This window comes from Carcharodon carcharias, chromosome 13, assembly GCF_017639515.1.
Source record: "Carcharodon carcharias isolate sCarCar2 chromosome 13, sCarCar2.pri, whole genome shotgun sequence".
Classification (NCBI taxonomy): domain Eukaryota; kingdom Metazoa; phylum Chordata; class Chondrichthyes; order Lamniformes; family Lamnidae; genus Carcharodon; species Carcharodon carcharias.
Genome location: NC_054479.1, coordinates 105,939,520 through 106,195,925, shown reverse-complemented (window position 1 = coordinate 106,195,925; position 256,406 = coordinate 105,939,520). Strand labels below are relative to the sequence as shown.

At 41.5% G+C, this 256,406-nt stretch overlaps 3 protein-coding genes across 13 annotated transcripts; 1 reads left to right on the top strand and 2 right to left on the bottom strand.

Annotated features, from left to right (window-relative positions):
* Positions 1–19,535: 19,535 nt before the first annotated feature.
* Positions 19,536–111,853, bottom strand: dyrk4 (dual-specificity tyrosine-(Y)-phosphorylation regulated kinase 4). Of its 3 annotated transcripts, none has more exons than XM_041203191.1 (13): positions 111,751–111,853; positions 110,419–110,518; positions 81,955–82,102; positions 78,130–78,293; positions 72,327–72,463; positions 61,220–61,360; positions 46,566–46,704; positions 38,890–38,971; positions 35,716–35,888; positions 35,575–35,635; positions 25,258–25,387; positions 22,354–22,511; positions 19,536–20,133 (listed from the first exon to the last, which is right to left on the bottom strand). In XM_041203191.1, exons 1-13 carry the CDS (start codon positions 111,765–111,767, stop codon positions 19,898–19,900), a joined length of 1,686 nt encoding a protein of 561 aa, XP_041059125.1. In that variant the 5' UTR covers positions 111,768–111,853; the 3' UTR covers positions 19,536–19,897. The 3 variants fall into 3 exon arrangements, with proteins under 3 accessions (XP_041059125.1, XP_041059126.1, XP_041059127.1); XM_041203192.1 differs by having other exon boundaries at positions 78,130–78,290; positions 111,751–111,829; XM_041203193.1 differs by lacking the exon at positions 61,220–61,360 and having other exon boundaries at positions 111,751–111,829.
* Positions 111,854–118,894: 7,041 nt separating this feature from the next.
* On the bottom strand, positions 118,895–163,711 carry rad51ap1 (RAD51 associated protein 1). Of its 2 annotated transcripts, none has more exons than XM_041201862.1 (8): positions 163,610–163,711; positions 160,121–160,167; positions 158,307–158,448; positions 157,336–157,415; positions 154,003–154,167; positions 127,717–127,866; positions 124,108–124,233; positions 118,895–122,746 (listed from the first exon to the last, which is right to left on the bottom strand). In XM_041201862.1, the coding sequence occupies exons 1-8, from the start codon at positions 163,624–163,626 to the stop codon at positions 122,619–122,621; spliced, it is 855 nt and encodes a 284-aa protein (XP_041057796.1). In that variant the 5' UTR covers positions 163,627–163,711; the 3' UTR covers positions 118,895–122,618. The 2 variants fall into 2 exon arrangements, with proteins under 2 accessions (XP_041057796.1, XP_041057797.1); XM_041201863.1 differs by having other exon boundaries at positions 154,057–154,167; positions 163,610–163,695.
* A 178-nt stretch (positions 163,712–163,889) lies between these two features.
* Positions 163,890–255,200, top strand: c13h12orf4 (chromosome 13 C12orf4 homolog). Of its 8 annotated transcripts, none has more exons than XM_041202680.1 (15): positions 163,890–163,961; positions 169,020–169,100; positions 179,383–179,588; positions 184,618–184,763; positions 185,560–185,741; positions 186,420–186,519; positions 186,829–186,950; positions 191,672–191,769; positions 191,878–192,075; positions 195,772–195,900; positions 196,479–196,553; positions 203,905–204,107; positions 208,390–208,447; positions 209,830–209,897; positions 255,156–255,200. In XM_041202680.1, the coding sequence occupies exons 3-15, from the start codon at positions 179,393–179,395 to the stop codon at positions 255,159–255,161; spliced, it is 1,581 nt and encodes a 526-aa protein (XP_041058614.1). In that variant the 5' UTR covers positions 163,890–163,961; positions 169,020–169,100; positions 179,383–179,392; the 3' UTR covers positions 255,162–255,200. The 8 variants fall into 8 exon arrangements, with proteins under 8 accessions (XP_041058614.1, XP_041058612.1, XP_041058613.1 ...); XM_041202678.1 differs by lacking the exon at positions 255,156–255,200 and adding an exon at positions 230,465–231,134; XM_041202679.1 differs by lacking the exons at positions 169,020–169,100; positions 255,156–255,200 and adding an exon at positions 230,465–231,134.
* The last annotated feature ends 1,206 nt before the right edge of the window (positions 255,201–256,406 follow it).

Here is a 256,406-nt window from a genome sequence, read left to right as displayed (position 1 = left end):
TCATAAACACTGCTACCCAATCGGGTCAGTGTGTCATAAACCCCACTGTCCAATAGGGTCAACAGACCATAAACGTCATTACCTGGAAAAACTCAGCAGGTCCGGCAGCATCGGCGGAGAAGAAAAGAGTTGACGTTTCGAGTCCTCATGACCCTTCAAATGGCAAGCGACAGGAAGGTTTGGGTCATTCTTGCGGACAGACCGCAGGTGTTCTGCAAAGCGGTCGCCCAGTTTACGTTTGGTCTCTCCAATGTAGAGGAGACCGCATTGGGAGCAACGAATGCGGTAGACGTTGCATTGACGCTGTTGGACAACAGCGTTCATGGTGCACATGCTATTGGTGGGATAGTAGTATGATGCTCTGACCCTATTGGACAGTGGGGTTGATGATGCACTGACCCAATTGGGCAGGTGCTTTATGGTGCTGTGCCCCTATTGGGAAGCAAGGTTTATGGTGCTCTAAACCTATTGGACAGCAGAAGGGTCATGAGGACTCGAAACGTCAACTCTTTTCTTCTCCGCCGATGCTGCCGGACCTGCTGAGTTTTTCCAGGTAATTCTGTTTTTGTTTTGGATTTCCAGCATCCGCAGTTTTTTTGTTTTTAGACCATAAACGTCTTTGTCCAATAGAGTCAGTGAACTATAAACTCTGCTGTCCAATAGGTTTAGAGCACCATAAACCTTGCTTCCCAATAGGGGCACAGCACCATAAAGCACCTGCCCAATTGGGTCAGTGCATCATCAACCCCACTGTCCAATAGGGTCAGAGCATCATACTACTATCCCACCAATAGCATGTGCACCATGAACGCTGTTGTCCAACAGCGTCAATGCAACGTCTACCGCATTCGTTGCTCCCAATGCGGTCTCCTCTACATTGGAGAGACCAAACGTAAACTGGGCGACCGCTTTGCAGAACACCTGCGGTCTGTCCGCAAGAATGACCCAAACCTTCCTGTCGCTTGCCATTTTAACACTCCACACTACTCTCTTGCCCACATGTCTGTCCTTGGCTTGCTGCATTGTTCCAGTGAAGCCCAACGCAAACTGGAGGAACAACACCTCATCTTCCGACTAGGCACTTTACAGCCTTCTGGACTGAGTACTGAATTCAACAACTTTAGATCTTTGAACTCCCTCCTCCTTTCCCACCCCCTTTCTGTTTCTTCCCCCTTTTTGTTTTTTCCAATAATTTATATAGATTTTTCTTTTCCCACCTATTTCCATTAATTTTAAATCTTTTATGCCCTGCTAGTCTTTCCAGACCACCCCCACTAGCTGTACCTTGAGTGCCCTACCATTCATTCTTAATTAGCACATTAGTTTAGATAATATCACTATCTCCAACACCTCTGTGTTCTTTTGTTCTTTTGCCTGTGACATCTTTTGATTACCTGCTCCTATCACTGCTTGCTTGTCCCTACAACCACACCACCCCGCCCCCCACCTTAAACCAGCTTATATTTCACCCCTCTCCTTATATTCACTCAGTTCTGTGGAAGGGTCATGAGGACTTGAAACGTCAACTCTTTTCTTTTCCGCCGTTGCTGCCAGTCCTGCTGAATTTTTCCAGGTAATTCTGTTTTTGTTCTGAATTTCCAGCATCCGCAGTTTTTTGTTTTTATCTCAATGCAACATATGCCTGTGTCAATAGTACAGAATCATTTAACATTCGACCCTTACACAACTTGAAAATATGACAAAAGCAAAATACCGTGGATGCTGGAAATCTGAAACAAGAACAGAAAATGCTGGAACAACTTAGCAGGTCTAGCAGCATCTGTGGAGAACGAAAGTATGACCTCCGGCCTTTCCTAATCTATTCTGTTGAAATAATTTGTCCACATAAATTAGAGTCATAGAGTTATATAGCACAGAAACAGGCCCTTCAGCCCATTGTGTCTGTGCCAGCCATCAAGCATCTATCCTAATCCCATTTTCTAGCACTTGGCCCAGTGCCCTGTATGCTATGGCGCTTCAAGTGCTCATCTAAATATTTCTTAAATGTTGTGCGGGTTCCTGCCTCTACCACCCTCTCAGGCAGTGTGTTCCCGATTCCAACCACCCTCTGGGTGAAAAAGATTTTTCTCCAAATCCCCTCTAAACCTCCTGTCCATTACATTAAGTCTATGTCCCATGGTTATTGACAGGGGAAAAATTTCTTCCTATTTACCCTATCTATGCCCCTCATACTTTTGTATACCTCTATCAGGTCCCCCCTCAGCCTTCTCTGCTCAGAGGAAAACAACCCTAGCCTATCTTCATAGCTGAAATGCTGCAGCCCAGGCAACATCCTTGTGAATCTCCTCTGCACCCTTTCCAGTGCAATCACATCCTTCCTATAGTGTGGTGACCCAGAACTGCACATAGTACTCCAGCTGTGGCCTAACTATTGTTTTATACAGCTCCAACATAACTTCCCTTGAATCTAATCCATTCATTAGTGGATATTACACTATAACTAGCTCCTTGAAAGAAAGTGATAAATGGTCATAATCTGTATGTTTATCTATTACTTCACAATTATTCTTTATAAATGTAACATTATTTTATTCTTGTATACTTTCTAAGTGCAGAATTAAAGTGGTCTAAATTATCTCTTTCTAAACAACTCTATTCCAATTGTTGTACAGCTCCAGCTCATTAAATACCCATAAAAATAATTGTTGAGCTTCCTGAATTTGTAAAACTATTAGCTCCATTGAAAGGTAACTGTTAAACTCACAAAATATACATTTTAATATAGCTCAGTTTTGTCCTCAAACTGAAATATCTAGGGTAAGAGTAGGAAAGACCTAAAAGTATGCAATGTTGATAGCAAGTTGGATCAATAGAGTTTTTACAGGCAAAGAGTGACTTCTAAGCAATGTCTTCACCACTTGCCAGCAGATCAGCAAATTATGTGGCAGTGAAAATATCAAAGCACAGAGATTTGATGCTGACCTAGGAATCCTGATGGAGCAGATGATGAAATGACAGTAATGACTTTTGCTTAGGCAAGTAAGATACCAATGAGAGGAGTTGAAAATGCTATAAGGGAGCAAGGTGGCAGACACTCTGAGGGCTAGCCAGGTCTGCAAACCAATTCCAGAAAAAGGTTTAATGAGCTGACAAGCTAAGAGAACTGCTGCTTCACCAATTTTTTAAATTTATTCTTTCATGGAATGTGGGTATCACTGGCAAGGCCAGCATTTGTTGCCCATCCCTAATTGTCTTTGAACTGGATGTCTTGCTAGGCCCTTTTGAAGGAGTGTTAAGCATCAGCCACATGCTCTGGATCTAGAGTCACAAGTAGGCTAGGCCAGACCAGATAATGGCAGAAGATTTCCTTCCCTAAAGGACATTACTGAGCTAGATATGTTTTTATAACAATCAACAATCATTTCATGGTCACCATTACAGAGACTAGCTTTCAATTTCAGATGTCTTTATTCATTGAATTTAAATGCTACTATGGTGGGATTTGAATCTACACCTACAGAGAATTTGCCTCAGCATCTGGATTACTAGTCTAGTAACATTACCACTAAACCACCATCTCCTCCTCAATCTGGTGCTATAGGATATCTTGCATTATTCACCACAATTTCTCAAATGACATGAAAAAGCATCAGGCACAAGTATACTATGAGCCAAAGGATGTCCACCTGGAATCTGTGTTTGGAAATCCCCTCACAAGACTTTGTCAAATTTAGTTTTTAAAAACTCTATCCTCATATGTTATCAGCTCCTTCAAACAGTTTCCTCCCTTTTATAACATCTGTCTGGGGGTATCTGGAAGATATCCTTCAGATGTTTGGCTTCACTGAATGTAATTATTCTTGTTCAAGAAAGAAATGTCAAACAATACCCAGGAGAGGTCGATCACCCAAGGGATATATGGCATAAGTCAGCTCATTCCTTCCAAGGAGCAAACATTGGAAATATAGGAAAGGCATTTTGTATTGGTTGTGCAGTACAAAAAAAGCTGTGCCTGTATCAGTTAGGTGAGTGTGAGTGGAGTGTTGCCAGTCCCTGATGTGAATCTCATGGTTGCTGCTCTAAAAAGAAGAATGTTTGATGAGAGTTATACCTATGTGGAAACATTGAAGTCCTCCTGGGATGAGTAGCAGATGGCCAGCAAAATTATGGACTCTACCCTGATATGGACCAACATTGACCAATCATTTCCCTCCTCATAAAGATCAATGGAGCATGTGGCACCTTGATTACACTCTATAACTGCCTCTCTCCTCATCCCATTCCTCCACCCCACATCCCCTCTCCCCCTAACCCCCATCCCAACCACAATAATGGCTAAGGATGGTTGGTGCTTCCTCTTCAGAAGGACAAATTGCAGTCTTTGAAAGCATGGGGGATCGACTTGAGAAGTTACTATATTTAGATCTCCAGGCTATATTTAGATCTGCAGACACTAAAAGCTGTTTTACACTCGATATTGTCTTTCAGAATCCTGTATGAATTATTAAAATAGTCCTTGCCTGATCAGTGGTTACCCTGATTTGTGATGCTGAGGTCAGAAATGTCTTGGAAGAATGTTGTTACTGGAGAACAATGAGACTTGTGATTTTCTCACCGTGAATTAATGTGAAACTGAATGGAATTTGCTAGATGGGGGGGGTGAGAAAGTATCAATTTTGTGATGGGGTTCAGGGGAATCTTTCATCTCTTAAAGATTGTCAAGTCACAATAGTAAACAATGAGGAGCCTTCTCTGGTATCTCCGCCAGTTCATCCTTGAAGTACTTCTGCTGTTTCCCTTCCTAGCTTCCCTTCTCTTTTAATGTTTTGTAAAGTGGTGCAAATCACAATAATCTTGAAGACCCCCAGGATTGTGCTGGGGGATGTTGTCTGATCAGTCCTAGTGGATGAGCTATTTCAGAAGTTTGCTTAATGTGAAGATATCAGTTACATCGTAATCATTGTAATTTTGTCCCAATAGTGCTGATGGGTGATGTAGTGATCATGAATTAGGGAATCATTCAGTAGTCCTGGTCCCCCAGCCAACTCCTGACTATCCATTTGTCATCTTGTAATAAGGGCATTATGTGAGCTGCCAGGGAATCTGATCCTCACATGCATTATCTTGTGTAGTGATGACAATCCAGAGAGTGGGGAGAAATAGCACTGCTACACAGACTTACATCGGTTCTCCAGAGGCAAGCAGCACTGCAGGCTGGGGAATCAACCTAATCTGTGTAGCACCACTGCACAAATGTGTTTCTCCACGATGCTGTACAATAATGGATTAAAATCCCTTGTGATTGCATGTAAGGGACACACATCTATGCAGTGGCACATATGTGCCATCAATTGTCTTCTGTATTTTTGGAAATCTAACCATATGAAAGAAGCATAGTGCTCATGTCTGCTTCTCCTGAGCTTCACTGGTAAGATGAACTGGTTTACTTTGACGAATCAGTGACTTGTTTAATGTACCAATGTACTTCAACTGATGCTGGCAATGTTGCCAGTGGCCTCCGTAGTAGATTCTGGGGCTTAGAAATTCATGGCCTTGGTGACCTTTTCTGTATTTGTTGATATCATGCAGTGTGGTTAGAGTTTATCCAGCAGCAGATCAGAAACTTCTGGATTACGCCTTGTTGAACTGGAACCAGTGAAGATATTGCTCCACTTTGAATTGTAAATAAAATTCTCCGTAATAAATATATTTTGCCCACAGGGTAACAGTGTATCGGTGCCCTTCTCCTTTGGGGATGTCTCATGTACCTGTATTCCTTAATGGCATCCTGCTCATCATTCTCCTCCTCCTCCTCTTCCTTAAAACAACATATAAATAAGGATATACTGTAGTGGCTTTTCATTCTGTTACACTGCATGGTTCCCTCCCTGACCTCTAAGATATCAGAAAACTTGGGCTAGCACTTCAATCCCTCAGCAGAAACAGTTTTCGTTAAAGCAAAATGAAGTGATCAAAAAAAGCCTTTTCTCTGATTCAGTAATTTAAGAATGTTTAAACGGCATTTTAAAAGCTATTTCCAGACCCTCAGCACCCAATTTAAATAGGTCCACAGGCAGCACCTGACCCATGACTGAAGGAAATACAGGGTGGCATCACTGAAGAAACACTTGCTTGGCATTTAAACAAGAATATCCCCCCCTAAAATGCAACATTTCATGCACCTATCCAAACTTGGATGGGCAAAATACCATCAGTGCAATTGGAACGGTGACCAGATTCAATCATAGTCTATTCTTCACTTATGTTGTGCCCTTAAAATGGGTGCATTAGGAAAGCAAGGGTTCAGACACTTAGCCCCTTTTAAGTAAGTCTGAAAATGAAGCAAAGCATATGCAAGAACATTTAGAGGCACAAAACTATCACAACCCCTTATTTCAAGTACACAATGAAATTAATAGTACAGAATCATTGTGGTAGAGCTGTTGCCAGAACTGTCTGAGTAAAGCCAGCAGGGGTCAGTGCACTCTCAGCATACAGTATCAAAGTACAATTGTGAAATAGTCAAATGCGAGGCCCAATTTTAACTCCCGACAAAGAGTCTTGCATGCAGGTGATGAGGCTTTTGGCAAAACGCCCAGCCCTCCACAATGTGTGGCCCAGATTTTACCTAATTTGCATAGGCATTTTATCAGGCGGATGTTTATGGGCAGCAGGAGACAACCAACAAGGACCCAAAAGAAGGATCCCCATACTTCAGTGTATGGTCAGGAGGGCTACCGGACTGGGGGAGTGGGACGAAAATCCAGAAAAGAGGAGATCCAAGGTTTCTTTCTGGGGGCTGGCAGGGGAGAGACCTTTATCGCGTTTCTGCCAGGGAAAGAGCAATGGCTATAACCAGTCAAACCCCTTACCATGGCGTACCTAACACCATCCGAGTCATGGTGAAGGGCAGCGAGCAAGGAACAGGAATGGATAGGACCTTCTTCACCAAGAGGATCCTGTTCAAGCTGTGTGGTTTCGAGGCTGTGGAGATCTACTGTCTTCAGGATTTCCCCAGCGCTGGTTTCTTTGATGTGACCTTCAAGCACGTGGCAGCTTGTGTCAAACTCCTGAAGGTGTTTGAGGAAAAGAAAGACCTGCCAGAAATGAAGATCCTGACGGCAGAGCCGCTCTTTGTTCTACCGTTTCATCGTGAACGGGTTGCGACGGTACATCTGTACAACCCCTACGTCCCTGTCGCTGACGTGCTCACCTTCCTTACCAGGTACTTCGATAAGGTTGGGAGCTGCACTGAAGTTAAAGATAATTTGGGGATCTGGACATGTAAACGCCAGGTTAAGGTAACGCTCAAGACCGACGGTAAGGGAGCCGTTTTCCACCCCCCTTTCAGATTCGCTATCGGGGGAAGCCGTGGGTACCTTGTCTACGCTGGGCAACCCAAACTTTGTCGCTCATGCGGCAAGTCTGGTCATGTGGCGGCCAGCTGCAGTGCTGTCCTCTGCAAGAACTGCAAAAAGGGCACCAGACAAAAGATTGTAAACAGGCTAAGTGCTGCAACCTGTGTGGCGAGGCAAGTCACCTCTACAAGACCTGCCCTAAACGTTGCCGTACTTATGCACAGGCAGCTAAAGCCAACAAGGGGGAAGCAGAAGAAATGCCTCGTGTCACTCCAACCACCAAGGCCCCCAGGGAGAACAACGAGACAAAGGAGGACACAGAGAGAGGAAAAGATTGGGGCAACAGACAGCCAATCAACAGCACTGCCCCCTGATCCTCGCACTCCTCAGGAGAGCAAATCAATGGAGGAGGATGAGGCAGCAGTGGGAAAGCAGCAGGGGGAGTGGCAGCTGGTGAAGAGAGCAAAAAGGAAGAAGGGGCAAAAAAGAAACCAAGCCTCTTCCCAGACAAGAGTCAAGAGGCGTCTCCTATCTGACACTGATAACAAGAGCAGCAGCTCTTCAGACGAAGAAGTGCCAGGCCGTCGCCAACAGAAGAAGCGGCAAAACTCTAGGGAGTTGGAGGATGAGACACCCAAGCTCCAGAAAATTGGAGAAAATGAGGAGACCAACGCACCCCAACTTTGCCCACAACCTGAAGAGGCCAGTGCACCACAACCCCAGGAATCTGGGAACAGTGAGGCGCTCAGCGCGCCCCAGCTCCGGGAAGCCGGGAGCAGCAACGCCCCAGAGGGGGAGAGGATTGGAGAAGCTTCTCCAACAGAGGACATTTCAAACCCCGCTCTCTGCACGGACCCCCAGATGCCACCCGAGCAGAACACCGCAAATGGGGAGGTTCAGGACGCTTTCCTCAGCCCATCCCAAGTGAAGCAATTTGAGCACACCACGGGCATGAAGGAGCAGACCAAAGGTCTGGAACTCTCAGAGACAACAGGTTCGGTAAGCGACTAACTGCTTTAAAATGGGCGTAAAGATTGTATCCATAAATGTGCGTAGCATTAAATCTACTACGCGATGTGTTGCGACCTTGGACTACCTTGCCAAGGTCAAAGCTGACCTGTTGTTTCTGCAGGAGTGTGCGATACCGCACCTCAGCTCCTACAGGCAATGGTCACGATGGTGGTCCCATGGGCCATCGATCTGGTCGGGAGGAAACGACTCTTGTTCCTCCGGCCTGGGTATTCTGCTGTGGGGAGGCAGCTTCACCGTCTCCCAGGTTAAGGAGGTGGTGGGCGGGCGCCTCCTTGTAGCAGACGTAATGTATAAGAATGCTCCACTCCATTTAATTAACGTCTACGCCCCGTCACAAGGGGCTGAGCGGCTGGAGGTTTTTCAGCAGCTCCCACTGCTGCTGGCGACCTCCAGACCGGTCATTCTGGGCGGTGACTTCAACTGCATCATCGATGCGGCTGAATGATCCGGCAGGGCCAACAGCAGATTGGACGCTACGTCCAGATCCCTGATGGAAACAGTAAAGGATGCCAAGCTGCACGACATCTTCAGCAACCCTGCAGATGGAGCGCAGCGTAGATACACCTGGTCGCGGCCAGACGGGTCCGTCTGTTCCAGGATAGACTTCCTGTTTGTGTCCCGTGCTTTCACAGTCAGATCCACCGACGTCAAGCCAGTGTTCTTCTCTGAACACCGCCTCCTACTGGCTGACTGTCACTTAGAGAAGGACCAGAGGGTTGGCAGGGGGGTATGGAAGCTAAACGTGCAACTGCTGACCCCAGAGAACATTGAGGAGCTCAAGAGGGATTACAAAGGTTGGAGAACCATGAAACCCCTCTTTGAGTCACTGACACACTGGTGGGAAGCGATCAAGGGAAACATCAAGAGGTTTTTCGTCCTCAAAGGCACCCAGAAAGCTAGAAAGGAACAGGGGGAAATGTCCCAACTCCAGAAAAACATGCAGAATCTGCTCTGGCTGCGGTTGATGGGGGTCGATATCAAGGAGGAACTCCAAGAGGTGAAGAGCCAGCAAGCCTCGCTCTTTGCCTCAGAGGCCTCCAAGATCATCTTCCGTTCCAGAGTCTGCTCCGTGGAGCAGGATGAGACGTGCTCACGTTTCTTCTTCCAAAAGGTACACACAGAGAGCTCTGTGATCAGCAGCCTGAAGGAAGAAGACGGCTCGGTAAAGTCATTGAAATCTGACATTTTGAGGATTAGCAAATCCTTCTATGCCGGATTATATGACGTGAAGCCCACAGACAGCACGGCCTCCCAGTCCTTCCTGTCCTCTATCACGGAGGTCTTAGATGACAGTACACGGGAGAGTCTGGACAAAGCGCTAACTCCTGACGAACTGACTGAGGCCCTTGAGTCCTTCGAGAAGAGTAAAACTCCTGGAAGCGACGGCTTGCCGGCGGAGTTGTATTTGGCTCTGTGGGACTGGATCGGCCCAGACCTGCTAGAAGTGTACGAGAGTATGCTCCTGGCTGGCAGTATGTCAGAATCCATGAGGAAAGGCATTATCACCCTCATCTACAAGCACAAGGGGGAAAGGGAGGAAATTAGAAATTGGCGACCCATTTCACTGTTGAATGTGGACTATAAAATTCTGTCCAAGGTCATCGCCAATTGGGTCAAATTCGCTCTGGAATTGGTGATCCACCCTGACCAGACCTGCACTGTGCCGGGCAGGAAGATCTCTGACAGCCTCATGCTGCTCAGGGGTACGATTGCCTATGTACAGGACAGGGGTGTGGATACCTGCCTCATCAGCCTGGATCAGGAGAAGGCCTTTGACAGAATATCGCACACCTATATGGTGGATGTGCTCTCCAAAATGGGGTTTGGGGAGGGAATTTGCAATTGGATCCAACTGCTCTACACTAACATCAGCAGTGCAGTCTCAATTAATGGGTGGGAATCAGATAGCTTTCCTAATAAATTTGGAGTCAGGCAGGGCTGCCCTCTCTCGCCTGTTCTTTTCGTGTGTTGCATAGAACCCTTTGCTGAGTCCATCAGGAAGGATCCAGGCATAAGAGGAGTGACGATCCCAGGTAGTGGAGGCACTCAGATCAAAGTCTCCCTGTACATGGACGATGTCGCTGTCTTCTGCTCGGATCCGCTGTCGGTGCACAGACTTATCCACATCTGCGACCGTTTCGAACTGGCCCTCAGGAGCCAAGGTAAATCGTGGGAAGAGCGAGGCCATGTTCTTTGGGAAATGGGCTGACCGATCCTTCCCCTTCACTGTCAGGGCTGACCGCCTGAAGGTGCTGGGGATATGGTTCGGAGGAACCAGGGCATGTGTTAGGAACTGGAAGGAGCGAGTGTCTATGGTGAAAAGGAAACTGGGCTTGTGGGAGCGACGCTCCCTCTCCATTGCGGGTAAGAACCTGGTCATCAGGTGTGAGGCACTCTCGCTGTTGCTGTACATGGCGCAGGTCTGGCCCATTCCACACTCCTGTGTGGTGGCGATCACCCGAGCCATCTTCTGCTTTAACTGGAGGTCGAAAATGGATCGTGTCCGCAGGGACACGATGTACAAGCCTCTAGATAAAGGGGGAAAAAACGTGCCCAACATCACCCTCATACTGATGGCCACCTTTGTGTGTGGCTGCATCAAGCGGTGCGTAGACCCTCAGTACGCAAACACCAAGTGTCACTACATGCTGAGGTTCTACCTGTCCCCGGTGTTGCGAAGGATGGGTCTGGCCACGCTGCCGCGGAACGCTCCAAGTAGTTGGACTGTGCCGTACCACCTGTCCCTCATGGGAAAATTTATGCAGGGAAACACCTTCGACCACAAGTCCGTCAGGCAGTGGTCGGCACGTAACGTCTTAAAGGCCCTGAGGGAAAAGGAGAGGGTGGATCTTGTGGGATGGTTCCCTGAGCAGACTGACAAAGTCATTTGGCACAATGCCTCATCACCAGAACTTTCCAACAAACACCAAGATGTAGCTTGGCTGGTGGTGAGAAAGGCCCTCCCTGTAAGATCCTTCCTACACGCCAGAAGTCTCACCCCCTCTGCACGTTGCCCTCGAGGTGGCTGTGGTGGGGAAGAGACCGTTGTTCACCTCCTTGTAGATTGTGTCTTTGCAAAGAAGGTCTGGAGAGAGATGCAGTGGTTGCTGTCGAGGTTCATCCCGAACAGTTCTGTGACAGAGGACTCTGTGCTCTACGAGCTGTTCCCAGGGACACACACCGAGACAAACATCAACTGCAGCTGGAGGATCATCAACTCGGTGAAAGACGCTCTTTGGTCTGCCCGAAACTTGTTGGTTTTCCAGCGCAAAGAGTTGTCCCCGACCGAGTGTTGCAGACTGGCACTTTCCAAGGTCCAGGACTACGTGCTGAGGGACACAGTTAAGCTTGGGGCAGCCGCTGCAAAGGCGCAATGGGGAAGGGTCGCTGCCTAAGACCTTTCTGCCACAGTGCACTGGGGGGCTGAGAACTGTAAAGAGCCCCTCAGGCTGTACAGATTAAAATGTATGTCTGCCAATGATTGAAATATTCATTGATTTTTCTGATACACCTTGTGTATCATGTTGTAAAAGTTGAACCTGTTTTGTATTTTTGTAATGGTGATTTGAAATGGTTCGAAATGTTTTTGAAGATTTATGAATAAAGTATATTTTTGCAAAAAAAAAGTTTCTTTCTGGGGGCTGGAAAAACACACCTGTTCTTCTTAGCCCATATAAGACTAAATTAAAAATACCTTACTGGGCCTTTTCCAGCCCTGGCTCTTGTTCGGTTACTAGCTCCATTAGCTTCCCCACACAGGCCTCCAGTTAAGGTAGCGGTCAGGCCCACTTTACATGTTTAAGGAAAGATGTTGTTGCCTTTCGATGGCTATCCCACTTGCCTTTGCAGAAGAGCAATTTCAGATTGCGACCCATTGGAAGGGCACGTGTAGATAAGCTGCACCAATTATTTTAATTGCTGGCATGCCCAGTTTCAACTTAAAGGGCAAGGTAAAAATCAGCCGTTAGGTAACAAGCATTGACAAATATTGTCAATGATTCAACTCATCAGTACCATTTGATACTGATTCCAACCATCAATTTTTCAATCTATGTCAACATGTCATGATAAAAATCAACTATTTTCACCAGACTCTAGGCAGGAGATTGGGGAACAGACATGGGAGTGAAGGCTGAGGAGATTGGGGCATAGGTGGGGGAGAGAAGGAGATTAGGGGTTGGAGTTAGCGAGGGGGCCCAACATTCTGGGGTGCAGAAGTAGTAATGTGGTAAATGCAGGTAGTGCCAAGGAAGGGAAGCAATGGGATGAGTGAAATCTGGGCACTTTAATGTTGGTAACAGGTGAAAGATAGTTTCCACAAGTGGGCAAATGGGGAAACCATAGAGAAATCTCACTGTAAGAAGCAAAGGAGAAGAAACATTTTTGAACTGAGCGTTATTCACCATGTTGCAATTAAAACAATAACTAGGACATCATTTAAAGTGCATGGGGTAAATATTTGAAAAAGAGAAATATAAAGGGATCGGGGGAATGGAATTAAAGGAGAAAGTATTCAGACTGGGTAGCATGGTGGCACAATGATTAGTGCTGCTGCCTCATAGCTCCAGAGGCCTGGGTTTGATGCTGACCTTGGGTGTCTGTTTGTGTGGAGTTTGCACATTCTCCCCATTTCTGTGTGGGTTTCTGCCGGGTGCTCCAGTTTCTCCCACCGTCTAAAGACATGCTGGTTGGGTGGATTGGCTTTAGTAACATGTCCCCCAGTGTGTGTGTGTGAGTGTGTGCCCTGTGTTGGGCATCCTGTCCTGGGTGTACTCTGCCTAGTGCCCATTGCCTGTCAGGATAGGCTGCGACCCTGAATTGGATGAAGTGGTTCTGGGAAAGTGAGTATTATGACTGACACAATCACAAGGGCTGAAAGGCCTACAGTGCTGTAATTTCTGTCATTCTATGAAAAGTATTAGCTTTCACTGCAATTTCAGTGAGATACTGTTGTGGCTGATGGAATCAAAATTCCTCCTAATTCTGGTTTCCTCCCTATCTAACCGTCCTCCTTCCATCTTTCCCTACCAGAAAATTTTGACATCGATTTTGCATTCAAAATGATCAGTACATTATTTGACATCAAAAGGTGTAATTTGGAACAGATTTTGATCACAGAAACAGTATCCATGTGTCTTCAAAAGCGCTCAACTAGCCATCTTTTAACATCATGATCCTCCTACTTCAGGAAGAGTGAAGAAGCACATGACAGGAGCAGCACCAGGCATACATAAAATGAGGTGTCAACCTGCTGCAGCTCCGACATAGGACTATTTGCATGCCAAACAGTGTAAGCAGCAAGCGATTGATGGAATTAAGTGATCCCACAATCAATAGATCAGATCTAAGCTCTGCAGCTCTGCTCCATCCAGTCGTGAATGGCAGTGGACAATTAAACAACTCACTGGAGGAGGAGATTTCACAAACATCCACATCCTCAATGAGGGGGAGCCCAGCACATCAGTGCAAAAGATAAGGCTGAAATATTCACAACAATCTTCAGACAGAAGTGCTGAGTGGATGATCCATCTTGGCCTCCTCTGGAGGTCCCCAGCATCACAGATATCAGTCTTCAACCAATTGGATTTACTTCATGTGATATCAAGAAATGGCTGAAGGCACCGGATACTGCAAAGGCAATGAGCCCTGACAATATTCCAGCAATAGTATTGAAGACTTGTGCCCCAGAACTTGCTGCATCCCTAGCCAAGCTGCTCCAGTACAGCTACAAAACTAGCATCTACCAGACAATGTGGAAAATTGCCAAGGTATGTTCTGTGCACAAAAAGCAGGACAAATCCAACCCAGCCAACTACCGCCCCATCAGCCTACTCTCCATCATCAGTAAAGTGATGGAAGGGGTCATCAACAGTGCCATCTTGCTTAGCAATAACCTGCTCACTGATGCTCAGTTTGGGTTCCGCCAGGGCCACACAGCTCCTGACCTCATTACAACCTTTGTTCAAATATGGACAAAAGAGCTGAACGCCAGAGGTGAGGTGAGAGTGACTGCCCCTGTCATCAAGACAGCATTTGACCAAGTGTGGCATCAATGAGCCCTAGCAAAACTGGAGTCAATGTAAATCAGGTGGAAACATTCCACTGGTTGGAGTCATACCTAGCACAAAGGAAGATGGTCATGGTTGTTAGAGGTCAATCATCTCAGTTCCAGGATATCACTGGAGTGTCCTAGGCCCAACCATCTTCAGCATCTTCATCAATGACCTTCCTTCCATCATAAGATCAGAAGTGGAGATGTTCGCTGATGATTACACAATGTTCAGCACCATACATGACACCTCAGATACTGAAGCAGTCCATGACCAAATGCAACGAGGCCAGGACAATATTCAGGCTTGGGCTGACAAATAGCAATTAACATGCGTGCCACATAAGTGCCAGGCAATGACCATCTCCAACAAGGGAGAATCTAACCATCACCCCTTGGCATTCAATGGAATTACCATTGTGGAATCCCCCAATACCAACATGCTGTTGACCAGAAACTGAACTGGACTGGCCATATAAATACTGTGGCTATACGAGCAGGTCAGAGGCTAGGAATCCTGTGGCGTGTAACTCACCTCCTGACTCCCCAAAGCCTGTCCACCATCTACCAGGCACAAGTCAGGAGTATGATGGAATAGTCTCCACTTACCTGGAAGAGTGCAGCTCCAACACCACTCATGAAGCTTCCATCCAGGAAAAAGCAGCCATTTGATTGGCATCCCATCCACAAACTTTCACTCCCTCTACCACCGACACACAGTGGCAGCAGTGTGTACCAGCTACAAGATGCACTGCAGGAACTCAACAAGTCTCCTTGGACAGCACCTTCCAAACCCATGACCACTACCATCTAGAACAACAGGGGCAGCAGACAGATGGGAATACCACCACCTAGAAGTTCTTCTCCAAGCCACTCACCATCCTGACTTGGAAATATATTGCTGTCCCTTCATTGTTGCTGAGTCAAAATCCTGGAGCTCCCTTTCTAACAGCACTGTGGATGTACCCACACCACATGGCCTGCAGCAGTTCAAGAAGGCAGCTCACCGCCACCTTCTCAAGGGCAATTAAATGCTGGCCCAGCCAATGATGCCCACATCGCATGAATAAATAAAAAATAGTATTACTTCACATAAATACCATGTTTATCCTCATGAGCCAATTAAAATCCAGTACACATTTCAACACATGCCAATGAATCTCCATTGAAATTGTTGCTTCTGCAATTCTTGCAATTTTCTGCACAAAAAAAATTAAAAATGAGACAATGAATATGCCCCACAAATGGATTTTCATTAAGAGAACATATCCAATCATGAGAAGAGACTGTATAACATAAAGGTTAGCGGGTGCAGTAGCAAGGAGGGTGTAGACTGGGCATGAAAGCCAGCTGATAATGGTATGATGTGTAATGGATCTTGAATTAATGTCCCTGTGAATAAGTTGAGGGATGACCTGAAATTGTGTTTGGAAAATTTGCACAAATTTATTTAATGCAGTGTTCCTTCACCCTTACTGTAATAATCAACATAGTGATTTGTGCACTGACTCTATGTTAAACAATCTACACACTGCAGGCATATACTGTATCAGCTGCGACTTAGAAAAATCTGGTGTCTGAAACTCGGTCAATTTTGCCGTGATCACCAGAACTAGAGCTTTTCCTCACGAACAAGCTCCTTGATTGCTTTTGATGTCAATTGAATGCCTTCTGAGCACTTAAATGATGCTAGATGATCATAATTGATGCTGTTTGAGCTTTTTATAATTTCAATTCATGTTAGTTGATTGCCAATTACATCATATGATTACTATTTGATGTCAAATGATGACTAAATGATTACTTTTGAATGCAGATGATCACAGATGAGTGTATATGAAGGCTGTTGAACGCAGAATGGTCACAATTTTCTGGTAGGGTTGGTTTCCCCTGTTCCTCATCATAGGTTTCCATTCTTTACCTGCTTCTTACACAACAGCTGCTGGCATGATACATTGAGCAAAGATTTTCAACCACAGGGGACTTAGATTTTATAAGGTAAATGCAAAAACATTCGCAGACATCACATTATCAGATGTGATGAGATTAAACCTCCAGAATTATCTCCAAGCAGAGTTGGCAATCCTATCCCAACCTACAGCTGCACCCTTGTGCTGATTTTTAAAAAACTAATTCACAGAATTCCACCTCAGGTACAATCATGCTTGTTAATGTTTTGAGGTACCAAATGGTGGTGTAGTGGTAATATCACTAGACTAGTAATCTAACAACTCAAGCTAATCTCCAGGGAAACATGGGTTCAAATCCCACAACAGCAGTTAGTGGAACTGAAATTCAATTAATAAATTGAAAGTTAGTCTCAGTCATGGTGATCACAAAACTATCATCATTTGTTGCAAAAGCCCAACTGGTTTGCTAATGATCTTTAGGGAAGGAAATCTGCCATCTTTACCTGCTCTAGCCTACATGTGACTGCAGACCAACAGGAATGTGATTGACACTTAACTGCCCTCTGAAATAGCCTACCAAACCATTAAGTTCAAAGGCAATTAGGGATGGGCAACAAATGATGGCCTTACTAGTAAAGTCCACATCCCATAGAAAAATAGTTGAACAGGACAGTACGCCTCTGGTACTGCCTTCCTTTTGAATTGGGTGATACAATTTTTGTAGCTCCTAAACGTTATTTTAAAACAAGAGAGCATTGAGCTGTATAAAACTGTTTGTGAGGTCACTGTGCAGGAGACATAGAAAGGCCATCATAAACTGAAGCATGAATTCTGGTTCATTCCATGATGCTATTTAACCTGCTGAGTATTTCCAGCATTTTCTGTTTTTATTAAAGATACAGAAATGGGGCTTTGTATGCTTCTTTTGTCTGTTTTAAATGTTTCTGATAATAGCTTTATTGGGTTTTCAGAATTGGGATATTAGATAGGGATGGCAATTATGCACTTAAGAGAACAGGACATTACTTCAAAATAAATAGACAGGTGAAAAGAAAGTTGAGGAAGTATTTTCATGCAATGAGTTAGCATAATGTGAATTACCTTGCCAAAATTGCTGGATGCTAAATTGATTACAGCTTTAAAAAAGTGGCAGATAATTACCTAAGGAAAAGGATCATAAAATAATCTGCAGAAAAAGTAGGAAAACTGGATTAGTTTAGCATAAAGGCAGAAAAATGGAAAATTGTGGAACTGTCCCTCAAGCAGGGCCTAAATTCAGTGCATCAAGTGCTGAGTGAATTCCTACTGCGCTTAAAATTCTGTGGTTAAAAATCCTTATCCTTCTGGTGAATTCCTAGCCTAAAGTTGAGTGTCCCATTTGATATTTTAAAAATTCTTTTCTAGAATGTGAGCATCACTGCTTTTGGCCAGCATTTGTTGCCCATTCCTACTTTCCCTTAAGAAGTTGGTGGTGAGCGACCTTCTTGAACCACTACAGTCCATTTGCTGCAGACAATGTTACAAGTATGTGCTTTTTGTTTTGAAGATAAAGATTCTTCTTTTTCTGTCTGGGTTTAAAAAAAAAATAAACTGTAATCCTATTAAGACAATGGAGGACTGCCAGCCAGCTATAATATACAAACTTGCATTCCACCCAAGTTGGATGAACAGGAACAGACACTCAAACCCTCTGGGAAGTATGAAAGACCCCATCTCCTGTTGGTTTTTACACTATCCTGAAACTTTTCAAAGGTTTCTGAGATAAGCCTTCAAAATGAAATTACATATTCTAAAAACAATGATGGCACCAGAAATGGATTAATCAAATTCCTCCAGAATATACAACCAGCAGGACGCTAAGAACTGTTTACCAAGCCGGAGAGATCAGAGTGCTGTACTGAGAGGCTGCAAAGAAGCTGTCTCTCTCTCGAAAGTATTGTGCCTGGATTTGCAAAGTAACCATGCTGAGAAATCTACTGCAGAGATGTTTTGGTGATATAATATGGAAATCTGCTCTATACAACTACACCCAGGAAGATACCTGAACAAGATGGCTGCAACGTGGAATCACCACATTGAGATCAGCCAAAGGACAGCCAACTGTATACTCCTTCGTTTATCTTTTCCATGAACTGTAAAAAATCTTTAAGCTTACCCTCTGACTTTACCTTCTGTATCAGTGTGTGTGTGTGGGCCCAAGGAATGTGTGTGATGTATGAATGCTGCTTGCGATTTACCTCATCTTTTTTCATTCAGGAAGTAGTTTCAATAAACTTACCTAGTTCTTTGTTTAAACTCAGAAAATCTGTCTGTCTAGTTCTTTATTATCTGAAAATGTACACAGTGGGACTCTTGCAGTTTTGACAAAGCACATCCTCTCTAAATTCACATAAAATTGTCAGACATGGAGTGGGAGAAAAATGGAGTCATTTTTACCCCTCCTCACATGGTCATAACAACCAGAGTGCTGTTAGGGAAGGAGTTTGACCCAGCAACAGCGAAGGAACATCAATATAGTTCCAAATCAGGATGATGTGTGTCTTGTTGGGGAACTTGCATGCGATGGTGTTCCCAAGGTTTGCTGCCCTTATCTTTCTAGGTTGTAGAGGTCATGGGTTTGCAAGGAGGCTTGGTGAATTGCTGCAATGCATCATGTCTATGAAACACACTGCTGCCACTGTGCACCAGTGTGTATGGGGCAGAGCCCACACCCAACCCATTACAAAGTCAATGAACAAACTGGGCTACTTGAAGTTCTCACCATCTTGGCCTTGGAGACAGTCAAGGAATCTTCTGACACCTAAAGAAAACTAGCACACTGCCCTCCTGCCTGGTGTATGTGGAGATCATCTTGGAGGCATCATTAGGGAGACTGAGCGGGCTCTGCATGCTCCTTTCTGAATTCTGCAGCATCCTAGGACATATAGGTGCCTAAGAAGGAATCCCCAATGTTGTGCAGCACTGCTACCCATTTGCAGATTAGATAACCTCCCACTGACAAAACATAATGCAGAGGGGCTAGTAGCGGAGATCCCTCGCAAACATGATCCCAGCATAATTGCCGGGATTACACCTGAGGGTTTTCTTGGCCTCTATATTTTGAGATTTTGTTCCAACTCTGAAGCTTTATAGAGAATATAATGTCTGTATCAATTTGATGAATTTGTTTATAGTGTAACATTTTAGTTACAAAATGTGATTGCAAACAAAGAAAACATTCAAAGGTTTAAGAAGTGATAATTTGGGATTCTTTTATTGTTTCCATCATTGACTTTGAAAACATATTGTTATTTTGTTGGTATTATTCAGAAAAAGTATAAATTTGTGAATGAGGAGATTATGTTTAGAAAACAGGAGTTATTGCACAATTTCATCAGTTTGGTCTGCAACATCTAGAGCCTGCAGTCATTTGCACTTTCCATATGATGCCTCAAATGGGACATCGATTCCATTAGAGGTAACTGTAAAAACAAAACAGCTTTCTGATATTGCAGTTTTCTCTGATAAAGGAGCAGCTTTACTGGACAAACTACCTTGAGTGAGATCTGACAGGACCACAAGCATGATCTATCTACAGGTGACAGGAACTAGATGCATTCCTGACACTTTATTTCTTTAGGTGATTCAGATTGAACATCTTGTTGTATATTTTTCAATGATTTATCTTCCAGTTCTTTTTCAGCAAGGACTTCACAGTTGTCATTTGCTTTTTCTGTTACATCTTCTTCTGCAGAAGTCCCTAGAGGTCTTGGACGTACAGTGAGTGCTGTCTCCTCTTCGACATGAACCTTGTGCCTAACATCTGTTTCACGACAGATTTTTTCTGTTGTAAAATATGAAATGCAATATGAAACATTTACATACTATTAGAATATGTTGAATGTAATAATTGAGCTTTAGTGTGATTAAAAGGTATGGTTCGTCAAGAATCCACACAATGAGGAAGACTTTCATCTGGTGCAGTGGATCGCTGACACATCCATTATAGGAACATCCAACTTTTCATTCTATTGAAATTAATTCCATTCCACCAGACTACTAAACAGACATTGAAGATGAAATCTACCCAATATTTTTAAAGTTCCTTTTCATTCAAAATTTGCAAATTGTAAATAAGACTGTATAGCTGATGACTTAATGCTTTACGAATTAGATGGTTAATTCACCAATATTACATTCCCACAAATCGAACCAGCATAGGATTGGTGAATTTACTCTCCACTTCTTCTAGAAACTGTGCTTACCAATAAAGTACTGTAAAGATTTATTTTTTGGAAGCACTAATTATATAATATTAATATCACTGAATAATGATCACATTCTTGGCACATTATTGGGTGGGGCATGGCACCTCGACATCCAGCTGTACCTTAGCACCCAACATGCCCGATTAGTCACTACCTTACACTGACCAGCTGGATTCCTAATTGTTTTCTTTTTCAGTCTCCTCCAGCTCTGAACCTTTAACATTGTGTTTTCTCATAAAATGGGGGACTTTTCATGGGTTTCTTTGGGGCCAAGCTTTCCTAGCTCCTTATTTATAATAACCTGCAAAAAATTGAACCCTTTCATGTTATGGGGAGACACTTGCTTTAATTCTGGTGGAGTTGACTTAGGAACAGGAGTAGGCCATTCAGCCCCTCCAGCCTGTTCCCCTATTCAATTAGATTACAGCTGATATGACCCTTAACTTCATCTACCCGTCTTGGTTCTGTGATTCTTACTATCATTGACAAAAAATAAATAAATTTCAGTTTTGAAATTTTCAACGAGCCTCAAGAGTCTTTTGATGGACAGAGTTCCAGCTTCCACTACCCTTTGTGTGAAGAAATGCGATCTGACATCATCTTTGAAAAGCTTCGCTCTAATTTTGAGATTATGACCTCTTGTTCTGGATTCCAAAACAAAAGGAAATAATTTCTCTTTTTCTGGCCTATTAGCTCCATTAATCATCTTAAACACCCCTATATCATCCTGTAATCCTCTATAAAGGATGGCTTCTCCTAACCCCACAAGTTCACCGATGTACATCAATGGGATTCTTTCATGTTAAATATGTGTTTGCTGTTACTTATTCCTTGAGTATTACCAAAAGTTGTGAATTGTAAATATCACTTAATAGCTGCTGATTCATGACTTACACATTATAGGGTTAATTCACCTATCTCCCACTGGAGAGCTGTGGGATTGATGAATCCTTGGCCTGAATTTTCCTGGCCCGTTGGAGACAGGCTGAGAAGTGGAAGATCTGGCAAAATGACAGCGGGAAAGCATCGGGAGGGAAGCCTAATGTATTTCTGCTGCCATGCCATACTACCAACAGCTTGATGACTTGGCCGCCTGGCGGCAGCCTTTTAATCAGCCACTGCAGGCAATATGCCTCGCCAGGTCTCACCATCCACTGAAGTGGGGTCACCTCCCCCTTTTGACCCCGGCCAAATGAGTGGCAAAATTCAGCCCCTGAAACAAATAGTGCTCATCTGTACCCACATAACACCCAGGGAATGCAAACACCACCTAGGCCAAAATCCAGACACAGAGTACTGATACTGAATGTAGTGTTATTTTTGTGCAAGGTCCATGTGTTGCATTCATTTCCCCTGGGGAATTATCCCAACATAGTCCAGAAAGATGGCTGGCTCAATATATGCGAAGAATGTAGGTTCAAAGGGCAATGATGGAAAATTAACAATGAGCGAAATTATAAATTTCAGGAAAAACATCTTCAATCAAAGAGTGATGATGTTTTGATAATCACCAAGCAAGGAGATAGAAAAAAAATACAATTAGAGATTACATTTTATGAACTAGAAATCCCAACATAGAGTTTTGACAAAGGAGTGCAGACAGGAAATCAGGTGCAGAGGTCAATGAATCCTGCAGAATGTCTTGTCTATTAAAATGAATGAATGGAAGATCCTGCTGCTGACCTTGGTATCTGAATTCCTGATATGTGCTTCTGCCAGTCAAATTCCAACCTGGGGGTTGCATTTTTTTTTAAATGGCCTTTTCTTATCCCTAACATCTATTATATTCTTATTACCTGTCTTTAGATGGTGTGCTTTTTTGCAAGCATGTTTATTGTTACTTTCAGTCCCAGATGTCACTTTCATTTTAAGATGATGTTTTTTTGTTCTGGATTCCTGAATCCATCTATGTTTCATTGCTTCATCTGGAGTCAGGCGGTGCTCAGGATTCCACCTTAAAAAATGTTCAAAATCATAAATCTTAAGTCTGAGTTAGCATCAGCATCATTAGTACCAATAATGTACCATTAGCACCATCAATCCCAACCACACAAGTATTACTAGTAGCACTGTCGCCAGTCCACACCATTATTACACACCATCGGCCAGAACAATGATATCAGCACTCTTAGTACTATCTCAGCCTTCAGCACCATCATCATGACTAGCATATTGTGACTAATTATCTATCAGGACTATCACTAAACCTAGCATCATTAGTATCCTCATACTATCAGCAAAAATACCCTTAATACCATCAGTTACTATCAGCATAGTCAGCACTATCAGATTCATTGGCAATGACAATACCAAGGGCAGGATTTTTCATTTGGCATGTGGGGCAGGCCCGACACGCCGACGCATAAAATAATGCATGGTAGCATGATGACATCGGGACGCACACCCGGGTCTCGGGATATTTCGTTCGGCAGGCACGTGCCGGAGTCAGCTCTGCACCCACTGATATGTAAACGGTCTATTAAGGCCATTAAGGAAGTGATGAAGGTAATTGTTAACGCTGCCCATCCGACCTTAAGGTTGGTGGGCAGGCGAAAAGGCCAAACGGTCTTCGCATTTTTTAGGAAACCTCATCCACGAGCAGGATGAGGTTTCCTAAATCTTTTATTAACTAAAATAAAACATTTTTCTTAAGTATTAAAACATGTCCCATCTCATGTGACACAGTCACATGAGGGGACATGTTTAAATAAATTTTTAAACCTTTTATTCATTATTTACAATAACAATTCAATCTCCCTGAGGCAGCTCCGTGCCTTAGGGAGATTGAAGTGCTCTTTCGCACACTGGCCCTGACTCTCCCTCCTCCCCCCGCCCACACAGGTAGCGCTAAGTGCTACCGCTCGCATCTTACGCCGGGCAGGCCAATTAAGGCCCGCCCACCTAAAATGGTGGCAATTGGCTCTGCGACTGCCCCGCTGAGCCTGCCCGCCGCCTGAAAAATTCAGGCCCAACAGTACCATCAGCATCTTTAGCATTATCCATCAGCAAAAGCCACAGAATTGGCAATATCAACACCAACAGTGTCAGTATCATCAGTAAAGAAAACTATGCTTTGATCTAGTGTACTAACATGTGCCCCTTTCCTGTGCCTGTAAGCTGAAGAGCAGTTCAATGAGCCACAACAAGACAGCACCTCAGCCTATCCTTCATCCTCCTCACCATAGTGTGCAAGCGCCAACACAAGTGCACACTTCCCAGAGGATGCAACTAGTGAACATGAGGAAGTAGTGCTTGGTAAGTCACCATGCACAGGTGAGAAGAAACAAGTGGTTATACCAGTGGAGGAGCAGAAATCAGATAGCCACATGACTGCAAGTTCTATCAGCGGAACTCAGCTACATTAAAAAATACTGGGCTTTCTGCTGCTGGTGGCTATCCATTAGAAAATGTACAAAATCATTTTCCCTGGTTAACTTGAAATGAGCCTTTTGCATAAAAGTTTGAAACTGTAGTCACTTATACAATTACGGGTTAAGCCATTCCTTCTAGATATAGTTTACAGGTCATACTGGCAGGAATGGTATATTCCTGGCTTAGCTGGTAAATGCAAATTTCTCCTGACATGCCAAAATAGGTCAGACAGAGTCTTTAGGTTGGCATTTAAAGATAACGATAGGCCCATGTAGACTCCCTTAGGTGTGTACATATCAACCTCTGATCATTCTTCTGCAAGTCCTCTTCATTCTCAAACTCCCTAACAGATAAAGGAATTCTTAATTCATATCCTAACATATTTCCCACTATTGTCAAAGACCAAGTTCATCCCACAACTTTAAACCTTGCACCATGTGCTACTGCACAACATGAGAAAAATGAGCTACCCTCATATTATAGCACATGAATGATCAGCCTTTTGCCCAAAGAGATCCAAAATACAACTGTCTTGTCACCAATGTGTTCAAACTGCATTATTGATCCCATATCAAAACAATGAGCATACCCACATTGCAGGAATTAAGTGTTAAAACAGACTGAATTCTTTAGAGACAAAGAACAAAAGAGAAAGAAAACAATTGCATTTATACACCATCTCCATAGAACTATAGGGAGATGATTTTCCCCACATGCTTTAGGACCTCCAACATGGCCAAGTTGGGGTTTTAAAATGCAAGACTGGGTTATCCTACGTTTAGCACAACACATTAGCTTGGTAAAAGAGTTGAAGCACACGCTAGGAATGGCCACCTGAAGGACTATTAAAAGGGTTGATTGACAATTAAATTGCCTACAAGCACTCATTAAAAATATGGCATGGTATTTTAGTGGGTAGTGGTGCCATCTTAACAGCTTCTTCTAACAATGAGCAGCTGAATAGGAATAAACAAGTAGTTAATGAGGATGTTGAGTGTAAAATACCTTGTTAAATAGAAGAATTCTCATCTCAAATTCCCAAGCTATCTGAAATTTTAAAATTTGTATCTATTTCAAATAAGATCCAAATGAATGGATTGTGGTAACTGTAATACAGATACTGCATTTACTTCAGAGAGAGTTAATGTTAACATTGCAAAATCATTGATTCTTAATGGATTGAAAATCGCATGCGAGTTCCATGATGGGTGAAGTTCCACAATGTGAGCACATATTTGTAAAATTTACCCTCATATATTCATTGATCAGATGTTACATATCATTAACACAACATTATCGCTAGATGTGTGTTAAAATACTGAACTCACATGAGACATCCTTTCAGGAAGTCTAGGAAAAGGTTATCACTTGTTTTTAGTACGCTGGTAAGCTCCTTGGAATTTGGACACCTCTTCATTCCTTTACTGTTTGTGACGTTTTTAGGGAATCCTTTAGAATCTTCAACAGAAAAACACATAAATTAAAATAAGATATTTGAAATTTAAAAAGGAATCATATCTTAAGAAAGCATTGTTAAAGACTAGCCATAATCAACCCCCAAAGTCCTCATAGACTTACATTATATTACAACTTGCAGTATATTAATACTTAGAAATAGCAAACCAGCTATCAAATTGAATCCCATGTTACATATTTTAATCCAACTTGTCAATTCAATTAGAAAAAATATACAGGCACAGAGTATTAGTGGAGTACATTTTTAAAAACAACATAAATACAGATGGAAAAGATTCTTGAAAAATGAGTTGAAGAAATTTTACTGCACAGCAAAAAGTTCACTAATAGGCTTTTTTCCAAAATTGCATGGAGTATCATAAATTCCATCTCCCATCAGAATGCTATCTGGGGTGGGGGGGATCACTGTACCAGAAGAAATATTCCTTCATTTTATCTACAATTCTAAATTTAATTCTTTTGCACTGTTATTGCTGGGGAGGGAGGAAGACTAAAAGTTTACTCTTGCTACAGGAAAACCAGGTAGATGTGAGGCTTACATACATAGTTCTGTACTGAACCAGCAATTGAGGCAACAGACTGTGTCATCAGCCTAGACATTCTGCTCTTTACTTCAATGACCGGCACGTACCCAACCGCGGAAATAACAACAATAATTTTCCAGAAGTTGCGTCAATGAAAAAAAATGGCCACCCTTATCATTCCTTGAGAACTCCTGGGAAAATTACTGTTAATGCTTCATTTCAGAAACTTTTTCATAGTTTTTTCACCATTTGGACCCCCCACACTGCAGGATTGTCATAGTGTTTTGTGCTGTTGACTTGGCAGCTTTTCTTCTGGAACCAGTTACCCTGGTTACCAATGCTTTTCCTTTGGGAATGTTATTACAAAGAAACCAGAGCTCAAAGGCTCTGTACTTGGTTATTTTGAGGAAGGAGAGGAGGATACAGAATGCAAGAGGCATTGTAGCAATTTTATATGGAATATTTTCTAATGCGACATTCGGCCACAGCATTAATAGTCCTGTCCTTGTCTTCATCCACACATACATGACAAACATATTCCAAAGTTACATGTTGCAAGGGGAAGGGTATATAAAAGTAGGAAAGTTTTGTTCCAGTTGTACAGGACATTGGTGAGACCACATTTGAAGTACTGTGTATAGTTTTGGTCTCCGTACTTTAGAAAGGACATAATTGCATTATAAGCAGTTCAGAGAGTGTTCACGCGACTGATTTCTGGGATGAAGGGGTCACCTTATGAGGAAAGGTTGGACAAGTTGGGCCTGTATCTATTGGAGTTTAGAAGGAGAGTGACCTTATTGAAACATAAAACCCTGAGGAGTCTTGATAGGGTGTATTCTGAAAGTATGTTTCCCTTTATGGGAGAAACTAGAACAGTTCGAAAATAAGGGGTGTCCCATTTAGGATGGGGATAAGGAGAACTTTTTCTCTCAGATGGTCATTATTCTGTGGAATTCTTTTCCCCAGAAACAGTGGAGGCAGGGTCATTGAATATTTTCTAAGGCTGAGTTAGATAGATTCTTGATTAACATGATAGTCAAAGGGTATAGTGGGTAGACAGGAAAGTAGAGTTGAGGCCTCAGTCAGATCAGCCATAATCTTAGCAAATGGCAGAACAGGCTTGAGGGGCCAAATTGCCTACTCCTGCTCCTAATTCGTATGTTGGTATGTATGTCTCCCATTCTTATCATAACTGAACCATTTACACACCTAAATAAAACCAATATCTGAAGGCTCAACTGTCCTGACCAAATATTTTAATTTTTCACCCATAGTACTTCCACTGTGCCCTTTCACTCCTAATCCAGGCTTCTCCTTGGTACTCTTTTAGTAAACAGAAATGTGTGAGGTTGGTTCACTGCTGCCTTCCTCCATTAAGACTGTCATTGTGGAAGTTGGGAAAGAAGGAATTGGATCTTCTTTATCTGCTTGCTACTGCAAGATGTCTAAGAGAGGACCAAAAGAGGATAGATGAATAGTTGAGCAACACTATACCTTTGTGACTTTCACTGAAAGGAATGCATGCTATAATTGGTCAACATTTATGAATAAAAGATATGGATGTTTCAGTAACATAAGATAGAACATATGAAGAATGTAATTACTAAATTGCAGATGGCAGCTGGCCTTCTGCTTCCACATCTTCTACTTCTCTTGTTCACCTGCTGATAGTTAGACATCTTCATGAAGGTAAAAGGATGAATATTGAAGAGAATTTATCACCTGTAGTGTCAAATATTATTCATAGATTTCTCCATTATTAAAAAAATCTAATGACATCTAATCCCATTCTGCTGTCAGAAAGCATGCCATTATAAGGACAGTATAGGCATAGGTAACAAGCAAGTGCTTCATCAAATAAAGTTTTTGGAATATCAAATCACATTAGGAGGTGACTGAAGAATCATGAAAGGCATGAGCAGTTTTGAAGTACCTCCAGTATGGTACAGATAATCCAGTGAACACTTCAAAACAGTGAAGGGAAATTGATTGATTATGATGCAGCATTTTATTCCATTGAAGTCACTACATGTTTTACTGCAGTGGATTGCTGCGTAGAAAGTCATGGATGTGCCGGTGACAAGTAGGGAGGTCTGAATTTTTCGGTCGTCAGGCATGTGTGAAGGGTGGGCCCAGCAGCGGACGGGAAATGGGACATTGGCCGCGATCGGCGCCCGACCACGATTTCACGCTGACTGACCAATTAACAGGCAGCCAGCATGAAACGCACATTGAACTGCTCAGCATTGCTGGGGTGGGAGAGGCGGGAAGATGGCGGGCGCCGACGTAGCCAAGGGTGCAAGTGAGCACTTTGAGAGAGCTCCCTGAAGGCAGACAGCTGCTCCAGGGAGCCACAGACCTACACAGACTGAAGGACATGACAAAAATGCTGCAAAATATGTCCATGCAGCATAACAAAGCACCTGAAAGCATACCTCATAAAAAACCAGTACCAGACATCTCTTATTATTTTATTTCTCCACGGAGATTCCATCCTGCCCTGGATCAAGATTTGAGCAAAAATGTGAATGCCGCCTGGGAGAATGGCCCGTCCATCAACCGTAAACATGGACGGGCCATGGAAAATCACTGTTGATTTCCTCATTAATAAGCTTAATTGCCTGTTTAATTGTCAGCGGGTGCACTTCCGACTGTCGCATGCGCCCACCGAGCGAAACATCGCGCCAGTACACAATGATGTCGGGATGCTCGCCCAACCTCATCTCGTGCTATTTCACATCCATTCAGGCCAGGCGCCCGCCTGCAGGATGTAAAATTCTGGCCACAATCTCTCGCATTGTGCCTGCACTGCCACTTCAGTTAGTCTCTTGCAGTTAAGTAAAAAAGTTTCTTCTTACAATTCCATACTGATCAGTTCCAGAACAGAGGGGGTCTGTGAGCAGAAGGGGGTCACTGAGGCAGTGGAAATTTCATCCCATCACATTGCCAGCACACTCTTTTTCACTTGTGCTCTGAGCCCTTCATGTTTTCCCCTCCCACATTTGGAATACCCCACTATCTGTGTGACATAGAGCAAGATGAGCAGCAGGACATGTACCTCAGGCAACGTGGGATGCTTCAGAGCCTCAACTTCAGGTACTCCCTCTTCTTAGTTCGCCTCAAATTCACTTATGCAAAGCAGCTGAGCAAAGGACAGTGCTTGTGTAGGTCACATGCTCCTGTTGAATCTATATGAGTTATGCCAAAGGTGGATCCAGATTGGGAGCTCATCTGCACCATAGGCACTGCACTTGTGTCTCAATTTATTTGCTTATATTGTCATTTCAGCTCTTTCAAATGTTTAACTTTCTAAATGTTAACTCAGCTTATGTTCAATAGTCCTGACTCCATGTTTCCTTTAGCCAAAACAAAACTAATTGATTTATAGACAATTTTGCTGGCAAAAACAGGTTTTATCTCTATCGTTTGTCCCAGGTACTGCTCCTCCACCTTACAAGAAACACTGCACATGTCGTTACACTGCAACAACATTTTTAATGAAAATTATCAATTTGCCTCTCCGTTCTTTCTCTTAAGTGCCTCTAGTTGTGCATTCTTTTATTTTTAATCTGCTGCTTCTCCTCAGTCTTCCCTAGTGGCCAAAAGGTTTAAGATGGGTGGCTGATACTTTCCTTCAAGAATTTTTTTTGGGACGTTGGATGCTTTCCTCTCAAACGCAATCTGCTGCAGACTGCATCTTGTGCTGCTGTAAAGCAGTCTGGCCTTGGCTGTGTTTGATCAAGTGCAGGCATCAGAGGACGCTGGTGAGAAGGCTCACAAGTGATACTATCCTAAGCAAAGGTGTCAACATGGGAGTACACACCTTTTAGGCCACTAAAGCTTTGGTTGGCCATTGATCATTGGGAAAGCTGTCTGACTAGTTTTAATCATGTCAAGGACACTGTGAGAGACAAATATTTAGATTCTAACCCCAGTCAGTTAGAGTCTAGGCAAGGCAGTCTTCTCCACTTTAGCAACGGGATTAGACAAAGTCAGCATGGGTTTATGAAAGGGAAATCGTACTTGACTAATCTACTGGAGTTTTTTGAGGATCTAACTAGTAGAATAGGTAAGGAAGAACCAGTGGATGTGGTGTATTTTGATTTCAAGAAGGCTTTTGATAAAGTCCCACATAAGAGGCTAGTGGGCAAAATTAAAGCACATGGGATCAGGGGTAATATGCTGGCAAGGATTGAGAATTGGTTGACAGACTAGAAACAAAGAGTGGGAATAAATGGGTCTTTTTCCAGGTGGCAGGCGGTGACTAGTTGTGTACCACAGGGATCGGTGCTGGGGCCCCAGTTATTCATGATATAAATAAATGACTTGGATGAGGAAACCAAATGCAATATTTCCAAGTTTGCTGATGACTCAAAACTGGGCAGGGTTGTGAGGAGGATGCAAGGAGGCTTCAGGGCAATTTAGACAAGCTGTGTGTGTGGGCAAACACATGGCAGATGCAGTATAACATGGATGAATGTGCAGTTATACGCTTCGGTGTGAAAAACAGAAAGGCAGAATATTATTTAAATGATGATATACTGGGAAATGTGGAGGTACTAAGGGGTGTCCTTATACACCAGTAAATGAAAATGAACAGGCAGGTGCAGCAGGCAATTGGGAAGGCAGGTGGTATGTTGGCCTTCATTGCAGGAGGGTTTGAATTCAGAAATGGGGAAGTCTTGCTGTGGTTATGCAGGGCCTTGGTGAGACCACACCTGGAGTATTGCATGCAGTTTTGCTCTCCCTACCTAAGAAAGGATATGCTTGCCATAGAGGGAATGCAGTGAAAGTTCACTAGGCTGATATCGGGGATGGAAGGACTGTCATATGAGGAGAGATTGGTTCGACTGGGCCTGTATTCACTAGAGTTTAGAAGAATGAGTGGGGATCTGATTGAAATGTATAAAATTCTAACAGGGCTAGACAGACTAGATGCAGGGAAAATGTTTTGCTTGGCTGGGGAGTCTAGAATCAGGGGCCACAGTCTCAGGATTCGGGGCAGGCCATTTAGAACTGAGATAAGGAAAGATTTCTTCACTCAGAGGGTGGTAAAGCTGTGGAATTCTCTCCCACAAAAGGCTGTGGAGGCCAGGTCACTGAGTATATTCAAGAAAGAAATTGATAATTTTTTGGGTATTAGGGACATCAAGGGGTATGGAGAGAAAGTGGGAATATGGTGTTGAGATAGAGGATCAGCCATGATCATATTGAGTGGCAGAGCAGGCTCAAAAGGTCCACATGGCCCACTCCTGGTCCTAGTTTCTATGTTTTTATCCCAGGCATCATTTCCAGCAGTCAGACATTCCATGCCAGGTGAGGAACATTTGGGCTCTGTGCAGTGCTGCAGCACCGACAGCTACAATGAGTGTTCCTCGTTCCCAACTTCCTTAATGGTGACCTACCCCTTTACACTGTTGTAGCCAATCAAAATTCCTCAGAAATACCTGCTTGCTCAGCCCTTGACCGGATTATGTTTGAGTGGCAAGTTCAAAATCAACTTTGTATAATTATGTCATTTTCACGTTGTTGTAAGTAACCTTTTGTTGTGATAAATTAGTTTAAATGGTTTCCCTTTGAACTGCCACAAAATTTTAAAGAGTCTAAAGGGAGATGTACAAATGCACGAAAGAGAGAACCAATAAAAAATCATCAGGCCTGTCAAACAGATGCTGTGCAATTCTGCAGAGTGTTCAATCCCCACAACCACATGATCACTTGGGAGAAAACTTTTGCAGCCCTCTCCATCTCCCTAAACAATATGGCAAGACTCCAGAATGCCATTATACCCATGACTTAACACAATCACAAATAACTAGCAGCTTACCCTTCAATAAATGGAAATGTCATCTCCTTGTCAAGTTCCTTTCTAAAGCACTGTGATGACTCCTTACTAGCCAGATGTCTTGTCAATTTGTTCCAGAGGGTGATGATTCTCTGTGAAAATAAATTCCTCCTGACAGCTAAACACACACTTAACATATTTGACAGGGCAGGACTTCAGTCCACTGATAATTTCTATCCCTGACCTAGGCCCACTTCTGAGGTTACGACATTTACAAATTTTGAGAAGATGCTTATAAATTTTGCAGTGTAACTAGGGTTGTATTTCCTGGAATTTAGAAGTTTAAGGTGTGATTTGATCAAAGCCTTCAATATGTCAAAGGGGAACGGATAGGGTAGATAGCAGAAACTATTTTCACTGGTTGGAGAATCTAGGGCTCAGGGACATGGTCTAAAAGCTAGAGACAGGCCTTTCAGGAATGAGCTCCACTTCTTCATGGAAAGGATGGTTGAATATCACAACTCTCCTGCCAGTAACAGTTATGCTGGGTCAATTATTAATTTTTAATTGGAGTTTTATGGATTTTTGTTAACCAGAGGAATAAAGGGATATGGGGCAAAGATAGGTATATAGAGTCAGGTCACAGATCAGGTATCATCTCATTGAATGGCAGAACAGCCTTAAGGGGTTAAATGGCATATTCTTGTTCCTATATTCCTAACTGGGGTGCCCTCCTCAGATTCAACGGGTGGGGTAGTGGAAATTCACTGTTGTGCCTTGTTGCAGTCTGAATGGGCCAATTGTTTTTCAAAATTTATAACATGGCCTAGGTTTGAATTTCATGATTTTCTTTCTGCAACTGAGCACTCTGTGATTGGATGCTCTGTAACAGTAGAGAGACCTTCCTCTCCCTGAAGTCTTTAGAGACACTGGACACCAGGGATGTACTTTTGTTTCCTGCAACCAACATTACTAGTTATGGGAAATATTCCATCTGAAGTATTTTCTTCAGTAATACGGTGACACATTATACTCGATATGTATTATGCGCCTGCTTCCATATGCAAAGGGAACCATGACAGTAGAAATAAAAAGCACAAAGCACAGTTAGTGGGTCAAAACCAATTTCCATCCTTGGCTGCCCAGAACATAGTGATTTTGTTGATTTGACAACAACAGGAGAGGAAATGCAGAACCAAGAATTGTCCTCTCAGACTGTCTCTGGCCAACAGTTTAAAATTATTAAATGGAAAGAATTTAATTAAATTTGTATGTAATATCAGCCTTCACTTTGCAGCATGTTTACATACAATGTGCCAAGTTCATATATGCAAATACATATGTAAAGCAAACACATTCACTGCAAATTCTGCTTTCAGTTTTTATGAGTCACAGAAAGGCCTTTGGAAGTTTTTTGGTCACTTTGAGGCCTCTTAAATTATTAAAATAGCAACTGCCAATATCTGCGCACACATCCAAAAAGATGTGTGCTGGATGCCATATTTGTCAGGATGTTTGTGCATGCCTCCCAAGTACAGCTGGTAGCATGCAGATCTGATGTCAGTGTATAATGCTGCCAATTTGGAGGTCACACTTCAGCCTATGCCCTCTCTTAACCTCAATGGCATGAAGAACCCCCCAGTAGTGTTACTTAAAGGGATCATTACCATTTACAGGTTAGTTGCTGGATTATTTCTTTGGCTGTTGCTGCAATTCTCCATGTTCTGGGCCACTTTCCATACTAATTTGAAGGTTGTCTGGCTGGTGTTGAAGTAATCTTTTGGTGACTTAAAGGCTTGTGACAAACTATTTGCTTCCAAACATGGGCTGTCTTGTAGGGCTTCCACTTGAGCATGATTGGAAAAATTAGCAGGGGCCATGCAGAGAAGAACAAACTGTTAGAAGAGGGAGTAGGCACTTCAATGTGTTCTTTGGTGAGCTAGTACTACACTCTTCTTTCCTCCAGCCCTGACTCCACAGCACTTGTGCCCAGTGTCTCACCATGTGCAGATCCTGCCCCTATTCTATCTGCTAAATTACCAGGATAGTAAATCCTGATAGTAAACAGCAAACTCTGATAGTAACCCTGCTCCTGTTGCTAAATTGAAACCACCTCTTCTCTCCTTTTGTTCCCTGCCACTTTGGGAACATACTCCCCACCATTTACACCATCCAGTCTCATCACAGACAGCTACATGCATTAGACAAATAATGCTTACTAAAAGGCATTACCACAGGCATCAATTGCCACAGAGCCACTTAAAACCTAATAACCATGCTGGCAATTACGTCTCGTTTAAACCAAACAGGTGTGATTCAGTGGTAACACTCTGGCCTCTGAATCAGTAATTTGTGGGTTTGAGTTCCACTTTGGAAAAGAGATAACAGGTGTGTAATTGTGCCTGACATTTCAGTGCAGTATGGAGGGAGCGCTGCAGTGTCAGCAGTACTGTCTTTCAACAAAAGAGGTATTATGCCTGGTTCAGTACTTACTGTTTTAAAATTCTGCTGATTTCAGCAAAATCAAGACTTCAAGGAGCTTCAAACAGCTCTCTGGAGCTGCCTAAATGTCTCCACTTTCTAAATGCCCCCAGTATTTGCTAACAGTGTAGACAGATGATTTAAGCTACTCAAATTCTCCATCTGTTATTTGCACTGTTCACAATTCGAGGCGAAAGTCAGAAAGCGGAAACTCCAGGAAGGCTTGGGTGTTATTTCATTGCATTTGTTGTACCGTCCACCATAAAGAGCAAAATGCATTCGCAATGCAGTCCCCACCGCTTATAGTGATTGTGTTAGTTGTTAAATATTTATATAAGCTTCATATTCAAGCTGTTAAATATCTATATTTCAGTTATACTACTTCTTCAAAGGAATTTGAAAGTCCATGGGTAAATACAGGTATAAGATAGATATAAAGAAGATGTATATTCATGACCAGAACAACAAAATATTTGCTTTGCAGAGCTTTTAAAATGCTAAGATTGAGGATTAAGTAATTAAAGTAACTGAACTTTAACAAATTGCAAGGGGCTTACTGAACAGTTGAGTCTGCGTCACCTTTATAATTGACTTCTGTGATGTTGAAATGGTTATCTTTAATAGATGGTTGGTAAGTGCTGCGGACTGGAGTTGAAGGCCCCCTTGATCATAACTGTATTGTTTTAATCATTTCATTTAACAGATTTGCACATATATGCTTCTTCCTCCCTTGCTACTATTTGGTGATATGTAGTTTACCTCTAATAGTGTCTCCAATTCCTTCCTAATCTTTATCTCAATCCAATGGATTTGCTCCTTTTTTCTTATTAGTTATGTCCTTGCTACTCTCATATTTCTGATTAACACAGTTGCCCTGTCACCACTTGTTCCTTCCCTATCTTTTCTAAACAAAAGCCTGCTATTTTATCTGTTGATTCTTGTCTGTAGCAATATTTCTGTTGTCCTATTAGATCTGTTTCCTCACTTCTAATTAGTTTTCAATTATCCTGTTCTGTTACTGATGCATTGTACATTGGTTGGCTGGCAATTTAATATATATTTTTTTCATTACTCCTGCTTGATTTTTTGAACAGGTATAATTGTTATTACCCATTGTTATTTTTATTTTGATAACCTTCTCTGTTCCCTGAATATTTACATTACCTTTATCTCTTTTTGTAGTTTCAAAGATTGTTCTCGGCATTTATTTTTTTCTTATCTGTAGGTTACTGTTACTTCTACACAAATCCATAAGTGTCAATAAGTTGCTAAAAACAAATTATTGTCCAAGAATTGTAAAAATATTTTGAACTATTCACGCCATTATTGAACTTGAACTTAAAAAAGAAACTCTTCCTCAATTCAATTCCATCTCTTACCAAAAAACAAACGTTTTCTTTGCGAAGTTTGAATGATTTCTGCTGGTGGAATCCCAAATACCTTAAGAAAAAAAAATACAGTAAGAGATAATCTAAAAAGAAATATATAATTAAATAGGTAGACACTTAATTTGTTCATACCTCCATGATACAAGCCAACTGTTCCACTTCATTTTCCCCAGGAAAGAGTGGGTAGCCAGTGTAGAGCTCAGCTAAGATGCAGCCAAAGCTCCACATGTCAATTGCTAATCCAAACTGGTGACCAAGAATTACTTCAGGTGAGCGGTAGAATCTGCTCTGGATGTATGTATAAACTGTTGTACAAATGTAATAGATTTTTAAACATTAAAATAAAGTAAGTGAGTAATAAAGGTGGTACACACCTGTAGGTTCAACCAATCCTATCTCTTTACACCAATCCTATCTCTTTACAGATGCCAACAAATGTCTGGTGGCTTCTGTTTTAATCTATAACATATATTAACTGGCCTCCCATGGCATTATTCATGGCAAGTCAGAAGAATTGTAAGAAAGGGTGTTACGCCAAGTGTTACCTTCTGAACACTGAAGGTGGTCTGGAGACTGGGAGAACAAGGAAAGGGATTAGGAATAGACAAGATTGGGATGGAGTCTCAGTATCTGGCAGCAGTTTGAGGGACATCTGGAAATCTGGAAGCATGTGGAGAGGGAGGTGAAAGATTCGTCTTCCCACTGTGCCCTTATCTGCTGCCAAATCCCCTCCTGAAACCTTACAAACCCACCACCAAACAACATATCTGTTCACTCAGAGTGATAAACACCACATCAGATTTATTTCCCTTTGAAATATTATAGTAGACTTCCATTTCCCCTTTGCCGGGAGAAATCAACATTTTCCACGCAGGGAGAGGAGGAAATGGGGTGTGGACTCATCAGGCTGAATTTTCCCGTGGTCATCAGAACCCTGATGGCAGGACCATAGGGGGATCCCAAGCCCAACCATGTTGATAGCACGTCCACCAGCAGAACGTTATAGAAAGTGGCTTCCACACTCACTATCCTATTAAAAACAGTGGCCAGGTGCCTGAGGCTGGATGCCCTATCAGATGATCTGCAGCCAGCAGCTCTACTAGGAATGGGTACAAGTACAAGGGAACCTCAACAATGGAGGCATTCTCAGTTACCTGCAGAGAATTCATCAAGTAAAGGAGTCCGAAGTGAGTAGGGCCATCAAGGTGGAGGGGAAACTCTGTGAGGTTAGTGATGCTTGTGATTGTGGCCTTTGATCACTGGGGCATGGAGTCCTTGGCTCTGATGACTACTCAGCCTGCTACTGGGTGGCTGGCTGCTTACAGTGAGCTGACAGCCTTCGCACTCAGAGGGAAGCCACTGTAACAGCAGGAAAATACCAACACCATCGCAAAATGCCCCTAAATGGGGTCTTAAATCCCCCCCCATTAGTTGCCCTCTTCTGTGCAATGGACAGCTGACTCTATTCCCAACCCATCCCAGCAATGACCCACACAAGTGGGTTAATCAGGAGCCACCCTAATGCAGCTTCTCCCTATTTTCCTGATCCCCCCACATGCCCCCAATCTGCCCACCTCCAACCCCATCTCCATGCTTTCAACGTACCATCCCAGAATTTTCTAGAGCTCTGTGACTGGGTGTAAATGGGCCTGTGCCTGTAGTAGCTAAAAACCCAACATATTTACAACAACGAGGCTAGTATTCCCAGCTATCGCCCTGACTTTTCCTCTCTCAATGCTCATTCGTAGTACAGAGGGATCTGGGTGTCCTCTTACATGAATCACAAAATGTTAGCAAATAATTAAGAATTCAATTGGAACGTTGGCCTTTATTGCAATGGGGATGGAGTATAAGAATAGGGAAGTCTTGTTACAACCATACAGGGCATTGGCGAGCACACCTAGAGTACTGCATATAGTTTTGGTCTCCTTATTTAACTAATGATATGCTTGCATTGGAGGAGTCGCCTTGTAAGGAAAGGTTGAGTAGGTTGGGTCCATACTCACTGGAGTGTAGAAGAATGAGAGATGATCATATTGAAACATGTAAGATTCCAAGGGGGCTTGACAGAATGATTGCTGAAATGATGTTTCCCCTCATGGGGGAATCTAGAACTAGAGGGCACAATTTCAGAATAAGTATTCTCTCATTTAGGAGAAATTTCTTCTCTCAGCTTATTGTTAATATTTGGAATTCTTTATCCCAGAGAGCAGTGGAGGCTGGGTCATTGTATATATTCAAAGCTGAGTTTTAATCTAGAAGAGTTGAGAGAGTTATGGGGTAAGGCAAGAAAGTGGAGCTGAGGCCACAATCAGATCAGCGATGATCTCACTGAATGGGGTGGAGCACAGTCAAGGGGTCAAATGGCCTACTCCTCCTTCTATTTCTTATGTTTAGCAAACCAGAGGACAAGCACCCACGAAGACCTGGTACAAGTGCCAGATTAACACAGAACAGAAGGTCTGCAGGGGTCATGGGGCAGACTCACATTAGTCCTATCTCAAAATTCTTATTGAATTGCAACGCCTAAAATGATCAATAGGCCTCATGCAGATCTCTTAGGCCTACAATTGCTATAGTTCTTTGTACTTAGAAGGCCTAACAGGAAGTGGGCCTGGGTGTGGATTTTGCTTCAGCACGAGGAAGTAAGAACAGGGACAAAATCTGCTGCTTCCCCTTAAATACAACTGGCCTTACTTTTTCTCATGCCTTTTCAGGTGCACAACAATAAAGTAAAATCTCCTCTAGTATAACCCTTTCTCCAGGGGAATATTGTCTCTCACCAATGACCATTTATATTGTTTTCTTTTCACATAATACGGTCAAAACTAGCACCTTAGCTTGCACTAATAACACAATTCAAATGTCAGAAGCAATGTTTTATGTAAATTTAAACCATTTAAGCACAGACTTCTAAACATACAAAAAAATTAATTTATTCTGTTCTGTTACTTTTCTCCTTCTGTCTTCATTTTCTTTATTTTAAAAACTCTTATTTCTATCTAATATACCCTATTCCATGCATTCCATTTCTTGAAACTGGCAAAACAAAAGTGAATCATTGAAAATAAATGCTTTATTAACCTCCTTTGCTCTGCCTGATAGAAGTCACTATCTATTTTGGAATAGTGCCCCATCTCACAAACACTGATTGTATGAAAACTAAGCTGTTTTGCCATCGTGTAGGGTGCCAGATGACTCCTAAATGATGGCTAGTCCATGCACACCAAGGAGATAAATGTTGTTTTCTTTTGAAAGTACAACAAAAAAAGTGCATAAAATGAAAAATATTTTATCCGTACAAACCTTTTTGATTCTCAAAGCAGCTTGATCCAAAATCAATTACTTTTATTAATCCTTGCCCTTTGGGACAAAGTAATATGTTCTCCTAGCAGAAAGAATGAAGAATATTACACAATAATATGTTCTTATGGTAAAGAAAACAACAATATACATTCTAAAAGATTTAAATTTATTCTTTCATGGGATGTGGGCGTCACTGGCAAGGCCAGCATTTATTGATCCCTAATTACCCTTGAACTGACTGACTTGCTAGGCCATTTCAGAGGGCAGTTAAGAATCAACCACATTGCTATGGGTCTGGAGTCACATGTAGCTCAGACCAGGTGGGACAGCAGATTTCCTTCTCTCAGTAATAGCTTCATGGTCACCATTACTGAGACTAGCTTTCAATTCCAGACTTATTAATTGAATTTAAATTCCACCAACTGCTGTGTGTGGGATTTAAACCTGTATCCCCAGAGCATTAACTTAGGCCTCTGGGTTACTAGTCCAATTATATTACCACATTGCCACCACCTCGCCCGATATGTCCTAATATGTATCTCCCAATGTAATTGCCAAGCAATTACAAGGGAACTAGTCTATGTATATATGATTCTTCAATGTTTTTATGTTCTTAATTTGACAGATATTCAACATGGGACGGACTAGTGGACAATTTTAAGAACGGGACATGGACACCAAACGTTAATGCAGCCCCAGACACAAGGGAGGCAGCACCTAATGACTTTAGGCAGGCAGTTGATGCAAGTTCAGGAAAACCAGCACCCAATTGGGATTATATAATGCTGGTTAAGCAGCAGAAGGGGGAGAATAGCCACAAGTGTGGCGAGAGACTATGGGCCAGGTACCGGGAGTATTCAGGACAGCCCTTTAAGGGTGATGCCCCATTTTTGAAAATCCTCAAAGATGGGCTCTCCAAAAAACACCAGGATATTTTAGCAATGGGGGTCGTGGAAGTGGTCACCTACGAGACCCTGCTAAACTGGTCTTGTCAGGTCAATAATGACTCCCCAGGCTCCCCCCAAACATTCTGCACAGCTGGCAGTGTGTGCTTTGAGACACGACACAATCGGGTGTTACAATTGCCAGGGCATGGGCCACTGCACTCGGTCAAGCCCACAGAGGCGGCTGAGGTGCATGAACTGCAACTGACTAGACCATAAGAAAGGCGATTGTGGGACATGGGGTGGACAGGTAAAGGGGGGAAGTAGAGGACCCGAGGAAAACTCCCGGGGGGAGCTAGAAAAGCTCTCCAGGGAAGAATTACTCCAGGCCATTAAGCTCCTTGCGAACGAATGATGGTTTGCGGCCCCCTTTAAACAGGACCCCTGAATGTACGTACCCGCAGTGCTAGGGGGCCACCATTGCAACGTCCGTCTCCCTTTCAGACCTTCCTTTACCCCTGACCCCCACTATGGCGACTATTCAGGGGGTTGGGGCGGTGGGGGGAGGGAGGTCTATGATAACAGACCTTAGCGAGGTAGTCTCCCTGGAAACTGCACAGGTAGAAGTGCCCGTCCAGCTCTGGGTCACAAACTGAGGGGAGGGAATGATCCTCGGTATTGACTTACTACAACGGTTGGGAGCGCTGATAGATCCCCTGGAACATAAGCTGATATGTTCCCACCTGATACATGCCATGGGCCTATATCCGGGCATGTTCACCGCCTCCAATAAGCAGGAAAAACTAACCCACAGGCACTGTTAAATTACTAATGCGGGAGTGGGAAGCTATCCCTGTCTATGGACCAATATGTTCCCTAGTTACAGAGGTTTGGACAGCCACGAAGCATGAACTGTGGGAGGGTCCAGATACCACTCCCGATCATTCCGGGGCCACTGCACAAACCCTCCTGCCAGTGCCTCATACATCCAGAGGTCATGGCTGCGCTGAGGGAGATCGTGAAACATCTCCAAGAAGGCAGCACAGTGTGGGAGGCTGCGAGCAAAACCAACTCCCCAGTTTGGCCGGTCCGCAAACCGGACGGGTCGTACCGATCGACCATCGATTTTACTGCCCTCAACAGGGTCTCCTAATCCCTCCGAATCCACCCTATCGTCATCAGCCCAGCGACCATGTTAAACAACCTCAAACCAGAACACAGGGTCTTTACTGTCCTGGATATCACTAATGGTTTCTGGTCCCTCCTGCTAGCTGAGAGCTCCCAAGACAAATTTGCTTTTACCGTGGGTGACCAACAGTGCACCTGGACACGACTACCGGAGGGTATTCACTACAGCTCTGCCATATTTCACTGGGAAATGCACAATGCCCTAGACCTTCTGGACCTACAGCTGTTTAGGAGTACGATCATTCAGTGCGTAGACCACCTCCTCATGGCATCCGAGACGGACAGAGGGCGTGCTGGTGCCTTAGTTGCCCGCCTCGCATTCGCCGGATTTAAAGCGAACCCTACAAAGGCCCAGGTAGCACAAAGGGAGGCCCAGTACTTGGGGCAGGTAATCTTGCAGGGCACTAAGGATTTAGCAGTAAGCAGGAGGGAAGCCATTGGCAACAAGCCCCGACCGACTAACATCAGAGAAGTCCGCCAGGTAATGGAGTTGTTTAATTACTGTAGACACTTTATTCCCAACTTTTCCACCCCGGCGGCCCCTTTAAACAATCTTTTAAAGGGAGGGCAAGCGTCACTAACACCCATTGTCTGGTATGGGGACCAAGAGCAGGCTTTTACCAAACTAAATACAGCGTTAATGTCCGCGCCTGCCCTGGGGCTGGCAGATTCATCTAAGTCCTTCCACCTCTATTGCCACCACAATGGCAATACCTACAACGCTGTAGCTGCACAAACTCATGGCGACACCCCACGACCGGTCTCTTACTACTCAACCAAGCAATCCCTGGATTCAGTGGGGTTCAGTGACTGCCTGGCAGCCCTAGACCGTGCAGCCTGGGCTGTTCAGACAAACGAGCCCACAGTAATGACGGGCAAGATCATACTACATACCCGCCACACTTCAGTGGAGATGTTGAATGTGGGCAAACTCCACTTGATATCAAACACTGGATGGGCTAAGTGGGGGACTGTCCTTCTACCAAAGGAGAGCTCCATTAAGATCGTCCGCGACACTGGACATAACCCGACTGGACTACTCCTCAGAGGGAGAGGACCACTACTGCACCCCAGAGGTATGGGACCAGCCCATTGGCCATCTAAAGGAGGACCCCCTGGAGAACCCTGACTTCACCCTGTTTGTAGTCGGGTGCCGGAAATACCACCTCGGGACCCCAGGCATGGGATGGGCAGTGGCCGATGATACGCTCACGACTGTTGCTTCTGGATCCCTGGATGGGACCCAATCAGCTCAGGTAGCTGAGATCGTTGCACTAACGGTCGCCCTTCGATTAAGCACAGGCAAGAGGGCGAACATCTACACAGACAGTGGATTGCCTTCGGGGTCACTCGTGATTATATGACGGCCTGGTCCTGCCGGGGGTTTGTTACCTCGGGAGGGGACGTGATCCAGCACGAGTCCCTTATCCGGGATCACGTTCAAGCTGCTGACCTACCCACCGAGACAGCAGTAATCAAATTTAAAGCAGACCAGAAAGCAGTCACCCCCGAACACAAGGGCAATGCGGCGGCAGACTGGGCTGCTCAGACGGCCGCTCTGCCTCTGAAGGGGGTGAGAGTGAGATATGGGATAATGGTGATGTAGGAACAGGAACAGCAGCACAGGAGCAATGTACAGTATGAAACCGTGCCGACATAATTAATCTGGCCGACTTAGGAATGCCCGGTGATTGCCCACCAACCACCCAGGCCCTCGACAGCCACATGGCACATATGGCCATGCAGAGAGCTTGACAGGCCTTCACCCCACACCGAAATCCTGACAGGCTTTGTCGGCGGCGTAAACAGTCGACACTGAACAACCTGCTGACCGGGGTCAACACTGGGACATCGGTGGTTAATTCACTAGACATAGCCAATGTCCCGATGGGCAGGACAAACTAAAAGCAGTCCTTAAGCGGCTCCAGCAGGGACCAGCCGGCCTGATTGCCCAGACAGCCAGAGAAGGGGGGGTCTTGGGTTTGTCTGAGATAGAGGGGATCTGGACCATACAGGGGCAGGCTTAGACCCTGAATCAGCTGATTGATGGAGAGTATCAGCTAGAGAAGGGAATGGTGAAAGGGGCAGTCTGTCACAGTTTAGGTGGATGGGCCCCACAGTCAGTTGAAGACAGGGCTGGGGCAGATTAAACAGGGAGAAACCGCGGATTGGATGAGGAACACAGCCCTGAGACAGATCGGACAGCTCCCTGGTACACTTGACCCGTGCACCTTCAGGGGGTTGTCTCACATAGTCCTGGTGGTAGAAGGGTGCTCAGTGAACAATAGCCTGGTGGTAGGGGTCATCCTAATGCTTCCGATATGGGACAAGTGCGAGGGGGGGCCCTACCCCCTGCATGAAGTGGAAAATATCGGAATCTGACGGGATAAGGTTACAATTCACTACCACCTGGCCTCGGCCGAAGCAATATTCAAGCAAGGGGTCCTGGTGGGGGTGAGCACCGAGGGGTGCTGCCGGTCTGGCACCCTGCTAGCATGCCCACACCCATTAACCCTCGCCGAACAAAGCCAGTGCAGTTTAAACCGCACCAGCGGGTGCATCGTAAAAATATCTCCGGCCGTGACCTCTCCTACCACAAGGGAGGGGACACCTACTGCGTGACAACGGGACAGCCCGAAATGCAGTACGGAAGAGTGACCTGCCCCATTCATAATGATTCCTTTTGCTTCAGCCCACAGGTACCCACGTGTATCACATCAGCACATATTATAGAAATTCACCCACGGAAGAGACAGACTATTGAAGCCGCAGAAGCCTTTGCTCTCAACATCTCCCGGTAGCCGGTGCTGCCGCCCATCCCTCATGTACCTGAGCAATTCGCTGAGATCCAGAGCATTTAAAAGACAGCTTAACCAGACTCAGGAAAATTACTTCGGAAGCAGAAACCCTTAGAGATATTGCCAATGCGCTCCAAGTGGAGCCTTAGTACAAGGCTGTATGGAACTGGGGGTTTAATGTTCAAAACCACCCGTGGCTTCAGATCATATCTCATTTATTGGTAGTGATTCAGCTAAAGATTATACTAGCTTTGTGCATCACTAAATGTAAGAAGTAGCGACAGCAGTTGTGGCAGAAGGGGGCCCGAGTTCTGCACCAGAAGTGGAGGGCAATGATAGTTGAGACAGGTGTGTGAACTGCCCAATGGGGGAACCATGTGTTGTAGGGAATTTTCAGTCAGAGAACATGGTTCCTTGGCTGCGTGGTGGTTCCCCCCGACATTAGCTAGATGAAAAGGTAAGTAGGGACAACTCCTTGGTGTTGGTACTCAGACCCTTGCTGCTCGTAAGCCAACCTGGGTCCGTTGAGAACAAAGGCTGAGCTAGTTAATAATGTAAATCTGTGTAAGATAGGACAGACGTTGATGTGGGTTGTATGTGTATTTTGTGTGTGTAAAATAATCGGAATCGTCTGGGCATTGTGAACACCCATAATCTTGTTACGGAAGGGCAGTTAAAGAGAGATGGATGTCTGTAAGTAGACAATAGTACACTATCAATATTCATCGGAGTTCACCTCCGATCGTTAACAGGCTATCAATACTTATCAGAGTTTATCTCCGGCTGCATTGTAACATGAACTTGACTGTGTACAATTGTTAATATGAAATGGGAAGCAATCTCCGTGTATTGTTTACTATTTCTGTTGCATTATTAGCCATAGCAATGAATGAAACTGTCTTACTATAAAAACTGGATACGTGCTTGTATTCGTTAGATGTGACTCTAGTGTAGTCGACATCTCTTGTTACAACAAAAATAAAATCAACTGTCTTCGCCTCCAGCCAGGGTCTCGCGGCTTTCTCTTGTTTTCTCAAGGCCACACTAATTCGACAGGAAGCCCTCAGCAAATTAATAGACCCCAAGAAGTGTAATTGAGATATCCCCCAACAGCACCCTGGAGTTGAACACAGCATTTCCTGAAGCAGACAGCTCTATAGCTGTACTGTGAAGTGCAGAATCATTATTCCTTTGGAAATATTTCCAGGCTCTGATAAAATTTTGACTGATAGAAATAAACCTTTCCTTTAAATAGATATTGTAATCCCTTTAAAAGCTTTAGAAACACTGGAAATTCTGCCCTGATTAAGTAAACTCCCAGCATAAGATCCAGTTCTGACTCAGAATTTGACATGATTCTGTAATTCGCACCAACTCTGAGAAATTTGGTGGAGTCGGTTGTAAGATGTTTGTGCAAAGCTTCTGCATACCACTGGAAAGTTTATCCCATAATATCAGCTGTCAAATATCATAATTTTATTTTATTGCCACTAGATGGCAGCCCAGCACAAATATCTACTCCATAAATGAAAGATTGCGCACAGAATGTGTTTACTGACAAGTGCTAAGATTCTCTGGTAAAGCCATTGGTTCACAAAGATGTTGCTAAACAGTATGAAGTGAATTTCTGCTGTATTTTTTGTAATTCAGAATATTTCTGCAGAACCTTTGTTGCAAAATTCCATCTTATAGTTAAAAAATAATTGCCACAAAAGTTTTGCGAATGTTGACAAATTGAATCAATACAAAAGACTGTTTATGTCTCTACTATTACATTTGGAAGCGAAGTGCTATGTTCTGTCAGTGTACTCTATAATGCTGCCAGTGTATTATAAAGTTGCAAAGTATTTACAGAACAGAAACAGGGCAATTGGTCCCAACAGATCTATGCTGGTGTTTATATTCCACACAGGTCTCCTTTCACCCCTCTTTGTCTAACCCCATCCTTCTATTCTTTCTCTTGTGCTTATCTAGCTTCCTCTCAAATGCATTTATGCTACTCACTTCAACTACTCTGGGTGGTAGTGAGTTCCATGTTCTAACCTCTCTCTGGTAAACAAATCTCTCCTGATTTGCCTATTGGATTTATTTGTGACTATCTTATATAACCTACTTCTGGTCTTGATCACATGTGGAAACTTCTCTAAATCTACCCAGTCAAGCCCTTTCATAATCTTGAAGACCTCTGTCAGGTCACTGCTCAGTCTTCTCTTTTCTAAAGAAAAGAGCTCAAGCATGTTTAATCTTTCCTGACAGGTAAAACCTCTTATTTCAAGTATCATTATGGTAAATCATTTTTTCCCCCTTTCCAGCCAGTACCGTGTGGAAAACCACTTCCTACCATTTGGCAAATTGAGTAAGCACCTATAACCCTCTACTCTGCTTTCTGTTTTGTAGCCAGCTTACTATCCAGTCTGCTACTTGACCCCCAATTCCACATGTTCTGAATTAGCCATGGGTGTTCTATATAATGCTATTGGTGATGTCTAACACTCTGTGCCTCCAAGAGAGAAACTTGCATTGGCTTTGTTATCTGACTCCTTTTATTTACTTTGGTTTAATATTTTGATAACTTTTGTGTTGTTGGGAAATTACTTATTATTTTGAATGTCTCAGTAAAAGAGACTGGAATGTCACATTTCAGATGTGTATTTGAACATCAAAGTGCAGAGCCATGATTAGATAATATAGCAATGCATTGCCAGTCTTCACAACACAAACAAATGCTGTTGATAATGTATTGGCCATTGCTACATAATGGTGACATTAATTACATATGAAGCTGTAACATATTTACATTACTTACAGGTTTCAGGTCACAGTGAATTATTTTTTCCCTAAAGAGCATTTGTAAGCTCTTTAGTAAAGTGTATGCAAATCGGCAAATAAGAGATATGGTAAAACCCTGGAAGTTGTTCTTCTGGATAAGTTCATACAGATTCATTCTGTGAAAAGAGTAGACTCAAATTATCATCTATCATCCTCCATGAGTTTAAGGGATAATTTTATTTGATTTTATGAATAGTCACTATTTGGAGGTTTAGCTGGCTGGAGCACGTATTGGGTAATTGTGCAAATGCTGCCCATGCTTTTTAATTGAGAATATCATTGGCAACCCACATGCAATATTCTGATGTGTCTTGGCGGGTTAGTGCCTATAGCAGAACATATACTCCTAAAATTTACCCTAACATTTTATCAGCATAAAATACTCAATGTTCTATCAATTTTTGCCACACAACAACTATTAACCAAAAGAACTTGACAACAATCTAGTTCAGTTCTTCCATGTCCATCTTTGGCTGCTGCTCTATAAGCCATTTATAAGAATGTGTAAGACTGGCGGAGAGTCTCACCCACTGGCAAAACATACGTTGAAATCCTGAGCAGCTGACCTGCGATTTCTCAATATACATGGCTGGTGGGTAACTCTTACCACTTTTAATACATATGCGTAAAATTATGTCTTAAGTGTACATCTTACCTGGAACATGTGTACTAGAAAGATTATCAAGACAGTTATCACATTAAGCTTCAAGTTTTTAGGTAAGCCCTGTAAGCCTAACAAGCTTACAATGAGTATGCTGGTAGCTTCTCCTTTATATTGATAGTCTAATGTATTCATTTAGACCATAAGACCATAAGTCTTAGGAGCAGAAAATAGGCCATTTGACCCATCGAGTCTGCTCCGCCATTCAATCATGGCTGATAAGTTTCTCAACCCCATTCTCTCATCTTCTCCCTGTAACCTTTGATCCCCTTACCAATCAAGAACCTATCTATCTTGGTCTAAATACACTCAATGACCTGGTCTCCACAGCCTTCTGTGGCAATGAATTCCATAGATTCACCATTCTCTGGCTAAAGAAGTTTCTCCTCATCTCTGTTCTAAAAGGTCTTCCCTTTACTCTGAGGCTGTGCCCTCGGGTCCTAGTCTCTCCTACTAATGGAAACATCTTCCGCACATCCACTCTATCCAGACCTTTCAGTATTCTGTAAGTTTCAATCAGATAACCCCCCTCATCCTTCTAAACTCCATCGAGTATAGACCCAGAGTCCTCAAATCTTCCTCATATGTTAAGCCTTTCATTCCTGGGATCGTTCTCATGAACCTCCTCTGGACCCTCTCCAGGGCCAGCACATCCTTCTTGAGATACAGGGCCCAAAATTGCTCACAATATTCTAAATATGGTCTGACCAGAGCCTTATAAAGCCTCAGCAGCCCATCCCTGCTTTTATATTCTAGTTCTCTCAAAATAAATGCCAACATTGCATTTGCCTTCCTAACTACCGACTCAACCGGCAAGTTAACCTTAAGAGAATCCTGGACTAGGACTCCCAAGTCCCTTTGCACTCCAGGTTTCTGAATTCTCTCACCATTTAGAAAATAGTCTATGCCTCTATTCTTCCTACCAAAGTGCATGACCTCACACTTCCCCCATGTTGTATTCCATCTGCCACGTCTTTGCCCATTCTCCTAACCTCTCCAAATCCTTCTGCAGCCTCCCTGCCTCCTCAATACTACCTGTCCCTCCACCTATCTTTGTATCATCTGCAAACTTAGCCAGGATGCCCTCAGTTCCTTCATCTAGATCATTAATGTATAAAGTGAAAAGTTGTCCCAACACTGACCCCTGCGGAACTCCACTAGTCACCGGCCACCATCCTGAGGACCCCCTTATCCCTATTCTCTGCCTCCTGCCAGACAGCCAATCTTCTATCCATGCTAGTACCTTGCCTCTAACACCATGGGCTCTTATCTTCCTGAGCAGCCTCCTGTGCAGCACCTTGTCAAGTCCAAGTAGATATCATCCTTTGGCTCTCCTTTGTCTAACCTACTCGTTACCTCCTCAAAGAATTCTAACAGATTTGTCAGGCGTGACCTCCCCTTGATGAAACCATGCTGACTTTGCCCTATTTTATCATGCACTTCCAAGTATTCTGAAATCTTATCCTTAATTTGTTAGAATGTAAATGTTAAAAACATTTTGATGTCAGGTTCCTAAGCTGACCTCCACTAAAAAGGATCAGTTAACACTATTTGTTGGATATACATAAAAGCACAAAAATTAGGAGTAGGCTATTTGGCTGCTTGAGCTTGCTCCACCATCCGATAAGATCATGGCTGACCTGATTGTGGCTTCAACTCCACTTTCCTGCCTGCCCCCTCCATAATCTTGAATCCCTTGTCAATAAAATATCTAACTCAGCCTTGAATATATGCAATGACTCAGCCTCCAAGGCACTCTGAATAAGTGAATCCCACAGATTAATTACTCTCAGGGAAGAAATTCCTCCTCATCTTAGTCTTAAATGGAAGACCCTTAATTTTTAAACTGTGTCCCCTTGTTCTAGATCCCCCCCCCACCCCAAAAGGGGACACATCCTCTCAGCATTCACTCTGTCAAGTCCCCTCAGAGTCTTATATGTTTTTCATTCCTCTAAACTCCAATGGGTATAGACCCAACCTGCTCAACTTTTTCTTATAAGATAACCCCCTCATCCCAGGAATCAGTCGAGTGAACGTTCTCTGAACTGTTTCTAATGCAATTTAATCCTTTTTCAAATAAGGAGTACAAAACTACACACAGTACTCCAGATGCAGTCTAATTAAGACCCTATACAGCTGTGGCAACACTCCCCTATTTTTATACGCGATTCCTCGTGCAATAAATGCCAACATTCCATTTGCCTTCCTAATCGCTTGCTGAACCTGCATACTAACATTTTGTGATTCATATACCAGGACAACCAGATCTCTCTCTACCGTAGAATTCTGTGGTTTCTCTCCATCTAAACAGTGCTTTTCCATTCTTCCTGCCAAAGTGGACAAGTTCACATTTTCCCACATTATACTCCATCTGCCAAATTTTGCCGATTCATTTGACCTATCTAAATCCCTTTATAGTCTCTTTATCTCCTCTCGACAACTTATTATCCTATACCTATCTTTGTGTCATCAGCAAATTTAGCTACCATACATTTGATCCCTTCATCCAAATCATTGATAATAGATTGTAAATAATTCAGGCCTCAGCACTGATCTCTGTGGGATTCCACCAGTAACAGCTTGCCAACCCGAAAATGACCCTACTCTGTTTCATGTTAGTTAAGCAATCCTTCAACCATACTAATATTTGTTTAGAATATGTGGAAACATTTTATATGTGATATGTGGAACATTCTTTGTTCCAGTCCTACTTATGTCCCCACCCTTACCTCTTTTTCCAATATATTGATGCTGTTTCCTGCTGCTGCCCTGGACTAGAAAATTTCATCAACTTTGCTTCCAAATACCACCCTTCTTGCAGCTTCACATGGTCCATCTCTGACTCTGCTCTTGCCTTCCTTGACTTTGTCTTCATTCCTCGGGATAGGCTATGGACCAATATTCACTATAAGTTCACAGACTCCCTTAATTACATTAGCTTCCTTAACTACATTCCCTTGCAACCCGCTTCCAGTTCCTCTGTCTTCATCAGATCTATTTGGATGGTGCAACCTTCCATACTAGGGCTTCTGATATGTTTTCCGCAAGTTTGAGACCCTAAGCTTCCACTCACCCGTCATTTTAATTCTCCACCCAGCCCCCACTCTGACTTGTCTGTCCTTGGCCTGGTGCAGTGTTCCAAGGAAACTCAACACAAGCTTGAGGAACAGCACCTCATCTTTCAAACTGGCACTTTACAGCCTTCTGGACTCAACACTGAATTTAACAATTCTAGATCGTAACCTCTGCCCCCATTTTGTTTCATTTTTCTTTACTGAGTTGGTTTCTCTCTTATTTCCTTCACTTTGCTTTTTTGATGGCAGCTATCTAGGATCCTGTCATTCACACCTTCTCTAGACACATCTTTTATTTCTTTACTTGTCCATTAGCACTCCATTTTGCCTTATGTCTCGAAATCTTGTCATTTAATGTCTCCTGCCCTCCACCCTATCACAAGCATTCCCTTTTTTTTCCCCCATCGCTACCCCCCCACCCCCTTTGCACTTGCTCAAAACCTACTAGATTTTTAACTTTTTCCAGTTCTAATGAAAGGTCACAGATCTAAAATGTTAACTGTATTTCTCTCTCCACCAATGCTGCCAGACCTGCTGAGTATTTCCAGCATTTTTCTGTTTTAATTTCAATTAACACTATGCACCGATTCCCTGAACAGCTGTCGTAAGAATTGGAGACGCATAGCTGATCTGTGTTTAGAAGTTTGCACTTTCATGGGTTAACTTGTCACATTTTGAAACAACAAAGTACATTCACCAAATGTGTGCTCACAGCACAGAGCCTCACTGCCCAGAAACACATGTTGAGAAACTGGCCATGCATAACCATGATGTTAAGTTTACTATGGGTGGAAAACCGTGGATTGGACATGTGCGATTTCCCACTGGGTGCTTCCAATGGGTGAGAGCACATAATTGGAAAACTGACATTTTTATTTCATCATTTTAAAGAGAATGTTAGGAATAAAATAAACTTGGGATCAGTATATTTTAGTTACTTAATAAAGTTAGGATGTAATTAGCAGTACATGGTCTTCCAAATGAAAATTATTTGAAAATTCAGGTAATGAACACAAAAACCACTTCTGAGCAAATCAAACATTCAAAATTTCCTACCCAGCAAAAAAATGCTTGTACGTGTATTTCTGAACTCATGTTGAATGCCATTTTCTGTGGGAACATTTTCAAATAACCTTTAGGGGTCAAATATTTAAAAAATCGGTGACATAAATCATGTAGCCAATCACAAGGCAGTGCTATTTAATTTCAGTAGTGTAACTGCTGAAAGATAAGATAAATTATGGAGATTTACTGCAAAGAGTGCACGTGCTACCAGGCTTGAGACAGCTGCTATATCATTCTTTTCCTTTCTGTGTCATTCAGAGTTCCCATAATCTAATGCTTTGGCTTGCACTGCTCCCCAGGGGCTGTCTTTTCACATCATATTAGTTAGCAAATGCAACAGAGTGCACGTTCTCACATATACCGTTAAACATTTCTTCTTGTCAGCATGCTTTTGTCAAATAGCTTGGAGCCACTGTAGCTTATCTTGATACCAGAGTAATGATAAAGTACTCTACAACGGTGCTACAATCCAACTGAGAAACTGAGGGAGGTAATCTCTGTGCAGATTCTCCTGCTTTCCGCTGTAACAAATGGCCATGCAATGACACGACACAATGGGCCGAAGGGCGTCTTTCTGTGTTGTAAAACTCTAAGATCATACCTATATTTGTATAGTGCCTCATCACATCTCTGAGAAACCTCTCAAAGCGTTACAAATAGACTATGCTGGTCAGGAGGCTGAGGTAAATTTTCAGCTTCACTGCCTGTCTTCTATCTGGCAGAGTGATTTGCCCATCATCCCTCCATCCGACACCGTTACCCACTCCCTGAAAACAACCACCTTGAATTCAAGGGAATGAAAATCTGGCAGGTTCTACAACTGATGGCTGATCGGCTCCATCAAATTACCACCTATGGGTGGAAAAGATTAAAACTGAATCCTAGGTGAACTCACTGCTCTTTTTCGAATAGTGCCATCACATATTTTACATCAATCAGGTAAATCAGTTTAAATATCTCATGTAAAAGATGGCACCTCCAAGAGCAGAGCCTTCCCTCAATGTTGTCCAGATGATTTGCTCAAAGATTGGCATGGGGCTTGAATCCAAACACCTTCTGACTGAGAGTCAAAAATATTATCGACTGACATCTATTACAGATTAATTCACAATAACATTAAAACAAATAACAATATTTCATAATGTTACATTTGCTTTGGTCTGTGATAGACCAACAGGGTGGAATTTTCCATGCCTGCTGGCAGTAGGCGTGGACAATATGGCGCGATCTGGTTAACGACAGCGGGAAGGCAGGTCGCGATCATCTGCTCAGCCCACCGATGGCGGGCTGCATTTCCCACCAACAGTCGGCAAGGAGCTCATTGTAATACATCAGCATCTCATTAAAAGGCCATCCCGCCAGGCTCTGGACCCCTGCCGGATTGTCTGTCCACATCGGCGGGAAAGCACATTGACGTGCTTCCCAATAGCACGCAGGTGAGGTGCACTTGGCGGCCTTCACTTTGGGGGAACTGAGGTGAGAGAACAGCATCGTTTTCCACAGCTTGCCAGGGTCGCCTGTTGCTTTGCAGGCTTCAGGGGCTCCAGAGGGCCTGGGTGAAGTGCTGCCCTGCCTTGGAGGCAGCTGTTTTCGGGTTGGTGGGGTACAGGGTGGCCTCTGGGGGCAACTGCTGCCTAGCCCCGGAGGTGACTGTACTCGGGGTGGGGGTCACCAGTGCAACTGCTGCCCTGGTGATGGATTCCGCGCACAAGAAATTGAGGTGGGGGTGGAGTAGGCGAGGGAAGTGGCCATGCGGTAGGGACACCTGTATAAACTGACCATCCCTCTGCTACTGAGACAGATCAGGTGCAGCCACAGGGATATGGTTGGGGTCAGGCTCCTAGCCTGCCTGCCCACATAAGCAATGCGGAGGCAGCAATGTGCCACCAAGCCCTCCAGACCTTACCCCCACCACCCCGCCACAGACTGCGAGTCTGCAACCACTGTACCGGACCGCACAGCAGTTGGACTGCACAAGTCTCCTCACCAACACATGTAGCAGTCACTGCTGGAGGCGCTCACAGCCCTTTGCAGTCTCAGCATTCCAGTTTGGACCAGTGTCCCCCATGTCACAGTTTGACAGGGCAGCCATGCAGCACACCCATCTCTGGCCATCTGAGGGGTGACCAGCACTCTCCGGGAAACGTCAAGGGACGGTCACACAGAGCCAGGAAAGGGTGCTAAGTAAATCTATGCTAACCACATCTCTCTATCTCTTCCATGCTGCAGGAGGACCATGTCACGATCATGGATCCTGGTGACCCAGCTGTATGCCTGATGGCCTACAGAGAGCGAAGACAATGGAGGAGAGAGCAACTCAGGTTCCTGGCCGCACAAAGGCAGGAGCAGCACCCTCATGAAGGAGGGGCTGTTGAGGCTCCCGCACACGCTGCCCAGGATTGACTGTGAGCCATGACCTGGCGACACCCAGCGTCTAAAGACATCCCCTGTCATTCCTGCAGATGACTGAGAACCAGTTGCCAATGATTGCGCATGTCTAGGGACCTGGTTGCGCCTTTCTGCCACTTACTGCAGGACTTGATGCTAAGGGGACATGGAGGGCATCCACTGCCTGTGGCTGTGAAACTGATCGTAGCATTCAATTTCTATGCCAGTGGCTCCTTTCAGGGATTCCCACAGGTGCAGGATGCAATTGACTGCACCCAAGTGGCGCTCAGGTCTCCATCGCTACACTCAGTGGACTACATCAACCACAAGGGCTTCCACTCACTGAACGTACAGCTGGTGAGCGACCACCAGAAACACATTCTGCAGGTGTGCACACGGTTTCCAGGAAGTGTGCACAATGCCAACATCCTCAATCGCTCGCAGATCCCTGAAGTCTTCTAGGGTCCACAGAGGCTGCAGGGTTTGCTCCTCGGGGACAAGGGCTACCCACAGAGGCCGTGGCTGATGACACCCATGCGGTGGTCTCAGACTGCAGCAGAGTGACACTATAATGAGGCTCATGCAGCAGCTCTCACCTTGGTGGAGCAGACCATCAGGATGCTGAAGATGAGGTTCCAGTGCTTCGACTAGTCTGGTGGAGCCCTGCAAAACAGTCTGCAGAGGGTGTCATGCGTCGTCGTCATCAGCAGCGCCCTTTACAACCTGGCGCTCCAATGGGGAGACATGCTGGCTGAGGAGGAGATGGAGGAGCTGGAGGTCTCCTCTGATGAGGATGATGGCAGTAGGGATGAAGGTGAGGAGTTCCATGGTGGTGACGATGATGGGGATGAGGCTCTCACACCGGCTAGGCGAGGCAGGCATGCTTGGGAGGCCCTCATAGTCGCCAAATTTGTGGAGGATGATGACTACATGCAGTGAGGTGTCCGCATAGATCCTCCAGTCTCGCTTATGGCAGCGCCAAAAATCTCTGAGAATGCCCCCGTCATGGAGGCGCAGTGGAGGCCCTAAAAGTTGCTTGATTGTAGGAGGATGATGACAACGTGCAGTGTGGTCACTCCATGAATCTTCTCATAGTCTCTGAGAATGTCTGACTCCTGTCTGGCCGAGGGCAGCTCGCTTGTGCTCCATGATCAGGGCCACATCACAGAGACACAGCCATTAAACTTTAGATGTATCCGATGCTGTGTCCGCCTTCACCACCTGAGCCCTTTAGGAGCTGGTGCACAGCATCACTGGTCGCAGTCGCTGGTGTGATGAGGGCCAGCCTCACCTTAAATGTCCTGAGAACACACAGACAGAATGAGAGAGCTCTGTGGCACCTGCCCACTACATTCTTGCAGCAATGACCAGCACCGCTGAGGTGCAGGCATCAGTAATATTTCCAGGGAGTGTGAGGCCGGATCATCACTTTGATCTGAAGGCTGCACAGAGCACAGGGAAGAGGCGCTGGAATGAGACACCTGCCTTTATCTCATACAGAAAAGTGTCACATCCATGTGACAAGAAAACTCCTCAAATGAATAAGGAGCTACAGGCTGGGAGACATTCTTAGGAGTTTATTGACAATTGTGGACAATATGTACAAGTGACCAACACCCATGCGCAGGCTGTGCAACTACTTTTCCTTAACTGCCCTAACCCTGCTGTTACGTCTTGGTGCTCTTCAGACATCCACAGCGGAGATGGAGGCAGTTTGATGACTGCGACGCCCTGTCTGTGATGACTTTGGCAGGCGTCCTCTGGAAGGCCGAGACTTGGAGGGCCTAGCCTATTTTCGGGGTCCTGCTGTGTGGCAGTGGCACCCTCCTTGGCCTGTGAAGCTGGAGCTGCGGAGGTCACAGGATGAAGGGATTCGGATGGTCTGGACACCCGGGGTCAAGCGGGTGGATGACCCTGGGGTATGCACATGCTGATTCTCCTCCCTATGGGTGCCTGAGGGCCCCTGACTGACTCCATGAGGAGAAGGGGTAGTTGGATTGAGATCGAGATGCTCGGCACCCCTCTCACTGTTGGAGGCCAACTATGGCATCAGCGATGGGGTTAAGCCCGCACAGCAGTGCAGGAGTGATGTCCTGGACCAAGGTCTCTATGGCGGCTGCCATCCTGCCAGTGTTGATCTTGGTGCATTGCAATGCTGGCACTATCACCTCAGAAAGACGGACGGACTCCTCCATCTTACCTTGCAATCTGAGGAGTCCTGCGGACATACCTTCCTGATGTTCCCGAGCTTGCCTTTGCAGCTGCAGCAACTGTGACATGACCGAGTCCAGAGGCACCTCATCTGACTCGGACTCAACAGGCTCCTGGCCTCCAGCAGTCCTCCAAATGCAGGGCACCTGGGAAGTCCCTGCCGTCGCCTGCTGTGGATCAGACTGTGCATTGTGCTCACCAGTATGTGTTCCTGTGCCTATTCTAGAGCTAGGTCCCACCTAGTTGTGTGTCTCTGCGCTGGTGGAGGGCGTGGGTGAGTGCTGTGATGGAACTTTGAGGAGGGTGCCTTCAGATTCTTCTTTGGAGGTTTCTTTGGGGCTTGATTGGAGTCTCTGGGTCATGGACCTGTTGGCTGTTTGGCAGATGTGCCTGCAAAAGCAAGGAGGGATAATTAGTGCGTGGCAGTGGCCTGTGAAAGAGGACACATTACTCACAGCTTGGTTGTCTGATGGACGTTGTGCTGCTGGATCCTCACTTGGTAGAGCAGCATCGACCTCACCATCAGCACAGGACCCGGTCCAGATCCTGGCCAGCCAGCTGGATGGCTTAGTTTTCAAAATCTGTGAGGACCCTGATTTCGGGCATTCCGCCACTGGTTTGCGACCTCTCTCTCTTGTTGTGTGCCAGCTTGACCTGCATGGATAGAGATGGATAAAGTGTAAGAAGGACGCCTGCTGGGCCCGATGATTAATATGCCTGAACTTTGTGGGTGGTGAGTGGTCCCATGGACAGGCTGAGTTCAATGAAGCTGTGTGTGAGAGAGTGAATGGTGATGTCCCTTGAACTAGCAGTGAAAATGAGTGAGGGCGCTGTGTATGTGTGTGAGTTGAGACTGATGAAAAGAGTGACTTACCCTGGCAGAACGGAGATCATTCATCCTCTTGCGGCACTGGGTGGCTGTCCTCTTCTGAAAGGTGTTGGTGCTGACCACTGCTGCCACCGCCTCCCAAGACAGATTGGTCACATTGCTGTCTGTCCTGTGGCCAAAGCGGGTGTACAGGGCATCCCACAGTTGCTTGAGGGACCCATCATTAAACCGGGACGGGGGGAGGGGGCTGCGGTGTTTTTTCCTTTGCTGACCATATCTCCCGGACAGCGGTGGTGAGCTGGTGGCAATGAGCGCTGTGTTGGCAACTGCCTTTTAAACATGGGGGCCAGTGTGATGCAACAGTGGGGTGATGGTGGGAGGGCGAATGAGAGCCCACCCACCATGGATACGCCGTGTTTCCCGGGAATGCATAAATAATGAGGTGGGTTGGGACACTATGGCATGAAATCTTGCCATCACAGCTGGCGGGTAAAACATCATTTTACCTGCCCACTACCACATTTAAGCAAATCTGGGAAAATTCTGCCCACAATCTTTAGACTGTCTCAGTTTAAGGTCCAGTGGGAGTCTCTACACTGCTTATCTTGCATTTATATTATTGAGACTGGATTATCGTTGCCAAACACTACAGCACTGTACTTTGCTGTCCTGATGAATTATGTCCTGTTCATGGACTATGGTTTATATTAGGCATCAAACATATAATACAAGCAGCAAAGTTAAATTAATTTAAAATGTCTGCTAAAATGTCCAACCTGCTGTCTGAAATGGACTATTTTGGAGGCAAAATTCCTTTATTCAAAAAGTGTGTTAGAAAATGTGGCGTGGATGTTGGTAAAAAATGATAGAATGTGGGAAGAAAAAGCTGACAAGCAATTCACCCATGTTTAATGTTTCCCTGAGGATTCCTTCAAAATAGATTTAATGAATTTTACTGAAATGTACTTAAAAGTGCCAATTATTGATATTAAGGTCTGGCTACAGGCTAATCATGAAACTTACATAGAATTATGCAACATTTGAGGATTGATGAAAGTTGCTTTTTTAATGCCCTGTTAGAATAGTTAGTAAGTTTAACTAAACTCACACCACCCCCACCCCCTACCCCCCCACCTCCCATTTCCAATGTGACCCTGTTTTATTTTTATGAATTCTCATTAGAATGTTAAAAAGCTAAGGAGAGTACATTTGGATAGGAGAGTGTATTTAAGAAACATCATACTGACTGGGTATTCCAAAGTTGCTAACAAGCATCAGAGAATAAAAATTAGTATATTAATAACGAATGTGATATGTTCCTGCCCGCGGCACCATCTTTACTCAACAATTCAAGTGGGGAGGGCTGTCATCCCTATCAGGATTGGGTTTATTTTATATTGCTACAGAAAGAGACATGTCCAAGATTTTTGTCTTGCACTCATCAGGCCACTTCGCAAGAATACGAATATAAGGGGGAAAGCAACAATTTATACTGTATGTGAAGGGAGTGCTGATTGCTTGGCAAGTGTACTCTGATTGGTAGAGGCATTGCCATGGGGAATGCATCAGTCGATGGTGACTGACAGTTAATGGCTAGCATTGGTTGAAATTTAAACCAGGCAGCTTGATCCTAATTGGTCAAGGCAATGCCCTGAGGAATGAGTCAGCAATGGCTGTCATTTATTTTGTTTAGCTGAAACAGGCACAATGTATGTACATGTTCTTTCTGTCTGCAAAGAATAGGGCCCTGTGTATTAATATATATAGCTTCCAGTATGCGCAAATGCACCACGGTGCGAACCTGACAGACAATCTTAAACTGGTCGTCAGTGTAATTCTTAGCTCACTGAGGATTATTTAGCAATAATTTCCAACTGCGGAATCACACTTAATGTTGGACACTATGTTTTGAGTTTTGCAAGCATGGGATGGTTGGGTACAGTCTGTACCTTACCTGTTGCAAACAGCGACTGGGACATGCTTTTTGATATGATCTGCCAGTCTTTGGGACGTACAGCCTACTAACCTAGCATCACACTGGTACTGAGATTCATATACAACATTACTCATTTGTGTGATAGGCAGAACATCATTTTGGTTCCTCGAGGCCGTCTTTACCTTACTGCAGCTGTAGGGTTCCCCAAGGCCTGGGAAGCTCAGTTGGCCTGCTAAATCTGCAAATTCAGGGCTATATTTAAATTCACAGAATAACAGAATGTTACGGTGCAGGAGGAGGCCATTCGGCTCATCATGTCTGCACCCGCTCTCCAAATGATCATTATGACTTAGTGCCATTCTCCTGTCTTTTCCTCGTACCCTTGCACATTATTTCTGTTCAAATAATCACCTAATGCCCTCTTGAATGTCTTGATTGTACCTGCCTCCACTACACTTCCAGGCAATACATTCCAGACTCGAACCACTCAGTGAGTTAAAAAGTTTTTTCTCAAATCACAATTCTTTTGCAAATCACTTTGAAACTGTGCTCTCGATCCTTCTACTCTATCCAGCCCCCTCATGATTTTGAACACCTCTATCTAATCTCCTCTTAGCCTTCTCCCCTCCAAGGAGAACAGTCCTAACCTCTCCAATCTAACTTCATAACTGAAGTTTCTCATCCCTGGAAACATTCTTGTAAACCTCTTCTGCACTCTCTCCAATACTTTCACATACTTCCTATAGTGTGGCATCCTGAACTGTACACAATACTCCAGCTGAGGTCTAACTAGTGTATTATATAAGCTCAGATAATCTCCCTGCTCTTATACTCTATGCCCCTATTAATAAAGCCCAGGATACTGTATACTTTATTAACTGCTCTCTCCACCTCTCCTGCCACCTTCAATTATCTATGCACATATTCACCCAGGTCCCTCTACTCCTGTGCCCCCTTAAGAACTGTACCCCTTATTTTATATTGTCTCTCCATGTTCTTCCTACCAAAATGCATCACCTCACACTTCTCCGCATTAAGTTTCATCTGTCACCTATCTACCCACTCCACCAACTTGTATGTGTCCTTTTGAAGTTCTATACTGTCCTCCTCACAGTTTACAATGCTTCTAAGTTTCATTTCATTTGCAAACTTTGAAATTGTCCCCTGCACAGCTAGATCTAGGTCATTAATATACATCAGGAAAAGCAAGGGTCCTAGTACTGACCCCTGGGTATCTCCACAACAAATCTTCGTCCAGCCCAAAAAATATTCATTGACCATTACCCTCTGTTTCCCACTACTCAGCCAATTTTGTATCCACGTTGCTACTGTCCCTTTTATTCCATGAGCTATAACTTTTCTTACAAGTCTGTTGTGTGGCACTGTATTGAATGCCTTTAGAAAGTCCATGTACACAACATCCACAGCATTACCCTCATCATAACCCTCTTCAAAAACTTCCAGCAATTTAGTTAAACACAATTTCCCCTTTAGAAATCTTTCTAATCAACCCCCATTTTTCCATGTGATATTAATTCTATCCCGAATAATTGTTTCAAGAAGCTTCCCCATGGTCTATAATTGCAGAGCTTATCCCTACATCCTACAAGGGTGTAATGTTTTCAATTCTCTAGTCCTCTGGTGCCTCCCCTGAGTCTGGGGAAGACTGAGAGATTATGGTCAGTGCCCCTGAAATTTCCTCTCTTACTTCCTTCAATATCCATGGATGCATCTCAAATGCCTGCCTTTTGTTCTGCCTGAGTAAAAGCTGAAAGTTGGCATTTGGAGTCAGCTTTCTGACATGTTTCCATGTTTTGCCCTTTTAACCCCCCAACTTGCACCCAAACCCACCTGCTCCCCCATGGTGTGTGGGAGATCCCAGGCTTAGAGCTGACATGAGTCCTGGTGAAACTGTAAAACTATAAGGAAGAATGGTTCTACGGGAAATTTAAAACAACCTTCATTTCTTTGGTTAAATCAGCCCAGAAGGGTTGTTTGGAACAGGTTCAGCTTAGTGCCCTTGTATGCACTGCCTGAACACCTAGGCCATGTAAATTACCCAATCAGAGCAATTCAGTATAGGTTCTGCTCATATGTCTCCTTTTTAAGCAACTGCTTTATTCCCTTTTAAAATAATTATGGACTTGGCTAGAATATTGGTTTATGGCAAAAGTTCTGTAGACTAGCCATCCTCTGTGCAATTATTTGTTTTCTTATTTTTCCTCACTGCCTTCTCTCAGTCGCGACAAGTTTCACTCTCAAACATACGCTGAGAGTAATAATTCAGTTTGTAACGAAAGTCTTGGCTGGGATAATAGGAGTGATACAAATACCTAGCCAACTGAGGCATTAATTAGGGCATTCCATCATTGTAACAATACTAATAGAATGAGTAAGTTATTTGTATCAGCCTGTTTCAATTGACAGCTTAGCATTTGATGCCATGACAAAGTGAACTGTAACTTACCCTAAAAGTTCAAAAGAAATGTATAGATGGTTTCTGAAATAAAAATATTCTTTCATATGAATAACATTGTTGCTACCATCTTTGTCCTTCTTTTGCAGGATATCTAAAATCTTCAGTTCTACAAAAGCTTGGTGCTGAAACCTATTTTAAAATATAAAGATGTATACAGCAATTTGTAATTCTGTATTTTAATGAGCAATGGTTATTAATGAACTCATCTGAGATTCAGACAGTTAAAATTTTATCTACAATGTTATAATTTAATTTGCAACAACAAAATTAACTAACAGTAATTTGAGTATTGCAATGTTATTTCCCTACATCAGTTGCTCTGCCCTACATGCTCAACAGCCTTGTAACCCAACATGCTACTGGAGGCTCATTTTGCAAGACTACTTTTTCTATATCATGCTTTTACCTTCTCTGCTCCTCTTTCTTGCACTGCTTCCCCTCCTCCCTTCTCTCTCCACCACCATTTCCGCTCCTTCCCTCCTCTTCCCCTTTGAACCCTCCCCCCATACATACCTACATTCCTCTGCATTTTTTGCCACTGCTCTCTTACCTCTACACCTGCTCTACTTTTCCCCTAATCCCACCTCTAACTCTATTCTATCTTCCCTTTGGCTTCTCCTAGCTGTTAATCCTCTTTTACCTTCTTCCCCTCCTAACTTCTAACTCCGCTCTCTCTACACCTTTCATTGCTTTCTTCTGCCCTGCAGTTTTGCAGTCCTGTAAAAGTTCAACCAATTTAAGATCGGTAGAGGCTTTGCCATAGAGAATGCACTAACTGATGGTGACTGACAGTTAACTATCAAGCATTGTTTGAAATTAAAAGTAGGCAGCTTGACCCTGATTGGTCAAGGCATTGCCCTGAGGGGAATGAGTCAGTGAATGGCTGTCACTTATTTTGTTTAGCTGAAACAGGCGCAATGTATGTACATGTTCTTTCTGTCTGCAAAGAACAAGCCATGTGCATTAATTATGTAGCTTCCAGTACATACAAATGCGCTACACTGCAAGCCTGACTAACGATCTTAAATTGGTTGGCAGCATAATTCTTAGCATGCTGTCATTCACCATCAATTGGTGTGTTCTCCATGGCAACACCTCTACAAATCAGAATCCACTTGCCAATCAGCACTCTCTTCTCATACAGTATAAATTGTTGTTTTCCCCTTATATTGATATTCTTGTGAAGTGCCCTGATGAGTGCAAGACAAAAATCTTCGACATGTCTTTTTTCAGCAATACTCAAATTACCGTTAGTTAATTCTGTTATTGCAAATTAAATTATTGTGTGTCATGAAGGACCATTGGGGGAAAGACAAAAGGAACATAAGGTACCTGTGGGCTAATTCAAGTTGGATTCAAGCCGGGGACAGCAAAAAAACAGTAGGAAAACAGAAGAATAGCAATAGGTTGGGAATAGATTAGGTCATAGCAACAGTCAAAATTCACATCTTAATGTACATAGAGAGAAATCAGGACTCTTAGGCTTGGCAAACAGCAAGAGAACCCAGAGCTCTGGTCATAAACAGAGGGCAAGGAGAAGATGAAATGAGAGTCCAAAATTAAATTCTGGGGTCCTGTGGTGGGATGAAAGTGACTTGTACAGAGGGTGGAGTCATCAGATACTTATTATCATTGTTGTTGTGGGCTGCCTGGATATATTGTGATGATGTCACAATCCTCTGGATAACTACATGCATTAGGCTAATCCAAGGCCAGCATTACCAGCACAGATAGTGGCCTTGCATTAACTGATTCCATCCTCAATACAATCCATCTGATCTAAGCCCAGCAATCATATCATAGTCTGGCAATATCAACAGCCTGATAGTGGACTAGCAACAAGTCCAACTTCATCACAGTAACTCCAGCAGCTGGATCATGGCTTGGGGCGCCATTAGAAAAATAATACCAGCCAAGAACATAAGCAGCCTAATCCCAGTCCAGCAACATCAGCAGTCAGCACCCAGCAATAACAACAACCTGATTACACTGGCAGCAATACCACTAGGTGCATCCAGATCGCACCAACTATCTGATCCTAATCCAAAGACAGCTGCAGAATGTTCTTCGTACAGTATCACCAGCAATCTAATCCTACACAGGAGCAATGCCAGCAGTGTGCTAACAGCAAAGTGCTATATCAATTAAAGGTCATTGACCTGCAATGTTAATCCTACCTTCTTCTCTCCACAGATGCTAACTGACCTGGTGAGCTTTCCAGATATTTTCCCTTCTTTTTTAAATATAAAAGGGGAGTGAGTGTAGAAATAATGGGTTAGGGACGGCAACCAGCTGTCTCTATGATTTTCTCAGTATATAAACTTGAATTGATTTAACACCATTGGGACTATATTACAGAATGTTAAAAAGTAGAAAGGAAATGAAGGATTGTATGTGCAGATATATTACATTAAACATCTAGAAATAAGAAATATAATAATGAATATTCAGTAGGGATTTCAAAAGGAAAATCTTGCTGGAACAAACTTATTGCACTTTTTTGAGTAGATAACAGAGAGAGTAGACAACAGCAATGCAGTTGAAGTAATTGATCTGGAGTTTCAAAAGGCCTTTGATAAGGTGCCCCATAATGAACTAATGAATAAGGCCAAGGAATGTGGAGTCAGGGGACAAATGGCAGGTAGATTGCTAGCTGGCTTCAAGACATAAAGCAGAGAGTGCGAATAAAGGTGGCAGAAAGTGTGGTTTTCACAAGGATCAGTTATGGAACCACTGTTGTTCAGGAATCAGAAACACAATTTTTAAACTTGTAGATGACACCAAGCTGTGAGGGGAGCGGGGGCAGGGGTAGGGTGGGAGGGGGTGGTGGCATTGGTTAATACTGAGAAGGATTGCAACAATATACAGGAGGACATTAATAAACTTGCAGAATGCGCAAATAATTGGCAAATGAAGTTCAACACAGATTAATAGAAGGTGGTGCATTGAATGTGCAAGTCTAGGTGGGGTAGAGGAACAAAGGCATCTCAGAGTACGAATATATCAATCACTAAAAATTTTGCCGCAGGTTAGTAAGGCCATAAGAAAGGCAAACAAAGCACCAGGTTTTAATCTTAGAAGGATAGAATTGAGAAGTAGGGAAGTTACTGTAGTATTAGGGTTTGTTAAGGTTAATGAATGGGGCTGTGTAGGTAGCATCTTCCTTAATGATGATGTAAGAGAACGCATGACTAAGAGTTGAGAAGGAGAATGTTTATGGCTTCAGCAGTGTAACACCCAAGCAGCTGTACATAGTTTAGTTATATATAATAAACCAGTTATTGTTTGGACATAATAATGTCTCAGAGATAATTTCTCAGCTAGACTAACCAACATACAACATGGTGGCAGCAGTGATGAACCCCAAAACGCTGAAAATTTAATTTTAAAGAAGATTAAATGTCAGACCTGTAAAACTGTTGCCAAAACTGCAGAATGCTGTAGGACACAGTTGAAGAACTCCAAAGCTCCTCCATAGAGTAAGTGGAGTCAGGAAGAGGCAGAAAATCAACTTTTAAAGTCATTCAAGGCTGCAACACAGCATGTAGTTGTCTGTGAAGGAAATCCTGATCCAGCAAAATGTAGGCTTTGAGTCAGAGAGCCAAGCAAAGATCATGGAACTGGTGAGCAATCCTTAAAAATGATAAAAAATCAATTTTAATGGCATACTGGGAAAGCCAGATGGTTAGCAAGGATGGGTTTTGATAAACCCTGCAGTCTGGATCTGAGGTTGGCACCAGAACACATGGCAACCGCGAGGCAGCACAAAAAAAAGTAACTGCAGATACTCGATGCTCCAGGGGAAGGGAGTGAAGAGATTATTTAAATAATTTAAAGCAAAGCAGTTTTTAACAGCTTTGCAGTGTCCAAGAAATACATATCAAGTCTATCTGAGAGGTCCACCTTGGGGAGACGGTGACCACAGTAGGTCTCAGTGAGAGGCTGAACAGCGTGGGAAAGCTACAAATACTGGAGGGAAATGTAATACTTCGGGTAAACCATCTAAAAGCTTAGAAAAACCATGGATCCTAAATTTATGCTACCTGAACGGTTTGGACACATGGAAGGACCAAATCAAATTCAAAGCTGGGGACTTTGGAAAAAAAGATTTTGAGATTCTGAATTGCTTCAGGATTGGACAGTATGCCTGAAGCTGAAGAGGTCAACACATTACTTTACTCCGTAAGAACAGTAGCAAATGTTATTGCCTGACAGGGAAACATTGTATGTTCTGCAGAATCATGAACAGTCCTTTAAATAAAAGAGCTTGTATAGACTTCAATCATATCAGGAAAGTGGAAAAAGTCAATTAGCATGGGTGACTTCAGAAATCAATCTCTGAAACCATCCAACTACAATGAAGATCTTGACTGAGACATCAGCATTGATTTTTTGGGCTCTTCACAGAGATTGATAGCCCAACCATTTTGCAGGAGGACATCCAGGAGGGGGAGAAGTCAGCTCAGTCACAAAGAATGCGCAGTGCAAAAATTAGACCAGAAAAAATGAGAATGAGAGTGATCACTCATCACTCTGTAGTATTGTTTTGAAAGTGGAAGATGAAAATTTGGTAATGGAATAGTCTGTACGAATACCATATTCATCCAACAGTGGTGACCTTCTAGAAGGTACATCTGCACCTATCCAGCCACCAAAAACGATTATCAAGGATCTTAGCAGTCAAAAAGTCAAAAACTAGACATGAAACCAAGCCAAGCTTTCTATGTGGAAATAAAGTGAATTTATTGATATACCAGGTCTGCTGGATTTGAGGGAAACCAAGACATTGATCAGGTGGATTCTTCACAGCTTCCCTCCTACCCAAAGAATTACTTCCAGGGCAAGAAGTCCAGGACTATACAAGAGGTCACGAATGAAAGACTGCAAGGAGTCATCGCTTCAGAAGTAACAAAAGACAGAAAAACAACCAAAGGAATGAGGCTGAACTCCAGAGGCAAGGATAGGGAGCATGCAAGATGCAAAGAGGGGTGTAAGCTGAAAAATCAGATGAAGAAAGAAGGAAATATGATTGAGAAAAGTATAACAGCAAAGAGAGGGAGAAATGGATCAAGTTCAGATCCAGAAGTCAGACCAAGGGAAAGAAGGAAGTATTAGCCCAGAGAGATGATAATCAACAAAGATCTTAATTAGTGCATACTTCAGAAGGTACTATACATTGGAAACCAGAAGAATATTATTTCTATTCATCAAAGACAACAAGCCTGATACATTTGAAAGAACCAGAAGTTGAGTCTGAAACTAATAAAGAACCAGATAGTACAATTCTCAATGAAGACCATTCAAGTCAAGAAAAAGGAGTTTAAAAAGAGACTACTGATCTTCCAAATCTGTCAAGAAAGAGGAGTTCAGTGAGAGACTACTGATTTTCCAAGTCTGACAAGAACACAATCAGGGAGAGTTGTGAAGCCTCCTGACAGATTGAATCTGTGGTGTCAGAGACTTGGGGGGAGATGGGGTAGTATGTAAATATGAATGTAAAAAAAAATAGATAAAGGCTTGGGGGAGATGTGGTATTAGGGTTTGTGAAAGTTAATGTGTGGGACTGTAGATAATACCTCCCATAAAGATGATGTCAGAGAACACATGACTAAGAGTCGAGAAGGAGAATGTTCATGGATTCAACAGTATAACACCTAGTCATGAGTAGCTGTACATACTTTAGTTATATATAATAAACGAGTTATTGTTTGGCCATACCAACATCTCAGCAATCATTCCTCAGCTAGACTAACCAACATACAACAGTTATGCTAAACCTGTATCAAACCCCAGTTAGATAACACAAGAATATAGTCTGTAGTTCTGGTTGCCATATTATAAAAATATAGGAGGCACAGGAGAGGGAGCAGAGAAGATTTAGAAGGAAATGCATGGGTAAAAACGCCAAGAAAGGAATGAACATGTTGGCTCTCTTCTCTCTTGAAAAAAGGCTGAAGGGTGACCTAATGGAGGTCTTTAAAATTATGGAAGGTTTTGATAGAGTGAATACAGGAAGAACGTTTCCAGTTGTGGCAAGAGCATAACTAGAGGTCATCAATATTGGAGTCATCAAGAAATCTTACAGGGAATTCAGAAGAAGTTTATCCAAAGATTGATGAGAATATGGAACTCACTACCACAGGGAATAGTTGAAGCGAAAAGTATACATGCATGTAAGGGTAAGCTAGACAAGCATATGAGGAAAAGGAAATAGATGGTTACAATGGTAGATTTAGATGGGAAAAGATGGGAGGATGCTTGAGCTCAGTATAAAGACTAGAATGGATGCTTGAGCTAAATGGCCTGTTTCTGTGCCGTACATCCTATGTAGATTCACAACTATTTTCAATATAGATATAACTGGTTTAATTATGTAAAAATAGACCTGGATAGGGAAAATATTAGTGGTGAGGAAGGAGAATTTTTGTTCAGGGCTTTTTTAAAAAAAAAGTCAATATTTGCTATTTCAACAAGGTGGGGCCTGTTTATGGGTAATGAAGCAGAGCAAGGTGGCAACCAAAAAGTTGGAGAACATTTAGAAAACTTTATAATTAAGTTTAATGTAAACTATTAAAAGGAAATGAAAATAATGAAGTGAATAAAAATCAGCAAGCAAAATTATAAATGAAGAATGCGAATATTTTGTGAAGGCTGAGGTTTCATTGGTGAATTAGGAGATCAAACAAAATCAGAAAATAAAAGAGCATTTAGCATTCACAAGGCATTTAATAGGAATGAAAGCTATGACATATAGAGGCAAATTACATAGAGATTAAAAATATAAGGGAAATATGGTGGAAAAATTTAAACAATACAACATAAAGACTTTCTATGAGCACATTAATGATATCAGGATAGACAAAAGAGGAGCATGATTGTGAAAGATGAAAGATGAGATGAAAGAGGCAAGCTTGTGAGGAAATGGCAGATGCATAAAATGAGTGAAAACCGAGGCAATGTATTCATTTAATCTGTCATTTCCCCACTCTCCACTATAAGTGAGGTGGTTAGTGAGGTTTTAGAACCACTTAGGGTCAGAGTGAACAGGTAGTAGGAGTTATTATTCAAGGTGAGAAGTTAAGGAAGCGATTCAAGTTTAAAGTATACAAATCACCAGGTGATTTGCCTGACGGTTTACATCTTAGGATCTTGAGGAAAGTCAAAGATCAGATTTGTCGATTTTAGTCAGCTTTGACTATTGTGCTAGAAGATTGACATAATATTCCAGATAAACCATACAAAATTGGAATTTCTAAGGAACTCAAGAAAGTACATCAGAGAAAAAGGATTAACATGAAAGTATAGTGTTACTGGCTACAAAAACAGATACAAGATTAATGAAGAAGTAGATGTAGTGAAAAAGTTTTTAAAAGTCTCAGTTTAATATTTACATGACAAAGGAATAGTACATAGTTAAAAGCAAAATGGATGCTTAACAAGTGCCAGATTGAGCAATGTAATAAAAGTTAGTGTTTGGTGTTAGATCCTGAATTAGGTCCACATAAAGCACTTGGGCCTCAGGATACCCGAACTTTTAACAAACACAAGGAAGTTTTGAATTACAAGCAGACATTCTCAGGGATTTGTTTAAAAATAAGTTATATTGAGGCTGAAGAATGGTAAATGGGGTGCCTTTGTTTAAGAGGATCTGGAGGACCCAGCTAACTATAGACCAGTTTGTCACCAGCACCTGTGGAAATTATTGGATCCTCAGCAGGGCAGGCAAGTCCATTGCACTGGTGCAAGCATGAGTGCCCATACAGAGCATTCAAATGATCCTGTCCTGAGGGTTTGAGATGGTATCAACATCAGGACACAGCAGGTCCATCCCTGCTACAGCTCCATTCCCTCCATGGACTTTTCAGAATATTCAGCTCACTATCTCATATAAAACTAGTTCAGCAAATTAGCAGACATGCTATTAGTGGCAGTGTGTGAAGGTCGATTGAACTGCAGGCAGTGATAGGAGGTAGCGTCTGTGTGAAGGTGAAGTATTTTGGACAGAAAGATGCAATGAATGTGAGTCTTGCAGGGCTCAGTATTGGGACAATAATTTCCTAACAACTGGCTGATTGAATCAAACAACATGTTCCTCCAGCTGTTTGTAATAGACAGAGTACAGACTGTACTCAACCAATCAATGCTTGCGAAACCTAAAACAAAATGTCTACTGTTAGTTGCGATTCCACGATTGGGCAGCAGTTGCTGATAGGTCAGGATTGGGATGGGTGTGCAGCAGATGCAACCAAGAAGGCAGAGAACAGAGGCCAGTAGTTTTAATGTACAGCTGCTCCTAGCTCCACACTGCAACATTTGTAATGATGGTTTTTCATTGTTTGGGTTAATAAGCCTTTTGGTGTGTATTTTTGTTAAAGGTAAGTGATAGCTACTTAAAAATGTGATTAGAAGTTATTGTAGAAAATCTTTTTTGGTGGCCCTTTAAGGACTGCTGTGTGCCCAAGAAAACTTCCCATAGCATGCATGGCACACGCTGCAATGAATCGCAACCCAATTCAGTAAAGGGTCCTGAAATAAACATTGGGTCTGTGATTTGCATAGTTTAACTCCTGTTTCCCACTTCTGGTGTGGACTGAGTGTGACCATAAAACATAGGAGCAGAAATTAGGCCATTCAGCCCATTGAGTCTGCTCCACCATTCAATCATGGCTGATAAGTTTTTCAACATCATTCTCCTGCCTTCTCCCTGTAACCTTTGATCCCCATAGCAATCAAGAACCTATCTATCTCGGTCTTAAATACACTCAATGACCTGGCCTCCACAGCCTTCTGTGGCAATGAATTCAAGGGCTCGCCAAACAGCCAATTAGACTCTTGGGTGAGAATTGGGTGCTGTGCAATTGAATTTTTAGGCCCAAGGGTGGAATCTTGTGGAGGTAACAGGGATCTCGGCCACTGGCTGGAGAGCAGGTGAGACTCCCGCATCGCCTCTTTTCAAGAAAGTCCGTTACTGTTGCACTTAACAGGCCAGTGATGCGCCGTCCGCCAGGATCAAGCATCCAGTAGGCGGAGATCCTGCCAGCCGAGAGCTGCCAACCAATTAAAGACAGCACCACCGAAGAGGTGGTGGCTTCTGCTGGTACTACACTCACCCGAGGCCTCAGATCAAAGAGGGACCCAGACACAGTTGAATGACAGGAGGGGGGTGGTCAGCAGCAAAGGCAGGGGATCGGCTTTCAGTCCCCTTCCTGCTGGGTCCCTCTATCGGGCGCTGAGTACTTTTGATCAAGGGAATACAACCCCCTACCCTGCCCCCGGCAGCCTGCAAGCAAACATGCCAGGGTTTACTTATCATGCTCCCCACGTGGTGAGCTCACCTGCCTACCACTAGGTTAATACCAGCAGTGGCAGGATGAGGCCCTTAAGTGAACGTTAAGGGCCTCAGTTTGAAACGGGGCAGGAAGGCCGTCCAAGGGCCTTCCCACCACTGGCTTAACTGGGGCGTAGGGGGGTAGGTGGCAAGGTCTCACACACCATCTTCCTGCTAGATTAAATGCCCCCCATCACCAAACTCGCCACAGGCGAGTGATTCTGCCCCTCGCATTTGCTTCCTTTATTTTCTGGGTATCCACCAAAAAGGGAATGGAGAGTTCATGGCTGAAACAGGGATAATTATATAAATGATTGAGAGGGCTGATTTTGTTCCTTTACTTGCCAATTGCAGTCTCACTTGCAGAGATTCCCTGAAATTGGCAGTAGCTTTTGCACCAGTTTCAGTCAAATTGGAGAATCTAAGCAAGGCATGAATGCAACTGGGAACCTAACAGAAAATTAAGCATTTTCTTTCAACAAGGTCAGAAAAAGTGTAAATGCCATTTGCAGTGGGACATGATAACACAACGTAAGGTCATAAGCATAAGCCATGAAGAGATAGATTCAGTCAGGGTGCAATGAGACATTTATTTAAAGGCATGATCAGTTGTGGAATAGTTTACCAAGAGAAGGTAGCTTAGATCTCTTCAGGGTAAAACTGGATAAATATGTTGGAAAGAAACACAAGCCAGCAGAAAGACTTACAGTCTAGATGCCTTACTAGTGGGGCAGCAAATAAAAAGCCCTGCTGCTGTTAGCCATTGCTGCGAAAGCAGGCTTCTCATGTTTATAGCAGCAGCTGGATTTCCACCTCCAGTTCTAGACATGGGAACTCATCTGGGGAACATTAGGCCAATGATAATGACCTGAACTTAGAAATACAGATGAGTTCCAATGTGGCAAAGTGCACTTTGAGTGTATCTCTCCTAGTTAAGTGCCCAGGTTGTGGTGAATTAAATAGAAACATTACCATATGAGAGGAGACATAACAGGAATACAGAGGGAAAAGAAGTAAAATAAATTTTCTTGGACCGGAAAGGCATTGTAAATGTAAAAACAATGCCGATTACTGTATGCAAGAATGTTAAACCGTGAGAAGTAAAACTTTTCATTTTGCAATTTGTCATTTTTGATCTTTGTATTTTGTAATGAGAGTTAAATTGTTATACCAACTCTATTTTCTTTATTCTATTTATCTCAGAATTCAACAACAACCAGCTAATCAAAATAATTACATAAACAGTGAAAATGCTGGAGTATTACACTTTTATTCAAGATTGGAGGGAGATCCTAAATTTTACCATGTTTATTTAAGCGGAACAAACTAGTAACATTAAGTACTGTTGCAGACATATTTGATCTAGAAGGAAATATATAAATTAGTTAAAACTTCTAAGATTAAGGTTTTCTTGTCTTAGTTATAAAATCCACAGATATGGTTCTGGAATCATTTTCTGAAATTTCAAAGGTTTCAAACATAATAATGATGTGTTGAATTATTTCACATAAAATGATTAAATTTAAATATAAAACTGCCTTCTGTGTTTCTTCATTAATGTTTTTATTTAAAGGCGTTGGTCTCTTTCAAAAGTCTGCAACTGTACTTAATACTGTTTTCTTTGGGTTGTCACCCATCAGTTATGGGGAGTTGCTGCAATCTAAGCCTGTGCATACCCTAGTTTCGAACATGTATTCATTTAGTCCTACTGATGCAAGTTGAAAGGTATTTCTCAGCATCAAATGCAGAAAATAAAATGCAACTCACCTCTTTCTATTCCTTATTATCTTGATAGCCACAAGTTCATTTGCTTTATGGTCCATACATTTTACCACCTGCCCAAAAGATCCTTTACCTATCACTTCAAGAATTTCATACCGGTATGCAATATGGTCATGCAACACCTAAACATAAAAGCAAGAGTACTTTTATTAAATATCTTTTACTATCCAAGCTGCTAATTAATTGCTAATAAGACAAATAGGCAGATGCAAAGAAATTAAATGCATTGAAAGCTGAGATCTGCTTTTTTTGTTCCATTTAACAAAATAACATTTAAATAGCCAATTTGATTGTTCTTTTATATGGAAAAATTTGGAGCTTCATCTGTAATTCATGTCCTTTAGCCATTTTTGGCTAATCTCTCCTTTTCAAATGATTGTTTTGGCACTTAGAGAATCATGGGTTCCAAAATTCCAAGCTCCCCACTCTGCTCATGGAAGTGTAATGAGACAAACTTCCATCCTCCCATGGAGATAAATCCCAGGGTCACCTCATATTATTATCATTGGATGGGACCAGACGCAAATCCCACAGGTAATCAGTTACCTATGTACAGGAAAGACCAGAAAATGAGATTGAGGGGAGCAGAAGGCAGTTGAGTCTCGTCCCCAAGAAGGATTTCAATGGACCAGGTGACTAGGTTGGTTAACCTGATCGATTGATTGATTAATTAATTAATTACCAGAGGACTGAATTAGTGGGCAATATTTAATGGAGGCGATGGGGATCCATGTTGGTTGGAGATCCAGTGAGGGCCTTTGTCTCCTCTTTTTGAGAAGGCCTGCCACATTGTCTTTCAGGCATTTAACTGGGCAGTGGTAAGCCTTCCCCAGGATCAAGGACCCCAGAGGATGGAAGTCCTGCCTGTCAAAAGCTGCCGGCCAGGTAGAGGCCAGCAGCTTTTCATTAGTCAACAGCGCCACTGAAAAGATAGTGGCTGTTAATTGGTACTACACCCACCCAGGTATAGGTGAGTGATGGTGGGAGTGGGATCATGAGGTGGGGGTCGCAGAGGAGGGGGGTAAGCAGCAAGGGCAGGGGTTGGCTCTCAGTGGGCCTCCCCTTCCTGATAATCTTTTAAATGAAAACCAAATCAACAAAATTGGGATAAATCAGGCACAGCCCCTAATTCAGGTCAGCTGTAAAACCAAGAACAAAGTTTAAAGGAAACTTACAAACTTTAAATCAAAATGTGATTAAAGGGGTCAACAAAACACCCCAGTCCCCGCGGTGCCCACCGAGCACGGAAGGCCTCGAGAGTGCCAGCAGACACCGCGTGCTCCTTCTCCAGGGACATCCGGCAGCGAACGTAGCCGCGGAAGAGGGACAAACAATCGGGTGGGACTCCCCCGTCGATCGCCCGCTGCCTGGACCTGTTAATTGCCAACTTGGCCAGGCCCAGGAGCAGGTTCACGAGGAGGTCCTCCTCCTTCCCGACCCCCTTCCGCACCGGGTGCCCATAGATCAGGAGCGTGGGGCTGAAGTGCAAACAAAACATCAATAAAAGGTTTTTCAAATAACTAAAAAGGGAGTGCAGCCTACAACACCCTATGTATACATGGTCCACGGACTCCACAAGACCGCAAAAAGGGCACATGTCCTGAGAGTCCGTGAACCTATGCATCCTCTTATTATAAGGGACTGCTGCATGCAACACCCTCCAACCCAGGTCCCCGATAGAAAGGGGGAGGACACCTCCGTAGAGGGCCTCCCATCGGGGGCCTCCGCCGCCGGACGGCAACAAGGCACGCCAGGGCGTGTCCGGTCGACGGACAAGGGCAAGAAAATGGAAGGTGTGCAGCAGCAGTCCGTACAAAAAGCCCCTCTTTGCCGTGCCAAAAGGCACAGAGGGCATGTCCCCGAGGCGGCTCCCCTTCCTGATGCTGCATCCCTCAATCAGGCACTGAGCACTAATGAGGACTGCCTCATTAGTCTACATTCGATCATTAGCAGAGTGATGGAAAGTGTCACTGACAGTGCTATCAAGCAGCACTTACTCACCAAAAAAACCTGCTCAGTTTGGTTCCACCAGGGCCATTCAGCTCCTGACCTCATTATAGCCTTAGTCCAAAAATGGATTAAAGAGCTGAACTCAAGAGGTGAGGTGAGAGTGGCTGCCCTTGACATCAAGGCAACATTTGACCGAATGTGGCATCATGGAGCCCTAGAAAAACAGGAGTCAATGGAAATCGGGGAAAACTCCCTACTGGATGGAGTCACACCTAGCACAAAGGAAAATGGTTGTGTTTGTTGGAGATCAATCATCTCAGTCCCAGGACATCACTACAAGTGTTCCTTAGGGTAGTGTCCTAGGCCCAACCATCTTCAGCTGCTTCAATGACCTTCCCTCCATCATAAGGTTAGAATTGGGATACTTGCTGATGATTGCACAATGTTCAGCACCATTCAAGCTCTTCAGATATTGAAGTAGTCCGTGCCCATATGTAGCAAGACCTGGACAATATTCAAGCTTGGGCTGATAAGGGGCAAGTAATATTCTTGCCACGCAAGCGTCAGGCAATTACCATCTCCAACAAGGGAGAATCCAACCATCTCCCCTTGACATTCAATGGCATTATCATCATTGAATCCCCTACTATCAACATCCTGGGGCTTACAATTGACCAGAAACTGAACTGGACTAGCCATATAAATACTGTGGCTACAAAAGCAGGCCGGAGGCTGGGAATTCTGTGAAGAGTAACTCACCTGCTGACTTTTGAAAGCCTGTCCACCATCTACAAGGCACAAGTCAGGAGTATGGTGAAATACTTTCAACTTGCCTGAATGGGTGCAGCTCCAACAACGTGCAAGAAGCTCAGCACCATCCAGGATAAAGCAGCCTGCTAAATTGGAACCCCATCCACCACCTTCAACATTCATTTCGTCCACCACCAATGCACAGTAGCAGCAGTGTGTACGAGCTATAAGATGCACTGCAGAAACTCACCAAGGCTCCTTTGACAACACTTTCCAAACCTGTGACCTCTACCACCTAGAAGGACAAGGGTAGCAGACACATGGAATACCACCACCCGGAAGTTCCTCTCCAAGCCACTCACCATCCTGACTTGGAAATATATCACCATTCCTTCACTGTTGCTGGATCAAAATCCTGGAACTCCCTCTCTAACAGCACTGTGGGTGTTCCTACACTACATGGACTGCAGAGGCTCAACAAGGTGGCTCACCACCACCTTCTCAAGGGCAGTTAGGGATGGGCAATAAATGCTGACCTAGTCAGCAACGCCCACATCCCATGAAAGAAATTAAAAAAAGATTTGCCTGCTTAATGGCTTCAAATGGCGATGGGGCGGGATGGCCATCCATGGGCCTTCCTGCCATGGAATTAATTGGGACAAAGGCAGGAAAGCGGCAGGGTCCCTGCCCACCAACCTCCCAACTATTTAAATGTCCACCCTCTACCCAACTTGCCAGAGGGGAAGGCACTAAATTCCACCCAGAATGTGCAAAAGAAGTAAACTAAGAGAGCTGCCAACTTTATGAAAAGTGACGTCAGGATATGGCTTGATAAAATTCGGTAAAGAAAGGAGGCCATTCTTTGGAAAGTAATTCAGCTACTTGCATGGTCAGTGGTGGTCAAAGGCACATGCATAACTTCAAAGACACCCGATTACGTAGGAGAAAGTTTAATGTATGACTATGAGCTGCAAGGTAAACAACTTGTTAACCAATTGCCACAACTGCATAGACAGACTACCAGAAAGAAGCTATCATTCCCTACCCATAATATTTAGTCACTGCACTGTGGGGTTTCATAGAACACATTTTACTCAAGAAGTCTCTAATGTAAATCCCTCCATTCAACACACTCATCCATCTTGAAAACATGTTTCCCCTTTGAAGCTCACCTCCAATATCCAAGTTCCTTACAGTTCTTTTAATTTTCCTGCGCATTTTGAATGCAAGCAGAATTACTCAGATAAAGATCAGCGACTGCTGCTGCTGTTTCACCTTTATACATTCTGCTAGAGAAGGGCAGATTATTGGGTTACTATTGACTGAAAACTTAACTGCAGCCATACAAATACTGTGGCCACCAGAGCAGGTCAGAGGCTGGGAATTCTGCAGTGAATAGCTCATCTTTGGATTCCCCCAGGGCCTGTCTATCTTCACTGAAGCACAAATTGGATTGTGATGGAATGGTCTCCAATTGCCTGGATGAGTGAACTCCAACAACACTCAAGATGCTCAACACCATCCAGGAGAAAACAGCCTGCTTGATTAGCATTCCATCCACCACCTAAACATTCACTCCCTCCACCACTGCTGCACAGTGTGCACTGCACCAACCTGCCAAGACTCTTTTGAGAGCATCTTCCAAACTCACGACCTTTGCCACCTAGAAGGACAAGAGCAGCAAACGCATAGGAACACCAGTTCCCGCACAAGTTCCCCTCCAAACCATACACACAATCCTGACTTGAAATTATATTGCAGTTCCTTCAACAGCTGGGATTTTCTGGTCCCGCCTGCGGCAGCAATTGTTGTGGGCGGGATGGAAAATTTGATGGACCAGCCAAAGCTCCATTGACTTTGGGTGAGACCAGAAAATCTCACTGTCACTGGGCTAAAAACCTGGAACTCCCTTCCAAACAGCATTGCGTACCTACACCATATGAACTGCAGCAGTTCAAGAAGGCAGCTCACAACCTTCTCAAGGATAACTCGGGCTGGGCAACAGATGTTGGCCTGGTCAGCAATGCTCACATCCCGGTATAAATAAATAAACCTATAGGCACAAGGTTCCAATCATCCAGCCATTAAATTACTAGGAGGAAAAGACAATAGAAATACTGAGGTCAATGACTGCTTCCTAAACTGAGATGGAGAAGTTGAAGGTCATGGCCCACAGTCAATTGTGATGGCCAATAATATATATTTAAACTCTGATTCTAGAAGCAAATCAAGGCAGGAAAAAAAGTTTTGCCTGAGGCTGCAAAGTAAGACAAGAATATCATTCAGTGACAGAAGGCCTATAGTAAGCTTTGCTCTACTTTTATATCCTCAAAATCAGCCAGCAAAGATGGAGCACAAGCGGCTGATGATTGGATACCAGCCCATCTAAATCTGGCACTGGTTGCAAACACTCACCCAATTATCACTTTCATTCTCACAAGTTCACCATCCCATATAGAATCACTGGAGATTTCCAAAATAATGCTGATGAGAAAATGTTACTGGGTGAGTCACTCAGCACGAGGAAGACGGAGCACTTAAAGGGGGAAGACAAACCAGAAGATCTGAGTCACACCCAAATTCCTGACCCAATGTGTCATTATAACCTCATTCTCCTTCAGCAGTCATCCACATTCATGTCATAAAGCTGAAAACTCTTCTTGCCACAAATCTGCTTGCATCCTACGAGTTGATGGATCCTTCATAATGCAGAAACATGTCCCTTTTTAATCAGTTCACAACATTACATTTTCTAACAACACATCAGTTTCTGCCCTACATGTGAATGTAGTCAATCCCTCTTTCTTTAGGAGTTTACTAAATAACATACAAATAAGCTGATCCCAGGAAATCTTCCAGGATCAGCAGCTTAGACATGCACATCCAATACAGCTCTGCCAACAGAATGACAACACAAAGTCCAGATCAATGTGTTCCATGATTATCCCTGTTTATTTCTGCAGCATGTGAAGGATGCTGCATCCAAACAGAGCCTACAATCTCAGTCATTTATCTTTTCACAGCAATATTTTTAAAAAAAAACAGTTGTGAAAGTTACAGAAATCCATACCAAAATATATATTATTACCTCAATGTAAGAGCCATGTTCATCATCGTAGCCATTGTTGTGCTGTTTGTCAGAAGAACCTTCTATCTTTTGAGTGTTCAATCCGAGAAACCAGACTTCTTCATAATTTAGGACTTCTTTGTGTTCATAATTTGTCAGTCCACTTGTAAAATGTATCAATGCTTCTATTCAAATGGTGCAAACACATCTTCAGTAAGTTTTAAAAGTAACTTTCCTCCATTGAATTTTATATGAAAGCATTTCTCATTGTTAGTTAGAATGTTTAACAGCAAAACTGTCTGACTTCATCTTACCCCATTCACAGTCATTGTAAAAATTAGTGAGGTTAAAAATACAACTTTAGACAACTGCAAAATGAAATCAAGAAAAATGTAAAATAAAGTGCTTCAGGGTTAAAGAATTCAACCTGTTAGAAACTGCCAAATAATAATATTTTATTGTGTAATGAAACCAGAGTAAATAAATACCTTTAGAAATTGTCAACAGGCATGCAACTATCTTACTGTAACCTAGTGCAAAAAATTGAATGGCCCCATCAACTCTGATAGCAAAATTAAATGTTATATGAAAAAAAGCATGGAGTTCTCTTTATAAGCTAAGATTAATAGAAGAATTATTTTTTAAGTAGCAAAGTTATCTTTTGACTATAAATAAATACCTTAAACTTAATATAGATAAGTAATAGTGATTTTGGACCAGAAAGAAGAATTTATCCTAGGTGGTACATTTTTGCATGGTGAACAGGTCTGTGGATCTACAGAAGGTTTTTGATCAGGTTCCACATAAGAAATTATTAGCAGAATCAAAGAACCTGTAATTGGAGGTAATTTTGAGGCATGGGGAGGTAGGAGGTAGGGATAAAGGAAATATACTCTGACTGGTGTTCTCCTGTGATCTGTACTCGTGTCTCAGTTTTTCATCATATGTATTAAATATCTTGGACAAAAGAATAGAGTTATGTATCCATATTTGCAAGTGACACTAAATTAGAAGGAACAGTAAATTATGTAGACGGGAGCAAGACGTTACAAAAGGACATAGACAGATTAAGCAAGTGGGTAAAACTGGAGCAGATGAAGTTCAAAGTGTGAAATTAACTTTGCAACCAATAAAGCCAATTATTCTAAAATGGTGAGAGGCAAGAACCTGTGGAGAAGCAATGGCATTTGTAAATCCAAGTACACAAATCACTGAAAGCTAGTACACAGGTACAATAAGTATCAAGAAGTCTAATAGATAGAATGTTGGTCTTTATCTCCAGGGAATTGGAATACAAAGAGGAGGAAGTTATGCTCAGTTGTGCAGAAACCCTTAGTCAAACCCCAGCTGGAGTACTGTGTTCATTTCTGGTACCACATTTCAGGAAGGGCATATTGACCAGAATGATATTTTGACCAGAATGTTATCTGAACTAAAGGGGTTTATGAAGAAATTTTGCACAAACTTGGGCTATATTGCCTTGAGTTTAGAAGGTGGAGTGGTGATCTAATTGAGGTGGTTAAGAAGATAAAAGGATTTATCTAGAAAAGCTACATCCTCTGGTGGGGAATCCAGAACAAGGAGGCATAACCTTAAACTTAAAGTTAGGCTATTCAGGAGTGAAACAAAAACAGAATCACCTGGAAAAACTCAGCAGGTCTGGCAGCATCGGCGGAGAAGAAAAGAGTTGACGTTTCAAGTCCTCATGACCCTTCGACAGAACTAGGTGAATCCCAGGAGGGGGTGAAATATAAGCTGGTTTAAGGTGGGGGGGGTGGGGGCGGTTGGGTGGGGGGAGAGAAGTTGGGGGGGGTGGTGTGGTTGTAGGCAAAAGCAATGATAGAAGCAGATCATCAAGCACCAGGAGAGAAATGTTTTGGATTTCCAGCATCCGCAGTTTTTTGTTTTTATCTGTGTTTAATTGACTGCCACTGCTTTTCAAGAAATGCCTACCTCCTTGGAGAAGTTCTGTTCGTCTCTGCGACAAGATTTCCGTATCTCTCTTTTGCCTTGTTCACCTTCATTGCTTTCCATTTCTCGCCTGGTGCTTGATGATCTGCTTCTGTCACTGCTTTTGCCTACAACCACACCACCCCCCTCCACTTCTCCACCCCCCACCCAACCCCCACCCCAACAACCCCCCCAACCTCCACCCCCCACCCCAACCCCCCCACCCCCCAACCTTCCAGCTTATATTTCACCCCTTCCTGGGATTCACCTAGTTCTGTCGAACGGTCATGAGTACTCGAAACGTCAACTCTTTTCTTCTCCGCCGATGCTGCCAGACCTGCTGAGTTTTTCCAGGTAATTCTGTTTTTGTTTTGGATTTCCAGCATCTGCAGCTTTTTGTTTTTATTCAGGAGTGAAACCAGGCAGCACTTTTTTTACACAAAGGACAGTGGAAAATTGGAATTCTCTTCTCCAAAAGCCTGTGGCTGCTGGTTCAATTAAATGTTCAAAACTATGATCAACAGATTCACATTAAATAAGTGTAACAAGGGATATGGATTAGAGTTAGCTAAATGGAGTTGAGGTATAAATCTAATTGAAAGGTAGCAGAAGAGGCTTGAGGGACTAAATAACCTCTTGTTTCTATGCTTCAATGACAATAGAAGCTAAACTGACCCACTAATAGCTGATCAATAAATAGTCATTTTTATGTCCAGTCTGGAATAAAGTAAATTTCTGTGCTGGATCAATTAATGCCAAGACAAAACTGCAAAATATAAAATTTATTTGAATAATTTTGGCTTTGTGGTTTAACTTTTCATCATTGTCAAATATATAAGGGCCAATTTTAATGCTAAGCAGACAATGGGTAGGCAGTAGGTGGATCACACTTAGCCACTGCCTATTATTGGTGGTGTGAGCCCAGAGCCAAATTAATAGTTAATTAATGATTTTTCATCAACTTGTAATTATGGCTGTTCTAATTCACTTTGTGTCTGTGAATTTTTTTTCAAAACTATAGTTAGGTTCTGCTATAAAACAGAGCAATCACAATAAACACACACAAGTAAAACACAGGAGACACCCTTCAACTCTCTCCACTTCCCCTGAAGCAAACATGCGAACATAGATATGTACATATGAATTAGGAGCAGGAATGGGCCACTTGGTCCTTCAAGCCTGCACCGCCATTCAATAAGATCATGGCTGATCTGATTGTAATCTCAACTCCATATTCCCACCTGCCTTTTACCCTCTTGCTTATCAAGAATTTATCTATATCTGCCTTGAAAATATTCAATACTCTTCTTCCACTGCCTTTTGAGGAGGAGAGTTCCAAAGGCACACAGCCCTTGGAGAAAAAAATTCTCCTCATCTATGTCATTAATGGATGACCCCTTATTTTTAAACAGTGGGCTCCTGGTACTAGCTTCTCCTACAAGAAGAACCATCCGCTCCACATCAACCCTGTCAAGACCCCTCAGGATCTTATATGTTTCAGTCAAGTTGCCTCTTATTCTTCTAAACTCCAGCAGATACAAGCTTGCCTGTCCAACCTTTCTTCATAAGGCAACCTGCCCAATCCAGGTATTAGTTTAGTAAACCTTCTCTGAACTGCTTCCAGTGCAGTCACATCCTGCTTTAAATAAGGAGACCAATACTGTACATAGTCCTCCAGATGTGGTCTTACCAATGCCTCGTATAACTGAAGTATAACCTCCCTACTTTTGTATTCAATTCCTCTCGCAATAAATGATGACATTCTATTAACTTTCCTAATAACTTGTTGTATCTGCATACTAGTCATTCTAGATTCATGCACTAGGACGCCTAGATACCTTCGCATGTCAGAGCTCTGCAGAACGAATATTGTGATATTGCTGGTAAATATTATACCTTCAGGTGTCATTGGCAGCTTGAAACCTTCCAAAGTTCTCCCCTTGTCCGATTTCTCTGCATGGGCTTTATATCTTTCCTTTGGCTGATTCTCCTTTGAGCCACATTGAAATATCTGCTGCGAATTAATGCCGCCAGAGTTCACATCCTGACAATAAGAAAAAATTTTGTTATTTTGTTTCTTGGTCTTAATATTCTTGATGATTGCTATATTTCAGTATTGTTAATGCTGAACATCAAAGTGTATCCATTACCTTGTTTCACAATGTAAGCAGTAAATTAATGGTGTACTGTATATAGGGACAATTATTCATTTATGCAATATATCTGGCAGGCAGTGGATATGGCTGCTCTTCAGGTGGTTCAATCAATCAATGTCAGGCCTCATTTAATAGATAAGCTTCCACTGTTAATCACATTCCTTCTAGGCAATTTGCTAATTGGGAATCTGACAGGGCAGCCAGTGCTGAAAAAATAGCTTGCAGACCCTTAAAGGGGAGGCGCACTTTTCAAACAGGGTATTGGATAGAAAGTTATTGAAGTAGCAGACTGCATGATGTCATTCAGGGTCTATCTGATTCTCTGATACAGCAGTAAAGGTGCTTATACAGCAATAGGAATAGGAATGGGAATAGGAAGAATTAGTAGGAAGAAGGTTCTCTTCCAGTCTGATGGGTAATCAAACAAATTAAAACAGAATTACCTGGAAAAACTCAGCAGGTCTGGCAGCATCGGTGGAGAAGAAAAGAGTTGATGTTTCGAGTCCTCATGACCTTCAACAAATTAGCCAGTTGTAATGAAGAGACCTAGCCATGCTGCAGGAAAATATGTAATGATCCATTGAAACACTCCAATGCTATTCTAATCTACTGCCCTCGAACCATCTACTGCTCTCACAACTATTTCTTCCTCTTGCTGCTGCTGCCTTTCGTCATGCACACTGTGCCAAGCTGCCTCACACATCTTTGGAACCTTTCAGCAGGGCACACACTAACCCACTGTCACTTCTCTTGCTGGCACACAATCAAAAGACGATTTCAATAGCACGGTGATGTCCTGTTACACTGCAAATCCTGGCAGCAATGCAGGAGACAGCCTCAGATGTCATAGGCAGAGAGGTGACATATACAATATTGGAGATTGCCAGGCACTATGGGGTATTTCAGCATCTTTCCTTCCTTTTCTTTAGTTTATGGGGCTCACACTGGGTAATTCAATAAACACTTGAGGCAGACACTAGGGGTCCATGCCGGAGTGATAATTAATGTCTAACCACGTGTAAGCCACTAAAGCGAAAACCTATTTTGACATCTTTGAACAAAGAATGTTCCTGATAGGTGGAACTTGCATGTTAGCTGACGTGAGGATCAATGTTTGTGTTGGGTGGGTGCAGTTTATTGGAAAGTATAGGGCCTGTGGGAGAAGTTGGACTGGACAGTTAATGTAGGGACGCAAAGTATGTTCAGTTAAAGTGCTCTTCGATGAGCTGCTATGAAAAATCTTTGGCTCTAGGTGTTGGAGTCCTTCTACTTCCTCGCCATTCTCTAAACCATCTGTGTCCCTTCCCTCATTGTGCTGAATGTCCTCTTTCAATGGTGGAGGACCTATACATTTTCCTCATTGCACAGCAGATTAATGCAGCATAAAGTCACTCACTACCACCAAAAATCTCAGGATTTGAGGGGCAAAACCCAGCTATCTTCGTACCTCTCTCATAACCTCATCAAGCCCCTTTCAACACCTCCTCCAGGGAACTAGTGACACAGAGAATTAATGAGAAACATTTTAGAATGTTGGCAACTAGATACCCTTTGAAAAAGAGCTTACATGTGTTGCATTATATACATGCACGAGGGAATAAATGAATGACTGACTAGGGAGATTTAAAAAGGAAAATGCAATGGATGATACTAGTAATCAGTTTGGACAGAGGACTTGGACCTTCTAATAGTCCCAGTCTTGGCTTAATGCTTTGGAACCTGGAGGGCCTTCAAGTCATAAGCTGTCAAAAGTCTGAAATGTGCTCGCATATTCTATGTGCACTGCTGCTGTTTTTCATGGTCTTCTGCCACTTAATAGATAAGGGACATATGCTGAAATGAGGAAAATGAGATGATCAAAAGCTTAGCCCACCGGGCCACATCCTGCGAGTTCATAAACATACTGCATTCAGTTAAGTTGTGGTGGCAGTGATGTTCATAGCTTGCAAGTTGTAAAGGTGGTCGCATTAGTGCAACAGGGATGAAGTGTCCTCCGAAAACATAAGGATGCCAGTGCACTTGAAAAGTAGATAAACGATTGCGTATTATATTGAACGTATTATACATATTTTCTTCTGTGATGCAACACCAAGCTTAGAGCTAAGGTAAAACTGTTAAAGCTACAAAGTGCAAGAATACTTACCTTGGCAATGTTTCAGAGATCAACAAATACCTGCCTTCTGCAACTCACAACTGGGGCACACATTAAGTGCATTCACCCTTCCTGTAATCTTTGTCGTGGCTGTTCTGGCATGCTCTTAAATGGGAGGATGATCTTATTCTGCAGATAGGAACAGCTAAATTTTTGGAGCTCTTGTTCAAAGCTGCAACCTTAAAAGATGCAGTTCAGTTCTTCATTTTATTGGTGGAGCCATTTCTTCATTATCAGTACCAGGGTATCTTTAAGGGCAAGGTCAAGTGCTCTTTGAGAGCTGGTGGTGTCAGATATCGCTCCCTTTGACCCCAGCATGCTCCGAGTAGATTATGGACTATGCATCACAAGCACCAGTAAATTACATTAACTAGTTGGCTTCACTTTATAGTGAAAGGCCAGCTAACAGTACATCAGATTCACATACAATGAGAGCAGCATTCCACTGGCAATGCAATGGGACCATATAATCAACACATTCTGCAATTTTTACAATATTTAAACATAAAAATGCAACTTGAACAATTACATTGGCACACCTTGTACTTTCAAAAGCAAGATTTATTGGAAAATATATTGTTTAAATATATTCAAACCAACGTTAATTATTAGGCAGTTGGTTTTATAAATTACAATCTTTCACAAAACACTTCATAATTGGAATAGGTTTTTTGTTGCCTTGTGCAGTGTACGCCCATTTGAAAAAGTTTTGTTGGGTATTTGAGGGAGGATATAGTCATGTTGGTGTAGTCTCACAGTGTTGACTAAAGAATGCTTGGCAGGGGGTTCCAACTGGGGGAGGGGCCCAACAATGGAGCTATATCTCTAATAAAAAAGATATATGAAACCTATGAGTCGTCATATAGTCAGTCCGCTTAATCAGCTTCTTCTCAGAGTCACAGATTAAATTACAAACTATTCTACAAGCCAACAATGTGGAGAATTCTGAACTGGCAACTGTTATGAATTTAAACTATATAGGGGATTTCAGGACGAAACAATTACTCACATCAATTGACTAAAAGCAGAAGTTATATAAAGGGTCTATCTGATTCATTCTATATTGCAATTGTTATAAAACCATGTTTTATATTGAAAGAGTGGGCTAAAACCACCAGATAATTAAAAGGACTGAACAACAGCATTATAAATGACTTAAACAGCAGCTTCCTAGATGGTCGAACATTTGCATAGCTATACCCCACCATCTCCAAAACTGTTAGAATGGAGTCAGGCTGTCTAGGGATAGTGTGAATAACATATCTCCTGAACCATTCAGGAAACATCCAGACAAGCCATTAGACACAATCACTTTGGACAATGGACCATGGCTGAGAAGAGAACTCCTCCAGCCATAATCTAATCATTTCTAAACAATGGACCAGGAATCAGCTCGCTTTGACCATATTTGTGTAACTGGTCCATTTGTGAGAAGAGATCATGTGATGAGCAAACTAAACCTCTTTGGGTTTTAAGAAACTGCTTTTCTCCAGGCCAGTTGGAAGAAATCTATGAGACCAGAAAGACCCTGAATAGGCACTCACTCTCTCTCTTCAGTCATCCTGCCAGTTTGTGCCCTGCCTGTATTTTGGCCAGCCACAGACTGTGGGAATTGGCTTAAACATCAACCCAGCAGCTACTGGCTCCAGAAGAAAAGGTAGAAATCGTCGGTCAACATTTTTAAATCGGCTCGATGCAGAATCTGGAAAGACCATCGAGCCCAGTCTAAAACCATCCAGACCATCAATCTACAGGATCTGTACACAATTGATATTTTTGGACTCTTAACCAATTTAATCTGCCTCCCACTTTGTAACTCACTTCTGTATGTGATTGTGCATGTGTGAGTGTGAGTTGGAGTATTTTATTATTTTTATTTAGATCAGGCATTGAGTACAATAATTGCTATTTCCTTTTCTTTTTAAAAGCTTACAAGAAAACCTGTCTGTGTATCTTTTACAGTCATAGCTCTTAAACAGTTAAACACTCACTGAATTGACAAGCAAATTCTTTAAAAAAGAACACCTGTTGTGGTCAGCTGAGGAGTGGAAAGAGAGGGGAGCCATTCTAACACTTCTCACTGTAACACAATCCATTATCTAGTTAGTTATTGATGTCATTTATTGTCTTTGTCATCAACGACTTTGGCTTCAATGAAACAAATCCACTGAAAAGTGATGTGGACATTTCCTAGTCTAAATGTTCCAATTTTGATGAGTGCATCATGGGACAAGGTACCTAGTGCACCTTGTAATTAGCAAAGGGCCCCAAAGACTTTGTGTGGACAAAGGATCCAAGCTTTTGCAAGCTCACATAATACTGGAAATATCACCCTGTGATATTTTCCGACTGTGGGCTTCTGCAGTGTGGCTGGTATTCCGGCCCCCATGAAGATCACCTCTCAATTTCCGACCTGAGGATCTTTTAAATGTGGAGGCAGGCTGTCTTGCCTCTACCAGGGATTTGCACCAAAACTGCGTTGAGAAAATTATGGCCTGCGGCAGCAGGACAGGCAGCCTCCAAGCTACTGGAAAAATAATACATTTTTAAGACAGTCACTTCCATGGCAACATTTTGAAAACAATAATACATGCCCTTACTTTTTTTTGCCTCCATCAATGATCTCTAAACATAACTTCTGTGCCAAACAATCAACCCTTAGGCTTGATTTTTAGGCCTCAAGGGGCTGGGATCGGAGGCAGGTGGCCGCTAAATAGCACCTTTGACCTGTATGTCAGTTCTCTGGCTCCATCCAACCTCCAGGCCATTTTAGCAGAGAGAGAATGGCTGGGGAAGCAGGGCTACCTGCACATGGTGGTTAGCTGAACCAAGCCCAGGCCTGTTAATGGAGGCCGACAGGGTTTTCAAGTTGGTCACCAAGTTTCCTGTCCAGTTTAACCGCCTGGAAGTGGTACTATGCCTGATGCAGCAGCAGCTGCAGGTCATTCAGGTCCAACCGGACAGTGGAGGTCCGGCTGCAAAAGCCATTTTTTAGCTTAAATCTAAAATCATTGGAGACAGGGTGCCTCCGTTTTGAAACACCTTCATTTACCTTCCATTACATCCTGCTGCAGCTTTCAAGCTGGAAGGCCACTTGTTGGCCCTTCAGCTATGAGAGCCCTCTGCCACCCTTAACTCAATATTGAGCCTAACCTCTGGCCATTAATTCGCCATCCCAGGGAAAATCATAATGAGTAACTGGTTCCCACACAGTGTGGGATTCTGACCCATATGTAAGCCTCATGGCAGGATTCAAATGCTCCCAGGGATAATCCAGCCATGTAGATTTCCCTCATTTGATTCTCATCCACATTCACTCATTTCTGTATGGAAGGGTACAATCTGCACCATCAGGAATTTTGTCCAGGAAATGGGAATGAGGTCAAGGTATAATGAAACATGTCTACAGGTAAGTTTCTTCCATGCTGGAAAAGTGGCAGGTAGGGGATGGAAAATTCAAGTAATCACCTCTGATTGAGACATTTGATTCACAGCTGACAATCTAGGAAACTGTTGACAAGGGAGGGTCTGTGATGGAGCACCACAATCAAAAAATAACCATATAATTTTTGCAAATTGTAACATAAACGTAACAGTGCTGTTGCACTGACAGTTGCACAATTAGTGTCCAGGAATTTAATTTCTAATTATAAGCTTGGGTTTCTTCTCACTTTCTATAGTTTAGTAGATTAGAAACTTCTTGATATCTATAATTATGGAATTGTTGTGAATATTTTGTGGAGTTTGATAGCTAGGAGCTGTAACGCAACAATATCACCACAGTTTAATGGCAATCTTTTGCAATGTCCAAAGTACTGGTATGCTTTACTGGCATTCAATTGGTTATTTTCTACAGTAACCAGTAGATGATAGCAATTCTGGGGCGCCTAAAAAATAAAAAAAAAATGCTAGCCAATAGTCATACAAAATGAAAATGATTTTATACAATTACATTCAGCTATAGCAATATTAGGATTAATTTTGTGATCCCACTCTTTTTGTAAGATGCTGCACATGGAGGGAAGTGTTATAGCCCTGAGTCCAAACTGTACTCCCTTTGAGTATGGCTGCCCATTGGAAGCACAGAATAAATTATAAATAGTAAAATTCACATTCTACATGCACAAAGCTGGAAATTATTATATTAATGAACAGATGCCAACAGGATTCATGTGACATTTGTCCGCTATTTTAATAAACTGGTATCACCAACAATAATTCCTAATTTATTGAAGATATCTTTGACTTTGAGTTGATTTTATTTCCCCTGGAATAAATTTACTTCAATTTGGGTGGCATGGCAGATTTGTTTTGGGGACTAGAGGAGGAGGGGGGACCAGTGAAGAAAATGGGATGGAGCAGGAGCAGCTGGGAGAAGAGAGAACACCGTATGGAAGGCCATTCCCACAGCCGGACTTCAGGAAGCACTCCTTTTACTACAACTTCACCAAGGAGTATTTTGCCTCTGTTTGAGTTAGCAAGCAGGTCTGGCACTTGATTAATATTCACAGCAGTCGAAGAATTTATTTTGTGTGGTGTCAAAAGAAAAGCTGTTGAACAAGAAAATAAATATTTGGATTTCAAAGGCTTTTATGTGTAAAACTCAACAGAAAAAAACATTGCTGCCTTTTACCACAAAATGACGACCTTTGTTACATTGTGTAAATTGATTTATCTATTCATCAGTGTGAAACTGTTTCTAAATCATGGCTCAGATCAAACCAAATGAACAAAAGGAAAGGCTTTCTGCTAGTTGGGCATGGACTTCAATATCTATGATTAAATCACAACTTAACTCTACGGAAAAAATAATCACTTGAATTTTTTATGTTAATAAACTGTTACGCAGGGATAAATATTCTTTCCAAGAAACTTTTTTGTTGATAAAGGGTTTTTAAGTTGTTGAAGTAATCAGTGAAATTACTCCAAGCAGTGCAAGGGTGGCGGGATACCTACCAATAATACACGCCCTTAGTCTTTTCCATATCCAGTTATAACCAGATCAGAGGCACACAAAATAGGTCCTGTGGGATGTTTAACCTGGCTCAGCGATTTTTTTTTTAATTGCACGTAGGAATGCAGGAAGAAACAAGCAGAAATAGGGAAAATAAAACACAGTTTAACAAAAAATAAGGAAAGAAATGAAAACCAGTGCATTTGCACTTTGGTAAACATAAATTAAGCTCTGCAGCTTTCAAGAGTGACAATACGGCAATATAAAATGTTTTCTGTAAAGTCCTCAATGTTTTCTGTCCCTGAAACTTTGTCTGCACAAAATTTTAAAAGTGAAAAGCAATAATTACCCTTCTGCCAATCCCTCAAAATAATGAGCTCCAAAATTAAAGCCAATTAAACTGTCAAAATTCTAAATTGTCAATGTAGCCACAGTTCTTATATTTTCCTTGTTTGAATGCAGTGTGCTTCACCTTCTGCTTGTTTCAATGGGGAGCATCAATATTGAACACACCTTAAATTACTTACATCATCTATGGATGGCAGGGTGAAGTTCCAGGGACGATGAGCTACTATTGATGTGTCACAATGCTTTTAAGTATTTATGATTTGTGAAAGCAATTCTGAGCATTGATTGTTTACTTGAAGCATTTTATTCTTTTTTCCGATTGATCTGATTTACCCTGCAGCATTCTGGGAATTGCTTAATACAGTGGGTTAGACAGCGACCTTTCATCTCTCTGATCTGAATTCAAACCCATAACAGAATAACGCCAAATGAACTTGGGCAGGCTCCATCAAGTTCCTAGTGAGCTTGGCCTGACAACACAAACTGCCCCTTATTGCACCAATTGGTAATGTCATTAAGACAAATGTGGTTAGTGTGAGAAATTTAAATAACAATAGAGTTGACTGGGTAGTTTTGCGCTGCTTCTTCATTGCTAATTGGTTGTTTTGAATAATTGTCCAGTGAGTGGAATTAGTTTTTGATAACTTTATTTCATGGATGGGGTATTGAAGCCAAATAGCATCATTAACTTAATAGCCAGTGATTATTTCAGGCAATTATAATTTTTTGTCTTACTGATGCACTTAAGGTCTGATGACCACTTTTTGTGGATATGAACCATAAGCAAGATTGATTGAAGGAGATAAAGGAAGATAGATGAATGGAAATAGATCAACAGATAAAAAGAATGCCAAAGAAGCTAGCCAAACTCTCACATTCCCAGAGGTAAAAACACACATTCCCTTCTGGCACTAGAGTATGAAACATCTGCAACAGTGTGTGAGGAGAATGTTACCTAACAAATATAACAGTGACAGTGTTAATAAACATGTCACAAATCACAAATTAGGTCTAACACCAAGATAGAACCAATTAGGTTCTATCTCACATTCATGAGATAAATAGGGATAGAAAATTAGTACTGAAGATATTACAACAATAACCTGCATTTATATTGCGCCTTTAAAGTACTCAACCATCTCAAGGCACATGGCAGAAACATTACCAAACAAAATTTGACATTGAGCCAGATAAGGAGATATAAGGCGACCAAAAGTGAGCATTAATGACCAATGCATTTATATGACTTTTTCCTTTACTATTTCAAGAGAAGTATTCATTTGTTTAATATAAAATAAACCTGCTAACACCTGTTAGCAGACAGACAAACATTAAAAGAACGTGTTGCATTCATTTGCTAGTATTAACAACAGTAAAGTCTCACACTATCAGAATCAAAATCCAGTTGCACATTTATCTAAAATTAGTGCAACTTAATTAGTTAATGATAAGTTAAGTAATGGAAACACACGCGATGGACAATTTTATGACCAAGTATGCTGATATGTGCTGGCAGGATTATGGCTGCTTGCCAGTAGTGTGATTTTGTAAAATTAATTCTATAAAATCACTAATAAGCTGCTTTATGCTCAGCTATAAAACCTGGGCAAACATAATTACATTCTAAGATATTATATCTTGATTCAGTATTGTAATGAGATTAGAACAATGATTTCTCATGTTTGAAAATCATCATTCTCTTTGGCACCACAATGGTAACGCAAATCACAACAGGGAGAAATGTTTTCCCAATCACAAGTAAAAAGCAAAAACAACTTTATCAGTTTGTCCTTTACTGATATTTTTTAGTAACATTATAAATTGTCTTTTACTACACAATAATAAAACACACACAAAAGTTTACAACAAGAAACCATGTCTAGGGCAGAAGATTGTCAGCTCAAGCCCCATTCCAGAGACTTGAGCACATAATGCAGGCTAACACTCCCTGAATGTGTGCTGACCCATTAGAGGTGCCTTTCTTTGGATGAGACATCAAACTCTGGCCTTGTTCATCCTCTCAGGTGGATGCAAAAGACTCTACAATACTACTCAAAGAACAGCATTAAGTTCTGGATAATATTTATCCCTCACCCAACATTACTAAAAGCAGATCATTATCTTAATGTTGTTTTTGGAATCTTTCCGTGCTACATTTCCCTATACTGCAACAGTTGCTACACCTCAAAAGTAGTTTTTAACCAAATTTTGGGCAGCAAGAATTCCTTGTCACCCACCCAGCTTACATCAGGATACATAGTTCTGGTTACAGGTCTTGGGCTGTGGCCAGTCTGCTCTGCACCAGTCTGTTTCTTTTTCTTAATAATATTGGTGGACTCAAGTCTAGCAATTGGCCTGTGCAGTTGACCCATGTCCAGCTATTATGTTAGTTTTGGGCTTTCCTACATCCACACATCCCTCTCCATCCCTTATCCTTAGTAGTGGTCAAGACTTGAGCCTACCCATCTGTCTTCACATCTTTTACAAATGATTCCTGATTTTGCCACTCCTGATCTCATAACTACTTGGCCTCACAATCTCCAAATCAGGGATTCCCAACTAGGAGGCCCACAGCCCCCCTAGTGGTCTGCTAGAAATTTTCAAGGGGTCGGTCAAATCAGCTCAAAATTAACTGAGCTGGGGGTCTCAGAGGCAAAACGGTTGAGAAGCCCTGCTCTAAACTGGACACATGGACAACCCTCCTCCACCTTCTACCCTGATCTACTTATCCACTCTGCTCCATCACTCACTCTCACAGCTTGCCTGCAAGCATCCAATCTTTATGCTGGCTAAACTGGCCTTGCTGTGCTACATTTCCCTGTACTGCAATAGTTGCTACACCTCGAAAGTAATTTTTAACCTAATTTTTGGCAGCAAGAATTCCTTGTCACCCACCCAGCTTACATCTGGACACGTAGTTCTGGTTTCAGGTCTTGGACTGTGGAAATGTAGAGCATTAAACTCTTATAGAAATACTGTATAAATTCATGTATTAGTGGATCTTGTATAAAGTCAACTCCTGACTTTTGGCCAAAAATTCCTTAAATTTTCATATATCTCATGTATAAGTCGACCCTAATTTTTGCGGGATAGTAGAACAATGTTTTTTAAATGTTTTCTGGTGTACAACACTGCACCAAAATAGTGTAAACACAAGTTACCACTGGTAATTATAATTTCCTGATGTTTTAGTCATTGCACCAATACTATTAGATAATCTTCACTTTAATCGCAATATTCTCTGGTACCATGCTGGATCCCAAATTACGTCTGATAAAGACATTTGAGATAAGAAATACTGTCAATCATGAATCTATTCAGAGGCAGGAGGCCAGCAAAACAACAGATGCTACCAAAGGAGTTGCCAGGTCGGAAACTGTGTTTCTGCCAATCCCGCCCTCTAAACCAGCTAACGCTATGATAAATAATGTGATACTACTGATAATTTTAATTTCCTGATATTATGGTTGTATCTACTAATTCTTTTGGATTATGTACATTTTTCTCACATTTTCCTCTCCTACAAGAAAGTATGGGAGATGATGGCACTACAATTAATGTAAATTGAAGTGTGAGATAAATCTTTATTTGTAGATTTAAAGTGGAATATGATGATTGAGCATGGTTTTGCCCTCATTATACCCAAGAAGGAATCTAGGCTACGACATCCACTGCTTAGCCTACTGAAAGCAAGGCGTAGTTTATTGGTAATTGGTAAATATTTTTCATGTTTTAAAATAACAGGTGTCCCTCCAACATGTATGGATTTCAACCCCTCAAAAATATTACTCATGTATAAGTTGACCCCTACTTTTTGCCCAAAGATTTGGTCCGCAAAGCTCGACTTTTACATGAGTATATACAGTATTTGAAGTGATTTTACTGAATAATTATATAGTATGAACTCTACACAGTTTAACAAGCTAAGCGACAATTTTTACATTATAACCTTAAACAGGCTTACATTCTTCTAAAATGTGTTTAGTACAGGTGGCACAATGAAATCATCCATGGAGAAACCATTTAGGTGGTCATGGGGCAACAAAACTCATACTCACTGAGAGCAATGCCACAGGAGATTTGACAGGCTATTTTAAAAGTCTTGTTTAGCATACACCTGCTCATTGCCACGTTTAATTCTTGTTGTCACATAGGGATGAATTTTACTGTTCGGCAGGGCACACTGCTTGCCCCCCTCCCACCGCCTCCAAAGAAAAGTCTGTCAGAAACCGACCGGCTTTAAAGAGGTGCTGTGATATCACACTGAGGGTCGGACTGCCGCCTCTCAGTCAAATGATTCTGATTGACCAGTAGCTCTTGCAGTCCTGGCAGCACCAGAACTGAGTAGTGGGTGCTGTTGTGACTGCAAGGATTTCCCGGGATGAAGAGGACATGGCCACCAGAGAGAGGTAAGACTGGAGTTTTGGATGGGGACAGTTCGGGGCCCTATGGGAAGGAGGCAAGGGGCTGGGGGGTTATGGACTTTGAAGACCTGACAGAGAGGCATAAAGGCGAGGTACTATCTTAGGGGGGTGTCCCTGATGATGCGCATGGGGCACCCTCCAAAGGAGATAACCCACTTCCTTCCCGGCAGTTTGGGTTTGAAATGCAATCAATTCTACATGGCGAACCATGGCTTGCTGTAGTCATGTGACTATGCCATGAGACAGTCTCTCTGGAGGCTGCCATCTTGAGATGAATTCAATAAAGACCTACAATGAGAAAGCACTAAGGAAGTACTACTGTCTTTAAACACGAAACATGGTGTCAGGAAGTGGAGCTAAAATAGAGATTTAATATTCTGCCAATGCTGCAGAGAAGACACAAAGAAGCCAGGCGAAGAAATGTTCAAATCTGCTAAAAGCTGCTGAAAAACGAATAAGGAAAAGCAAACAATCCGAAGGCTGCAAATAAGATACTGAGTAAGTATCATGAAGGCCTCCACTTTCAGAAACAAGGGGGTTTCGACTGGGGGTGGGCTGTGAGGGGAGGGTGGGGTTGATGAACACAAAAAGGATTACAGGGAGGGAAGGCTGTGGAATGGCAGTGAGGGAGAAGGATGAACACAAGGGCGTCCTTTCTGGGTTTGCCCTTTAACCTCTTGTTGCCGCAGGAGTGAACAGGAGTCTGCTTAGAAAGAAAGGAGGCAGACCTTAGCCACTGAAGCCAATGTCTTCACTAGCACTGTTAAAGGGCTTCTCAGAACTCAGTGACTTCACATCACAGTCGCTGCATCTCAAGAGTAACACATAGGAAGGCAGAATTTGGGAATGCAGGCAATAGTGAAGGAGGCACAGCTGTATCACATGTGGCATTCCATTATTGAAGACCTGTCACATGTTCACCAGAATTGACATTCATAACAGGCCAAAGGGCATCCACTCATTGATCATGAGCCACTGATTCGTCATTAATATGCCACATCAGAGATTGGAACACAGAGCTAGGATGGGTCACTCAACTCACTGAAACTTTCGCATCCCACACAGGGTTCAAGGTGTTATATCTGTGATGTCATTTTGGTCACCTCGATGTGTGTGCTAGTGCCTCAGGGACAAGGTGGCATCAGCCACCATTCAAGTAGGGCAGGAAAAACCATGGGCCCTTACAGTTTCCAAATTTGTCACTTTCTGAGCTTCATATTCTTGCCCCTTGAATCATTAATGTCTTCAATGTTTCCTTTCAGAGAGAAGGCAAAAGCACATATGGATCCAGGGCTCAGTGCTGCCTTTATCAGGGTCCTAGTGCAATGGAGGAGGCGAAGGAGAGAGAGCGACTCCATGCACAGCTCCAGCAGGAGGGACATGGTCAAGCGGAGCCAGAGCATGAATAGGAAGGTCAGGTGGAGAGACCTAGACAACCGAGGCAACCCACCAGACCTAAGGTTTATCGTAGAAGAGACTCCTATTTATCAATGAGGGAGAGGCAATGCCATGCATGTCTGTGCTTTTCCCGAGCTCTGGTATATCACATATACCATATTCTTTATGAAGACCTGACACCACGTGGAGTTAGAGGGTTATCCCTGCCAGTGGCTTTGAATGTGACCGCAGCGCTCAATTTCTTGGCCTTTGGTTCTTTCCATGGATCAGCAGGGGACCCATGCGGCATCTTTCAGTCCACAATATATTGAAGCATAAAGGATATCACAGATGCACTTTACAGAAAGGCCCATCATTATGTCAAGTTTTCTCTGGACAAAGATAGCCAGGCTGCGAAATTCATTGGCTTTGCTGCTATCTCAGGCTTCCCAAGAGTGCAGAGTGTAATAGGCTGCCCCATTGTGGCTATAAGGGCTCCATGGCAGCAGGCCCTAATGTTTATAAACCACAAGTGCTATTATTCCATCAGTGTACAATTGGTATGTGATCACTGGAAGCACATACTGCACATTTGTGCCTGGTACCCTGGGATCTGCCATGACTCCTACATCCTGAGTCACTTGCAGGTGCCTGAGATTTTCGAGGGGCCATTACATCCGCAGGGATTGTTGTTTGGTGATAAGGGATACCCACTGAAAGGCTGGATGATGACACCGGTACATTGCCCTCAGAGACATTCTGAGAAAAGGTACAATGCTGCTCACAGCTCCACACACTCCCTTATAGAGCAGACCATAGGGCTTCTAAAGATGCTACAGATGCTTGGACCATCAGATGGCTCACTCCAATACACTCCCGACAGGGTTTCCCACATCATCGCAGTATGTTGCGCCTATCACAATCTGGCGATGCAAAGAGGTGAAACCCTGCCAGAGGGTGGACTGGAGGAAGATGCGAGCTCATCGGAGGATGAAGATCTGGAGGCCCAGGAAGCTCATGAGGCTGCTGTGGGTCAGTATGAGCGCGAATATGCAATGGAGGAAGGAAGACATGGGAGACAAGCCCATAATATGTTAATTGCTGACAGGTTCTAGGAAGAGTAAAGTTAAGTGAAGGAATATGGCCACATTTCTCCTAGCCCTCAATGCCATTTTTTTTCAACTCAAGGGATATCCACCCACTTGCAGCAAGAACAAGTCCCACATTCACACTTGCACGTTGTGACCTCATGAATCACCAAGCCACAATCTTTGCTTTGGTCCGTCGGGCCCTGTGATTGAGCTCACTCTGGGAATTGAGAGTCCACTTAGGAGCAAGAGCGATGTGAGAGAAGACTTCTCTGCCATCCAATGATGTAAACACTGTTGGTGAGAGGTGGACATACCTAGGGATCTCCTCCTCCTGTGCTTCTTCTGAGAGAAGAAATGCTACTAGAATATCAATACTGATGAGCTGCCCTCACTGAATGGTGTTCCTTGAGGAAGAAGGGTTTGAAATGCTTAGATCACGCATTTCCAATAAAGATTTAAACACATCTCCCTGACATCACGCAAGGGTGCGGAGACCAGTTCAACTGGGGTTGACGTCATGGAAATATGAATCTCATAGTGGGAAACTATCACTGAGTGGGAGCAAGGCTAAACATAGAAATAAGAGGATTCCAAAGTACAAAATCACAATAGCTTCAGTTGACAGGAACACTCGGGCCCCCAAGGGCCCCGCCCTGACTCCTGCAGGAGATGATGCACCTAGAGGGAGGTCAAGATACCCTATTCCCATGTCGCCTACATCTTGATGATGCCCACCAGGTTGTGTGGCCATGGAGTGCAGGGTCACACGCAAATCTGACAAGACCTGCTGGACCAAGCTCTCCATGGTGGTCGCCAGTCTTCCCATGGTGACCTTGGGGCACTCGCATGTCGGAGCCACGGCATCAGACAAAACGCGGAGGGACTCCTCCATCATTCGCTCTAGCCTGCTGAGTGAATGTCAAATCTTTGCCTGATGTTCCGCTGCCTGTCGCTACATCTCCAGCATTAAGTTGGCAGCCACTTCCAGAAGTTCATCATCTGACTCAGACTGAGCGGGTGGCTGGTCTCCAGCAGCCCTCCAAGTGCCAGAAACCTGGGCTATCCCTGCTTCTGACTGCTGGGGGGATGCATCAGTAAGGAGAACTAAGGCTCTCCAGAAAGTGAGGCTGAGCCTAATCTACAGCTGTGCCCCACTGACATGTGTGTCTCTGAGCTGGTGGAAGGTGGGTGTGAGTGCCGTGATGGTTCTTTCAGAGTTTCCTCTTCAGATGAAGCCTGTGGGCTCGCACTGGTGCTGGACTGGCTTGGGGGCCTCGGTCTGCTGGTGCCTAGAAAATAGAAAATAGAGTTTCAGTTAATGAGCATGAGCTAGATAAGACTACATCTGACTCACTGTGAATGTCAGGATTTGATGAAGTGATGGAGCTGTGATCCGTACCAGGTTGCTGGGAGAGGCCGATCTCCCCTTCCCCACAGGAGCGATCCCTGTCCTCCCCAGCCAGCTCGGCTGCAGCTTCCTCAAACTCAGTGAGAGCAATGATGTTGGCCGTCCCTCCCCCCGGTCTGTGATCTCTCGTTCCTGTTGTGTGTCAGCTTGGTCTGTATGAAGAAGAAAGAAAGGTATGTGATGAGAAGGGAGGGAGCAGAACTTGGGTGAGATGCATATCCCGTGTGTGTGGTGACCCCACCCCAGAAGGGCCAGAGGATGGAGTGCGAGCAACATGATAAATGGGATGGTGGCAATGTGACTGTTTCGGTGAGAGAACGAGTGTTTATCCCCCGATAATGGTTGCGTGAGATCCCTAGAGAGAGCAGCCGTTTGAGTGCATGGTGCCATGATGAGAGTTTGATATTGGAGGGAGCTGAATGATGACTTACCCTGGCAGAGCGGATGAGATCATTCGTCCTCCTCCTGAACTGGGTGTCATTTTGGGCACGGTTGCCAGCCGCACTGATCTGCTCCGCGATGGCCTCCAAGGCCAGAGAGGTGAGGCTGCTATGCTTTCTGCAGCCACCCCTGGGATAAAGCGCATGGCTGTGTGCCTGCACCCCTCTCATTAAGGTCTGGAGGGCCTGGTACGTGAAGCGGGGTGCTGCCTTCTTCTTCAGGCTCTCGGCCTTCCTCTTCTGGCTGCCAGACACCTCTGGTGGGCTGGAGAGAGTGAGATTGTGTGTTGGACTGGCCTTTTCATATGGCACCCGAACCTTCGAACCCCCCAGCTGATGGCGGCCGCATGAATCTACTCCCAACCTGCCAGGTGATTCGGACCGATAGGTGCACGAGTTCCCGCCATTCCGGACAACGGGGTGGGCACTGCTGAAACCTGCCTGTCACCGCATGTATGGAAAATTCCACCCATTGAATCTGAAAGACAAGCACCTTGCTCAAATCAAGCGAACTACCAAACACAATGCAACTCTACAGGCACCTCAAGAAGCAACGATGAAAGGATGGCCGGAGAGCATCAAGAACACACCTGTGGTCGCAAGGGCATATTTGGCATACCAAGGCGAACTGACAACCCAAGATGGCATCTTATACAAAAGAAATATAGTCATCATCTCTAAGGTGATGAGACATGCTGATTTGCAAACATGCAAGCCATGCAAGGAACTGAATCGACTCTGAGAAAGGCAAAAGAAGTACTCTGCTGGCCAAACATGAGAAATTAAATTAAAGACCACGTTGGCCAGTGAAGTGATTGTAATGAATACCGAGTGAAACAAGCTAGTTGATGATGCATGATATCCCAGACAGACCATGGATGATGGTGGGAGTAGACCTTTTCACTATAGCATGAACTGATTATTTTGTCACTGTAGGCTACTATTCTGATTAATAGGAGTTAAACCAGCTGACTTCAAAGACAACAGGAGAAATAGTAGAATGCCTGAAAGCACACTTCAGTCATTATCGCGTTCCAGCCCTTGTGATGAATGACAATGGCTCTCAGTTCACGAGTGAAGAATTCAGCCGATTCACATAGAATTGGGAAATGCAGCACCACACACCATATCTGCACTATCCCCAGTCGAATGTAAAGATTGAGGTGGCAGTGAAAATCGCCAAAGGAATCTTCAAGAAATTGAGCAAATCTAGCACAGATGTAGACAAGGCAATACTCGAGTGGAGAAACACTGACTGAGGGCATGGAATGTAGTCCTGTCCAAAGACTAATGTCACACCGCACGCAAACTACTCTTCCAATCGCAAAAAAGCTACTGAAGCCAGAAGTAGTGAGCAAAAAGATTAAGGTAAAATGGCAGAAAGCCAAATTTCAGTTTGACAAGACTGCCAAACCATTACCAGAGCTGAGCATTGGACAGCCAGTCAGGGTACAAACCTTCAACGCTCTCAACAAGAGTCAGCCCACGTGGAAACTTGGGACATGCCTTGGGAAATTGTCATCTCAATCATATGCAATGGAAGTGAACAACCAAATATACTGGCACAACCGCAGGCACTTACGCAGACTAGTGAAGCTGCTCCTTCACAGAGTGAAGCTGTTCCTTCACAGCAATCAGCTGGTCAGAAGGAAGGGATTTCAGCAGCTGTACTGAGTACAAAACTACCATCAGTCTCAGAGATCCACGTGTTCCCAACAATTGCAATGGAACAACAGTTACCATGACAACAAGTGCCATAGAAATGACACTCCCTGGAGAGGGAACATCGCTCAGATGAACAGTTAATGTCAATGTACATGCATACCATGAAGAGACCGCATGATTTAAAGACTATGTATGCAATCAAGCGCAGAGGTTGACTGGTAGAACAAACAGTTGTTAATGCATGAGAACAGTGGGTGTCCATTGGGTAACTTGGGTACTTAGTTACACATGGTCATGCATGCAAATTTGTCTTTTGTTTGCTAGGAAAAGGGGATGTTTGTATCTTTGTTCGGCATGAAAAGGAGGGTGTTTGGGTTTGAAATGCAATCTGTTCTGTATTCCTAGCTTGCCATAGTCATGTGGCTATGCCATGAGGCAATCTCTCTAGAGACTGCCATTTTGAGATGAGTTCAACAGGGACCTACAATGAGAAAGCACTGAGGAAGGACTTCTATCTTTAAACATGAAATACCGCCCTTTCACCAAGTTTGGTGAAAAAGCAGTCTGCCCGTTATGGTCCGCCTTCTGCCAGCCAGCATATTATGATGGAGGAGGTGAACATAGGAACTTAAGTGCCCAATAACTGGCCACTTAAGGGACCCAATAGGCCTATGGCAAGCGGCCTACTGGTGCCTTACCCAGGTCACGGGTGGGTGGGAAGGCCATGGGCTGGCCACCTGACATATTTTACCTGCTTCCCCCTGCTAAAAACACACCCGGTTGGGGGGCTGTAAAATTCAGCACACAGAGTCTGCGACAGCTCTTTGAAATAGCAACCCATTTAGACCCACTCGCACGTTCTTTTCCCGTATCCCTGAACTATTTTCCTTCAAGTATTTATTCATTTCCCTTTGAAAGAAATCCACCACCCTGTCGGACAGTAAATCGAAGTCCTAACCACCCATTGTGTATTAACGCTTTTCTTCGTGTCACCTCTGATTCTTTTGCCAATCATCTTAAAATCTGTGTCCTCACCTGTACCCTTCAGCCATTGAAAACAGTTACTCTTCATTTACACTATCTAAAGCCTTCATGCTGTTAAACACTTCTGTTAAATCTTCCCTTAACCATCTCTGCTCCGAGAACAACAATCTCAGTTTATCCAATCTATCATTTAACCTTAATCTCTCATCACTGGAATAATTCTAGTAAATCTCTTCTGTACTCTCTCCAATGCCTTTGTATCCTTCCTAAAGTGTGTTGCCCAGAATTTGATACAATATTCCAACTGGGGCTGAAATAATATTTTAGATAGGTTTAGCATCTCTTCCTGCCTTGTGTACCCTATGCCTCAACTTATAAATGCCAGGGCCCCATTTGCTTTATTAACCTGTTAACCCGCTACCTTCAAAGATTTGTGTGCACACACATCCCACATTGTTTCTCATTCTTCCTGTCAAAATGTATCACCTCACACTTTTCTGCATTGAATTTCATCCGTTCCACCAGCCTGTCCATGCCTTCTTAAAGCCTATTACTTTCTTCCTCACTGTTTATTACACTTTTTCATTACTCCTTCACTATCACATTTTTAAATTGGCTCAAAGTAAAACAACAAAAATCGCAAATGGATCAAAAATTAGGTAAACAGTTGGAGAACTACCAGTTAGAAACTGCTAAGGACTTATGAAGACTACCAGTCCTGAATGAGCAGTCAGGAGAACCTACCAATAATTTCCAAGGAGAACAACAACTTGACCTTAAAACCTTTGGAAAACATTTTGTCCAATATTTTTTTCTCAGTAACTGAAGTTTCTATTGTCCAAAATAAGGGCTAAAACAATAAAAACACCAGAAAAGGAGGAACAGACACCGGCATCACTAACTATCATAAAACTGTCCATCAACTAGCATGAGAAGTTGATAGATAAACATATTTTGGAAGTTGTTCAGGTGAAGAATTTAAAGAATAGCTGCATTTAATACCCATACTACGGATATTAAAAAAATATAAACATTGCCAGGATGTTTTGGCCAACCATAATTTCAGGCATATGTTTGTACAAATTGATTGGCAAATAGGAAGGGACTCACATGAACAAATTAACTCTCCCTAATTGAACATTTGAGGTTTGAACTGAAAAATTTGGTTTTCAACAAAATTTAAGGTATAAAAAGGTATTAGGGTATTTTCCCTAAGCCAGTCAACAGTTGGACTGTCAGCAGTCAGAAAACCACATAAACTGCTTAAAGCAAAGCAGTTTGCCAAAATCAGTTGATGGTCAGGTCAGTCAAAGAAAACAGCCAGAAGCTGAACAGTCCAAGTGATCAAAAAATCTGACAATTAACTGAGAGAGGTTCTATATTAAATTGACAGAAGTAAGCTTGTAATATATTTCACCACAGCAATCTAATGCCTCTGAGCACATTATGAAGCTTAGATTGTAGCACTGCTGCATTAAGGAAAGTGTACTTGCTAGTTAGCTGAGCCAGTATGGCTAGATGAAGCGATAGGTAGACAGCCCGGTGACTCACCATAGGCACTTCTGAGGAGAAATGGAGCATCCAGGTGGAAGTCAAACAGCTGGCATCCCAAAGTTGATCCATTGACGGACCAAGTGATAAACGCACATTCTGGAGGTAATTTCAACATTTAGTGATCACATTGAACAGGTGATATTAGATCGGTCATGCATTATACAATCCCCCAATCTTCCTTTACATTGACGCTAACGGGAAAGGAAGATTGGGCATGGCTGGCAAATCCAAAAATATTAATTTTACACCACCACTGATAGTTAAAATGACACCGATTGAGTAAATGATCAGTCATTCAGCAACTTGGATTGAACTGTTCTCAGCTACAGTTGGAAAAACAAGCTGTTATAGCCCAATGGTTTTATAGAATTTATACATTGTCTGTTTAAGAGCCTCTACATAAATTTCTGATGCTTTTAACCGCTGTAAGATAAATGAATAACATAAAACTGATCATAGCTCACTGCTAATTGAATACCTGCTGTTAATTAAATGTTTAATGAAATATTGTTTGTTGTAAAATAAGGGCTAAAACAATAAAAACACCAGAAAAGGAGGAACAGACACCGGCATCACTAACTATCATAAAACTGTCCATCAACTAGCATGAGAAGTTGATAGATAAACATATTTTGGAAGTTGTTCAGGTGAAGAATTTAAAGAATAGCTGCATTTAATACCCATACTACGGATATTAAAAAAATATAAACATTGCCAGGATGTTTTGGCCAACCATAATTTCTGGCATATGTTTGTACAAATTGATTGGCAAATAGGAAGGGACTCACATGAAATACGGTTGAAATATTAATATTTTATTGTATGAGAACTTTGATTGTTAAATGTAGATGTCATAATAATTATAATCATAATGACATTCAAAGAGTCATTCCCATTCCCCCACTCTTGTCCCTGTAACCCTGCAAGTTTATTTCCCTCAAGTACCCACTCAATTTCCTTTCTAATTCATTGAGCCACCCCCCCCCCCCTCCAAACCCACCCACCCACTATAGGCAGCAAGTTCCAGGCCATTACCACTCATTGTGTAAAAAAATTATTTCCACATCCCCCTGTATTTCTTGCCCAAAACCTTAAACCTCTGTCCCCTAGTCCTTGTATCATCAGCTAAAAGGAACAGATTTTCTTCATCTACTTTATTTAAACCTGTCATAATCTTGTACACTACCACTAACTTTACCTCAGTCCACTGTGCTCTAAGGAGAAGAATACTAGCTTCTCCAATTTAACTAAATCCCTCATCCCTAGAAACATTCTAGTAAATGTCCTCTGCATTCTCTCAAGGACACACATATTCTTCCTAAATTGTGACCAGAACTGGATGCAACACTCTAGTTTAGTTTTACAACATCTGATTCTGATCCCATTTTTGGGATCAATTAGTCTCATTCTGGTTTATGGTCATGCAATGTTAAGGGCTAACTAGTAAATTATTTTAGACTGATTATTCCAAAGTGGAATCTTTTAAATTTTAGATATATAGTAGGAATATGATCCAGTCTGTATATATAAAAGCAGAAATGTCATTTATGACATATTCAGACTGAATATAGGACATTATCAGACTATATTCTGGATGCATGGGATGGGTTTTACCATCTACCCTCTACCTTACAATGGACAGCAGCACAGAGTGATTATAACCCCTTTTCTTTATTTTGTTTATACAGAAAATTCAACAACTGTCAGTGTTTGCATGAAGATTTGTATATACAGTGGCAGTGGGGAAGGTGAATATTATTTTTCAGTAAGTGTTCCTTGGGAAATGTTTCCTTGGAGAGATTTCCTCCTTTGTCGTAAGCCTGGGGCTCAAATTAGCAGAAGCTGCACTCCTTGGACTCTGGCTTCTGAAGCATTCCTTCCTCCCTTCGCCCTACCACTGGCAGTCATGCTTTCATACACCCAAAGTTCCAGAATTCCTTCCCTAAACTCCTCAGCTCTCAGCAGTAACAACTTGAATTTGTATAGTAATTTAACAACTATCTCCACCCATGCCTCAGTTCATGTGTTGCTGAAACCCTTCTGTTACATCTAGACTCAACTGCTCCAATATTCTCCTGGCCAGTCTCCCATCTTGCATCCTCTGTAAATTAAGTTAATCTAAAACTATACTACCCATATCCTAACTTGCAGCCTTCTGGACTTAACACTGAGTTCAACAACTTCGAACAATGAACTCTCTCCTCCAACTCTACTTCTTTTTGAATCCTTTTTTATTTTATTTCAATTTTATTTTTATTTTTATCCTTATTTATTTTCATATTTTATTTATTGATTCATTTTTTAAAATCCTTTTTCCCCCAGCCTCCACCCCGCCACTCCCACCGGGCCATCTGTCACTTGTTTCTATGTTGTGCTTTCAGAGTGCTCACCCTTGTTCTGCTATTAACACATTCTACCACTATCAGCACCTTCTTTAGTCCTTACCACTACCATTAACACTACCTTTGTCTTGTGTCTATGACATCTTTGTCAATCTCTCCTTAACTCCCACCTATCCCTGACCTTCTTTCTTACTTCACCTGCTCCACCCCCTCTTAAGCAGTATAAAATCCATCACATTTCTTCTTCTCTTTAGCTCTGAAGAAGAGCCATATGGACTTGAAACATTAACTCTGTTCCTCTCTCTACAGATGCTGCCAGATCTGCTGAGTTTTTCCAGTACTTTGTTTTTCTTCCAGATTTCCAGCATCCGCAGTATTTTTCTTTCAGCCTAACTTGCAGCGCCCAGTTTACCCATCCAGTACATGCTAACATATACTGGATCCAGCAACCCTCAATTTTAAAATTAGCTTTGCTTTCAAATTCCACCATGGCCTCATCCTTCTCTACAATCTCTTCCAGCCCTGAAACCCTCCGAGAACTTTGCATTCCTCCATTTCTGATCTCTTGCATTCCCTTCGCTCCACCATTGGTGGCCATGCCTTCAGCTTCCCCAGCCACCAGATCTGGAATTCCCTCCCTACAGCTTTCCACCTTCCACCTCTCATTCTTTCTTTAAAATGCTCCTTAAAACCTACCTCTTTTACCTTCCCTAATATCTCCCCATGTGACTCAGTATCAAATTTTAGGAACATAGAAAAGTAGGAAGAGGAATATGCCATTTAGCCCCTCGAGACTGTTCCGTCATTTAAAGGTACAACTACGAGTGAAGCCCTGACCAACCATTTTACTGGTTGGTTCTTCAAAAGCATTGTGTGTTTACCTATACCAAATGGACTGCAGTGGCTCGAGGAGGCAGCTTCTCAAGGGCAACTAGCCAGCAATGCCCAGATCCCAAAAATGAATTTAAAAAACTTCACTGTTTGTCATGCTTTCAATGATACTGCACCATTGAAGGCATGTCAGGGTGGCCTTCAGTCATTAAGAACTGATTGATCACACACGCCAATATATGACCAACTATTATTAGCAATGACTATGGAAAATTGTATTCACATGATCCAGTTCAGCAGAGAGGCAGTTGCAGAGCTAAGCCATCTGCTATAAGAACAACTGTAGCTATTATCTAGATTAAGGATGGCACTGCCAGTGGCAGCACCAGTCAGCTGTGGCCACTTCCTTCCAAATAGGGATGAGGATTTGCAGTGTCACCCTCCTCAGTCACCTTGTTCAGTACCATGTGTTCAGCAGATATTAAAACGCGGTCAGAGTTGAGCTGCTCCTGCTGCTTGCCTGCTGTTTCAAATCAGTGTATTCAGCTTCCTTTGCCTTCATTTATGCCTGTTAATTCTTAACCTACTCTTCTTTCAACCCTGGCAAGACTGCTAATTCCATAGGTGGCACAAATATCCCCTATTCTGTAACTTTAATTGTCTAGACCGCTTTAAATTTCACTTATATAAAATATTCCACTTCTACCACTAAAATGCTCCCTGCACCGATCAAAATAAGTACCTAGAGCTATGAATAATAATATAAATGTGAAAATTGGGTACTTTTAGCATTTCATAATACTGATAACATTTGCATTAATTGTTAACATTTAGTATTAATTTACACCACATAATGAATAATTTCACTGTATTTTACAAGGTAGTGCTCCTATCATTATGAAATAATGAATCCACCAAACTGTCGTTAACAATGTCATGGAAGATTTGCTAGCACATTTATGAAGTTATAAAACTACCAGTGCATGCACTTCCCATCTATTCAATTCAATTCAATGTTTTGTGTCACAATTAAAAAAAAAAATAAAGGAACAAGCAAGGAATTTTACACAGAGTGATGGCAATGTAGAACTCACTGCCAAATGGAGAGGTTGAAGTGGATGACACTGATGTATGCATCAAGAATGCCCTTGTATGCATGGCAAAGAAGAGAATGGAGGATCATGGGGGAACAATGTGAGAAGAGATAATTAGAGTAGGAGAAGGCACATGTGGTATAAGCACCTGCGTGGAGCAAATGGCCTGTTCCAGTGATGTAAATTCTATGTAGTTCTATGCAACACAGTCATTTAAAATATATAGCAAACTCTTTTTCACATAAAATACTATAACTACAACATCTATCGTCCATCCATGTTAGTGGGAAAGCATGCCGATGTGTTTCACAACAGCACACAGGCGACATACTTCTTAACTGACCTTAGAATTCCACTTGTTGCCAAGTTCCAACAAGCCTGGCATGGGTGAAGTTTCCATCTGCCTCCAACATGGCCCATGATATGAGGGTGGGAATTGCCAAGGAGAGGGGTTCCCTTGCCTGGAATTTCATCGAGGCCAATCTACCTACTACCTTTAGTGACAAGGATGCCACATCCAAGCAGTCATACAGTTCTGCCTGGGGCTGGTTGTGAAGCCAAGAGAAGATCTGGGAAAGGATCCTGCAATGCCTGGATCAACCCTTTTAGTAAGAGTAATGCCCTTTTAATAAGAGGATCGATCAACCTTATTACCATCAGTGGCCCCTCCCAGATGGCCCTCTGTTGACCCTTCTTCCCTGCACCCCCCTGCCTTTTCTCTGGTGGGGGCCCTAGCATGCACCCATAGCAGCATGGGTGTTAGTCATCAAAATTGAAATGAAGTGAGCCCACATTTTCCAGCATGGTTAGTATTGGAGGTTATCAGTGCCCTGTCTGCTCTCCACTTGCCAGTAGAGAGAGGGGTGAGAATTTTAGTCCATGGTGTGGTACGATGCCGGTAGTACATAATAATACAATTTGTTTCCCATGATAACACCCCTGTATTACATCATAATTATAATATGCTGCAAGACATAATGCTCTCAATTTTACAACAATAGTGTTGCAGGGTCAAATGGCCTCAATTAAATATTAATAGTTTTATGTTCTCTAATATAATAATACAAAATATAATGCCCTGCATCATACAATAATACAGGGTATTACAAGGTATAACATATTTATACTATTTAATAGTACATTATGTGCTGTCTTATAACATTTTGGAATTAAGGATCATTAAAATCAGTTTTTAATCAATATCCACTTATAATTCCCAGAGTTTTTTTTCCTAGTTATGGAATCAGTAAAACCTGACTTTTTTCTTGATTTAAAGGGACTCCTTGCACCCCTCCAAAAATTCCCATTCTTCTTACCAAAAGTTGGGTGTCAAGATGTGCATGCATTATGTTAAGGAGTACATTATGTGCTGCACTGATATCATGGGTATGATGTGTGCGCATCTTTCAGCATTCCGCCGGGACCGTTCCCTCCGGGGCACCATGGGCCACTACTCCATCACCGCCAACACCTCATCCCCTTCCCATGGCACCTTTCCATGCAATCGCAGAAGGTGCAACACCTGTCCCTTTACCACCTCCCTCCTCACCGTCCAAGGGCCCAAACACTCCTTTCAGGTATAGCTGTGCTTTATGTGTACCTCCTTCAATTTGGTCTACTGTATCCGCTGCTCCCAATGTGGTCTCCTCTACATTGGAGAGACCAAACGCATACTGGGTGACCGCTTTGCGGAACATCCCCAGTCTGTCCGCAAGCATGACCCAGACCTCCCTGTTGCTTGCCGTTTCAACACACCAACCTGATCTCTTGCCCACATGTCCGTCCTTGGCCTGCTCCAATGTTCCAATGAAGCCCAACGCAAACTGGAGGAACAGCACCTCATCTTCTGGACTTAACATTGAGTTTAACAACTTCAGACCATGAACTCTCTCCTCCATCTTCACCTCCTTTTTTCATCCCCTTTCTTCTACATTCATTTTCATTTTTTACCCATGTTCTATTTTTATTATTTTTATTCATTTATCTGTAGTTTTATCCCCATTTTTTATCCCATTTTCTATCCTTTTTCCCCCCACCCCATCCTCCACGGGGCCATCTGTCACTAGTTCCATGTTGTTCTTTCACACAATGCTATCCTTGTTCTGCGATAATCACATTCTGTTTTCTTACCTTTACGCCACTAGCACCTGTTTTAGCACTAACCACTACCATTAACACTCCCTTTGTCCTTTTGTTCATGACATCTTTGTCAATCCCTCGTTTGTCCCCGCCTATTGCTTGTCCCCAACCCCCTTAAACAATATAAATTTCATCTCATTTCCACTTCTCTTCAGCTCTGAAGAAGGGTCATGTGGACTCGAAACGTTAACTTTGTTTTTCTCTCTCCAAAGATGCTATCAGACCTGCTGAGTTTTTCCAGCATTTTCTGCCTTCAAGATAGCAATTGACTGAATGGATTCAAACATGAACCTGCGGCAGGCACAGACCTTGAAGGCATGAATCTTGCAGGTGGTGGGCTCTAGAACCTTGGAGATAAGATGGGGCAGTAGTTAGAAAGGACTGATAAATTGAGGGTGGAATTTTGGAAGGCAGTGAATGACAGCAAGTTAATTTTGAAAGCAAACTGAAGTTCTTTAAGGGAAACAGATAGGCAGGAAGAGTAGGAGGGCTAGGAGGAGGAGCAGAGTAGGATCATCTCTGGCTTCTCATTTCCTATCCTTGAGGGAGCAAGTGCAAGTGGGTGGAACATTAAGGATTAGGTCACTGACAATGGAGCGAGTGGGCAGGGACGATACAGGGACTGAGCGGATAACTCAAAGGGGAAGAAGTAGGAATAATGATGTGAGTGAGAGCACAGTAGCGAAGAGAGTAGTGGGTTGTGGAATGATAGGAAACAGGGTGTGGCAGAACTTTGAGTGTTAGGTAGCAGATGGGGAAGGACCTGCTGAGTGCCACATTTTCCCTGCAACCACTTCTAGAAATACAGCCTCCTTTCTCTGCCACACTACACAATGCAACCCACCACCTCCCACCCAAACAGAAAGAAAAAAAGGCAGCACAAAAAGCAACACCGATGAGGAAGAGATAAACAGAAGAGAGCTTGAAGCAGGCAAGATGGAAAGAGGGCAACTGAAAGTTGAGCAGAGCACCTCTTGTGGCTGAGGTCCCATTCCCTCCCAGAGCAGCCATCTTGTATGGATTATTCATCAATTTAGATATTGTAGTTGCATTAAAATTCTACATTTTCATTGAATCAGTGTTGATATTTGTGATTCAATTTATAAGTCAACTTAAACGCAGCCGACTGGCAGAGGGACCATGAGGGTGAAATTGGTCTTGTACAGCAGCATCGCTAGTTGCCACGTTCTCTTTGCCATTGAGTGCAAAAGAGACAACTGACAGCTATTGCCCCTTTTGTGCTAAGCCCCAAGACCAATTTTACCCCACATTTTGCATCAGAGTCCACAACACCACAGGAGGTCCATTTCTTGCGAATAGATCCTTTTGTAAATCATCATGACATCCTAACCCAATCTTTAAAATCCGTAGTTGTAGACTATCAAATGTGCTTTCCCTTACCTGACCAATCAATGAATTCTGGGGTTTTCCTGCTTTCAGAAGGACTGGCAGGATGTTTCTTTCTTTTTTCAGTTTCTCTAGCTTCCGCAACAGTGACTTCCTGTAAATTGATGTTTGTACTTCTCAAGTTAAAACGTATTGCTGGTTCTTTTCATTTTTTTCAACAGTTTACTTGTTAAAACGTTCAGCACAAGCTACTTAGATAGTTGACATTAATTATATTCACTTCTTCACATCTGCAAATGATGTTAGCTCCTAGGGCTATGCCTTAAGCTTTAAGCTTAAAGTTTTGAAGTAAATACTTAAAAGTAATTATCTTTTGACCCTCTAACGTAAATACACAGAAGCGTATAGAGGGGCCATAGAAAACAACCATTAAGTGCCATGTTTTACATAGAACATCCAATCGAATGTATTTAAATAATTTTGAAGAATTTATTAATTTACATTCTGTCCCTCTGCTGCATCCATTTGCCAGTCAGTCACATCAAAAGGTGTAAGTTAGGGATTGCTATGCCAGCATCCATAACACAAGCAGCCATTTTTAGCACGTTTCGTATTTTGTCATTGAAAATTCCTTTGATTCAGGGAAAGAAAAAAAGCAAAAGATTATTGTTTTGCTTTTACTGTGTAACGTCTAGGAAGTAGACAAGAGACACAATCAAATATCCCTACTTAAAGTTTTAAAATGAAAAGCAAGTAACACTCAAACTTTTAATATATCGGAATATATTTATTTTAGTTAATATTCCATATTTACCACTTCAAATGCAAATACTGTGGAGAATCAAATTGCTCTGGCAAGTTCGATTCAAGCATGTTTGAATGTGACGCGATTTTATGCCGAAATTATGTGAAAATCATTTACACAGTATTTAGAAAAACCCTCACTGTATTCTTGCCCTGCGAAAATAAACTGACATTCTGCATTTTGTAATAAAAACACGGGGAAGAGGCTGTTACACTATGATGGAATCTGGAGTGTAAATTCAGTGACAACGGGGTTTTCTTTAGTGGTTTCAGTAATTGCTCAGTTGCTTTGTGAGTGCTGCAAAAAAACTGCAGCAGGGCTGTAGTCAGTATGTGACAACACAAGAGAGCATCTCCCTCTTCAGCCTCCTCTGTTTGGGTAAGCGCCGGCATGATTTTTATGTGTAACTAGACATTTCCTAAAGCCCCGACCCGGCAAAAAAAACACTGGGGAAGTTGTTGAATTCAACCGGGCTGCAAAATTGTGCTGCTCCTCGGCTGCCTGCTGCTGCGCACTTCTTGTTGCCTTTTGCACAATATTCTAAAACTAATGCAATCGTATTAATTAGAACAAGTTCTTACTTGCTGCCATTTGACATGTCTGAGATGTTTGGAGCTGGAAGCTACGCGCGCTCCAAACCGCCAATATCTTCAGCCATAGCAACGTTAGGGCGTAACTATGGCGACCGAGTAACTATTGTGACATCAGCGCCCCTCCTGTCATGCGTCGCCTTTTCCAATTGGTTCAAAGCGCGAGGACTGCGCTGACCAATCGGTGGACTTAAGAATGTAACTTATGCAGTGCCGCTGAGACCAGATGGGAAGCTCACTCATTGACCTCAGCTCCATATGCTCAGCTTTGCAGCTCTTGTCTCAATCTTACTGCCGCATCTCTCTGATGTTTTACAAGCTTACAAAAAAAATTATGGCTCAAAAAAATTAGATAACCAATATTGTAAGTATCTGGAACGCACGCCACTGGCCTTACTTCTTTCGCTAGAACTAGATCCAGCACTGGTTTCTTCCTCGTTAGGGTAGAAACGTAGTGCTGTAGAACATTCTGATCTGTACACATAGGAATTTTTCACCAACCTTGCCCTTTACGTTGTCCATATTAGGGTCATTACAGTACCCTACTGTTACTGCTCTATTAATTTTACATTTCTGTCAAATTTATCTACAGATTTGCTCCTCCATTTTCTTCACTATTTGGAAGTGTATAGTAAACTCCCAGCAATGTAACAGCTTTTCTGTTCCTTAAACCAAATATTCTCATAAAACCACAGTTTTCTAAAACTAACTTTGTGGTATAAACAATGCAATGACAATGTTATCATATTAATTAGAACAAGTTCTTAAAATTGACTTAAGTGTACTAAATTGATTTTAGTCTTTGAACCACTAGAATATCATCTATCTACAGAACTGTAATATCCTTGAACAATATTGCCTGGCCTCTGTTGTAACTACTATAACATAACCATGTGACTTATGCCTGTGGCTCATCAACCTTATTAGCAAAACTCCATTAACACACATGAATTCCAATACCACACCAGTCTGTTTTTTCTATCTAACTGCTGCTCTTTCTGTATTATTTTTCAATCTGTTGCTGTTGATCCTGGAGTTTAGAAGAGTGAGGGGTGATTTTCTGTTGCTATTGAAACGAGTTTAGAAGAGTGAGGAGCGATTTGATTGAAGGCTCAAGGGGTCGAATGGCCTACTTTGTTCCTATTTCTTACGTTCTTATATTCTCAAATCTTGAATCCCCCCAGGTTTCTATGCACATTGTCTCTCCTTTTTGCTGCTATGTCCTGGTTCCCCTCTCCCTGCCAGATTAGTTTAACCCCTCCACTAGAACACAAATTCACTGCCCCACAAGGACATTGGTCATGGTCCAGTTCAAGTGCAACTCATCTCGCTAATACAGGCCCCTCTTGCTCCAGAGCCAGTCCCAATGTCCCGAACATATAAAGCCCTTCCTCATTCACCATTTTTTCAGTCAAATAGTCGCTTGGCAGTACAGAACTTAAGTATTGCTGAGAAAAAAGACACCCTGTCAAAGCTTTTCATCTTGCACTCATCAGGACAGATGCAAGAATACCAAATCTCAAAGGGAACAACAATTTATCCTGCATGAGAAGGGGGTGCTGATTGGTTGGCAAGTGGACTTTGAGATTTCCTTCTTTATTTATAGTAGTCAACTTCCTGCGGCATTGCACATAGAATCAATGTGAAAGAAAGCGGGGAGAAGGATGAGGGGGAATGAGGAATGAAAGAAAAAGGGAAGAGGAAAAATGAATGGAAGGAGAGGGGGAGAAGAGGAGAGGTGAGAAGAAAGAGATGGGGACAGAAGAGAAGATGGGAAGATGGGGAAGTGAAAGAATTAATGTACTAGGAAAGGAGAGAAGGGGATGAGAGGGGAAGGGAGATGAAGATGAGAGGAGAGTGAAAAAAGGAGGAACAGAGGAGAGGGTGCAGTGGCAAAAAGAGGGGAGGGGGATGATGGATGAGAGAGAAGAGGACAAGGGAAGGGTACGTGTAGGGGAAAGAGGAAATTAAGATGGGGGCTGAAAAGTGATGGGCAAGGTGGAGGATGGGAGGATAGAGGAAGACTAAATGAAGTGAAGGAGAAGAGGAGCAGAAAGGGAAAGGGAACAGCTGGAAGCAGAAAGGTATATATTGGGGTCAACGTTTGAGTCAGTGGGGTTGGAATTCTTTTATTGGTAAGGAGTGCTAGATAGAGTGTGGGGTCTCAGTGGGGAGATACCCATCTCAGTGGTTTAAAATGTATCTATCATAATAGCTGGGGTTATTCATTACAGTAAAATGGAAACATCAAGGGGTTAAATATATTGCTGCCTTTTTAATCAGATATACTATTTGGGTTAAGTGTCCCCTGTATGTGGATCTTTCATCACATACAAAGCTGTGAGTTTTTAATTGTCTAGTATCTACATAAATGCAGAAACAACCCAGGGATTAAACAAAGTATCCTGGTCCCTGTAATTATCAAATCTCCCACAAGATCCCTCATTTCAGTAGGCAGATGAATATATACTGTATTCAGACTGACATTCAGGCTACAAACCAATAGACAAAATTATTTAATGGTACGTGTCAGCTGTGGCTCAGTTGGTAGCACCCTTGCCTCTGAGTCACAAGGTTTCACGTCCAAGTCCCATTCCAGGCTTTGAGCAAAAAAATTAAGGCCTACAGTCCAGTGTGGTACTGTTGAAAGTGCTGTCTTTCAGATAAAGCATTAAACCAGGGCACCATCATCTGCTTCGAAAACAGAAAATACTGTCAAAACTCAGCTGGCCTAACAGCATCTGTGGAGAAAAAAAGAGTTAACATTTCGAGTCTGTATGACTCTTCTTCAGAGCAACATTCTTCATTGCAACAATGCAAGTCATGCGGACTTGAAACGTTAACTCTGTCTTTCTCTCCACAGATGCCGTTAGACCTGCTGAGTTTTCCAGCATTTTCTGTTTTTGTTTCAGATTTCCGCAGTATTTGGCTTTTACCATCATCTGCTTGTTTGGTGGATGTATTCATCCATGACATCATTTCGAAGAATTGCAGGGGAATTATCCCATGTGTGCTGGCCAATATTTATCCCTCAATCAACATCAGAAAGGCAGATTATCTGGTCATTATCACATTGCTGTTTGTGGGAGTTTGCTGTGCCCATATTGGCTGCCACGTTTCCTACATTACAACAGTGATTACACATCAAAAAGTACTTCATTGACTGTAAAGTGGCTTGAGATGTCCAGAATTGTTTAAAGCCCTGTATAAATGTAATTTTTTTTAACACAAGTAATGAATAGTATTCGGTAGCTTTAAAGTAATTGCACTTCTGCACAACCTTCAGTCAGCCCTTGAAACGTGATCACTTATTTCCATGTTCACAGAGCTAGATTTATCTTAGTCTTTTTGCTGGCTTCAGTATGATTCACTAAGTTCATCTAGTTAAGTATAAGTCCACAATTGAAAACTCCTGACCAAGTAATCATCAAATGTAATACAACGAACAGGCCCTGCTCTCTCCACTACTCTCCCATCCCCAGCCTACACATCCACTTAATCCGCTATCCCAGGGATATTTCATCACATAGAACAGCCATGTCTCAATCTACTTTGTATCATTTGCAATAGCTGGTAGCAAATATGTTGTTCAACAAATTATCAAGGGTACTATTTGATGAATTACCTCTATGATTCTACATTTAATCAGTTTTAGCATATTAACCTCCTCTTTGTTCAGCACAAACCAAGCCCCAGATATACAATAAATTCAGAAAATGCTAGAAATACTCAGCAGGTCTGGTAGCATCAGTGGAGAGAGAAACAGAGATAGCGTGGCCTACCCCGACTACTCACCACTCCACCCCACCCCACCCCCTCAGCTTCTTCAGTTACCCCAGTGATTCCTCAGGCCCCTGGATTTGGGTTGCTCGCATTGTGCTTCATGTCATGGAGCTATCAGCTTAGGTCAACTATCTCTCCCACTTCACTTCTGAGACCTGTGCACCCTGCCCATGATCAGGCCACAGCTACCAACCCACCTGACATTCTGGCCTTTACCCATGTCCCAATTTTACACCACTCAGCCTTGGAAATGTGGAATTCAGTGGAGAAGCAGAGCCTAAAGGGGAGATGGGATTTGGAGGAAAAGAGTTGAGTGAGGCAAGGGGTACAGGAACAAGAGATAAAAGGGGCTAGAAGTGGGGGGATAGAGGAGCTGGGGGGTAAAGGTACCCTATTTTCCCTTGAAGGGATATAATGATTTTACATCAAACCTTCTATGTCTCTCCTTCCCTTCTTCACACTCACAGTGACAATTTTAAATTGTCCTCTCCAAACACAGAAAATAGCTTATTCCTATTTATGCTATAAAATACCCTTCTTTATGTTCTTAACTTTCTCTGCTACAGTGGAAGTAGTCCCAGTGTTTCAAGACTGCCCTCAAAACTATAGTTTCTTATTCCTGGCATCACACTGGTAATTCTATGGTGCACAGTGCTCTTCTTTCTCTAATGGGGAATCCAAAGCTCTACAGTATACTCTAGCTATGGCTTAACCATTGTCTTGTATGAATTTGATATAACTCTTTCTTGCTGCTTTATCTGTATTCCATGCACCTATTAATTATACCTAAATTTATATGGGATAAAATTCAATTGTTTGGGGTGATTCATTTTGCTAGTGGGAGCTAATGTGCTCAGGTAGACCATGGGTCAGAAATAATTTTACAATATTGCAGCCCCCATTCTCTGACACATACTGCATACGATCACAATTCCAAGTGGGATTGTGGAATCAGCCTTTATGGTTATTGGTCATATACCTAAATACTGTAACCAAGCAGCTCTGTGCTGCCACCTTATGGTCAGAATTTATATGATACCTTCAGAATTGGTTGTCAAAGATTTTGAATTTGATGCTGTATATTTGACCTGATATGGTTAAAGCGGGCTGAGAGGTCTTGATGTTGGCTCTTTAGTGGAAGTGAATATTATCATGATGCTTATCTTCAACAAATAAAATTTTCATTCTTCTTGACAATTAATCTCATTTCATCCAGGATTTGAAAAATGTATTTCACTTGGAATATTAAATTTAAGTTGTATAAAAGTGGCGAAATTAATGCAAAGGTTGTAAAATGGCCCTGACAGATTATATTATTATTGTTCCCTTGGCTATTGAATTGACCCCAGAGCTCAACATGGAAACAGAAATGAAAATCTGCAGGTCTTTCAAAGAAAAGTACAGCACAGGAACAGGCCTTTTGGCCCTCCAAGCCTGCGCCGATCATATTACCTGTCAAACTAAAACATTTTGCACTTCCGGGGTCCGTATCCCTCTATTCCCATCCAATTCAAGAATTTGTCAAGCTGCCTCTTAAACACCACTATCGTACCTGCTTCCACCACCACCTTTGGCAGCGAATTCCAGACACTCACTACTGTCTGTGTAAAAAACTTGCTCCGCATATCTCCTCTAAAGTTTTCTCCTCTCACCATAAATCTATGTCCCCTAGTAATTGACTCCTCCACCCTGGGAAAAAGCTTCTGACTATCTACTCTGTCCATGCCACTCATAATTTTGTAAACTTCTATCAAGGCGCCCCTCAATCTCCGTCGTTCTAATGAGAACAATCCGAGTTTTTCCAACCTCTCCTCATAGCTAATAACCTCCAGACCAGGCAGCATCCTGGTAAACCTCCTCTGCACCCTCTCCAAAGCCTCCATATCCTTCTGGTAATGTGGCAACCAGAATTCCATGCAATATTCCAAGTGTGGCCTAACCAAGGTTCTATACAGCTGCAGCATGACTTCCCAGCTTTTATACTCAATACCCCTGCCGATGAAGGTGAGCATGCCATATGCCTTCCTGACTACCTTTCATCTGGGACGCCCCTGCTGCTAATCTCTGCTGGTGATCCCCTCAAAGTTAATATTCAGGCTGAGGTCACCACTGAATAAAGCAGGTGGTGGCCTGCATCACTGGCAGTGCAACTTGGAGACTCAGAGGCGAAAATTGCAGCAGGGGTCACCCAATTCCAGGTGGAAGGGTGGCATTGCCGTAACAGATGACATACTTGCATCAAATAGCTTTTTCAAGTGGTTTGCAAATTCTTCAGGATTCAGGCCTGCCATCCCCTCAGCATGCCAACCATTCGTCTGGAGATGAGGAAGTTCCTGGCTTGGTTGGCCATGAACCCTCTGAAGTGGGGACATGTTTGAGATAGATGAGGTTCTATTTCAAATAAAGCCCTGTTGAAACTGATGGCATGGGCTCCCAACTAATTTCCAGTCCCCCTGCCTTGTAATGCAATGGGAGCGCCACAAGGACCATAAATTCTCAGCATCAGAAGCACCAAGTTTCAGCACCAGGGGAATCCTCTGCAGCAGTAGCTAATTGCTTTAGTCGATTTCCCTAGACTTCCTTCCTAAGCACTGATATTGCTGCCAATTGATTGAGAACATCATTGACATAATGAAGCACATTTCTGGTACTTTAATAGGTCTGGGGAATCCAAAAAAGATGTCTCAAGTCATTGATTTTCTGCATACTGTACGAACTAACAATTTTCAAAGAACGCTTTCATTAATGCCCCAAAAGAGGAGGAAGGTGAAAAAGACCAGCATACTGAGCAGGTAGCCAAGTTACTGTTTCTCAAAGAGCTCATAGAAGGTCACAAAAGTGGGATGTTAGGGGCAGGGATCTGCTACAGATTGCTCTGGAGCTGCCACATGATCCAGGACAGATTACACAGTTGTACACACATCCATCACAGTGCCACAGATGTAGTAGTGGCCTCATTCAACTTAACCAAGATCAGAGCACAATCAGATACTATGCCCAATGCCTGAAGATATTCACAATGTATCAGTTGCAGGAACCAAAGAAACATAGGAAGATGGATCTCATGGCACAACTGGCACCTTCCCTCCCACTGTGCCAACAACCATTTCCTTGCCCATGTGTTTCAGGGCTTCTTCCTCATAAGGCTGAGCAAGTGGAGGTTGGATTCCTCACCTGTGACAGCTCTCTCATTGCTTAGTGACTACTTCCTAATTGGAGAAAGCAGGCCCTCTCCTTGCTATCTTTGTGATGTAACCTTAGTGTGAGCAAACATTCCTTATTAGGTGTGTTAACCTAGAAGATACTGTTGTAAGGTTGTTTGGTGTCTCACTAAGAGTTCTGGAGGCTTGTGTGATTGAACATAAACCATTTATTGTTAACACACAAGTATATACACAAGGTATAGTTCAGCCTTAACTAGGTATGATCAGCATGTTAACTTCTCAGACTCTCCCTGCACGATTCTGTCCCGTCTACATCATATTGTGGGCGCTGCTGTTCTCCAGTCTCACATTAACCCTTGTTATGCTGAATACTCTTACACTACAGATATCTTTAAAAGTGTGAGAAAAAGGAAGACTTGCATTTATATAACACTTTTCACAATGAACAGCGTCTCGAAGCATGTTTCAGCCAATGATATACTTTTGAAGTGTAGTCACTGTTGTAATTTAGGAAGTGCAGCAGTGAAGTTAAGCACAACCAACTCCCACAAACACCGATGTGATAATGACCAAATAATTTGTTTTTATGTTTATTGAGGGATAAATATTGACCAAGACACCTGGGATAACTCCCCTGCAGTACTTTGAAATAGTGCCACAGGATCCACCCAAGCAGACATGAGGCTCCAGTTTAATGTCTCATCCGAAAGACAGCACCTCCAGCATTGATTTTTGTGCCCAAGCCCTGTAACAGGAATTGAACCTAGAACCCTTGTGACTCAGAGGCAAGAGTGCAGACAACTGAACCGCAGCTGACACTGCGAAGGAGAGAAAGGAAGTGTTTGTGTGGAGTGTGGAAGTGTGTTCATTTGAGTTGGGAGGCTAACAAGGTACTTGTGTGTGAGCAAGGGATGGGCTGCTTTTCAGCCTGTGAATTAGTACATCCTGATGCTATCAAATTCACTGAGGAAATGAATTTATTCTCCACCTCATAGGGGAGAGAAGCCTTTTGGGATCATTAAGCATTGTAGACATATCACTTACCCTGAATGTATACAGTTTCAAGTGCTGACCATTTTTGGAACTTGCATTAACTGTGTTTTTGACACTCTAGACATGTGATGTTTTCACCAGTTATGCAACATCTTGAAATACTGATGCTGTTTGAAGTAGCTTTGCCTATTGACGTCAGTGCTGCATAACTGTTGAGTGAGCTTCTACTACATCTTTTTAATAGATGGCTGAGTCTTTCTGCACATAAACATTTGATTAGTCAAGCTGCTTTCTGTACAGCCAAGGATGCAAGTATTTCACATAATAAACAATGCTCATTTATTTATTACCCTGTATTATGAAATAATATGTCCTGGGGGAATTTTTTCCCCAGTTTTTGCAACAGAATCTCATCGTAATCTTATCATCTACCATGCAAGGACATTTTTTCTATCTTAGGGATTACATTAAATTTATTTCCCTTGTTAATGTCTTGCTGACCAGTGGAAACAATCCACCACTATTTATGTGAACATAATCCTTCATAATCTTGGAGACCTCAGTTGGGTCAATCCTCTCGGCTTGGCAAAATACTCCAACTTTTTATTTTATAGTCAGGGAGGTAAGTATTTTTAGAATGATGGAGGTGGAGTTGAAGCAATTTGGTAAACTGCCTTCCTGCGCTCAGGTATAAGAGCAAGTTTAGTCCATTTATCCTTCTATATGATCGTGGCTGATCTTCTATTTCAAACTTCACCTTTCTTCACCATCGCATATCCTTCAGTATTCAAAACTCTATCAACCTCTGTCTTGAATATAATGAACAACTGACAATTCACAGCTCTCTAGGACAGAGAATACCAACAATTCACAACCTTTTGAGTGAAGAAGTTTCTCATTTCAGTCTTAAATGGCCGACCTCTTATTCTGAGACAGTGACCCCCCCCCCACCCCAGTTAAGTTGTTGGGGGAGGGTTTCACAAACACAAAGAGATGATTGGTTATCGGGGAGCAGGGTTGGGTGGTTCAGGGAGAGCACGGTCAGCAGTCTGGTTTACCTCCATGGGACCCAGAGCTCACTTGGCTCCACAAAGACATGGTTTGACCTTTGGGCCCACTATTTCTGCTCTGATGGTTTCTACTGATTCCATAATGGTTGCGCCACTCAATAAAATGCATATACTGACAAGTTAACTGGCTGAGTCAGATGGACACTTCAACTGTCCAGGTAAAGGACAACTTATAATTAGCAGTGGAGCCATTTTAACTCCCATTTCAAAAGGTTTCCGCTGAGCAGAGGAAGTTAAAAATCCTTCAAAATGATTCATAGTCATACCTGGAGAGATAATGTAGACCATTATCAGGCTCTTGTTATTTGTAAGAATCAGCATTTACCTTTCATTTAAACAAGAAAAAAAAGTTTTTTGACCAAAATTAGCCAATCATTTAGAAAAGGTAAAAAGAAAACCAAAAATACTGCAAGTTTAGATAAATGCTGGAAACTCTGCCATAATGAATGATTACATCAAAATGTTAATCTGCCCTTCTCCTTAAGGTGATAATTAACATTTCTAACGTGTTTTGTTTTACCGTGAGAAGGAAGTTTGTTTTGCCATTCCCCATTTTGTGGTTTCAAATTTCAATGTAATACTGAGGAAGTACTCCATTGTTGGAGGTACTGTCTCTCCAATGAGACGTTAAACTGAAGCACCATCTCCTGTTCAGGTAGATGTAAAAGATCCCATGGCACTATTTGAAGAACAGGAAAGTTCTGCGAGTTTCCTAGCCAATATTCTTCCTTCAACCACCACCAACAACAAATTATCTGGTCCTTCATCTCATTTGCCCTTGTGGGCCCTTGCCATTTGCAAATTGGCTGTTTGTTCGCCAATGTAATGGTGACTACACATTAAAAGCAATCCTTTAGTTGCAAAGTGCTTTCATACATTTCTCATATGCAATAGGGTGTTATTGTAAACTTGCATCATTATAAAATAAACATTCTACACCCTTTACATTTGTTACAAATGGGTGTTTATTTTAAATTTACAAAAATAGTCATTTTAATTCCAAACTTGAAACTGTCTTAAGTGCACATCAATTCCCAGCAACATGGTTAAAAAGGACTTGCAGGTAAATTGTGCTCAGGCATGAACAGACTTCCAATGTTATTAAATCATACTTGCTTAATAAGAACAATCTTATATTCCAGACCAATTATTAAGCATCAAGTCTTTTTAATCTCTAAACATTAAAATTCCTTAAAAATAGAAGGTACAATCACACACAAAATATTGAAAAGCAGTGCAAGTCTTGAGAGAGTCCTTTCAGGCTATGACAAACTACATTGGCTTACTGTTGGAACTTTTGACAATGTTACCATCACATAGCCTTCCGCACTGGTTAGGGAAGAGTTACTGTGTATCTGATATTGCAAATGTGTTTATAACGGTTTAATGCATAGCCCTCAATCACAGAGCAAAAACTTTTACCACATTCACCTGAAATGGACTTTAACTCAGATTACACAGATAAAAGCACAGTGTCTTATGTTCTGCAGTACACATGCATTGAACCTTGCTTGAAAAATGATCAATAACAAGAACCTCAGTTTAGGTGGTGCTCTTAAAAACACTCTCAAGTTGTCAATGTTATATAGTGCCTATTCCAAAAGACAGATGGAAAGATTTCTTCCTGGCCTCTTTGGGGAGCAACATGTAAAAGTGATATACAACATTTCCTCCAATCACTGCTTCTACCAAAACTGTAAACAGGTTCTAAAAGAAATATACCTTCCTAAACAGATGCATTGCGTGATTGACAAATCAATCTGATGATAATATGAACTAGAAAATAGATGTCAACAGCCAGCAACAGAGATTAAGTTTCATCTTTCTTAAAAGCAGTTTTAAACCATGTTCAGTCATTGTCAGTACTGCGGTGCAAAGGTTTCACTCTGGCTAATCGAGACAGGCCTAATCGAAGGCCTTGGCATGGACTTCTTACAGAAGTTCGTTCCTGAGAGTTATTGCTGCTTTCTTTAGGGGCTGTAAAAGATCAAAAGTTCCTGAATTTTAAAATGTAAAAATATAAATAGTTGAAAGCATATAATTTTAATTAGTGATAAAAGTAAGTTATTCAATTCTTAGGCTTTCCAATTTCAAAACAGGGGTGTAACAAAATACTACTTGATATAATTTTTTACCTAGGTTCCACAATCTCCACATTTGCTTGGTCTAGTAAATTTTTACAGTATGACAAAATTAAAGTATTCTTATGAAGTCTTATAATGGTAGCAGTTCCTTTCACTTAGTAACAAATCCTAGGGAATTTAAAACAAACTGCTGCAGAAAGAATCATGACTAATTTGATACAAATTTGATGCTTCTAAAATTTGTTCAGTTATCAACAAGACCATAGAATCACAGAATCACATAGGCAAAAACAAAATGCGATTTTTCTCTTGTATGTATGACTGATAGCTCCATTTAAAGTCTGTTGACAGGCACTTAAACTAACCCAACAGTAACTATTCAAGGGACACTTATGCAAGTGTGAACAATTCAAATCAGTTGGTTAGAACCTTCAGAGAGATAGGTAAGTAATAGTTCGCTCCTGCAGTTAGCAAGATTACAGAAAAGGATTACTGAGTATACTCATATTAACTCTCTAAAATATAACACAGAGAATGCATTTCTTTCTTCCAAAGAGATGCTTAGTATATCTCTCGTAATTATACAAGCTTTGCATTTGTTATTTATTTTCTTACCCACCCATCGATATAAAAATAGACCTGGACCCACATCTACATTTCCCATTATAAATTCCTAGGCCCACAATTATAAAGGAAATTGAATATAGAACACTCCCAATGGTGATGGTAATGTAGCATTTCAGTTTATATTTCCTAGCTCCTTAGAGTGTGCTACACTCACAGCATGTAGTTCGGATTTGGAATGTACTGCTTGAAAGTGTGGTGGAGGCAGATTGCATTGTGACTTTCAAAAGGGAATTAGACAAGCACCTGAAGAGAAAAAACGTGCAGGGCTACAGGAAAAGGATGGAGGAGTGGGGCTAGCTGAGTTGCCCTTGCAGATAGTCAGCACAGACATGTCGAATCGAATGCCCTCTTTCTATCCTGTAAACATTCTATGATTCTGACAGAAATGAAGTTACTCTCATTATTTTATCTCTAAACTAGAGGTCAATTGTATGCAATTATCTGAATTTCATCTATTCAGAATTTTTGCCCAATTGGGAGTCCATTCTCTCACCTTAAAATTCTTCACTTTACTTATTTCCCTCTTAAGGCAATTAAATTTGTTAAACGTTTTTGATCTCACTCTACATGTGTTTCTAGATGTAATTTAGAAATTAAAATTGCATTTATTGGATAACACATTTATACCTGGTGGAGTCCACTTTGGTTTTCTCATTCCTGTAGAAGGACTCAATACTTGTAATGATTTAGAAGGTGGTGGAGAAGCTGGCATTATCTCCAATAACAATGGCTTGCTTTTTACAGGAACTACAACTGCAGGGGACAATAAAATATTAAAATATTATATAAATTATGTTTGCATAATTTCACTGTTGTTTTCCTCTGTAACTTCATAATGAGTTCATGGGAAGTGCACAAAGGCAACACTGAATAGCTGTCGCTTCCTTGCACTGGATAGCAGTGCCTGGTCCATTCACAATATGCCCACAATGACATGATTAAAGTTGGCAACTCTATGTAAAAGAATAGCAAAAGTGAAATTCAATCAAACCACTCTCCAATGAGGGAGACAGAGATATGGAATTAGGAACACGGATGTCAAGCATCCCGGCTCTTTGCTGCTACACCGTTTCCAAGACATCACACAAGGAATTTACTTCTAAGTTTTTTCTCATACTCCTCTTAAGTAAGCCACCCCAGAAGTAACAAAGATTGACTTGCCTTTTAATGGTGCTTCCCTTTTACTTGTAAAACATTTTATATTTAGCTGAGGCTTCCAACTTAAGTTGGATAATATCTATTTTTAGGGATGCTTGGGAAGAAGTCCAATCCAACAAATGTTCGAACAAATTTACTTTTATTCAAATTTGTTCCTGCTTAATTAAAATGCTTAAATATTTAAATACAACAAATAACATACTTAAAGGATGTTTGAAGCAAACAGCCAAATTTTCCCTTACAATATTCTGATTATAGTTATATCATAGTGAGGCAAATTTCTGAATGTCCCCTTTTAAGTATACTTTTTGCCATTTCTTATCTCAATAAAGTATATCTCAATACAAATACAGTGCAAATGCAATGGACTAATCGAATATTGGCTCTTCTGCCTATATATAGTACTTGTTCATTGTAACTGGCATGCTCTGGGATGAGGGTAAACTTGGGGTTGACCAGCTGTACTTCTACAGTTCCAATTGGAAATTTGCAGTTTTAAAGGATTTATTATTTTTTAAAATTCATTCATGGGATGTGGGCTTTGCTGGCTGGGCCAGCATTTATTGCCCATCACTAGTTGCCCTTGAGAAGGTGATGGTGAGCTGCCTTCTTGAACCGCTGCAGCCCATGTGGTGTAGGTAAACCCCCAGTGCTGTTAGAAAGCGAGTTCCAGGATTTTCACCCAGCGACAGTGAAGGAACGGCGATATATTTCCAAGTAAGCATGGTGAGTGACTTGGAGGGGAACTCCCAGGTGGTGGTGTTCCCATCTATCTACTGCCCTTGTCCTCCTAGATGGTAGTGGTCATGGGTTTGGAAGGTGCTGTCGAAGGAGCCTTGGTGAATTCCTGCAGTGCATCTTGCAGATGGTACACACTGCTGCTACTGTGTGTTGGCGGTGGAGGGAGTGAATGTTTGTGGATTTGGTGCCAATCAAGCGGGCCGCTTTGTCCTGGAGGGTGTCAAACTTCTTGAGCGTTGTGGGAGCTGCACTCATCCAGGCAAGTGGAAAGTATTCCATCACACTCCTGACTTGTGCCTTGTAGATGGTGGACAGGCTTTGGGGAGACAGGAGGTGTGTTAATCGTCACAGGATTCCTAGCCTCTGACCTGCTCTTGTAGCCACAGTATTTATATGGCTAGTCCAGTTCAGTTTCTGGTCAATGGTAACCCCCAGGATGTTGATAGTGGGGGATTCAGTGATGGTAATGCTATTGAACATCAAGGGGCGATGGTTGGATTCTCTCTTGTTGGAAATGGCATTGCCTGAGACTTGTGTGGTGTAAATGTTACTTGTCACTTGTCAGTCCAAGCCTGGATATCGTCCACGTCTTGCTGCATTTGGACATGGACTGCTTCAGTATTTGAGAAGTCGTGAATGGTGCTGAACATTGTGCAATCAGCGGCGAACATACCCACTTCTGACCTTATGATGGAAGCAAGGTCATTGATGAAGCAGCTGAAGATAGTTAGGCTGTGGACACTAACCTGAGGATTACTGCAGTGATGTCCTGGAGCTGAGATGACTGAACTCCAACAACCACAACCATCTTCCTTTGTTCTAGGTATGGCTCCAACCAGCAGAGAGTGTTCCCCCTGATTCCCACTGACTCCACTTTTGCTAGGGTCCCTTGATGCCACACTCGGTCAAATGCGGCCTTGGTATCAAGGGCAGTCACTCTCACCTCACCTTGGGAATTCAGCTCCCTTGTCCATGTTTGAACCAAGGCTGTAATGAAGTCAGGAGCTGAGTGGCCCAGGCAGAACCCAAACTGGGCATCAGTGAGCAGGTTATTGCTGAGCAGTGCTGCTTGACAGCACTGTTGATGATCCTTTCCATTACTTTACTGGTGATTGAGCGTAGATTGATGGGCTGTAATTGGCCTGGTTGGATTTGTCCTGCTTTTTGTGTACAGGACACACCTGGGCAATTTTCCACATAGCCAAGTAGATGCCAGTGCTGTAGCTGTACTGGAACAGCTTGGCTAGGCAGGGGCTAGCAAGTTCTGGAGCACAAGTCTTCAGTACTATTGCCGGAATATTATCAGAGCCCATAGCCTTTGCACTATCCAGTACCTTCAGCTGTTTCTTGATATCACGTGGAGTGAATCAAATTGGCTGAACACTGGCATCTTTGATGCTGGGGACCTCTGGAAGAAGCTAAGATGGATCATCCACTTGGCACTTCTGGCTGAAGATTGTAGCAAATGCTTCAGCCTTATCTTTTGCAATGATGTGCTGGGCTCCTCCATCATTGAGGATGGGGATATTTGCGGAGCCGCCTCCTCCAGTAAGTTGCTTAATTGTCCACCACCTTTCACAACTGGATGTGGCAGGACTGCAGAGCTTAGATCTGATCCGTTGGGATCGCTTAGCCCTGCCTGTCACTTGCTGCTTACGCTGTTTGGCATCTGTGTTATAGTTTCACCAGTTGACACCTCATATTTAGGTATGCCTGGTGCTGCTCCTGGCATGTCCTCCTGCACTCTCCATTGAACTAGGGTTGATCCCCTGGCTTAATGGTAATGGCTGAGTGGGTGATATGCCAGGCCATGAGGTTACAGATTGCATATTAACTTCTAAACAACTGGTTTTGCAATAAGGTATTTAATTTATTCTTTCATGGGATGTGGGTGTCACTGGCTAGGCTAGCATTTATTTCCCATCCCTAAATGCCCTTGAGAAGGTGGTTGTGAGCCAGTACTTGGTGATTTAAAAAACAATCTGTATTTTACTTAATGCTGAAATGTAGTTAAATCGTTTCAGTTAGAAGTAAACAAATTCTTAACTGTTTAGATGGGAAAAAGTAATAAATGACATTCCATTAATTCTTGAAAATGGTTTTCGAAAATAAGACTACACTTTTGCTAAATGCAACAAAGTGCTACAGATAAATAGGACATCTCCAGATATCCTCAAAAGGAATGTTGCACTTCATTATGGAAGTCTGTTAATTATTGATGTACAAATATTCCATAAGCATTCCACAGTTAACTGCATTACGGCATCCACAATGACCTTGCTCTATAATTTGAGTTTTGTTAAACATTATTTATTTGCAACCATCAATGGAACCTACCTCTGGCACCGTCGTTGGGTTTGGGAGATTTTTTCTCCTTCTTCGTTTGTATTTTGGATTTATCCCTTTTTTTGTTTTTATTTGACAGATTTTTAAAAGTAAATTCCTCATCTTCATCTGTATTACTTTCACTGCTTTCTGATTCTTCAGCTGCAACAAAAACAATGCAATATAAAGCCCAGATTTAAACAAAACACTCTACTCAATATCAGAGCAAACTGCCAAAATAAAACATAATCTTTTCAAATTTTAGTCTCAACCTTTTTGCAGACAATAAAAATAGAAAAGATCAACACAAAAAGGGGTCATTTGGTATATTCTGCCTATACCAGTTCTTCATCCGAAATATCTGTTCTTACCCCAGTTCCCTGATCTTTCACTATGTGCTTTACAACTTCTTCAATTGTTTACCTGATTCCCTCTTTTGATTGATTCAGCTTCAATAGTCACGTGACAATGTATTTCATCATCTAATACCCCATTGTGCAAAAAAACTTCTTCCATTTGCTTTGTTCAAGGCTTTTTGCACTTAAAGGTCTGTGCGACTCCACCTTCAGACCTCTTTCTGTTCCACTCACTGAATATATATTTCGAATTGGAAAACTCTCATTCTCTTTTTCTCAAAACTTCGACCTACCATAGTTGAAGTGCATTTAGCACATATCTGTTCACGCTCTATTCACTCTATGTCTTCCCATATACTTCCTTGGCTGTCATGGCCTCAAATTGGTATTTTCAAAAAATGTTATTCTCCTCTGAAATGCATGTCCAAACCATTTATGTACATGGGGAGCAGATGTCCCAACAATAATCTCTTCAGAACAAGAAAATTGAAAGGTTTTGAATGCATTTTGCATTTGCCAAATGCCATGATTTGAGAATTTTCTCAGAATGCCCTGATGCAGCGAGAGTGGTTAAGGGTACAATAGTCTAAGCAAAACATAGCAATAAAAATAAGCCATGCCAAACTGGCTTGAAGTGAGTGCTAAAACTCAATTTATTCTTGTGTGCCTCTTTCCTGTTTGAATATTTTCAGACCACAAACCCTATGCTATAAAAACTTCAGCTGTTATGCTACCCACAAATCTTTTTGAAATAGACCATTAGTTTAAAAAAAATTAAACGGGGATCTAATAGACTTTTTCAAAATCATGTAAGTCTTTGAGAGGGAAAAGAGTGAACTAATTAACAAGGAATTAGAGGTGGCACCATCAAAACAGAAAAATAGATTAAAAGAATTACTTTCAATTATTAGTAAAAACTTGAATACCTTAACACAAATGTCTATTGAATTGGAGTCTGTAACAATTTGAGAGAGAAAATAGGTATTGTTATGGAACAGCAGATGGTAAATGTTGAACTGCTCAAATCCCAGAGGGAAACTTGAAACAGCTGCCACAACTGTTTTGCAATTTGTATTTTTATTTTGAGATGCGTGCCTTGAATTCAGTAGTGACAAGTCCACCAAGTCTTACAGGTTTTTTTTACAAAACTAAATTAAACATTTATTAATAAAGGAAATGATTTTAAGCACATATATAGATCTACAAATTACTATTATGATAACTCCTAGCTCCCCTGATCAATCTGACTCCCAGTTAAGGCAACAGTAAAACAACATAGATTTCAACAGACTCAGGCAAAACACACAATATCCTGGACAGTGATATTTGAAATTAATTCTCTTAGCTTTGGTTCCTGGAGACAATAGCTTGGTACATAGAGGCTGGAGGTTTTTCACACTTATTAGATATTAGAATGCTTTCTTCCACACATAATTTCATCTCCTTTTTATAGGTTTCTCCCTTTTTAATGGGAATCCCATTGTCCCAAGATGTCTTTGCAACTTTACTTTTTCCATAATATAAACTTTCATAGGACTCATATTATCAGTAATCTTTGGGAAAAATAAACACACTGTTTGGCTTAGCCTCTGTTGGCTAGGAGTAACACCTTACCATCTCTTTGAAATTTACGACTCTGGTTTACCAAAAAACGCAAATGTTCTTCACACCACACATTCTAAAACTTCAGCCATGTTTACGTATTTAGCTTTTCAAACCTAGCTTCTCTTCTGATACATCAAAGCGCCCAGACCCACTGTCTGTAATTCAATTAAAACACACACACACACAGAAACTTATCCAAACCCCACTATTAACCTACCTTTACAATAAATTACAATAATATTATGAAAAATTATATTTTCATGACAGTATGTACATGAAAAAATATAAAATGATAAAGAGAAAAGGCATGGAAATAGGATTAGGGTAGGTAACACCAGTTGAAGTGCTAGCACTGACACAGGTACAGGCTTCTAAGATTCTCCTGAATTCAAGCAACCATTTTGGAGGTATTAGGAACCTAAAAATGAATGTTTTTCAGTGGTTGAAAACCTGTTCATAAAATGGTGCAGCACAGAACGAGGAATTTGTCTCACTCGGCCTGTGCCCTCTCTTTGAAAGAACTATCCTATTTGTTCAACTCCCCTGCCCTTTCTCCATAGCACTGCAAGTTTTTCCACTTCCAAGTATTTATCCAATTTTCTTTTCAGAGTTATTATTGAATTCACTTTTACCATTCTTTCAAGGAGTGCATGAGCATTTCAGCCACCCACTGCCAAAAATCCTGTTTGCCTTTGGCCCTCTTTGTTTTTATGTCAGCATCTGAGGTGTCACTCAAAACCATCTGTTTGGGTGGTCCTCTACCAGGTATAGTGAGGAGGCAATCCAACAAAATAAATGTAGTATAAAGTATTGAAACATTTTTAAAAAAATACCTAAAATATATTTTTAAAGCCAATGTATTCATAACTGAATTTCACACACTTGATCCTATGGATGACAAATATATAAATTCATACATATGAATTGTTCCAGTACAGTAGATATACAAAGGAGGTTATACTTCAAAATTTATGCTATTATAAATAAAATGCCATCTTAACCAATTTTATATGTCTCCAGGGAAAACAAATTGTAAAACAAAAAAAAAAATCTCAGTAGATATTAACTAACATTCTGCTGGGAAAAAACTAACATTGGTCTTCAGCTATTTTTATTCCATACTGCAACTTAATACACTGCTTACATCAGGAATAAAATTCAACTTCAACCAGAGCACAAAAATGTTTGTAGCGGTTCAGGTACCTGCTATTCATACTGTCTGACATTAAATTTAATGGAAAGGAGAATTGGGTATATATTTTACCCTCATTGTTCCTTAATCAACCAGCAATCCAGCTATTTGATATTTCCAAACTTCCAATGTGCTTCTGTTAATCTTAAAAATCTCTATAGTGGTAATCGCTTTTAGGCCAAGCAACATGCTGCTTAAACACTGATGAGCCCATTTGCTCATTTTGGTTCACAAAGCTGGTGACAGGGAATTTCTTTGGTCAAAGATATTCCCTCCTGTTTATACTGCCGCTGGTAGAAGAACCACGACTATACATTAAAGAGATCTACATGCTTTACATTTCTTAATACCAGATATGAATACACACTTTTTGTAAAAAAAAAATGCTACCAAATGGCATTACTACTTTTGTTTTTCCAAGCACCTTTGCAAGAAATGGAATTTCTCCATCGGAAGACTTGCTCATCTGCACATTTGATCTGGTTGTAAGCCAACTTGTCTTTTTTTACATTTGTTCCTTAAAACATGGCTCCATCCAGCTTCTGGCAAACTCTACTACCACCATCTTTACATGGCTTTCACATTTAGTCAACTTTTCCATTTTGGGGATTATGGCATGATGTATGCTTTTGAGCCCAAAAGTGGAAGATTGATTTTCTCCAATGTAGTTTCTGCAAAGCTTTCCGGCAATTCTTTCTCCATATTTTGGGAGGAATAATTAATATACTGCACTCAAACTTAAGTAATGCAGACGAGAACACAGGGAGGCGACGGCACATACAATGCCAATCCACTCTCTTTGGGCGGAATTTTCTGTGCCCGCTGGCGGCAGGTGTGATGGGTGGCGTGAGCAGAAAACATGGTGCGATCGGTTTCACAATGGCGGGAAGGCAGGTCGCGATTGTCTGCTCAGCCCCCTGATGGTGGGCTGCATTTCCTGCCATCAGTCGTCGGGAACCTCATTGTAATACATCAGCATATCATTATCAGGCCATCCCACCAGGCTCTTGCACCCCCACTGGATCATCTGTCCACATCAGCAGGAAAGCACGCCAACAAGTTTCACAACAGCACAGAGGCGATGTGCCTTCACTTTGGGTGAACTGGAGGTGGGTGCACAGCAACGTTCTGCAGAGCTTGCCAGTGTCGCCTGTTGCTTTGCAGGTTTCAGAGGCGCTAGCAAGGGTGGTGGTGGTGGTGGTGGTGTGGGGTGGGGGGGGGGGGTGGAGGGTTGTGGTTAAGTGCCACCCTGCTTCGGAGGCAACTTTTGAGGGTAAGGGGCAGCGGGGGGCAAGTGCAGCCTTGCCATTGAGGCAGCTTTTGAGGGGGGGTGGGGGCAGGTGCACCCTTGCCATTGAGGCGACTTTTGAGGGGAGGGCAAATGCAGCCTTGCCGCTGAGGTGACTTTTGGGGGGGGGGGGGGGGAGTGCAGCTTTGCTGTTGAGGCGACTTGTGAGGGAGGGCAAGGCCTTGCCATTGAATAGTTGAATATAGCGCACAAGGACTTTGGGGCAGGGTGGGCGAGGTAAGTGGCCACGCATTCAGGAAACCCACAGAAAGTGACCATTCCTCTGCAACTGAGACAGTTCAGACACAGCCACATTGATATGATTGGGGTCGGGCTCCTAGCTTATCTGCCCAAGTAGCAGTCATTGCTGGAGGTGCTCACAGCCCCTTGCAATGTCAGCATCCTCGTTTGGACCAGTCTCTCCCATGGTGCAAACTAACAGGGCAGCCATGAAGTGCACTAATCTCTGGCCATCCAAGCGGTGGCCAGCACTCTCCAGGAAGCATTAAGGGGCCATCACATTTAACCAGAACAGGTTCTTAGTAGACCCATGCTAACCACATGTGTCTCTCTTCCATCCTGCAGGAGGAGTACATCAGGATCATGGAGCCTGGTGAGCTAGCTATATGCCTGATGGCCTACAGAGCTCAAAGACAATGGACGAGAGAGCGACTGAGGCTCCTGGCTGCACAGCGGCAGGAGCAGTAACACACGCCGCCCAAGAACCACAGCGAGCCATCGTTAGTTGGTGCCTAGAAACATCCAAGGTCTATAGACGCTGCCTTTCTTTCCCACAGATGACCAAGAACCAGTGTCGCCGAAGACTGTGAATGTCTAAGGAACTGGTCACTTACATCTACCAGTTACTGCAGGATTTGGCACCACGGTGACATGGAGGGCATCCACTGCCAGTGGCTGTGAAAGTGACCATGGCACTCAATTTCTATGCCAGTGGCTCCTTTCAGGGCTCCACAGGTGACCTCTGTGGGATTTCTCAAGCCTCCACCCACAAATGCATCCATGAGGTCACGGATGCCATCTTTGCGAGGGCACACAACTTTGTCCATTTCTCCGGGACCAAGACAGCCAGGATGCAAGAGCTATTGGATTCACCCAGATCTCAGGTTTCCACAGGTGCAGGGTGCGATTGACTGCATTCATGTGGCATTCAGATCTTCGTCGCAACACATGGTAGTCTACATCAAATGCAAGGGCTTCCCTTTGCTCCATGTACAGTTGGTGTGCGACCACCAGAAACCCATCATGCAGGTATGCGCATGGATTCCAAGGAGTGTGAACCACACCTACATCCTCAGTCAATCACAGATCCCTGGTGTCTTCCAGGGTCCACAGAAGCTGCAGGGACGGCTTCACGGGGACAAAGGCTACTCGCAGAGGCCGTGGCTAATGACGCCCTTGCAGCAGCCTCAGACTGCAGCAGAGCGATCGTATAATAAGGGTCATGCTGCAGCTCTCACCTTGGTGGAGCAGACCATCTGGATGCTGAAGATGTCGTTCCGATGCCCGGACAGGTCTGGTAGAGCCCGGAGATACAGTCCGCAGAGGGTGTCACACATCGTTGTCATCTTCTGCACACTTTACAACCTGGCACTCCAACGGGAAGACGAGCTGGAGGAGGAGGAGATGGAGGAGCTGCACGTCTCCTCTGATGGGGAGGTCGCAGATAGTGGAGGAGGTCCTCAGAGGTGATGATGACAAGGATGAGGCCTTTACCACTGGCTAGACGAGGCAGGCATGGTGGGAGACCCTCATAGCTGCTAGATTTGTGGAGAATGATGACGACATGCAGTGAGGTGACCCCACAGTTCCTCACATCACAATTTGAATGTTTGACTCCAGTCTGGCTTATGGCAGTGCGAATACCCTCTGTGAGAATGCTCCTGTCATGGAGAGGTGGTGGAGGCCCTAATAGTCACTTAATTGCAAAGGATGATGATGACGTACATTGAGTACACTCCACAAATCTTCACATAGCCTCTGAGAACATCCGACTCCTGTCTGGCCCAGGGCAGCTTGCTTGCGCTCCGTGATCAGGGCCATATCACAGAGAAGCAGCCATGAATCTTTAGAAGCATCTGACGTTTTGTCCGCCTTCAGCACCTGAGCCCATTAATGGTCACAGATGCTGAAGAGATGGGGGCCAGCCCCTTCTTAAAGGTGCTGAGAGCATAGAGAGAATGAAAGAACTCTGTGGTGCCTGCCCATGACATCCTGGCAGCAATGACAAGCACCGTCGAGGAGCAAGCATCAGTAATGCTCCAGGGAGTGAGACCTGACCATCACTTTGGTTTGAAGGCTGCAGAGAGCACAGGGAAGAGGCCTTGGATTGGACACCTGCCTTTATCTTGTGCAGAAAGGTTTCACATCTCTGAGTGACAAGAACACTTTGACACTAGTGAACAATATGTACACATAATTAACGCCCATGTCCAGGCTGTGCAACTAATTCTCCTTAACTGTCCTAACCCTGCTGCTACATCTTGGTGCTCCCCAGACATCCAAGCGGAGGTGGTGTAATGACTTTGGCAGGTGCCCTCTGGAGGGCCCCGGCCTGCTTTCAGGGTCCTGCTGTATGACAGTGGCACCCTCCTTGGCTTGTGGAGCAAGAGCTGCTGAGGTAACAGGGAGAGGGGAGTCGGATGTGCCGGACACTTTTGAAGTCACCTGGATGGACAGGCCAGAAATATGCACCTGTGGATCCTCCTCTCCACGGGTGTCTGGGGGCCCCAGGCTAACTCCTTGAGGAGCAGGGGTAGCTAGAGTGGGGTTGAGCTGCCCAGCACCACTTTCACACACACAATGTTTGGAGGCCAACTATGGCATCAGTGATGGAGTTGAGCCCACTCAGCAGCGCAGGAGCAAAGTCCTGGACCAAGATTTCCACGACTGCCGCCATCCTACCAGTGTTGATCTCAGTGCATTGACATGCCGGCGCTATCACCTCAGACTGAAGTGGACAGACTCCTCCATCATGTCTTGCAATCTGAGGAGTGCAGCAGACATCCCTTCATGATATTTCCTAGCTTGCCTTTGCAGCTCCAGCAACTTGGAGTCAGCAAATTTCTGGCCTCCGGCAGTCCTTCGAATGCTTGACACCTGGGAAGTCCCTGCTGCCGCTTGCTCTGGATCAGACTGTGCTTTGTGCTCAGCAGATTGTGATCCTGGGGCTACTGTAAAGCTTGGTCCCACCGAGGTGTCTCTCTCTGTGCTGGTGGAGGGTGTGGGTGAGCGCTGTGATGGGGCTTCAGAATCTGGGTGCCTCCAGACTCCTCTTTAGAGGTTTCTTCAGAGCTTGTTTGGAGGCCCTGGGTCATGGACGCTGTCGGCTGTTTGGCAGATGTGCCTGCAAAAGCAAGGAGAGATAACTAGTTTAAAAACAAAAAACTGCAGATGCTGGAAATCCAAAACAAAAACAGAATTACCTGGAAAAACTCAGCAGCATTGGCCGGGAAGAAAAGAGTTGACGTTTTGAGTCCTCACGACCTTTCAACAGAACTGATTTTCCTTTAGAATGAGAGGGGTGAAATATAAGCTGGTTTAAGGTTGGGGTGGGGGGGGGAGAGAGACGGTGGTGGTGGTGGTGGAGGGGGGGTTGTTGTAGGGACAAGCAAGCAGTGAAAGGTGCAGATCATCAAAAGGTGTCACAGACAAAAGAACACAGAGGTGTTGAAGTTGGTGATATTATTTAAACGAATGTGCTAATTAAGAATGGATGGTAGGGCACTCAAGGTATAGCTCTAGTGGGGGTGGGGGGGCATTAAAGATTTAAAAATAATGGAAATTGGTGGGAAAAGAAAAATCCATATAAATTATTGGAAAAAAAAACAAAAGGAAGGGGGAAGAAACAGAAAGGGGGTGGGGATGGAGGAGGGAATTCAAGACCTAAAGTTGTTGAATTCAGTATTCAGTCTGGAAGGCTGTAAAGTGCCTAGTCGGAAGATGAGGTGCTGTTCCTCCAGTTTGCGTTGGGCTTCACTGGAAAAATGGAGCAGGCCAAGGACAGACATGTGGGCAAGAGAGCAGGGTAGAGTGTTAAAATGGCAAGCGACAGGGAGGTTTGGGTCATTCTTGCAGACAGACCACAGGTATTCTGCAAAGCGGTCGCCCAGTTTACGTTTGGTCTCTCCAATGTAGAGGAGACCACATTGGGAGCAACGAATACAGTAGACTAAGTTGGGGGAAATGCAAGTGAAATGCTGCTTCACTTGAAAGGAGTGTTTGGGCCCTTGGACGGTGAGGAGAGAGGAAGTGAAGGGGCAGGTGTTACATCTTTTGCGTGGGCATGGGGAGGTGCCATAGGTGGGGGTTGAGGAGTAGGGGGTGATGGAGGAGTGGACCAGGGTGTCCCGGAGGGAACGATCCCTACGGAATGCCGACAATGGGGGTGAAGGGAAGATGTGTTTGGTGGTGGCATCATGCTGCAGTTGGCGGAAATGGCGGAGGATGATCCTTTGAATGTGGAGGCTGGTGGGGTGATAAGTGAGGACAAGGGGGACCCTATCTCAAAACGTCAACTCTTTTCTTCTCTGCCGAGGCTGCCAGACCTGCTGAGTTTTTCCAGGTAATTCTGTTTTTGTTTTAGAGATAACTAGTGCATGGCAGTGGCCTGTGAAAGAGGACACATTACTCACGGCACGGTTGTCTGATGGATATTGCACTGCTGGATCCTCACTTGGTAGAGCAGCACCGACCTCACCGTCAGCACAGGACCGGCCTGGTGCTTGTGGCTGGACTTTAAACAGCGTGTTTCCTGGCAGTGCATAAATAATGAGTTGGGCTCAGGATGATACAGCATGAAAACCCGCCATTGCAGCCGGCGGGTAAACATCGTTTTACCCACCCACTACTGCATTTAGTGCAAATTTGGAAAAATTCCGCTGTGTGTGAAATTGTTGCCAGTATTTAAGCAGAACTTCATTCTTTTAATGTAAGGAGGATTACATCGATTGCAGTTCCAACTCGGTATTTTTCTACTAAATCAAAATGTCCACACAGAATACCAGCACCAAAACTTCACACACCACTTATGCCTATAGCGGTTCCTCTTAGGAGTGTCACTTGAACTCTTATGTAGAATAAGAATCTTATGTAGAATTAGTCCCTTTTATGTAGAATTTCTAACAGCATTCACCATCGCTTGTTGAATTAGCAACAAGTTGCATTCACATTGTGCCTTTAATACTTACAGCTTTCAGTCAAACAAAACCTAAAACAACATAAACAGGTCAGTCGGATGTATGCTTGTCGATAACAAGGGCTGCTCGTGACGAGTACAGTTATTATCAGAATCCACTGGTTAAAATCCCTAGTAATGCAAGAAAAGTTACATAGTTATGCCTTAGATTGATATTTAGATAGTTTTCAAATTAAATTTGTGTTGATCGGAGTCAGTGCAAGGGACAGGAGCACTTCTGCGCTTTAAGCTTACTACATTAACTAATTTAGATCATATATAATAAGCAGGAACAGACAGAAGCTCACTCTTTCTGCCTTAAAATAAACTTTGAAAAACACCTTTGCATCTGAACTGGAATGGGTTTTTCAGTATCTGACACCACAGCAATCAGGTCTCTGAAAAATACTAGTAATTCAGTTCCAATTTGTGGGTAGTTCTTTGTTGTGTCCCCAGAACCACTGCAGCCTGGGCTTAATATGCCTCAAGTTCATTTACACAGGAAACTTTCAAGCCTTAAGTTTGGGGTGAACTTGAACACAAGTCACAGGGTGAATGGACAATCTTCTAGCATAAAGTTGTCAGATCAGTCATTTCAATGGTTTTTTAAAACTTGTGCTATATAAAGTTCCAAGGATACAGATTTTTTTCCAGGAAATTTTTATTTAATGTTTATCAGCTCAAGGTTTGCTTTTAAAGCCATAATAATGTATTCACCTTGACCATCCCAGTAAATTCCACAAAGAAATATTTCAGCAATCTACAGAGGAAGTGACCAGTAGAATTATCAAGTGTAACCAATTGTTCTTTAACTGCTTCTAAATGTAGTGATCAGTGTTATCTTGGCTTAGTGGCAGCAATGTCACCTTTGCTTTAGAAGGTTTTGTAGTCAACTAATTTTCGGAATTCAGTACGTAATTTAGGTTCACACTTCAGTGCATTGCAGAAAGTGTACTGTATCTTTCAGATGAAATATTAAACTGAGGCATCGTCTCCCTGCCCTAGCTGGATATGAAATGTGCCCAAACGCTATTTGAAGAGGGGTTCTGGTGTCCAGGCCAACATTCTTCCCTCAACTAATATTATTAAAATAGATGAGCTACTCTGTCATTGTACTTACCCTTTGTGGATAGTTGCTGTCTGCAAAATATTTGCTGCATTTGCCTATACAGCTGAACCTGAGAATATCTCAGCTCAAAACAATTTTTATTCCTGGAAAAACATAAATACATGCAAAGAAATGAAATTCCATGTATGTTGTAATCAGCTGGCAGGAGCTCAAGTTGATTTTGGGGAGAAAAACTAGATTAAGACAGATAAGCCTAGCTAGATAATGCAGAGGTCAGGAAGGTGGCTGGTGAGCAATATACATTTGTTTTAAGTCCAAAGGAAATCTGGAGGTGGGGGATGAATTTCCGTTTTGAGCACAAATTGTGCTAGTTTTCCAAAATTATTTTATGGTCAAACCCCTGCTCAAACTCATTTGCATATACACAAACGTAAATCGTCCATGAAATTGTGCAACTGGGCAGCATTTCAAAATAATATTTTTTGCACTGAGAGAACATTCTTTGATATATTTATAAGTGGAGATCTGGTACATTTTGATTAATACTGCTGAAAATGGACTTATCACAAAAAATAAGCATTTTAATAACCCGCTAGTTTTTGAGTAACCTGATTTTAAATAATTAATATAACTTTAAAACAACTATAGATAACTACTTACTGGTTTCATTGGTGTTCTGTAGTCAGTTTCTTAGTAAATTAAATAATTTTTAATATTAAAAGTTCCCTATTGGTACCCCTGCTTAAAAGTTCACGTTTAATAATCCAGGATTTGCTTCAGTGCAGTATTGACGGAATGCTGCTTAATTGTAAGAGCCTTCCCAAAGGCCCACAAACAGACACAATTAGTGGAAATGCACCATGGTGATTAATTTAATCTGGGGGCATTAGTGTTGTGGGGAGGGCTGAATTCCAGCACAATGTTTTTTAAACTAGCGCAAAAGATTGCACAAACTTAGGCTGTGCTGAACGCATCTTATGCATGAAATTCTGCAATTTTTGATGCTGGTTTGGTCAATTTGGGGTGAGTTGCTCTGGAAACCCAATGGAACTCTAGCCCATGATAATGGAATGGACCAAATGAATTAGGCAGAGGTCGATATGAAGGCAATTGAAATCACAATACTTTATTATTCCTTCATCTGCATTGGGAAAATTTATGGGGGGGAAAATAGCATGTAACGGAACCATACAGATCAGAAATTCCCAAAGAATCAGAAAGTTTTGGGTTTTAGCACCACTTTAGGAGTTGAGCACATAATCTTTAATACAGTACTGAGGGAGTGCTACATTGTTAAAGCAGTCACCCTTTGGATGACATGTTAAACCAAGATGCTGTCTGCAATTAACGATCTGATGAAACTCTTTCAAGAAAGCGCAGAGCTCCCCCAGTGTCCCAGGCAACATTAATTCTTCAACCAACGATAGTTTAACTACTCATTCATCTGATTTGTAATGGCGAAATCTTTTGTAAATTAATTGTCACAGTCATCTACATAACTGCATTTTAAATTAAATCATTGTATATATAAAAAAATCTTTGAATTGTCCTAGGATGCTATATAAACATATATATTTTACTTTCTTTCATATTCTATTCCTGATCTGTATTGGGTTTAAGAAACAAAGAACTTACATTTATCTAGCAGTTTTCATGTCAGAATGTCTCAAATGGTTTGAAAGCAATTAAATATTTAAAAAATATAACGACTCTTGTTTTGTAACCAAACTTGGCTTAAGACTCCACAAAGAACAACAAGATACATGTCTAGTTAATATGTTTTGGTGATTTGGTTGAGGAATGAATGATGGCCAGGTCACTCTGTGAGAGAACTTGCTACTTTTCAAAAAAATGTCATGAGATCATTTACATCCATCTGAACAGGCAGACTGGTTCTCATTTGAACATCTCTTCTGACATTGTAGCACTCTTTCAATACTGCACTGAAGTATCAGCCTGGATTTTTAAACATGAACTTAAATCTTTTGATTGTTGCTGCTGAGCCAAGCTGAGACTCTGCTTTCAGCTGGACCCTATCCAAGAGACATTATGATTCACCTTAGCCCAGTGTTGGGGAAGAGAAAATCAGCAAGTGTTCCTGCTCTTGATAGCAGCATGGGTCACTGAAAACAAAGTGCTAATGTTGAAGAATCATACGGACTCGAAACGTCAACTGTGTTCCTCTCCACAGATGCTGCCAGACCTGCAGAGTTTTTCCAGGTATTTTTATTTTTGTTTTGCTAATATGTACTGTCTAGACTTACACAAGGAAAGTCCATTTGGGCAAAGTAGAAACACAGGCTTTTGTGGAACTGTACCAAAGCAGGATTCAATATTTTCAGGAAGGGAGGTTGGGAGAAAATGTGCAACAAAAGAAATAAACTGCGGTTTCTTCCAATCTTATCATACACTAACTTTCTCATCATTCACTTATTTCAATGTATTGGGGATATGTACTTCACTTATAAATATAATGGAACAGTGCACTGTTGGATACCATACTTTGAACAAGATCAAAGATGTTAGAGTGGAGGCTGAATTGCATCTTGTGATGTGTACTACAGAATGTGAATTAATTTTAATAGGATTTCAGAGCAAATTCATTTTTCCCTTCTATTTGCTCTTCAGACATGTTGTTTGAGGAATTCCACCATTATGAATAACACTGATGGGTTAAATCTATATGATTTTCTGAGAACAGTATCTGCAGGTTGCAATGTACTGTCAACAGACCTTAGTTATGTTCCACATGAATCACAGTCTGACTTGCAGCATTGTGGTGTGACAATGTACCTGTACGCACTTGTCCTTGTAGACTTCCAGCAGTTCACTTCTAAAACAGCATGAGCAGCAGCAATTCTCATTTGTACAACCGAACATTAAAAAGATTCCAATTGGAGTATTAAGAGTTGGATCACCTACAGACTATTAAATGTATTTTTCCTTTGGGCTGGCGTTATAATGAAACCGATGAGTACTTGAAGAAGCATGTTTATGAATGAGTGCTTTTGGGTATCATCTGGACATGATACAAGCAATACTTGTAATGTTGATGTAAATCTGAAATTGCTTTACATTAAATGCAAAAGTGTGGTATAACTGCATATGTCCCACATTGAGAACAGGTCCATTAATCCTAACTATATAAAATAATTCAATTTTTTTTAGGCAATGCATGGATAGAAGTAAATTCCAATTGTAGTTGCAACTTAATAATGTACAAGTTGAAAAAAAAAAACAGGCTGCAGAATAGTTTGTTATTTTGAATAATTGAACAAGGATATGGTGGGTGTTCAAAATTACTATGGAGAAAAGCAGGAAATAATACTTTCACAAATCTGTCAATAATTATGTCAATTAACATAAATATTTCTAAACTAAATGGTGATTTATCCAAACACCACTTTTAACTAACTCAGAGAGGGATTACTGGATGACTAAACTAATCAAAAATAATGACTTTATTTTGGACTTTTCCCTCTTGTGTAATGTACAATGAGGTAATAGGTCAAAGATAGCATTTATTGTTCAAATCAGAAACTGTATACATTATTATTGAGTGAAAGCTGTGGTTTATGTGAACGTTGTTACATATTTTGTCTAATAACAGATAAGGGAATGATGTGTCACTGTTGCAAATGCGAGCTATGGGCACTTCTGAATGTTTCGCGATGTTGAAAATGCAATATATTACTTTGATTTATAGATGGCAATGATGTGCAACAACATGAGAAATGCATTTATTTTTTAAATAAATGATTTACCAATTTAACCTTGAGGACCTCAAGTGAAGTTACTACATATAATCATATATCATGATTATTCCCTTATTATTTTGAACTCCCCGTGGAAATATCTAAATCCCTATAGCTAAGCACTGGGTGTTAAACACAGAAGGCAGTTATTTGGCTACTCTGTCTTTACTGGTTCTTTGCCAGAGGAATTCAAAACAAATCCAACTGTTTTGTTCTCTTCTCGTAGCCTTGTACACATTTCCATTTCAAATCTTCATCAACTCTTCACTTAAAAGATATGCTCTATACCCCAACTATTCCTTATGCGAAGCATTTCATGCTATAACAACTCTGCATAAATACCTTTCTCCTAACCTCAGTTCTCCCTTAGTTTCTATTTTAAATCAATGTCCTTCTCGTCACTGACTCCCCAATCAAAGGAGTATTTTCAGTCTATTATAATCTTTCAGTATTTAAAACCCTCTCTGCCATCTCTAATTCAGTGGAAGCAGTACCATTAAGCAATATATTAAGTCCCTCCTTGCTTCTATAGTGTCTCATCCCTAGTGATTCTCTATGGCTTTAATGTTCTTTGTAATAAGAGTGCCCAAAATGGCATACTATGGTCTAAATTGTATAGTACAAATGCATCATTATCTTTGCTCTTGAATGCTAAATCTCTGTTTACAAACCACACAATGCTCTTGACCATTATTCATGGGATGTGGGTGTTGCTAGCAGGACCAGCATTTGTCACCCATCCCTAATTGCCCTTGAACTGAGTGGCTTGCTAGGCCATTTCAGAGGGCTTTTAAGAGTCAACCACATTGCTGTGAGTCTGGAGTCACAAGTAGGCTAGACTGGCAGATTTCCTTTATTAAAGGACATCAATGAACCAGATGGATCTTTACAACAATTGATGATAGCTGTCATGGTCGCCATTACTTTATATTGCAGATTTATTAACTGATGTCAAATACCACCAGCAGCCATGGTAAAATTTGAACTCATGTTCCCAGAGCATTACAAAAACAAAAATAGCTGGAAAAACTCAGCAGGTCTGACAGCATCTGCGGAGAGGAATACAGTTAACGTTTCGAGCCCGAATGACTCTTCATCCTCAGTATTTTGCTTTTATCTTTCCAGAGCATTAGTCTGGGCTTTTGAATTACTAGTCCAATAACATTACCACACCACCATGTCTCCCCCTTTACCTACTTGTAGGGATTGCACATTTTAATTTTTAGATGTCCCTTATTATTTACATCCTTCATTGTCTTTCTGTTCCTTGTTTTCCTCCCAACATGCTTTATCTTATACTTTTCCGCATTAAATAGCATCACCCATTTGTGTAACCATCTCAATAACCAGGTTCCATTCTCCCTAAAACTTAAAAGCCTTATCAATGTTTACCAAGTTCCTATTGTGTAATCAACAAATTTTATTCTCATGCTTTCTATGCCCAAGTATATATTTTATATTTAATTATACAGAATAAAAACAGATCCAGCGTTGATCACCAGATTACATTTTCAAACCCTTCTCCAATTAATTGTAACCATCTTGTCAACCAAATTTCTAACCATTTTTGCTATTTTTTCTCATGCTCCACATTTAAATTTGTAACTAGCCTCCTGTGACATATTTTATTTAATGTCTTCTGAAAATCTAGAATATACCAGGGTAAAAATTCTGATTTTTCTACCCATTAAAATGAAACAAGATTTTTACCCCACTCTAGTTGCTGCATCCCCTTCAGAATACTCTGTTAAATGTGTTGAACATAACTTGCCTTTAATAAATCCACAAATTATCCTGATTATTCCACAGGTGTTAGAGGATCTTTGGAATACCTGTATCTACTTATATTGAGCATATAGAATACATGGTATTCAGCCCAACTGATCTATGCTGGTGTTTATGCCCCATTAATTTACCCCCACTCTACTTCATTTAATCCTATCAGAACATCCTTCTATTCCTTTCTCCTCATCTGGTTTCTCCTTAAATACGTCAATGATAATTATCTCAACTCTTTATCACTCCTTAGTTAAATAAGTTTTTCCTGAATTCCCTGTTGGGTTTATTAGTGACTATATTATACTTATGGCCTCCAGTTCTGGTCTCCCCAACAAGTGGAAACATTTTCTTTATTTTCCTGACCAAAGTCTTACAGTACCTTAAAGATCTATGTCAGGTCATCCCTCAGGCTTCTCTTTCCTAGAGAAAAGAAGCCCAGCTTGTTCAGCAGTTCATGAAATTTATATCCTCTCAGTTCTGGTATCATTCTTGTGAACTGTGTTTTCACCAACAACAATGCTTCTATATTCTTTATATAAAATGCAGGCCAAAACTGTGCACAGACCTCTTAAGTGTGGTCTAAGCAAGGTTCGATAAAAGTTTAACATAGCTTCCCTGCATTTCAATTCTCTCTCTAGAACTAAAGCTTGGCGCTTGATTTGCTTCCCCCACCCCCAAAATAGCTTAACTAACCTGTCATTGCTTTTAGTATCTGTATTTGTACCTTGATCCCTTTGTTCCTCTACTCCAGACTCTTATTATCCAAGCAGAATGTGGCAGCCTAATTGTTTCTACAGAAATTCACTGCCTCACACTTACTTGCATTGAAATTCATTTGCCATGTTACAGTTAAATATAGGGTACAGAAGGTACTTTGTTTGGCATCTTGCACTTTATGTAAGTATGGTATATAAATTATGGACTAAATGTTTTATCCTCCACTTACAAATATGTCTTCAGATACAATGAGGACCACTTGCTTAGTAGACCATCCATATGCTTAGTTTGGTGTGGTAAATGGACGTCAGGTTAAAGTGGGAATTCTGTGAAATCAGACATTTACTTGAAAAACTGAACATTTTGATTGCTATAACTGCCAAAATTCACTTAGCTTTAATCCACGTAAAATATTGGTCTTAAACTCAGATCAATTGAGCAATGAAACAAACTCACAAAATGTAATTTTGCAATATAACCAAGCTCAATTAACCCTCTGCTTTTAACTTTTGGCTGAAGATTAAAAACAAAATACACAACAACCTACAACATGGGTGTAGATTTGTGTGAAGATTCCATCAAATCCAATGTTTCTTTACATCCTAAATGAAGTACCAGGATTGTTTTAGGCATTAAGCAAAGCCAGTTGCTGCAAAATTCTTGTCGTAAAACCCTGATATCTATCTTCCATGAAGATTTTCATTGCCATCAGATCACTTAAAACATTTTATCAAAATCTGCAAGTGTAAATATTTTATTCTGTTAATTAAACTAAAGAAAGGAATGTGGGTTTATTATTCAATTAATATAATTGGATAAATTTAACTTTAGAAACATTTAATATAGTTACAAAAGAAGGCAACTATAAATTGACAGTCATATCAAAAGCAATAGTTTTGTATTCCTAAGGAATAATCTGCCTTTTTCTTAATATTTAATTCATTCACAGGATGTGGTTAGGCCAGCATTTATTGCCCATCTTTAATTACCCTTGTTCAGAGGACATTTAAGAGTCAACCACATTGCTGTGGGTCTGGAGTCATACCTGGCTAGACCAGATAAGGATGTTAGATTTCCTTCCCTATAGGATATTAGTGAACCAGATGGGTTTTTACAACAATCGACAATGGTTTCATGGTAATCATTAAGACTTCAAATGCAAATTCCACCATCTGCCATGGTGGAATTTGAACTCTGGTTCCCAGGGCATTACCCTGGGTCTCTATATTACCAGTCCAGTGACAATACCACTATGCCGCCTATTGCCCTTTGTGTTGAAGATTTTCCCCCAAGGTATTCTTTATCCCAAGAAGTCTTTCACATACAAGCACAAAACATAACACAGAAAATGCCACCCGTAGCTCATTGGTAGCATTCTTGCCAGTGGTCATCTTCTGAAATTCTATAGACTCTGGAACAGTTCCTACAGATTGGAGGGTAGCTAATGTAATCCCACTATTTAAAAAGGGAGGTAGAGAGAAAATAGGGAATTATAGACCAGTCAGCCTGACGTCAGTAATGGGGAAAATTCTAGAGTCCATTATAAAAGATTTAATAGCTGAGCACTTGGAAAACAGTGGCAGAATCGGACAGTCAGCATGGATTTACGAAAGGGAAATCATGCTTGACAAATCTACTGGAATTTTTCAAGGATGTAACTAGTAGAGTTGATGAGAGGGAGCCAGTGGATGTGGTTTATTTGGACTTTCAGAAGGCTTTCGACAAAGTCCCACATAAGAGATTAGCATGTAAAATTAAAGCACATGGGATTGGGGGAGGGTGGTAGTGTCTTGAGATGGATAGAAAACTGGTTGGCAGACAGGAAACAAAGAGTTGGAATAAATGGATCTTTTTCTGAATGGCAGGCAGTGACTAGTGGGGTACTACACCTATTCACAATATGTATTAAATGATTTAGATAAGGGAACTAAATGTAACATCTCCAAATTTGCAGGTGACACAAAGCTAGGTGGGAGGGTGAGCTGTGAGGAGGAACCATGGGTCGCAGTCTGAGGATACAAGGTAGACCACTTAGGACTGAGATGAGGAGAATTTTTTTCACCTAGAGAGTGGTGAGCCTGTGGAATTTGTTACCACAGAAAGTACTTGAGGACAAAATATTGTGTGTTTTCAAGAAGGAGTTAGATATAGCTCTTGGGGTGAAAGGGATCAAAGGATATGGGGAGAAAGCAGGAGCAGGCTATTCAGTTGGGTGATCAATCATGATCATAATGACGGAGCAGGCTCAAAGGGCCAAATGGCCTACTCCTGCTCCTATTTTCTATGTTTCTATACAAAAGGTCATGGGGGAGGTTATGAGACTTGAGCAAGTAATTCAGGCTGACATTTCAGTGCAGTACTAAGGAAATGTTGGAGATGCCATCTTTCAGATAAGACATAAAACCAAGGAGTCCCATCTATCTGCTTCGATGGATGTAGAAGATCCCATTGTACTATTTTGAAGAAGAACAAGGGAACTTTCTCAGTGTCCTGGTTAATATTCATTCCTCAACCAAATCCATCTGGTGACATATCTTATTGCCATTTGAAGACATTATTGCACACATATAGGCTGCTGTATTTCCTACATTAAATGTTGGTTTCACTTTAAAAGTACCTCATTGATTGTAAAGCATTTTGGGAATATCTTGAGAACATGAAATATGCTACATAAATGCAAGACTTCTCATTTTCCTTTGATTAATTTCCCATTTTCTGCCTCCATTTTCATCTTGAAGAAATAATATTTTTCTTTATTTAATAGTGAAAATTTGGCATTTTACATAAAGTATCTACTTTTAAAATTGTTTGGCTTTAGCCTTTATTCTGTCCCACACATTGTTCCCAACCTTAGAACAGAAGTCTGAGAAGAGCTTTGTACAGCTGTTGTAAAGTGCCATAAGCATCAAGCAACATATGCTCAGTGACAGATTTCGGCTTTACAACAATGAAGGGGCAAAATAATTTCAAAAATTCCAAACAAAAATGCATATTATAACACTAACTACTTTTAAACAGCTATGCAGTTTGAGGAGTGCATGGAGAAGAAATGCTGAGCAATAGATCAGGCCTTTTATACAATGCTGTGAGACTTGAGCAAGTCAACTGTTAAAATATTTTAATAGGTCGAATATTCATAGAAGGCAAATGACTATGGCTTTTATTCAAAATAAAATATTCAAGTCCACTGGCTGAGTTCATGGCAAGGTTTTGCTTCCAGCAACACTTAATGACCTTCCTTCACTCTGTATAAATACCCAGTACGTGCAGACACACATGCTCAGATGCATATTGATTGTATCTTTATTTAAACTTACGCTTAAATGCTTTTTCAGGATGTTAGATAGTAACCATCGTTAAAAATATACCCAGATTTAACAATTTAAGTGAATTTAAACAGATAAGTAATAATATACAATTAAACTCTGGGCTGCAGCAGGCTGAAAATCATTTATCTTCCTCATCCCAAAATGTTGTGCAATGCAGTAATCTATCCTTAGAATTACAACTGTTGACATATTCAGAAATAATCTTTCACATTAAATTAATTCCGATGCCATACAGTGGTCAACATACACATAGCGTGAATAGATGGTTAGTGGGATAACAGCAGAAGTCTGACCTAAGTGTGATCTTAACTGAAAACCAGTTGAAAGTGATGAGGTGAAGCAATGACGTAGAATAATGCACTTTAATGTCTAATTATCATAAACAATAAAAATAAAGAACAGAAGTACCTTTAAATAGCCATCCTTGCCTATGCTTTGCATTCCTCAGCTTGTGTACTGCAGTTCAAATATTCACAAAACAATTTAACATTCTATGCATCCAGGATACGATGCAAAATAATTAACTAGGTACACATCTGAATATAAGCATAAGTAAATCACATGCTTTATATTTTTTCATGGGACGTGGCGTCACTGACTAGGTCAGCATTTTATTGCCCATCCCTAACTGCCCTTGAGGTGATGGTGAGCCACCTTCTTGAGCCCCTGCAGTCCATGAGGTGTAGGTACCCACAGTGCTGTTAGGCAGGGAGTTCCAGGATTTTGATCCAGCGACAGTGAAAGAACAGCGACATAGTTCCAAGTTAGGATGGTGTGTGGTTTGGAGGGGAACTTGTAGGTAGTGGTGTTCCCATGCATCTACTGCTCTTGTCCTTCTAGGTGGTAGAGGTTGTGGGTTTGGAAGGTGCTGTTGAAGGAGTCTTGGTGAGTTGTTGCAGTGCAATTGTAGATGGCACACACTGCTGCCACTGTGCAGTGATGGTGGTGGTGGAGTGAGCGGATGTTGAAGGTAGTGGATGGGGTGCCAATAAAGTGGCTGTTTTGTCCTGGATGGTGTTGAGTTTCTTGAGTGTTATTGGAGCTGCACTCACCCAGGCAAGTGGACAGTATTCCATCATACTCCTGACATGTGCCTTGTAGATGGTGAACAGGCTTTGAGGAGTCAGGAGACGAGTTACTCAATTATTCAGGAGAAATTTATCAGTTTTAACAAGGCCTCTAGCTGTAGCAGCAGACATTTATCAATAATTGTTACAACTTTTAAAGTTAATTTACGTTAGGGCTCGGATATTATTGATCCCGGAACATTAGAAATAAGAAAAACTTCTTAAATTATCCTGTATCTTCACAAAATCTATTTGTTAGAGAAGCCCGAAGGGCAAAATTAGCAAAAGCAAGCATCTGTGGAATGTCCTTCCCATTTCCTGACAATAAGCATTCAGCTTTGAATGAGATATGTAACTGAACTACAACTCTACTGGCCTCAAATTACCATGTCATCTCAACGTGATAGCTTCACCCAAAAACAATTAACAGGCAACGCACTACCCTAAAGTCTGGATTTTAAAGTTTATAAAGGATCTTTCTTCAAAAGAGTTATTGGCTAATGGGGAAAAATACGCATTTCAATTAAGCTTGCTGAATTCATGTGCCATGATCATTTATTTTTGCATAGCATCTTTCTGTAACCATTTCTTTGATTAGCTCATACTCAAATTCCATCACTCTTTCCTGGTATGTCAGTTTCCATTCCTCCATTCAGAATGTCATTTTGTTCAATTAGGCATTTTTGTGCTTTTTGGTTAACAGAAATTCCATCCCCATAATTTATAGAATCCCATGCATCACTTTAAATAATAAGAGTTAACAAAAGAACAAGTTTACACATACAATCCCTAAAGTATTTCTTTCACAAAAATTAAACACTTAGGGCAGAATTTTCCCAGCCCATTGGAGATGGGTTTGGGGGCGAGATGGATATCGGGTTGGGATCCCAATGTGGTCCTGCCCTCTGCTGGCTTTCTCCGGGGTGGCATTGAACACTTTTGGATCTGCCAGGTAAGTAATTAAGAAGTTCACATAGTTAAGAAGCCAATTATGAGGTGCCTTTTCCCTGAACCCTGGATTTTCCAGCCATGGTATATGTTTCCTGAACTGTCAGCAACTTAGCAGGGCCATTGATACACGTACCAAGCAGAAAGAGCTTCTTCAGTGAAACTGACAAACTGGGAAAATTTTGATCAGTTACACTGAACAGCTCAAGCCATGGCCATTATGAGACTTGTTTTGAGCACTCCTGCTCTCACAGTGTACTTTCAGTGCTTGATGGTGATTGTCAACTTCTTGGAATGTACTTCACCTTTCCAGCACTTCATTTACCTTCATGCTGTACTTCCCTGCTGCCAGCTTTTACCTTGGCATGGGAGCAGTTCCACCTCTGCTAAAGGCCAATAGAAGAGACCACACCATTGCCAACCGCTCCTGCAGCACTAACTGCTGTCTCCTTAGCCACATGCCCCTCCACAGGGCAGAGGGGATGGACACAGATTCAGCTGGAAGGCAGCAAGGTCCCTCCCCCAACCCCAACCCAGGGTCTAATGTCAGAGGATCAGCTCTCTGAACATGTCTGAGCACCAGTGCCTCAGGTTCTCATGGCAAGTCACTGCTGACATCTGCAGTCCCCTGGAACAAGATTTCCTTCCCAGTGGAGCAGGTGGGCATACACTGCCAATGGCCAATAAGATGCTTGTCTCTGGAGGACCATTACCCCTTCAACCACTGGGTCTCTGCCTCTAGCCAAGTTGTGTGTTCTCTTCTCCTGCAAGGTGGGGGTGTGAGGTGCCTGTTGGGAGAGGAATGAGTGGAACTGCAAGGTCTGTTGACCTGAGTGAGGAATGCTATGCAGGAGATTGCTGAGAAAGTCAAGAGTGTGGGACTTGGAATCTGAAAGTATTATGCCGCTCACCTTTAATGCCTTCCTGAGGTCAGGGATCTTCTTGGTGCACTCTCTCCATGTTGGGGGGAGCAAACTTTTGCTGCTGATTTCCTTGGTTACTTCCATCCATTCTGTCACATGTTGTTGTCCCTTTAATTAGAGATCCTTTCTTTGACAGAACAGACACATCACCCAGCCCACCTTCCTTGATTGGCCAGGGAATTGCTCCTTCCTACACCACCTCTCCAATCATACATTTAATCCCTTAATCAGGGCATTTAAATGTGGTGATTTACTTGCAATGCAAATATGGAAAATCATGCAGCCAGGTAATGAGATATTATTATTAGCCCAGTCTATCACAGACCAAGGTGAAGGTAATCATCTCAGACTGGTAATACACTGCATTACCAACAATATTAATATCCATTACAAGGGGAGCCCATTTGGTCCATTGCTCTTATGTTGATGCTAACTCTTCATCTGGACCCAACAACTAATTTCCTCCTTTCCCCCACTATCTCCCTTGTTCTTTTATATGCATTCATTTCAAATATTTCTTGATTATACACTGCGCCAATAACTACTTGTGATAACGTATTCCATGTTCTTATACTCCCCATCCCCATATGAAGCAATTGTTTTGCGTGATCTTCGAGTGATAATCTTCAATCTATGCAAACTGATGCAACCAAGAGAAACAATCCTTCACTATTTACCCTCTCAAAATTGATAACTTTCAAAACTAAAATTATATACCTCTGAATTTTCTCAGTTCCAATAGAAAGGTCAAATTTGTTAGTCCTTTTTCCACAACCAGAACCTCTAATTCCAGGTACCATTCCTGTGAATCTTCACTGTGCTTTTTCATGGTTCCAATATCCTTGCTTTACTATTGTTCCCAAAACAACTTCGATCAATGTATGCATTTAACATCACTTTCTTTGCCTTTTTTATGCAAATGCCTCTTCATACAAAACCCAGAATCCTATTAGCCATCTCATTCTTATTCTATCTGTAATCTCATGTTTAAGTATTTGCACTCAGAGAACTTTGATTCTTCCACTCAAAAAATTACATTATTTATAGTCAACTTCCATTATTGTTATTTTCTCCTAAATTCAAAACTTTAGATTTCTCCGTATGGAACTGTATCTACTCACTTACTATTGTAGCCTGCCTATGCCCTTCTACATTCTTCCTCACAGATAACAATGTCCCTGATTTTGTATCATCAGCAGAATTAGATATTTTGTCTTTTGTACCTGGGCCCAAATAACTTTTACAAATGGAAAATGAAAAAAAATGCCCTCCCACAGATTCCAGGGATTTGCCACTACCAACACCCCACAAGTACAATTCCTGCTGCCAAATATTGAAAAGTACTTGTTCCCCTTAATATTAAGTTAGGTCCTACAAGTTTTGATTGATCTCAGAATTGCAAATATAGCCAGCGTGGTGAATCAGCTAAAGCTGCCTTAATCCCTAACAAAAACTAGATGAAAACCTGGTTAAAAATTTGGACTGGATAATCTAAGAATGAAAAAACAAAAACAGAATTACCTGGAAAAACTCAGCAGGTCTGGCAGCATCGGCGGAGAAGAAAAGAGTTGACGTTTCGAGTCCTCATGACCCTTCGACAGAACTTGAGTTCGAGTCCAAGAAAGAATTGAAATATAATCTAAGAATGACTTTGGATATGATTAAACATCGATTGGACCACAAGTTAGGTCATGTAAAATGTAACTGCTTGAAATTAAATAATGTGGATTGGTACATTAGGTGGAACTTTGCTGTCTTAGGGTTCAATTTGTATAGTTTTATCGTGATCCTGGGGGTTACAATTGACCAGAAACTGAACTGGACTAGCCATATAAATACTGTGGCTACAAGAGCAGGTCAGAGGCTCAGAATCCTGCAGCGAGTAACTCACCTCCTGACTCCCAAAAACCTGTCCACCATCTACAAGGCACAAGTCAGGACTGTGATGGATTACTTTCCACTTGCCTGGATGAGTGCAGCTCCAACCACACGCAGGAGCTTGGCACCATCCAAGACAAAGCAGCCTGCTTGATTGGCATCACATCCACAAACATTCATTCCCTCCACCACCAACAAACAGTGGCAGCAATGTGTACCATTTACAAGATGCACTGCAGGAGCTCACCAAGGCTCCTCAGGCAGCATCTTCCAAATCCACGACCAATACCATCTAGAAGGACAAGGACAGCAGATACATGGGAACACCACCACCTGGAAGTTCCCCTCCAAGCCACTCACCATCCTGACTTGAAAATGTATTGCTGTTCCTTCACTGTTGCTGGGTCAAAATCCTGGAACTCCCTCCCTAACAGCCCTGTGGGTATACCTACACTACAGGGACTGCAGCTGTTCAAGAAGACAGCTCGCAACGACCTTCTCAAGGGCAAATAGGGATGGACAATAAATGCCGGCCTAGTCAGCAACGCCCACATCCCGTAAATGAATTTTTAAAAATCTTAGAGGTTATGCCTGTGATTATTTACATTCTGCAAACTAGTTCAGTTGCATGGAACAACAGTAATGCAAGCTGCACAAGGTCTTCTGGGAGGGCCAGACTAGATGAGCCAAATTGCCCTGTCTCATCTTATACTTTGGAATGTACTTATCCATTATCATGCTTATCATACATGTAAAATCAACAGTTTGCTTGGAATTAGATTTGGAAAATTATCAAGGACAGAAGTCACCATCACAGGCAAAATGTACACCTCATATCGTGCATCTAAAACAAATACCATTAGCGAAGTCAACTCCCATTAAACAAAATGAACACCTTTCAATGAAATTCAAATTAAATTTGTGAATTTTGTACTTAACTGTAAATTCTTAATTATGAATATCAAAACATATCCTTTATTCACTTAATGTGTAAAAATTATAACTGGGGCCAATGATGTGTGAAACTTAAATATTCACTTAATAAAAATAAAGCATGAAACTGCTTTTGTTACTAGACATTATTATAAATTTGTTGAGAGAAAATAGTTCTGTATTATCACTTCTTCTACGTTTAATGTAAGCACTTACTTAACCCAGGCAGGAATGATTTTGTAATTATTAGTTACCAGCCACTCACTTGCCAAATACTCTTTTTCACCTGCAGAATCCTCTTCACATTCACCATCACTACCTTTATCATCAAGTAGAATTTGCTTCTGTTTTGATGCAGCTCCAGCTGCTGCTCGCCTTTGTCTAGGTCGAACTGATGGGCCTTCAGTTTCAGCAGAAATCTTATCTAAGCCTATAGAAAAATACCAGCTATGAATTACAACAGTCGTCGTGCTGAATAGCATAATAAAATAAAACATAATAATAATAATCTACAATTTATTGTATAGTAAAAATGGTACATGTGACATACATTTTCCCTCTGCCAAATTCCTGCATTTCCTGTCAGTAACACTTGATAAATACTTGAGTAAATGACAAAGCTAGGATTCTGCCCCACGGTATATAATTTAACTAGTTAAGCTATAAATTTAATGCAATAATTGCATCGCCCCAGTACTGAATAAAAATCACTGCTCCCATTCAGAAGGACGAAATCTTAAAACTCACTAACCAATCACATATCCAGTCTTCTATTTAATGCCTTTGAACACTCACCAGCTACTAGAAGCTGAAAACAATATATTAAAAGCAGCACCTCCTTCCCCCTCTGCACTGTATTCTCACCTGCACCAAATTCCCAAGTTGGCACTCGTACTTTGAAGCACTCTGTCCTCAGCCTAATCTGTGCCCCGGAGCCTAACCAGCAATCAAACCTTTCAGAGATTTTTAAAATTCTGCTATTTGCTTCTACCCATTTTATGTTGTAGGAGCCCAGGATAGCAGCAAGAAACAAACACTAGTGCATTAAAATTTATAGCTTAACTAGTTAAACTACATACTTCATTTAACAGTCAAGTGATATTTCCAAACTTAATCTAAGTAGTTAAATAAAACACAACAAAGATAGCAGGGCAGACAATGTGTTACAACTATAGACGTGGAAACTGGTGGAAACTGTTGTGATCCACAGACATCACATCTGCAGCAAGTCTCTAAAGCTGAAGCAACTTCAGTTCAGAGTTGATGAGCTGGAGTCCAAGCTTCAGACACTGTGATGCATCGGGGAAGGGTACAGTTACCTGGAAATTTTATTCCAGGAGGCAGTCACACCCCTTAGGCTAGGTACTTCTATTTAGTCTGTGGTCAGGGGCAGGAGGGTGCGACTGCGAGTGAGGCAGGTATGAGGACCTCAGAAATAGCAATGAAGGAGCCTCAGCCCTTGCAACTGTCCAACAGGTTCAATGTTCTTGCAGCTTGAGACTAGGTCCTGTTCTCTGCAGCTGAGAGCTTGACACCCGAAGGCTGTATTGCATGTCCAGCACCAGGGTTAGGGACATCTTCTCGAGACTGGAGAGGAACTTGAAGGGGAAGGATCCAGTGCTGCGGTGCATGTGGGTACCAATGATAGAGGTAGGATCAAGAAAGGAGGAACCGCTGAGGGAGAATGAGCAGCTAGGGACTAAATCAAAAAAGCAGAACCTCAAAGGGTAATATTTCTGGATTACTACCTGAGCCATGAGAAAGTTGGCATGGGATGAATAAGATCAGAGTTGAATGCATGGCTCAAAGATTAGTGTGGGAGAAATGGGTTTCAATTCATGGGACACTGGCACCACTAAGTGCAGGAAGGTGGCACTGAGGTAGAAGATCAACCAGGATCTAGTCAAATGGCAGAGCAGGCCAAAAGGCCTACTCCTGCTCCTATGTAGCTATATACTGTTAAAATGGCCTTCATCTGATCTGTGCTGGGACCAGTGTACTGGTGAATCATAAAACTAGTGCTGAAGTGAGGGCTTTAAAATAGCGGGGGAGATGGTTCAGGTGAGGGGAGATTTGGAAAGTTAGCGTAAAGGGACAAGGCAATAGTGCAGCTAGCGACGTGGGAATGATAACCAGAGTGTGACAGGAAGGGACAGAGCATACAAACATAAGAATGCACAAGCAAATAAGGTCACAGTAGGGAAAAATCGTAAAAAGACAGGGTAAAAGGCTCTTCATCTGAATGCACCCAACATGGATGGACTGATAGCACAGATAGAGGGGAGGCAATGGCCTAGTGGTATTGTCACTGGACTAGTAATCCAGAAACCCAGAATAGTGCTCTGGGGACCCGGGTTCGAATCCCGCCATGGCAGATGGTGGAATATGAGTTCAATAAAAATGTGGAATTAAAAGCCTAATGATAGCCATGAAACCATTGTCAATTGTTGCATCTGGTGACTCCAGACCACATAGCAATGTGGTTGACTCTTAAATGCTCTCTGAACAAGGAACGATACCCACATTCCATGAATAAATAAATGATCATGGTTGCAAGATGACCACAGCTGGGAACAAATATTCAAGGGTATTTGGCATTTCGGAAGGAAAGGAAGGTGGGGTAGCCCTGTAAATAAAGGATGAGATCAATACAGTAATGAGAAGTGGTCTTGGCTTGGAAGATCAAAATGTAGAATCATTTTGTATGGAGATAAGAAATAGCAAAGAAGTCACTGGTGGGACAAGTTTATAGAGCCCCTGACAGTAGCTACACGGTAGAACAGTGTATAAATCAAGAAATAATGGAGACTTGTAAGAAAGGTACTGCAATAACTATGGGAGATTTCAATCTTCATATTGACAAATCAAATTGGCAAAAGAAGCCTGAAGGCTGACTTTATTGAGCATATTCAGGACAGCTTCTTAGAACCATGGACTGCAGTGGTTCCAGGAGGCAGCTCACCACCATCTTCTCAAGGGCAATTAGGGATGGGCAATAAATGCTGGCCTAGCCAGCAATGCCCACATCCCATGAACTAATTTTTACAAATGACTGTTTTTCCAACCTCCATGCAGATGGGTCATTCCTACAGACATACCACTTCAGTATAGTTTTCTTGCCAGTCACTCGGACTATACCCATGACTTTGTTGTAGAGCACAATACTTGTTTGTAATTTTTTCCAGCCCAGATAAAGAATTTTTACTAAGGGCAGGCCTTAGCCAGAGTAGAAACAAAGGATCAACTTTTTATTGAATTATGTATTCTTGAAAATAACTCACTGAGCCCACTCATCATACAAAAGGAGATGGAGGGAGTTCAACAACTTCTGAGTGCCAATATCATAAAATACCTTCTACTTAAAAAGGTGGGATGTCTCAGTCCTAACCACATTTCCACCAATAAATGTGTTGGTAACCTTTAAAATACGAGTACTAAGTACCTATTATCAATGGGGTGGAAATTCTGTTTTGCTTCAGCCCAATTACACAAAATGTTTTGCTACGTTTATTGAGATAACAATGCAACTGGGATAAGAATTGTGTTTTTTACTAAAGCATTGATGGCATCTATCTTGTTAAAAGATGTCAGTTCTCACCTTCACTGGTTGGCTCTTGCACTGATAGGACTAATGCAGCTTCTAAGTTTCTTTGATAAAGCTTTTCATCAAGTGGCAATCTGTATTATGAAGCAATCTGACAAGTGAGTTCAAGTTATCAAAATTCCAAAGCAAGCAGCATTAACAGCCCCAGTACAAGGAAAAGTACACATTCATGCACATTATCAATAAATATTTGGCAACACAAAGAAAAAACATCTCTTCAAATCTTCACAAATTAAACAATGACAATGATTACTGGTATTTCTCATTTCTCCCTCACTCATTTAACAACACAGTTATTATGAATATGCTCAATTGCTTCACGTTCTTTTTTTCTTTTGCTGGCAACAGTCTTCAGAATTGAAATGAATGATTAGAATTTTGCTGCAAAGATTAACCAAATCTTTGAAATCTGTCTATGGGGATATTTGAAGTCTTGAAGAATTGAGTTAAGGGAATAAAGTAAAATTGCTGATAATAACAAAATCAAAATGAGATAAGTACCCCTGGGAACTGGCCACTCATTAAAAAGGAAACATTACACTTCAATGAAAGCGTGACACTAAAGAAGGACAAGCTGATGTCTCTAGTTGGGTTTGCCAATAAATACTTTTGCACTGACCAGCAGGGACTAATTTTCCACTCAGTGGTAGCACATTTAAGAGTTTTGTTGTCTAAAGAACGGTAATTTTTAACAAACAGAATTAGAACATACAAATTGACAGATATCACTTTTAAGAAAGAAAAAAACTTGCATTTATTCACATTTATTTATTTAGAATAGCCTGCAAAATTGTAGGCTGATCAGTGATCCTGTGATTGTATTGCAAGGTATGAAGGGAAAAAAAATTGATGGAAGAGGAAGGAGTGGTACTGATTCTGCATGCAAGAGGAAAACTAGTCTGTGGAGATATCCCAACTCTTAGCAGTGCTCACTGATATCATCTTATGTTACAAACAAACATCACCTTTCCTTAGTTAGTTCCTTTTTGACCTTTGCATCTTGACTGCCAGAATTTTTAATATTTTTTTCTTTTCTTTGCTTCTGATCCTTAGGCGTTAAACGGGACTTTTTACTTGGAGGAGCAGATACACATGCAAAATCTTCATCTGAAAAAACATATGTATAAACGCTGAAAAATATTCACTGTTCCAGTGTACACGCAATTGTTCACTTGAGAAAAATCACTATCCTTGCAAAGCTCAAAGGTTAATGGATTATTTCACACAACATCAACTGCAGGTAAGGAGAAACTTGTGAAATCAGGAAATGTTATTCTAGGCTAAAGAAACTAGGAGCTGAGGTTAGTTTAACAGGTTACTAAACTAAATGCTACTTAGCCAAGAAATGATGATTCGACAAAACTAAACAAATGAAAAAGCATTGATTTCTAATTTTAAAGGGAGGTGATATGGGACTTAGACAGGAAACAAGAAACAATGGATAGCATCAGACTTCATGGATGATCAGAGAAATGGCTGGGCTTTATTTCTTAACATAGTATACATATTTTACCACTATATATGCTTCTTAAAAATGAGAGCTGTGTTTGCTGAAACTGAGAAAATTTAGGGTTGAGGGTTCAAGTCCAAATATTCAAAATTATGCAACAATTTGAGATGGCTGGTGAAAACCTAATCCTACATACAAACATACGAATTAGGAGCATGAATAGGCCACTCGGCCCCTTGAGCCTGCTCTGCCATTCAATTAGGTCATTGCTGATCTGAATGTAACCTCAACTCCACATTCCTGCCTACCCCCAATAACCTTTCACCCTATCGTTAATCAAGAATCTATCTAGCTCTGCCTTAAAAATATTCAAAGACTGCTTTCACCACCTTTTGAGGAAGAGAGTTCCAAAGACTCACTACCCACTGAGAGATAAAAATTCTCTTCATCTCTGTCTTAAATGAGCGACCCCTTATTTTTAAACAGTGACTCCTAGTTCCAGATTCTCCCACAAAAGGAAACATCCTCTTCACATCCACCCTGTCAGGACTCCTCAGGATCTTAAAGGTTTCAATTAAGTCACCTCTTACTCTTCTAAATGCCAGTGGATACAAGTCTAACCTGTCCAGCCTTTCCTCATAAGGCAACCCACCCATTCCTATAATTAGTCTAGTAAATCTTCTCTGAACTACTTCTAACGCATTTACATCTTTCTTTAAATAAGGAGACCAGTACTGTACACAATACTCCAGATGTGGTCTCACCAATGAACTGTACAACTGAAGCTTAACCTCCCTACTTTCATAATCAATTCCCCTCACAATAAATGATAATATTCTATTAGCTTTCCTAATTACCTGCTGTACCTGCATACTAACCTTTTGTGATTCATGCACTAGGACATCGAGATCCCTCTGAATCTGAGCTCTGCAATCTCTCACGATTTAGATAATAAGCTTCATTTTTATTCTTCCGCCAAAATTAGCAATTTCACATTTGCCCACCGTATACTCCATTTGCCAGATGTTTGCCCACTCACTTAACCTATCTATGTCTCTTTGTAGCCTCCTGCTAGTCAATAGATCAGGAACAAATAGATATAAACTCAGGGTTAATACTTGAAGCATAAAGGAAGCAGTTAGCAGAAAATTTTCATGCTTAGAATATGGAATAGTTTACCATGTGACTATTTAAGATCACATTTAAATTGGAATTAAATAGGTGGAAAAAAAGGCCACAGGCAAAACAGCATGGCTTTGTTGCGCACCAAAATTTCTGTATTTCATAGAAAGCCAATACACACTTTTTAAACTTTTATTCAAAACTCACCATCATCAAAGTCTTCACACTGTGAATAATCTACAACTTTCTTGGTCCTAATAACAAAAAAAAAGAAACTTTTTTTTTGCTTCTCATAGACTTAAAGTAGAAAGCTCCAGAAAAAAAACCCTGAAATATCATTTAAGAATATTTCAAAACCATACTAATTGAAAGGAACAACATTTTGAAAATTCAACAACAATACAGAGTTACTCAATGCATAAGGCCAAGTTTAAAATTAAGTTTGTAACTTTGACAATTAATTGGATTTATTTATTCGAGTTAAAAGCAATGCTCATAGCAAGGGGAGAAGAGTTTATTTTTTTAATAGCAAATTATAATGCTCTGAAACGTACTGCTGAAAGGGTGGAGGAGGCAAATTTAATAGTAACTCTTAAAAGCAAATCCAATAAAATGCTAGCTTCAGTTTAGGATAAGACACCATGTGACATTTTGAGGTTTCTACAACCAACCTTCTTAGCCTAAATTATGTCAGCTTTTGTATCTTAAAACCCTTCCCAGTACTCTCATATTGGGAACCACCTCAATTTCTAAATCCCACATCCATCCTTTCTCAACCTGGCACCACTGCTACAGCACCCTGCAACCCTCCTCCAATCACAGCCAAGCCTTTTTTCAACCTTTCTCCCACCACTGCTTAACCCTGTGACTCCCTTCACCACTAGTGTCTCCCCACATACCAATCTAAGACCACCACTCCACTACTTGCATATCCTACCCATACCTTCCCCACATCTATAAGTCCTTTCTCCAAATTCTCACTGAAGCACTCCCAATGCTCACTCGTTCAGAACGTACAATTTAAAAAAAACTTTCTTCCATACCTTTCCTCGCACCACTTCATCATCTCTCCTTCCCAATACTTCATTCCATTTGTTCTCAGCACCAAACTACATGCAACCATAATTTTCTTCCTCTTACTTCTAACCTGTGTACCCCATCACTCAAACTGCTTGCCATAACCAACCTCAGCTGCCTTTTTTCTCCCTCCTCCCCATAAATTTCACACCACTCACCACTGAATACAGACGCCCAATTGTTCTCTCTTCTCCCACCAGTCACACAATCAAATTCATGTTCTCAGACAAACTCCAAAGTCACCATTTCCCCTTTAACAAATTTTCTACAGTTCCCTGCTTCATGACACATCCACTTTCCCCAACACACAAATAGACATTCACAAATATTAAAAACATATTTTTGTATTATATCTGTAGACAAATATTCATACTCTATACTGAATACACAATTTAAAACATTACCATATACAAGGACATATGGATGACAAGAGTGAAAAAAATGAACTTTATCCAATATTTTACACATTGAAAAAACTATTTAATTTACAAGCCAATAGTACAAATTACACCATTTGCAAATAAAACAGTATCAAAGTGAAGCAATATAGTCCTTTCGGCCTGAGATGTAGATTCAAAATCATTTAAAGTCTCACATTCCACTTCCTCACCAGTGCCGGCTTCTCATTAATGCTTTTCAAAGCCTCAATGGTACATCCCTTGCCAACCAACCATTTCCATTAGGACACAGAAAGCCAAGAACAAAATTAAAAGGTGTTTTAAGAAATTACGAAAGCATAGATTGTTTTGTCATAATGAATGACTAAGGGAAACCCCACTATATTTTTAAGGAAAGTACAGATAAATATTTGAAGCAGAGGAAATTATAAGACCGGGCAGAAAAAGCAGGAATTAGTTTTAGATTGCTCTGAAAAGAGTCAACAGACACAATAACCCGCTTCTTCTGCAAAAACTTCTATGATTCCCATTTGAGAGAACTTTCCTTCAAATAGTTTGGTGTGGAGAGTTCCATATTTTAAGCACCTTCTGTATAAATAAGTATTTTCCAACCATCCATTTTATTCTTTTTATAGTTACCTTAAATTTGTGCACTCTCATGTTACCGGCCAGTGGAAACACCCAGCACTATTTACCCTACCAGAGCACTTCATAACCTTGAAGCGTTCTAGCAGTTCACCTCTTAACTTTCGCAACTTCAAGGGGAAGAAAGATCAACATTTTCAGGTTTCTCTTCCCAACTGTTACCACTCAACCCTGGTAACGTCCCTAGTAAATCTATAAGGCATCTTATCTATCAATTTATGGCATTCAAACAAAAGCATGCTCAAAACTGCATTCAATTCAACTGTAATCAAACTTTCCTGCTCTGTATTTTATGGCTCTATATGCAGAAGCTAACTGAATAAGGCAAAGACAAAAGTGGATCCTAAACTGTTAACCATTTTGAACCCATGTATTTGCATACCAAGGTGCCTCTGCTCCTTTCCTTCTTCAAAACTCTTCCATTTAAAATATCTTTCCAAATCTCACTTCCAAAATGTATGACTTCAGTTTTCCACCTATCCACAGACTCTGTTAGCCTATGTCCTTCAAGTCTCTCACAATCCACACTACAATTTACCATACTCACTAATTTGGTACAATTTGTTCATACTTCCTAATTCCAGGTCATTTGTGTATATAGTAAATTAGATCAGCATCAGCATAAATCTCTGTGTAACACCAGTCACTACATCTGCAAAATTGTTCCTAGTATCGATTAAAATACTCAGTGCTGCAAATAACTGGTTGTCTGACTCTTCGTTGCTATCATTCCTTGATGGATGGATTTGGAGACAGGAGCAACAAATAACAATTTTTGGCAAACATTCTGAATGGACAACCTTTCCATCAATCATGTGAGACAGAAATTTTTGCACACACAAATTATTATAAGTAGTTGTATTATAAGTTAGCTCCCACTCACCCTCCCCCCCTCCTCCTCCTCCCCCCCTCCCCTGCCCCCCAACCCCCTCTCCCCCTCCCCCTCCCCTCCAACCCCCTCCCCCCACCCTCCCCCTCAACCCCCTCCCCCCACCCTCCCCCTCAACCCCCTCCCCCCCACCCTCCCCCTCAACCCCCTCCCCCTCCCCCTCAACCCCCTCCCCCCCACCCTCCCCCCCAACCCCCTCTCCCCTCCCCCTCCCTCTCCTCCCCAAACCCTCTCCCCCTCCCCCCACCCCCTCCCCCTCGCACTCCTCCTCCCCTCACTCCTCCTCCCCCCCACTCCTCCTCCCCCTCCCCCTCCTCCTCCCCCTCTCCTCCTCACCCCCCCCACCCTCCTCCCCCCCCCACCCTCCTCCTCCTCCTCCCCCCCCACCCTCCTCCTCCTCCCCCCCCCCACCCTCCTCCTCCTCCCCCTCCCCCCCCACCCTCCTCCTCCTCCCCCTCCCCCACTCCTCCCTCCTCGCCCCCACCCTCCCCCCCACCCTCTCTCCTCGCCCCCACCCACTCCTCCTCACCTCTCCCCCCTCCTCAACTCTCCCCCCTCCTCACCCCATCACCTCTCCCCCCTCCCCATCTCTCCTCCCCCTCCCCCTCCCCCCTACTCCCCCCCTCCTCTCCACTTCCCACCCATGTCTCCTTCTTTCCCAAATTTCAAACTCTTAAATTTACGAACCTTGCCGGCCTGGCCATCACACTGTGATTAACAAGAATTCAGGTTCTGCAGCAAATTGAAAATAAACCGACCCGCGCTCCCGCCACCCTCACATCAGCTCCCAGCCGCACTTTCGTCAATCCAGCTAAACCCCTTTACCATCGGCAGAATTGCAGAATCAAGACAGAAAACCTTTCAAATAATACTGAGACACATTTGTATCAAAACAGCCGAGTTTTTTGTTTCAGCTTTTATATTTTTAGGTTGTTGTTCAGCGAATCTGCCTTTGAAGGCTATAATATGTTTTTTTAGAGAATCTCGGTTGCAGCTGGTTCCTGCTTAGAGAAGGTGTTGGACAGGGTATCAGCTACAGGTAATGGTCGGATTTATTAATTGTTACTTCGATAAGGGTGAATGTGTTTTGCTCCATACATAGGGAGAGGAGTATAATATATGGAGAGTTTTTAAAGGTCTCAACTAGCACTAGTCTGTGTTTTGGTTGTTATCAGTTGATATTCAGATGAGTTGCTGAAGTTTTCTCTCTTTCTCTCCCTGTAAAGCAGTTCCCACATCAGAGACCACTCTTCAGGACTTGCAGCTCTCTCTTCCTTCCCACTACATGTGTTATAAATAAGTACATTGACAACAGGAAGAATTGTAGAGGGCAGGGCTGCTTTGAGACCAGAATGTGTGGCTGTTCTTTCCCATACTAGAAAAGAGACTATTGATTTAGTTTTTTCCCCATTGTCCATGGATTAGTTCCTCCTTGCTGTCATTCGGCAACTTCTCTCCCATTCTCCCCCTGAGCTTGACAATGCGCACTTTCTTTCTTCTTCACCCCACTCCATCCAACTTGGAACCATTTAACTGCATATCCATGTCCAACATAGCTGGCGCACCTCTATTAATGTTGTTTGCTACAGCCCTTATGTGGTCACTTCCCCAAGGATCAAAGACAAGCCATTTTGTTTTCCTCCTCTGCACACTGCCATTTGGCGACATTGCCCACAAGCATTGAATCAATTTTCCTATGTATAAGAACTAGGAGCAGAAGTAGGCAATTCAGCCTTTTGAGCCTGCCCTGCCATTCATTACAATCATGGCTGATCTCATTTTGGCCTCAACTCCAATTTCCCACCCTCTCCCCATAGCCTTTCAACCCATTACTAATTAAAAATCTGTTTATCTCCTCCTAAATTTATTCAGCGTCCGGGCATCCACTGTACTCTGAGGTACTGAATTCCACAGATTCACAACCCTTTCAGAAAAGTAATTCCTCCTCATCTCTGATTTAAATCTACCACCCCTTAGCCTAAAACTATGGACTCTTGTTCTAGAATGCCCCAGAAGGGGAAACATCCGCTCCACATCTACTATGTATCCTCAGAACTTTACCTGCCTACTACTTCCCCTCAACCTGACAACTACCAGTGTGATGTTAGATTGACTCTTTGACTATGTCAGAGTTTTTCTCCAGTTGAATTTGTTTCCCACCAATACCTCCACACCCTTGGTGCTGACCCCCTCACGATCCGTAACTTGTCTCTCAGGTCAAAAAAGCCTTCGTATGCTGTTCAATAGAGCTAAGTTTCAAAATCCATATTCTACCCATCAATATTTCACTCCACTTTTACAACATTGTTTGGCTCTGCTTCTGTCTAGTCTTGCTTAAGTATATCTCAACTTTTGCTGCACCCTCCTTGAAGTCCAAGTTACCAAAAATTATGTTGGCCACACCAAGCCTGCTTGGCAAGTATCGGTTGAATGGCCAAGCTCAGCTGGTTTGCTCATCCACAACGGATTGCATTTGAAATGTTGACCTTGTTTACAAATCCCTTCATGCTCTTCCTCTTCCATACTCCTGAAACTTTCTCCAACCTTGTATGCTCTTTTGTGTTCCCTAGTACTCTGACTCATAAGTACAACAAAAAGGATGGTAGTGAAAGAAACAGGGAAATAGGAATGGATTAAATAACTCCAACTGAAATGATAGCAATGACACAGAGACCTGATGGGCTGGATGACCTCTCTCTGTGCTGTAATTACTATACATTAAATATAGGGATGTACAGCACCTGGACTAAGATACTGGCAGGCAGGGAAATTGTCACTTTTTAATGTAACAGTTGTTGGCAAATAACAAAAATCACTGCACAGAATAAAACTGACCCCATTAAAGTGGCAGTTATTGGGAATGATTGCAAAACTGTACTCTACTCCTTGATATAAACCACTGTAATTAAGATATTATGAAGGTCCCATTAGATTGGAAGATAGCAAATGTAACTCCATTATTCAAAAAGGGAGGGAGACAGAAAGTGGGAAACTACTGGCCAGTTAGCTTAACATCTGTCGTAGGGAAAATGTTAGAAGCTATTATTAAAGAAGTTATAGCAAGGCAATTGGATAAGCTCAAGGTCATCAGGCAAGTCAACATGGTTTTGTGAAAGGGAAATTTTTAACCAACTTATTGGAGTTCTTTGAGGAAGTAACATGCACCGTAAGTAAAGGGGAACCGGTGGATGTACTGTACTTAGATTCCAGAAGCCATTCGATAAAGTGCCACATCAAAGGTTACTGCAGAAAATAAATGCTCATGGTGTAAGAGTAACATATTGGCATGGATAGAAGATTGGCTGGCTAACAGGAAGCAGAGAGGAGGTATCAATGGGTCTTTTTCAGGTTGGCAAGACATAATGAGTGTCGTGCCACAGAGATCAGCACTGGGACCTCAACTGTTTATAATTTATACAAATGACTTGGATGAAGGGATTGAAGGGATGGTTGCCTAATTTGCTGATGAAACAAAGATAGGAAAGTTGTGAAGAGGATATAAGGAAGCTGCAATCAGATATAGATAGGCTAAGTGAAGCGATATAGTAGGCAAAGATCTGGCAGATAGAGTTTAATGTGGGAAAATGTGAAATTGTCCATTTTGACAGGAAGAATAAAAAAGAGTCATTATCTAAATGTGAGAGATTGCAGAGCTCTGAGGTGCAGAGGGATCTGGGTGTCCTAGTGCATGAATGACAAATGGCTAGTATGCAAGTACAGCAAGTAATTAGGAAAGCTAATAGAATGTTATCACTTATTGCAAGGGGAATTGAATACAAAAGTAGGGCTGTTATGCTTCAGTTATACAGAGTACTAGTGAGACCACGTCTGGAGTACTGTGTACAGCATTCGTCACCTTATTTAAGGAAGTATGTAAATGCATTGGAAGCAGTTCAGAGAAAGTTTACCAGACTAATACCTGGAATGGGTGGGTTGTGTTATGTGGAAAGGTTGGACAGACTAGGCTTATATCTGCTGGAGTTTAGAAAAGTAAGAAGTGACTTGATTGAAACGTATAAGATCCTGAGGGGCCTTGACAGGGTGGTTATGGAGAGGATGTTTCCGCTTGTGGAAGAATCTAAAACTAGGGCTCACTGTTTAAAAATAATGGGTTGCCCATTTAAAACAGAGATGAGGAGAAATTTTTTCACTCAGAGGGTTAGAGTCTTTGGATCTTTCTTCCTGAAAAGGTGGTGGAAGCAGAGTCTTTGATTATTTTTAAGGCAGATGTGGATAGATTCTTTGTAAGCAAGGGGGTTATCGGTAGTAGGTGGGATGCAAATTTCAGGCTCCTATCAGATCAGCCATGACCTTATTAAATGATGGAGCAGGCTCAAGGGGCTGAATGGCCTATTCCTGCTCCTTGTTCATATGAAAACCATATTAAAAAATCTAATATAGTCATACCTATGCATCCATTAATTTTCTATTCTTGAAATAAATTAGATCTCTTTGAGGTACAGCTTTAATCTTGCAGTAATGGTTTAGGTGGCGGTACCTATTTCTTCAACAGACCCACAGGGTCAAAGGAATATTCCTCCAACTGTTGTAAATTTTTCTAAGCCATCTATTAAAAACAGATTTGAAAACATGAATGACTTATCTATTATCATTCACATGATTCTTATTAAGTTATGTGAATCATAAGACCCGTAACTTCTGTACTGTCTTGCGTCTAATTTCGGGGGTACCCCAAAGATATGCTGGGGAATCCCCCTGGGATGATCCAAGGTAAGGGTTTGCATGGCAATTGCCCAGAAATGCAAACTTCCTCTTCACAGTTGCGCTGCGCTGGGAACCATCTGAAAATGCATTTTAAATCGCAAACTTCAGATGGGTCCACCAGGGTTACACCAGTAGTTACTCAGAAAAGGTTAGAAGAATTAAAACCTCTTCTAACTTCTGAGTAACTATTGTAGACCCAGACTGACTTCATGGGACTCCTCTGACACCCCAGGACCTCAGACTCCTCCCCAGCTCTCAGAGCGCGCCCCCCACCTCACCCATGGCACCCCCGGGCCTCCAACTGACATCCGCCCCTCACATCAGACGCCCCCCGACCTCGGAACCCCCCATCCCCCTTGACCTCCGACATCCGACACCCGCCACCCCCCCCGACCTCTGACACCCCCACCCTCCGAGCTCCAACACCCGCAGCCCGCTGACCTCCAACACCCCAGAACTCCTGCCCACCCTCCCGGACCTCGGACCCCTCAAAACCCACCCTCCCGGGCCTCAGATCCCTCCTGAGCTCTGACCCCCCCCAAAACCCCCTGACCTCCGCCTTTCAACCCCACCAACCGCCAACGACCTCCAACACCCAACCCTTCCTGGACTTCTGAGCCCCCCCCCCCACCCCAGACCACCTTAAAGCGCCTTTTAAAAGGGGGCATGGCCTCCTTGAATACGCTAAAGCTAGACTTCACTGGGGCCTGTGAGGAGTCTTTCCATGCAGGCCCCAAGCAGCTCCAGCAAACAGAAGTGGCAAGGTAATTTTCAAGACCAGATAAGTAGGTATTTATTTCTTCTAATTTCTGCGGGCCAGCACTTTCCAGTGCTAGTCGGAAGTTATGGCCCATTATTGTCAATGCAAATTGTATGCTTTTCCATAAACAGTAATTGTATTATACCCAACCTACGCACATTCATCTCATTTGGACTGATCACTGAACTGCTGTCCAATGTTTCCAATGTTTTTTCTTTTCCCTCTTGTTTTTCCCAGTAACTCTGCGGGCAGTCTACTAGTACCTTGCCCGAGGATTTGTGCGGCCCTACATAGTAAATGGGTACATGCTATTTGACTAGTATATTTAGGGTTGCCAAATGTGATGAAATTTATCCTTGAAGACTTCACTACAGGACTTGTCCCCACGCTCCAGCCATTAAGTCGGCCAGCACATCCATCCTTGTGATGGTACTGCCTTCCTACACCAATTGGAAAGCAAAAAGACCTCATTACCCAAGAGACTGATGCTTGACTGTCAGTCAAATAGCCCTTTTTTTTCCATTTTCAGTATTTTTATATTTGGTGAAGAGGAATATTCAAAGATTTTTTTAAACTATCTTTTTTAATATAAGAATAATGATTTTTCTCCAGGATTGCAAACAGCAGTGTCCGGGAGATTGATCCTCGATTCCTGCAGACTCCAAGCCAATCTTGAAGAGTTGGCAACCCTAAGTATGTCTTCTGATTGCACCCAGATGTACTTTTTCTTAGCTTGACATATGAGCTTAGCTTGATTGGCACCCCATCTAATACCTTCAACAGCCACACCCTCCACCACTGATGTACAGTGGCAACAATCTTTTAAATCTACAAGATGCACTGCAGCAACTCATCAAGGCTCCTTCAATAGCACCTTTCAAACCCGCGACTTCTACCACCAAGAAGGACAGGGAAGCAGTTGCATGGGAACACCACCACTGCAAGTTCCCCCGCAAGCCCCACACCATCCTGACTTGGAACTATATCACTGTTCCTTCACTGTTGCTGGGTCAAAATCCTGTAACTCCCTTCCAGCAGCACTGTGGGTGCACCTATACCACATAGACTGCACTGGATCAAGAAGGCAGTTCCCCATTGCCTTCACGAGGGCAGTTAAAGATGGGCAGAAATGGTTGCCTAACCAGTGATAGCCACATCCCATGAAAGAATTTTTTTAAAAAATTCACTTTACAGTAGAATAGCAGATGGTAGTAGGAACTTTAGCTGATTTAAATTTTTTTTTCCTACTGTCCTTCCCTTTACTCTTGTGACACTTGAGACAAATAGCAGCCTGCCACAAATCAGCTAATTTCAGCACAGGCATGTATTGTATTTGGGATCTCCTGGTTTACATGGCTCAGTAACGTACCAGAAAGCCGAATAAACAGCTGGAGAAGTGACTTGTAAAGAACTTGATTTGGAGTCAAAACAAAAACAGAAACAGAAATACCTGGAAAAACTTGGCAGGTCTGGTAGCATTGGCAGAGAAGAGTACAGTTGACGTTTCGAGTCCTCTATGACCCTTCGAAGGGTCATGAGGACTCAAAACGTCAACTGTGCTTTTGTCCGCCGATGCTGCCAGACCTGCCGAGTTTTTCCAGGTATTTCTGTTTCTGTTTTTGTTTTGGATTTCCAGCATCCGCAGTTCTTTGCTTTTATCTCTTGATTTGGAGTGTTCTTTTGTATGGATGTGAGACTTAGACCTTACGGAAGGAGGAGACCAACTTACTAAATAGCTTTGAAATGTGGGTTTGGAAGAGAACGGAAAAGATCTACTGGACAGAAAAAGTCACATGATGAAGTCTTTGGAGATTGAATGAGCAAAGAGATTTGTTAAATGTAATTGGAAAAGGCGGAGAGACTGGGTAGGGCACATCTTAAGGGGAAACAGACTTGTAAGAGATATTATGGACGGAAGATTTCAAGGAAGAAGAGAAAGGAAGACGGTATCAATGTTGGATGGCTTAAAAATTGAAGCAAGTTATTGGCAAATGAAAAGACTGGCACAGGATAGAGAGACATGGAAGGGCTACTATGAGCCAAGGACCTGCCTTCGGGCAGAGCACACTTGACAATGATGGTGAAAGAAAGTGTGTCAGAAACTTAAATTGATGCTGAAATGTGATGGACAAAAAGCAACTGTGATGCCTCGGTGTGACAGGAAAACTAGTTACCAGACATTGCTTCCTTTTTGTGATAATGGTGGCTCTCCCACTGTCACAGACAGAATTTATGTGCTAATTTTTATTGCCTGTGATCAATATGCTTGTATGTAAAGGATATGTATTTTCATACCGTCAGGGTGGTTGTCCCAATTTAATAATTCAAGCAGCCAGCTTTTGTGAGTTTTTTTTATTGTTATTTATTATTATTATTTATTTATTATCACATGCTTGCCCTGGGCCTGGATGTTTAAATCGTGACATCCCACTCAACTCGCACACAACCATACCTACAAAGCCTATATACAGATGAGGTAAAAACAAAACAATTACAATTTATGATTGTCTCATTCCCTTTCATGGCAGGCCTGTAGTTTCTTAGATGAATAGGTGCTTTAGTTGAAGTGAAGGTCTTATAAAGCAGAGGATTCTTAGTAGGCTGTGAGGCTTCTTGTAGTCAAATTTCCAGGATTTTGTTTCTCAGGTGAACTCTAAGTTTGAACAGGTTGGGGGAAAGTCCTCCCCCGTTTATTACCTTAGCTGTGAAGATGACTCGCAGCTGGTTCGATGGCTTTCTGGTAGAACTCTGTCTGCAGAACAGTTTCTTGCTGTTATTTTAAAATCAGACAATAAAATGGTTTCTTCACCATGTGACTTGTTCAAGTTCAAAGTTCTTTTTTCCAAAATGGGATAATGTGTTGATTACATATCCCGTGTTGAGGTTTGACACCTTGAAATTCACCAAGTCTAGTTTGGATGAGGGACCATCATAATACAATGAAAGATTGATGGGATTCATTCACATTCGTCTAACACACGTTACGTTTCAATGTTTCTTTTGTCCATGGTGAAACAGAAGGATGGGCCGACTGGAATACTGCAGTTTTTCTGTTGATTGTCCATCCTTAAAATAATTTGTGAATTCCTGGATGGCTGTGAATGCCCATATTTAATTAGGTAGTTGCTGGAGACTCGGGATTGTCCAGAATTCAAAATGCCAAAAATCACATGATTTGCAGCAGCCATTTTAATAGTCTGTTTCTGTTCAAAATTTTGAAGTATTGACTTAAAGTTAATGGTATACTGGAATATGACACAATGTTGTTGCCTGTAGGAGAATGTGCTGCTTTACAGGAACAAGGGGATATCACAGAGAATATAATGGCATATATTACATGTCGAAAGAGTTGTTGGTCAAAAGTATATAAACATGAATGTAAAGTAGATTAATTGTTCTTGGAAAATTTATATGGAAATTGACATGCTTATTTAATAGCAAAATTAGATTAAATTACATGTACAGTGGTAAATCTATGTACCTGAAGGTCTTTTGTTCTTTTGCAGGTAGGGTTGCAGCCTTAGTACCTCCTTTGCTAGGTATACTAGAAACAGGTCCTAGTGTTTTTGTATCCTCACCAGGTGCCATTATCTCTGTGATGTCCTATTTGTATTCCCAATTTCTAAAGCATTTTTTCCCCTTTGTTTCCTTTGGACCTTCATCCATGCTTTAGTAATGTCTGGACTTGACTATTCCAGCACACATCTCCCACATTCTACCCTCAGTAAGCTTGAGGTCATTTGCTGTCTATGTCTTAACTCACAGCAAATCCTGTTCCCCTATCAATCCTTCGCTCACTGACCTACATTAGCTCTCGTCCAAGCAACATCTTAAACTTGAAATTCGCATTGTTGTTTTCAAGTCCCCCCATGGCCTTGCTTATTTATGTAATTTCCTCCAACTCCACAAGCCTTCGAGATATTTGCGCTTCTCTGATTCTGGCTGCTTGTGTATTCCTAACCATAATTGTTCCCCCATTGGTGGCTGTGCCTTCGGTTGCCTGAGCTCTGGAATTCCTTCCTGGCTCCTCTCCGCCTCGCTAACTCATTTTCCTCCTTTAAATCACTTCTTAAATCCTACCTCTTTGACCAAGCATTTGGTCATCTGACCTAATATCTCCTTATGTGACTTGGTGTAATACTTTGTTGTGTGATGATCCTGTGAAGTACTTTGGGATGTTACATTATGTTAAGGGTGCTATTTAAATGTTTTGTTATTGTTGTGTCTCCTTTTTTTCTTCTTGCACATTTTTTTCTCATTGTGATATAATTTCTGTTTTGTTCTACACTTAACATTCCATTCAAAGGATGATATCTCTGCTAATTCTCTTTCAGTAGCATACTCAAGCGTTAGCATAGCTTATATGTTCAAGTCTTGAATTGCAGCTTAATTTTCCGCCTCAAAGGGCAAAAAATGCTTACTAACCTAGCCAAGCTGACAGATTTTTGAAAAAGACACTGATTACTGTACTTTAAAACAGGGTAAACAAGATTAGAATTCTGTTTTGTCTGGCCTGCTATTTTTGTGGAATTGTAGCATTTAGATTTATTAAGCATAATTTCCTCACTGAATCAGCAAGATTAAAGTTTTTGTAAGTGTCCTCTACAAACAAAAACTATGTTCCAATGCTAAATATCTAAGTACTAACAACTAATTGCTTAAGGAATTTATGCAAATGGTCAATGTCATACCTTAGACCAGCTTCAGAAAGGTGAAAAAAATCCAATTAATTGCATTGCAATTAACAGCAGGAAAATTATTCTGCATATACTGTCAAACATGATGATAAATTTATATACGAGATCTAGAAACAGCCATTATGGAGTATATTCACTCTCCAAGTTTCAGATTTTTTTCCAGTTAGAAACAAGCCTTTCAGCAAATATTTCTTTCAATAGACTTTTGAGATCGTCCTACGTGTTTAAAGCTACATTTCTTGAAATATTGTCCTATCTTGTGTAATAAGTTAAATCAAATGCAAAATTCTGCAAGTGTTGAAAATCTGAAATAAAAAACAGAAAATGATGGAAATACTGAGCAGGCCTGACTGCACCTGTGAAGAGAGAAACAGAGTTAATGTTTCAGGTCTGTGACCTTGCAAACGAACTCTGATCAAACACGAGAAGGACAATGGAAAGCAATGAAGATGAACAAGGTAGAAACAACAAACAGAAATCCCATTGGAGAGAGATAGATGACGCCTTCAAGGTAGGCATTCCTGGAAGAGAAGTCACAGTTAAACACGAACATCAAAGCAAAATACTGCAGATGCTGGAATTCTGAAATGAAAACAGAAAATAGTGAAAATACTCAGCAGGTCTGGCAGCATCTGTGGAGTGAGAAACAGAGTTAACCTTCAAGTTCCTCAAAATTAATGCCTGTATGAAGATTCTGAAAATGTTTAAGATGTTGTAATATTGTGAAATACCCATGGACATGATAAGAGATAAAAACACATTAGCCCAGATTTTGCAGTCAGCAGTGGAACAGCACTGTATGCTGCTGACTACACAGGAAAATACAAACTTATCTGGTTTGTTGGCCGCAGTGAGAACTTCCAATTCTTGCTGCAGCATGATCCAAAGTCAAAAGGATCTGCGAGACCTAGTAACATCATGCATTGCCAGCAAAGCCATGACTCCCCAATAATATCACTAGCTGAAAGCACGGCCCTTGAGGTCAGTCTCCAGCTCAAAGGTGTGTGGTGAAAGAGGCTTTGTTCAGGCTGTTACACAAAATTTTAAGGTACTGCTTCCCAATTTTATTTATATTGAATAATTCTGAGGTACAACCTATTGTCACCACTGATCTAAAAGAAGAATCATCAAAAAAATCATAAACATAGAAAATAGGAGCAAGAGTAGGTCATTTGGCCCTTCAAGCCTGCTGCACTATTCAATATGATCATGGCTGATCCTCTATCTCAACACCATACTCCCACTGTCCCACATACCCCTTGACACCTTTAGAGTCCAGAAATCTATCTGTTTCCTTCTTAAATATATCCAGTGACTTGGCCTCCACAGCCTTCTATGGTAGAGAATTCCAGAGGTTCACCACCCTCTAAGTGAAGAAGGTTCTCCTCATCTCAGCCCTAAGTGGCCTACCCCACATCCTAAGATTGCAACCCCTTATTCTAGACCCTTCAGCCACCATAACATGTAGAATCAGTCTTGTCTGGTATTCTGCTGCAGTGAGTATTTTTTTTACTTGTTTAACCTTGTTCTTTATTGATATCTTTTTTTGCTCTTCTCACCTTCACATTGCTCTTCTTTAACTCTGAAGGTGGGTATGTCTGGTTTGTGGATTTTGTAGTCATTCTGAATGCAGCCTTTGATGAGTCAGTCAGGAGGACAGTGTAGGTTATGCCTCTCATTCCTTCCTACATTCCCAGCTTCCTGTTACATCACGGCAAGTTGATGTATCTAGCAGCCTGGACAGCAGAATCAATAATAAAAAAATAGTGTCAGATCCTATGCTGAATGCAGACGTCCAGGTTTCCTGTCTTGAAAGCTTGTGTTCTACAACAAAATCTACTGAACCACGTGAAAGATTCAGGGCTCATTGAAGGAGAAATAACAATCACAGTATGTACACTTTAAGGGCAGATTTATTTCTTTCCTATTTACAATTGCAAAAGAGAACTTCAGGCACAAGTCATTTACTTCCTCTGACCATACCATTGTTTTTTTTCCATTCTACCACTTTGTATCATGTATCCAAGGAGAAAAGCAATGGCCTTTCCCTGTGGTAACAAGTGAGTGAAGGTACACAAACATGAGAGTGAGCAGTTTGGTTTGCTATTTTATAGCCTCCCTGTGGAGAAGTGCCTTGCTTTCTCTCACTTACTTTCTTCCCAATACTGGGGAGAATAATAATAACTAAATCTTTCATGTCTCTTAATAGCAAAACACTCTATTTCCTTTCATGTTCTGATTTTTAATTCCAATGCAAATTGTTACAATTGTTATGTTTTTGGACTGTGTCTTTAATTGAAGGAAAATCAAGAGGTCGTGTGACCTGTTCTGAAGTCTGTTTGACAGCGAGCCTGGGTGGTTTGATTGTTAGAGATAAAAGGGGGCCCAGATTCTTTTACTGGGAAGAAGGTGCAGGATGTTTACATTTGGTAACAAGGACAGTGGCCTATGTGCTAACAGTGGATAGACCATGGCCAGAATGTTGCCGTTGCGCGTGGGGGCAGGCCCGACATGCTGATGCGTAAAATTACGTGCGATGACGCTGGGTATGCATCCCAATGTCATCGCGCGTCATTTTGATATTTCGTTGGGCGGGTGCGCACCAGAGGTGGCTGAGTGCCCACCGAATTGTCAACAGCCTATTAAGGCCATTAAAAAAGCAATTAAAGTAGTTAACCACGCTGCCCGCCCAACCTTAAGGTTGTAGGGCAGGCGAAGAGCCCAAGTGGTCTTCGTGTTTTTCAGGAAACCTCATCCATGGGCGGGATGAAGTTTCCTGAAGGTTTTATAAAATAATTAATTAAATTTTGCAAAATTCACAAACATGCCCCAGCTCATGTGACACTGTCACATGATGGGACATGTTTAAATAATTTTTAACTTCCTTTATTCAAAGGTTTTATTATGAACTTAATCTCCCTGAGGTAGCTCGCTGCGCTTTTTCGTGCGCATGTGCGAAAGACCGCAGGCCCTGACTCTCCCTCCTCTCCCCGCCCGCACAGGTAGAGCTGAGCGCTACAGAACATGTATTACGCTGGACGGTCCTTAATTGGCCCGCCCATGTAAAATGTCAGCGTGCAGCCAATCGCGGGCGATGATTGGCTCCCCGCCCGCTCCTGCCCAGCCCACCCGATGTAAGTAAGATTCAGCCCTATGAGTGGCAGAAAAGTTAGAATATCGTGTTATAAACAGTTGTGCTTTAAATTGTCCATTTACTTCCAAGATAAAAGTGAGTTGGTGTCTCGAGCATAGCTAATCAGTATTTCTACCTAGATTCAAGGCCCATAAGATTCACATCACCATGGAGAGGAGCTTTGAAAGGGAAGGGTCTAAGGTATCCCTGAAAACTCTCAGACAGAAGAGGGAGAGCAGCAATAGGCAGCAAGACATTGGTTCACCATTCAGGAATGTGGGTAGGATCTCGCACTCAGATTGAAAAACCCAACCTCATGAGGAGTTAAAACTAGGCTAGAAGATTCACCTAGCTTGTGCTAGAGAGAGAATCTCCAGGGAGAAACCTCACTGTGAAAGACAGTTCTGGGTTTAAAAGTTCCCAGGCTGAGAAAAGAAAAGAGCAGAGGTAAGCCCTTGAGAGCTAAGTATCACCTTGGACTGGTTCTGGGAAAATTGAATGACTACATAAAGGACAATGTAAAGTATTTCTGTGAAGTGTGTTTTTGGTTGTGCCAAAAGAAGCAGGGGAAAATTCTGTTTGTGGTTTAAAGTATAAGTTGCCTACAAAGTATTTGGTCAATAGTGCATTTACTCTTTTGTTACAGAGAAAATCTTAAAACGTGAAATCTTGTGTTAATCTTTCAACTACTAACTGGAAGTTTGAATTTCTTTTTAAAAGTTATTGTTCTCTATGGGAATCATTTAAACTGGTAAAAAATTGTTCTTAGATGGGAAGTACATACTAATTTATGCATCTTTACAATCATAAGTTCACTGCATCAGCACACACTTGTATACTACATAAGGATAGTCAGCTTGAGACAGTCACATTTCAAAAGACCCCATTGTTTGTAAATATTTAGCACATTTAGATTTATTGGTGGTGTAGTGTTTTGGGTTACAGGGCTTATTAATTTATAGTGTGGTATCTCCCGAACAGGATCTGCTCCTACTAATATCAGTTTTAAAAATTAGTCATGAAAATCATTGTAACTTGTGGGCAATCAGCTCAAATTGTCAAATTACAGATCCCAGCAGCTTTACAGAGCGCTTCAGTGGGATCATTAGCGTATGCTTCTCCGGAGTCCATTGAGGCGCGTTGCAACTTCTGGTTTTCGGCAGAAGTGTGCACGCCAGAGGTTGCTGTGCCATTGCAACCCTCAATAAAAGTGAACATCTCAGCGTTCATCTCTATTGGGGCTGCAATATCTGGGCCATTGTCAAAAATCTTAAATAAAAACAGATTATGGAAATACACAGCATATCAGTCAGCATCTACAATAGAGGATATGATGTTTTGGGTGTATATCCTTCATCAGCATGTTTACAAACTTACCATTTGTTTTCTCTGCCATTTAGGCCAGGATTTTACTTAACTATTTTAATTATTCAGGCAAAACTTTGAAATCAAAACCCTGATGTTTAAGCTGCTATTTTAAAATTTTTGGAAATATTTATAAATTGTGGGAATCAAGTTTGTATGGAGTGGATGCATCTGTGCAATTTATAAACATGATGTACTGATTTTGAGATAGTTGCTTAAGGTTCAGACATCAGCATAGCTAGGCGTAGATAGTATATGCACATGTGTACACTTTTTATCCTCTAAGAAAGCAAATCATCAGTTGAATTACAAGTTTGTCTTGCAACAACTACTTTACAGCCCCAAAGGATCTGGCCAGGAAATTATTGTGCTTCATTTACTGACTTCATAGCCAGTTCTGGACGCATTGGCTATCAAACAGATTTTTGTTCTGCAAGTGAGAATTCCTGGTCCCACAGTAAATGAGGAATTCCACAGCCAGCACTGAGTCCCAGAATAAAACAGCAACATAAAGTACATGCTTCGCATAAGATTGGGGTAAAGTGCCTCTATGGGAAGAGGAGAGAACTGAGGGAAAGATAGAATCCCGGAATGTTACATTTGTATGAACAGGCCAGTCAACCACACATGTTTCTCCGCATATTTTCATTTCACCACATGAAACTATTTTGAAGAAGAGCAGGGGAGCTATCTCCAATGTCCTGGCCAAAATTTACCCCACCACCGACATCACTAAAGAAAAAGATGGTCATTATCATATTTCTGTTTGTGGAGCCTTCCTATGCACAAATTAGCTGCCTTGTATCCCTATTACAACAGTGACAAAATTTCAGAAGTACTTAATGGCTATTATGTGCTTTGCTGCATCCTCAGATCATGAAAGGGACCACATTAATGCACATCTTTCTTTTACTATAGCAAGAAAATAAGAAGCTAATGATGTAACACAATATAAACAAAATTCATTTTCTCCCACCTTGATTGTAATGACAAATTGCAAGGTGTGACAAGTTCTCAACATTACAAATGTATTTCCTCTCTTAAAGAAACATAATACTTTTGAATAGACTTGAGATCATTATAAATATTTTGCTAAAAGAATAAATGTCTTGAATAAGAACATTTCTACATCCGCCTAGTCTCATGATGCTTGCTGTCACTGATGGGACATTAGTACCCTTGCCTTCCAGTGCCTTGTCCCTATATGCTGGGATACCCTCCTTACACCTCTCCACCTCTCTACCTTGCTTTGCTTCTTTAAGACCCTCCGTATAACCTACCTCTTTACCAAGCTTTTGATCATCTGACCTAATATCTTCTTAAATGGCTTGGTGTCAATTTTTGTTGAGACTTTAAAATAGATGGATTTTCTTTTAAACTGTCATGTAAATTTATACTATAAGTGGCAAAAATATATATATTTTTCTTCATTCCACATCCTTCATAAACCATATGAAACAACCTGGCTTAATGAGGCCTGAGAAAATCTGCACCATGTGTATTAACACATGACAAGCAGATTAGCAAGATCACATATGGGATCCTACTCCTGTATTATATAAACCCCTAGGACCTGTATATTGTGCAGCTTAATTTTTGTGCAACCAAAGGTTCTTTCTTCCACACCTTGGATGTGCAGTGCACTGTGTGGGCTCCTTTTGTGCTGTAAGTTGTATGATTCTGAATCTACTGGGACTATAATCAGTTGTACAACAAACTAGTGCAATAATCTACTGTATTATGACCTACTGGTGCTATAAACTATTGTTAATTGTTTCAGAACCAGAGAGATGTTAATGAGTACAAGAATGAAAGAGAATCCTGCAAATTTTCGGCCATCAGAAAAAACATTTGTCTTTAATTTCAAGACAGGACAGCAGTCATGTGTGCTGACTGCACCCATCCAGATCCCTATGCAAGGAAGTATCAATGATTTACATGGCCGTCTTATGCTCTTACATAATCTTCCTTATTTTGTTGAAAATGGTGAGTACGTTAAGTCTTAACTTGCACCAATCCCTGTTTACCTCTCACCCCAGTGCTCGCTGATCCGCCTTGTCAAGCTACATCTTTATTTTAAAATTCCCATCCTTGTTTTCAAAACCCATCCTGGTTTCACCACTGCCTTTCATTGTAATCTCCAACCCTACAACCCTCATATATCTGTATTCCTCTAATTTTGGTCTCTTGAGCATTCTTTATTTTAATTGCTCCACCATTAGTACCCTTGCCTTCCAGTGCTTTGTCCCTATATGCTGGGATACCCTCCTTACACCTCTCTACCTTGCTTTGCTTCTTTAAGACCCTCCGTATAACCTACCTCTTTACCAAACTTTTGATCATTTGACCTAATATCTTCTTAAATGTCTTAGTGTCAAATTTTGTTTTATAATGCTCTTGTGAAGTGCCTTCGGATTTTTATTATGTTAAAGGTGCTAGATAAATCTAAGTTTTTGTTAAGTTGTACTGTAATTTGAAGACCATGTGGCCCATTTTCCAAACTTGTGTTATGCGAGACATCTTGCTTTGGCAATTTAGCATTGCTTAATCCTCCTGCCTCCTCCAGTATTAAGAAATCTCCAAGTTTCCCTTCTTAAACCATCCCTTGTGCTATGAGCCAGCTGGTTGGCCTGTCTGCCCACCCCTTAGTACTCTCTTAGCTAGATGATGAGCTGTGCTGTCTTGTTTATCACACTTCCACAACTAGTCCTTTGCAACATTTTCCATTGTAGTTTGTGTGCTGTTAGTGTACACGTTAAAATTGGCGATTGATTCGTTTTGGTTACCTTCCTTTCCTCCGAAGGAGGCAGTAAGGAGAAAGAAAGAGTACAAGGGTTAGGAAATGCCAAAATTTACATTTTGAAAACAACCCTTTTTGTTTCTATTTAAAAAAACACCCATTTTATTTTGAAATTTGAATGGCATTTATGTAATTGCAAATTTTTGGTTCATAACTAAAAACAATTATGCACTTAATTTTTTTTTGCAGAAATAAACTGGTTACACATGTCTTCTGACTCAAAATGCAGTTTATAATATCTATATTAAATTTCAACACTTAAGAGTATCCCCTTTGCACCTTACACTGACAGTAAGCTCCATGACACTTTGTGCACATGTCAAATGGAACCAATAAATAATTATTTCTTAACAATACAACTGGGGACAGTAGAGTGAATTATACGCTGATCATTCACTCTGGTTATCTGGGTTCAAATGTATTCCAGACTGATGCTCTCATGAAACTCTCATCTGGCTCCTGTGCAATGAAATCCATTTAATACTGATCATGCGTTAACCTGTCATCCAGCATAAAACAGCCTTTAATTTCATGTTATTTTGGCATTAAGTCTTCCTTGGAGTGGTTACATGACAACTGTTTTTTTATTCATTCATGGATTGTGGGCGTTGTTGTCCATCCGTACTTGCCCTTGAGCTGCCATCTTGAACCACTGCAGTTATTCTGGTGCAGGTACACCCACAGTGCTGTTAGGGAGGGAGTTCCAGGATTTTGACTCAGCAACAGTGAAGGAATGGCGGTGATATATTATCAAGTCGGGATGGTGAGTGGCTTGGAGGGGAACTTCCAGGTGGTATTGTTCCCATGTGCCTGCTGCCCTTGTCCTTCTAGATGTTAGCGATCTTGGGTTTGGTAGGTGTTGTCTAAGGAGCCTTGGTGAGTTCCTGCAGTGCATCTTGTAGATGGTCCATACTGCTGCCATTGCGTCGGTGGTGGAGGGAGTGAATATTTGTGGATGGGGTGCCAATCAAGCAGGCTGCTTTGTTCTGGATGATGTCAACCTTCTTGAGTGTTGTTGGAGCTACACTCATCCGGGCAAGTGGAGACTATTCCAACACACTCCTGACTTGTGCCTTGTAGATGGTGGACAGGCTTTGGGGAGTCCAGAGGTGAGTTACCTGCTGCAGGATTCCCAGCCTCTGACATCTTCTTGTAGCCACAGTATTTATATCCCTAGTCCAGTTCAGTTTCTGGTCAATGGTAACTCTCAGGATGTTGATAGTGGGGGATTCACTGATGGTAATGCCATTGAATGTCAAAGGGCAACGGTTAGATTCTCTCTTTTTGGAGAGATGGTCATTGCCTGGCACTTGTGTGGCATGAATGTTACTTGCCACTTATCAACCCAAGCCTGGATATTGTCCAGGTCTGGCTGCACTTGGACATGGACTGCTTCAGCATCTGAGGAGTCACAACTGTTGCTGAACATTGTGCAATAATCAGCGAACATCCCCACTTCTGACCTTATGATGGAGGGAAGGTCATTGATGAAGCAGCTGAAGATGGTTGGGCCTAGGACTATACCCAGAGGAACTCCAGCAGAGATGCCCTAGAAATGAGATGTTCGACCATCAACATCATCTTTTGTGCTAGGTATGATTCCAACCAGTGGAGAGTTTAATCCTTGATTCCCATTGACTCCAGTTTTGCTCAGGCTCCTTGAGGCCTCACTTATTCAAATGCGGCCTTGATATTAAGGGCAGTCACTCTCACCTCTCCTCTGGAGTCCAGCTCTTTTGTCCATGTTTGAACCAAGGCTGTAATGAGGTCAGGAGCTGAGTGGCCCTAGTGGAACCCAAACTAAGCATTAGTGTGCAGGTTATTGCTAAGCAAGTGCCGCTTATCAGCACTGTTGATGACCCCATTCATCATTTTATTGATGATGGAGAGTGGATTGATAATTGACCGGGTTGGATTTTCCTGCTTTTTGTGTACAGAACATAGCTGGGCAATTTTTCACATTATCAGATGGATGCCAGTGTTGTAGCTGTACTGGAACAGCTTGGCTAGGGGCACGGCAAGTTCTGGAGCACAAGTCTTCGGTACTATTGCCAGAATGTTGTCAGGGCCCATTAGCTTTGCAATATCCAGCCGTTCAGCCGTATGCCTTCAACTGTTTCTTGATATCACTTGGAGTGAGCCTGGCACCTGTGATGCTGGGGACCTCTGGAGGAGGCCGAGGCAAATCATCCACTTGGCACTTCCGGCTGAAGATTGTAACAAATGCTTCGGATTTCTCTTTTGCACTGATGTGCTGGGCTCCCTCATTGAGGATAGGGATATTTGTGGAGCCCCCTCCTCCAGTGAGTTGTTTAATTGTCCATTGCCATTCATGACTGGATATGGCAGGACTGCAGAGCTTATATCTAATCCATTGATTATGAGGTCGCTTAGCTCTGTCTATCACTTGCTGCTTATGCTGTTTGGCACACGTCGTCCTGTGTTGTAGCTTCACCAGGTTGACACCTCATTTTTAGGTCAGCCTGGTGCTGCTTCTGATATGCCCTCCTGCATATTTCATTGAACCAGAGTTGATCCCCTGGCTTGGTAGTAATGGCAGAGTGGGGGTTATGCCATGCCATGAGGTTACAGATTATGGTTGAGTACAATTCTGCTGCTGTTGATGGCCCACAGCGCCTATTGGTTGCCCGGTATTGAGTTGCTAGATCTGTTTGAAATCCATCTCATTTAGCATGGCGGTAGTACCACAGTCCAAATGGGTATCCACAAAGTGAAGACAGGACTTTGTCCCCACTAGAACTGTGCTTTGGTCACTCCTTCCCATACTGTCATGGACAGATGCATCTGCAGCAGACATGAGGTCAAGTATGTTTTTGCCTCTTGTTGGTTCCCTCACCACATGCTGCAGACCCCAGTCTAGCAGCTATGTCCTTTAGGACTCGGCTAAGTCAGCCTGTACTGGGGCTACCGAGCCACTCTTGGTGATGGACGTTGAAGTCCCCCACCCAGAGTGTGTTCAGCACCCTTGCCACCCTTAGTGCTTCCTCCAAGTGCTGTTCAACATAGAGGAGTACTGATTCATCAGCTGAGATGGGTCAGTACGTGGTAATCAGCAAGAGGTTTCCTTGCCCATGTTTGGCCTGATGCCATGAGGCTTCATGGAGTCTGGAGTCGATGTTGAGGACTCCCAGGGCAACTCCCTCCTGCCTGTATACCACTGTGCTGCTACCTCTTGGTGTGGAAAATGGAAGATTGTTACACTGAAGCAGTGGGAACAAACTTTTAAAGCTGGGACTGAGGCACATTATTGGGGCAGTTTTTTTCTTCTTCTTCATGAGCTTTCTGCCAGAAGGCAGGCACGGCCCGGAATGCTGTGATCGCCATGGGTAGAGCAAGGAGGTAGATCCCAAATCCACCCTAACCGGAATGGGGATCAAACCCTGCGCCGTTGGTACTAATCTGTTCTACACTAGCCTTCCAGCCAACTGAGCCATCCATTGTCCCCCAGGAATCCGAGTTGCTCCACCACTGGGACTGCAGTGGTTCAAGAAGGCAGCTCACCACCACCACCACCTCAAGGGCAATCAGGGATGGGCAATAAATGCAGGCCTAGCCAGTGATGCCCACATCCCAAATAATGAATTTTTAAAAAATGCATATTGTATTCTGGAAATATGAATGGTGATTGTAGAGGCTCCAATTTCTTTCCATCACATGGCTGACCAGGAATCTCTCCCACTCTTACTGCTTGCCATGAGCGTATGTTGGAAGGATTTACAAGTTGATACTCAACCTGTTTGGCTGCGTTAAGAACGCACCTTCCTTTGCCATCAAGGCCTGGAATGGGGCATGAATCCAGAACATTTGGCTCAGAGGCTGGGACACTCCCACTGTGCCACATGACCTCCTCCTTGGGGCAGGTTAGAGGAACCTTTTTCTATTTAGTTGTATGAAACGTGATCTGGGTGCACTCAACACTGGCTGTCTTAAAAATGGGAGTATGTTCCCCAGCCCTAAAATTTCTCAGCATGATCACAGAAAAATGAAAAAATATACCACATGTAAAATTTTAAACTCTTTATAATATGGTGTTTTATAAATCTGTACCATTCTGGATAATATGTTCTGGAAAATTAGATATATCAGTACAAAATGGGTGAAATTTGATTGCATTTTCATCATTAAATTAATTTATTGGGTTTTTTTGGAGGGAGGGCAAAATACTCATTCAACTCTGGTTTAAATGTCCTGCAGATTTAAAAAATTCTCTTGATCAGTTTGTCGATGAAGAAACTAAGAAGAATTATGATAAAGAATCAGAAGCTGCCTTAGAAAAATTAAAAACCAATGATGTGTGTACCGAACAGTTCATTAATACTTGGGCTAAAGCTTACCATGAGGTAAGTATTTCAAAAATTAAGTCTCTAGCTTTTATCAGTGGTAATACCTGATATGTAAAATGGTAAAACCACTCAGGAAAGATTTTTGTTTCATGCAGGGATAGTGTTAGCTGCACCTGAAATGTAAATCATAAGGTCAGTTCAGAGGACTGTTGATAAAACCCCCATGTGAATAATGCAGTTTTGTCTTCTGTATTTAGCGAGGCTTAATTTTTAAGTGACTAGGATTTAACATAGTAGCAATACTTCTGTGATTTATGCAGTGTTGTGGTATTGGGGATTATGGGTATTGGGTTTGAATGCAACTCGTGACAGACTGCTTTTCTTTTTTGATATTTTGACATATTGGAGTGTTTAATTGTCGAACTTTTTTTTTACTTAAATAAGTGTTTTTTTCCTTCCTTTCCTTTTGGAACCAGAAGAATAACAGCAACACTGACAGACTAGCTCATGATACCAGGTCACAGTATGATATTCATTAAATCACACTGCTAATGAGATTAAATGCATTGTTTAAAAAAAAAGTAGAGAGCACCTATCGTACAGAGGAAGCATTTTGAAAGTAATTTCCTGTATTTTACAGCTACATAATTCTGGTCATTATATGGTTTACAAAATTGCCTGCATTTAGGCTGTTAATACTTTTCTACTTCTTATTAAGCCCTCTGTTCCTATGTCAAATGCCATGTGACAAGTTGGGTTGCAACATTCTATGCCTCTGATCTTATTCTGTATTTTAAACAAATAATACAAGACATCAAGCTGTAATTACTTAATTGTTTTTAATATTTTCTAGAAAACCTTAGAATATGCTAGGCCTGAAGAGCCTAGTTGGGATGAAGATTTTGCAGATGTTTATCATGATTTAATTCATTCTCCAGCCTCTGAAGCTCTACTCAACTTGGAACATAATTACTTTGTCAGAGTCTCAGAACTTATTAGTGAAAGAGACATGGAATTGAAGAAGCTGCAGGAAAGGTTTGTAGTTATCTTGCGTAAAAGTATCCACAGAAAATCCAGCTTTCTGCAACCAGCACCAAGAGGGAATGCCACTCTTATTCAAGAAACTAGCTGAATAATGTTGAAACCACAACGAATGAGACAGTAACTTAATAACCATGGAATTCCAGGCAAGAACTAATTGCTGTTTGATAGGAGTATGTTCTTTGGTGTCGAGTTTATCTGGAAAATATTTTGATTATTTAAATATGGAGTGCTGATAAAATTTAGAGCATTTGATTTTGAAAGTTAGACAGTCCAAAAGTTTGAGGGAACTAAATTGATGGCAGTGGATATTCATTAGTTTTGGGTACATCTCTTTTTATATCTAGCTCTGTACTGCTAGCAACTTAGGGATAATATGTCCACTTGCGATGGACAGCATCCATACCTATAAAAATCTTCAACTCCTCCTTTAAATTAATATTGTGACTAAATTTAACATGTAACGTTTCAGGTTCTTTTTTACTGCTTGTCTTCAAAGCAAATTGAATTTGAGTGATTTACATTTGATATAATCTAGTGCTCAACTGAAGCTTAATCCATGTTTTGATGTGTGATATTACAATTTTTCCCTGTTTTTACTATTTTAGAAGGATTATTATTTTATTCCTGTTCCAAGGAAAAAGAAATACCCTTGTATTTAATTTATTCCAGGCATTCTGTGGAAATGGACAAAGTGATGCAAGAACTAGGAAAAACCCTTACAGATCAAGATGTAAACTTAGTTGCTGCTCAGCATTTTGAATCCCAACAGGTAATACAACTGATTGCAAAAGATTATTTGGGAAAAATGGGAAGTGCTCCACTGAACCTCCACCCATGCTAACTTAATGTGGAGCAAATATTAAAATCTTCATCTCTGATGCTGACTGTAATCTAAAGTACTGTTCTGTATCAGGATTTCTACAGTGTGAACAGGCACTATTCTAGCTGTGTCTGCACATCTCCACTAGAATATACAAAGATGTCTGGTCTTGCTAAGGCCATTGCCTCAAATCCAAAAAAAGGTTAAAAAGACTTATGTTACTTAATTCTGTAATGTGGATAAAATTTCTGTGTTCAGGTATTGGAGAACAAGTGGGCCAACGAGCTGAAACAATTAATGGCAATTCAAAAACAAGAGTACCAAGAGTGGGTAATAAAACTACATCAGGACATGCAAAATCCTAACAACAGTACAGTCAGGTAGGGTACTTATGAATTTGTTTTTGGGTCAGTGATGTTTATATTGCTATCATAAAATAAAGACTTTAAAATGCACCTGCCTTGACATCCTTTAAAATTACTAATTTTGGGGCATTAAACACTCTGCTATATCGATATCTCAAAAACAACGACTTATGCTTATATAGCACCTTTAAAGCCACGGTGCTTCTCAGGAGTATTACAAAACAAAGTATGACATCGAGCCACGTGAGGAGATATTAGATGAGATGACCCAAAGCCTGGCCAAAGAGGTAGGTTCAAATGTTGACACCAAGGTCTCAGGCAGACTTCCTTAATTTCAGGTTGTTGCTAAGGTGAAGGATGGAGAGAGATCTCAACCAAAAGTATTTTTTTAAATTCATTTACGGGCTGTTGGCATCACCGGCCAGGCTAGCATTTATTGCCCATCCCTAATTGCCCTCGAGAAGGTGGTGGTGAGCTGCCTTCTTGAACCACTGCAGTCCCTGTGGTATAGGTACACCCACTGTGGTGTTAGGTAGGGAGTTCCAGGACTTTGACCCAGCAACAATGAAGGAACAGCAATATATTTCCAAGTCAGGATGGTGAGTGGCTTGGAGGGGAACTCGCAGGTGGTTGTGTCCCCATGTATCTGCTGCCCTTGTGCTTCTAAATGGTAGTAGTTGTGGGTTTGGAAGGTGCAGCTGAAGGAGCCTTGGTGAATTTCAGCAGTGCATTTTGTAAATGGTACACACTGCTGCCACTGTTATTCAGTGGTGGAAGGGATGCCAATTAAGCATGTTGCTTTTTCCTGGATGGGGTCAAGCTTCTTAAGTGTTGTTGGAGGTGTACTGATCTAGACAAGTGGAGAGTATTCCATCACACTCCTGACATGTGCCTGTAGATGGTGGACAGACTCTGGGGAGTCAGGAGGTGAGTTACTCGCCACAGGACTCCTCTGACCTGGTCCTGGAGTATTTATATGGCTAGTCCAGTTCAGTTTCTGGTCAATGGTAACCCCCAGGTTGTTGATAGTGGGGGATTCAGCAATGGTAATGCCATTGAATGTCAAGGGACAATGAATAGCTTCTCTCTTGTTGGAGCTGATCATTGCCTGGTACTTGTGTGGCGCGAATGTTACTTGCCACTTGTCAGCCCAAGTCTGGATATTGTCCAAGTCTTATTGAATTTGTACGTGGACTACTTCAGTATATGAGGAGTCACAAATGGTGCTGAACCTTGTGCAATCATCAGTGAACATCCCCACTTCTGACCTTATGGTTGAAGGAAGGTCATTGATGAGGCAGCTGAAGATGTTTGGGCCTAAGACACTATCCTGAGGAACTTCTTCAGTGATGTCCTGGAACTGAGATGATTGACCTCCAACAACCACAACCATCTTCCTTTGTACTAGGTATGACTCCAACCAGCGGAGAGTTTCCCCCTTGATTCCCATTGACTCCAATTTTGCTAGGGCTCCTTTTTCCAGGCATATTTTCTATTTCTTTTTGACTTTCTTTCCACTTAACTGCTTGTCCTGTGTCATTTTTCAACTAGCAAATTAAACATTTCTAAAGCTAAAAAGTTCAACGTATGCAAATTTCTCTATGATTCCTCCATCTGTAGTAATTGGCTTGGCTCAAAGGTTGAACACTGATGAAAGTTAATGCACCCAACCTGTGATTAGCACCGCAATTCTGTAAGAATGCAAAAGTTTATTGAGCTTGAATATAACAATGCATGTTAGGAAAAGTGAAAGGGTAGTACTGATAATCAATTAGGGCATTGGTGCAATAGTTAGAGCTGACCTTGGTTCAGGAGATCAAGATGTAGAATCGGTTTGGTTGGAGATGAAGAGTAGTAGGAGAAATAAGTCATTAGTGGGAGTGGTCCACAGGCCCCATAACAGTAGCCACAGTATAGGACAAAGTATTCAAAAGAAAATATTGTGTGCTTGTGTTAAAGGGACAGCTACAATCATGGGTGATTTTAATCTACACATAAACTGGAAAAATCAGGTTGGCAATAGTAGTCTGGAGGAGGAGTTCTTAGAATGCTTTCAAGATAGTTTCTTAGAGCAGCATGTTTTGGAACCAACCAGAGAGCAGACTTGGTATTGTGTAACGTGACAAGATTAATTAATGACCTCAGAATAAAGGCACCCGTAGACAGCAGTGACCACAATATGATTGAATTTTACATTCAGTTTGAAAGGGAGAAGAGTGGGTCTAAGACCAGTATCTTAAACTTAAATAAGGGCAATTATGTGGGGATCAAAGCTGAGCTAACTGAAGTAAACTGGGAAACTAGACTAGAGGATAGATCAATTAGAGAAGCAGTGGCAGAAATTTAAGGGGATATTTCAGAGCATTCAGAATAAGTACATTCCTACTATAAAGAAAAGTTTTAAGGGGAAGACTCACCATCCATGGTTAATTAAAGATGTTAAGGAAAGCACCAAACTTAAGGAAAAAGCATTCAACTCTGCAAAGATGAGTGGCAGGACAGATGATTGGATAGAATATAAAGAATGGCAGAGAATGACTAAAAGGTTAATCAGGAGAACGAGATTAAAGTATGAGAGGAAGCTAGCTAGAAATGTAAAAACAGATAGCAAGAGTTGCTATAGGTATTTAAAAAGAGAGTGTTGGTCCTCTAGAGAGTGACAGTGGGGAGTTAATAGATAATAAGGAAATGCAGAAGAAATGAACAAATATTTTGCTTGCGTTCATTATAGAGGATACAAAAGACATTCCAGTAATAGTTGCAAATCAGGAGGTGAGTGGGAGGAAGGAAATTGGTGAAATTGAAATCACTAAGGAAACAGTACTGAGCAAAATAATGGAGCTGCAGGCTTGCAAGTCTCCGGGTCCCAACGGACTACATCCTAAGGTCTTAAAAGAGGTAGTTAATGAGGTAGTTGATGCGCTGGTGTTAATTTTCCAAAATTCGCTACATTCTGGAAAAGTTCCGTCAGATTGGAAAGTAGCAAATATAACCCCTTTATTCAAGAAGGGAGGGAGGCAGAAAACAGGAAACTATAGGCCAGTTAGCTTGACATCTGTTGTGGGGAAGTTATTAGAATCGATCATTAAAGAGGTTATAGCTGGGCCCTTAGAAGAGCTCAAGGCAATAGGGAGGAGTCAGCATGGTTTTGTGAAACCAATTTATTGGAGTTTTTTGAAGGAATAACTTGTGCAGTGGATAAAGGGGAGACTGTAGACGTACTGTACTTGGATTTCCAAAAGGCATTTGATAAGGTGCCACATCAAAGAATATTACGGAAAATAAAAGTGCATAATGTAGGGGGTAACATACTACTGTGGATAGAAGATTGGCTGGCTGGCAGAAAGAGAGTATGTGTAAATGGGTCTTTTTCTGATTGGCAGGATGTGCCGAGTAGAGTCCCACAGGGGTCTGTACTGGGGCCTCAACTTTTTACAATTTACATCAATGACTTGGATGAGGGGAGTGAAGACATGGTAACTAAATTTACAGATGACACAAAGGTAGGTAGAAAAGTATATTGTGAAGACAACATGAGGAGGTTGCTGATGGATATAGATAGATTGAGTGAGTGGGCAGAGATCTGGCAAATGGAGTTTAATGTGGGAAAATGTGAAGTTGTTCACTTTGGCAGGAAGAACAAAAAAGCTGAGTATTGCTTAAATGGAGAACAGCTACATAATTCTGAGGTGCAGAGCGATCTAGGTGTTTTCTAGTATGTGAGCTATAAAAAGTTAGTATGCAGGTACAGCAGTAATTAAGGCTAGTGGAATGCTTTCCTTTATTATGAGAGAGATTGAACATAAAAGTAAGGATGTTATGCTTCAATTATACAGGGCATTGGCGATACTGTACCTCATACTGTGCGCAGTTTTGGTCTCCTTATTTAAAGAAGGATGTAAATGCATTGAAGGCGATTCAAAGGAGGTTTACCAAATTGTTACCTGGAATGAGTGCCTTGTTTTATGAGGAAAGGTTGGACAGACTTGTTTCCACTGGAGTTTAGAAGTGTGAGGGGTGATTTGATTGAAGTATACAAGATCCTGAACGGCCTTGACAAGGTGGATATCGAAAGGATGTTTCCTCTTGCGGATGAGTCCAGAACTAGGGAGCACTGTTTTAAAATTAGGGGTCGCCCTTTTAGGAAAGAGATGAGGAGAAATTTTTTCTCTCAGAGAGTTTGTGCGACTTTGGAATTCTCCGCCTCAGAAGGTGCTGGAGGCAGGGTCATTGAATATTTTTAAGGCAGAGGTAGATAGATTCTTGTTAGGCAAAGGAATCGAAGGTTATCAGGGTTAGATGGGAATGTGGAAATCAAAACACAAAAGATCAGCCACGATCTTGTTGAATGGTGGAACAGGCTTGAGGGGCCAAATGGTCTATTCCTGTTCCTATTTCTTATGTTCTTATGTTGATCCTTGCAACCAAATACATATTGCATGTGCGAACTATGCTTGAATTGCACATATTTTGAAAATAGTGGCTTTAGTTCCCAATAGCCTTTATACTAATTGTGAAATTACATTTGCTAATCTCTTTGGCACAGTGCATGAATAATTCAGTCACATATCTAAGTGAAGAAAACAGGATTATTTTTCATTTTTAACCAATCAAAAGTTTACAGACTGGTCATATAATTTAAATGTGAGGACAAAAAAATAAAGCTCTGCAGGAATTCAGTTTGGTTTTACACATTCTAAAATATTTTCAAATAATGTTATTTCCTTCTTTTGAAGTGAGGAAATCAAAGTAAAACAAAGTCAATCCACTGTAGCAAATGAACGAGTGTTTGAAGAACGACCTCTGTTGGAAGAAAGTTTTACTATACATTTAGGTAGGAAATTATGATCCAAATTTTGGAGATATTTTGACATTGAAACTTACTTATTTATCTGTTTAGCCTGGCAGCTAAAATATCTGTATTTTCTTACACTGTTTATAGGAGCCCAGTTGAAAACTATGCATAATTTACGGCTAATGAGAGCTGATGTCCTTGATTTCTGTAAACATAAGCGCAATCAACGAAGTGGAGTTAAACTTCAAAGATTACAGACAGCCCTGTCGCTGTACTCCACCTCTCTCTGTGGGCTTGTCTTACTTGTTGATAATCGTATCAATTCCTATAGTGGCATCAAACGAGGTATTGCAAAGCAGTTTTAAAACTTCATGTTCCTTATTCCTTACAATTGGCAAGGTTACTTAAATAGTTTTCTTGTTTTTGGTATAGCTAACACACAGAAAAACTGATTGTATACATATTAATAAATATATAATTAATAAATATATAAACACATCTTGTGAGTATATACTTTCTATATCAGAGGTAACTGCGACCAGGATAGGTTTTCTAAAAAAAATGACTGTTAAGAGCATAGAACAAACAACAATTTTCAGATTGTCAATTGTAGACTTCAGCAATGCTAAAAGATACAACAACAATAATTGTAATCATATAATGCCTTTAACATAATTAAACGTCCCAAAGCACATCATAGGAGCACTATAAAACAAACTATTCTGCGAATGACACAGGAGATGTAAAGACAGATGAGCGGAAGCTTGGTGTAAAAGCTAGGCTTCAAAGAACACCTTGAAGGAAGAAAGAGAGGTGGAGAGGTTTATGGAGGGAATTCCAGAGCTTTATACCCAGGCTGCTGAATGCGCAGCCACCAATGATGGAGCAACTAAAATTAGGGATGCTCAAGGGGCCAGAGCTCTAGGAATGCAGATATTGTGGTTGGTTGTAGAACTGGAGAGGACTACAGAGATAGAGAGGAACCAGACATGGAGGGACTTGAAAATAGGTTGAGAATCTGCAAACGAGGTGTTGCTTAACTGGGAGCCAATGTAAGGTCACCAAACAAAGAAGTGATAGGCTAATGGGACTTGGTGCGTTTTAGGACATGAGCAGCAGAGCTTTGGACGACCCCAGGTTTACAGAGGGTAGAATGTGAATGGCCAATCAGTAGCAAAAGAATAATCAAGTCTGGAGGTAACAAAGGCATGGATGAGAGTTTCAGCAGCAGATGAACAGAGGGAGAGGTGGAGTTGGGTGTGGATGTGGGAATATGAGGTCTTAATGATGATGTGGATATGCCATTAGAAGCTCATCTCAGGGTCAAGTATGACACCATGATTGCAACCAGTCTGGTTCAGCCTCAGACGTTTGTCAGGGAGAGGAATGGAGTTAGTGGGTGAGGTGCGAATTTTGTGGCAGGACCAAAGATAATGGGTTGGATTTTACATGGGGCGGGGGTTGCGAACAGCTTGCTCCTCCCACCCCACAATCCAGGGAAGGAAAGATGGCCAGCAGCCAAGGCACCCGCAAGAAACCTGCCACACAGCCATAAGGTCCTGCCGGTGGTCTAAACTAGAAGAGGGGACCGAGGTTAGGGCGGGAATGTGGCGGAGAATTAAGTTAGCAGGTGTTTAGAAGCTCAGGGTCAAGCTTGAAGCCCCTTGCAAAGCGGTCAGCCAAGCTGCAGTTGACCTTTCCAACGTAGAGGAAACAGCATCGTGAGCAGAGAATATGGCATAATAAATTGCTGCTTCACCTGGAAAGGGTGATTGGCGCCTTGGACATGTGGGAAGGGAGGAGGTAGAAGGGCAGGTATTGCATCTCTTGTGCTTACGTGGGAGGGAAACCAGGGTGCTGTAGAGGGAATGGTTCCTTCAGAATTGCAGGAGTAGAGATGATGTGTTTGGTGACATTACATTGGAGCTGCTGGAAGTGATGGGGGTAGATGCAGGGAGATGAAGAAACTGAGGGAATAGTTATTATAGAAAGTGGGGTGGGAGTAAATGTGATTAGGATGAACAACAGCAACAACAATTTATATTTACATGGAGTCTTTAACATAATCAAACTTCCCAAGGTGCTTCACAGGAACATCATAAAACAAAATGTGACACCAAGCCACATAAGGAGATATTTGGTCAGTGCTTGGTCAAAGAGTGTTAGGTTATAAGGAGTGTATTAAAGGAGGAAAGCAAGATAGAGATGCATAGGGAGGGTATTCTAGAGCTTAGGGCCTAGGCAACTAAAGGCAAAACTACCAAAGGTGGAGCGATCGGGGTACTCGAGGCCAGAATTAGAGTGGCGTGGATATCCTGAAGGGTTGTAGGTCTGGTGGAGAAAACAGAAATAGGGAAGGGCAAGGCCAAGGAGAGATTTGAAGACAAAAATGAAAATTTCAAAATCAAGACATTGCTTGCCCAGCAGCCAATGTAGATCAGCGAGCACAAGGCTGATAGGTGAACGGGACTTGGTGTAAGTTAAGACATGGGCAGCAGAGTTTGGGTGACCTCAATTTTACAGAGGGTAGAAAATGGGAGAACAGCCAGAAATGCATTGGAATAGTCAAGTTTTGAGGTAATTAAAGCGTGAATGTGGGTTTCCACAACAGATGTGCTGAGACAGGGATGAAGCCGGACATTGTTACAGAGTTGGAAATGGGTCTTAGTGATGGCCTGAATATGAAGTTGGAACTTATCTTGGGGTCAAATGTGATGCCAAGGTTGCAAATGGTTGGATAAATCCTCAGGAAGCTTTTTATGCTGCATCCTTCTCTCATCAGATAGAGGAGGATACATGGAATGGTTTTTCTTTGCATAAACAGCAAAATAATGTTTACTGACAAAAGTTTTACCTAGGCCTAAAAATACACTTTATGATTTCATAGCAGACCTTAGGAACCATGTAGAGATGAAAAAATTAAACTCCTAACAATCTAATACAGCACTCACTCATACACACATGATAGTGAAAAAAATCCCATTTATAAAATCCATTCAAAGCTTTGAAATATCCTTAAGTGGTTAATCTCTTATAAAAACAAACATCTGTTCAGACCCGAGATTAAAGACAGCTAATCTTTATTAGCCTTTTTAAACTGTCAATCAAACTGTGAACTCAGAAACCCCTGCTAAGATAATTATAACATCTGAAGCTCAGCCAAGCATTCATGATGATATCTCCTGGAGAGCTGGTATTATGTCAACAAAGAATTCTATTGAAACTGTGTGACCAGATGCTATTTTTTTTTCTAATGTGCACCAGAAAGCCTGCAAATCAAAGTAGTCCAGCAGAGTTTTTTAAATTCACTGACGGCTGCAGCCTTTTTAAAAAAGTTTAAAAAGCAGGGCATTTTTAAAAATCATATTATGACAATTGTACAGACTGTATCTGCCCTTCAAGAACATTTACGTCTACTCCATCAATTTGTGACTCCCACACTGTGGGCTAAGGTCCTTCTAACAGCCAAAATGGGGTCTGTTTGAACTCAGCACTAAGTTCAGGCTTCCCTCATGTGCGAGTCATGGCCCACCCCCATTCCTCTACCAGCCAAAGTTGGATCTCTGTCAGAAATCAGGGAGGGGCTTCTGCATCTGCGACCCATCCACCATTTTTAAAGGGCTATGGAGTCTTTCTGGCTTCATGAAAATCCAGCCCAAAGTTCCTGTCGCTTCAGCTGATGCCTTGCCTAAGAAAGAATGCAGAATATTTGCATGGACTAACGCCACAGCTGTGATACAAACTGGAAAAAATGTAACTACATTTTTTTAAAACAAATTTAGGTTGCCAGAAGCTATTTTCAATGTGACATGTCTGTGTGACCTCCTTTGCCTTGCACGGAGCATGTACAAGGGCATATATAATACAGAATTGCATTGTACGTTGGGCTCAGATGTAACCAAAGTTGTACCTTGTTCATATAAGTGTGGAAGTATAAATAATATAAGTATCATTTTCTACAACTCCCATTTTGTAGATATTGGTACTGATTTCAGAAAATACCAGTCTTATTGATTGTTGTTTCTTTTTTGTAAATGCCAGATTTTGCAACAGTTTGCCAGGAGTGCACAGATTTCCATTTTCCTAGAGTAGAGCAGCAGCTTGAGATTGTCCAGCAAGTTGTACTTTATGCAAGTGCTCAGCGTAACAAGAAGTCAAAAGAAAGAGCTGGTAAATGCAAAAGTAGATTATATAGTTATATACCATTTTTATTGTACCATTTTATGCCTGACTTGTTTCTCAAATGAATTAAGTTATGTGCTTCAAACAATATCTCTTTGTATTCATGACAAACATATATCTTTAAATCTTGGGTTTTAATTCACAACGGTTAATAATCTGCAATTATTACTGATTTTCCATATTTTTGATCTCTGAAACATGAGGGACCATTGTAAATCTTACCTTAGTTTTGTAGATGTTTTAAAGCATTCCACCCCACCCAGCACCCCATCAAAGTGTCACCAGCAATTGTTTGGCTTAGAGGATTTCCTGTAACTATCATGTTTTTGATGCCATTGCTGACCTATGATAAAAATACATTGTAATTTGTAGCAGCTGCTCAAATTTTTTGTGTGAAGTAATGCAATTCATTATTTTAAATTATGATTGCAATGTTTTCACTTGTAGAACTTGTATAGCAATTAGTTTGAAACACTGAATAATCTGATACATATAGAATAGTAAATAAAAGCACAGTTTGATGGCTAGTGAAATAATTAATGCCAGAATCTATTTTCTGCATGAAGAGCTACCAAATGGAAATGGGGGAAATGAAGATAAGTCAAAGATTGGAGAAAGAAATCCATCAAATATTTTACCAGGTAAGTGGAGCTGCCAATTGCAGATATGAAGTAAACTAGTTTAATAATCTTATACTCTCATTATAACCCCCCAGACCCAATGGGAATGGGGTAGATGAGGTTGAGAGGTTGGTGCATTTGTAGTATCGTCCTTACCTCGGCATTTGTACTGCACTCTTGACAGCTGTGATTTTCACTCCTGGATTTCAGGGGACGCATGAGACCATGTTCGTATCCAGAGCTACTGAGATACAGAACTGTTACAGTTCAGTCCTGGAATCGCTCCATTCATTATCACTGCAATTAGCAAAGGTTTTAACTGCCAGTTGGGCTATCTTTTTCTCAACCAGTTTGAAAATATTGACCCTGTTGTAGGTGAAGTATTTTGGGAAGCACCTCTAACTTTGGACATCAAGCAGACTTCAGTTATGAGCACGAATAGAAACTATTAGAGAATCAAAGGTATATAATGTATTTTCAGTTTTTTTATTTTAAAAAGCGCCTCTAGGAAAATAATTTGTATCAAAAGTTCTTTCCTTCTTGAGATTAGACCTACCATTCCGTAGTCAACCAGTTTAATTTGAAGTGATTCCTTTGAATTCAACCAGTCACCGGACCACATAATAAGCTGTCATCAGCAAATTTTAGAAGTACCCATCCCCCATGTTGATTTAATTGGAGTTAAGAATGCAATAATTTTTGTCATAACCAAGGCATCCAATCTGTCACAATTTGAATATGTATTAGCAGCATTCTAATTTCCTTGAATAATCAATTAATCATGATGATTTATTCAAATATATAATTGCCACAAGACAAGTAAAAGCTACACAAGCTATATAAAATCATTGTTAAAATCCATCTCCTTTTCTAACAATCATTTCTGTGTGTGCTAGATTTTGTACGGTAGAGGCACTTTGTTACAGCACAATTTTGGCCAGGATCAGATCTGATGATGATCATTGTCTGTGCATGAGGTGAGGGACACAGATTAAAAGCAAGAATTTAATCAGTGTATTTTGAAGTCAGTGTGAATGTCCAACAGCTGAAAGCAAAGCACGCTTTGCAGCAGTTATTGAAACCAACAACAAATGAAAAAGAAAAGATTAAGCCATGAGCATCAAAATAGGAAACAAACTGTTTATAGGCTGTAGGTTACTTATTTAGCTTATAATTTTATTTGCAACTTGGCCTTTCAGTAATGGAGACTACAGTTTAGCTGTTGTAGAACTTATCTCATTATGATTACAAAAACACCAAATTTTTAATCTCATGGTTCTCAAATTGGTAGTATGTAAGGAAAGACTGCAAAGATAAAGCCAAATCTTCAACAGTAATCAACCTTAATCTCATCGAAGGTATCAAATAAATATGTTTTGGAAAGAGTATACCATGTATGTTGAAAAAATATTACTATGGGTGGAAATTTCCCAGATTTGCAGTAAGTGCGGTAGCGGGCTGGTAAAACGATGTTTTACCCACTAGCCTCAGTGGTGGGTTTTCAAACTGTATCATCCCAAACCCACCTCATTATTTATGCACTCCTGAGAAACACGCCATTTCCATGGTGGGCAGGATCTCATTCGCCCGCCAGCCATCACCCGCCACCACATTACACCAGGCGCCATGTTTAAAGTCCAGCCACAAGCGCAGCACTCATTGCTTCCAGCTCACCACTGCTACATGGAAGACATGGCCAGCAAAGGAAAAAAGACCGCAGCCCCCTGCTTCAATGATGGGTCCCTTGAGCGACTGCTGGATGCTCTGGAGGCCCGCCAGGATGTCCACAGGGCCCTCACTCATTGCTAGTTCAAGGGACATCACCATTCATTCTCTCACACTCACTGTCATGGTCCTCATCCCATCCATGGGACCATTCAACGTCTACACAGGCCAGGCATGCTTTTCATCTGGCCTGCCCGAAATCAAGGTCCTCACGGACTTTAAAAATGAAGCCATCCAGCTGGCCGGCCACGATATGGACAGTACTGTGCTGATGGTGAGGTCGGCGCTGCTCTACCAAGTGAGGATCCAGCAGTGCAACATCCATCAAACAACCATGCCGTGAGTGACGTGTCCTATTTCACAGGTCACTGTCATGCACTAATTATCTCTCCTTGCTTTCACAAGCACATCTGCCAAACAGCTGACACAGTCCATGACCCAGGGCCTCCAATCAAGACCCGAAGAAACCTCTGGAGAGGAATCTGGAGGCATCCTTCCTGAAGTCCCATCACCGTACTCGCCCACACCCTCTACCAGCGCAGAGACACACGCCGAGCTTTAGAGTAGTCCCGGGATCAAAATCTGGTGAGCACATCGCACTGTCTGATCCACAGCAGGTGGCAGCAGGGACTTCCCAGGTATCTGGCACTTGGAAGACTGCTGGAGGCCAGAACGTTATTGAGTCCAAGTCAGATGACAAGCTTCTGAACTTGATCATGTCACAGTTGCTGGAGCTGCAAAGGCAAGCTCGGGAGCATCAGGAAGGGATGTCTGCTGCAGTCCTCAGATTGCAAGGCATGATGGAGGAGTCCTTCAGGCTGAGGTTATAGCGCTGGCATGCCAGCGCACTGAGGTCAACACTAGTATGGTGGCAGCGGCCGTGGAGATCTTGGTCCACAACTTCACTGCTGTGCGGGCTCAACTCCATTGCCGATGCCATTGTTGGCCTCCAACAGCGTGTACTTGAAAGGGGTGCCGGGCAGCTCGATCTCCCTCCAGCTAACCCTGCTCCTCAAGGAGTCCACCTGGGGCCCCTGGGCACCCATATGGAGGAGGATCCGCAGGCGCACACTTCAGGCCCATCCATCCAGGTGACTCTGAGAGTGTCCGGCCCATCTGACGCCCCTCTTCCTGTGACCTCAGCAGCCCCAGCTCCATAGGCCACTGCCACACAGCAGGACCCCGAAAGCAGGCCAGGGCCCTCCAAGTCTCAGCCCTCCAGAGGATGCCCGCCAAAGTCATCACAGACAGGGCATCACAGTCAGCAGGCTGCTTCCACCTTCGCTGTGGATATCCAGGGAGCACCAAGATCTAGCTGCAGGGTTAGGACAGTTAAGGAGAATTAAGGAGCACAGCCTGTGCACAGGTTTTAATGACTTGTACATACTATTCACTATTGTCAATAAACCCCAAGAATGCCTCCCTGTCTATGGCTCCTTGTTCTAATGAGCAGTGTTCTTGCCACTCAGATGTGAAATCTTTCTGCATAAGATAAAGGCAGTTGTCCCTGTCCAGGGCCTCTTCCCTGTGCTCTGTGCAGCCTTCAGACCAAAGTGATGGTCCGGTCTCACACTTTCTGGAGACATTACTGATGCCTGCACCTCAGTGGTGCTTGGCATTGCTGTCAGAATGTAGTGTGCAGGCCACAGAGTTCTCTCATTCTCTCAGTGTGCTATCAGCACCTTTAAGGAGGGGCTGGCCCCCATCTCTTCAGCATCTATGACCACTGATGCTGTGCTCCAGCTCCTGAAAGGCTCAGGCGCTGAAGGTGGACAAATTATCAGAACTTCTAAAGTTCATGGCTGTACCTCTGTGATATGACCCTGCTCACGGAGCGCAAGCAAGCTGCCCTCGGCCAAGACAGGAATCACACATTCTCAGAGGCTATGTGAAGATCTATGGAGTGTCCTCACTACATGTTGTCATCATCCCCCTGCAATCAAGCGACTATTAGGGCCTCCACTGCATCTCCATAACCGGAGCATTCAGACAGAGGGTATTTGCGCTGCCATAAGCCAGACTGGAGTCAAACGGTCACAAATGCGATGTGAGGATGTATAGGGTCACCTCACTGCATGTTGTCATCATCCTCCACAAATCTAGCCTCTGTGAGGGCCTCCCGAACACACCTGTCTCATCTAGCCAGTGCAAGGGCCTATCCCCGTCTTTGTCATCTTAAAGGACCTCCTCAGCCTCATCGCCATCGGCGTCTTCCTCATCTGCACACTCAATGAGTGGAATCCCTTGCAGTTGATGTAGTCCACCGTGTGTAGCGACAGAGACCCGAGCGCCATATGGGTGCAGACAATCGCACGCTGCAACTGTGGGAATCCTGAGACCTGGGAGAATCCAATGACCCCTGTATTCTGGCTGTCCCGGTCCCGGGTGAAATGCACAAGGTTATGTGCCCTCGAAGGTGGCACCTGTGACCTCGTGGATGCATTTGTCGGTGGTGGCTTGTGATATCCCATAATGGTCACCCGTGGAGCCCTGAAAGGAGCCATTCGCATAGAAATTAAGCACTGCGGTCATTTTCACAGCCACTGGGAGTGGAAGCCCTCCATGTCCCCTTGGCGCCAAGTCCTGCAGTAAGTGGTAGATGTGAGCTACCAGGTCCCTAGACATGAGCAGTCATCGGCGATACTAGTTCTTGATCACCTGCAGGAATGACAGGCGGCATCCATAGGCTCTAGGCGTTGCTAGGCTCCGACCAGCCATGGCTCGCTGTCGCTCCTGGGCAACGTGTGGGAGCCCCAGCAGCCCTTTCTTCCTGATTGCTGCTCCTGCCTTTGAGGCCAGGAGCCTCAGTCACTCTCTCCTCTGACACCCCCAACCTCTCTAGGCCATCAGGCATACAGCTAGGTCACCAGGCTCCACGCTCCTGATGTGGTCCTGCGGCATGAAAGAGAGAGCAACGTGGTTAGCATGGATGTACTTAGCACCTTTCATGGCCCTGTGTGACTGCCCTTTAATGCTTCCCAGAGAGTGCTGGCCACCCCTCGGATGGCCACAGAGGAGTGTAAGGTCTGGAGCTCTTGGTGGCACTTTGGTGCCTCCACATTGCTTGCGTGGACGGGCAGTCTAGGATCCCAAGTCTAGTATCACTGTGGCTGCACCTGAACTGTCTCAGTTGCAGAGGACTGGTCAATTTATACAGCTGTCCCTACTGCGTGGCCATGTCCTTTGCCTACCCTGCTCCCCACTTCGATTTCATGTGCGTGGGATCCAACGCAGGGCAGCAGTTGGCACCCCGAGCCACACCCCCCTGGGCTATAGTCGCCTGGACACCTCTCCCCCAACAACAGTCGCCTGCGAGGCTGAGCAGCAGTTGCCCCCAGATGTGCTTCCCGCCGACATGGACAGACAATCCGGAAGGGTTGCAAGAGCCAGGCGGGATTGCCTTTTAATGATATGCTGATATATTGCAATGAGCTCCCTGACAACTGTTGGTGGGAAACGTGGCCCGCTGTCAGTGGGCTGAGTGGACAAGCATCACCTGCCTTCCCGCCGTCGTGAAACCGATCACGTTATATTGTCCACACATGCCACCTATCACACCTGCTGCCAGCGGGCATGGAAAGTTCCGCCCTTTGTATTTCTTTGGACAAGTCACAGTAAAGAGGCTGGGATTATTTAGTCCACAAAATGTTCCATAACTGTTAACAATACTAATCCATCAGGGGGCTAGAAAATACCTCCCATCAATTTAGGTATGAAAATTATTATGAAATACGTGTTTAGCAGAATATACCAATGTATTATTACATGCAAGCAATTAAAAGCACTGGACATGTCTGGCTATTAGCCAAAATATGGAATATTACACATTTCTGGGTTTAAAATGATCACTGTAATAAGGTACATAAATTTGTCACTTAAGGTGATTCAACATTTTACTTAAACAAGTGATATTTTTCAAAGCTATATGTGCCTCTTTCTTTGCGTATTATCTATTTCCTCTTTTATGTTTGGATACCAAACAATATAAAGGGTGTTAGCCAAAATAAAACAGTTGAAATTTCACAAAAATACAGCATTGCCTTTGAATCATTGAGCTTTTTATTCAATACACTCTAACTGACAAGCTCACAATCTCAAATTATAATATGGCTCTTCCTGAACCAGCAATAACTGGCTTAGTGAGTTCAATTTTTAAAATTATTTAATTAGGGTTTGTTCATGTTTGGAGTATGAGTGTTCTAGTGATTTTAGAATATTGCCATTGCATCCAATCCTGACAATTGCTGACATTGCATTAGCATTTTTAAAACATGTTTATTTTAGCCCCAACATTTTCTGCTTTGCAAGTTTCCTGGTGGTAATTTTTAAACGAATGCTGTGAAGTGTTTTGCAATGTGAAATTGAAATAATCACACATGAGCTCTTGAACCTGACAAATGGCTTTTATGCTTTCCATTAATTAAATGTGGGGCTTTCGCCATGCTTGAGAGGAGCAGTTATTTATTGATATTACATAATTATATTGTCCACTACATCATATCCATCATCAAAACTTGGTTTTGTTTAGCTGGTATTTGGCAGTTTTCGCAAAACAGCTGAGGTGTGTGAGTGTCAGACAGTGCTGCTATGCTGCCAGTGGGGGTTGAAATTTGCAACTTTGGCAAGTTGGAGCAGTGCAGCAACATCCAAATGTGTTGAGCCTTCGTTCTAATAGATCTGCTGAAATGAGTTATTGAAAGGATTAGGGCATTACTTGCGTAAAAGGAAAGATTACAGGAAGTTGGCCATGAGCCAAAGGTCTATTACGTGCCTGGACGCTGTGTTCATAAATAGCAGGCAATAGAATGTAAGGAAGGCAAGAGTCACAGTGTAGAAGGCAATATGTAGAGGTTTATCAATTCTTTTCTCTCCCTGAGTCTCCTAATATATTCTGAAAAAAAGAGTTTACTTTTGAATTTTTTTTCTAATTAGAAACTGAACACTTCAGTTAATTGATTGTCACCACCCTTTGAGAGTGTATACAGCAGGCTTGTTTTGCGGGATAGTTGGATTGCAAAACCCATTTGAAGCTGTTCTTCTGACTCTGGCCGTGAGTCTATCAGTCTTGACAATTTAAAACCTCAAGTCTATTTTCAAAAGATTTCACGTTGTTTTATTAATTTGTATCATATGGTGAATATGGTGACCTGATCACCACAAGTTTGGCGAGTATCTAAATCCTAAACATTAGAGTCAAACCTTTCAGGAATGAAATTAATGCTCAGTTGTTACATTGAGATTGATATGTTTTTGTTAACTAAAAGTATATAGAGATATGGGTCAGGATTTTATGGCCCCTCCCTCCTGGCGAGATATTACGGTCCCGCTGATCTGAATGGAGATTTAAATGGCTTGCCGCATCTGCCAGGGGGAGATACCCTGCGGAAGGGCCATAAAATCCTGGCCATGGGGCAATGGTGACTGTATGGGTTTGGTCATAGATCAGCCATGATCTCATTGAATAATGGAACAGACTCAAGCAGTTAAATTACCTACTCCTGTCCCAGTTTTCCTAAAATCTTTTCCAATGTCAGTTAAGGTATTTTTCACAAGTTCTATTACTTCCAAAGGTATGTATTTATAATTGAGAGACACACAATTAAATAAGTATGTTTCTAATAGCAAGATTTTTATTTTCTTCCAACAGGAGAATTTTATACCACAAGACATTCTAATCTTTCTGAAGTTCATGTTGTCTTTCACCTGTGTGTGGATGACAATGTGAGATCTAGCAACATTACAGCCCGTGATCCAGCAATTATGGGCTTGCGGAACATTCTGAAAGTCTGTTGCACTCATGATATTACCACAATAACTATCCCACTCTTATTGGTGCATGATATGTCTGAGGTAAGCAGTAAAATGTTCAGACAAACAAAGATGTAAAAATATCTTAGCAGTAAAAATGTCAGCTGAATATATTTTGTATGTTTAACAAAAAGCAATCAAGTGTCTAGGCATTTACGAGTACGACAGTCACCTTATTGTGAGCTAAGTTTATATTAAGCTCCTTATGCCTTAATTAGTTATGTATTAAAACAACTAAAATCCAAATTAGAAATAAAATGCAAATAAACACGACTAATGAAGTGAGGTAAAATAAAGTGAAAAGCTCTTCTACAACTATAGCCGAATAATTTTATGTGATTAAATTGAGACTCGTGTCTGTTCATACAATAAACGTTTCCCCCTTTTTTATGCTGCTATCTCCCTTCCTCAATACTACGTCAATGCATGGATTGGGTTGATGTGCGTTACACATTTTACAACCACAGTCAATGCTACTTCTTATTTAGAACCATAGAAAGTTTACGGCACAGAAAGAGGCCACTTGGCCCATCATGTCTGCATCAGCCAAAAAATGAGCCACCCAGCCTAATCCCACTTTCCAGCATTTGGTCACTAGCCTGCAGGGTTACTGCACTTCAGGTGTATATCGAGGCATCTTTTAAATGCGTTGAAGGTTTCTGCCTCTACTACCCTTGTAAGTCTCCTCTGTATTCCCTCTCGTGCAATTACATTCTTTCTGTAATGAGTTGACCTGAACTGCACACACAACTCGAGTTGTGGCCTAAATAATCATTTATATAGTTCCAGCATAACTTCCCTGCTCTTATATTCTATGCCTTTGCTAATGAATGAAAGGATTCCTTATGCTTTCGTAACCACCTTATTGACCTGTCCCGCTACCTTCAGGGATCTGTGGACATTCACTCCAAGGTCCCTCTCTTCCTCTACATCTCTCAATATCCTCCCATTTATGTCTATTCCCTTGCTTTGTTTGACCTCCCCAATTGCATCACCTCGCACTTCTCTGGGTTGATTATTTATTGCTTATTTATTGGCAAGAGACATGCTTAAACAGACAGTACAAATCTTGCAGCCAACTTTTATCTCATCCTGGGATGACACAATCAATTGCTATGAAATGGCCAAGATCTGAATAAAAACAGTAATAGGCCATCTGAGTCTGGGTTCACAGCGTAGCACCAACAACTCCTCCTTAATGTGCTAACAAATTTCATTGGGAACAGTATTTTTTTTTTATTCATACTTGGGATGTGGGTATCGCTGGATAGACCAGCACTTATTGTCCATCCCTAATTGCTCTCGAGAAGGTGGTGGTGAGCTACCTTCTTGAACTGTTGCAGTCCATGTGTAGGTACACCCACAGTGCTGTTAGGGAGGGAGTTCCAGGATTTTGAACTCCGTGACAGTGAAGGAACACGACATATTTTCAAGTCAGAGTGGTGAGTGCCTGGGAGGGAAACTTCCAGGTGGTGGTATTCCCATGTGTCCGCTATCCTTGTCCTTCTAGATGGAAGACCGTGGGTTTGGTAGGTGCTAACTAAGGAGACTTAGTGATTTCCTGTAGTGCATCTTCGAGATGATACACACTGCTGCCCCTGTGCATTGGTGGTGGAGGAGTGAATGTTTGTGGATGTGGTGCCAATCAAGTGGGCTGCTTTGCCCTGGATGGGGTCAAGCTTCTTGAGTGTTGTTGGAGCTGCACTCATCCAGGCAAGTGGAGAGTATTCCATCACACAACTGACTTGTGCCTTGTAGATGATGGACAGGCTTTGGGGAGTCAGGAGTTGAGTAACCCGCTGCAGGATTCCTAGCCTCTGACCTGCCCTTGTAGCCACAGTATTTATATGACTAGTCCAGTTCAGGGATTCAGCGATAGTAATACCATTGAATGTCAAGGGGTGATGGTTAGATTCTCTCTTGTTGGAGATGATCATTGCCTGGCACTTGTGGCACGAATGTTACTTGCCATTTGTCAGCCCAAGCCTGGATGTTGTCCAGGTCTTGCTGCATTTGGACGTGGACTGCTTCAGTATCTGAGGAGTTGCGAATGGTGCTGGACATTGTGCAATCATCAACGAGCATCACCATTTCTGACCTTAAGATGGAAGGAAGGTCATTGATGAAACAGCTGAAGATGGTTGGACCTAGGACACTACCCTGAGGAACCCCTGCAGTGACACCCTGGAACTGAAATGATTGACCTCCAGCAAGTACAACCATCTTGCTTTTGTGCTAAGTATGATTCCAACCAGTGGAGTGTTTTCCTTTTGATTCCTATTAACTCAAGTTTCGCTAGGGCTCCTTGATGCCACAATCAGTCAAATGCTGCCTTGATGTCAAGGGCAGTCACCCTCAGCTCCCCATTAATTCACATTAAACACAAATAAAGATTCATTGTGAACAGTATTTTTTTTAATTCATACATGGGATGTGGGCATCGCTGGATAGGGCAGCATTTATTGCACATCCCTAATTTGCATGTTTATGTATATTTAATTCATTATACTTTAACTAGAGACAATTTGTATTTATTATTCCATGGAACAATGGAAATTAATCAAAGATAATTCTGTATTCTCAGTAAGTGACATAGTTTCTAGGCCAATATATTGGATGCTGGAAAGTTGAATGTCAACAGGATGTGATGAGATCCAACAACAATATTGCACAATGCTAAAAAGTCCATTTCTCTTTTTATTATTTGCAAAAAAACAAAAAAAATGTATGCTGTTTCCTGGCATTGTGCTGCCTCACTTCCCACCAGACACCAGAGACTTTATATGAAACCCCTAATTTTTGCTCAACTGACGTGCTGAATAACTAACTCCAAGCAGAAGTCTTTTTCATGAAACTATCTGGTACAATCTCCTGCTTATATATAGGTAAAAATAATCAAATTACTTGGCATCATGAGAATTACTGTATGCACTATTTGTTAGATACATTTGCTTATCGTCCAGGACTAGGAAGACACTTGTGAAGGTGCTGATTCTGCTATACTATAATTTTGTGCTAGTATACATATTTTCTTGCCTAAATTACATCAGTAATTTCCTCCCTCTGCTCATACATAAATTAAATGCCAGTGTATGGTGTCATGGAGTTCTGAATCAGGGGTCTGATTTTTATCCCCATTAAATTCCCAATCTCCCCTCTGCTGTTGTGACCAGGCACCAAGCAGAAGATAAGGTGACATGAAATCAGTGAAAGGTTGTTCCCTGAGTAACTGTCATACACCTCTTGGCAGCTGGTTCAAAGGCATTGACTAAGACCAGGAAGCAGTTCAACTTAGCAATGCATACTTTGAGGTGACAAAAAAGATATTTCTCTCCCTCTCTGTGGGGAGAGCGCAAACACCAATTTCATTTTAATTTGTAGGGTTGTAAATAGCTGGTACTGAATTTAAATTTAATTTGTGCTCTGCATGTTATTAATCACTCAACATTTGTTCACACCTTGCGATCTAACCATTCTATTGAAGTACAGCCTTACAACTTATTGTCTGCTTCATATTTATGTTCTGTATATTACCAAGTAGTTCAATGGAAGAATTATACTTACCATAGAATTATACTTACCATGGACTCAATTTTAATGTTTTGAATAAAATTAAACTGTATATACAAAGTTTTCTTTAAAAAAAGATGAAATTTGATTGCAATTAATTTAACTTAAAATGACAAAATATGTTATTGATTTTTGCAGGTTATCAGTGTAAATTTGAAATTAAAACTGACTTTCTTCAGAAGTGTAAATACCCAATTTGACATGTCTTTTTAGCTGCAGCACAAACTTATGTCAGCCTTTTGTTAATTCAGTTGTAGATTTTCACCTGAGCTACAAGAATATCATGTCATTTCCACAGCTAACAGGGTCATGAACAGTGTTATACAAACTGAAAATGACCCCCTGATTAATTTCTGGGAATTTGATAAAATACAAAATTTTTCTGGCATCTTGAACCATTGGGGAAAGATGCCAGGGTGATAGCAATCTTAATGTTTTGAACTGTTACAGTGAATATGCACAAAGCCAAAAAATGTACTATTCAGATGAGCAGGGGTACTGTGCAGACCCTTCTGATAAAACTAAAATGTGAAAACAAAGGCTAGTATTTTAAAAATTCAGATGTATAATTTTGTGAATGATAAAATCATGAGTACTAAATGTAAGATCATTATTACATTTATTTTAGTAAAATTTATTGAGACCCAACTGAGAATTATTCATGGATATGTTTATGACCATTTATTCTTGAAATCCATAATGATTGTTTCAAGTTGCTTGTAAGTATATGAGTAATGTTTCATATGTTTAACAGGAGATGACTATACCTTGGTGTCTGAAAAGAGCAGAGCTTGTGTTTAAGTGTATAAAAGGTTAGTAAATTTTAAGGCTGACAATTAACCTTAGTTAACTTCTGTGATTAATGAGTTAATTTTTGGAGGAAATTAATTTTTTTAATAGTTGTTAATCATGGGGGTTACACAGTGAGTACCTGGCTAGAAATAAGTTTTTGCATACCAACAGCCCAGAGGTTTAACCTGCTGATCCATGACTTCCTTTTCTGCTGGTAGTGCTGCAGAATAAAGCAGTGTTCTTTCCTCCACTCTAGTAAACCATCTGGCACCCTGGCGCCCAATTCTTGTTCAGTGAAAAGACGATATGTAGGAAGTGACATTGAAATTATTTGTTGAGGAAATTTAAAGGATAGACCCAGGACATGTATTTTTTGCAGAATATTAATATTTTGTTTATGCAGTGAACATATTCCCATGGTGCGCGTGGGTTACACAGCTTTCATATGTAAAGATTAAGGTTTACGTTATTTCTTTAAACTTGCAGATTGGTGATTTAACATGCACCAGGATTGTAAATTCTCTTTCACATTGTGGCTCAATTCAGTGTGTTGAGCCGAGGTGCTACTGCAGTTTAACGAAGATTGATTTTTTTTAGTTTTCAGATGTAAACACAAACATTTTTCAATTATTTCTTCATTATAGATTTTAGTAATACTGCATGAAATTAGAGGCACTGTTCAAACTTTTAAAAATGTGTTTAGAACAACTTGAATGAGATGTTTGCAGTAATTATATCAATTAAATATGTAATTAAAACCAAGATTAACTGAGATTAAAAATTATATTTTCAAAGCTAATTGTGATTATTTTTTCATTGCTTAACAGTCCTATGAATTAGGCATACTAGTAAACAATAAAAAAAGATATTTAATGCCAAATGCAAATTGAAATTGTATATTTGTAGATTCTCCTACATCTTGTCCGTATTTCAGTTTAGATTTGAAAAGTTTATATTCTGGTGAAAAGTGGCCGAGATTGCAAATTTTAAAAGGAATGAAATGGATAGCCTTCACCTGTCAGTATAGCACAGCATTTAGAGAAGCTCCATTCTCACTATACATCTATACACTCATACTTGTTTCTTGGGACAAGAGATCATAAAGTCTTGGAAAAAGATGCAGAAGCAAAAAAAAAATGAATTAACCATGAAATGTCCACCTGGTCAAGCAATTTGGCTTCAATGTTAAAAATTTCCTAACCAGCAATTTGACTAGTGGTTATACAACCTATTGCTACAAAAAACATAATTGTGGAAATACACATCAGCAAAGAGAAAAGATAGGTTAACATTTTGAGTGTAGACCATCTTTAGAGTTGAAATGTTGGAAGAGGAGGTTAAAAAGTAAAAACTGAGTGAAACTTTGATTTTCTATTTATTTCTGTGTCTTTTATCCCTTCAGGTTTTATGATGGAAATGGCATCCTGGGACGGGGGAACTTCTCGCACTGTGCAGTTTCTTGTGCCACAGGTAGAGCACCAGCCTTGTTTCTAAATAAGCATTTCATTTATTTATACCTATACTCATTTTCCCCTACCAGTTCACAGTTGCAATCGTTTTTTTTATATTCTTTCATGAGACGTGAGCCTCACTGGCTAGGCCAGCATTTTTATTGCCTATCCTAATTGTCCTTGAAAAGGTAGTGGTGAGCCGCTGCCTCGAACCGCTGCAGTCCATGTGGTGCAGGTACACCCACAGTGCTGTTAGGAAGGGAGTTCCAGGTTTTTGACCCATCATCAGTGAAGGAGCGGCAATATAATTCCAAGTCAGGGTGGTGTTTGGCTTGGAGGGGAACTTGCAGGAGGTGGTGTTCCTATGCATCTGCTAACCTTTTTCCTTCTAGGTGGTAAATGTTGCAGGTTTGAAAGGTGCTGTAGAAGGACTCTTGATGAGTTGCTACAGTATATGCCGTAGATGGTACACATTGCTGCCACTGTGTGAGAGTGGTGGAGGGAGTGGATGTTGAAGGTGGTGGGTGGGGTGCCAATCAAGTGGGCTGCATTGTCCTGGATGGTGTCAAGCTTCTTGTGTGTTGTTGGAGCTGCACTCATCCAGGTGAGTTTGATAGGGTAAAATAGAAATTTAGCACTAATATTGACATATTGTAACAACAATGCTAGAAATCTGATATATAATTAGAAAATGCTATAGTCAGGTAAGTATCTGTGGAGAGAAGTTTGGCTTGAGAAGTATTCCGCAACTTGTACCTGTCTCAGATTCTGCTTTAGAGTTGGGATGGAAAGCCATATTGAAGATATTCTAACAATGGTATTCCTGTCAAAAATTATGCAGAGTTTCAGAATTAAATTTGGATATAATGTTTTCTGAATAAGTGCACTTTCTGAAATTGTTGAAGTTGAATTCTTCTGTGTACAGGCACTGTGGCTCTTTTGACAGGATATTATACAGGCAGTCTTCTGCCTCCTGAGACCAAGGTTTGTGCCATGGTCATCAATTCTGTTAAACATCATCTATATGAGTCAGGAACCCCATTCTGGCATGGTAGTCTCTGCCACACTTGCTGCAGATGAAGGCAGTGGGCTGAGAAGGTGCAGGATTCACTGGTCTCTGTTTTCTCTTGGCTCTCTTCTCAGCCAGCTGAGCTTTTCATTTCTAATCATCCCTTCTGATGCCCCTCTGAACAGTCAGCCTCCAGAGGCATCTGTCTCCTAGGTGCCTGCCATCTTCATATCTCACTTACAGGCATTCATATAGCAGAGGTTTGGGCATCCAGCATATTGTAACTCAGTGGCTAGTCCACTGTTCTGAAGCTCTTTGGGGATAGAATGGTCATCCATCCAATGAATGTGAGCAAGCCATCACAGACTTTGTTGGCTTAGTAATGAGTGTATGTTGATGGAATTGGCATGCTCTAGAACCATGCTAAGAGGTATTGAGGATATGACTGAGACAGCAAAGGTGCAAACTGTTCAGCCTTTTCTCCTGCCTAGCATATGTTGTCTATGTCGCTTTATTGTAGAGGAGTGCACTGAGGCCACAGTTTAGGTAGACTTGCAGTTTGGTATTCTCTATCAGGTTGTTGTTGTTCCACATTCTCTCTCACTCAGCTTGGTCATTAATAGTTGCAGATTTTGCAATGGACATGTTGATTGCAGCATCAAGTGACAGAGTGCTGAGATTGTGGAGCCTAGATAAGCGAAGCTACCAACAACCTCCAACATCACATTTTCAATGCTGATTGGCGGTTTGGCAATATCCTAGATCAGGACATTTGTCTTGCTGATGCTGATGGTCAAACCAAATTCTTTACAGGCACAAGAGAGTACATCTGTTTGTCACTGAGGTGTTCCTCGGTATGGATAGTGCAGTATCATTCGCATAGATCAACTCTCTAATGAGAATTTGATGTACTTTTTTCTTGCATCTCAGGTGGGCAAAACTGAACAGCTTTCTGGCAGTTCTGGTATCCTCTGTAGATGAACTAGAGGCATTTAACAGCAGCAAATAGAATATGCCAAAGAGTGTCGGTGCCAGAACACAGCCTTGTTTGACTCCACTGAGGATCTGGAGGGTTCTGATGTAATTGTATCCTCAGCACATAGTTACCATCAAAGTAGAAGATCCAGGAGCAAATCCTAATGGGTCTATGACAAAAATAAGTTGTCTATAGAGAGTGGACTATATCCTAAAGTCATCCAGGCATGTCTCTTTTCCAAAAACCCTCCTTCAAATGAAGACTTGGATGAACTAGTTGGTAATGAGTAAACTTGATATGCAGTACTGGATTTGGACATCAGGAACAGCAGAAGGAGCTAGCAAGATACAAATAGCACGAGTAGTTCCTTTCACCACAACGGAGATAACCGTCAAGTGGCTGATGAACAAACTAAAACATGGGATGGCATTGGCATGAAAGTGTTTTTAGAGGCAGATATGAGTGTACAAGCTCATACATAGGACTCAGTGCCTACTGTGATTGTGTAGCAGCAAGGCAAGCTTAAAAGCTTAATGGGAAGGATCTGTTATCAAACTGATAGTAACAATGCACTCCTGCAACTTATTATGAGGTATGCTATTTATAATGCCGCTCAGAAGCACATTTGCTAAAAGGAGCTCCTAATACCAAATGTCCACATGGCAAGGGCTCAAACCTGCTCTTGTCAGTTTTCTGATGACCAAATTGTGACTATCAATCTTGGCTCAAAATCTGTTTGGGATGACCCATCTGACAACGACTGCTCAGAATCAAGTCAATCCTCTGACAGACCTGGGAATCTGATATCTGAACCAGGCGGGTCCACAGTACTCCAGCACACTGTCAATGCCTGGACAGTTTGCCTGGTATCAACCCAGATTAAGCTGTATCTAACAGTTTGAATAACATTTTATTTTCTCATTGGAAGGTGCTAGTTAACTAAACAAAAAGTGCTTGATTGCCTTTTGTTAGCAGCTAAACTCAACTTGCTTGTTGTGTTGTAACAAATACTAGAAAAGTTGAGAATAACTACCAATATCTTTACAAGGAGCTGTTTGAGAACTAAGCATTCAGGTCAGAAAGTGTAAGCACTTAGCCAGTTCCTGTTGGCTACTGGTAAATATACTTGGCTGAATATCTACACAATTATTGCCAAAGCAATAACGCACAAGTTTAGGAAAGTAGTAAATCCACTAGCAGCTAGCTTAAACATTCAGCCATGTACAAATTACACTTATTGAAATTAATGACCCAACAATGAGCCCCACAGTCTTTTAAAGTGGTCCAGCATTACTTCCAATTAGATTAAGCAATGGAAAGTCTATGGTAAGTAACAAGTCCGGAAGCCATGTGTGAGAGGAAGATGTAAAGGCAATTTTGAGAACTTCATTCATGATTAAATTCTTTGATTACATGTTTGGATCTTAAACTATTAAAAGTTTTCAGCTTGGGCACCCAAATTGAAAAATAAAATAATATTGCAGTGATGTTGCTACATGGAGGTCAAGTACATTTATGTTACTCTGATATTAACCTTGTATTGTTCACATACCAACCTGAAAGTATGAAGTACAACCTTAGTCTGTAGGTAGTTAAATTGAGGCAGTTTGGCTTTAACCTGACAGGTATATAATAGACAAGCTACACTGTTATCCTAGAATACTCAAAGTGCCCACAGAAAAGCAGAGCCAATGCAGTAAATTTCAGTAGCAGCACACCACCCAAAGTTTGGCTTATGCTAGTATATGACCCCAGTATGATTGTTATCTACATGCCAATATAATGGATCAATTCAGTACATCTACTGCTATGTCATGGGTATGCATTCCTTCTGCAGCTTTCTTAGTTACAGTAGGAGGTTGCAGAAGAGATTTCCCAGAGTTTCTGCTGAAACTGGCTACAATGTTTTTAGCTTACCCAGCACTTAACATTACCAGAGATTGGGCATGTGAACATGCAAATTAGAAGCAGGAGTAGGCCATTCAGCCCCTCAAGCCTTCGCCGTCATTTGATAAGACCCCGGTTGATCAGATTGTGATCCCAACTCTACTTTCCTGTCTACCCCCATACCATTTCACTCCCTTGTTAATCAAGAATCTATCTAACTCAGCTTAAAATTCAATGACCCTGCCTCCACTGCTGTCTGGGGAAGAGAACTCCACAGGCTAATGACCCTCTGAGAGAGAAAAAAAAACTCATCTCTGTCTTAAATGGGAGGCACCTTATTTTTAAACTGTGTCCCCTAGTTCTAGTCTCTCCCATAAGGGGAAAGCATCCTCTCAGCATCCACTCGATCAATCCCCTCAGGATCTTATGTGTTTCAATATGATCACCTCTCATTCTTCTAAACTTCAAGGGACACAGGCCCAACCTGGCCAATCTCTCCTCATAAAATAATCCCTTCAGCCCCGGAATCAGTCAAGCAACACTATGTACTGCTTCTAATGTAGTTATATCCTTTCTTAAATAAGAAGTACCCAGTACTCATGTGGCCTCACCAACACCCTGCATAACTATAGCAAAACTTGCCTACTTTTATATTTAATTCCCTTTGCAATAAATAGCAACATCCCATCTGCCCTCCTAACCACTAACATTTTGTGATTCATGAACCAGGACACCCAAATCCCTCTGTACTGCAGAATTCTGAAATCTTTCTCCATTTAGATAATATGCTGCTTTTGTATTTTTCCTGCCAAAGTGAACAAGTTCATATTTTGCCACATTATACTCCATCTGCCAAATTTTTGCCCACTCACTTAACCTATTTATGTCCCTTTGCAGAGTCCTTACGACCTCTTCACAACTTACTCTCCTACCTATATTTTTGCCATCAGCAAATTTAGCAAGCATACATTTGGTCCCTTCATCCAAGTTGTTGATATAGATTGTAAATAGTTGAGAGCCCAGTATTGATCCTTGTGGCACTCCAATCTTGCCAATCCAAAAATTACCCATTTATCCCTATTTTCTGCTTCCTGTTAGTTAACCAATCCTCTATCCATGCTAATATCCTACCCCCTACATCTTGAGCTCTTATTTTGTGCAGTAACCTTTGATGTGGTAATCTAGTAAATGCCTTTTGGAAGTCCAAGTACACCACATCTACTGGTTCCCCTATATCCACATTGCTTGTTACTTCTCAACGAACTCTAATAAATTAGTCAAACACAGGCAGGTGATGCACTAGGTTGTACGGTGTAGGGTGAACATTGATGGTTCTGATGTTCTTTTTCTGCCTTTCCTTCTATTATATTTCATTTCCTATGGTCAAATTTTAGGGAAGACCCATCCCACACCCATTTGACTGGACCACATAAACCACCAGAGTTGTGACACTTATCCAAAAGCTGCCTCTAGCAAATGTATAGGTATATGAGCAAACCCAAGATGCCAATGTGTTCTTTTGCTGGCATCATACAACTTCACAAAAAGAAGTTTTATGTAATTTTAAAAGAAAAAAAACTATATTACTAAACTCAAGTATATTTCTTTACTTTTACTTTTGCTTACAATCTAATCTGTCACTACACTGCAGTAATGAGAGACATTGCACATTGTCAGAGGTGCCATAAGTTAGATAAAGTATCAAACCAATGTATTTGCTCCTTGTTTTGATGATTCTAGTGGGTGTAAAAGATCCCATTGCAATGCTTGAAGAACAGGGAGATCTCCTGGTGTCTTGGCCAACATTCATCCCACAACCAATACCACCAAAAACAAAGCATTGATCATTCATCTCATTCCTATTTGAGGTCTTGCTCTGTGCAAAATGACACTATGTTTACCCATATAATATTCATTGCATTTCAAAATAATTAATTGTATATGAAGCGCTTTGAGATATTTCTGAGACGATGAGATGCTGCAATAATGTTTTTTGGTTTTCTTGCCATCTCTTCCTTTTATTTCTCCCATTGATTACTTTTTCAAATGTTGCAATTTTTATTTTAAATTTGGGCTTTTCTGACTTTATTTTGTTCTATTTCCTTAACACATTTTCCTACTATCTGAAAACAAGTATAAATATATTTCCTATTGCTTCTGCATCTCACCATTCTGGAGATGTAACCTGCATTTTTTCAAAATTGGATTTTAGCTGAAAATCAATTTAAAAGCCCAAGACTATGAATGTTATCATAGTTGTCTTGCTGCTAACACTGTTTGACGTCTATAGCAGCACCTGAAGGGTTTGAAAAGTGTGCCTAAGATCCTCTCAGCAAAATGCAGCCGAAGTAGAAATTGCCAATTAACTGAATAGAGTCTGTAAATAAAAGACTGGGTGATCTATGGAAAATACATTGATCAAAGGGATATTAACGAGAATATTTACTTCCAATCTAGAAGAGTGGGACCAAACTGAAGTGTTTTTGGCCATGATGTATTGGTATTGACTTCTCTCTTTCTATTTTTCTGTGTTCAAGAAGGGATAATAAGTAAGCCTGTAACTACCGTAAATCTACCATTCAGCTTTGTTATTGATTTTACTTTTTAATAAAGTCATCGGTTTATAACCTAAGCAGCAATCTACGGAACTATCAATTGCCCTGCTCTCCTGCTGTTGTCCCAGGCTTGACACCTTTTAGATAAGCCTACAGCTTCCATCGATGCCTCTCTTGGCATCTCCAAAGGGCTCATCAAGGCATGGTGATGGCTCGTTCTGAACAGCAACCCCAATTGCCCTATCCCACTCTCTCATTGATCTTCATGCCCAGTAGGGCTGCTGGGGGCTAATCTTGCCAATCTCCTTCCCGTATAACTCACCCCTCCCACTGCTGACTCTGTGAACTTAGCCTCCTCTTATGGCACCTTTACATATCTCCCTCCACAATACCCATTCACTTGCCATGAATTTATTGTGAATGATTGTATTGACATCCTGGACTTCACAAAAACCTGACTGGGGGCGCAATGGCACATTTCCCCCTCATTACTATATCTTCCACCATTTGCCCTGTCAAGAACAACATAGAGCGGTGTGGCACTTATCACCAAATCACACCTTGGCTTGACCCCCTACTCCTTTGGTATTTTCTCCTCCTTTGACTGTCTCACTTTTCATTCAAAATCAATGTTCTCTACTGCCCTCCAATGTACAATCATTTTTTTCAACAAGATATCTTCACTGTTTTCTTCTCTCAGCCCCTGCACTGAACCACATCTCATCCCCGATGATTTCAACCTCCATCTCAACTCATCATGCTTTCTTTCATCTGAGTTCACTGCCCTTGCCCGTCCCTGTAATCTCCTCCAGGCCCACAACTCCCAAGATATCTGCGCTCATCTAATTCTGGCCTCTAGAATATCCCTGATTTTAATCACTCCACCCTTGGAGGCCATACCATCAGTTGTCGCAGTCCTCAGCTCTGGAATAGTCTCCCTACGCTTCTCCACCTCACCTTCCTCCTTTAAGATACTTCTTAAAACCAATCTCTTGTACCAAGCTCTAGGTTTTCTGCCCTAATATCACCTTATATGGTTTGGTGCTTAATATTGGCCCTGTGATGCGTCTTGGAACATTTTATTATGTCTTTTTGCTGTGTGTAAATTTGAGAAAGATCACATGGAAGGCACATGTTAGAACCAGTCAGTTGAAACGTAGTGAAGAAGTTGTGTGTTTGATCCCTAATTCATTATGAGTTATTTTAAGATGAAGCTTCATGCTGGATTATTGGAAGCAACATCTGCATATGGGAGTGATGTGATTCATTGAACCCCAGGAAAATATCTATTTAAAACCTAAAAACATAATGAGTAGTACCTGGAGAAAGTCACAATCCAGAAAACTATTGACCTTGGCGTTGGAGAAGATAATGCAACTATTCTCAGTTGAAGGAATAGGGAGAGGTTATGGTTAACATTTCGGAATTGACAGCTGCACTGATTCTCTAGACTGTGGTATATGTTTATATTTAAAGTGAAATACACTTATTTGGAAATCATCTCTAAATTACCCAAATATTTTAAATAAATTGAGATTCCACATAAACAAAACCATAATTCTGGTGAAAAATATATTTGATCACAATTACATCAATCATTTTTTATAATAAATGCAGAATTGTGTCAGTTTATATTGTTCTGTTTCTCTTTAGCTGCATCAACAGATGGAATGATTCGTAACACAATGAATTGCAGCCATATTTAACTTGTGAGGAAGAGAGAAATATGCACTAAATTTAATTGCTTTGTGCACAGTACCTCTTAGGATGAAATTGATGCTGAGCCAAATATGTGAAGGACCTGGGGCTGGAAAAGAGAGACCTGGAAGGCTGCACATTGAGCATTGATGGCTAGAAGCCTGAAAAGTTCAGTCAGCCTAGTGCTGTACTTGATCATCTGAGAGCCCCAGCTCCGCTGAATCCCTGATCTCAAGCACACTGACTGCTTCCACAAGAGGGCACAATTGGGGCAGCAGGAGTTAGGCAGGGTGTTTTATGAAGCTGCTGTAGCCTGTCTCTTGGTCAATGGCTGAGAGATTTTTGCACTGATAAGTCCATACCAGAAAGAACCTAAGAGAATTTGAAAAAGGTGAAGCAGGGCAAAGTACCCTTCCAGAAGAAATTATGCTGGTTAAAATAAACTGTGATTTAATTTCCTTAATTTTTAGTGGTAGATTCGAAAATTATCCATCAGTGCTTCTCCCACCATTCTCTGTGCTGCAACTATGATTTCTATTTGCATAGCCATAGTGCTGTCACTTAACTCGTATTCATGTATAATCATAGTGGAAAACTAAAGCTACGAGGAAACAGTCTTGAGTTAGCTTATAAGCACATAGTACATTTGTATGAAATACTTTTGTCAACTTATTTCAATAGGTTAACATTATTTAAACAGCAGACAAAGGAATCTCATGCCAGCTAATATTTGCAGTGCAGATTCTTGTGTTCTGTGTACCACTGCTGTTTAAATCAGCACAATTGCTAACATCAGCAGGAAACTACAGCCAAATAATCAGAGCAATGGAGCATTGGAGGAGTTCAGGATAGAACTATAACTAGGAATACTGACACCCAAGCCTTTCTCACCTGTAGCAATCAAAGTAATAGATGGTCAAAGGTTGCCATGTTTGCATATTTTCCCCTTTTATGGAAGCATAGAATAGTATAGCACAGAAGGAGGCATTTGATCAATCAAGTTAGTATTGGCTCTTGCGAACAGCCGTTCAGTTAGTCCCAACCCCCCTACCCCCACTTTTACCCTTGTGCCTGCAATTTTCTCCTTCAAATTAGGAAACCACTTCTATAGACAGTGGTAAATGTTTGGAACTTTTTTCCACAAATAGCAACTGATGCTAGATAAATTGTTAATTTAAAATCCGAGATTGATATATTTTTGTTAATCAAGGCATTAGGGATGTGGGGCAAAGCAAGTATGTGGAATTAGGTTGCAAATCAGCCATAAACTCATTGAATGGCAGAACAGGCTTGAGCAGTTAAATGGCCTACTCCTGTTCCCATGTTCCGGTGTTCAAGAACTTATCCAACTCCCTTTTGAAAGCTACCATTGATCTTTAGCCACCACCCTATCAGGCAGTCCGTTCTAAATCCTAATGATTAAAAACTTTTCCTCATTTTGCCTCTGGTTCTTTTGCCAAACACCTTTCATCTATATGCTCTAGTTAGCAAACCTTCAACCACTGAAAGGAATTTCTCTTTATTTACTCTGTCTAAACCATTCATGATACAGGTGCCTCTATTAAACTTCCTCTTAATCTTCTCAGGTCTGAGTGGTGCAACCCCAGCTTCTCCAACCTATCCACATGATTGTAATCCCACACCCTTGGAATTGTTCTTGTAAATCCTCAGCCCTCTCCAAAACCTTAATCTCCTAAAGTGTCTTGTTGTTGCTATTGAACTAGTGTTTAGGTAGGTTTAGCATAACTTCCTGGATTTTGTTCTCTGTGCTTCTATTTATAAAATCCAGACAGCATCCTATATGCTTTATTAACCTGTCCTGGCACCATGAACAATTTATGCAAAAACACTCCCAAATCTCTCTGTTCTTGCACCCTCTTTAAAGTTGTACAATTTAGCTTGTATTATTTGTCCTCATTCTTCCTATCAAAATGTTTCACCTCATACGTTGCTCCGTTGAATTTCATGTCATGTCTGCCCACTCCATCAGCCTGTTTAGACCTCATGAGGCCTACTGCTATCTTCCTCAGTGCTTACCACATTTCCAAGTTTCATGTTATCTGCAGATTTTGAAATTGTGCCTTGTAACCCCCAAGCCAAAGTCATGAATGTATGTCAAAAACAGCAGTGATCCTATTATTGATCCTTTGGGAATGCCACCATATACTTCCGACTAGTCCAAAGAGCAGCCATTCACCACAACCCTCAAGTTTCTATTCCCTTAGCCAATTTTGTATCCATGCTGCTACTGCCCCTTTTGCCCTGTCTTTTCCATGGGATAAGAGGCAGGGAGATTTAAGGAAGGAATTCCAGAGCTTACTGCTTTGGCAGGTGAAAGGCCTTTCAAAGATGGAACAATAAAAATCCAGGATGCTTGTGAGTTCAGAATGAGAGGAACTAACAAATCCAGTTGCTTGGGACTTTGTCAAACACCTTTTGAGAGTGCATAATACACATAGCAACTGCAGTGCCCTCAAGCATCCAATCAATTTACACAAATATGATTTGCCCTTAACAAATCAATACTGGCTCTCTATTAGAACATGCTTGTCCAAGAGGCTGTTAATTTCCTCCCAGGTTATTATGCCTGAAAGCCTCCCCACCAACAACATCGAGAAACTGACTGGCCTGTAATTGATCCCACTGCTCCTAGAGAAGCCATTTACTGTGAATATCCCTATAGAAGATTTTTGTATTCCTTTGTATTATTTCTTTATTCTCATACTGTCACTTCTGCCCTCTTTTTCCTTTTATTACTTCTTATCTGTCCTTTTAATATTCAGCCTGATTCTTCTTTGTATTATCAAGCTGACATCTGTAATGTGCACCTTTTTTTCCTGTTTTACCCTGCTCCATAACTCACTCATTCTCCAGGAAGCTTGGGCTTTGGCTGTCTTCCTTTCCTCCTTTCAGGAATGTACCTAGACTATACTAAGTTGTCTCCTCATCAAAGGCCACCCATTGCTCTATTACATTTCAGTCTGCCAGTCTTTGACTCCTATTTTCCTAAACCAGTTCTCTCCTCAATTTACTGAAATTAGCCTTCCTCCAGTGGAGCATACTTATTCTAGATTGCTCTTTGTCCTGCTCAGTAACTAATTTAAACTGACAATACAATGATCACTATTGCTGAGATGCTTCTTGACTGACATTTTCCACTAGACCCGCTTCATTTCCGAGTACTAGAAACAGCATTGCCTCCTTCCTTGTTGGCCAGGAAACATACTGCTCAAGAAAATGCTCCTGAACACACTTCAGAAATTCCTTCCCTTCTCTTCTCATAACTGCCCCATTCAATATTGGAGTGGCTAAAGCATTCCATTTTCACTACTCTGTAGTTCTTACATTTCTCAATAATTTATTTGCAAATCTGCTCCTCTATCTCCTTCCTGTATTTGGTAGCCTATAAAATATACCACATAGCGTAATAATCCCTTTATTGTTTATCAACTCCAAGCAAATAGATTCTGTCTTCTGACATTCGCACTTTCTAACACTGATATTTCCTTGTTCAAAACTGCTACCCCTCTTTGTTTTTTACCTTCCTGAATAACTTGATACTCAAGAATATTAAGCATCCAATCCTCCCCCTTTTTAAAGCCAGAGCTTAGTTATCACCACTACATCATATAGCCACATGGCAATATGCCCCATCAGCTTCCCAACATTATTAACCACACTAGATGCATTTACACACATATTTCCAAACCTTAGACCTCTTTGTATTTTCTATTATTGTATTATTATATTATTTCTAAAGCTGTCTCTCCCAGTCTTCTCTGTACCTTGTTTCCACTTGTTAATAGCCTGCTGGTTTGGTTTTAAACCCTTTTCCACAGCACTATTTAACCTGCCTGCAAGGATGTTGGTCCCAGCTCTGTTCAGGTGCAACCAGTCCATTTTGAACAGCTCCATCCTGCCACAAAACTGAGCTCCATGTCCCAGGAATCTGAAGCCCTCCTCCTGCAAAATGTCTCTAGCCATGCTTTCCATGTTCTCCTATTTTTATCTCACTAGAATATGTCAGTGGGAGCAATCCAGCTATATCTACTTTTGATATCAAGTTTTTAACTTCCTTCGTAACTCCTTAAACACTGACTGCAGGATCGCTCTCTTTCCATGTCATTAGTTCTGACATGGACCTCCCCTTCTCCCTGCAAGAATGTTCTACACCTTCTCAGTGATGTCTCTTACCTTAGCACCAGGGAGGCAACATTCCATTCAGCTCTTACACTGCCTGTCTATACCCCTGACAATCAAATCTTGTTTTATTACCGCATTCCTAAAGTTTGCAGTATCCCCATGTGCAGTCCATTGCCTCACAGTGCCAGGCTCAAAACTGTACTCTTTAAAGATATTGCCATCCTCACTGGTATTCAATACTGAGTATAGGTTTGAGAGAGCCATACTTCTGGAAGATTTCTGCATTAACTGTCTCTTCCTATTCTTCTGGGTGGTACACATTTGCTATTCGGAACTCCTAGTCTGTGGGGTGACTACCTCTTGGAACCTGTGATCCAGGAAACGTTCAGCCACCCATACGCCCTGCAGTCAATCCAGCTGCCCCTGTGCTAATTTAGAGCCAACTCATGCCAACCCATTCCCTCCATTCTTCCCATTGCCCTTTATAACCCCTATACCAGCTCATTCATTATCCACCATGGGCAGATATCAGGAGCCATGCTGAGACTAAATAAAACAATCTAAATATCTATTACAGACTTCATCATTTAAATAAACACTCTAATTGATAAAAGCTCACTCAATATATTTAAATTCCTTCAAGTACTTAATCCCTTATATAAAAAAAAGAAAATTTGTGTTCAAAGCCCCACACAAAAGACAGCTAATCTATTTATGACCACCTAGAGCTGTCAGTCAAACTGTGAACTTGCAGGCCTCCACCGTGATGATGATAGGTTGTGGAAGCTGTCAAACAGAAACAAATAAAAGGATGGCACTCCGGCTTATGTCAACATCATCTATTGAAATTGCAAGTGTCGATTTTTTTCTATTGCAGGCTGTGTTTTTTCAAAATTTAATGGTAAAGCAATTTAAGTGACTTGACAGCTTGGCAGTTCCACAACCTTTATCCACTTTTTAACACACATTCATGTTTATACTTAACAATCCCAAAGAGGTACCTCACCTCTCCAAAGGGGACCAGACCTCTCCAAAAGGACCTCTACAAATAACTCTGGCAGGTTTAGACCTTTTCCTCAAATGTCTAAAACCCGCGATTTATGTTTCAGAAACCTAGGTGCAACATGTTTTTATTCATTCACGGGATATGGGCTTCACTGGCCGGGCCAGCATTTATTGCCCATCCCTAGTTGCCCTTGAGAAGGTGGTGTTGAGCTGTCTTCTTGAACCACTGCAGTCCGTGTGGTGTAAGTACACCCACAGTGCTGTTAGGGAGGGAGTTCCAGGATGTTGAACCAGCACCAGTGAAGGAACAGCAATATATTTCCAAGTCAGGATGGTGAGTAACTTGGAGAAGAAATTCCAGGTGGTGGTGTTCCCACCTATCTACTGCCCTTGGCCTTCTGATGGTAGTGGCTGTGGGTTTGGAAGGTCCTGTATGAGGAGCCTTGGTGAATTCCTGTAGTGCATCTTGTAGATGGTACACACTGCTGCTACTGTGGTTCGGTGGTGAGTGGAAGGAGTGAATGTTTGTGGATGTGGTGCCAGTCAAGCGGGCTGCTTTGTCCTGGATGCTGTCAAGCTTCTTGAATGTTGTGGGAGCTGCATTCATCCAGGCAAGTGGGGAGTATTCCATCACACTCCTGACTTGTGCCTTGTAGATGGTGGACAGGCCTTGAGGAGCCAGGAGGTGAGTTACTCATTGCAGGATTCCTAGCCGCTGACCTACTGTTGTAGCCACGGTATTTATATGGCTAGTCCAGTTCAGTTTCTGATCAATGATAATTCCCAGGATATTGTTAATTGGGATTCAGTGATGGTAATGCCATTGAATGTCAAGGGGCGATGCTTGAATTCTGTCTTGTTAGAGGTGGTCATTGCCTGGCACTTGTGTGGCACCAATGTTATTTGCCACTTGTCAGCCCAAGCCTGGATATTGCCCAGGTCTTGCTGCATTTGGACATGAACTGCTTCACTAACTGAGGAGTTGCAAATGGTGCTGAACAACGTGCAATCATCAGTGAACACCCCCACTTCTGGCGTTATGATGGAAGGAAGGTCATCGATGAATCAGCTGAAAATGGGTGGGCCAAGGACACTACCTTGAGCTCCTGCAGTAATGTCCTGGAGCTGAGATGACTGACCTCCAAAAGCCACAACCATCTTCCTTTGTGTTAGGTATGACTCCAACCAGTGGCGAGTTTTCCCCCTGATTCCCATTGACTCCAGTTTTGCTAGGGCTCCTTGATGCCACACTCGGTCAAATGCGGCCTTGAGGTCAAGGGCAGTCACTCTCACCTCACCTTGGGAATTCAGCTCTTTTGTCCATGTTTGAACCAAGGCTGTAATGAGGTCAGGAGCTGAGTGTCCAGGCAGAACCCAAACTGGGCGTCAGTGAGCAGGTTATTGCTGAGCAAGTGCTGCTTGATAGCACTGTTGATGATCCCTTCTATTACTTTACTGGTGATTGAGAGTAGATTGATGGGGTGTAATTGGCCTAGTTGGATTTGTCCTTTTTGTGTACAGGACACCTGGGCAATTTTCCACATAGCCGGGTAGATGCCAGTGTTGTAGCTGTACTGGAACAGTTTGGATAGGGGCGCGGCAAGTTCTGGAGCACAAGTCTTTAGTACTATTGCCGGAATATTGTCTGGCCCCATAGCCTTTGCAGTATCCAGTGCCTTCAGCCATTTTTTGATATCACGAGGAATGAAACGAATTGGCTGAAGACTGGCGTCTTTGATGCTGGAGACCTCTGGAGGAGCCGAGATGGATTATCCACCCGCACTTCTGGCTGAAGATTGTAGCAAATGCTTCAGCCTTACCTTTTGAACTGATGTGCTGGGCTCGCCCATCATTGAGAATGGGGTATTTGTGGAGCCTCTTCCTCCAATTAGTTGTTTAATTTTCCACCACCATTCACGACTGGATGTGGCAGGACTGCAGAGTTTAGATCTGATCCGTTGGCTTTGGGATCGCTTAGCTCTGCCTATCGCTTGCAGCTTATGCTGTTTGGCACGCAAGTAGTCCTGTGTTATAGCTTCACCAGGTTGACACCTCATTTTTAGGTATGCCTGGTGCTGCTCCTAGTATGCCGTCCTGCACTCTTCATTGAGCCAGGGTTGATCCACTGGTTTGATGGTAATGATAGAGTGAGGGATATGCCGGTCCACGAGGTTACAGATTGTGTTATAGTACTGCTCATGGTGGCCCACAGTGCCTCATGGATGTCCAGTCTTGAGTTGCTAGATCTGTTTGAAATCTATCCCATTTAGCACGGTGGTAGCGCCACACAATATGATGCATGGTGTCCTTAATGTGAAGGCGGGACTTCGTCCCCACATCGACCGTGCGGTGGTCACTCCTACTAATACTGTTATGGACAGATGTATCTGCGGCAGGCGGGTTGGTGAAGATGAGGTCAAGCGTGTTTTTGGTTCCCTCACCACCTGCCACAGACCCAGTCTAGCAGCTATGTCCTTTAGGACTCGGCCAGCTCAGTCATTAGTGGTGCTACCGAGCTACTCTTGGTGATGGACATTGAAGTCCCCCAGCCAGAGTACATTCTGCATCCTTGCCACTCTCAGTGCTTCGTCCAGGTGATGTTCAACATGGAGGAGCACAGATTCATCAGCTGAGGGAGGGTGATACGTGGTAATCAGCTGGGGGTTTCCTTGCCCATATTTGACCTGATACCATGAGACTACATGGGGTCCAGAGTCGATGTTGAGGACTCCCAAGACAACTCCCGTCCAATTGTATACCACTGTGCTGCCACCTCTGCTGGGTCTGTCCTGTCAGTGGGATAGGCCATACCCAGGGATGGTGATGGTGGTGTTTGAGACATTATCTATAAGGTATGATTCCATGAGGATGACTATGTCAGGCTATTGCTTGACTAGCCTGTGAGACAGCATTCCCAGTGTTGGCATTAGCCCCCATATGTCAATAAGGAGGACTTTGCAGGGGTTGACAGAGCTGAGTTTGCCATTGTCATTTCTGGTGCCTAGGTCTGTGCAGGTGGCCCGTCCATTTTCATTCCTTTTTTGAGACTTTGTAGCAGTTTGATACAACTGAGTGGCTTGCTAGGCCATTATAGAAGCCACTTAAGAGTCAACCACATTGCTGTGGGTCTGAGGTCACATGTAGGACGGCAGATTTCCTTCCCTAAAGGACATTAGTGAACCAGATGGGTCTTTATGACAATCAACAATGGTTTCATGGCCATCATTATACTTTTAATTCCAGACTTTTATTGAAATCAAATTCCACCATCTACCGAGGCAGGATTCAAACCCGGGTTCCCAGAGCATTATTCTGGGTCTCTGAATTACTAGTGTTGTAACAATACCGCTACGCCATTGCCTCCCTTTAGGCTGCCTCTCTGAACTGCAGATCTGTGAAAAATGTCGCACACCAGCTTTTCACTACCCCCCCCCACACCCAGCCGGCTACCCAACCCGTGAAAATGGTGGGTTCTGGGTGCGGGACCTCCAATTCCAGCTCTGGCGCTATTTTGTCTAAGGCATAGAGCCCTTTCCGCCTAGTGAAAATTCAAGCTGAAGTGATTATTTATATATTTGCTGTTAACTAGGTTTAAACTACACTACTATTTTTCTATTTGCTCCTCCAAGCAAACTAAAAAAGATTAAAATATGTAGCCAAGTTAACAAGGACCACTGAGATATTAACCTCAAAGAACCTAAATATTACATGTCTAGATACTTAAACCTGGATGCTTATGTTAGATTCTTTGGGGTCTTCTGTACCCTTTTTGACTTGGACATAAGAAATTGCCTTCCTCCTCCCCTGTGAATTCTTGTTATTTCCTCCAAGAAAAGTACTTGTAAGGTATACTGCTTGCATAACCATAGGTTTTCTGCCTTTTTGTCAAGTAAAAATGTAACTTTGGTTAATTAATAACTTTGTGAACTTGATTTTGCTTAGAGAACATTTTAGGTTTTTGATATACAGAGTTTGTGACCCAGTCTAAAAATGTTTGGAGTTATCATTCAACCTTGATATATTTAACATCGTTTCTTGCATCAATTCCTATCAATTGATAACTCAGCAGTGTGCCATTTCTGTTTCTTTTTACAGATTTAAAATGATTGTATGTATGTACATATCCTACTGTTGAAAAGAAAAGTTCTTTATCTCCTCATCTTTCTCCTATTTCAATGCCTTTTGTCGCATTGTCCAACTGTCCGTGAGGGTAAATTTTCCTTTGCTTATGTAATTCAATATGAACTAACATGTAAAAAATCCCCATTATCAAATAGGGTAAACAGTAAAAAAAAAATTAAACTACTGGCTTTATTAATTTGCACTTTTCACCTCGAATCCCAATGGCTTTTAAATAATAAATAGTACACTGCATTTTGTGAGAATAAAAACACTTAATATATACCTACGTGCTATGACACTGAGCTGTCTTAATTTATGTATTTGATTTTAATTACAAGCATTCATGTATCTAGTTTAGGTAGCTTGCGAAACAAAAAAAGACGGAAATACTCGAGACCTGAAATGTCAGCCGACTGACTTATTTTCCACAGATGCATCCTGACCTGCTGAGTATTTCCAGCTTTTCCATTCATGTTTTCAGATTTCCAGCCCCTGCAATATTTTGTTTTTTGGGTACCTTACAATTCATTTTCAGGATTGCAATAATCAAGGGTTACTAGAAAGGTCTTGAGGAGAACGATGGGGCATTTTGAAATTAACTTCTGTCATTTTGCTATTAGCAACAGTGAAGATACTGTAATCTGACATTTAAGAGGTTTTCCAGATGCAGTGGTTTATTTCTATTCCCTATTCACAGGATTTCGTAATACAATAGATTCCTTAAAATACATATTTGAAATTTCTCAGTCATGGTACTGAAGCTGCATAGCTGTCATAAAGATACAAGTTGGATCAGATATATGCTAAAGTTGCCAATAATTTTGAGCTGTGAGAGTCCATATGTTTTTGAGAAATGTAACCTTGTAGCCTTGTAGCACTGGTAAACATAGAGTTACCAGCAGCAGCTTTCAGCGCTTCCTCACTTTAGTGCCAGCTGGAGATAGCTAACGGTTCCTTGGGAAGGGGCCAGCAGCCTAATCTGATGAGGGGAAGCGTGTTGGGCTGGGAGCGGGGGTGGATGCTGTGGCGGGAAGGAAGGAGAGGGAAAATGGATTAATTACCAGTATGTTGCACACCATTATGTCATAACTTAGAGACAGTCAGATCCCAGCATAAGGGTAGGATTTTATGTGTGATTCCAAAAATAACTAATGGAGTCAGCAAAGAGTGCATGTTTGTTCTTAAACATTAAAACCAGTCACGCTTACCACTTGGAGTTTCTTTCTAATCAAGTTGAGATGGCTGAGATGAGGTGCATCACATCAAATAAAGACTGTACAGAGCAAGCATTAATATGCGTGGAATACAGGACAAGCATTGTTACTGCACAAGGCTAACATTTTAGTATCAAAGTTAGGTTGTCACCATCAGGAAGGGATTCCAGAATTAGGCAGAAGCGCAGTTTGGCAGTTCTGCTGGGAAAAGCCCAGAAATATCTAGTGAGGCGAAAGCCCACTCTGCAATCTTGTGTGCAGATCATATAGAGAACCAAAAATATGGTGTATAAAAACCCTAGGGAAAACATTTGGAAAATAACAAAAACAATTATTGCAATTGGTTAGAATAACATCCTACATTTATATAGCATTTTTGGCATAGTAAAATATCCCACAGAGGCATTAACCAGGTCAAAGCAGCCCACTTGATCAGCAACCCATCCACCACCTTAAACATTCACTCCCTCCACCACCAACTCACTGTAGCAGCAATGTGTACCATATACAAAATGCACTGCAGCAACTCACCAATAGTTCAATAGCACCTACTACCACCGAGAAGGACAAGGGCAGCAGATGTGTGGGAGCACCACCAGCTGCAAAGGCACACATCGCTGACGCTGAGTCAAAACCCTGGAATTCCTTCCCGAACAACACTTTGGGTGTAACTGCACTACTCAAACTGCAGCAGTTCAAGAAGGTAGCTCAACACCACTTCCTCAACGGTAATTAAGATTGGGAACAAGTTCTGCCCTAGCCAGAGGTGTCCACACCCTGTGAAAGAATTTTTTAAAATTCAGACAAATTTGACGTTAAGCAACATAATTAGGATTTAGGACAGGTGACTAAAACCTCAAAGAGGTAGGTTTTTAGGAGCATCTTAAAGAAGGGAAAGAGAGGTGGATAGATTTAGGAAGGGTATTTCAGAAGTTAGGGCCTGGACAGCTGAGGGCAAGGCCACAAATAGAGGGATGAAGGAATTGGGAATGCATTAGAGGCCAGAGTTAGAGGTGCGCTAAGATCTCAATGAGATGTAAAGCTGGAGGAGCTCACAGAGATAGGGTCATGGAGGAACTCTCAGAGATGGATGGTATTTCAGATGCGAAAATAGGTAGCTTTGCTAATAGAGAGGATACGGCTCAGAAATTCAGCTCGAGATTAAATAGGATAGCAAGATTGCCAATGGTTTGGTTCAGCTGCAGATGATGGCTAAGGAGAGGGGTGGGAATAGGTAGCTAGAGAACGGAGCTTGTAGCAGGGAACAGAGACAATGGCTTATTCTTTCCGATTATTAATTGGAGGAATTTTCTGCTCATCCAGTACTGGATGTTGGACAAGCAATGCAACAAATCCAGTAAAGTGGAAGGGTCAATATAGATAGTGGTGAGGTAGATCTTGGTGTCATTGCCATAATGTAGGAATTGATGCTGTACTTTTATACATTGTTGCCAAAGTACAGCATGTAAAAGAGAAATGAGAGTTATGTATGTTAAGCTGTAAAGCCTGCCTTATGGGGTAAGTTAAACTATCAGCTTGACTTCTGCTTGGAGACAGTTCCTGATGGAACAGTTTACTATGCTTCCTCAGGGAAGCTGCCACGATGGCTTGAACTTGTTGCCATATGCGGTATAATTCCAGTACAGTATCAAGTCAGGTTTTTAAAAAAATGCTCTGGTGCATTGAACTTCCAACACACTTTGGGAAAGCATGCATTCCTGTCTAGGTTAACAACATTTAACCAACCAGGAGCAGCATCTGTACTTGTGTAATTAGGCAATGAAAAGCTGATTTCTGGCAGGCAGAATGAAAATTGCAGCCAGGAGTTATAGGAAAGGTTTAGCTGACTGCCCTTCACACTCTGCAACTACTAGTCTTGCAGCCATATTGCAGTATAACCACTGCCTGAGTGTGTATCTTGTTGTTAATGTGTGCCCTGTACTATTCAATTTAAATAATATGATTTTCTGTGAACAGAGTATTTCAGAGGAAATGTTCTACCAGTTGAGCAACATGCTACCTCAGATTTTTAGAGTGTCGTCTACCCTGACCCTGACCTCCAGACGATAAACAACACAAATATCCAGTGAACATCAAGTGAGGCATGCTGACATGTCACTTTTCTGTGCCCTTTGGACAGTATATTTCAAAAAAATCAAAAGCGTGTGGTGTTTCCCATGGAACGAGAAAATGATCCTCTTTTTGCTCACTTCAGTAGAATCTAAAATATTTAGAATTGTGTTTTAAGTTGAACTTTGCATCGTAGCCTCTGTACAATTTGTACTGTTACTGTGATTGGTGATATGTTGTTATAGTGACATTTAAGTCTCCTTTTATAAGTCTAGAAATTACTGAGCAATGTCATTGTAAGTAAATTTGTATCAAATTCCTCAAACCATAATTTCAGTAAAGGTGATGGATGACCTGTTTATTTTTAATGGGTTAACTCATCCACTAAGATAGCGGAGAGGGATTTGATATAAATTCATTCAGCATTTGAACAGTTACATCCTCAATAATTTCCAGATTATGATTTGTATATTGTACTGAGAAAATGTAAAAATAATTCCAGTTTCTGTGCACTAGTCATTTGTACATGTCTGAACTGATGCTACAAGCCTAAGAATAATTAAATTTGTGAAACTGATTACTGTTCGTTTCTTGTTTAGATATCTTGCATTATGGACTGATTTTCATACTTGTGTGCACATTGGTATTTATGGAACTAGAATTATTTTCCCATGCATCCTTCATTGGTTAAAGTTATGGCAGCCAGTTAGAGCACCTCAAACAGTGTACAACTTTTTCAGCAAAGAGGCATTTGTCCTAACCATTTTTTAGTCCTATCACTCAAAGTACAAAAAGTTAAATGTGTTGTCAGAGACATATGCATGCTGTAGTAGTGTTAAAATCTAGTAATAAAGGCATAAAAGAAACATACCTACCACAAGGAGATTAGTGCAGGTTTATTTCTATTGGGCTACAAATTTCAACTGCTGCCATGGTTCCCTAGCCTGACATTATGAATTTAAATCTTAATGCTTGACTTATGAGATTTTTGAAGATAACTGCTTAGGGGAGAGGTAGTTCACATTGGTTCAGTTAATGATTAGACCCTCTGCACACGTATCACTTCAAAAATAATTAAGTTATAACTGGAAAGTAATGTTTGGTAGTCAGCGAATATAATGAGCCAATGGTAATTCATTTGTAATATTATTGCTCATTCATTTGGCTCACAGGAAAATATTTCTTACCTCATCCAATCCACTATTCAATATTTTCTACATATTTGTCATGTAGTGGAAAGGAAAATTTAATGTTCCACTGCATTTTAGTGTGGAGAATTAGGAACGAAAACCTTTTAAAATAATTCTTAGTTAGGATCCAGAATTGGTAGCCATTTCCAATGTTATTCAATACAAATAATCTGCCTCACTGTTACATATTGAGTATAGTTGAAGATGTTGACATATTGCTTTAAAAAAAAGTGTTGGTAAATTCCACATTTCTGTTAATGAAGCCAATGTATGTATCAATTGCTGTTTGTGGAGTTGCATCACATGAAGTTCACCATTCACTCGCATTACTTCAATTACGGTTATAAAAATTCTACCACAGACACTTTGCAAAAATTTACCAAAACAAGCCTTTTGGATTTCAGCAGTAAAATAATTTGTATTAGAAGTAAGCTTTTCAGGGGCTTTTGTGAAAAACAAGTTTTGAAGAGCCTTCACATTTCTCAGCTACAGATTTGGTTTATAATTAAAATAATTGTGTAACAAACTCACTTTTGACAATTTAAAAACAAATTGCACATCTATATTCATTGCAAATATTTTGTTGAAAGCAGTGGCTGCTGTGTGCAAGTTGGTAATCTTTTTTCTGAAATTCATTAAAACTCATGATAACAAAGCTGCATTACACACAAAAATCCCCAAGCTCATCTGAAGAATAATGTCTATGAAAAACATTTCCCCTGCACTGTGCCACACTGCCATAAATGATAAAGAAGAGGTTTACAATTTTGTTATGCAAAGGAAATCTTGACCCTACAGTCATCTTTCTGTCTACTAACATTCATCCTTAAATAATGTCATATTTAAGGATAGGTTTTCCTGTTATTGCACTTGGTCATATTTGATCACCTGTGTGCAGCCAAAGAGAATTGGGTAGAGAGGATCTTACTCTAATTATTTTTATCTCTTAGCACTATTCAGTGATCCAATATGCCCAAGTGCAAGAACAGAAAATATAACTTTATAAATTTTGCTTTTACCTTATAAATAATAACATGAAACATTGTGTCATTGTAAGTCACTGCGTTAATGTCAAAATTCACATTGCACCAACTTAAGCGAGTCATTCTAGTCTCACTCAAGGGCCTTGAGTGTTAATCCAGGCTGACAATTAATACCGCACTAAGTGAGTACAATACTGTTAGAGGTGCTGTCTTTCAAGTTGCATGGCTGTGCAGCAACCCAAATGACCCCCTGCTGGCTGCGCACAAATTGGCCCCTTTAAGTTACTACACATGCTGCCATACAAAATAGTTTGAAGGGGCCACAGTCTCTGAATAAATCACACGTACACTCTTTTTTAAAAAAAAATAGAGTGAACACTGATAAGACATTAAACCAGGGTCCCATCTGCTCTTTCTGGCGATATAAAGATCCTACGGCACTATTTGAAGAAGAGCAAGGTTGTTCTACCTTGATTAACATTATCTCTCAACCAACCCCACTAAAACAGATTATCTGTTTATTTATTTCATTGTTGTATTTAAAAAAAACAGACTGCCTTACTTATAAAACAAAAGTGACTAAATTCCAAATGCACTTTATTGGTTGTGGAGCACTTTAAGACATCCTAAATACAGGAGAGATGGTATATAAATGTAAGCTTTTTTTTTGTTTTTCCCTGCTTGGGAAATTATTAGCACCTCAATAATTCGTTGGTGATACATACACTTTTAGGTGGCATTACCTACATAGTTCAATAATGTTAAATCAGCCCTTTACAATTAAAACTACACAGAACTTTCTATTCGAGAGCAAAGGAATATTTAGATGCACCTTTCCAAGCTCTTTATTTCTTTAAATTAAAGGCACAATACTGTGGCATGCTGGAAATTTGAAATATAAAAATGCTGGAAGCGCTCAGCAGATCAGGCAACATCTGAGAGAGAGAGAGAGACAGACAGAAAAATATAGAATTAATGGGATGAATTTTCCCTGATGGCCTACATTCCCAATGTCGGCATGAATTTTAGGTTGGGAACCTGGAGGTGACTGTGGCAGGACAATGGACATGATCCGCCTAGAGGGGGCTAATTAAGAAGCCACCCTCAGGCGGTTGTCCAATTGGGGAATGGAAGCTGGGTCCTAGTTTGGGAGGTTGATTCAGTGCAGCCCACGGATAAGGCTGCCACTGCCTTTGCATCGTGGGCAATGCCTGGCAAATAGCAGGACTGGCAGCATGGAGGCACCTACAGTGAAAGGAAAGCAGGCACCACTGCAGCAGGGCAAGCATTAGAGGAGACATCAGTCTCCATGAAGTGGCTGCAAGGGCATGCCTGCCATCTAGAGATAGATAGGTCCTCTTTGCGTATTACTGCCAACAAACAAATTTAAATGCTGAAATGAGTCACAGCTCAAACACTCTGCTGCAAAGCTGCCTCTGATTCATTTTCGGGGTCCTGACACAGCAAGGGACCCATGTGCCATTAACAAAATTGTACATGTGTGACAAAGTGCCCTTCAATTGGTTGCTTAATTGACTTAATTAGGTGTCAGCAGTGGGTCAGTTGGGTACAGTCACACCTCTGAGACACATGTTTCTGGGTTCCAGTTCCACTTCAGGACTTGAGCACAAAACTCTAGACTGACATTCCAGTGCACTGAGGGGATCTGCTGCACTGTTGGAGGTGCCATCTTTTGGGTGAAACGTGAAATCGAGGCCCTATCCGTCTGCTTGGGTGGGTAGTTGTGAAAAAGGCTATATAAATGCAGATCTTTGTTTAAATTGACTGCCTGCTGATTCCAGGTGGATAGCCATCATCCCCAAGATGCCACATCCAGAAAATCACAAATAGATGGCAAAATGTTGCACAACCAAAACATCGATTACCAGCACACCCTCCTTTGCCTCTGTGGCAAAATGTAACCCTTTTGTCAGAACTGGAAAACTGTTACAGATGTTCAACAATAATCCAGTCTGCACTTGGTCTCCTCAATGTCGATGAGACTGCACTGTGTACCAAATTGAAAGAAGTACAAATAAATCACCATTTCACCTGTAAGGAGTGTTTACAGCCCTGGACAAGAGGATGGGTGGAGGAGAAAGAACAGGTGTTGCATCTCCTGCACTTGCATGAGAAGGTAAGTAGATGTTGGGGGTGACAGAAGAATAGTATAGGGAACGAAGGAAAGAACAAAAGGGTAGATCTGTGGCAGGGCGGAAGGCAGGCTTGATTAAATTACAAAATGGATAATGATGCAAGGTAAAATGGAGTGATGGGTCAAGTAAAGAAACAGAAAATTGATCTAGAGGTGGTGTAAAATGCAACATCTTTAAAATGTTGCTTTGGCATATTCAGTATTCTGTCTAAGGCCTAAGTTGCTGCTGAGTATCTGTAAGTGGCTTTGAATAGCTGCTTTAGCTGGTACAAGATTAGTCTGGTGTGTGATGTTTCCACTGATTCAGAAATACTGCATAGTACATAACATTCTTTATCCTAGGGTAATTCATAACTTTATGCTACCCAGCCTGAGATATACACTCCTGGATCATAAGAAATGCAGCTGAGTTAAAAAGAATTTGCTACAAATGCTGAAAGAGAAATGAATTTATAAACCCAGAGCTTTAGAGTTCATAAGAACATATTTTACAGTTTTGTCCTCAACGGTTCCTGATTCTAGGTCAGGACCTATATGAGGTGAAGATCGTTATATTTTTGGGTATCTCAGGTAATTCTTCCATTGCCCTCTTCCAACTCTGCTCTTCGTGTAGAAACTTCTGTGTACGCAACTGCTACCAAATGTTGCTGATTCACTTTTGGCATCACGAGCCACTGCACCTGTTAACCTATCAGTGGTACCACATAAAGATGCCAACGGATCTCTCTGCTGAGAGACAAAATCCGTACAAAAGGTTTCATGAAATGCACGGAAAGAAAAAAGATTGAACTACAAACATTAGAAGAATTTTGTGCAATTTTCCCCCCACAATGTTGAGATTAAGAGATTTCAAGGCCTGAAAAAGAAGGCAAGCCCCAGGACACTAAAAGTATTATATGTACAGGTTCCCTTCCTTCGGGTAATGTAGGTAGCATTTACCATGAGCTATCTCTAGATGCGAAGGGCTTATCCCACAAAGTTAGATAGGTATTAAATGTCAGCAATAACTAGATGTCTTACTAAAGGAGGGCTATGTGATTGGTTAATACTACTTGATTGTTCAGGTCTGACTTCAAATATGCCATACATGTTGCTTATTTTGAATCCACAATACAATACTTTGAGTAAAAAGTTTACAACTGAATGTTAAACCCTATGATTAGTTAAAAATTTATCCTAGAAATTGGATCATACATATTTACAATATGGAGACCCAGAGTTGTCTCTGATTATTGGATGGGGTAAAGGGAATTTCAGAGGAAATTGGCATAACCTAGAACAATAGTCATAGGCAGATTCCAATGGCCAGCCAAGAAATTGGTTTGTGTCTAATAATTGCGCTGATTTTGATGCTCTGTATGATCCAATTTCTAGGATAAATTTTTAACTAATCATAGGGTTTAACATTCAGTTGTAAACTTTTTACTCAAAGTATTGTATTGTGGATTCAAAATAAGCAACATGTATGGCATATTTGAAGTCAGACCTGAACAATCAAGTAGTATTAACCAATCACATAGCCCTCCTTTAGTAAGACATTTAGTTATTGCTGGCATTTAATACCTATCTAACTTTGTGGGATAAGCCCTTTGCATCTGGAGATTGCTCATGGTAAATGCTACCTACATTACCCGAAGGAAGGAAACCTGTACATATAATACTTTTAGTGTCCTGGGGCTTGCTTTCTTTTTCAGGCCTTGAAATCTCTTAATCTCAACATTGTGGGGGAAAATTGCACAAAATTCTTCTAATGTTTGTAGTTCAATCTTTTTTCTTTCCGTGTATTTCATGAAACCTTTTGTACGGATTTTGTCTCTCAGCAGAGAGATCCGTGGGCATCACTGCTTGTTTGTCCCTACAACCACACCCCCCCTCCACTTCTCTCTCTCTCCGCCCCCCCCCCCCCCCCCCCCCACACACCTTAAACCAGCTTATATTTCAACTCTTTCTTGGACTCGAACTCAAGTTCTGTTTAAGGGTCATGAGGACTCGAAACGTCAACTTTTTTCTTCTCCGCCGATGCTGCCAGACCTGCTGAGTTTTTCCAGGTAATTCTGTTTTTGTTTCACAAGAATATACCAACAGTAAAGAGAACAACTGCATGAGAAGAGAGTGCTGATTGGTTGGCAAGTGGACTTTGATTTATAGAGGCATTGCCATGGGAAATGCAGCAGAGACCAGTTAATTATCAAGCTTTTGTTTCAAATTTAAACCAGGCAGGTTGGATCTGATTAGTCAAGGCATTGTCATGGAGAAAGAATCCTGTTCTTTAAACAGATTAATTTAAATTTACATTCGTCTCACTGCCATGGTGGAATTTAAACTAACAGCTGGGATTTTACAGCCCTTTGTGGATGGGGTTAGAGATGGCAAGGCTGGCAATATGGCATGGGATGGTGTTGGGTGGCGTGCCCAACATCTTTCTGCTGCCATGCCATTTTTGCTAATGGCAGGAAAGGTAGCAGGCAGTCCTCCTGCCCAGAATCCAAGTCCTCAATTGAGGGTCTCTTTTCACACACACACAGAATCACACAGAATCATAGTGCAGAAGAGGTCCTTTGGCCCAGAGAGTCTGCACCGACACGTGAGAAACACCTGACCTACCTATCTAATCCCATTTAACAGCACTTGGTCCTTAGCCTTGAATGTTATGTTCTTGCCTCTGCTCACATTTTACCTTATCACATGAGGGTACCGCCAGATAAACCCTGGAATCCCAATGGATTCTGGGAAAGAGGCCTACTTTTTGGGCACCCTTTGGCCCATTAAAGGGCCTTCCAGTATAAATGTAACCCCCTTCCATGGCATCTACACCACCTGCCCTCAGCAATTATCATTGCCCCCATCACCAGGACCTACTTGACTGTGCCTGGATCCCCCAGACTCCACTTAACTGGCTGTGAGTTGGATTGCCAACTGTGAATAAATGTATTCCTGGAGGTTTCATCACATGGCTTACCCTCACATTCTAGCCATTAGTTGGCCAACACATCCATCCTTGTACTCCATTTACATCCTATCTACATCAATTGTTCAATTCACAAAGATAAATGATTACTTTTGCAATTCAATAATATTTTATTTGAGTTGAAATTACATGTAGAACTACAAATAATGAATGTACATTGCTAGTTTTTAAATGATCTGTAATTATAAATAAGAAACTATAGCACATTAAGTTTCCTTTACTATATAACTTAAATGTAAAATTGCAAATAAATGAATGTACTTAAATTATCCATATGATTAAAGTGTATTAAATTAATTATGTATTGGAATATGTGAGGCCATTTCGAATTAGTGATTTCATTCCAAATAATAAATGAACACAATTTAAATTAACTGCAGAATTTCTTAAAATTCAATGTATATCAAGGTATCTGCACCACTGTAAATAATTAAAATCCTTCAAATTACCTGTATGTTGTTTGTAATTCAAGAAAAATAATGAATGCACTTTATTAACTCTAACACTATAAATATGTTCCTGACAATAATGTAAATCAATACAAATTAATTAATCCACTTTGTATTCAATTCATTACATTTTGATTATATTATATATGATTTTAATGCACAAGAAATGATCATATTCAAAATAGTACATCAACACTTAGTAATTACCTGTGCAATAATTGAATAACTTATACAATTCCAAGTGTGTATATAATAAATTACATGTAAACTTGCAGATTGTTACAGACAGGAGGGGAGGGGTTAATTTAAACTGCACCAATTTCTCCTCTCACCACCTGTCCGTAAACAGAAAGGTGTTTTGATTAGTTTCTCCCTTTATAAACGGTGGCGTATTTCCCGACCCCTCGGTTTTGGTGTGATCCAATTTCTATTAATAACCCCCCAGCAAACTCAAGATAGGGTGAACTCAAAGGTTTAGTTTATTTGCACACACTCAACATGGGAGGAAGGGCACAATGTTGCCTCCTTTACATCTGTACGGTAAAAGAGGAAGAGAGAAAAGAAAGATTTACAGTGCAGAGACCACAGAGAAAAGTATTATTATTTCACATGGGTCCAGAGTCCAGAATCAAAGTCCAGTGAGTTCCTGTGATGTCCAGTGAGGTCAGTGGGCTGAAAACCAGAGTGATGTTAGCTTCACATGATAGGCACACAGTGATATATCTGTCTTGTAGATGACGGTTCAGAAGTTCATGTAGAATCAGTATAAATGGGGCTAGGGGTTCAACCTTGGCAGAGCGCGTTTCCTGTGAGGCTGCTTGTAGGATGGTAAACAGCAGACTGAGTTTGTAGTATCACAAGGCAATATTCCTGGTTACACAAGCTAGTGGTCCATGTCACATGTCTCCCACCTCTCCATATTGTCTTTGACAAGGGATGTGTATCCCTTGTCTCGGTCCCTGAGATGATTAAGTGTCTCAAGAGAATTGAAAGGCAGGTTGCGGGCCCCTTTGACCTAGCTGGCACAAAACTATAATAAGTTTCATAATATTATTGTGCTTTATTGTAAAATAGTTTTATGGGTTTGAGTGTAGGTGGTTCTGTCTGTGTGATTTAATTAAATTAGAGTCAGATAGGCTGCAAGTTTGAAATTATCAAAAGAAGAAAGGGGTAAAAGGCATTTGAAATGCTAATAAGTAAACATGGATGAGGTCTTAGCATGTAGGGTGTGAAAGAAATTTGCATTTTTAGATAAGTGAAGAAGGAGTTTGTGTTTCAAAGGGATGGTAGGTTTACATCTAAAAAGATAAATCGGGCGAGGTTATTATGGTTATTTTCCCAAAAGGTACTGACCATATTAGCAACAGAAAAGATTTTTATATTATGGGAAAACTACATTTCCAAAGATGTATAGAACAATGGAATTTGCAGATTAAAGAGAGAGAAACATATATAAGGAAGGAAGAAGGTGATGTTTGGGGCCATATAAGAACTAAAAGAAGTGTGTAAAATAGCCTTGGGGAAGTCTGCAGAATGTTCAGCATGTTTGCAAATGTCTGCTGTGTCCAGTAACTAAAGTTGGAGAAAATCCTTTGGAATTCCACTGTCGATTGATGCCGTGGTAAATCAGATGGCTAGCTATTTAAATTTAAAATCTATTTTGGATTATTGCCTTAAAGGGGGTATGTCATTGGGAGTCAGTTTAATTATGAATTTTGGGGTTTGTTATATTATTAAGTAACTGTAATCATATGTGTGTGCTTGAAATCTTTTCTTTTGTTAATAAATATTTTAATTTAGTTTTAAAAATCTCTAAAGGTGATAGTGGACTCATAACTTCTGAACTCAGTGCCCAAATCTTCTCATAATGAATATAAATTGCAAAACCGTTGCGATAATGTGGCCAAGTTTCTCTTGTGGATTTGGTCCACCTGGTACACATCACCCACTATGTCATAACATTGTAGACAAGTAGACTCTGATTGGCCAACCTAGGCTATGAAATGCAGATGGTCTTTGTATAGCTCTCTTTGAATTTGGTCTGTACAGCCCATGGGGTGGGGGGAGGGGGCATGGGGTTGTTAGTGTCTCTTCAGGGTGAGTTTCTTTGATACTGCAGGTGCCTCCTTTTGTTCAAGGGTCACAGACAGACCTAGATTCAGTCATTTTAAAATGTATTTGTTCAGTTTTTTAAATTTTAGAAATAGCCATGAGGATATATATATATATATTTTTTTTATTTTAAAAAATCCAGTGTGAGGTCTTAGTTCCCTCACAAATAAATTAATATACTTCACTTGTTAACTTCAATGTTAAGACAACCATAATTTAAATGACTGGTACCATTCCAAATAGTAAATAAGTATACTTTGTCTGTACAATTTCAAATATTAAATCAATGAATCAATCCATAAGCTTTTAGAGGCCATAATGTAAGATTACATTAATACCTAGATGATATGGGTTAATTAAGGACAGCCAACACAGATTTGTTAAAGGCAGTTCATGCCCAATATGTTATTACAAATAATAACTTAGTGTTTTCTCCATTACCTCCACAATTTAAAATAAGAAATTAGTGCCTATCAATTATCTGTAAAATTCAGTAAATTGTTGCAATTTAAATGACAAGCAGAAGGCCAAATAATAAGGAACATAGTTTAAATTACATGTAAAATTCCAAAGATGTACTTTAAATTACAGGTACAATTACAAACAAGTTAGCATACTTCTAAGTTAACCATTCAGTTGTACAGGAATGTTAGTGAATCAGTTCAGGTTTTGTAATTAAAAGGCAACATTTGTGATTTTACCGCTGGTGCTAGCTCATCAATCACCTGGTCTACTGAATTCGACAACTTGCCGTAGCAGAACTAAAACTTTAGGCTTGCTCACTGAGTCGCATAACCACTATTCTTATGTACCCATTCAATATAATAAATTATTACATTTTAAATTGCTCATACAATAGAATGTAATAAATTAATTCATACTAAAGTACCTGCAAACTTCAATACAGTAATACTTCACATTAATAAAAGCAAAATACAGCAGATGCTGGAAATAGTCGTTTGGCAGAACACAACTTGAGTATTGCTGAATAAAGAGACATGCCTAAGCTTTTCATCTTGCACTCTTTCCAGCATCTGCTGTATTTTGTTTTTATTAATGTAAAATATTGCTGTATTGCTAGTTTCACCTGTTGCTCAGTTTTTTGAGATACCTTGTCCTTCCAGGGTAACCTGAGGTAGCCTGACCACTTTTCAGGGTGATAGCCTTTGGCCCGTTCATGAATTTGCATGATACACAGTGCAAAATGATCTGATCAGGGTAGCCAGGATGCCTTTGATGCGCCCTATTTCAGGTGAGCAAATGGCTCAGGCCCTATTTACAAGGTTGCTGATAAGACAATCTTATAGTGCATGGAACTGTTAAGAATCCCAGCACGTATATTGACAAGTGAAGGTAGGCTTGTGATAGGCTGTAGTAGGATGGAGCCCATTAAGACATGTAAGTAAACCCGCAGCTGCGGGTTTAAATATAGCAAACGTATCATCCGCATATTGGAAATATGCGAGGGGTAGGAACTTAGGTGTCATTCCATCGAAGACATGTTTCTCATGGAACCCAACAAAGATGTTTGCGAGAGCTGGGCCTAGAGGGGATCCCATGGCAACACCACCTATGGTGTAATTAAAACTGAACTCCACTGCGTAAGTTGCCGAGCTCATAAGTTCAATGAATACTGATTCATGCAATGTTGGCGGGTCTAGATTGCCATGGTATAGTGCTGTAATGCAAGTATCCATGGCTTCCTTAAATGGAACATTGGTGAATAAGCTAGCAATGCCAAATGAGCACATGGACCCAGCATTGCTATCTATATGCAAGTCCTGTATGACCTTCGCAAATGTGAAGGAGTCCTTCACCGTGTATGTGGAAAACTTGGTCAAAACCAATTCAGGTTGTGCAGAGCCTGTCAGAGATAAAAGATGGGGCGCAGAGGTATATCACTTTTGTGTGTCTTGAGCAGCCCATACAGACATGGATGTAGTGAACCGTGAGGAGGAACCTTGTCATATATATCACACGGCAGCTCGTCGCTCTTACACAAGTCCAGCAAATGTTTTTTTAAGCTTACTTTCAAGAAAGGCTGTCTGGTCATGTTGAGAGGCAGGTCCAATGCATATGAATTTGGACCTGTCATTAAGTATGCCATGCATCTTGTTCATATGGTCACACTTTTTAAGGATGACTATTCCCTTCCATTTGTCAGGTTTACTGATGTATATGTTCGGATTGGTCTTAAGGCCTTGTGACGCCCTAAGACATTTGCGTTGCATGTGAAAGTTGAACAGGTTGTTCGGAATCCTGCAATATGCGTGCGCTACATCAGCTAGGCACACTTTCAAGGATTCAGCATCTTCAGTGGACACTGGTTTGTGGTGGGATGGTTGGGAGCAGAGGAGTTCAAACTCAGCTAATACCTCTTCCTGTTTGATTTGGGATGAAGGCACACCGAAATTGAAACCATGCACAAGAACAAACTCCTCACTTTCTGAGAGTACATGGTCGGAGAGATTTGTTACATGTTTAGTGGTGTTATTAATTGCATTGCCAAACTGCTTCCACCTAAGTGAGTTTATGGTATGAACATGTTTCAAACGGGTACTGTTTATGGTGCGGTCATCTATTGAAGCAATATAGCGGCATAAACAGATCAAATCAAAAAATGAAATAAATTTGTACAGCTCAGACCAAGTGTAGGACACGGTGTAAATTAGTAACCCTATTACCAATCTGTTCAATTTCATCTCGCATAAATACTGGCTCACTCGTGGGACTGTGTCTCACTTTGGCATTATTGATATGTTTGGAAATGAAAACTGGCACAACATTGGATTTACTACACGCTTTGAGAAATTTGATAGACAGCTTACCTGTTCTTAACTTACCTGTATTTCAAACTATGTTGTCGATATCCTGAATTTGGTCTTTGTTGTACCTCTGTCTCTGGTATATGCTGACAATCAATGTAAGATTGTCAGTCAGGCTTGCAATGTGGTGCAGTTGCGTGTACTGGAAGCTACATATATTAATACACTGGGCCTTGTTCTTTGCCGACAGAAAGAACATTTATGTATATCGCATCTGTTTCAGCTAAACAAAATAAGTGACAACCATTCACTGAGTCATTCCTCAGGGCAACGCCTTGACCAATCAGAGTCAAGCTGCGTGGTTTAAATTTCAAACAATGCTTGGCAGTTAACTGTCAGTCACCATCAGTGGTGCATTCTCCATGGCAATACCACTTGCCAACCAATCAGCGCTCTTTTCACATACAGTATAAATTGTTATCTTCCCCTTATATTGGTATTCTTGCAAGTGTCCTGAGGAGTGCAAGATGAAAAGCTTAGACATATCTCTTTTTTCAAAGATGCTGGAAATCTGAAATAAAAGCCAAAAATGCTGGAAAAGTTCAGCAGGTCTGGCAGCATCTCTAGAGAGAGAAACAGAGTTAATGTTTTGAGTCCAACATGACTCTTCTTCAGCACTGGAGAGAGATAGAAATATGATGACACTTTATATTAATTCATTATGTAAAATTTTATAGGTAATTTGAAGTGCTTTCATTTATTTTGCAAAATTGTACAGATAATTATATGTTTGTACTCTCAGTTCCATTTCACAATCCAGCACAAAGAAAGATGGTTGTGGTTGTTGGAGGTCAATCTCTCAGTTCCAGGGCATCACTGCTGGAGTTCCCTAGGGTAGCGTCCTAGGCCTAACCATCTTCAGCTACTTCATCAATGTCATTTCTTCCATCATAAGGTCAGGAGTGGGGATGTTTGCTGATGATTGTACAATGTTCAGCACCATTTACGACTTCTCAGATACTAAAGCAGTCCATGTCCAAATACAGCAAGACCTGGACAATATCCAGGATTGGGCTGACAAATGGCAAGTAATATTTAGGCCACACTAGTGTCAGGCAATGACCATCTCCAACAAGAGAGAATCTAACCATCACCCCTTGACATTCAATGCCACTACCATCACTGAAACCCCTACTATCAAAATCCTGGGGGTTACCATTGACCAGAAACTGAACTGGACTAGCCAAATAAATACTGTGGCTACAAGAGCAGGCCAGAAGCTAAGAATCCTGTGGCAAGTAACTCACTTGCTGACTACCCAAAACCTGTCCACCATCTGCAAAAGTCAGGAGTGTGATGGAATACTCTCCACTTGCCTGGATGAGTGCATCTCCAACAACACTCAAGAAGCTTGACACCATCCAGGACAAAGCAGCCTGTTTAACTGGCACCCCATCCACAAACATTCACTCCTCCACCACCAATGGCAGCAGTGTGTACCATCTACGAGATGCACTGCAGGAAGTCATCAAGGCTCCTTAGCCAGCACCTTCCAAAACCATGACTGCTACCATCTAGAAGGACAAGGGTGGCAGAAACATGGAACACTACCACCTGGAAGTTCCCCTCCAAGCCATTCAGCATCCTGACTTCGAAATATATTGCTATTCCTTTACCGTTGCTTAATCAAAATCCTGGAACTCCCTTTCTAACAGCACTGTGGGTGTACCTAAACCACATGGATTGCAGCAGTTCAAAAAGGCACCACCACCTTCTCAAGGGCAATTAGGGATGGGCAATAAATGCTAGCCCAGCCCACATCCCATGAATGAATGAAAAAAATTAATGCACTTTCAATTATCTGCACAATTCTAAAAATAATTAAATGCACTATAAATTATACTTATAATTAAAAATATTTTATTGTAATTTAAATTGCCAGCATAATTAAAAAGCTAGTACGGGTACAAAATGTAATCTAACAGATGGTGCACAGGTACAAAAAATAACCAGAAAGGCTAATGGAATAATGGAATATATCAAATGGGTGAGGTGGAGCTGGGGGAGGGTGTGCCATAGATGCTGGAATACAAAGGAGGGGAAGTTATGTTTTGGTTGTACAAAGCCTTGGTCAAACCTGATCTGGAGCATTGTGCTTAATTTTGGGCAATGCATTTCAAGAAGGATATCTTAGCTTTCCATGGGGTGCAGTGCAGATTCACTAAAATTAGACCAGGTTTTAAGAGGTTAAATTATGAAGGCAGGACCTGGACCAGCAGCTTGAGTTGTATTCCATTGTTGAGGGGTAATCTAAGTGAGGTGCTTAAAATAACACGAGTATCTGTCAGGGTCGATCCAGGAAAACTATTCCCCCTAGTTGGGGTATCCAAAACAAGAGGGCTCAATCTAGCTTGGCCATTCAGGAGTGAAATCAAAAATATATTTACACACAAATGGTAATGGAATCTGGAATTCTTCGTTCCTAAAAGGTGGGGATGCTGGATTAATTGAAGTTTTAAAAACTGAGGTTGACAGGTTTTTATTAGTGAAACATATCAAGGGATAAGGATCAAAGGACAGAAATGGATTTGAGGTGCAGATCAGCTATGGTATAATTAACCGGTGGACAAGTTAGAGGGCTAAAACAGAGTACTCCTGTTCCCGTGTAAGTTTAATGTTAATGCATTTTAAATTCCTCTGTAAGGTCTAAATAATAAATTAGTGCCATATTTATGTCACACAGTTCAATGTTAACTTTCACTCTTAAGTAGCTATCTACTTCAGACCATTTGGTCACCTGTACAATCCAGATAAAAAAATAATCCACCTCAGCTTCCAGTGTGTTTCTAAATAAATGAATGCACTTTAATTATATATCTAACTCTGAGAACAAAAATACTCTAAATTGTTTACAATTCCACAAAACAAATAAAATTTAAATATGTACAGTGAATTACCTGTGTTTTCTAAATAACTATTTTAAGTTACATGTATTGTCGGTACAATACTAAACGAACGTACTTTATAGTACCTGTCAATCAACATACTTGAAATTGCCTATAATTGAATGTGATTTATACTAGTAGAACTGATTTCTAAATAAATTAATATACCAAATTTCCCTGTTTCCTTTCTGGAGAATTCCTCATTACAGCCCTTTGTTGGGGGAAGCAGCATCATTTTGTGGTTGTGATTTAAAAATTAACTAAGTCTATTGATGAGTGTGTGATAACAGTTGGCCGTGGCTTGTTATGAAATTATGACTCCTGCCTGTAAGTAACACGTGATAATTTCACCCTCCTGATTCCTCATTTTATTTTTCCAGATTATCCTAAATTAATTCTCACCTCATTTTCCAGCACATTCACTTATTTTCTCTTTGATTCATCCTAGTTTGCCCTTCTTATAATACATTAATCCAACTAATTTATTTCATTTCAGCTTCAATAATTAATTTCAACTGGTTGGGATGCATGGAATAAAGGATTGATAAACAATACATTAAAAGCTTGCATGATGCTAGCTACACAAACCTCCAACCACATGCTGGCCGATGCAATTTGTTTGAGAGAGAAAAAAAGACTGGCTCATTTTTATTATATAAAATAGCATGGAATAAAGCGCAGGGACAGTTGTTACATAAAAGCAAAATACTGTGGATGCTGGAAATCTGACATAAAAACAGAAAATGCTGGAAAAACTCAGCAGGTCTGGCAGTATTTGTGGAGAGAGAAACAGAGATAATGTTTCAAGTCCGTATGACTCTTCTTCAGAACTAAGTAGAAGTAGAAATGTGACGGATTTTATACTGTTTAAGAGGGGGTGGAGCAGGTGCAACGAGATAGAAGGCCAGCAATAAGTGACAGCTAAAGAGAGATTGACAAAGATGTCATGGACAAAACGAGTGTTAATGGTCGTGGTGAAGGGTGAAGAAGGTGCTCATAATGGCATAAAGGTAAGATAACAGAAGGTGTTAGCAGCAGAACAAGGGTCAGCACTCTGTAAAAGCAAAACATATAAACAAGTGACAGATGGTCCTGTGAGGGAGAGCAGGGAGGGGGAAAAAGAATTTTTTTAAAATGAACAAATAAATAAAAGAATAAAATAAATAAATACTGGATTTATAAAGGGGGTGAAGATGGAGGAAAGAGTTCATGGTCTGAAGTTGTTGAACTCAATGTTAAGTCCGGAAAGCTGTAAAGTGCCTAATTGGAAGATGAGGTGCTGTTCCTCCAGTTTGCGTTGAGCTTCACTGGAACATTGCAGCAGGCCAAGGACAGACCTGTGGGCATGAGAGGAGGGTGGTGTGTTGAAATGGCAAGTGACAGGAAGATCTGGGTCATACCTGTGGACTGAGTGAAGGTGTTCCACAAAGTGGTCATCCTGTCTGCGTTTAGTCTCACCAATGTAGAGGAGATCGCATTCTTGTAAATCTCCTCTGTACTCTTCCCCAGAGCAATTATGTCCTTTCTGTAATGTGCTGACCAGAACTGTACACAAAATTCCAACTGTGGCCTAACCAGCATTTTATACAGTTCCACCACTACATCCCTGCTTTTTCATTCAGTACCTCATCCAATAAAGGAAAGCATTCATATGCTTTCCTTACCACTTTGTCCAGCTGTTCTGCCACCTTCAGGGACCTGTGAACATACACCCCCAGGTCTCTCACTTCCTCAACCCCTCTCAATATCCTCCCGTTTATTGAATATTCCTTTGCTTTGTTTGCCCTCTCCAAACTTAGGCCACACTTTTCTGGGTGAATTCCATCTGCCACTTTCCACCCACTCGACCAAACCATTGATATTATTCTGGAGACAACAGCTATCCTCTTCACTATCAACTATGCGGCCAATCTTTGTGTCTTCTGCAAATTTCCCAATCATGCCTCCTGCAGTTAAGTCCAAATCACTAATATATATGACAACCAGCAAGGACCTCAACACTGAGCCCTGTGGAACACCGTTGAAAACCGCTTTCCACTCACAAAAACATCCATTGACCATTACCCTGTGTTTCCTGTCACTGAGCCAATTTTGGATCTAATTCACCACCTTCCCCTGTATCCCATGGCGTCTCACTTTTCTGACCAGTCTGCCATGTGGGACCTTGTCAAATGCCTTACTAAAATTCATGTGGACAACATCTACTGCACTACCCTCATCAATCCTCCTTATTACTTCCTCATAAATTATATTAAGTTAGTAAAACACAATCTTCCCCTAACAAAGCCATGCTAACAATCCCTAATCAATCTGTGCCTTTCTAAGTGACAGTTTATCCTGTCTCTCAGAATTGATTCCAATAATTTTCCCACCACCAAAGTCAGACTGACCAGTCTATGATTTTCTGACCTATCCCTTTTTAATTAATGGTACAATGTTCGCAGACCTCCAATCCTCTGGTACCTTGCCTGAATCTAGTGATGGTTGGAAAATGATTCTCAGAGCATATGCTATTTCCTCCCTGGCTTCCTTTAACAACATGGGGTACAATCCATCCAGCCCTAGTGATTTATCCAGCTTCAAGGATGCCAGTCCCTCCAGTATTTCCTCTCTCATTATGCTTATTGTATCTAACATTTTGAACTCTCCCTCTTTAACTAGAATGTCTGCATCATCTCTTTCCTTAGAGAAGACAGAGACAAAGTACTCATTAAGAACCCTGCCCACATCTTCAGCATCAATGCACAGGTTACTATTAGCCCTACCCTTTTCTTAGTTATCCTCTTGTTCTTAATGTACTGGTAAAACATATTTGGGTTTTCTTTGATTTTACCTGCCAATGTTTTTTCGTATCCTCTCTTTGCTTTTGTAATTTCCTTTTTTATTTCACCCTTGTACTTTCTCTACACTAGGCTTTCTACGGCATTAAGCATTTTATGACTGTCATAAACTCTCTTTTTCTGCTTTATCTTACCCTGCCTGCTGCTGGATAACCAGAGGGCTCTAGATTTGGCAGTACCACCGTTTTTCTTTGTGTGGACACGATTACACTGTGCCCCTAGAATCTCGCTTTTGAAAACCTCCCACTGATTTGACAGTTTTCCTTCTAGCAGCTGCATCCAGTCATTTCATCAGTTTACCTCTCAGCTTTGCAAAATTTGTCTTCTCCCAACTTAGAACTTATGCTCCTGTTCTACCTTTGTCCTTTTCCATAATGATGCTAAATCTAACTGTATTATAGTCACTCCCAAAATGGTCCCCTACTGCTACTTCATCCACTTGCCCAGCTTCATTTCCTAAGACAAAATCTAGAATTGCGCCCCCTCTCATTGTATTTGTTACATGCTGGCTGAAAAAGTTCTCTTGAATGCAGTTCAAGAATTTTGTGCCCTCTGTGTCCTTCACACTGTTTGTATCCCAATTGATGTTAGGATAGTTGAAGTCTCCAACTAATACAGTCCTATTGTTTTTGCACTCAGAAATTTGCCTACATATTTGCTCTTCTAACTCCCTTCCACTATTTGGGCGTCTATAGTACACTCTGAGCAATGTGGCTGCCCCTTTTTTATTTCTGAACTCAACCGATATGACCTCATTTTGTGCTTCATTTAGTATATCATCTTCTCACAACTGTAATTGTTTCTTTAAACCAATGTTGCTACATCCCCACCTTTTTTATCCCCCTCTCCATCCTGCTGGAAAACTCTATATCCATGGATGCTAAGTTGCCATTTTTGCCCCTCTTTAAGCCAAGTTTCCATTATAGAGAAGACATTTCGGCTAATTAACATTATCAAGTTTTGAACTGCTGATTGATTGCTGAAAGGAGCAGCCAGCTGACTTCTTTCTGAAACTCCACTGCTACCACCCACCATCCCCAACTAAAACTACAGTGCTTGAGGTCAAATCCAACAGCTGGTGATCCTGTTACCTGAAATCAAAACTGTGGAACAAATATTCAGTGAAAAGGATAAAAACATCACTGGAAATAAACAACTGCTTGCATAAAAATATATTGTGAAAAGTTGAACATACAATATGAAGAGTCAATAGCTTTCATTAAATATCACTGATGGGGCAGGTCGCCCTAAAATGAGACATGCTAACAAACATCATTCTCTTCTGTACAGTACTTATTATGTTCCGTCAGTGAAACTGAGTTATAAATGTTGTGACATGATGTGATATGATGTTTGTAATGACTGTCACTTTAAGATCAGTTCAACTGAGTAGGGGCTCACATGATTTATTCAACCAATGCGTGGCTAGTGCAGGGGAATAAATTCTCGGGAGGGATTCTCTAGGAAAAGATGGCTGTATGAAGGGCTGGCTGGATACAAGCAGCCACAAAAGCTCTTGTGTAAATAAAGTTTGTTTTGTTTCACTAAGAAGCCTCCCAGAACATGTTTCTACAATGTTCCGACATGGTTTTCTAATTAATGACAATAATGCTGAATGCCCATATTATTCCTTGCACAGGAACCTACTGTAAAGTAACCCCATCAATAAACTATGATATTACAGCCATGTAATAAAAGTTCCTTGAGCTTTAAACATATTTATCAAATGTTATTTATTTTTATTATTATTTAGCATTTAAGAAAGATGTCAGCCATGGCTCAAAGGGTAGCACTCTTGCCTCTGAGTCAGAAGGTTGTAGATTCAAATCCCACTCCAACACTTGAGCATAACAATCTCGGCTTACATTCCAGTGCAGTACTGAGGAAGCACTGCACTGTCAGGGGTGCCATTTTTCAGATGAGATGTTAAACTGTCAGCTTTCTCAGCTAGACCTAAAAGTTCCCATGCAACTATTTCAAAGAAGAACACAGGAGGTGTCCTGGGCAATGTTTATCCCTTAAACAACATCACAAAAACAGATTATCTGGTTGTTATCACATTGCTGTTTGTGGGAGATTGCTGGTCATTAATTGGATGCTGAGTTCCCCACATTGTAACAGTCAGTACACATCATAAAGTATTTTATTGGTTGTTCAGAGCTTTGGAACCTCGGGTGGTCATGAAATGCAAGTTTTTTCCTTTTTTATTAAGGAAACCGTGTATGTAAATTAAATATTGAAATAATTGTATTTCATTAGAGGGAGTGCAAATGGCCAGAAGTCATCGTTCACTTAGAACCAGTCAATGGGGGAAAGAGCAAAGGGAAATCTTGCAAAGGGAGTGAGGAATTAGGTTGAACAACAGGACCTCAACAATAGTAATCTCTGGATTACTCCCAATGCTACATTGGGAGTAATCCTGAGATTTCTGTCAGTTATAGAAAAAGAAAAATAAACACATCAAATGGTTTAAGAGTTGGTGTAAAGGGAAATTTCCAGGGCATTTGGTTAGAGTTTGTAATAAGTGGCTGCTACATATAAACATATTAAAAAGTAGCTCAAAATGGAGCAATATCCTCATTAAGGAACTAAACTGGGCAATAAAGAAAGATTAAAATATTAGTGCGAGGAGGTTTAAGGGTTTGATCTAGACATTTTGGCAGGGGGTAAAGTTAGTAATATAACAGTATAGAAGTTGGAAAAATAGCAGAATTGGATCAAAATATGACTTTAATAGAGTAGAGGAGAGAAGAAGTTAAGAAGGGGGACAATTCAATGGCAGAAAGGAGGAGCAAATTGCTAGCCTTCTGTAGAGCAGGGTGTTTATGTGATTGTACTCAACAAAATGAACAATGCTGGTGCAATTGGTGTTCAATTGAAAAATTTCAAAGCATAGTAATTTTGTATTTATTTTGTTTATATTTTGATTCTGATTAGATTTCTGTGATGAATATAACAAAATTTCTCAAACCATTAAACATGTGATATGGGATTAAGTATATCGATAGTTTTGTGATCCTGGGAAGAAAATCATAGTGGCAGAGGAAAGCTTTTATGGGCCAAGAAAAAAAGCTGCCAATAGTAGATGCAACTGAAAAGAAATAGACAAACCCTCTCCTATTTTCCTGCTGCTGCCAGAACAATGAGACTAATGAAACTAGGTAAGAATTATAATTATCTAGGAATAAGGCGCAAACCTATAAACTAATTGAATAGTTCAGATATTGAGTTTAACTCATAATTGGACATTGATTTTCTTCATTTTTATGTTTAGAATGATATCTTTGCAAGCATTATTGGACGACTAATTCTGTTTTTGATGTGGAATGATGTTAACAATATTGATACCTTCTTAACTTAGTAAACAGACATTGATCATTTTAATCCAATGTTAAATATTAGGGTTGGCCACAGTTAATATACATTATATACAAGATGACAGGAAAGTTCCAGTAGCACAGACTATCAACTGAATGAGGAGGAATCACCTGAGGGGAGGTGGTGGCAGCATAATGGTATTGTTACTGGAGTAGCATTCTAGAGACCTAGGGTAATGCTCTGGGGAGTGTGGTTTAAATCCCACCACAGTAGATGGGGAAATTTAAATCTATTGACAATAGAATTGAAAGTCTGATGAAGACCATTGCTGATTGTAAATCTGCCATTCTTACCTGGTCTGGACTACATGTGACTCCAGACCCACAGCAATGTGGTTGACTCTTAAATGCCTTCTGAACAAGGGCAATTTGGGATGGGCAATAAATGCTGGCCTAGCCAGTGATGCCTGCATCCCATGAACAAATGAAAAATATTTGGCAGTTTTTGTATATTGTTAGATTTCTAGGCTAATTTGCTATAATTTGTGATCAAATTTTGTGTTGATCATGAGTGCCAGTACATTTCATATTATTAATGTGCGCTGACCAATTTGAATTGAAGATTAATGCTTGTGGTTTTGTTGCTGCCAATTTATCACAGGACATTCTACAACCAGCATTACAAAACAATAGTCAACTCAGCAAATTAAAAAAAAAGGAATCAATGTAAAATGTTTATAAATTAGATTTTAATTTAAATGAATACTCATACCCACCAATACCTCCTCTGCCATTCCGGTTAGGAATGGAATTGAAGGTAATCAAAATCAATATGGATAAAGAAAATAACAACGGCTTCTATGTGTGCAACGAAATGCATTTTTGTTCTAAGCAAGCAGCTATGCATACATTATAATACATTTATATTTATAACTGAACCTTGTGGTGTACCTTAATTATTGCCCATTTCCCTTTCACTAATGAACGTTTCAAATCTACAGGGCGGGGTTCGGGGTGGGTAATTTTGTCTTTGGGTGAAAGCGGTGATATGTATGGATTCAGCCGCTTGTTATACATATCCACCCGTAGCGGATGATTGATGTCGCCCATCTTACACAACCCGCCAGAGACAATATTACCTCCAATGCGTTTATAAAATGGAACTTTGTCAGAAATCCCAGGTCTAAACTTCACCAGAGCTCTATGGATGCATAACGAGTACAAATTAAAACAAAATAAATAAGCAACTGCAACGGCGGGAAATCTGAAACCAAAAGAGAAAGTCCTGGAAACAGCAGAGCACCTGTGGAGAGAACAAAGAAACTAACGTTCCAGTTGTAGATCTGAGTCAGATCTAGATGAAAAAGGTTAGCTGCCCTTGTTCTCTCTGCAGATGTCGACTGATTTGTTTCCAGAAATTATGTTTTGGATGCACTGAAGAATATGGACATTGCCTGCAGACTATTGGGAAGATGCTTAGATTAGATGATGGCCTGAAGTCTATTACAGAATGCACATTTCGGGATAGACGTTGCACAGATTTTGCACTTTCCGTCTAAATTTAATACCAGCCCGAATTGGGATCGGCTCATCCTCAGACGACGGGTCTCTCGCGTTTTGCTTTATCCGCCGTTCCATGATTTCCTACAGCTGCAGGCACTATCCCAATGTTACAGAGCAGCACGTCCAACACCACCAAGTATCGAAAGCCCCACCAAGGGACCGTGGGGACCCTCCGCCTCTCTCCCAACTCGCAGGCCTTTATTTAATGTCAGCATTGCTAATCTGTCTTCCGAAAGTAAGACCCTGCGTCCACACACGAGGCATAAAACGGCCAATTTCGGCATTATCAGGCTATCAGTTGGAACCACGTGTCTAGCTGGCCTCGTATGTCCAGAGCGCAAAGGCTGCTTCTCACCATGTCCTGCAAAGCTGCTACTGTATTCAGTTGAGGTTAGTTGCAATGGTTTTCGTGGCTTTTCAGCCTGGAAGTATATCCCTGTATCCGTCTCCATTTACAGCCAGGACCAACAGCACCGCGGGAATAAACTATGACACTTTGCTATCCAGGTCTCTTATGTGGGATTTCAAGAGTACACATCAGAACTGGTTTGGCACAGTCTTGACTATTTGATGGGAATCAAAAGATACGGAGACTTTATTGCAACGTTGGCCTCAGATTCTACCTGGCTGGAGGATAAGTGGTGTACATACCGAAAGTCAGTAGAGTGAGTTAACTCTGAAAAGTATTGTAGTTCCTATAATTACGACGACCAGTGTAATGGAATGACCGTAAGGAATTTTAATAATGAATTATATTACTTACGTAGATTAATATTTGTGTTTTACCAGTTTAGCGTGTTATAGCTCGTACTGTGTGCGGTGTTATATTAGGTTAATTTCTTGTATTTAGGATCTAATAGAACACAGCATATTAATATAATACAAGATACAGATTGATCTAATCATTGGGTAACTATGTGATATTAAGTTAATGTGTTGGGTATTGTATTAAATTCATGTATTTAACCTAGATGTATTAGGTTAATGTGTTGTATTCAGATTATGTGTTGTATTAGGTGGATGTGTGTGCAGTATTTTATTAGGTTAAAGTGTCCTGGGTACCATTGCATTGAGGTTATCTGTTGCATCATATTAATGTGTGGTTTGGTTAATTGGTTGTATTTAATGTATGATATGTTGTATTAGGCTAATGTGTTCTAGATTAATAGTTGTAATAAGTTTATATGTTATATTACTTAACTGTGTTATCTGTTGTGTTAGCTTACTATGTTGTACCAGGTTATATATTATGTGTTGTATTAAGACATGTTTGGCACCTAGTAATCATTTTTTGGTTAACATAAAATATAGGTATAAACAGAGGATGAATCCCTGAACAGTATCACTAGCCTGAAGATTTGGAATGGGTGCCTTTCATTACTTCATTGGTGAGTACATTTTAAATCAAACAACCAATATCTGCTAGCATTCACAACTTGAGATGTATGCAAATTAATGGGAATATGGATCTAAATTTCCTACGTGGTTGCCAAGACTCTATGGCAAACACCTATTCAATGTAACATTTTTCACAACAACTGGAGGAGCACTTTACAACCAATGCAGTACTTCTGAAGTGTAGTCACTGTTGCAACTTAGGAAATGCAGCAGCTAATTTGTACACAGCGTACACCCCTAAACAGCAAAGTGATAATGACCAGATTATTTGTTTTTTTGTGATGTTGATTGAGGGATAAATATTGGCCAGGACACTAGGGATAGATCCCTTGCTCTTCTTTAAAATGATGTTTTTGGATCTTTTACATGCACCCAAGCAGGCTGATGGGCCCTCGTTTTAATATCTCATCAAAAAGGAGGTACCCGAGTACTGCACTGGAGGGTTAGCCTTGGTTTTTGTGCTCAAGCCCTGGAGTGGCACTTGAACACAGAGGCAAGCTTGCCAACCACTGAGCCAGAGCTGATGATGGGGAGAAGGAAATCAGAGCAACAATTTACACTATTTGTCACCAACAGATCAAGTATGCTGTTATTTGCATTTTGTAATATTTGCTCAGAATGTGTGTAATATTCCTGTTAGATATATGTGTGTTTGTGTATTAAATTATATAATACATATTATGTCTCCTTAGATCTAATACAAATTTAAACTATAAGAGTTGTTGTGTTAATCTATATGGAGTGATAAGTGGCATATTTGTTGCAATGAATAATAAGGGAAGAACACATGGAACAGTAGGTAGTTACAGCATTGTCAATATTTTGCAAAATACGTGTAGGCTCCATTAAATTGCATACAGTGAAAATGATTGAAAACAGTTTAAACATTTAAAATATGAACTGTTTGTTAATGTCACATAAGCTTTCAAGATTTGTTTACTTATATTGGAATACAAATTTAAGACAAGTGAGGTCATCGTAATATTTCACTTATGGCTCAATTATGAAATCATAACCTATTCAAAAGTAATTGATTAATATGTAGAAACATTCCATTGAATTCTACCCACCATTTTGCTGATTCATTTTAAACCTGCTGTGGCTGCTTACTCTACACATATATTTGATATGCATATATTAAACATTTTCTACTCATGGGCAAAA

Coding starts and splice junctions, on each gene's coding strand:
- dyrk4 (XM_041203191.1), bottom strand. Junction 72,464..78,129: donor AACATGGCTCTTACATTGAG/GTAATAATATAT, acceptor TTTTATGTTTAG/GTGTTGCATGACCATATTGC. Junction 61,361..72,326: donor ATAATAAGGAATAGAAAGAG/GTGAGTTGCATT, acceptor ATTTTAAAATAG/GTTTCAGCACCAAGCTTTTG.
- rad51ap1 (XM_041201862.1), bottom strand. Junction 158,449..160,120: donor GTGTGAAGACTTTGATGATG/GTGAGTTTTGAA, acceptor ATGTTTTTTCAG/ATGAAGATTTTGCATGTGTA. Junction 127,867..154,002: donor TGAAAAAGAGTATTTGGCAA/GTGAGTGGCTGG, acceptor TTTTTGTTGCAG/CTGAAGAATCAGAAAGCAGT.
- c13h12orf4 (XM_041202679.1), top strand. CDS start 179,393: ATGTTAATGAGTACAAGAATGAAAGAGAATCCTGCAAATTTTCGGCCA. Junction 186,520..186,828: donor AGCATTTTGAATCCCAACAG/GTAATACAACTG, acceptor TTCTGTGTTCAG/GTATTGGAGAACAAGTGGGC. Junction 195,901..196,478: donor GAAGTCAAAAGAAAGAGCTG/GTAAATGCAAAA, acceptor TTCTGCATGAAG/AGCTACCAAATGGAAATGGG.